Source organism: Erpetoichthys calabaricus, chromosome 1 (genome assembly GCF_900747795.2).
Source record: "Erpetoichthys calabaricus chromosome 1, fErpCal1.3, whole genome shotgun sequence".
In the NCBI taxonomy this organism is placed as follows: Eukaryota; Metazoa; Chordata; class Cladistia; order Polypteriformes; family Polypteridae; genus Erpetoichthys; species Erpetoichthys calabaricus.
The window spans coordinates 38024852-38295960 of NC_041394.2; the positions used below are offsets into that span (position 1 = coordinate 38024852).

At 40.0% G+C, this 271109-nt stretch overlaps 5 protein-coding genes and 1 non-coding gene across 6 annotated transcripts in view; 5 read left to right on the forward strand and 1 right to left on the reverse strand.

The window, feature by feature from the left end:
* Window positions 1-45118: 45118 nt before the first annotated feature.
* On the forward strand, window positions 45119-56940 carry LOC114648803 (eukaryotic translation initiation factor 4E-binding protein 1-like). Its single transcript, XM_028798067.2, has 3 exons — window positions 45119-45464; window positions 52883-53053; window positions 56808-56940. The coding sequence occupies exons 1-3, from the start codon at window positions 45332-45334 to the stop codon at window positions 56837-56839; spliced, it is 336 nt and encodes a 111-aa protein (XP_028653900.1). The 5' UTR covers window positions 45119-45331; the 3' UTR covers window positions 56840-56940.
* An 18469-nt stretch (window positions 56941-75409) lies between these two features.
* LOC114645458 (nodal homolog) lies at window positions 75410-78156 on the reverse strand. Its single transcript, XM_028793312.2, has 3 exons — window positions 77710-78156; window positions 76335-77137; window positions 75410-76175 (listed from the first exon to the last, which is right to left on the reverse strand). Exons 1-3 carry the CDS (start codon window positions 77978-77980, stop codon window positions 76023-76025), a joined length of 1227 nt encoding a protein of 408 aa, XP_028649145.2. The 5' UTR covers window positions 77981-78156; the 3' UTR covers window positions 75410-76022.
* Window positions 78157-90470: 12314 nt separating this feature from the next.
* On the forward strand, window positions 90471-104906 carry LOC114648817 (E3 ubiquitin-protein ligase NEURL3). The gene is made up of 4 exons (XM_028798086.2): window positions 90471-90587; window positions 99590-100120; window positions 100230-100349; window positions 103747-104906. The coding sequence occupies exons 1-4, from the start codon at window positions 90557-90559 to the stop codon at window positions 103938-103940; spliced, it is 876 nt and encodes a 291-aa protein (XP_028653919.1). The 5' UTR covers window positions 90471-90556; the 3' UTR covers window positions 103941-104906.
* A 17890-nt stretch (window positions 104907-122796) lies between these two features.
* LOC114648827 (serine/threonine-protein kinase 10-like) lies at window positions 122797-232651 on the forward strand. The gene is made up of 18 exons (XM_028798098.2): window positions 122797-123632; window positions 162670-162834; window positions 163217-163265; window positions 169391-169540; window positions 170464-170536; window positions 173157-173351; window positions 180470-180677; window positions 185598-187430; window positions 188650-188682; window positions 189987-190117; window positions 199490-199613; window positions 202684-202863; window positions 206879-207008; window positions 212680-212804; window positions 220133-220318; window positions 226563-226688; window positions 228808-228921; window positions 231597-232651. Exons 1-18 carry the CDS (start codon window positions 123483-123485, stop codon window positions 231723-231725), a joined length of 4101 nt encoding a protein of 1366 aa, XP_028653931.2. The 5' UTR covers window positions 122797-123482; the 3' UTR covers window positions 231726-232651.
* LOC114641238 (U6 spliceosomal RNA) lies at window positions 204007-204111 on the forward strand. Its single transcript, XR_003714294.1, has one exon. It is a non-coding gene; the product is annotated as a U6 spliceosomal RNA (small nuclear RNA).
* Window positions 232652-246775: 14124 nt separating the features above from the next.
* LOC114648835 (hornerin-like) overlaps window positions 246776-271109 on the forward strand; it is a 44105-nt gene continuing 19771 nt past the window's right edge. The window contains exon 1 of the mRNA XM_028798110.2: window positions 246776-246912. The gene's annotated coding sequence lies outside the window, so the exon portion shown is untranslated. The remainder of the gene's footprint in view (window positions 246913-271109) is intronic.

Below are 271109 nucleotides of genomic sequence, written 5' to 3' on the forward strand. Positions count from 1 at the left end.
GATTTGAAAAAGAGAAAAGGTAGGCTTTTTCTTGGCGACCTATTCTAAAACCACCCAGACATGTATGATGTGTGGTGTCAACTAACACAATGGTGTAAATGTTGTCACATGAACTTCCAGAATATCCGAAATTTGTATAAAAACATTGTTGTGTGTGATTCTGGTTATAAAAACTTTTTCCTGATTAATGAACTTTCTTTTGGCATTTTGACTAGCATTTAATCTCTTGATGGCAGATCAGTTAGATATTTGCTGATGGCTTTGGATTTTTGGACTACATTTCATCTCCTGGTTCTCTTCAATAAAAATTCTCCCTGTCTCATTCCAGGTCAGTACAATTTTATTCATTTGTGCAAACTTTATTTTGGAGACTGAGGTCTTGTTTGCTTTGTTTTAATGTGATACCTTTGTTTCTCTGTAAAAAATGCTCATGACAAAAAAAATTTCACACTTGGGACAATACACTTGAAATGAATTTAATTGAATTGGATTGAGGAACGTGTTTTCAATACCAATTACAGCCCTCAATTAATCTGTTGGTTATTGATATGGCAGGATGGAGCGGTGGTATAGCTGGTACTGCTGCTGCCTCACAGATCCAATGCCCTATGTTCCTATTCTCCCTCTATGGTGTGTGTAGCCTTTGGATGGTCTCGCAATGTTGATGTTGGTTTTCCTCCCATAAAACCCCCAAAACAACTGTTATGTCTACTGGAAATTTCAAAATGGACATACATCAGTGTGGTTGTGTGTGACTTGCAATGGATGGGCACCCTGCTCTCGGCTGTTTCCTGCCTTGCACCCTTTGCAATTGAAATTAATTGGTCTTGAGAATGTTTTTTAGTAAAATATCAGCATGAGGTAGAGGAGACACACTCAATTTATCAAAAAAAGCACTTTTTCTTTACTTTTTTCATAATACTGGTAGCGTTGTACAGTCAAGTAATGCAAACAACTATTAGAAAAAGGAAAATTTCAAATTAAGTCTCCCCCCTTTAATCCCGATACTGGGACGCATACACCGGGCAGCATCGGTTAGTGGTGGTAGGCAAACTCAGACTCCCCCTTTTAACTTCTGTAGAATACTCCCATTGCCAAAAGCTACAAACCAAAATTTAACACAACTGTTGGAAACTCAACACGAAACAAATCATAATGGACAGTCTAATTTTAAGTGAAGCAGCACAGAGCCTCCTGGAATGTCAGTGCAGTCCGTCACTACAATATGTTAGTCTCTCTTTGGTATCATTTTCCAGAACAACCCCTAGTCTTCAGAAGAGTGACTCTAAGAGCAGAAAAAGATTCATAGTAGGGACCACTGATGTTAAAATATGTGACTTTGAGTCAAAGGGGTCAAACTTGGCGACTACTGTTGCTGAATTTGTCACCAGAAAATGTCACAATACATGACTAGAAATCACAGGCATGTCAAATAAGATGACATGTGATGAACTTCCAGCACAGTTTCAGTTTTCTAAAGTATCACATGCTCGTCCCTTTTTCTGACATCCAATAATGTGCTACCTGATGGAGCTGGTGCCCATGTAAACGTATACAGGTATAGTAAGTTTACCTGCCATCTTGGCTCTTTTTCTTTGTTTTTCAATTTTGTCATGGTACATAACACATGAGTCATTAGACAGATGAGGTCTGTTTATGAGGTCTAAAACACCCGTGTATATAGCAAAGGTTAGATCCCTAATAACTTTGCAAGATGCTGAAAAATGAGTTCACACACTTGTTTTTAGTCGACTAAATTACTGTAATGCACTCCTCTCAGGACTGCTCAAGAAAGACATCAATCGGTTAAAAATAATACAGAATACAGTTGCCAGAATCGTAACTAGGAAAAGAAAATCTGAGCACATCTCTTCAGTTTTGATGTCACTATACTGATTACCCGTGCCATTCAAAGTCGACTATAAAATACTGCTTATGGTTTACAAAGCCTTAAATAATCTCGCTCCTATGTCCTATATTTCAGGATGCCTTTCACCTTACACTCCAAATCGTAACCTTAGATCTTCAAATGAGTGTCTCCTTAGAATTCCAAGAGCAAAACTTAAAAGAAGTGGTGAGGCGGCCTTCTGCTGTTATGCACCTAAAATCTGGAATAGCTTGCCAATAGAAATTCGTCAGGCTAATACATTTTAAAAAACTGCTGAAAACCATATACAGTATGCATTGAATTATCATTTTCTTCATGGCTCCGAAATCCATACTAATCCTTACTTTTCTCTGCTGTTCTTTTTCCAGTTTTCTGTGGTGGCGGTCTGCGCCACCACCACCTGATCAAAGCACTGTGCAGTCCCTACATTGATGGACTGAAGGCCAGAAGTCCACATGACCACCATCATCTAATTCTTTTTTTTTTGTTGTTGTTTATTTCACCTTATACAATTTCTCGTATTAGGGATTTGTTAGTTTTCGCATACCCCTTGGGGTCAGAGCGCAGGGTCAGCCATTGTACAGCGCCCCTGGAGCAATTACAGGTTAAGGGTCTTGCTCAAGGGGCCAGCAGAGTAGTATCTCTTTTGGCAGTGACGGGGATTCGAACCGGCAACCTTCTAGATACCAGCACAGATCCTTAGCCTCAGAGCCACCACTCCACCCCAGAAGTCCACATGACCACCATCATCTAATTCTTTTATGTGAAGCCTGAAAACCATGAGGACTGATTGAGATCATTGATGTTAGGTAGAATGCCTAGAGGGGGCTGGGTGGTCTTGTGGCTTTGGATCCCCTGTCGATTTTGTTTTTCTTTTTCTCCAGTCAATCTGGAGTTTTTTTTTTGTTTGTTTTTTTCTGCCTTCTAGCCATCGGACCTTACTTTAGGCAATACTAAATAACAAATAATCTGATTTTTGCTTTTATAAACTTTTCTTTCTTCATCCTATAAAGAAAGTACTTTGAGCTACACCATTTGTATGAAAATGTGATATATAAATAAAGGTTGTTGTTGTTGTTATTGTTGTTGTTGTGTTCCTTACTCTTTGTCGCTTAATTATATAGATTGTACTTCTGGGTGGGTGCTCAATGGTTGTCATCTGTTGCATACACATGAGCCCACCTCTACAACCTGTTTGATTTTGTCGGGGCGAGTCACAGACTGGTTGGACTGAGTCACTGGGTATGTCACATTATACGACTGTGGAGCGTGCTGAGGCTGCTTTTGACTCTCTAAGATAATGCAAATGAAGTCTGTGACTAAAAATCACTGGGAAAATCATGTAATGAAACAGTGTTCAGACCAGCCCTTCTCAGTCTTCATGGAGGTGAAACGACCATCTCATTAAATGTTATTTCTATCAACAGGTGTGTGAATTATAATTTATAAAAGCAGTATCTCACCAATGTAAGTAACTGAGCAGCCCCGCTAGTATGAATTGATCCATCTAATTGGAGAATACATTTTTTACTCTGGCGGCATGGTGGGGCAATGGGTAGCGCTGCTGCCTCGCAGTTCGAAGATCTGGGGACCTGGGTTCGCTTCCCGGGTCCTCCCTGCGTGGAGTTTGCATGTTGTCTGCGTGGGTTTCCTCCGGGCGCTCCAGTTTCCTCCCACAGTCCAAAGACATGCAGGTTAGGTGGATTGGCGATTCTAAATTGGCCCTTGTGTTTGTGTGTGTCCTGCGGTGGGTTGGCACCCTGCCTGGGATTGGTTCCTGCCTTGTGCCCTGTGTTGGCTGGGATTGGCTCCAGCAGACCCCTGTGACCCTGTGTTTGGATTCAGCGGGTTGGAAAATGGATTTATGGATGGATTTTTTTACTCTACAAGACTCTTTCAGCCCACTGACCTTTAGTGTCTTGGGTCAGGTCATCATTGCTTGTAACGAAATAAAAAAAAAGTTAATTTTTTGCATCATGTGAAACTTTACTAACGACAATGGCAGCTGAAGGCCGTTCTGTAAGGCTTTTTGCAATCCGCTGTTAAGTACTCCACTTGTGCTTGATCACAAATTTTCCTTCCTTTAGTTCTGATAACTCACTCCCCTTACGAGGAGAGAATTCAATAGATTTTTTTAAATGAGTGAGGGATGCCTTGTTTCTAAATGTTGCTCAAGTTTAACAGGTTTTAATCTGCCAGGGGCAAGGAATTCTGTGCACTAAACACACGGTGGATAAGAATTCACCTTCAATAAGCAAGCGGGCAGATCCATACTGCAGAAAACCAGCTGGAAGTCTGTGCTTTTTCACTTTCTCTTCAGATAAGTGTTTGCTCCTTCTCTTATGTTTCTTATCCCCATGAACAAACCATTCCAATCGATCCATTAGATTTGTGATTTACTCATGACATGGAAGCTCTCCCTTGATTTGTTTTGTTTTTTATTTAACACGACCCACTTTTCCAACTTGATAACTGAGTAAAAATAAAGGGATTGTTGGGAGAATGAGCCAATGCCTACGATGAATGAATGAACACTGCTGTCAACAAGCTGGCAGAATAAACCTGTTAAAAAGTCAAAGTGCTGCTGAAGCTCAGCATGTGGATACTTACTGCTACTTTATACACTTTTATAGAAGAGTCAAGCCACTTCAGGCACCACCTAGAATTTACCTCATGCCCCCTACATTGAGAACCACTGAGACAGAATGCAAATTCCAGATATTTTATTATTTTCTTTAAATAATAGCACCACAAGAAATACATATATACTGTAAGGGACGGCTGGCAGACCAACCCGGCCGGGACACCCAAAAGGTGGAAGGACGGCTGCTTTAGGGCACTGCCTCCCCCAAAATGTTAGAAGGCAGCTCCCCTGGTTTACAGCGGTGCTTCAGATTCCCACTGGGCACCATAGGAATTCAATATCTCAGCCTTGTTGGGTACTATGGTCGCCACCAGGTGATGCTGTGGAAGAAACACGTGGCATGGCGTTTCCTCCTAACCCGGAAGTGCTTGCAGACCATGTGGGTGGAAGAGCAGAAGCACTTCCTGGTTGGCCAATATAAAAAGACTGGACCGACCTCACAGAGGGGAGCCAGAGTTGGCAGGTAGGTGGACAAAGCTTGCTGGAAGGAGCAGAGGTGTAAAAAGACAAAGAAAGAGGAAGAATTGTGTACAGTGTCTATTATTCACTTGTGGCTGTCATGGTGGGAAACTGTTGACAAGAGTTTCTCTGACTAAAATAAGATCTTTGTGCTTTTAACTCATGCCCTGTGTCCGTTGCATTGGTTTAGAGGAGCAACAGTGTCCTCTAGTGTCCACAGTACATACTGTACACATATATTGCAAGTGCCCAAGAGGAAGGACAGGCATCCAGCCAGGGATGGGAGTTGATTTTTTTGCCTGACAACGTTGGTAATGTTGGGCATGCTCCTAATGAGACGATGGATGATGTCCTGCGGGATCTTCTCCCAGATCTAGACCAGGGCATCACTGAGCTCCTGGACAGTCTGAGGTGCAACCTGGTGGCATTGGATGGACAGAAACATAATGTCCCAGAGGTGTTCTATTGGGCTGAGGTCAGGCGAGTGAGCATGGGGGCCAGTCAATGGCATCAATTCCTTCATCCTCCAGGAACTGCCTGCATACTCTCACTACATGAGGCCGGGCATTGTTGTGCACCAGGAGGAACCCAGGACCCACTGCACCAGCATAGGCTCTGACAATGGGTTCAAGGATTTCATGCTGATACCTAATGGCAGTCAAGTTGCTGTTGTCTAGCCTGTAGAGGTGAGTGTGTCCCTCCATGGATATGTATCCCAGACCATCACTGACCCACCACCAAACCGGTCATGCTGAACAATGGTACAGGCAGCATAACATTCTCCACGGCTTCTCCAGACCCTTCACGACTGTCACATGTGCTCAGGGTGAACCCACTCTCATCTATGAAAACCACAGGGTGCCAGTGGTGGACTTGCCAATTCAGGTATTCTATGGCTCCATGGTGCCGGGCAGTCAGCACAGGGCCCACTACAGGACGTTGGGCCCTCAGGCCACCCTCATGAAGTCTGTTTCTGATTGATTGGTCAGAGATATTCACATCAGTGGCCTACTGGAGGTCATTTTGTAGGGCTGTGGCAGTGCTCATCCTGTTCCTCCTTACCCAAAGGAGCAGATACAGGTCAGTCCTGCTGATGTGTTAAGGACCTTCTACGGCCCTGTCCAGCTCTCCTAGAGTGACTGCCTGACTCCTGGAATCTTCTCCATGCCTTTGAGACTGTGCTGGGAGACACAGCAAACCTTCTGGCAATGGCACGTATTGACGTGCCATCTGGAGAAGTTGGACTACCTGTGCCAGCTCTGTAGGGTCCAGGTATCACCTCATGCTATCAGTAGTGACACTGACCATAGCCAAATGCAAAATGAGTGTAAAAACAGTTAGAAAAGATGAGGAGGGAAAAATGTCAGTGGTCTCCATGTGTTAAACCATTCCTGTTTTGGGGGTCGTCTCATTGTTGCCCCTCTAGTGTACCTGTTGGCTGGGCGATACAGTGGCGCAGTGGTAGCGCTGCTGCCTCACAGTAAGGAGACCTGGGTTTGCTTCCCGGGTCCTCCCTGTGTGGAGTTTTCATGTTCTTCCCATGTCTGTGTGGGTTTCCTCCGGGTGCTTGAGTTTCTTCCCATGGTCCAAAGACATGCAGGTTAGGTGCATTGGCGATCCTAAATTGTCCCTAGTGTGTGCTTGGTGTGTGTGTGTGTGTGTGTGTGTACCCTGCGGTGGGCTGGCACCCTGCCTGGGATTTTTTCCTGCCTTGTACCCTGTGTTGACTGGGATTGGCTCCAGCAGACCCCCGTGACCCTGTGTTCGGTTCGGATATTGCGGGTTGGATAATGGATGGATGGATGGATGGATAATGGACAAAACAGCTGAAACTGACCAATATCCCAGAAGTATATATATATATATATATATATATATATATATATATATATATTTGTAGCTAGAGATCTATAAAGAGATAAAATTAAAATAATAAAAATTAATAAAATAAAATTATCCCTAAGCTTTCGACAACCTGCCAGGTGTCATAATCAGAGGAAAATGATAAGTCATACAGGAATCAAAGACAATATATAGCAAGCGAAGGGTGGGGTGGTTGTAAGGGGGACGTGAATTAATAAGATGGGGTTCAGAAAGTGTTGGTTATTAAGTCTTTATTTATTATTTAGATTATCTTTTTTTTAAGCCTGCATATGCTGTGTTGACGTCCAAGTGTCTGTTAATGGCTCTCTGGAACTCTTAGTATTTGCCCTGAATTTTACTTTTATTGTGTCCCAGTTAAACGTGTGTCCAGTACAACTTGTATTAGTGTATTTCAGACACCGTGTGTCTTTCCTTCTGAGGCATTGCGATGTTCCTGTAAATATGTTGCGAGTGTTTTCGATGTTTGTCCCACGTATAAAGCTGATGTCGTTTCGATCCAAATTCATCTGGCCACATAGACTTTACTGGCAAAACTAAACAGTATCATAACAGCACGAACGAAGCTGTCCACTAAGGACATAATGCATCTAATATCACTGTGTACGTGGGACGAACATCTACGTGGGACTTGCCTGCGAACATTTCTTCTCCACTGTGACCAGAACGCACGCATGCGCAATGGCGACTTTGTATAACATGGCAGTGGCTGTCCCTTTCCCCCAGATATTTTTTAACGTCTCTTTCTTCTTGCCACTTTTGCTCCGAAGACTCCATTAGCTCCTGTCGTACCGCAGATCATACTCTCTATGACTTGTGAAACGGACCTCTTTATTACTGTATATATGGACAAGTCATTCGACTTTACTAACGCTTGCAATTGCTAGTTATTGTTTTGTTACTACACAGTTCAATCATCGTTTCTGTGATCTAACAACATTTTTAAAGCTATTTCAGTTTTGGATTAAAAAGCATTTTGTGAACTATTCTTTCATTACTACTCTACATGTTCTCGTTATGTCTAAATCAGATTGCCTTAGCATGTTTCGTGGGTTTTGTTTCGAGGGCTGAGAGCAATGGTTGAGAAAGCCTCGATAGCGCATCAAGTGACTAGAAGTGTTAGACTTTGGCGCTACCTGCTGGCCGATTTAGATATCACATGTTAGTTTGTTTATTGAATTTTCTACAGTAGGTTGGCGACGCGGGTAGCCCGTACACATACTACTACAGTGGTCACAGTAGGGGGGCGCGAAGTAACAATAAGGGGGATGTGAAGATGTGAAAAAAAGAAAACAAGAATCGAAAATATGAAAAATACATCTATTGAAACCAAAACAAATTAACTTAAACTACATTCTGATACTAGAAAAATAAATATAGAGTTAGATAAATGTCGATAAAAGTTAAGTAGGTATAATAAAATATGCATCTATGATATATCATTAATTTAAAAAGAACAAATTGGTATTAGTGGGCTCCTTTCAGAAAAACCTTAGGGGGGCGCGATTAAAACTGTTATGAAAACTCGGGTCGCAAATACTTAAAGGCTGAGAAACGCTGTACTACTACATCATTAGAAAAACTGCCGGACTGGGGTCAGTCACGGTCATAGAGTACATTATCATCTATCCATTTTAGGCTCGCCTGTTTATTATGTCTGTGGGATGTGAGGGGCTAGCAGTGAAAAAGCAGACACCTGGAGGTAAAGATCAACAGAGTCACGGAGCTGGGATTTGAATCCAGGTTTCTGGAGCTGCAAAACAACATAGTCAACCATTGTCCCACCATCCCATTTGCTTTTGGATAGATAGATAGATAGATAGATAGATAGATAGATAGATAGATAGATAGATAGATAGATAGATAGATAGATAGATAGATAGATAGATAGATAGATAGATAGATAGATAGATAGCATTGTATTTTTCCCCAGAGGAAAATTTGGAATTCTTTACAGAAACTCAATAATAAATAAATAAATATTATATTATGACAAACAAGAAATACATACCAGAAAGACAAAAAAGAAAGAAAACTAAAATGGACAATCTGAAGAATGATGATCTTTATTATGGGAGAAATGTTGTCATGTTCATGTTTATTTCCCTAGACGTTTCAGAATTTTTGGCTAAGTATCCTGTGTAACAGTGTCAGTATCAGCTGCTTTGGAGATACCAGGTCTTCCGCCAGCTCCAACCGATTCCACAGTGCCGGTCTTTGGAAGCACTGTTAGCATTCTCTTTGCAGCAGTCACAGAAATGCCAACATCAGCTATTTGGGTAGTGCCGTTCTTTCCAATTATCTTTGCTTTATACACTGCCAGTTTTTGCTGGTACTGAATGCCAGAGTAATGAAAGTGTAGCAATATCTTGGCTAAGTGTCATCAATAGTAATGTCAGTCAAATGTCATTGAAGGGGTTTCTCATGGAAACCCTCAGCACCCAAAATGAAAGCCAAAGTGAATCAAACATGGTGTGTTTGTTACTCATATCAAGAAGAGAGATAAATTCAGAGGAAATGCATTTAGGACTGAAGCCAGAAAGCATTTCTTTACACAAGTCTGGAACAAAGTACTGAGACATGTAATTGAAGCTGAAACCTTGACAATCTTTAAAATGTATCTGGATGAGAAGCTGGGACAGCTTAGCTATTAGCTAATCAGATGAGTAACAAAATGGACTGAATAGTCTCCTGTTTTCTGTCAAATTTCATATGTTCTTTCTTTAATTTTTAAGCATATTTATGATGAATCAGCATCATAACACAAAACATGTACATAGTGTGGATGCTAGGGGTCACTGTTGCCCCCTTAAACCCAACAGACAGACACTCAGGACACCAAGTAAAAGCACCAAGAAGTATTTTAATTTCTTTTTCTTCTTTTTCAGTGCCCCTAAGTACCACAGCCACAATACACAGGCAAGTAAATGCAGTAATAATCACATACAATTCTCTTTCTCTATCTCCTCCACACCTCCCAGCAAGCTTTGTCCACCTCCACCCAACTCTGGCTCACTTGCTGGGTTCCCAACAGTTCTTTAAATAGTCCTTGACCAGTGCCGGATTAACCAATAGGCACATGTAGCATATGCTACGGGCCCCGCAATTTCGGGGGCCCCCAAATGGTGGACCCAATATTTAATGAAAAAGTGTAGCATTGAAAAACTGGTCTTTAAAAATATTATCTTTACGTTTTTAAACTATAAATTTCTTACACAACAAAACTTTAGGGGCCCAACACATAAAATTCACATAAATATTATAAGATTCTTATTATAATCGAGAGTAAAATAATTATTTAGTCCGGTTTGAACTGTTCAGAATCTAAACTTCAGATGATGCAGACCAAAAGGGCCCCCAAATCTGAAATGTGCTACGGGCCCCCAAAGCTCTTAATCCGGCCCTGTCCTTGACCCAGAAGTGCTTCTGTTCTTCCTCCCATGTGACTTGACAGCACTTCTGGGTCAAATGGAGAACCCAAGCTCTTTAATCAGTCTGGAAGTACTTTATGGGAATCCCCAGGGCCTTTCACAGCACTCCCTGGCAGCACCCAACAGGGCTGAGAAACCGAACTCCAAGTCCCAGGATGCCCTGTAGGAATCCAGGGCACCACTGCACTCCAGGGAAGCTGCCATGTAGCATTTTGGGAGAGGCAGTGTCCAAAAGTAGATTCCTTCCCCATCCTTCCATTTCAGGGATGTCCCAGCCAGGCTGAGCTGCCAGCCATCTCTCACTATAAATATGGTGAAAACAATGATGTTACCTTCTGAGCTCCTGTTCAGTGTCCGTATTTATTAAGATTCTCAGAGTAGGAAAACGGTCCTAACTCACTTAAAAATCTAAGAATACAGCCAATTTGGCCCTACAAGTAGGAGTAAAAAGATTTTATCAGTATTCCTAAATAAGGAAATTCCTCCTGACTTCACCATGATGAAGTAGAGCTTGTGAGCTGTTCTAACTGTTTAGGGGCTGCGAGAAAATGATGACATGGAGACAGAGACTGGCACACACATCCTGGGAAGGGCAAAATGTTTTGGAAATACAGGAAAACAATGAACTCATAAAAATATATCAATTTGACAGAGATGGAATAATAAGCATTACAAATCTTGTATGTCTCATGATTGCTCCATCTATGTAGAGAAACCATGTGCTGTCAGTTGAAACGAAAATGTTGGTAATGTTACTTTTTCAGCCACAAGGAAAATACAACAATAATTTGGATTTGTCACAACCAGCCATTTCTCAGATTTTTCCCCAAACTTTGGACCCCCCCCCTACAATGTGTTATGTAATACATACATTAAATCCTTTTCCCCACTACTCCACAAGAGGTAATATTAAAGCAAGTTGTCCAAATGAACTCAGTACACATATGTGAATCAGAAGCCATATCACAGTATCAACACATGGTTGGTCGTGGATGCAAACTGTATTTTAGTAGCCAGTATATTACCCTGAAGACTGGCACACCGGATGTTTGTTAGCAGTAATGCGATCTTTACTGGGCTGATGATAACTTTCCTTATTTTCCGAATTTGAACTTAGATCATTATTGTTCTTTTTTGAACTCTTTTCTCTCCAACGCTTTTTGACGCGCTGCCCTTTCTTCTTCACTGAGTCGTTGACGTTTCATCTAGAACGTATAAAATTATTGTCCAGAAAAGGACTACATCGAAGGAAACAAATAGATTGTATGTCATGTATTAAAATGAGGAAAATGTAAACATTTATAAGAGCTGAGAGGACAGGAACTGTGTCTGACAATAGCATTCACACGAATGAGAGGTGAGTGGACCGTGGGCATGGTTAAATCTCTTGGCACAAAGTCTCGTCTCGTGGGAAATTATCTCTCTGAAAATAGTCTCTTCTCGTGCCAGGATTTTTTTATATAATAGAGAGATATGACAGCCATTTTGTTTATTTCTTTAGTTCTGTTTTGGACTCCTGTCTGTAAAATGTCTTTCACATGGTTTGTGTATTTTCTTACATATTATTATTATTATTATTATTATTATTATCTTTGTGGTGAAACCTTAGCATTAGTATCAGAAAATTACAAAACACATTCATGAATGTCATTTTCAGCTTGTGCTGCCCTAAAACTGTGACCTCATTTATTCACAAACATTTCCTCCTACTTCTCTCTTGGGGTGGAATTAGAACACTTCATATCTGCTTCTCATGTCCTACTCTAAGGTAGGACAAATTCTTATCCTAGTCAGATTTTTAGTGCAATTCCTTGGAGTAATTCTGAGACAACTGATAAATATGGCTGCTGGTCTTGATCCCTCCTTTAGCAGCCACTGTTTTCTCCTTTACCTATAGTCTCTCTCTTCTTCATGACAGTGAGCCCTTGCCCCAGTTGAATTCCCAACTGTAGGTTCAGGGATATTCTAACTCTGATTCTAGTCAAAACTCCAATTCAGGGTCACCTTTGTATGTTCTGGGAATCCCTATTAGGATCAGGGATGGGTCTATGAAATATTAGACCCACGGTGCCTTCTAGTGACCTATGAGAGCACCGCACTCCTGAGCCTTGATTTGCCAATAGGGGTCAAGTCTCATAGACAGATTCTAGGCATTCTCATTTAAAAGAGTTACATTGTTCTCTTTCATCCATTGTGGAACTATGTTCTGTCACCTAATGGGCAGAAGGGTAATGACTGTCTTTCCAGTTCCCATTTTTAAAAGTACAGAATAGCTCCACTACTAGGATTGGACCATGCTGTTCCCTATATCAACTAGGAAGTTTTATGACCTTCTGTCAGCCTTCCATAGTTTCATATACTATAGACAGCCAGTTAGCACTGGCACATCCTGAGTCACATGCTTTTCCAGTAGAACTTTTAATTTTTCCTCCCAGCCTGAATCTCTCTCATTCACCAATACCCCAACTCTTCCTTTTGCACAGGCATGATGCATGACATTACCATTGTTACAGTGTTTTTTCCTCCCTTTTATGGTGCTGCTAGGCCATGCTCCTGTTCCATACCATCTCTTCCTGTTCAACACCTCCTTACTCACTGGGCATACTTATTAGAACATTAGAACAATCAGGTTGAGGACAGGACATTAAGCCAAACAAAGCATTCCACTTAATTCTTCCAAACTAACATCAAGTCTAGCTTTGAAGGTCCCTCAAGTCCTACTGTCGACCACACTACTTGGTAACTTATTCCAAGTGTCTATGGTTGCGTTTGTGTGAAATTTACCCTTAACAAGTTTGCAGCTGGGTCTCTGTGTTTTTGAGGAGCTCATTTTAAAATATCAGTCTTGATCCACCGTACTATTTCTGTTTTAATTCTCTTTCAAATTTTAAACGCTTCAATCGTGTCTCCTCTTAATCTTCTTTTACATACACCGAAAAGGCTCAGCTCTTTTAATTTTTCCTCATAATTTATCCCCTGTAGCCCTGGAATCAGCCTAGTTACTCTTCTCTGGAATTTTTCTATTACTGCGATGCCATTTTTGTAGCCTGGAGAACAAAACTGTACACAGTACTCCAGATGAGGCCTCACCAGTGCATTATAAAGCCTGAGCAGAACCTCCTTGGACTTATTCTCCTCACATCAGGGCGCTATATAACCTAACATTCTGTTAGCCTTCTTAATGGCTTCTGAACACTGTCTGACAGTAGATGGTGTCAAGTCCACTATGACTCCAAAATCCTTCTCATAAGGTGTACTCTTGATTTTCAGACCTCTCATTGTGCATTCAGATATAAAATTTTTAACTCCTATTTGTATTATTTTATATATACTTACATTAAATTTCATCTGCCACAAATCTGCCCAAGCTTGTCTGCTGTCCAAGTCCCTCTGTAATGGTTCGGTGGATTCAAGATTATCTGCCAGTCAACCATGGTATCATCTACAAATTAACCAGTTTGTTATGTATATCCATATCCAAATCATTTATCTGCTATTTTTCACTTATTGCAACAGGACCAGAAGTGTCCATGTTAGAAATCTGAGAAATTCCAGTCTTTTTTCCAGATCCTCCCTTTATGTAGTGGCAATTTTTTTTAATATGAAGCTTCTTGCGCAATGCCAGTCTTTGCCTATGTAGCTGCCCGTTAGAAACAACTGCTGGAAATTATCCATTAATATACTTTTAGTTCTAAATGAATAAGGGTGATGATGGTAATTATTATTGTTGCTATTTCTGGTTCTTTGGATTTCATAGACTTTCAGATGGTATCAAACCTATTCCCGCTCAGTAAACTTTTGGAGAGTGAGAGAGAACATAGCTGAAGGTCTTGAGTAGGAGTAAATTTTACAATTGAGGTCATTTGAAGGTTAGGGGTGACTGGTCAGTGCCAGCTCAATGGAAAATTAATAATTACTGCTAACCATGCCAAGGACTCTGTTAACAATAGATGTTGTGTGTATTGCCATTTTTTGTAGCATAGAGATGTTATTATTGAGAGAAAGCTTTTCAGTATATCGCTTGATGAGTTTAGCCATTATCCAGGTATGATGATGGGGATTACTTCGTATCTGTTTTCCAGAGCTGATGGTATCGCTCTAATTTATGCTCTTCTTTTGGACTGATGTTATAGTCTGATGGACACTGAGATATCTATTAGATAAGTTTTATTGGAGGAGAAGTTTGTATAGATGGTGTCTGGTTGGTTGGCCTTAACCGTGACATAGGTTTGCATAGGGGATTTCTATGCTTAGATGAAGCAATTTCTAAACTTTTATGTTTCTCCAAGCTCCACTTTCACCACTGCATTGGCACTTGGAAAATGTTGTCCTTGGCTGGGGTCCAGTAGATGTATTTTTCCAAGTTATTGTGACTTCACAGAAAGGAAATATTGGCCAGTGTTTTGTAAGCATTGACAATATGATGGACAGTCTCATCATATTTTTTACTTAGGTGACACAAACACTCTTCTGTTTTTTTGAGGATGTGCTTTATTTAATACTTGGTTTTAAATGCCTGATCTTGAATAGCAAAAATGCTGGCTTTGAATGATGGCTTGATGGACTGTCATTCATCCAGCTAAAGGACCACTGGCTATCAATGTGTACACTCTCACTATAGCTTTGGAATTGTCTGTGCATTAGTTTCCTCTTCCAGGTCTGTACTTTAGTTTCCTCTTCCAGTTATGGTCATGTTTTTTGATTTTGTGATTTCTTCATTTCTTTTCTGGCTGTTTCTTCACCTAATTGTTCACTGGTCAGATTAGGTTTTGAGGAGAATGCTTGTCAGTAATATTGAATGGAATATTTTGACTTTTGCATGTCATGCAAGTCATGCATTCTGGTCATATGGACAACCTCATCCTCATTACTTTTGAGCATGCTTAATGGTTGAAATTTGGTAGAGTGATTGGATACTTATAAGTCTTTTGTATTCAACATTAATGGTAGAAAGTGAATTCAATCCAAATTGGGTGGACAGCAAATCTCCTTGAAAAATCCCACATTTTTTTTTAATTGGATCTGTTGTTACCGACCTGACAGTGCTTCGAGCTCTCATTACTACATGCCATTTGTCCATTACCCTCTTTAGGAACCTGATCACTATTGTTGAGAATTTGTACAACTTGAGGGTCTTGATTAGTCATCCATATGGAACTGAATCAAACAACAAGCCATGCTTAGATTCTTATGACCATCATGGGTGCCCTCTGTTATTATTGTTATTATTCATCTTCCTTTCCATTTTATAATTCAGATTCCAATAATCTTCTTTTAAAGTAGCACCAGTCACTGCCAGATCCCATTTCCTGAGCTTTCTTAACCTCCATGCCAGTATCCACCTGTCCTCACTTTGTACAGTGCCACTCCTACCACCACTGGCTGCCTTAAAAGTGAATGACCTTGCCACAATTTTTTCCTTTTTAAAAATGTTAATAAATATTTTCCTTCTATTATTTTATTTATTATTTTTTATATATATTTTTATATTTTATTTTTATTAATTATATATTTTCAGTGACTGCTGTCACTGTCCTGCTCCACTGACAGACTGAGGAGATTGTTCCTCCCCCAAACTATGCGACTTTTCAATTCCACCCAGGGGGGTAAACGTTAACATTTAACATTATACAAATTTATTGTCTGTTTTTACCTGCATTATTATCAATCTTTAATTGAATATTGTTTTTTTGTATCAGTAAGGTGCTGCTGGAGCAAGTGAATTTCCCCTTGGGATTAATAAAGTATCTATCTATCTATCTATCTATCTATCTATCTATCTATCTATCTATCTATCTATCTATCTATCTATCTATCTATCTATCTATCACTCTTTTTCAGTATCAGCTTCCTGAACAGTGCCCACCTTTGTGAAATATCTCCATTCTAAGCAGTACCAATTTTGCATGTGCCAATTTCCCAAGCATTGACAAAATATTTTCCAAACTTCACTACTGCGACAGTGCCAGATTTCATAACGTTACTATCACCCAATGGGCCCCAAAGCCCATCCATTTATCCTTCTTTTAAATACTAGTCTTAGCCTATATTAGTCTTTGAATGGTGTCATTCTTTGCCAAGTATTAAGTGCCAAGCAGTGTCTCACTTTGCAACTATCATTGTATCAGCCAATGCCCAAATCTTTACCAGCTTTCCATACTGCAACAAGACACCATTTACTATCATGTATTCCGAGCAGTGCTAGTCTCTGCCATTAATCTTTGTTTTAATCAATGCCATTCTTTGCCTATAGTGTCATGAACAGTGGCAGTCTGTTCTGGTACTGCCTGCTTCAGTGATGCCAATCTATGCCATGCATTCTTCTTTTTCTTAGCAGTGCCACATTTTATCAAAAATCAATATTTGATCATTGCCAATTTTCATTTTTACATTTGAGCAATTACTGCTTGAGCATTGACATTTTTTACTACTTATTTCAGCTTTGCCAGTACCATCTTCCTATCAATTACCCACATCCTTACCGATATTGACTACTGCAGCAATACAAGGTTTGTCAGTATCAACTACCTGTGCTGTGCCAATCCATGTCAAGTATCATTCTTAGAAGACCCGGGCCAGAGCTACTCTCAGCACCTGCTGCCTCAGCATTGCCATTCTTTACTGTAAGAGCGTATATATAAGTGATGCCTGGACCTGTTTCAGTTTTAGCTTTCTGACCACTGTCTGTCTTTGCCTGTCTGTGTTCAGCTCCTCTCCTTCTTCAGTATTTAGGTGTAAGCAATGCAAGCCATTTCTGTTATGTGGACACCCATCCAAATCATTGACTTTAGGTGTTTCATCATTAACAGGTACACAAAGTTAGCATAGAGCTATGTAATCGCCATTGACAAACACTGACAGTAGGATGGGTCGTACTGAAGAGCTCAGGGACTTTAAACGATGTCACTGTCATAGGATGGCACCTTTGCCACAAGTCAATATGTGAAATTTCTTCTCTACTAGATCTTTCCAGATCATCTGTAAGTGCTAATACTGTGAAGTTTAAGTGTCAAGGGGCAACAAAAGGTCAGGCACAAAGTGGTAGACCACACAAACTCAGAGTTGGGCCACCAAATTGCGTAGTGTGTAAAAATCTCTCCTGTGCGTCATCACTCACAAAAGAGTTCTAAACTGTCTCTGAAAGCAACATCAGCACAAGAACTGAGCGGCATACAAACCTAACATCACGATGTGCAATGTCAAAGGTTGACTGGATTGGTATAAAACAAACCTAAGTTGAATTCTGACACAGTAGAAATGTGTTCTCTGGAGCGATGAATCATGAATCACTATCTGGCAGTCTGGTGGATGAATCTGGGTTTATGGGATGCGAGGAGAACACTACCTTGTGGACTGCATAGTGCCTATTGTAAAGTTTGGTGGAGGAGGGTTAATGACCTGAGGATATTTTTCAGAGTTTGGGCTGGTCCCCTTGATTCTATTGAAGTTAACTATTAATGCCACAGCATAATAAAACATTTTAGAAAATTATACACTTACAACTTTGTGGCAACAGTTTGGGAATGCCCTTTTCTGTTCCAGCATGACTGTGCCCCTGCGCACAAAGCCAGGTCAATAAAGACATGGAGGAACTTGATCGTCCTGCACCAAGCCTTGACTACCTTTGGAATGAATTGGAATGCCAATTGTGAGCCAAGTCTTCTTGTCAAACATCAGTAATTCACTTCACAAATGCTCTTCTGGCTGAATGAATACTAATTTTAACAGACACACTCCAAAAACACGTGGAAAGCCTTCCCAGAAGAGTGGAGGATGTTATAAACAATGTTATATTAATGCCCATGGTTTTGGAATGGAATGACCAACAAGCTTACTGAGGTATGATAGTCAGGTGTCCACAGACACAGTATACAGTAGTAGTAGCAGGATCTCTGTCAATATGGAGCTGCATTTTTTTTGCAGGCCCAGAATCTCCACATTCAAAGGCAGTGTTCATTTTTGGTGCTGCACTTGGCCAATAAGTACATGATGTGTCAATAGGCACATCCCTCCTCTCCACAATCGTGTCAAATCTATGCTTAGTTATTTTCTGCCAGTTTTATGAGATTGAAATTTGTGAGAGTGAATTCAGTGAATGCATAGGCTGAGTGACTTATCTTTGCCCACAAAGAAGAATAAGAAGAATAGACTAGAGAGTTTCCATTAAATCAGTAACCTTAAAGCCATGTTTGGTGTTTTCATCTATAGATGGCTCAGACTTACCAGTAGGTTTGAACTCAGTAATAATAAACCTTTAAGAAATCCTATCAGTGCCATTCCTCTACAGCTGCCTTTCACCGTTTCTGCTAAGGATTCAGTATCATTCCTGCAGGAGCCGCTCTCTGTCCCACCAGTAGACCTTTACGTGAAGATTACTTGAGCTACACACAATTTGTACAGTATCTCTCATTATCCTATGCCTTTTCAAAATCAGATCTACATGTGTGTTTGGCAGGCATTTGTACAGTAAAATATAAGCAGCAGAGGTTCTTAGTGGTAGTGTTTTTTGCCTGCACCACCACCTTTCTCTCATTCTTATCGCAGATGAGATTTGCTCAAGGTCCCTAAGGACCCCTACTACCATTTACTTCAATATGGACTCAAGCTGACGGCTTCACAGAAATCATCTCTCCTCTCTAGAGCCCAGGAACTTGTGTGTTTACATTTCCATAGCCTGGGCCAACAGTAGCAGGAGCTGTCACACAGCAGAGCTCTGAAAGCTGGTATGGAGCTTTGTCCTTTGTCACATGATAATTATGCAGCTGATTCCCACAGGGTCAGCAGGGAGTCCTGTAATGTGGCAGGAACCCTGCTGAGCTTCATTGCATTAACAAATTACCTTTGATGGCACAAATGCATACCTAAATATGGTGCACTGCAGGATCTCAGAGGGGGAGCACAACGCCAGGAGAGCAGATCCGCTCAAGAGGTTTCTATGGTACCTGGAAAAACACTTAACTCACTGCTGACCGTCTGCTGTCTGGGCAGTTAGAGTCCATCAAACAAATGACCACAGAAATTAGAAAGAATTTGGACCTGGTGCTTTTTTTTATGAATTCTGTCAATACATAAAATAATTGTGTAGTTGCTTAGTTTAATGAAATTAATACAGTGCTTCAGAGAAATAGCTTCATTGATCTTGATTGAGGATTTAGTTCATTTTAAATTTGAAACTGATATCTATCTATCTATCTATCTATCTATCTATCTATCTATCTATCTATCTATCTATCTATCTATCTATCTATCTATCTATCTATCTATCTATCTATCTATCTATCTATCTATCAGAGGAGAAGGAGGAGGAGGCCTTAGGGGTGTGCAGGGCCTAGGGCTACCAGTATGTGCGGAGACTGTATAAACTTGAGCACTAATTTAATTAAAATGATGTTAACATACACCGGATTTTCTCATTACAGTATTCAGGTAAATTTTTGTGAGATAACACGCAGACTTTATCAAAATATAACGATATAATCTATTAAAAAAGTGTGCCATGATCTCTTCCACGCATGGCATCGACAGCGATATGGCTAAACCAGTAATAAAACAGCAATAAAACATTGCTGCGCGTTCCACTACCAAACACTTCCCGCACTGTTTCAACCAGGTCTACTGTAGCAAACTGAACCAAAGACTTGACTAAGAAACAATGGTAGGGTCTCTGGACACGATTGACTCATAAGCGACAAGTCATCAGTTGTTCCCAAGTCAAAAAAAAAGCCAACGCAGCAACTAATGGAAGGGTTATATTGGCGACCCTTTTCGGGTGATGAAGGTGGACTATGGAATGTTTTCAAAGACATCCATGTACGGAATTTGACATTGAAGGAGGATTTAAAAAGGGTTCCTCTTAGAAGCATCTCAAATATATATATATATATATATATATATATATATATATACACACTGGAGAATATAACTTGACAAATCCGCTCGAACGGGACACACACACCTCAAAAGCGGTTCCTCTTTAGGTGCGGGACCTGGGGTTATCGCCCCACTTGCCACCTCTAAACACCTATCCCTGATAGTAACAGTTGTTATAAATTATCTATTAATGCATAATTTTTTTTTAATTGTTCTGATTGCAAAGATGGTAATTTATTATTATTATTATGAACTGGATATGTAAGTTAGAAAATGGGAAAACAGCATAATAATAATAATAATAATAATAATAATAATAATAATAATAATAATAATAATTGGTAGATCACTTTACCCAAGATAAACTAAAATATATAGGTTTCTACTTACCTGGGCTTTATACACATTTACATTCATCCATGTAAATATTGGTAACGGTTAAGATCTTGCAATGTATACTTTACATTATAGCTGTTAATGCTTGATGAATTGAAGCCCATTTGAGCTGAGAAATACCACAATGAATATGAGGGTCAGAAATGAATTTTGACAATATGGAACCTGAACTCTGATGACTGCGTCTGAAGGTGTACAAGTCTAAAACAAAGCTTCATTTCTGAATGAATTCTGCCAGGAACAGAGAAGAAATCCTCCACAAAGAGCAAATAGATAGATAGATAGATAGATAGATAGATAGATAGATAGATAGATACTTTATTAATCCCAATGGGAAATTCACAGGGCGGCACGGTGGCGCTGTGGGTAGCGCTGCTGCCTCGCAGTTGGGAGATCTGGGGACCTGGGTTCGATTCCCGGGTCCTCCCTGCGTGGAGTTTGCATGTTCTCCCCGTGTCTGCGTGGGTTTCCTCCGGGCACTCCGGTTTCCTCCCACAGTCCAAAGACATGCAGGTTAGGTGGATTGGCGATTCTAAATTGGCCCTAGTGTGTGCTTGGTGTGTGGGTGTGTTTGTGTGTGTCCTGTGGTGGGTTGGCACCCTGCCCAGGATTGTTTCCTGCCTTGTGCCCTGTGTTGGCTGGGATTGGCTCCAGCGGACCCCCGTGGCCCTGTGTTCGGATTCAGCGGGTTGGAAAATGGATGGATGGATGGAAATTCACAATATATCACATATAAAACTAAAAGTGCATGATTCTCAAATGAATCTGATTGGTGATGACAAATTGCAGAAGGGGGCAGGTGATATTAACACCTGATTACTTGGTGAACTCATTTGGGGCTCTCTGCTTCCTGGACTATGCACATTGATGAAGACTCTTCAGGCCATGTGTCACATTGACTGCAGGTGAGTATTCTAGGCTGAAAATTAGGTTGAATGTCCAGTTATGCACAGACAGACTGTGTAGGTTTTGGGTTAATTATAGAGAGTGTCTGCCCTGCTTATGCCTTCTGTCAGCTGATCAATCAATCAATCAATCAATCAATCCATCAAATAAAACTAACAAATCAACAAGACTCAGCTGTAAGTAAAGATAAAGTGTAGTCAAGAATGTTGATTGATTGCTTTGCATGACACCTGTATGGAAATAAATGTGTAGAGAACAAAGCATCACAAAATACACAAATAAATGTCTTGTTCTACAATAATGAACATAAGTTGAGATTCTAGAATAGCAAGAAGATGGATTTCAGGGACAATGTTAGACTCTTTAATGTGGTCTTCATTTTGGAATGAGAAAGACAGTGAAGTTCTAGGTGAACTCATCAGCCTGGCAGTACAGGGTGGTTAATAAAGCTGCCTAGAGTAAAAGTGAAGTGTGTCAGATGCTTTCATACCCTCTTCACAAATCCTGACAGCTTTCACCCCCGCCATGTTTGGTATATTTCTTGTTATAATATGTCAGTCCTATGATTAGAGCAGTAGGGTAATTATTGAAAAGTACCCCATCAGTGTTGTACAGGCTCTGTGAAGATCTTTCTGATTCTGGTGTAAAGTTGGGATTATTGAATGTTGTAGATTTTGGATTAATCCTACTTTGAGGATTTAAATATTTAAGACTTTTTCAAATTTGTAACCTCTTGCCTTTGCATTCTGAATGATACACTATAAACTTTAAAACTCTTGATGGTGATGTATACAAAAATTTTATAATTTTTGAAATTACATATTATAAACCTAACCATGGTGTGAGACATGCAAGTGGCTAAGAGGTCATGGGTAGTGTATGTTCATAGGTTTCTAGGATCATTATTGTCATATGTACAGAATACAGCGAATTCTTACCTACAAGTGCTAGTCAATATGTAACACGTTGTCATTCACTGGCACCATTATTAGCAACTATGACAACTTTACTTTAAAATGTCTGTCTTCCTTGCGTGAAAAATCTCAGAACACAGTTTCCCACACTGTCTATCATTAAATGGTGATGATAGTAAGTCAGGACTTTAAACTGTGCATCTTGCAGAGGGAGTGCTTAAGCAAAATTTGTAGTATTCTGAACAAGGGATATAGAAAGTCTGGCAAGCTGTGTGGTCAGGACCACCTCTGGAAGGATGAGGGGGAGCTTTAGAGCTCTGGCTTAAGTTATGTCTTTCCTGATAATAACTTTTCCAGTAGCCAAAGCTAATCTTATGCTGTCCCATTATAATAATAATAATAATAATAATAATAATAATAATAATAATAATAATTAAGAACAAGAAACTGATTATTGTATTACATGGCCACTTCATTAGTTAGTTATAAAATAGGAAAGGTTGAGTCTGAGGAATATACAACACATTCTCACTTGACAGTTGAAGTTAGGTGGGTGTTTCTCTAAAATGTGTATTTGTTTTGTTTCCCCTTCCTTTTTGCAATTTGGCCTTAACTGTTTTTGCTGCTATAACAAAGCTAATCCTGTTGCATGTATAATGGCTCCTGCTGCTGAGAGAGCATGTTGGTTTTTTCTGCCTTGTATCACAAAAAGTGCATTAAGAAAATTAATGAGGTTCAGTGTGTGTTTACTTATTAGAGGATCATGACAAACATTCATACAATCCCCAGTTAGGATTTTGTCTTAACCTGTGTAATGGACGGCCGGTAGTTCAACCTGGCCAAAACCCCCAGTACGCTAGGTGGAGACTTCCCTGCAGCTTAGCAGTGCCCCAGATTCCTGCAGGGCACTATGGGAGATGGAGTTTGGCTTCACAACCCTGCTGGGTATCGTGGGTGCCGCCAGGGAAAGCTGCAGGGAGACACGGGGACTTCTGTTTCCAATATAGCCCGGAAGTACTTCCAAGTCATGGGGACGGAAGGACAGAAGTACTTCCGGGCTGAAGAAAATACAAGTCTATATTTGACCTGGAAGTGCTGGTGAATCACATGGACGGAAGGACAGAAGCACTTCCAGGTCTAGGACTATATGAAAGACTAGTGGAGACCCAGCAGGAGAGCCGGAGTTGGGAGGTGACGGAGCTGCTTGGAGGAGAGAATTGTATTAGTGATTATTGATTTATTGGTTATTGTGGTGGTTGTGGTGCTTTGGGGCACAACATTATAAAAATAAGAAATTAAAATGAATTCTCAGTGATTTTATCCCGTGTTTTGCGTACTGTCCGTTGGGGTAAAGGTGACACCTGTTATTTTCTTCTGCCACATTACCACATCGATTACACTCAGACTAGTTAATTTGTGCTGCATTTTTTTATTAAAAGAAAGCTGGATGTTGAAATGTTGTGGTTGTTCCAGAGATTAGAACATTAGAACAATCTAGACAAGAATGGGCCACTCATCCCAACAAAGCTCAACTTTTCTGTCCACTTAATTCTTCTAAAATAACATCAAGTAGAGTTTTGAAAGTCCCTAAAGTCCTAATATCTAAAACACTGCTTGGTAGCTTATTCCAAGTGCCTATGGTTCTTTATATAAAGAAAAACTTCCTAATGTTTGTGCGAAATTTACCCTTAACAAGCTTTCAACTGTGTCCCTGTGTTCTTGATGAGCTCATTTTAAACTAACAGTCTCGATCCACTGGACTAATTCCCTTCATAATTTTAAACACTTCAATCATGTCACCTCTTAATCTCCTTTGCTTAAAAGTCTCAGCTCTTTTAATCTTTCATCATAATTCATCTCCTGTAGCCCTGGAATCAGCCTAGTCACTTTTCTCTGAATTTTTTCTAACACTGGTATGTCCAGTCAAGAGAATCAACACATCAAGAGCATATCAAGAAAATTAGCCAAAAGCAGCAGCTCATTCTGATTAGAATGCAGGCACATTGGACTTACCATCCATCCAACCATCTGTGATCAAACCCATCCATTCAAATTCATTGGAGGTGCTGGTAACTACTCCAGCCTCACTGGGCACAAGACTGGTGCCAGCTGTGGATAATCTGCTATTTCATCACAGTGCACACTGATCTTGAGATGGCTTTAGTGGTACAGGCACATTGGACTTACCATCCATCCAACCATCTGTGATCAAACCCATCCATTCAAATTCATTGGAGGTGCTGGTAACTACTCCAGCTTCACTGGGCACAAGACTGGTGCCAGCTGTGGATAATCTGCTATTTCATCACAGTGCACACTGATCTTGAGATGGCTTTAGTGGTATTGAAATTGAATAAAAAGATTTAACCCTCACAGTGTCTACATATGCTGACTCAATGATGTACCTTAAGGTTCTTTTGTAATCCTGATTCTGAGACTTCCCCTTTTTTGGTGCCCTAGATGGCTGAATTTTCACTCTAACCTATTTTTATATTGATTGATCATCCTAACCCTTAGTGCTGATGATCCTAAGTTATCCTGTAGAAAAGGTGACATTTAGGTGGTTGTTATGGTTGTGAAAAAACAAAGCACCCTAAATGGAGAGAATAATCCAGTTTGTTATATGGAGGGTCAAAATTAACCCAAAAGGACATGGCAGTGCTTAAAAAATGTAGCAGCTCTACAAAAAGATGGCTTTTGGAAACCTTTTTGAGTTAGGGCTCAGGTGGACAGACAAAGTTGGAGTCCATCAAGGCTGTATTCTATCACCTAAGCTCTTTAACATCTTTTTTTGACAGTATCATGCCTGATGCCCTAGAAAATCACCTGGATAATATGAGCATAAGAGGGCTCACCATCACAAAACTTTGAGTTGCAGATGACATTGATGGGCTGACAGGAGGTGAAAGTGAGCACACCCACCAGCCAGGTTGAAGAGACTGGAGGAAGTAGCCCCGAAATTTGCCAAAGAGATTAATGCTGAAAGGACTAAGTTGATGATGAACAGTGGAAAACCAATCACAAAGAAGGCCAAAGCTTATGGGGATGAGTTGAAAAATGTTATCAAGTTTAATTATCTGGGTTCTATCATTAGCGAAGTGGACTCAGAAACTGAAGTCATATCAAGGACTATGCAGACAATAGCAGAGCTGACCAAATTGAAGCCAGTTTGGAGAGATAAATGAATTGTCTTAAGGCCAAGTTGAGATTACTGCGTGCCCCTGTCATTTCAGTCTTTTTCTATGCATATTAATGTGTTTCTTCGCGCCAGTCCCAAGCCCCGATAAATGGGGAGGGTTACATCAGGAAGGGCATCCGGTGTAAAATTTTGCCAAATCAATATGCGGACAACAGTACAAATTTCCATACCGGATCGGTTGAGCCCTGGGTTAACAATGATCGCCACCAGTATTGTTAGTCAACAGGGGGTGGAAATTGGGCTACTGTTGGCCAAAGAAGAAGATGAAGGAGAAGAAGAAGGGGGAGATGTGTCCGGAGGCAGGAGGAGAGGAGGAAGGTAAAGAGAGTGGAACTGAGGGTAGGGACTTTGAATGTTGGCAGTATCACTGGTAAGGGGAGAGAGTTAGCTGATATGATGGAGAGAAGGAAGGCTGATATATTCAGAGACTAAATGGAAGGGGAGTAAGGCCAGGTGGATCGGAGGTGGATTCAAATTGTTCTATCATGGTGTGGATAGGAGGAGAAATGGAGTAGGGGTTATTCTGAAGGAACAGTATGTCAAAAATGTTCTGGAGGTGAAAAGAGTGTCAGACAGAGTAATGATTATGAAGCTGGAAACTGGAGGTGTGATGATGAATGTTGTTAGTGCATATACCTCGCAAGCTGGGTGTGGAATGGATGAGAAAGAAGATTTTTGGAGTGAGTTGGATGAAGTGATGAACAGTGTACCCAAGGGACAGAAAGTGGTGATTGGAGCGGATTTCAATGGACTTGTTGGTGAAGGGAACAGAGGAGACGAGGAGGTGATGGGTAGGTATGGTGTCAAGGAGAGGAATGAAGAAGGTCAGAAGATAGTGGATTTTGCCAAAAGGATGGACATGGCTGTGGTGAATACGTATTTTAAGAAGAGGGAGGAACATAGGGTTACGTACAAGAGTGGAGGAAGAAGCACACAGGTGGATTACATCCTATGCAGAAGACTCAATCTGAAGGAGATTGAAGACTGCAAAGTAGTGACAGGGGAAAGTGTAGTTAAGCAACATAAGATGGCGGTCTGTAGGATGACGTTGGAGATCAAGAAGAGGAAGAGAGTGACAGCAGAGCCAAGGATCAAATGGTGGAAGTTGAAAAAGGAAGACTGCAAGGTTGAGTTTAGGGAGAAGGTGAGACAGGCACTGGGTGGTAGTGAAGAATTACCACACAGTTGGGACATTACAGTAGAAGTAGTAGGGGTGACAGCAAGAAGGGTGCTTGGCGTGACATCTGGACAGAGGAAGAAGGAAAAAGAAACCTGGTGGTGGAATGGGGAAGTACAGGAGAGTATACAGAGGAAGAGGATGGCAAAGAAGAAGTGGGATAGTCAGGGAGATGCAGAAAGTAGACAAGAGTACAAGGAGATAAGGCACAAGGTGAAGAGAGAGGTGGTGAAGGCTAAAGAAAAAGTGCATGATGAGTTGTATGAGAGGCTGGACACTAAAGAGGGAGAAAAGGACCTGTACCAATTGGCTAGACAGAGGGACCGAGCTGGGAAACATGTGCAGCAGGTTAGGGTAATAAAGGATAAAGATGGAAACGTACTCACAAGCGAGGAGAGTGTGTTGAACAGATGGAAAGAGTACTTTGAGAGGCTCATGAATGAAGAGAATGAGAGAGAGGAGGTTGGATGATGTGGAGATAGGGAATCAGGAAGTGCAACGGATTAGCAAGGAGGAAGTAAGGACAGCTATGAAGAGTAAGAAAAATGGAAAAGCCGTTGGTCCAGATGACATACCTGTGGAAGCATGGAGGTGTTTAGGAGAGATGGCAGTGGAGTTTTTAACCAGATTGTTTAATGGAATCTTGGAAAGTGAGAGGATGCCTGAGGAGTGGAGAAGAAGTGTACTGGTGTCGATATTTAAGAATAAGGGGGATGTGCAGGACTGTAGTAACTACAGGGGGATAAAATTGATGAGCCACAGCATGAAGTTATAGGAAAGAGTATTGGAAGCTAGGTTAAGAAGTGAGGCGATGATTAGTGAGCAGCAGTGTGGTTTCATGCCAAGAAAGAGCACCACAGATGCAATGTTTGCTCTGAGGGTGTTGATGGAGAAGTATAGAGAAGGCCAGAAGGAGTTGCATGGCGTCTTTGTGGACCTGGAGAAAGCATATGACAGGGTGCCTCGAGGGGAGTTGTGGTATTGTATGAGGAAGTCGGGAGTGGCAGAGAAGTATGTAAGAGTTGTACAGGATATGTACAAGGGAAGTGTGACAGTGGTGAGGTCTGTGGTAGGAGTGACGGATGCATTCAAGGTTGAGGTGGGATTACATCAGGGATCGGCTCTGAGCACTTTCTTATTTGCAATGGTGATGGACAGGTTGACAGACGAGATTAGACAGGAGTCCCTGTGGACTAGGATGTTTGCTGATGACATTGTGATCTGTAGCGATAGTAGGGAGCAGGTTGAGGAGACCCTGGAGAGGTGGAGATATGCTCTAGAGAGGAGAGGAATGAAGGTCAGTAGGAACAAGACAGAATACATGTGTGTAAATGAGAGGGAGGTCAGTGGAATGGTGAGGATGCAGGGAGTAGAGTTGGCGAAAGTGGATGAGTTTAAATTGGGAGTAATGGGGATTGTGGAAGAGAGGTGAAAAAGAGAGTGCAGGCAGGGTGGAGTGGGTGGAGAAGAGTGTCAGGAGTAATTTGTGACAGACGGATATCAGCAAGAGTTAAAGGGAAGGTCTAGAGTCACAATATGTCTTTCTGACTTTTAACCTCTGCCTCCTGACTCTGATTTATGATAGACCTGGGAGTACTTCTACAGCTATGGCCTCACGTAACAGAAGCAATTTCGTGTCATATGGAAGCCTCCCAAACCAGGGAGGAGAGAGGTGCATTACCAACAGCACCCCATAGTGGGAGTCAAGCATGACAGCGCTACCCTGCAAAATTACAAGTCCTCAGTAAACCTGCAGGTGTCCAGAATGGGGCCAAACCAGAGAAGTACTGCCTCCACTCATACTGGGAGATAAATTGTTCAGAATCCTCCAGCCCATCCATTATTCTTTTGTCTTGAGCTTTCAACTCCTATCAGGAGTCATCATCAGAGGAAAATGATAAAGCATACAGGAGTCCAAGGCAATATATAGCAAATAAAGAGGGGAAGGGAGGTGGATGTAGGGGTGGACAGGGATTAATGAAGTGGGGTTCAGAGTGTGTTGGTCATAAAGTCTTATTTAATATGAGGATGTTCTCATTTTCAAGCCTGCATATGCTGGGTTCATATCCTAATGTCTGTTAATGGCGTTTTCATTGGATTATAAGGAAGTGTATGCCAGGTGGGATGGAGGGCCAGGTTAGAGGCAATTGTTTGCTGGGGTTTCTGGCATTTCATAGAAAAGCATTGTTTGATGAATGTCTTTGGGCAGCCATTTGATGTGAACTGTTGGAAAAGATAGCGTCTTTCATTTTTTTTAATCTCTTTGTTATTACAATGGGTATGAACTCTCTGTTTATGAAATGATAGGTGATTGCTAGCAAAGTGTAATATTTTGTCTGCATAACATTCCTTGCAATAAACACCTGTAATCAGGGTGGTGTCGTTACCTCTTTTAATGGAGATGTCCAGAAAATTGATGTGTTAGTTTATTTCTCTTTCAATAGTAAACTGGATTACAGGGAATATTGCATTGATGTGATTGAGGACATTATTCAGCTGGTCTCTTTTTAATATGATGAATGTGTCATCAACGTAGCATATAGAAAGTTTAGGCGGGAACAGAGTAAGAGCCATGCTCTCGAATCACTGCATTACCAGTTCAGCTAAGAGTCTTTCTGTCTGTAGTATTTTCCATTAAAATGAAAGTGAGTTTTCTGGTAGAGTGATATTAAATGCATTATGTCCTTCATGGCCAGCTTTTATTTGTGCTGTTATGGTGGGGTCATTTTTTAGCTTTGTTTATAGAGTTTCTGTGGCCATTAATATCTTTTCAACCAAACTTATGTCAGCAGAGTAAATGACTTCACTTTGATGAGACAATCAAGGCCTGGCTTGAAATGAGATCTTCAAACACTCAAAGTCATAGATCATGGTCAGCCTTCTTGGTGGCCCTGAGTGAGTCGATTAACCTGCCTGAGCTTTGATTGTTGAAATATTCATCATGCATGATAATCTAGCAGATACACAGTACATAATTTTATGTTATTTAAAATAAATGTGTACTGTACTTTTACAAAAGACAAGAACAGCAACCTCTCTGGAAGCTGGAATGCTTTAACAGCAGCTGCTTTGAATACAGACAGAGAGGAGCCTGGAGACAGCTGGACATGCTGCACTTTAACGCCATCTTGTCACCCTTTACATATTCGGGGCTGTTATTGCAGTTGTCCAACAGTTACCCTGACCATGATTTTGAATACAAGTATGGAGACCAAAAAGAAACAGGAGGTGCCCGCCTCTGCTTTCATGTAGAAGACAGCACTCTCAGCAGTCAATTAGCCTCTTGTAATGACAGACGCTTCTCACACTAGGGTGTGGTATGTTCCCCACCTGCGTAAAAACAAAATGCTGAAGCTGTCTGTCAACTAATCAATCAATCAATCAAAACTTTATTATCATATACTGTATACTGAGTACAGTGTACAAGTATAATGAAATTCTTATTTAAGTGTCTACCTTGCAGAATACAACCATCAACTAACTCATTCATGTTACAATAAAAAGCACAATAATACAATACAGAACAATAAAAACTGTGCAGTTGCTAACATACAGCCTGGAGTAGTTAAAAAGGCAGAATAAGGTAGTAGGATAAAGTAACCGGTGTTGTTAAATGAGAAGCTGTAATCACTATAGCTAGCAGCTTAGAAATTAAGCAGTAAAGTGGCAGGTATGAGATTCAGTAATAATAATAAAAGTGCAGAGCAGATAAAATAAAACAGTGCATACAGTAAACATCTTGCAGATTATTGACCGTTCCTGGAATTGGCAGTACACCAAGTGACATTGCAAGATAATGTACTGTAGTGCAAAATACAGAATGTGGATCACCTGATAAGAAATAAATAACAAATTCTGACAACATGACAGTGCATAATAGTGTGAAATGAACACACAGATCACTACAGAGGCAGATAATTGGCACAAAAGAAGTAAATCTACGATTTGTAAATGCAAATTGTTGGCTAATAGTGTCAATACTGCCAATCAATGCTTGTTCAGCATTCTTATTGCCTGGGGATAAACAGTGCCTCTAAATCTTGTTGTGTATATATGGATGGTCCTGAGCCTTTAATGGAAAGAAAGAGAAAAGGTCCACTGTAAGAAGGATGGAGTCCTTTATGATACACTAGCCCTTTCTGAGGCAGCATATAGTGTAAATATTCAGAATTTCTGGGAACTGCATGTTGGTAATTTCCTGTACTGTTCTCACAAAACGTTTTAGAGGTTTACAGTCCTACCAAACCAAGATGTAATACGTACTGTAAGGACTGACTCCACAGCAATCCAGGAGAAAGTGGTCAATTGAGCGCTGAAGGAGACATCCGTGCTTTTCTCAGATGTCTGAGGAAGTGCAGATGTTGGCGAGCCTTCTTAAAGATAACTATTTACTTATATTAAAGAGATTTTCTCTTGAACCTCACTTTACACAAGGTGTCAAAATTAATGTTACTAGTGCTAAGACAGACTACTTGTTAATAACAGATGCTGGAAAATTAAATGATGATTTACAGACTTTTTCCTCCTCTATAAATCCATAACTACCCCACTTTATACCACCTTACCCTTTAAAAGCATTGTGTTATATTGTCTGAGGATCTACAGCTGAGGAACTACAGCATAAATGAAGAAACTCTCTTTTACACTTCTAATTCCTGCCTTGTGCCCTGTAATGCTGGGATAGGCCCTAGCTTCACCATCACCCCACTAACCACAGCTATTCTTTTACTGTTTCTAAGGTCACGCTCATTCTTCCAGTGTCCTGATCATCTTCCGCTGTGACGTGCGGTGCCTCTCTCTGTGATCCCCCTTATGTTCTATTTATCTAATGCACGGGTGTCGAACTGAAGTCCTGAGGCCTCATGCGTAATGCCGTGCGTAGATTTCACACTAAAACATGGCGTATGGACAAAAGCAGAAATGTGCGTACACGCAAAAAAATCCAGATGCATAAATCTGTGTGTTTGCCAACTTCCACATTCTTCCGCTACATAAATCCTGGTCAGCGTGAAAAGTAATACACGTGCACACGCCTCCCACCACTCCCCAACTCCTCCCAGAATTACGCCTCTTTGAATATGAAAATCAATATAAATAGCCCTTAAGCTCAGCGTTCTGTGAAATGGCAATGGCAAAAGCACGGGGGTAAAGTGAATGTCAAGTGGAGGAAAGGAAAAATGCAATATTTGTTGATTTAAACAGTGATGTAAACAACAAAAGGAAGTTGATCGAGTGACATAGCGTGTCAGAGAAACTCGAAAGCTCAAGTTCACAAAGTCGCACAGAGCCCCAAATAAAAAAGAAGTTATCAGATATCAAAGTCACCATGAAAAGGCGAGTCATAGCTCACCGTCTGAGTGTCATATGAAAGCTTATTAGGGTACAGAGAAAAGAAAAAAAAAGAGGGACACAGTGAGAAAAAAGCTCGAAATGTCAACTTTAATCTTGAAATTTCCACTTTAATCACATAGTTTATTTTGTCATTAAAATAGAACATCATAAACTTCATCTTTAAATAATTTAATTTACCAGTTTTTTAAATCCCATCTTAACTAAAGTAGCATGTTAAATGCTTTGTTTTATATGTGTTCTTCTATGTGCTCTATGTATGAATCGCTACGTGCTTCTTAAATGGGCTTTCTCTTGCTCCGACAGGACACAGAATCCATTGTGTTCGTGAAATTACAGCTCTCTGAATAATTAAAATACTGAGATGTATACTTGATATCATTTTCATGATGATAGGAATTAAAGCATTTTATTAAACATGGGAACACGGTGGCGCAGTGATAGCGACAAGCTGACGTCCCGTCCAGAGTTTATTCCTGCCTCCCATAAGATGCTTGCTGTGCTGTGCGCGACCTTCGATGAAATAATTTACTGCAACAGTACTGTCTCTTTCAAATGTACTAACCCCCAATTCCTGTCCTTCCTTTTCTTTCTCCAAGTAACCAATGACCACACAATCAGCTCTGTAATAGATGTTAAGCCATCTGTAAGCTTAGAAAAACTTTTAAGGAACATTGAAATATCCATCCATCCATCCATCCATCCATCCATCCATCCATCCATCCATCCATCCATCCATCCATCCTCTTCCGCTTATCTGAGGTCGGGTCGCGGGGGCAGCAGCTTGAGCAGAGATACCCAGAGTTCCCTCTCCCCGGCCACTTCTTCTAGCTCTTCCGGGAGAATCCCGAGGCGTTCCCAGGCCAGCCGGGAGACATAGTCCTTCCAGCGTGTCCTGGGTCTTCCCCAGGGCCTCCTCCCGGTTGGACGTGCCCAGAACACCTCACCAGGGAGGCGTCCAGGAGGCATCCTGATCAGATGCCCAAGCCAACTCATCTGACTCCTCTCAATATGAACAGAATCGGTGACAAAGGGCAGCCCTGGCGGTGTCCAACTCTCACTGGAAACGGGATCGACTTACTGCCGGCAATGCGGACCAAGCTCTGACACTGGTTGTACAGGGACCGAACAGCCCTTATCAGGGGGTCCGGTACCCCATACTCCCAGAGCACCCCCCACAGGATTCCCAGAGGGACACGGTCGAACGCCTTTTCCAAGTCCACAAAACACATGTAGACTGGTTGGGCAAACTCCCATGCACCCTCTAGGACTCTGCTAAGGGTGTAGAGCTGGTCCACTGTTCCGCGACCAGGACGAAAACCACACTGTTCCTCCTGAATCCGAGGTTCAACTATCCGACGGACCCTCCTCTCCAGAACCCCCGAATAGACTTTTCCAGGGAGGCTGAGGAGTGTGATCCCTCTGTAGTTGGAACACACCCTCCGGTCCCCTTTCTTAAAGAGGGGGACCACCACCCCGGTCTGCCAATCCAGAGGCACTGTCCCTGATGTCCATGTGATGTTGCAGAGACGTGTCAACCAAGACAGCCCTACAACATCCAGAGCCTTGAGGAATCTCATCCACCCCCGGGGCCCTGCCACCAAGGAGTTTTTTAACCACCTCGGTGACCTCAGTCCCAGAGATGGGGGAGCCCACCTCCGAGTCCCCAGGCTCTGCTTCCTCATTGGAAGGCATGTTAGTGGGATTGAGGAGGTCTTCGAAGTACTCCCCCCACCGACCCACAACGTCCCGAGTCGAGGTCAGCAGCGCACCATCCCCACCATATACAGTGTTGACACTGCACAGCTTCCCCCTCCTGAGACGCCGGATGGTGGACCAGAATCTCCTCGAAGCCGTCCGAAAGTCGTTCTCCATGGCCTCCCCAAACTCCTCTCATGCACGAGTTTTTGCCTCAGCAACCACCGAAGCCACATTCCACTTGGCCTGCTGGTACCTATTAGCTGCCTCCAGAGTCCCACAGGACAAAAGGGACCGGTAGGACTCTTTCTTCAGCTTGACAGCATCCCTCACCGCCGGTGTCCACCAACGGGTTCGGGGATTGCCGCCACGACAGGCACCAACCACCTTACGGCCACAGCTCCGGTCAGCCGCCTCAACAATAGAGGCACGGAACATGGCCCATTCGGACTCAATGTCCCCCACCTCCCTTGGGACATGGTCGAAGTTCTGCCGGAGGTGGGAGTTGAAGCTACTTCTGACAGGGAGCTCTGCCAGACGTTCCCAGCAAGACCCTCACAACATATTTGGGCCTACCAGGCCTGACCGGCATCCTCCCCCACCATCGAAGCCAACTCACCACCAGGTGGTTATCAGTTGATAGCTCCGCCCCTCTCTTCACCCGAGTGTCCAAGACATGTGGCCACAAGTCCGACGACACGGCCATAAAGTCGATCATCGAACTGAGGCCTAGGGTGTCCTGGTGCCAAGTGCACATATGAACACCCCTATGCTTGAACATGGTGTTCATTATGGACAGTCCGTGACGAGCACAGAAGTCCAATAACAAAACACCACTCGGGTTCAGATCAGGGGGGCCATTCCTCCCAATCACACCCTTCCAGGTCTCACTGTCATTGCCCACGTGAGCATTGAAGTCTCCCAGCAGTACGAGGGAGTCCCCAGAAGGTATGCCCTCTAGCACCCCCTCCAGGGACTCCAAAAAGGGTGGGTACTCCGAACTGCTGTTCGGTGCATACGCACAAACAACAGTTAGGACCCATCCCCCCATCCGAAGGCGGAGGGAGGCTACCCTCTCGTCCACCGGGGTAAACCCCAATGTGCAGGCTCCAAGTCGGGGGGCAATAAGTATGCCCACACCCGTTCGGCGCCTCTCACCGGGGGCAACTCCAGAGTGGTACAGAGTCCAGCCCCTCTCAAGGAGATTGGTTCCAGAGTCCAAGCTGTGCGTCGAGGTGAGCCAGACTATACCTAGCCGGAACCTCTCAACCTCGCGCACTAGCTCAGGCTCCTTCCCCTTCAGAGAGGTGACATTCCACGTCCCAAGAGCCAACTTCTGTAGCCGAGGATCGCTCCGCCAAGGTCGCCGCCTTCGGCCACCACCCAACTCACACTGCACCCGACCTCCTTGGCCCCTCCCATAGGTGGTGAGCCCCTGGGAAGGGGGACCCACGTTGCCTCTTCGGGCTGTGCCTGGCCGAGCCCCATGGGTGCAAGCCTGGCCACCAGGCGCTCGCCTTCGAGCCCCACCTCCAGGCCTGGCTCCAGAGGGGGTCCCCGGTGACCCGCGTCCGGGCAAGGGAAAATGTCGTCCAAAGTTTTTATTCATCATAGGAGGTTGTTTTAAACCGCACTTTGTCTCATCCCTCACCTAGGACCAGTTTGCCTTGGGTGGCCCTACCAGGGGCATAAAGCCCCGGACAACAGAGCTCCTAGGATCATTGGGACACGCAAACCCCTCCACCACGATAAGGTGGCGGTTCGAGGAGGGGACATTGAAATATCTTCATAGTAAATGTTTAATTACTCTGTCCTTCCAGTGTTTTCGCCAGCCCCAGCAAGCATACAGCGTGAGGCAGGAATAATCTCTGAATAGGGTGCCAGCTCCTTGCTAGCGCTGTGACACAGTGTCCTCACATGTTTAATTATTAACAATATAGATTATTTAAATGATGTTAACATTTTATCTGTATAATGTAATAAACAGATTTTGCTGCATTTCATCTTAAAAATGATATCATCATCATATGTAAATATGAGCTTTATAAAGTGGCTCAGGTTGTGCAATATTATAAATGTATCGCAAGTTTACAGTGAGGTGATTGTACTTATAAGTACAAACAGTTCTACAAGGAGCACTTGATGGACTGATTGAGTGCGTTTATATTTCTTGGGATGAAACTGTTTCTGAACTGCAATGTCCCTACAGAAAAGACTCTGAAGCGTTTGTCGTATGAGAGCAGTTCAAATGGCGCATGGCTGAGGCAGCGTGTGCTTGATACTGTATCCCGGTAATTCTCTTTCCGATCAGCAAATGTACAGCTGTGATTCCACACTCAGATACAGTGGGATAAATACTCTGAGTGGTGCATTGAGAGGAACAACGCTAAAGCAGCTACGGTATTTGAAATAGTTTGGCCATTCCGTGGACCATTATATTGTTACAGGTTAATTACAATCAGATGCCTTAAACTAATAAACAATATGCGATTAATTTCAGTGTATTTGATAAAGCCACATCAGGAATGTGGATCGAAAAATGAAAGGGAAACCACACTGGAACAAAAGCACTGCTTTGACGCTGGGTGCCGCCAGTTTGCAAAACTGAGTGGAAAACTTGCGTACGCCAAGCATTTAGCTGGCGTGAAAATGTGCATGGCTTTACGCCAAGTTTAGGTTTTATATATTGCGATGTGAGCATGGAAACGGGCTTACGCAACATTTTTGTGCGTACGCACCATTTATACATGAGGCCCCTGGAGGGCTGCAGTGGCTGCAGGTTTTCATTCTAACCATCTTCTTTATTAGTGATCAGTTTTTGCTGTTAATTAACTTCTTTTGCCTTTGTTTTAATTAACTTGACTCAGGCCACTTAGTTGTCTCTTTTTCCTTAATGAGCAGCCAAACAATAATGAGACACAAAACAAGCCACTTGTGCACATCACACAATATCTGAAAATAAAGAAAGGTAATGGTCTCTGTAAGGTTGATCTCTCAGGTCACCAAACATTTTGATGGTGTTCTTAGAAAAAACAGAAAAATCAACCATTTTGGAAATGTCTGATGTGGCAGAATGAGAGCAGCAACAAGCCATGGAATTAAATAACGGGTTTAATTAACAGCAAGAATCAGCTTCTCATTAAGAGATTGGTTGGAGTTTGAAATCCCAAATTAACTGGTCATCTATTGGTTTATTTCACATCTCATTTCTGTTCGGCTGTCATTTAATGAAGAAAAGAATTAATTCTGAGGACTGAGTCCTTAAAAACAGGGCTATTAAAATGAAGGGAAATGAGTTCATTAGCAGTGAAAACTGGTCACTCATTAGGAAAAGGGTGAGAATGAAAACCTGCAGATTCTCCAGCCCTCCAGGCCCAGAGTTCAACACCCCTGATCTAATGCCTCTGAAATATCTGCCTGCTTCCTTGAATCTCCCCAAGCTTATAAACTGTAATGCGAAAGTTCCAGGGGCTTGTGGAATGCAGAAACCAGTGTAACTTTGTGACATTTTTCTATCAATCTTCCGTCCAGCCCCATTTATCTTCAATGTAATATGCAGGTTACTACAAATACAGGTTGCATCCATGACCAACTGTCTGTTGATACTGTGACATCGCTTGCGATTAGTATATGCATGTTCATCCAAACTTATGGCAATGACTTTTATGTGTGTGACGATCTGCACAAGTCCAACTTGCTTTAATGTTACCTTATGTGAAGTGGTGGGGAAATGCATAAATCTGTGCATCACTTCACATGTTGTAAGGGCATTCAAAGTTTGTTGCAAGAAATGTTTGGTTGTGACATTCCAAAACAATCACTAATGCAAAGCTACATTTTCACTCAGGACAAAAACATAACGTTACGAATACCTTCATTTTGGCTGACAGCACATGGCTTCTACACATAGAGAGAGAGATCACATAACAAACAAGATTTGATACAAATAACACAGGTCAACAGGTAATTTTCTTCAGAGATAATTTTATGTGGGTTTTGTAGTTTTTTTATGCTGATCTCAAGTCTGCATTTATTGTTTCTCTAGCATGTTGAGTTTTTGTGATAAAGTTAATTATATAGTGCACTTGGAAAGTATTCACAACGCATCACTTTTTCCACATTTTGTTATGGCACAGCCTTATTCCAAAATGGATTAAATTCATTATTTTCCTTAGAATTCTACACACAACACCCCATAATGACAACGTGAAAAAAGTTTACTTGAGATTTTTGCAAATTTATTAAAAATAAAAAAAATTGAGAAAGCACATGTACATAAGTATTCACAGCCTTTGCCATGAAGCTCAAAATGGAGCTCAAGTGCATCCTGTTTCCCCTGATCATCCTTGAGATGTTTCTGCAGCTTAATTGGAGTCTACCTGTGGTAAATTCAGTTGACTGGACATGATTTGGAAAGGTACACAAATGTCTATATAAGGTCCCACAGTTGACAGTTCATGTCAGAGTACAAACCAAGCATGAAGTCAAAGGAATTGTTTGTAGACCTCCGAGACAGGATTGTCTCGAGGCACAAATCTGGGGAAAGTTACAGAAAAATTTCTGCTGCTTTGAAGGTCCCAATGAGCACAGTGGCCTCCATCATCCGTAAGTGGAAGAAGTTCGAAACCACCAGGACTCTTCCTAGAGCTGGCCGGCCATCTAAACTGAGTGATCGGGGGAGAAGGGCCTTAGTCAGGGAGGTGACCAAGAACCCGATGGTCACTCTGTCAGAGCTCCAGAGGTCCTCTGTGGAGAGAGGAGAACATTCCAGAAGGACAACCATCTCTGCAGCAATCCACCAATCAGGCCTGTATGGTAGAATGGCCAGACGGAAGCCACTCCTTAGTAAAAGACACATGGCAGCCCGCCTGGAGTTTGCCAAAAGGCACCTGAAGGACTCTCAGACCATGAGAAAGAAAATTCACTGGTCTGATGAGACAAAGATTGAACTCTTTGGTGTGAATGCCAGGCGTCACGTTTGGAGGAAACCAGGCACTGCTCATCACCAGGCCAATACCATCCCTACAGTGAAGCATGGTGGTGGCAGCATCATGCTGTGGGGATGTTTTTCAGCGGCAGGGACTGGGAGACTAGTCAGGATAAAAGGAAAGATGACTGCAGCAATGTACAGAGACATCGTGGATGAAAACCTGCTCCAGAGCACTCTTGACCACAGACTGGAGTGACGGTTCATCTTTCAGCAGGACAACGACCCTAAGCACACAGCCAAGATATCAAAGGAGTGGCTTCAGGACAACTCTGTGAATGCCCTTTAGTGGCCCAGCCAGAGCCCAGACTTGAATCTGATTGAACATCTCTGGAGAGATCTTAAAATGGCTGTGCACTGACGCTTCCCATCCAACCTGATGGAGCTTGAGAGGTGCTGCAAAGAGGAATGGGCGAAACTGGCCAAGGATAGGTGTGCCAAGCTTGTGGCATCATATTCAAAAAGACTTGAGGCTGTAATTGCTGCCAAAGGTGCATCGGCAAAGTATTGAGCAAAGGCGGTGAATACTTATGTACATGTGATTTCTCAGTTTTTTTTATTTTTAATAAATTTGCAAAAACCTCAAGTAAACATTTTTCACGTTGTCATTATGGGGTGTTGTGTGTAGAATTCTGAGGAAAAAAATTAATTTAATCCATTTTGGAATAAGGCTGTAACATAACAAAATGTGGAATAAGTGATGCGCTGTGAATACTTTCCGGATGCACTGTATATTGCATTATATTTCTTATAATTAGCCTAAGCGTATTACAAGATTTAAAAACAGTTGTCTGTATTTTTATGTTACAGATGGCATTAACTGAGATTGATTTTAGTTGTTATCATGCCCTGAAATTGTATTAATCATCCAGACAGTTTCTGTTATGAGTGCGGTTCTTTCACGATGAAAGCACAATGTCACCTAATTACTGCAGATCTGAAGAAGATATACAAATTGTACTTCGGCTGTCCACTTGGTGTCCAGGATAAATCTTGAGCTCCACAAATCATCTATAGGAAGGGATATTTATAGGTCCACAGATCAAGTTCGTTTTGCAGGATGGTGATTTTAAGTAATCTCTCTCAACAGCCGTGCAAGAAGCTTGGGAGGCATACAAGTGGCTCTGTGAAAACTTTTTGGCCAGCCATAAGTTTCTTCCATACAATGAAGGAGTTCAGAATCTACTTGATTCATACCAGAAACTGGGCTGTCGCATGTCATTTAAAATACACTTCTTGCACTCACATCTAGAGTTCTTTCCAGAAAATATTGGAATAGGGAAGTGACGAACAAGGAGAACGTTTTCACACAGGGTATTCAGTTAATGGAGCATCTCTAACAAGATTTCTGGAACGAGAGTATGATGGCCGACTACTGCTGAATGCTGTACTGTGACAATCCAGACACAGTGTACACAAGAAAATCCTACTCTAAACATTTTTTTTAAAAAAAGCAGTGGTAGCTGACTGACACTGTTTAATGTATGTATGCCACAGGGTGTGCATATTTCAATTTGCACTAAAGATATTGAAACATTTACTTCATTGGGTCTTACCTTTCAGAAAAAGCTACATGCAAGTACACTGTAAACTAATATTACTCATAACTCAAAAAGTTGACATGACAGGAAAAGGCTGAAAGCGGATCTGAAATCAGCTTGAAAAACTGATTTAGAAAAGTGTGTTGTTGTTTCTGATGATTACCAAAAATTTTTTTTTGTTGCTTTCTGTAATATTCCATCTCTTTCAATTAATGTAATTTTGCGAGTTCAGCATTGTTTTTTTTTTTTTTTTTTTTGTTCTTTGTTTTCGCCTTATACAATTTCTTGTATTAGGAATTTGGTAGTTTTCGCATACCCCTTGGGGTCAGAGCGCAGGGTCAGCCATTGTACAGCGCCCCTGGAGCAATTACAGGTTAAGGGCCTTGCTCATGGGCCCAGCAGAGCAGCATCTCTTTTGGCAGTGACGGGGATTTGAACCGGCAACCTTCGGAATACCAGCGCAGATCCTTAGTGGTCTGCGTTTCCAAAACATTCCACCTTTCAAGAGCTGTATGTGTCGATTTCTGTCTGAACATCATCTTCTGGGAACTCCTAGCAAGTTAAGACAGCTCGCAAGCTCTCCAAAATTATAGTGAAGTTATGAGAAGTTTCCTAAATTAGGAAAACTGATAAATTGCTTTTACTCTTCCTTTTAAGAGTAGAACCAAATTAGCATCACTCTGAGATTTTTAAGCCAGTTTGGATTGCTTTTCTGTTCTTGATAAATATGAGCACTGGGCACACAGACTCAAGGCTGTCATGGCCACCAAAGGTGCATCTACTAAATAACAACTTCAAGCTGGTGAATACTTATGTGATCCATTATTTTGTGTTTTATATTTATGAGATTTAGTTTCACTTTGATAGTAAGGAGTCAAAAAAAAAAACTCACTGTGATCCAATGTTTTATAATAAAACATGAAAACTTCCAAGGTGAATACTTTTTATAGGCACTGTATATTCAAGGAGACATAATCGGAACAGAATAACTGAAAAATCTTCATTAACAATATTACATAGAAGTTAGGTTTAAAATATTAAATACCAAATTAAAAATATACACATGAAAAACAGACATCTGGGCTAGCATAAGAAACCAATAAACAGGAGCAAAACATTCACTGATAGCAGTCAATAAACTAGCGACATAGCCTGTGATAAAGAGTAGCACCATGAAGATCAGGTGCCTCATTTATAAAGCTTGCGTAAGCACAAAACAATCACTTGAAATGTGAGTATGTAAAGTCCCATGCAAATTGATGGGGGAATGTTTGAAAATTTACAGCAAATCTGACCCATGCATGCACAGCATTTAAGAAAAACTGGAAAATTATGACACACTTCATTAGTAGGCAAATGTAGCCAAACCAGCTAATGATGACTTACATACATAATAATTCATATCACCATGCATTTATTTGAATGCACGTTGATGTAACAAACATGTTACACCTAAAAACTGAAGAATATGATGTACAGGCTGTATTTTGGTTTCCTTTTAAGATTGATACTGCTGTGTATTTGCACTGAAGAACCTTGTTGGCTATTTATCACTTCACAGAGAACTGGCCAATAGGTCAGGAATATCTCAGTCAAGCTTTACTTAGTCATGTGATCCCAAGATATGGCTGACAATCACTGTGGTTCAGTGGCCTGGGTCAACCCATGATTAATTTTTTTTTGAGGCAAAGTAGATTTGACAGATGAGATGGTGCTGTACAAGGTGGCTGTTTGTTGGTAAGATAAGTGGCTGAAGCCTCATTGTTTCATATGGCCTGTACTATTCATTATAACAGCAATCATGTCACTATATGTGTCAGCTGATAGTGACTTCCCGCTCAGACTCTGGCTCCATTCACCTTTCCCTGACTCCAAGAATGCAGAGTAGAGGCGCTATAATGGTATGCATACTTTTGTGCTTACAGTTGTGGAGCGCAGCCAGATATTATTGAATGTAGTTGGCAGTGTCCTGATATGTCAGGTGGAAGGCTGCTCTACCAGCCAATGAAGTTCTACAGCATTATGAATGCATACATATGAAGTTGATCAGCATGCTCCATTTATGGTTGTTTCATGGTGGCAACCAGACAAGGTTTGAGGTGCACTCATGTATGCACATTTACAGGATGATTGTGATTTATAAAGATGAATTGTGTAAAAACATGCATACACCAGGTTTTATAAATCTGTTTTTTTTTTCTTTAGCATATTCCTGTTTTATGCTAGTGCATATTTTCATGTTCAACTCCTATGCTAATGTGCACAGGGGACTGCTCTAAGATTTGTAAGCAAAGTGCTTCCTGGTAATATCAGCTGAGCTCTCTCTTTCACTCAGCCTCCATCTCTTGTGTAGCATCACCATTACATTCTACCTATCCACAGTGCAAATCCTGCTGACTACTCCAAATATGTTGTTGTGGAATCACACCTCAATCTGTCCAAATTCAGAGATGCCCACTGTGATCATTTCCTTTGGCCAGCTGTGAACCCAGTGGCATCTAGATTACAAAGGGTCCCAGGAGCTCCTTTATGCCATGAATAACAAAAGATCTCCTATGCTTGTATGCACCATGTTGAAAAATGATTTTTATTTTGAGATTAGAAGATGAAATGGGAACAAAATTGAGTACACAGCAGGGTTAAATCCAATGAGACAAAATGATCTTTTGCCAAGTCAAAAACACAACAGAGGGAGAAAGTCAGAACACTGAGGATGAAAATACAGAGAGGGGCATTTTAAGTCTTTAGTTTAATCCAAACACTGATATCAACATGGCACATAATAACACCCTTGTGTGATGACGTCATACAAGCACACTCCCACCAGGAACTTCTGAGAGGTTGAGTCGGTAATGGTGGATGCAAAAACCACCAAAATTGTGCTATTCATCAATATGGTACTGTGATAAGATGTTAAAAAATTACATCTTAGTCAGTAACCAAAATAAATGTTTGATTCATATTCCTCAACCTTAGAAACTCCATTATAGCTTTGAAGGAGTTCTAAAAAATTCCTCAGGAAAGTGAGGAAAAAATTAATAAACACCAATCACAATACTTATGGATTGGCTTTAAGCAGTGCAAGTGGTGTTCTTCCTGGTGATATCAGCTGAGCTCTTTCTCACTCACTTCTCACCTTATGCATAGCCCACCACTAAGGAAGGTTTAATGGCAGTTCTGAATTTAAAAATGATGCATGTATTTTCCATTGTGATGGACTAGAGCCCAATCCAGGATTGGTTTCTGTCTTACACTCATTTGTATCATCTATCTATCTATCTATCTATCTATCTATCTATCTATCTATCTATCTATCTATCTATCTATCTATCTATCTATCATGTTGCTGACCCTTGCATCAGCCTATGGATGACACCAGCACTGAATTGGCAGCATTTTGAGCTTAGACTCCATATCCAAATGAGCAGCAGGCAGACAAACCTACCACAGTCACATGATTTCCATTCTAGTGTAGATAAACAAGTCTCTAACAACAGCAGGTTAAGTGAAAGAGAATTAATCCATTTGGTCAGCACTGGCAAGCCTCACACAGCACTTCATCTCAATCTATATATCTATGCCTGTTGGAAACTGCTGTCGAAAAGTATAATACAGTATAATCCATTAATTGCCTACCCTGTGCTCTGAATATAGCACAGCTGTATTGCAGATTACACTTAAATTATGCATTCAATTATAAAAAAAGTTGATACAATGTATATTGTAATTGATTAAGAACATTTTTGAAAGAATAAGCAGTAGTTTTCAATACATAAATGTGTATATGAGTATATTTACGTTATTTAATATAATGTATATATAATCCATCCATTTATATTTAATCTTCTTACCCAGTTTAGGGTTGCTTGCTTCCTGTCCCATCAGTGCTAAGCGGGCACCAACCAACTCTAGACCAACTATTTTCATCCCACCACAAGGTACAGTTACACACATGGCCAGTTTGGAGTATCATATTAAATTAATTCGCACGGCTTTGACATATGTCAGGAAAATGGCAAGAAAAGCCCATACGTATGTTTAGTGCTGTAAATCTCCTTCAGGCAGTTGCACTCAAAGTCAAAGTCAAAGTGAACTTTATTGTCATCTCAGCTATATACAAATACACAGATAGACGAAATTGCGAAGCTCAGGGTCCATAGTGACATGCAAATAATAAATTAAAAATAGAATTAAAATTTAAATTTAAAACACAAACTAACAAGACATTGTGCAAAGACAAGACAAAGAAGTAGCAGCAATACTGATGTGTAAGATATGTAATATAATAAATAAATAATAGATATAGATAATACAGACTCATTGCGTTCGATCCAAGGTCTTTACAGCCCAGCAGGACCAATGCTAACCACTGCACCATAATGTCCAACCTAGCTTCTAAAATACGAAATGAAAATAAAGATTGACAGATTGATTGGTCAGTAAAAGAACAGAAGCATTTACTGTTATTGTCATTTGAACTAAAGTTAATGATACTAACACTTTATCTTCTCTCAGCCTGAGTGTGTCGGCACTGATAATCTCTTTGTTCTGTACAGTTGTAGTGTATAAGCGGCGCCTGAAAAAATAAGAAAATTACAACACCTATACAGTAATCCCAACAACCGACGGCGTCAGCCTTTGATCATTTTGTAGTCCGTATCGCAACATAGTCAAAGGATTGGCAGACAAAAAAACAACATCTCCCATGAGCCCTCAAAAACATTAATATTTCTGACCAATCAGCGAGAAGATTTTTTTTCTTTCGACGCTTCACCCGCCCCTATTTCCTTCCTGCCTGTGATTGTGATCGAGTGCGTGCGAGTTGTGTGTGTGAGTGTGTTGTTTGGGGAGGGTTTTGGTTGCTTTTTGTAAATCTTCATTAAAGGTGTATTTGGTTTGGTGTGATAGCTTTTGACGGTGGGATTTACTTTGTTTTTTTTATTTTTGAAACTATTATTTTGACCAAAACGTGAAGAGGCCTAGCAGCAGTCATGTCCTCGGGCTGTCAGAAGACCGTGAGTCAGGCCATCCCCACTCGCCGAGTGACGGTCAATGACGCCGCACAGCTGCCTCACGATTACTCCACCACCCCGGGAGGAACCCTGTTTAGCACCACTCCAGGAGGTAAGCCGCGAAATCGGCGGCGAGATGCATGTCCAGTGTTCTAGGGCCCACATCATCGAATGGACGGTAGTGTGCACGTTGCGTCGAGCTCCAGAGCCATTGTTGCCATGCGGTTGCTTATTAAGTCTGTTCCTGTCTCATTTTATTCGACTTGAGCTGTCAACCGAGGACCACCTCTTACTAATTACTGAAGACGACTTATAATGTCTACAAACAATCATGGAATCTTAAACAGATTTTTTTTTTTTAAAAATGTGTGTAAACAAACAGATTATTACTGGTGAAATCCAGCACATTACAGGAATATTGACGTAAACCTCTTTGATGTACCTCCAAGTACCAAAAAGTAACATAAAATTATTGTTTACTGGGTATGACTGGAGTGTCTCAATAGTGCAGATATATGCGGAAGATGGAGCGCCATTGCTATACACTCGTACGACCACTTACCAGTATGTCTTTGGTCCCAGTCTTATTATATTTCTTTACGGATCCCCGTGGTGTCGGCACCTTTCACTTCCTCCTTCACGTATGTCTCATTGTGAAGGCGTTCCCATATTAGTTGCACTATAATATGGCAAGCTGTTAATTAAAACATTCAGAAGGTCAGCAAAGTCTAAGCAGTCATATGGTATAACTAAAGTTCTTTTACTTCACACCGGACTGACGTTAGCTTTTGACATCTCAAGTTTTGCATATCAATATTGTGTAACATTGGTTCACATATTGATCAGTGATGGCAGCTTCCCTGCAAGGATAACTGTTTACTTCTTGGACCATAGAAGATAATCTTGAGATCCTCCAGTTATGTTGGGCCTACAGGTGACCTGGAGGGCCACAGCCTGATCCAGACCAGACTTGGGGATAGATTGATAAAACTTGTGTTTGCACAAAATGAGGCCCGAAATTTGCATACATACATCTCCATGCAAAAATCATAGTTTAAAACAGAAAACTTGATGGGAGAATTGGCGTATATTTATGGCAACTGAGACCCATGCATATGAACTGTTTTGGAGAGCATGGGAATGGATGACATCCTAGGGAAGTACAGCCCATATTGTCACGTGTATTAACGTGACAATATTAAAAATCAGAAGTGATAAATATGATGTACAGACCCTATTTTAGTTTCTTTTTAAAGAGCCAATGCTGCATATTTGTACTGAACTGTTTTGTCAGTTTATATAAACTTATCATGGAACTGGTCGACAGGTCAGGAATATCTTAGCCAAGCTTCATCTCCATTATTCCTACTGCACTGGAAGCGATTAACAGACTGACAAGGTGTTACATTCAGTTTCTGTATGGTATGGGAGTATATGAATAAAACGTAACATTTTTACCAACATAAAAAGGCAAATTGCAGCAGCATACAGTTTTCCTGCACTCATTGCATTCAGGGCCTCTAGTAGTGATAAAGCTGCTTTTGTTAACTGTAAGTAAGCAGTGATGTTCCATCAGTTTAAGAGCTCTGTGTGAAGCCAGGTTTAAACTGACAAATGTTGTGGATCAACACATGATTCATTTATTTTAAGGGAGAGTTGGATTTGTAGAGGACTTGCTGATGGTGCTGTACGTGATGCCTAACTTGTTAGTAAGTTAACTGGCTGAACCCTCAGTTTTTCATATAGCTTGTACTATTCATTGTAATAGCAATCGTGTCATTTTATGTGCCAGGAGATAGTGGTTTCCCACTTGAGATGCTTGCACCTTGTGTCTTTCCCTGACCCCCTGAGTGCAGAGAAGAGGTGCCACAATTCTGTGTGTGTTCATGGCATACTCAGTTGTGAAGTGAACCATAGGACTTCTCAAATACAGGTGGCAGTGTCTGGATGTGTCAGTGGGATGGCTGCTCAACCACCCAATGAAGGTCTACAGCAGGGTTTTTTTAACTTTTTTTTTTTTTTTGTCACAATCCCATCTTGCTGTTCATAGTGTCTTTGAGACCCATTCATTCACAATTGTCATAACACTGGGGGTCCCCCTTAGAGAAACACCCTCTATCCACTGGGAGTTCCACTTTGAGAATCATCGCTGATCATCAAAGCTAAAATATCAAGTAAAATCATCTTAGCAAAGTTGATTTCTTAATCAACCTGCCACAACCCATTCCCATTACATACAGCAGTGACTTGCGACACATAGCGTAAGAAACTCTACAGCACTGTGTTTGCATATGTATGAGGTTGAATAGCAATGTCTATATATGGTTGTTTCAGGGTAGCAACTGGGCGGGGTTTGAGGTCTGTTACTGTATGCACATTTATAAGATAATTGTGATTTATAGTTAAGGGATAAATTGTATAGAATTGTGTGCATGCCATGTTTTTAAATCTGATTTTTTTTGGCTTATGCATTTTCCTGTCTTTTTGGCATTTACATAGTTTAACACTTTAATCCATACAAAGTTTTATAAATGAGTTCTTTGTTGCTTGTATATCTAAATCCTATCTAAATATGCTCCCACGGAAACTATTCTTAACAGGCAAGCACATCTGTTGCAGTCTTGTGCTGTAGCTTATTCCATCTACTTTGTCATCTTGGGTATGTCACATTCTGTTTGAAGAGTACATTTCTGTACCCACATAGTCCATCAAGTTAATTTTTTTGATTTTAAAAAAGGGGAGGAGGAATCTTTTTAGTGAATTTTGTTAACAGACCATAGTTGAACTCTTCCTTACTTTATTCTTATTTTAAAGTTTGAAAGGAAGAAACACAAAGACAAAGTCTTATGCCATCTTAAAAGTAGCAATTTTTTTCCCTTTTTTTTGCTTGGCACACAAGTTAAGGAAGCAACCATGGTTCTTCATTGGTTACATAATTCAATAATACCCATAGATCTATTAATTTGTTTTTCCATGTCTAATCCAGGTTTACTGGGGAACCACCTCTTAGAAACCTCTTAGGGTACACTTTCTTGCCTCTCATGTATGTTCATTATAAAGTCCCCTATCAAAATGCCTGTTAACTGTGAAGAGGGTAACCAGTGCTTTTAGGGAAACATTCAAATTCCACTTAATTTGTTACATTTTGCTTATATAAAACTGACATAAAATTCTTAAATTCTTCAGTGTGGTGAAGGGCAAAACCTTTCGTGTTAGGCAGAAAACAACCCTTGACAAGGCACTGGTCCATCTCAGGTCTTGCTTACACACAAACAAACACACTCATACTGGGTCAGTTGGGATTTGCCAATACACCTAACATTCAATCTCTTGAGATTGTGGAAGGAAAACCCATGTAAACTGCACATTGAGAGTGTCACTGCATGAGATTCAAAATCGGGGAAAATGGATCCATGGAGCACCAGCCCTACTTAGTGTGCCACTCACTGTGCAGTCCTGTGTCATAATTCTTAAAATATTTGTTTCAGTGATTGAAGTGACCCTCTATCAGAAGTTCTAAATTTGAGCTAAATAATAATTTTTTTATTAGCATGTGTCTAAATTTTGACATTTTATGAAGTCTTGAACAGACCAGGTGTTGGTTAGTTATCTTCAACTTAATGTGTAAAAGTTATTGTAAGCTATAGTGTTTAAAAAAAAAAATTAAATAAATAAAATAGATATTTAAATACAAATATTTAAATTCAATTTAAATTTAACAATATAAAATGAATATAACTTGTTTTTAAAGTTATATGTTCTTTTGTGCTATGGTGCCAAGGAAGTAACAGACCTAGGCAGAAGGTATTTTTTTCTTTTTTTGTTATTTTTGCTTGTTTTATCCTCAGTTTGGATTAAAAAAAATGCATTAATCTTACGGTGTACTTTATCAATAATCTTTACAGTTCAAAGAGACTACATCCATTTTGTACCGTGCTGTTACTGTGATTTTTGTTGTTCTACTTTCAGTAGGTAATATCACACCTTTTTAATGAAACTGGAAACGCAACCTGCTCTTACAACCAGAATGCTTCAGTAGGATAGATTTTAGTGTTTTGGCTAGACATTTTTCAGTTTGGGCTGGAAAATGACTGACTGATCTTAGTATTCATTCACTTACACTAAATAATATTGCACCATTTTAGCCTACCAATGGATAAGCTGCATTTGAGGCTCTCCATGACTGACCTTGACATTTCTACATTTGCTGTAGGTAAAGGGAGGCCCTGTTGTTCTTGCAACTAATGGGCCAAAGTATTAGGATTGTGATTTCTATATCTTTGCTAACACTTTTCACACAGGACAACTGTTCACACGCTATTTTGTACTATTCTGTACAGTTGGATCACAGGATAGTTAAGTGACTTGATCAGTATTTCAGTTTGTAAGAGGTAGGAAATTAATTAGCAACTCTTGGTTTAAAGTCCACTTCCTTAGCTACAATGTCTCATACTTGCAACAAAACTTTATAGAACATCTTTTTATAACAAACTTCAAAAGTTAGGACACCCTTGCTTAAAATGTCCATTACTGTGAATAGGTAAGTGAGCAGAAGAAGAACTTATCTTTAACTATATCTTTTAGTGATGACACATTTCTTGTCAGCATTTTATGCAAGATTAGTGTATTGGTTTTGTTTTGTATAATTGTTCAGCGAAAAAAGAAAAGGAGCATCATGCAGAAGTTTGGGCACCCTAAAATACAGTATATGAGATCTCAGATAACTTTTACCAATGTCTCAGACTATGGCTTGTTCAGTCATCATTGGGAATCTTCAGGTGATGCAAATTGCAAAGCTGTATAAATTCTGTGACTCCTCAAACCTTGTCCCAGCCATCTGCAGCCATGGGCTCCTCTGCAGTTGCCTAGCACTCTGAAAAATAAAATAATTGATGCTCACAAAGCAGGAGAGCGCTACAAGAAGGTAGGAAAGCATATTCGGGTATCTGTTTTCTTGGTTCATAATGTTATTAAGAAATGGCAGTGAACAGAAACAGTGGAGGTCAAGTTGAGGTCTGGAAAACCAAGATAACCTTTCTGAAAGAATTGCTTTTTGGATTGCTAGAAAGGCAAATCAAAACCCCAGTTTGACTGTAAAAGACTTTCTGGTAAATTTAGCAGACTCTGGAGTGGTGGTGCACTGGTCTACTGTGCACCGTCACCTAAACATATATGACCTTCATGATCGAGTCAAGAGAAGAATACCTTTCCTGTTTCTTAGCCCCAAAATTCAGTACCTGAAGTTTTCTAATGAACATCTAAGCAAGCCTAATGCATTTTGGAAACCAGTCCTATGGACTGATGAAGTCAAAATAGAACATTTTAACCACAATGTGCAAAGGTATGTTTAAAGAAAAAAGGGTGCCAAATTTCAGGAAAAGAACACATCTCCAACTATTAAGTGTGGGCGTGGATCAATCATTCTTTGGCCTTGTTCCCTGTGCCACTGGCAATACAAGGGAATACATGTTATTGGTAGAAGGAAGAATGGAATCAAATAAATACCAGCAAAGTCTGGAAGCAAACATCACACCATCTGTAAAAATGTTGTTGAAGTTATAAAGAGGATGAGTCCTACAATAAGATAATGATCTGAAACACATCTCAAAATTTACAATGGAATACCTCAAGAGGTACAGGCTGATGGTTCTGCCATGGCCCTCACTGTCCCTCAACCTAAACATCATTGAAAATCTATGGATAGGTCTCAAAAGAGTAGTGCATGCAAGACACCCCAAGAAGCTTGCAGAATTAGAAGCCTTTTGCAAGTAAGAATTGAAAGACTCTTAGCTTGCTACAAAAAGCACTTACAAGCTGTGACACTTGCCAAAGGAGTTCTTACTAACTACTAATCATATTTTGTTTTATTAGAGAAATGGTGAAAAGTACTTTTTAAATTGAACTCTCTCTCAGGTACATTACAACTTAAAACAATTTGACAACTTGCAATTATGTCATGTGTATTATGGGTAAATATATATTTTTTTGCTTTTTATATATATGTGTGTATATATTTTTTAATCAACATTACAGTGTAACAGAGTGTGGAGGAGGGGTTAAGAAAAGAGTGCAGGCAGGGTGGAGAAGAATGTCAGGAGTGATTTGTGACATACCAGTACAAGCAAAAGTGAAAGGAAAGTTCTTACAAGACAGTAGTGAGACCAGCTATGCTATATGGGTTGGAGACAGCAGCACTGACAAAAAAAAAGCAGGAGACAGCTGAAAGTGGCAAATTAAAAAATTTTAAGATTTGCATTGGGTGTGACAGGGATGTACAGGATTAGAAATGAGTACATTAGAGGGTCCGCTCAGGTTGGACGGTTCGGAGACAAAGTCAGAGAGGCGAGATTGCGTTGGTTTGGACATGTGCAGAGGAGAGATGCTGGGTATATTGGGAGAAGGATGCTAAGGGTGGAGCTGCCAGACAAGAGGAAAAGAGGAAGGCCTTAGAGAAGGTTTATTGATGTGGTGAGAGAGGACATGCAGGTAGTGTGTGTGACAGAGCAAGATGTAGAGGACAGGAAGATATGGAAACGGATGATTCGCTGTGGCGATCTTTAACGGGAGCAGCCGGAAAAAGAAGATTTTTGTATATATTTTATTTAAGTATGTATTGTAAAGAACTTTTGTCTATTGTATTTTGATGGTCACTGAACAATAAGCCCTACAGAATTTTATTTTGTTAATAAAAAGAACAGTTAACACCTGTGGTCTAATGCTTAATTATAAAAATACCAAAGTTAACACTTCTATGCATCTGATTAAGCAGTAACTTAGTGCAGAAAGTTTTTTTAATGGGACAAAAGGGGAAAAAAATCAGAATCTGAATTGGTGGCTCAAGTAACATGAAATCGATGATCAGTATTGACCTCAAAAAAACCTGATTGGATCATCCCTATCAAATACTCTTTTTATGTGGAAATTGAATATTAATTGCAAACTTCTTTTAGAAAATACTTGAAAATTCACCTGAGTCATTCAGGATAGACTTTGTTTCTGTTTGTGTATACAAATTAGTCATCAAACGATTACAAAGAAAGGCATAATGGTTAATTTGTGCCCCTTAACCCCATCCCATTGTCTGTGTAGGGTTACACATGGAAGTAACTTGTTTTGGAATGACATCCCTTCCAAGGTTGGTTCCTGTATTTTCCTAGTCCTGTTTGGATGATACATAATGTGTATTAAGAAGAAAAGCTTTTTGAGTGCCAGTATTTGGTTTTTTTTTTTCTCTCCCCATTCCTGTCTCAGATATAGTTCATAGGTTGTGCTATAGCCTTTGATTTCGCAATGTGAAATATATATCTTGATAACCCCTGGGAATCACATTCACATTTTAGTAATTAGAGAATTTGAAACATGCAGTTAAATGTTATATTCTGTGATATTATAAAATACATTTGGTGGAAATTAAATTTCTACAATTAACTTAAAGGTGTGTTGGTTTTGTTTTGGACTGTTTCTCTTTAATGGCCATTTCTTTGGAGCAAATTTTTACTTTGGCTTATCACTGCTTTCTGTCATGTGTAGGTACAAGAATTATTTATGACCGCAAGTTTTTGATGAATTGTCGAGACTCTCCAGTTGCTAGGACTCCCCCTCGATATCTTCCTAACATTCCTGGAGTCACCAGTCCAAATACGGATGAGATCAAACTTGAAGCTGATCATGTCTCAGCTCATGTTGACAAGCAAGCAGGAGGTAAGTTCTGCATGTGCCTTTGTTGGGAATGATTTGAGACTACACTTCAGTTTAAGCTTGAGGGTTCTTCTGTTTTGGCAGTTTTAAGTCTTTTGGAACCAGTGCTGGGCAGTATGACCGAAATTCTATACCACGGTATTTTTCAAAATTATACCGGTTTCACTTTATTGGATGGTATTTTTTTCCCATGCATGAGTGGATGTTAACCACATTTTCCACTGCAGTTACTGGCTAAGAATAACTTATTCCATTGTCATGAGAATTGTACAAAAAAAAACATTTTAATGTGCACACAAGTATTAATACAGGTTTGCATAGCCCCATAAAGTGATAGTTTTCAAGGGGGTGGCACTAATGAAGAGAAGGAATCACATTGCATGACAGATGCAGTCAAAATATAGAGCCTTTTTATTGAACAAATTTTGCAAACAACTTAAACAAAAATTTTGACAACATATTTTCAACCATCCAATGAGGCATTTAGACTTAGTAAAATATTCAGAGGTGCTTGTCAAAAGTTGTATTGCACTGAACATGTCTTAGAAAAGGAATAAATAGTAAATATTTTTTGTAAACCAACTACACTTTGTTAATGTTAACAATCTCTGTCCATTGACATGTTAAAGTTACTTTTTAAACAACTTTACCATTATTAAACTGCATAATATTTAAACTAATAAATAATAACAATACAATAAATAATAGTGCAACTTCCAGTAATAATACTATTACTTCCAATACTTCAAAGCCCGTGTGCATTACACAGTATTCACCAAACTAAAATAAAATAAAATAAAACAAGTGCAACTTGGTGATGACATCTTTACCAGCTGAACCATCATTAAGGCAAACTGCATTAATATGGACCTTACTTCAAGCTAAGCTATATACATAAAAAATAAAACTGCAACTTGCATTTATAATGCTATTTGTGGTATAGCTCTACGGAAGCATATTAGAGCCACAGTGAAGAAAAAAAAATATGGACACTAAAGAAAGAAAAAAAAAAAAACTGTCGAGATTAAAGTCGACATTTCAACTTTATTCTCATAGTTTATTTTGTCATTAAAGTAGAATGTCATAAACTAAACTTCATCCTAAAATCAATGTTTAATTTACTAGATTTTCTCAAACCCTATCAAAAGTTAATGTAGCACATTAAATGCTTTGTGTTAAGTGTTCCCCGACCCAGTTGTTAATTGCTGCGCGTTTTTTAAACTGACTTCCTCCACACTAAGAGGAGGCGCAGACAGCGATTGCTGCACAGAATACATTCACTTCGTGATATTCCTGCTCTCTGAAAATGTAGAATGCTAAGATAAATTTTCATGATGAAATGCATTAAAACAGGTATTAAACATGTACGGTAGTGCTGCTCCCTCGCAGTAAGGGGTCCCCAGGTGTACGTTCAGTGTAGAGAACTTTATAGCAGGTGTGACGAGGCTCCAAAAAACTGGATGTATGAATGGGTATCGCACAAGTTTAACTTAAATATTGGGTTTGTGATCTGGTGGTCAGAGACACGAACACAGAATTCAATGGATGTTCTTCTGAGCGGGTTTTCTTTATTGCATGCGTGCTGTCTCTGTCTAACGTACCAAAACCCCAGTTCCTATCTTTCCTTTTTCTTTCTCCACATAACCAATCACCACACGTTAAACGTCTTTGTGAAATTAAACGTAGTTATAAACTTAGACCACGGAGTGTTCAGAACTTAAAAATCTTCATTATATTTAATTATACATCCATTCAGGGTTGCGCCCATCCCAGTAAGCATTGTGTGCAAGTCGAGAGCAAATCCTGAATGTGGTGCCAGCACATCGCAAGGTGAATACGAGCAATACTTACACTAGCAGGGTTAATACAGCATAACAAAACCTGACACCCTACATGACATTGAAAGGAAACTGAAGCACGCCGAGTAAACCCACCAGAAAAACATGCAAATTTAAAACAGGGAACACCCGGGACCCCACCTCCACACCACCGTGCCCCCACATGATTAATACATGCTTTAATGCATTTCATCATGAAAATTATATCAAGTATTTATCTTAGCATTTTAAATGTTTAGGGAGCAGGAATATCATGAAATTAATGTATTCTGTGTGCTGCCAGTGCCTCCTCTTAGTGCAAGAGAAAGTCAGTTTAAGAAGCACGTAGCGATTAACATGGCTCCGGGAACACTTAACACAAAGCATTTATTGTGCTACATAACTTATGACGGGGTTTGAGAAAATCTAGTAAATTAAGTACTCATTTTAAGATGAAGTTTAGTTTACGATGTTCTACTTTAATAACAAATTGCGAGAATAAATTCGACATGTTGACTTTATTCTCATTATAAGCATCGAGATTAAAGTGGAAATGTCGAGAATAAAGACAACATATCGTCACACTATTACACAGTACCCAGGTACATTACATAGTATTGAAAAAAATAAAACAAGTACAACTTGGCTTGCAGTATTATCCAGTAGTATAGAAACAGTATTCACACATTTGAACATGATTTTCCACATCCAACCTTTTAAATCCAAAGTATCTCCAGACAACAGACGTGACTCCTTTTTCCAGCAAAAGTTCTTCTGTGTCATCATGTTCAACTTTATCATCTGCTACAGCTTCAGTTTCGGAATGTTCTCTCCATTTTCACCGTGCAATACCTCCACTACCGCATGTACTCCGTTGCATGCCTGTTTAGCGCTGTAGCAGTGAAAAAGGTCCCCCTTAAACAGTTTCCCGCTGTGCCATGTTCTGAATGTTGTTTATGCAATTTAAACTGGTGTTGCGGTATAAGAAAAATCCATATCATAACAAAAATAAAAAACGGTTTTCGGTATGAACCGGTATACTGCCCAGCACTATTTGGAACCAATTTACCAAATCTACTGCAGTATTTTAGAGTATCTCATATTATCATCTTTTAGAAGTAATATAGTTCTGTGTCTGTGTCCGAATCATCTAGTTTTATCTTGGATGGATTTTATAGAGAAGGCTCTTTGTTACTTTACTACCTGTAAACCTAATATTTGAGTGCCTCTTGAGTATCAGAGTTCAAATGTAAGTTGAATATTTTGACTGCGTTTGTTACTAACTGAATGTGCTTTCGACAAGGAAGCAAAAGTATTGCATCTTGTATAAATGATTTGAATATAATAAAACATAACCGTGCAAGTAAGAGATTGGAGTAAAGTATGAAAAGGTGGTGAGAATAGAGTTGTGCGAGGGATTGAAGTACCCATGGGAGTATTTGTTTTAATACTGCAAAGCATTCCTTTCCTCCTGTTGTGAGACCTCCATGATAATCCATCAGACACTGGTAGAACCTGATTGAAAAATACCCAAGACAGAAAAAATAAATATTGGCAACCTTTAGTGAAGCAGTCTGAGGGGAGACTTGAAACACTCTGTCCTGTTAAGTTCAATAGATAATTTTACTAGAGATACTGTATATGTGAAGAGGTGCCAGTACAAAAAGAACAATGTGTTTTGTGGCCTTTCGTATAGAAAAATAAGAGAGTAAAGGAGGGCAAGGACAGTGTGACAGTCAAAGAATAGCAAGCTGTAACTAAATAGAACTTAAGTAGTTTATTTTATCTACATCTGAAGCTACACAAATAGCGTGTCTCTTTGTTTTCTTTAAACTGTGGAAATATACAAAACCAATCAAGTTTTGCGACTTGAATTCAGATTTGATGAAATACATCCCACATAACAGCCAAGGTACTAATGTTTTTTTTTCTGTTCACAGGTGATGAATCACAATTTGAAATGGACATTTAGGATGCAACATGTTACAGCCACAGATAAAAGAATCCAAACTGTCTTGTTGACAAGCTGATATTTCATTATCTAAGTTAACATGCGTGCACCCTGCTTCCTCTGGGACAGCAAAAAATGGAGTACAAGCTGATCTTCCTGCCAGTACTCTCTGGATGGATTTGGCTGTCCACATGTTATGTGTTCATACATAATACAAAACACAAAAAGATGGGACTTTGAAGGGGCTTTTGTTCTGATAAAGAAAGGAAAAAAAAAAGAAATTGATTAAGCAGCACCTGGCTTTGAGTTAAAGGGACACTGTTAAGTAATAATTAAGCTGGAGGGGTCTCCAAACTGCAGTTTTGGAGTGGGGAGGTGATTAATAAATAAAATATTAAAGAGCATTATGAGCTGATTCACTATTCATTTTTTTTTTTACTTTCATATTTTAGTAGGGTGTCAAACCTCCTGACTTTCAACCTCTAACGCTGTACACGAACAGTTGTGTTTTGACAAAACTGTACAGTAATGTTGAGGAGAGGTAACATGAGGAGAGGTCCTGTAGTGTTCCATTCCTGTCTGGTTACATTGTCTGCAACTTTTAACATTTTGTAGGCAAAATGAGCTTGCAAGGAACTGTCATTACAAGTCTCAATTTTTCTTATTGGCCATTGTTACTTTTTGCATTATTTCATAGTATTATTTTAAATCTGTAATCTAAAAGAGTTGCTACACATTCTCGCCAAATTTACTGTCTGCTATAGTACTCATTTGATCAGCTTTATATAGTAAAATTAACTTTGTTTTGGTTAATCAGAGCTTTAAATTTGACTTTGATGTTTGATTTATTGAGTAGCTGTAATGACCAATGGCAGCAGTACTGTGAAGAGTGTCTTCTCCCTGAGTTTGCCCATCACTTAACTTTCCTCTATTGAAGATGTTAAAATTAATTTTGGATCCCCTGATATGGCACCACCACAGTATTTTAAGAGACAGGCAGAGAATTTCTTTTTATTTACTGTAGCTTCTCAGAATCTCAGAAGGATGATGCACAATCGTGATTTTAGCATACTTTTGTTAAGTGAGAATGTTGCTGTTACATGTAACTCCTTAAAGCTTTGAATTATATTGTATGATCAGAGCGATAGAAACTAGACGTATATAAGAGAAGTTGGTTGTACCCAAGACACTGATTCATTCATTTCCTACACTCTATCCTCACTCTTTGAAGAACAGCTAAGTCATTAATTAACATTGTCTGGCCAATTTAGTCTAAAGTAAAACATAAACAAAGCACGCTCTTTAACATTTAAAACAATTTGCAAAGAGTTGTTTTTGTTAATTGTAAGCCCCAATAAAGCAAGTAGGTGCTGTGATATTGATATTTAAATGTTGGTTTAGGACGTGTCCGGACAAAGGGGTGATTTGTGGTGGTTTGTAATCCACTTAACACCAATGTTTACAGAGCAGCACTAACTACACGGGCTCATCTGGGGATTAGCTAGTTGAGCTGCAGTGAGGACAGGTGCTTCTCAAATATTGAGACATGAACTGCTTGATATTGCACTTGTTCAAACTTGTTTCATTAATTTTTATTCCATATTTACATTTAAGCCATGTTTTTAAACAGCCCAGTGGCACAGTAAGTATGGTCATAACGCCACAATGCTTGGGGTTCAGGAAGCTGACAAGTTAACTGGCAGTAATAACTTTACATTGCTTGTTTTAGGTCAGTAGGATACTGTCAGGGCTTCAGAAAGTAAGAGTGCACAACTATTACAGCTTAAATCTTTAGACTTCAGGGAGCAGAAGTGCAGTGTGTCTAACACAGACTAAGAAATTTAAATATAAAGAAGTTCCAAAAGGAACTTCATTTATAGATTCTTGATTTTTTTGCTTGTATGTGAAAGTTATTTCAACAATGAAAAGGAAGGCAGTTAAGAGACACTGTTTTGGCTTTTATTTTCAGCATGAATATAACATTTAAATATTTTTTTCCTTTACAGATGCATGCTTAATGCAGCCCTTAACTAACTCCACATGTTTAGAATGTATAAATTATAAACTTTGTTTCCTCATTATTATGTTACTTTTTCTAATGGTGGTCAAATACTTGAGTTTTTTTTTTTATTAATTTTATTACTTTCACAACTTGAACAGGACATAATATACAATTGCAGCAAATGTGGATTTGCTTTCTCCATAAAGGATAGTATTTTTTGGATGTTGAGTGATTCTTACTTTGAGTTCAGTTTTATTAATTACATACCTTGAAAAAGTGGTAAGATAAATGGCTTATATTTTAATTTGATCTTGTAATGGATTCACCAGGTTTGTTGCTTGCCTTGCAGCAAATGCTGTCAGGATGAACTGTCTCTAATAAACACTCAAACAGTAACCCAGAGTTTGAATTAACCCAAACTTTTGAACCATCTTATTTTTTAACACGGTCTTCACTCCAGTGTTGTGGTTAGCACTGCTACCTTTCATCAACCTTGGCCTGGTCAGTTTCTGGAATTTGCACAAGCTCTCTTTGTTTGTCTTTTATTTCCTTTGGCACTTTCCTCCAATATCCCGGTGACTTGCATATTTGTTGAATGACAATTTGAAATTGCCTTGGTGTGGTCGTGTGTGCTCCGTTATCAACTGGCACTCCATCCAATCCATGCTGTATTCTACCATGTGCATCCATGACATTGTAAGTTGAAAAAGTGGTTTGGAAACTCCTTTAATATATAGTATTAAAAGCTGAAGCCTATAAATGTTCAACCATGTGAACGTGCCTTCCTGTTTCTTCAGGTACTCACTCCCCATGTTACTTGAGCCATGATGGGTAGACCCAAATTACAACGTTCAGCATCAAACCAGGTTCTTTTTTTCACGTGCACCCTAGTTTGAGTTTTTCCTGCTATATAGCATGCAAGATTTCCATAAATTTGGACTGTCCCAAGGTCTGTACATTTTTGGCAAATCGTGGATTGTTTGTGCATTTTAAGTTTAAGTCCAAATCAGCCTCCCCAGAATACTAGACTGCTTCAGAATGTTAAATGCCTTGCTTACTATATGCAGAGGCAGGGTAAGAAGTTTGTGCATTCTTGGCATCAGTTTAGGTATGGGCTAAATGAGCAAGATGGCTATGCAGGACCTGAAGTTACTGAAACAAATGTTTATTCAGTTTTGCCAGCCTCGAAGTTATTAAAGGCTACAAATAGCCAAACTGCTTGCGCTTCTGCGAAGCGTGTCAAAACGGGCCTGACGATGATCACTTGTTAATTAATGACGGGACTGTCTGCCTGCATGAGCGCGCGCGAGAGTGTGAGAGTGTGTACGCGAGCGAGGGAGCGAGCGCGTTTGATCAGAGCGCTGGAAGCAGACGGGCCTGACGGTTGTGTATTGGCGTGCGCCGCGAAACCCCTCGGCCAGTCTGCTGCGCCCTGCGCGGGTTTCGGCTCAGTCTCGGAGCACAAGCCGCTGGAGGAGATCAAGTGAGCAGTTCATCAAGACACATTAGGACTGTATTCAGCCTCCTTCCTACTGCGAACCCTGTGGCGACTGAGCGCACGATGCCCGATTTGCACATTAGGACATGCCTGCCTAACAAAGCAGCTGTTTCATTCCGCAGATAAACGGTTTGTAATCGTTTGTGTCTTTAATTAACGCTTCTCGTTATCACACAGACCACGACAACGACCAGTGTCAGAGGAGTAATTGAGCGTCGAAACCGTCCAGCCTCCGGCAGTTTGCGATTGTGGAAAATGAGCACTTTCTACTTTTAAATATAATAACCTCCAAGCTTCAATCACAAGTCACAATGGGGTTCACTGGAAGGCCCAGTGTGTCGACAAAGGCTTGGAACCTGTCTAGTCTGAGGTTATGACATTGCAAGAGGAGCAGTACCGTCGAAAAATTAAATCATTTGGTATTCGTGAGTGATTTTTCAACAATAAAAAGACCAGTGTTACTACCTAATTGCCAATAATTCTAAACGCAGGTCACCACATTAAAAGTTCAGCCTTTTCCCATTTTTAGGATTTTCAGGAAAGCTTGAATAACGCAAGTAGGAATAAAGCATCCATCATGTATACTGCATGTTTTTTAAAGTTAAATGGATTCATTTGCTATTGTTGCCAATCAGTCTACTGTACACTCAACAACTCAAAATGACAAAGTGAAAACATGTTTTAAAAAAGGTTAAAAACTGAAATCTCTCATTCATAGAAGTATTCAGACCCCTAATTCAGTACTTTGTAGAAACCCCTTTGGCAGCTTTGCATGCCTGGGTTTGGGCAGTTTATCCCACTCCTCCTGGCAGGTCCTTTCAAGCTCCTTCAGACTGGATGGGAAGCATCTGAGAACTGCCATCTTCAGGGCTCTTCATAGATCTTTTACACGGTTCAAGTCTGGGCTTTGGGTGGGTCTCACAAGGACAATCAGACACTTGTCCCAAATTTGGATTTAGCTGCATTCATCTTTACCTTAATTCTGACCTGTCTACCTGTCCCTGCTGCAGAGAAGCAGCCCCATAGCATACTGCTGTCACCAACAAACACTGTACTGTAATGCTGCAGTCTCTGAAAGTAAAAGAAAAGTAATATAAAAAACACACACACACAAATAAATGTGCAGGAAGTGAAGAGGTCTGAATACTTTCTGAATCCACTACATATATAATAATTAGGACACTGAGATGCCATCATGATAACACTCGACACTCTCAGAAATAACACAATGATCCCATAGGAATGTCTGAAGAAGGTTCCAGAAAGAATCTTTATTTATTTACATAATAACAGGTTACATAAACAATCATAAATAGATAACATCCATCCATTTTCCAACCCGCTGAATCCGAACACAGGGTCACAGGGGTCTGCTGGAGCCAACCCCAGCCAACACAGGGCACAAGGCAGGAACCAATCCTGGGCAGGGTGCCAACCCACCGCAGGACACACACAAACACCAAGCACACACTAGGGCCAATTTAGAATCGCCAATCCACCTAACCTGCATGTCTTTGGACTGTGGGAGGAAACTGTAGCGCCCGGAGGAAACCCACAGGGAGAACATGCAAATTCCACACAGAGAGGACCCAGGAAGCGAACCCAGGTCTCCCAACTGCGAGGCAGCAGCGCTACCCACTGCACCACCCCATAAATAGATCACAGATTTGTGAAATAATAACGAGTTCTTGATTTTAAATGCCTCTTTCTGCATACAGTTAATGCAGGCCAAGTTTGGGTTTTTTTGATCTTATAATTTTCCAGCCACATTGGCAACTAAACAATTAAGATTTCTGTTTTGTCCACATATTAGGAACCTTTTCAAATGCCCAAAGCACCAGCTTCACATGCAAATACCCTTCCCAAAAATTAAATGAAGTCTGTGCTATACAAGCTAAGCGATTATTCTACAAGGAACCACCCAGCACAGTAAAGTGCCTGTTTAGAATCAGTAAGTATAAGAGCGAGTGCATTGGTGGACATTAGAGAACTAAACAGAGGACAAGGACCTTATTGGGCATGAGCTCATCAATAAAACTCACTTCATTCTTATTCTAGAAGGAGGAGAAGAAGAAGCATTTGGTGAACGTTAAGCAGTACAATGTTACTGAATACTTACAAAAAACTGTTATTTACTAAATGTGACAAATTTTGCAGAGGCATTTTTTGGTAAATGACAGACACTCTCTTAATGGGGTCTGTTGTCATCCAGGTCTTCGTCCAGACTTGTGAATGATAGTTCTGGGATTTGGAGAGTACACTTCTTTATTGATATACATGTATTTAAAAATAATAAAGTCTTTGTTCTTTAAGTATTTGCTATTATATACTGCCTTCTGGTGTGGTGGGCTGGTAACATCACTTCAAGAGAGACCCACAATTATAGGACTCACTGTGGACACCCAGAGGTCTTAGCGAAGAGAATTAAAACAAAAATGAGTGCCATTATGAACAAAGCTTCACATCCTCTCTCTAACACATCAACACTGAGGACTTTCAGACAGCGAATCATTCAGCAGAAGTGTGTCAAGAAACACTACGGGGGGCTGCTTTATACCAACAGCAATACACCTGCATAATTCCTCAAGGTGACTGGTACTGCTCTTTTTATCTTTAGCCAAATCAGATGTCTTTTCTTTTTAGTTTTCTTTCTTTTTTAGTAACTTTTGGATTTGTTTATTATAAAATGTCATGTTAATTTATAACCTTCTTAATCCAGACCAGAGTTGTGGAGGGTGCTGAAGCCTGTCCAACCTCGCAGGAAGAAACTCTGGACAGGGCACTCCATTGCGAAGTGAACACACACACACACACACAAACACACACACTAAAACCAATTTAGTGTCTTCAGCTCCCCTAATCTGCTTTGGACAATGGGAGCAAACTGGAGCACCCAGAGAAAACCCTTCAGCAATCTATTTGGATTGAGCACAACTCCCTAAATTACTGACTCACATTTTTGTGTTTGATTCTGTTTATATATATTTATTATTGAGCTTCGGTAAAGAGCAAAATTACCTTCTTGGGACAAACACAATACAATACTATCATCTATTATATAGTGCCTTTAATATTATCTATCTATCTATCAATCTACAGTGGTGTGAAAAACTATTTGCCCCCTTCCTGATTTCTTATTCTTTTGCATGTTTGTCACACAAAATGTTTCTGATCATCAAACACATTTAACCATTAGTCAAATATAACACAAGTAAACACAAAATGCAGTTTGTAAATGGTGGTTTTTATTATTTAGGGAGAAAAAAAAATCCAAACCTACATGGCCCTGTGTGAAAAAGTAATTGCCCCCTGAACCTAATAACTGGTTGGGCCACCCTTAGCAGCAATAACTGCAATCAACCGTTTGCGATAACTTGCAATGAGTCTTTTACAGTGCTCTGGAGGAATTTTGGCCCACTCATCTTTGCAAAATTGTTGTAATTCAGCTTTATTTGAGGGTTTTCTAGCATGAACCGCCTTTTTAAGGTCATGCCATAGCATCTCAATTGGATTCAGGTCAGGACTTTGACTAGGCCACTCCAAAGTCTTCAGTTTGTTTTTCTTCAGCCATTCAGAGGTGGATTTGCTGGTGTGTTTTGGGTCATTGTCCTGTTGCAGCACCCAAGATCGCTTCAGCTTGAGTTGACGAACAGATGGCCGGACATTCTCCTTCAGGATTTTTTGGTAGACAGTAGAATTCATGGTTCCATCTATCACAGCAAGCCTTCCAGGTCCTGAAGCAGCAAAACAACCCCAGACCATCACACTACCACCACCATATTTTACTGTTGGTATGATGTTCTTTTTCTGAAATGCTGTGTTCCTTTTACGCCAGATGTAACGGGACATTTGCCTTCCAAAAAGTTCAACTTTTGTCTCATCAGTCCACAAGGTATTTTCCCAAAAGTCTTGGCAATCATTGAGATGTTTCTTAGCAAAATTGAGACGAGCCCTAATGTTCTTTTTGCTTAACAGTGGTTTGCGTCTTGGAAATCTGCCATGCAGGCCGTTTTTGCCCAGTCTCTTTCTTATGGTGGAGTCGTGAACACTGACCTTAATTGAGGCAAGTGAGGCCTACAGTTCTTTAGACGTTGTCCTGGGGTCTTTTGTGACCTCTCGGATGAGTCGTCTCTGCGCTCTTGGGGTAATTTTGGTCGGCCGGCCACTCCTGGGAAGGTTCACCACTGTTCCATGTTTTTGCCATTTGTGGATAATGGCTCTCACTGTGGTTCGCTGGAGTCCCAAAGCTTTAGAAATGGCTTTATAACCTTTATCAGACTGATAGATCTCAATTACTTCTGTTCTCATTTGTTCCTGAATTTCTTTGGATCTTGGCATGATGTCTAGCTTTTGAGGTGCTTTTGGTCTACTTCTCTGTGTCAGGCAGCTCCTATTTAAGTGATTTCTTGATTGAAACAGGTGTGGCAGTAATCAGGCCTGGGGGTGGCTACGGAAATTGAACTCAGGTGTGATACACCACAGTTAGGTTATTTTTTAACAAGGGGGCAATTACTTTTTCACACAGGGCCATGTAGGTTTGGATTTTTTTTCTCCCTAAATAATAAAAACCATCATTTAAAAACTGCATTTTGTGTTTACTTGTGTTATATTTGACTAATGGTTAAATGTGTTTGATGATCAGAAACATTTTGTGTGACAAACATGCAAAAGAATAAGAAATCAGGAAGGGGGCAAATAGTTTTTCACACCACTGTATCTATCTATCCATTTTCCAACCCGCTGAATCCGAACACAGGGTCACAGGGGTCTGCTGGAGCCAATCCCAGCCAACACAGGGCACAAGGCAGGAAACAATCCTGGGCAGGGCGCCAACCCACCGCAGGACACACACAAACACACCCACACACCAAGCACACACCAGGGCCAATTTAGAATCACCAATCCACCTAACCTGCATGTCTTTGGACTGTGGGAGGAAACCGGAGCGCCCGGAGGAAACCCACGCAGACACGGGGAGAACATGCAAACTCCACACAGGGAGGACCCGGGAAGTGAACCCAGGTCCCCAGATCTCCCAACTGCGAGGCAGCAGCGCTACCCACTGCACCACCGTGCCGCCCTATCTATCTATCTATCTATCTATCTATCTATCTATCTATCTATCTATCTATCTATCTATCTATCTGTCTGTCTGTCTGTCTGTCTGTCTGTCTGTCTGTCTGTCTGTCTCTGTGTGTGTGTGTGAGCGTGTGTGTGTGTGTGTGTGGCACATATTACTTTATTTCCAAACTATATTATATGGACACTGTTCAGTTAACACACACTACTAGTGATATTTTACACACTGTCACACTGCCCCATCTTTTACAGTTTTGGATTCTTAGAAATATGAGAAACAATATCAGATTAAATAATGACCTCCTCTGTCGTTTCTTGTGTTGTTGCACTCTAGCACATCTCTAAGGTGATAACAGAATTAGTTCTCATTCTGTAGCATCCATTGCTGTGTATGTACCTGTCATTAGAAGGCTAAGCCTTTGTCCTCACATAGTACAACATAGTTCTATAAAATCAACATTGATGAACTGATTTGGAATCAATTTACATAACTTAGCGCCTTAAGCCTGCTGTTGTTGAAGCTAATCTGTAAGATGGCAGAGTTTAGAGAGTTAGGTAATCTTATGTAGTAGTTATATTCTTGCACCCTCTGAGTAGACTTTAGGTTGTATGTGTCAGTGCCGAGAGTCTTATCCGTTATTTAAATAATGTGCCACTTATGCATCGTCTGCGCTGCTGATTGGTCAGACACAAGAGTAGCTGCAGGACTCCCAGCGTCTAAATGTATGCACTTTAAGTCTTTACTGCTCTCATATTCATTGCCTGTATCATTGATTACAGGTTAGTTATAATTATTTATTTTATAATGAAGTGTATATTAAATACACACACACTGAGCTGAACAGCTGTACTCCTGGTTATCCATGCAATTATCTCATCAGCCAATTCTGCGGCAGCAGTGCAAAGTATAAAGTCATGCAGACACAGGTTAGGAACTTCAGCTGATGTTCACATCAGACACCAGAATGGGAAAAAATGTGAACTCAGTGATTTTGACCATTACATGATCGTTGGTGCCAAATGGGCGGTTTGAGTATTTCTGCAACTGCTGATCACCTGGGATTTTCACACAGAGCAGTCTCTTAAGTTTACTCAGTTCTGAGGACACAACATGTTGTTGATGAGAGGTCAGAGGAGACTGGTTTGAGCTGACCAAAAGGGTCCAGACACTCAGATAGCCACTCAGTACAAGTGTGGTGAGCAGAAAAGCACCTCAGAATGAGCAGCGTGTTGTACCAAGAGGCAGATGAGCCACAACAGCAGAAGACCACATCAGGTTCCACTCATGATGGCCAAGAACAGAAAGCTGAGGCTGCAGTGGGCACAGACTCTCCAAAACTGGACTGGAGAAATGTCACCTAGTCTGATGAATCACAACACAGTTTGTAAGGTCAGAATGTGCTACCAACAGCATGAATCCATTCACCCAAGCTGCCAGGCTGGAGGTGGTGTAATATTGTGGGGAATGTTTTCTTGGCACACTTTGGAACCATTAATACCAATCAATCATCACTTGAATACCACAGCCTATTTGAGCATTGTCACTGACCATGTGCACCCCTTCATGGAGACCATATACCCATATTCTAATGGCTACTTCCAGTGTGATAATGTACCATATCATAAAGCAAAAGTCGTCTCAAACTAGTTTTGTGGAACAAGATAATGAGCTCAGTGTTCTTCCATGGCTTTGCAATGAGACACCTTTGAGATGTGGTAGAACAAGAGAGTCACAGAAAGTTGTGTGATGTGATCATGTCAACATGGACACGACATCTTGTGGAATCCATGTCATGAAGAACTGAGGCTGTTCTGAGAGCAAAAAGAGGCCTTGGCCAGTATCATCTCAGAGCACTAACAATTGTACCAAATGCCACAGGTATGCAACACGTGCCACGGCTGTTTCCTTGTCTTTGCTCAGCTTTACGCATCATTGACAGATGTTGGTTGTTGGCTTTTATTCTGGGGTTCATAGGGTCTGCCATTATACGTGTGCCTCTAGACTGCCATAAGAGGGTCAGCTGCATTCCCACCTCCCTCTGGATGTCAAAGCTGAAGAGACCTGCAGTGTCTGGAAAGAGAAAGGCAGCGTGTTGGATGGAAGATGGATGTTAGGCCTCCTTTTACTGCACTGATGTCTGGATTGCATTTTAAACGACTTTTTAATGACATCTGTTCTTTTACAACCTGACACTTGACTTTTTTTAAGCCCATATGCCTTGTGTGCTGCATCATCATTGAAACGTCAGTTTTGCTATCATTATTATTAAATGTTTGAGTGTTGCTTTTATTCAAGGTGATGTACAGGGTCAAGACACAATACAGATATTTTTACAAATGGGGCCCACGTGGGTAATGTGACTTGTTTGTTGTCACACTATGAGTCTCAGTGGGCACTGAAATATTATTATTGTTATTATTATTATTGTATTTTCTGATGGCTTTACCCAAAATTGCTTACAAGGTCACAATGTTACACATGTTGTCACAAAAGTCACTAAAATAGTAACATTGTTAATATTTCATTTTTTATAGTTATTAGACTGACAAGGCCAGAATACTTCATAACCATTTTCTTTTATTTTTTACAATTTGCGGCCCAAGGTTGTCAATTAATTCTCTCAGGGTCACACAGGGTGTCACACTGGGCATTGAACTGTCATCATCATCATCATCATCATTATTATTATTAGCAGCATCATGTCAGGACATAGTACAGACATGTCCTAATGTCACACAGCAAATCACAGCTGACACTGAAATACCATTATTATTATTATTATCCATCCATCCATTTTCCAACCCGCTGAATCCGAACACAGGGTCACGGGGGTCTGCTGGAGACAATCCCAGCCAACACAGGGCACAAGGCAGGGACCAATCCCGGGCAGGGTGCCAACCCACCGCAGTATTATTATTATTATTATTATTATTATTATTATTATTTCAATCAATACTTTATAACCAATTTGTTACAAATTGTTACCCAAGTGAGTTAAGTCAATTGTTTAGAGTCACTCAGGATGTCACATTGGGCATTGAATTTTAACATTATTATTGTTATTATTGGGTGGCATGGTGGCGTAGTGGGTAGTGCTGCTGTCTCACAGTTAGGAGAGTTAGGGTTCGCTTCCCAGGTCCTCCCTGCGTGGAGTTTTCATGTTCTCCCCGTGTCTGCGTGGGTTTCCTCTGGGCGCTCCGGTTTCCTCCCACAGTCCAAAGACATGCAGGTTAGGTGCACTGGCGATTCTAAAGTGTCCCTGGTGTGTGTGTGTGCGTGTGCCCTGCGGTGGGCTGGTGCCCTGCCCGGGGTTTGTTTCCTGCCTTGCGCCCTGTATTGGCTGGAATTGGCTCCAGCAGACCCCCGTGACCCTGTAGTTAGGATATGGATGGATGGATGGACTATTATTATTGTTGTTGTTATTATCCAAAGACATTTACCAGGTCAAGTTACAATACAGACATTGTTTTACAGTTGGAATCCAGGTAAGTGAAATGATTTGTTCAGGAACACACAGGGAGTTAAAGTCATCACTGAAACAATAACATTATTATTATTATAGTTGTTGTTGTGGTTTTTATTAATATGATTTTTATTTTAGGTGTTTTCTTACACGGTCAATAGGCAGTGTAGACATTTTTGCACTTGGAGCCCAGGTACCAGAGGAGGCTCCCTCAGGTCACACAGGACGTCAGACGAGGGTCTTGAACAAGCAGGCAGCCTTTTGGTTTCAAGCCCCCACACCAACCTGCCTGCCTGCATTGTGGCTTAAAGTGTAATGAAGATCCAGTGGCCAATTTCTAACCTAAAATGTAAATATTCTTCCCCCACACTTGTTACAGTCTCAGCAGTTTAATTTCAGTCTAGTGCTTTGCTGAAAGAATTCCTAACACCTACATATTTTAATGTTACTTTTTTTCATTCCTTTCACTATCCCAGCCCATCTAAAATCACTAAGCATATTTTATATGTCATGGAGGCGTAAACCCCACCGAAAGCAGACTATGTCTGGAGTAGATGTGATTCTCTTTTCTATTTCTTTATATACAGTATATAACACATTTGAAATTCCTGATAAGCCTCAAGGACTTTCACAACCGATGAGGAGGTTCTTATCTAAAGTGGTGACATTACGATGTGCCGCATGCCTTCACAAATTCTGTTCTATTGTCCTGAATGTGTTTTCCGGCCTGGGTTACGTCTCGCTTTGTGGATTGCCAAGTTACAGCTGGCTGCTCATTTCAGTTTGTGACTGTTACCTTGTGCTGTTACCTTCTTGGATATTCACTTGCTGGTCAGTATGGGGGGGCTCCACATAGCCTGACAGGGATTTTCAGGGGACTCCGTTCTTAGTGAAGGTAATTGGAAAGGAGTTAAATATTTATTTTATTAAGATCCTAGAGTCAGGTCAGGCTCAAAATAGAATGCCATAGCTGAGTTTATCCATCCATCCATTAATTTTCTTGACCAATCTGTTCTTCAGGTTTTGTAACCTATTTAATCCGGTAACAACTCATATGGTACTGGAGCCAATTAAAGGAGAAGCCCACACTGGACAAAGGTCAGGACTGTTCATCTATACGTCCACCTGTCAAGTTTTGTTTTTTTTTAACACCAATGAAGTTTTTAAGTCCAGCAATGGTTTATGGGAAGTTGGATGCAGTTGTGACACACTAGTGAAAGGTGGGAATGAGCTTCATATAGGATGCCAGATTTGAAGTTACCCATCATTCACTCCTTTTTCCATACCCATTTAATCCAATTATAATGTCCACTATGGACTGGAGCTAGCGGACAGGATCAGACACAAAAAGAATGGATGAGTAGTTTGGACAGTAGAGTACAATCCAAACAGATTATTGTGCTCTTTAGTCAATGGCTCCATTGAAAACAGGCTCTTATTAAAAGCAGCCGAGAAATACATACGACATATTAAAACCAGCTCAACTTTACAGCTGATTTTCTGAACCCTCTTCTCTCAGCATAGAAAAGGCTGTTTCTACCAACTCTGTAACGGCCAGTGTGATTTTCTATGCTGTGGTGTGCGGGGCTGGTAACGTCACTTCAGGAGTGGCCCACCAAATCAACAGGCTAATTAAAAGGACAGGCCTTTGGAGGTAGCAGCAGACAAGAAAATGAAGTGAAAACCGAGTGCCATTAGCAGAACAATGAACAATGCTGCACATCCTCTCTGCGACACAATGGCACTGAGGACTTTCAGACAACAGATGTTTTAGAAGAACTGTGCCAAGAAACACGACTGGGGGCTCCAACAGCGATACACCTGCATAATGCTTCAAGGTGACTGCCCTCCTCTTTATCGTTAGCCAAATCAGATGGTTTTTCTTTTTAGTTTTCTTTATTTTTTTGTATTTGTTTATTATAATATGTCATGTCAATTTATAATCTGCTTAATCCAGACCAGAGTCATGGAAGGTGCTGAAGCCTAATTCACCGAGCAGGAAAAAACTGTGAACAGGGCACCGCTCCATTGTGGGGCAAACACACATGCACACACACACACGCACAGACAGACCAAACACACTAAGGTCAATTTAGTGTCTTCAGCTCCCCTAATCTGCTTTGGACAATGGGAGGAAACTGGAGCACCCAGAAAAAACCCTTCAGCAGCCTATTTGGATTGAGCACAACTCTAAATTACTAAATCAAAATTTCCTTCTTGAGTCAAATACAGTACTATCTATCTATCTATCTATCTATCTATCTATCTATCTATCTATCTATCTATCTATCTATCTATCTATCTATCTATCTATCTATCTATCTATCTATCTATCTATCTATCTATCTATCTATCTATCAAGGCAAATGATAAGCCAGTTATGGGTGAGACACCAGGTTGATCAAACTGCAACTAAAATCAGTCCCGTGTTGGGTGATCCCCATCTTAGTCAAATAGAAATTAGGCTAACTTGGTAGGCGCACAGGTGATTGACCCTCTGGGCTCAAGTGACCATAATATAATACAAGTCACAGTGTTTAGGCAGAGCACAGATATACAAACTAAAGTTGTTAAGTTTAAGTTTAATAAGGCACATTTTGAACAGATGCAGTAAAATCTAAAAAGATAAACAGAGATACAGTAAGTGCGGAGACAGTCAAGAAGCATTAAAACAGGTTTTGAAATATTTTACATATAATGCAGGACATGTTTGTTCCAAAATTTGGATTTAGAAAGAAATTAATGAAACCTCCACAATGGGTAAAAAGGGAGATAAAAATAAAAATAATAATAACTGTATAAGGTGTGTGAGACTAATAACTCCATTACTCATTGTGGAGTGTATGAGCGCACAAGGGCAACCATTAAAGAAGATATTAGGGAAGGTAAAAGGCAGTGGGAGAGAAATATTGCAAAAAATATAAAATAAGACCCAAAGAGATTGTTTCAGTTCTTTAGTAGCAAAGGAACATTCAAAACAGATGTGAATGCTTATCATAAACACTACGAAAGAAATAAAATGTACAGACAATGACAAAGTGGATCCTACACACTTGCATTTTCTGAGGTTTTCACATGTGAAGAAATGGATAACATCCCATCAGTAACAGGGACCACTTAGGAGGTACTGAGTGATTTGGTGATTGTGGATAGGGAAGTGCTGCTTAGATTAAAATGTCTAAAATCTAACAAATCACCAGGACCAAATAATATTTATCCTTGATGCTTAATGAGATTAGCAAATGCATATATAAACCATTGATATATATTTTAGAAAGTCACTGTGTACTGAAGATATTCTTAAAAAGACTGGAAAAATGACAAATATCATACAATTACAGTATATACACTAAAAAAGGTGATTGGGTAGATGCAAGTAATTGTCAGCTAGTAAACCTAAGGTGCATCAGAGGTAATGGAAGGAATTATTAAAGGAAAGATCGAGCAGCTCAGGGCATGTACAGGATTTTTACTGAACAGTCAGCATGGGTTAAGACGGACGAGGTCACATTTTACTAACGTGCTAGAATTCTATGAATAAGCAACAAATGTATACGATCAGAATGCTACTTATATTACATAACATAGTTTTCAGAATGCATTTGATAAGATCCTACAAGAGAGTTTGGGCATCAAACTGAAAGAAGTGGGAATTCAGATCATAGTGTGTAAATGGGAACAAAATTGGCTTAAACACGTAAAGTAAAGGGTCATGGTGCGAGGAACCTTGTCATATTTAGGTGACGTTAAAAATGGTGCTCCTCAGGGGTCGTAAATAGAGCCACTGCTATTTTTAATATATTGTACATCAATGATCTAGATAGGAAGAGAAAACACAAAATGGTTAAATTTGCAGATGAGTATCTTGCTAGGATGACAGATAATTTGGAATCATTTGACTCATTACAGAGTGTCTTGGACGGAACACGGGCATGAGCAGATTTATGGCAAATGATATTCAATGTAACTAAATGTAGGGTGTTGCATATAGGAAACAGAAATATTCCATCTGAAAACACAATGGGAGGTCTAAGAGTTACTCACTATAACTATCTACATCTAGACAGTGTTTAGAAGTGATCAAGAGGGCTAAGAGAAAGTTTCATTGTATAATGCCCTGAAGTCCAAGGAGGTTCTGCTCAAACTTTATAACACACTGGTGAGGCCTCATCTGGAATACTGTGTGCAGTTTTGGTCTCCATGTTACAAAAAGGACATAGCAGTGCAAGAAAATGTCCAGAGAAGAGCGACTAGGCTGATTCCAGAACTACAGGGGATGAATGAGGGAAGATTAAAAGAGCTGAGACTTTTCAGGTCACCAAAACTGGAGTCAAATTCCTTGTATGCATGCCTACTTGGCCAATATATCTGATTCTGACTCTTAAAGCAAAAGGAGACTGAGAGATGACATGAATGAAGTGTTTTAAAGTATTAAAGCAATTAGTATAGTATATCAAAGCTCTTACTTTAAAATGAGTTAACAGGAACATCGGGACACAGTTGGAAACTTCTTAAGAGAAGATTTTGCACAAACTTTAGGAAGTTTTTCTTCATTGAGCGAACCATAGACACATGGAATAAGTTACTAACTAGCCTGGTGGTGAGTAAGGCAACTATAAATTAGGATTGGTAAACTTTGTTGGATTGAATGGCCTGTTCTCACAAAATATTTTCTAATGTTATAATGTGTGAGACTTAATTTACACTAATGCACTTTGTTTTCCAATTTGACATAAATTGTCAATGATACTGCATCATTTTCCATTAATAAAAACAGAAGGCTGCTTCCCCTGGCTGGCAATACTAGGCATTGACATTTCCTAGAAAGATCAAGTTATATTTTCTGGAGATTACAGTTAACTGAGCAGTTTGCCGTCCCTGACTATCAAGCACTGCCTGCCAGGATCCAGCTGATAACAGTGCTAGTCACTCTCTTTTGTCCATTTGTGATTTGAGTTACTCAAGAGTGCTGATGGAGGATCACTAATGGACTTTGCAGGAGGACATTTCTCTTCAATTTAGAGTTTACAATAAATATAACCTTCTCCAATACTATGCTCCTGTCCACCCACTAAAGTCCATTGATTCTGGAAATCTTGTTGTACCCCAAACTAACCTGCACTCTATGGGTGACACAGCATTCAGCTCTATAGCACCCAGACCTCCCTGAATTAATGAGATTAGCCGACTCAATTCATTCATATAAAAAAAAAACCTTAAAACTCATTTATTCAGGAAGGCATTTAACTTACTCTGATATTCTGACTTTCTTTCTTTCAATTTACCCTCTCTATCCTGATGCCCAGGAACAATTGTGCTTGTATCACAAATTATGTTATTTGTTTGGGACTTCCTTGTAGTATTCGTATTTTTTGTGTTTTTATTCTGCTTTATTGTAGCTTATTCTATTTCAATATTTTGTATATTCTGTATTTGTCTGCATTTAGTATTTATGTAGATATTATTTGTATCCAATGTTGTTTGTGCCCAATTGTTATTTCTGAATTTCTCTGAGGCGCTTTGTGCATGGGAAAAGTGCTATATACATTAATAAAATGCATTATTATTATTATTATTGCTGGGGCCTATACTTTATTTGATCTACTTGCTTTCCATAGGCAACTACAACAAATGTTTTGGATGGACATTATAAAATGAACTGTCACTGTAATGGGAATGAAGATTAACACATAACAGATAACAACAAATGGAGAAAGCTACTTTTGGAACTTCCCATTCCATTACTTCTTCTAAAGGAGATATGATGAGATGATGATGAAGATGGTGATATATGATATCCCAGGTTTGAGTCATAAATCTTTATGTATACTATTTTCAGTTAAATGGATTGGCATGTTTCTTCTGGAATGGACCTTTTCTAATGTTTGATGTGGTTAAAAACCTCCAGGCATATGTGTCCCTGTATTAGACAATTGAGTTAATGCATATGTTACAAAAAACCGAAAAAGTTGCAACAGATAGATAGATAGATAGATAGATAGATAGATAGATAGATAGATAGATAGATAGATAGATAGATAGATAGATAGATAGATAGATAGATAGATAGATAGATAGATAGATAGATAGATAGATAGATAGATAGATAGATAGACATCCCTATGGCACCCTTAAAAACAGCTACATAGAAGAAGTAGTTCTGATTGCATACTGACTAATATGAGGTAGCATAAATGGACAATCTAGTAACTTATTGTCATTTCAGTGTAATTGTTTACCCTTCCTAAGCTTTTTTTTTCTTAAATGGAGTCCAAGACTTCGGCAGCTCCAGCTCAGCGCAACACACTGGTCTCTCAGCCTCTGTCAGAGAATCTTCAAGTTTTGTCCGCTGCACTTTCACTTCCTGCCACCCCACAGAGTCTTGTGTCAAAATAAACAGGACTCCCCCTCGGTCCCCAGACTGAGGTTCCAGGACCTGACCTCAGCTGACTGCCACACTCGAGTCAGTGTGACAAGGAGGCAGGCACGACAGTTTTTGTAAAGCAAGCAGTAATAGGCCGCATTATTTTGCTCTTAAATCAATTATGAAGAATAGGCCTGAACCATCCATCGGGCCATCACATAGAGGAAATGGTGAATCATCTCGTTATTAGTTAGATCTCCTGGAGATACCAATTAAAAAATGATAATCAGCCATACTAGACATTATACATGAGAGTGTGCAGCCCATTCAGACCAGAAAAACTAAAACAAACAGAATGCACTGTTACAAAAAAAAAAGCGATTTTATTTGCAGGCAATGCTGTCTAAACTATTCATTTTACACATTCAACTGCAATTCCCATTCAAATTCTACTAGGGTCTATTATATTATTTATATAGGTTGTCCCTTCACATTTTATGTACAAATGGATTTATTTACAAAAATATATATTTTTACAAATTCATTATACTCAATGAAGCTTAAATCATTACTCAGTATAAAAAGACACTTTACAGTAAAACTAGTATATATATTTATATATATAAAAAAAAACAAAAGTCCTGAATTAACACAGCAGCAGACCAAAGCGCGAGGTGCAGCTGTCTACCACACAGTTCCTGTGTTAATCTCTCCAAATGTTATGTGCTTTGTTCTCAAGTGTTGCGAGTTGCTTTCTTTTTTGGGGCCTTCCTTCCTTTGTCCTGCTTCTGCTTCTCTCACTGACATCCACACTCCTCCACAATCATGTCCTCGTGATGCCGCAAAGTCACCTCTCCATTTTCATAGTACAACATGGAGAGAGGGCTGAGTTTAGTGGGCACGCAAGATGGGCATGGCACTCGGTTCGGCTGGTACAGCTTCAGCAAGCTCTGCAAAATAATAAAAGAAAAACAAGAGTTAGTAGTTGTTTGACAAAAGTGAAATACATCTTAGAAGTCAAGACCAGAGACTTGCTTCTCTCCCAGAGTTATAAACATATTTATCATTTGTAGGCTAACCCCACTGAACATACAGAAATGTAAGCTCACCTGCATGTAGGCGTGATTGGTTGGCTTGAAGGACTCATCCACCGGACTGGGGCATTCTCCCTCACACCTGAAGGCGTTGTATCTCTTGGGGTACACAATCCAGTCATTCCAGCCAATCTGTTCAAAGTCCACCCACATGTCGACCTTTCTGCACAACGGTTTGGCGACAGTGTCTTCCAATTGTGGACTGTCTGCCACAGCTCCAGCTGCTTTCACCCTCTCTCTTTGCTTGCGGTTTCTTTTGTGCCGACGACCTGAAAGCTCTTCAGATGCAGCCTTGTCCAGAATTACAAATTTAGAGTGTTCCACAGTTTGGATGAGAGTCGGCGCTCCTCTGGAGTTCATGGACTTGGATTGTTTGGAGAAGACGACCATCATGACCCGGTCCTCAGTGTTGTGGTACACCTTGTGTTTTCCATTGTGCAGAAGTTGTAGCCGCGCTGAGCCATCATCCGCTTGGGATTCCTCTGCATAAGAGTCTTTGTGAGGAGGCATTTGGAACTTATCAGGATTGCTGGCACTCTGCAGAAGCCAGTACTTCAGCAACGAGGTTATGTTGAACACTTTCCAAGAAGAATCCATTGGACTTGGTGATGCAGAAAAGCTGCCCAGGAAAAGACGGTCTTTGCACCCTGAGTCAGAGCAGCTAAGATCCTGAGAGTGGAAAATCTCCACGGTGGCATTCTTTGAGTTGGAAAACTGGGGAATCCTGATCCTCAGTTCAGACATCTGGACAATCTCATTAGGCGAAATAGACGACATGTCAAAAGTAAAACTCCATTTGTCCCCAATCTGATAGCAACCTGGATTAAGCAGAACACAAGACAAAAATGTTAGAAACAAAAATAAAGGGAATGAAACTCACAAGCAGAAGACACATAAGCAGACATTACTAGATTTGATGAAAAGCAAGAAATAAGGGAGCCTGTTCTGATGTAATCTGCAGTTGTTACAAAACTCAAGAGGAAGGCTAGAATTCTTCTAAACACTAGCAGATGGTAAAAAAGCAAGGCAGTGAAAAGGGGACAGTCAGCATGCCATGTGTCAAAACAACGGTGGGATGTGTATTGCCCTCCAGAGCCTCACCTCTAACCCCCCCTGCCGCCTCTAGCCCACTTTTATAACAGACGTCTAGCCTTTCAATACACAAAATGGGTCCTTAATGTTCAATACGCATTGCTGACACAGTCCCGCTGTGGAAAGATTTGATAAGACCCCATTGGGTACGGTGGCTAATGACAAGGAGGTTAAGCGTGGGTTTACTGGGCATATCAAAAGCAACACTTCAAGTACTATAATAATAATAATAAATTTAAAAAAATTAAAATAATAGTAATAATAATGCAGATCAAATCATCAGTAAAAGCTCACTTACTTTTTGCCCGCAGGCTGAGCACGGAGTCCGCCTCCCGCACTGCTGAGCTCTCCTCGGCAATTCTCGGCCCGCTGTCCTCGCCCAGTCTGAAGGTGCGGTACAGCTGCATCATGTAAAGCGGGTACCTGGGCAGGTGATGCGCACTCTTATATCCCAAGACGCTCTTCAGCCCGGTCGCATGCCCTCCAGGTAGCTGAAGCGGCTCCGCGCCGCACATGCTGATCAAGGCACCCAGCAGGACCCATCGCACACAGGGGCGGCTGCTCAGCATCTTCTCCGACCTCTCTGCGCAGACGAGTTTTGAAGGAGGGAGACAGAGACAGAGAGAGAGAGTGAGAGAGACGCGCTGTGATCCTACTTGCTCGGCTTGCACTCGGCTTCTGGCTCTGACAGGACACTCCGGGCTCTATATAGAAGGCGAGCGCGCTTTGATGAACGCCCCGTCAAACGAGCCTTTGATGTGACCCTCTCCCCATCAAAGGTCAGCGCTGCCAAGTTCATTGTCTGCAAAGTGCTGCCCTTTCTTCTCGAAGTGCTCTCTTCTGCTCGCCTCTGATTCGAGGTTGTCTGATTGTATTGGTGGCTTTTTGTCATTGTCCCACTGTAGGACGCGCGCTGTGCCTGTCATTTGTAATTGTAATTCCGTTTAGTTTCATGGATTACTCGTCACTTTTTTGTACTTTGCTTTGCCTATCAGTTTGTATGCTTAACTTGTGTTGCAATGTATACTCAGGCACTGTAAAATAAATAATGTGAATAAAAGCGTCACATAATGAAATTAAATACAGGATAAAATTTAAATATCCATTATTGTGAATTGCGCAGTTTTGGGTCGATGTTTAAAATGAACTACAAGAAAAAGTAGTGTATATTAAATAAACAAACAAGCAAATACATACGTAAAACGAAAATATACACACGGATTTGAAATATCCTGTTTAAAAGTACTGCTTGTGTCACAGTTATTTCAACTCGCTAAATAAAATATTGATTGTTTTTCAATTCAGTACACAAAGGGAAATAAAATACGTATACACTCTTAGAAATGCCGTTTTTTTAATGGCACTTTACTGGTTTGTGTAATTGCTTGAGAAAGAACTGTTTCATTCTGAGAAGTGTTCTTTGCCTATGAAATTGGTTCTTCGAGCTTTGTAAAGGTACCTAAAGATGGACAAAACAGAAATCTTTAACGTTTGGAGAGGCTACCTTATAGGATACTGACAGATCAAGAAAGCCTGAACTTCGTCCGTGTGATTGTGTGCAGCGAGAGACCTTTTCAATTCGGGAACCCACTGGTATTTAACAAATCTGTTATCAGCTATCCATGGCTATGTATGAAGCCTGTTACTGATATAAATAAATAAAGGTTCTTTCTGGAACAATCTTCTGGATGGTTCTTATGGAGACCAGAAATGTTTCCCTATGGCATCACCCTGAAGAATTTTGAAGAGCTGCCTGGAGTCTGCGCGGTTCTCTTGGTGTACACGTGTGGCTTTTCTCGCCTTACTGTTCCCACATCCCCACGACATACTTGCAAAATTATGAGTTGTGACAGTTCTGAAAGTGCCCCATGCCATGGACGGACATTTCCTTCAGGGCTGCTGCCTAATAATGTCGAGCACAGCTCACGTTACTTGACGACCTTTAATGGAATAAGCGGGTTTGGAAATGCGAGTGACAGATGGATGAATAATTAATACAGAAATGCAGATGGCATCAAAGTGATTTGGGCACAAACATACATTGTCTCGTGTTTTTGTTTCTGTTTATTATCGTTTTGAATCTTCTTTGAGAAGAACGGCAAATTGTAAGCATTTTGCGTGACGCGTATTTCTTTTAATCACATGAACTTGTCTCTCTCAAAGTTATTAATTTATGATAAGGGACGTGTGTTTGTTTTGATATATTAAATACACGTTTTCTGCACAATATTTAAATATATTCTTACACTAATCTTTGTGTATCCTTATAATAATATTTATCGCGTTTAATTCAACTGTGTGCTGTTCTTACCTAGTTTACCTGTCTACATTTAATTACGCTTCTCGTCTACTAAAGCAATTAGACGTAACGTTTGAGTTAGACGTTAAAGAGTTCCCGATCTGTTTCAATAAAAAGAATCTTTATCATATTTGTTACAGTGAAACTGATCGTATTAATAGACAATAGTGTGAATATGCGACATTAAACGGAACATAACTGCACATCATAGGGATACATTGTGTTTGAAGGTGGTTACATCAGTCGTAACATCGCCTTTGGTCCCTGCTTGAAGATGTCCGGACCATTGCGTACATCGGAACATCAAGTGGATCGTCCCTTTGAAGAGCGGAATTAAACGGCACAACAAAGCGCCGCCCTCCTTTGGATTCGAACCACGTGACGAGTGGAGGCTGTGATGTTTGGCAGATGTAAGGAGAGAATTTAACAGATCTGCTGCCACCTCGTGGCCACTTATATGCACATTGAAATCTATTATGTTCAGCGCTTTGCATTAGCGATACTAATTATCCAGTAATATGAAAGCAGCTCACCTGATAAGTTCACACTTTATTTAAGTAATGTTAATATTATACATTAATTTCTAAGGCCAGCTCGCAACAGTAACCTTTTTGGTAACAGAAAACTTTTCTATAGCCACATATTTATCATAAGAATAATACGTGTAGCATATTTTATAAATTGTAATCAAAATGGTATTTAATCTAAGATAGTTGTTTAAAATGTTAAAAGATTTAAAAACAATTACGTCTTTTAATCAAAATCCACGTGATATAATCGTTTCACCATTGCCTGCTGCTCCTGCTGCTGATGGAAGAATTTATCGAAGTTCTTTTGAGTGCCTGTGTGTGCTGTTGTGGGTGCGTGTGTGTGTATATCTGTATATGTATGTATACACACACACACACACACACACACACACATATATATATATATATATAGAAAGAGAGAGAGAGACGCTCACCCACTGTATCGCAAAAGAGTAGGGGTTTAATTTTATATGGTCTCACTTTTATTCTTTCCCCCTTCACTGTTAACACGACTGTCTCCTGAGTTAGGAATTTATAATTTAGAAACGAATTTAGACAAACGGCATGCGGAGTGCTTTGCGAATTTTTTGGAAGTCTGTTTTTTAAGTGTTTCTGTCCAATAAATATTTTTTTACAAATCTTTTCTTTTAAATTGCGAGTCACATTTTCTGAAATCACAGCAGGTCTAAATCTATTTTATTAAATCGGCTTCAAATAACGTTGATCAGATGTTATCCGATTTACTCATTAAATGGCTGAAAATAATTCGAAATATATAATCCTCGAGTTCTTTAATTGTTGGAAATTTAGATGAAAATAACTCTACATTCTGCTTTGTGGATTTTCGTTAAAAGATCATTAACCGTGCACTCGTGGATATGGCATAGCAATCTTCCTTTACAAAAACAGCATGTATTACAGTCGTAAATGTATTATTTATAATGAATATAATATAACAAAGAATTATTAACTGCTTCCTTATGAACACAGACGGAAATTTTGGAAGTTACACGAACTGCACAAAAGATTAAGCCTTACTTGCTTTATAAAGTGAGATGAAAACAAAACACATCTTTTTACAGACATACTGTAACTTTTATATATTGTTTTACCAGAAAGACGCGTCACTGCAGTCATCTAAACACAGCGGATATGGAAGTTGGGACATTTTTACTATATAACAGAGAAGTTTTACTTCCATTTTTTCTATAATTAATAAACCTTTTTAAATACAACCTTAATCAGTTCATTAATATAAACACTATCTGGCTACACTTTTCCCAGTTTCAAGCTAACTGGTGCCTTTAAGCTGGACGGTGTAGATTTGTGCATTAAAGTGTCCAATGGGGGCCTGACGTCCCTTCCAGTGTTGGTCCTTGCCTTGCAGCAGATTCGGCATACAGGCCTGTGCACTTCGCGACCCTTACACGAAAAAGCGATTTCTGCTAGAGCATCGACAGCATCTCCTGCTAATTACATCTCGCAGCTCCAGTATAAATACCAGAGAAAGACCACTAAAATGTGTAACTCTATTAAATGTTATGACTGGAAACACGTGTATGATGCCCAAAATGTCCGGACCTCCAGCCTCACACCTTTAAAATGACGCTCATTCTAATTTTGGATTGCAGTTTTTATTACTGTCACGGAGCGTGCTTATCTGCAGGAAAACAGGTCGCCATTACTGACGCGAAGTACCAGTAGTAACATTTACTCTACTTCTGTCCTGCATCTGTCTTCGGAGCATTGACGTTTTTCAGCTTTTCCTTTCGATCCGACGAGTCTGATCCGAAATAAAGTTCGACGATGCAAGAATACAAACGGAATCAGAAGCATCTCAGCTTCACAGAACCCAGAGCAGAACACGATCTAAAATATAGTGCTTCTCTATCTATCTATCTATCTATCTATCTATCTATCTATCTATCTATCTATCTATCTATCTATCTATCTATCTATCTATCTATCTATCTATCTATCTATCTATCTATCTATCTATCTATGTTATAGTGCCTTTCATATCTATCTTCCCGATTGCTGTGTCCTGATGTCAAACTTGTACAGAATTCCAGTACAAAAGTGAAGCCGTGTCGGCGGGTGCGCGAGACGCTCATCTTTGTTCTCGGCGTTCTCGTTCCCAAGTCTGCTGACTTGGGGTGAATGCGACGAACTTGATGAAGGAGTGAGGGTTCAAGGCGTTCAGGCTCATGTAAGGGGGTACAGAGTTAAGCAGGGACGACCGATACCCGAAACTTAAAGATAATGATGCCCCACCGTGCATAGTTTGTACCTGACCAGTATATTAAAATTCCCTTCGTCTATGAAACGTAATGTCAAATGACACAGAAGTTATTTAGAATTAGTTTATGTCAAAATTAAATTTTCACTTAAATCTGTGCTCAAACCTGTGCTTTAAAATAAATCACGCAAATGATTTATATAACACAAGAGCTAAATTTTCAGATATTTTGAAATAAAGTGTATTACCAGGCATCCATGTAAAGCCTTGCATGCGGCTATGGAGACTGAGATGACTGGAGGTCTTACAGCGTTCAGGATGTGCGAGATACGAGGCCAGAGAGACACATCTGGAGAGCTGCCCGCAGTTTTGATTTTCATATTTCAAGAAAGAAATATCAGAACTGGAGGAAGTAGAGAGACGAGCTGCTAGACAGGTTTCAGGGCCATTGGGATGTATAAGAAAAAGGGAGAACTTAAATATTTTCAGTTTGAATAAACAGAAATTAAGAAATTATGAAGGGACTTAATAAAGTGCCTGCCACCTGTCACTTATAAACAAGTTCTTAGACAAGAACACGGAGACACAGATGGAAGGTTTTCCACGAAATCTTAGAAATACTTATTAACTGCAAATAAAGTTCATGGAACAAATTAAGAAGGAGTTTAGATGAAAGCAGACCTTAAAACCTTTCTTGAACAAACAGTCACTGAACAAAACTGTTTTAATGTTCTAAAAATCCAATCTAAATTCAATCTTCTGTCAAAATATATTCCATCCATCCAAACTGTAAATGTTTGTCAGTGTTTATTATCTTCCAGATTTATAAATTGTTAATGTTCATGCAGAAACGAGCGCGCACGCAAGTGTGTTTGTCAAAAGTAATATGAAAAATAATCGTGTGTATACAAATCAAGTAAACCCCGTCTATTAAAAGAAAAACAAGGACTTCCCGAAAACTGCGTGATGGTGCCCTCTACTGCACATTTCGTAAAATTACAAATAAACTTTAAAATTGAAAAGAACAGTTTGAACCTACTAGTCATTTTGAAACTCCGCAAATTCTAAACCAGGTAACGTGTATGAAATGAGATTGATTTTTAATACATTCGTATACCATGCATTTGATTAGCTGCTGTTGATTAAGACACTGAGATATACAAAACTTTATATACAACGTTTTGCTCAGTTAAGAGACCACATAAACTCTTTTGTACACACATAAAACGATTTGAGAAATGTTATGATGTGCATTTGAATGTAGATTATTATTATTATTATTATTATTATTGTTATTATAAGTGTAAAGCACTTTGAGCTACATTATTTGTATGAAAATGTGCTATATAAATAAATGTTGTTGTTGTTGTATAGCTTTTGCCGTTGTCATTAATATTGCTTAAAGTATTGTTTAATTAATATATTGCCACCTAAAGTTTATTTTCCTGTTTATTTATTTGTATTGTTTTCTGTCCTCTTTGGCCATCGGACTTATCATTAGAGACTTAAAAACAAATCTATTTTGAGGTCCTCTACTATTTTATTACTTATGTTTCAATATGATGTAAATAAGTACTGATTCGTTCTTTATTATTACTTTTGATGTTTATTTGTTATTTTTTTACGGATTTCTAATTAGTTTTTCTCTTTATTTTGCAACTTTTTCTTTGACCAACCTCCTTTATATGAAAATATGCGCTATAGAAATAAATGTCGTTGTAATTGATAGATTTACCAAAAAACACATTCGACTTTCTAATTAAAAAAAAAAAGAAAAAACGTTAGCAAATAATACGAATTCTCATATTTTTGTCCGCTTTCATTTTACGGACGTATTGACAAATACTCTTTAGACCATCTTTTCCAAAACAAATCAGTCATGTATTACTGTACTTAATTTGTCAGTTTGTTTTTAATATGCTTGTTTGAAGAATATTTATAGAAAACCTCGCGTTGTCTCTTTTATTATTAATATTTTTACGCACTAGACTTTACGGTAAACGTTGTTCACTTTAAAAGCCAGTTGCCCGTGTAGACTGACTAACGAGGCTGTAACTGCGCATGTGTTCTTTAAACGTGCATCAGAATGGTAAACAGTTATGAAACTCATCGATTCTCTTTGATCCCTGGGATTTATCATTATAAATGGTTATATGTCAATCTGCTGGTTCAAACACTTCGTTAAAGCTGCAGGTGAATTCGATTGCAGCTCTCAACGAGACCCTGTTGTGGACGAAAGCAGGTGCGGAACATGGATGAATCTTACTTGCAAAAATCAACGTATAAGTGAATGTGAACAAATAACAACTTAAACCTAGCAGGTGCTCCAGCTTATATAAAAGAAATTAATCACATAACAGAACTGAGTGTGTGGGTGCCTATCCTCTCTGAAGGTGCTCTGCTTTTCCCAAGTGATTGTCAGTTGTCAATTGTCATATCCTGAAGCATAATAGAAATGGGAGCGTCCAGTTCAAAAAGGTGACAAGGCAGAATATACCACATAACTGGACAACAAAGTCGCTTGCCTTCTCAGCATTTTCACTGTTAACTCAAATGGAAAATACTCTATGACTACTGTTGTTCTTGACTCTTGAAAATAATAGTCTTTCAATGGCACTTTATGATTCTTTACTAGTTTGTGTGGTTCCTCATAGAGACGTTTCTTGACCAAGCACCATTTAATTCTGGGAAGAGTTCTCTGCATATAAAGTTGGTTCTTTGTGCTTTAAAAAAAAATCTTAACTTGTAGGAAAAAAAACCAAACAAACAAAAAAAAAACCAAACAAACAAAATTTTTAACGTATGGTAGGCTGCAGAACAGTAACAGATTAAGAAAACCTGGATTTAGCTTGTGTTATACTGGACGTATGCAGCAGGTAGCAAATCTGTGGTTATTTACTGTATGGAGCCTGTCACGGATCTAAGCAAATTAAGGCTCATTCTGTAACCCTCATATAGATGTGTCTTTTGAGAACCAAAAATGGTTCCCCTATGGCATCACTGTGAAGAACCACTCTGGCCCCTTTATTTTTAAGAGTGATAAACCACTCGTAAAACGGCTTTCTTCTAGCTGGGCAGCCTCCGGTTTTCAGATACTTACTTCTGGTAGAGGGCATGTTCTCTGTAGCCTACTCCCCTCATAATGTCAAAGTGGCAGAGTTATTCCCAAACGTACTCTGTCAATGTCACATTTAAAATAAGGAGGCTCTGAAGAATATAGAAATAACTGACATTAGTGAATTTCCGCGGTATCCCGCCATTTTAAATTCTTCAGGAGATTCAGCGCGAGAAAGCTGTCAGGAAGAGCCAATCGTTCACCCTGCTGCAGTTTTCAGCTTTCCTCTCGTTATTGTCAGAAGCTAATTTCTGTTTGATAGATAGATAGATAGATAGATAGATAGATAGATAGATAGATAGATAGATAGATAGATAGATAGATAGATAGATAGATAGATAGATAGATAGATAGATAGATAGATAGATAGATAGATAGATAGATAGATAGATAGGAAAGGCACTATATAATATTAGAACATTAGAACACTCTAGACCAGAACATGCCATTCTGCCCGAAAAAGCTTGCCAGTCCTATCCACTTATTTCTTCCAAAAAAACATCAAGTCGAGTTTTGAAAGTCCCTAAAGGTCTTACTGTCTACCACACTACTTGGTAGCTTATTCCAAGTGTCTACTGTTCTTTGAGTAAAGACAAACTTCCTAATGTTTGTACAAAATTTACCCTTAACAAGTTTCCAACTGTGTCCCCGTGTTCTTGATGAACTCATTTTAAAATAACAGTCTCAATCCACTGGACTAATTCCCTTCATAATTTTAAAAACTTCAGTCATGTCACCTCTTAATCTTCTTTTGCTTAAACAGTAAAGGCTCAGCTCTTTTAATCTTTCCTCATAATTCAACCCTTGTAGCCCTGGAATCAGCCTAGTTGCTCTCCTCTGGACCTTTTCTAGTGCTGTTTGACCTTTTTGTAGCATGAAGACCAAAACTGAAAACAGTACTCCAGATGAGGCCTCACCAGTGCATTATAAAGCTTGAGCATAACCTCCTTGGACTTGTACTCCACACATCGTGCTATATAACCTGACATTCTGTTTGCCTTCTTAATGGCTTCTGAACACTGTCAGGAAGTCGATAGCTTAGAGTCCACTATGACTCCTAAATCCTTCTCATAAGGTGTACTCTCGATTTTCCGACCGCCCATTGTGTATTCAAACCTAATATTTTTACTTCCTTTGTGTAATATTTTACATTTACTGACATTAAATTTCATCTGCACAAATTTGCCCAAGCCTGTATACTATCCAAGTCCTTCTGTAATGATATAACTGATACCAAATTATCTGCTAATCCACCTATCTTGGTATCATCTGCAAACTTAACCTGCTTGTTACTTATATTCCTATTCAAATCATTTTTATATATATTACAAATAGCAGCGGCCCTAGCACTGACCCCTGTGGAACACCACTCTTAACATTGGCCAGTTCTGATGAGGTTCCTCACACCATCACTCTCTGCTTCCTTTGTCTGAGTCAATTCTGCACCCATCTACAAACATCACCCTGAACTCCCACTTCTTTTAATTTGATGTCCAACCTCTCATGTGGCACCTTATCAAATGCTTTCTGAAAGTCCAGATAAATAATATCATCTGCTCCACTTTGATCGTATCCTTTTGTTGCTTCCTCATAGAATTCCAGCATGTTAGTAAAACATGACCTCCCTCTTCTGAACCCATGCTGACTGTTCAGAATAACTCCTGTCCTTGCCAGGTGTTGCTCAATCTTATCCTTAATAATTCCTTCTATTAATTTTCCTGTGATGCATGTTAAGCTTACTGGCCTATAGTTGCTTGGATCTGCCCTGTCACCCTTTTTATATAATGGGATGATATTTGCCATTTTTCAGTCCTTCGGAATCTCTCCAGTGCGCAGTGACTTCCTAACAATATGCGTCAAGGGTTTATATATGTACTCGCTAGCCTCCTTAAGAACTCGAGGATAAATATTATCTGGTCCTGGTGATTTGTTTGATTTCAGCTTATTTAATCTGAGCAGCACTTCTCCCTCTACAATTTCCAAATCCCTCAATAACTCCATAGTAGTCACATTTACCTCTGAGAGGTTATCCACTTGTTCAGTTGTAAACACCTCAGATAAATGTAAGTTTAAGTCATCCGCTATTTCACTGTCTGTATCTTTTAATTCCCCTTACTATTTCTGATGCCCTTGACCTCCTCCTTGACTGTTCTTTTACTACCAAAATACTGAAAGAATCTCTTAGGGTCTTCTTTCGCCTTATCTGCTATATTCCTCTCCAACTGTCTTTTAGCCTCCCTGATATCCTTCTTAATGGTTGCCCTCATGTTCTCATACGCTCTATGATTCACTTTGCAGTCATTAGTCTTATATGCCTTATAAAGCAGTTTTTTCCTTTGCAACTTCTTTTTTAAATCTTTATTAATCCACCGTGGAGTTTTTCTTAGTTTCCTATTAATTCCAAATTTAGGTATGTATCTGTCCCGCATTACATGTTAACACATTTTTAAACCTGTTCCACTGCTCCTCGACTGTCTCCACACTTAAAAGCTTATCCCAGTGTAGTCTATTTGACGTTGTCGCATCTGCTCAAAATTAGCCCTACCAAAGTTCAACTTAACAATTTTAGTCTTTTCATCTGCACTCTTACAAAATACTGAGAATTGTATTACATTATGGTCACTTGACCCGAGTGGTTCAATCACCTCTACACCCTCAATTCTGTCCTGATTATTACAAAATACTAAATCCAGACAGGCTTCACCCCGTGTTGGTGCTTTAACATGCTGTGTTAGAATACAGTGACTGATTACTTCTAAAAACTCTTGTGCTCCTCCATCTGCAAGGTTATCCCAGTTAATATTTGAATACTATACTTTAATATTTCTACACAGTTGTTTCTGCCTCCATGCAAAAATCTAAACCAGACCTGTCCTAAACTCCCTGCCACCCCATTCCCTAGTTTAAACAATCCTCGACTAGCCTACACATACACCTCCCCAATACATTGGTGCCCCTCCAGTTCAGATGTAACCCGTCACGGCGGAACAGGTCCCATCTGTTCCAAAAGGAGTCCCAATGCCCCATAAACCTATACTCTTCTACCCTGCACTATGATTTGAGCTACACATTAAGCCATCTAATCTCCGCAGTCTTACCTGGACTGGCACGTGGCACAGGCAAAACTTCGGAAAAGACTACCTTGTCAGTTCTGCTCCTCAGCTTGGCACCTAACTCCTTGAATTTGGATCACAGAACTGACAGACTACCCTTATGTATGTCATTTGTTTCAACATGGACAATGACAACTGGATCCACCCTGGCGCTAGCCAAGAGCCTATCCACCCTTCCAGGGAGGTCTCTCACCTGTGCACCCGGAAGGCAACACACCGTGAGAGACACTCTCTGTCTCTGGAGCACACCTGCACTTCAATCCCCCTAATGATTGAGTCCTCAACTATCACTACATCTCTCTTTTTGGGAACTGGTTTTGAGGTGGCCCGTTGGGGCTCCTCATCCCTGGGTACCACCTCAGAATTATCAGAGACACCGTCCAGCTCCGCAAGGACATGATAACGGTTTGACTCTTCTAATTCTGGGGTTGATGCCCCCAGACAGTGTGCACCCTTTACCTTACACCTTGCAGCCGTGACCCACCTATAGATAGATAGATAGATAGATAGATAGATAGATAGATAGATAGATAGATAGATAGATAGATAGATAGATAGATAGATAGATAGATAGATAGATAGATAGATAGATAGATAGATAGATATTTGCACCAACGGGGAAACTTGACTTCTCACAGAAACTGAAAAAGTAAGTAACTAAATTAATATATAAATACTGTAACAAACAAAAAGGCACAAAAATTGCTAAAAAGAAAAAATGTTCTAACTGTAGGCTAAACGGCGTATTGTCATTGGCATAAGGGTCTCTCTTATCTTTTTCTGATTTTTCTTTGTAATCTTTAATTACTGACCAATAGCTCGAGCAGTTTAGTCTGCGACTATCTATTTTGAAGCCAACAGCTACCCGAACAATATTAAAAATGCATGGTTTCGATAAACTGATAAATCAGTGAATCTGCCGGAGCAAGGAGATTATGAAAGTAAAGAGCTGGATCTACACACGTGGCTCCCAGGAGTTTCCCTTCTTCCAATGTGAATAAACACAGGATCAAATAACACATCGAAGACTCTGGGCATTCCGCGATTACAAATCATATTCTGGGCATTCCCTCATTGTGTGACAAAATTAATGTGTTACAGTATGAAGAAAGAAAGAAAGAAAGAAAGAAAGAAAGAAAGAAAGAAAGAAAGAAAGAAAGAAAGAAAGAAAGAAAGAAAGTTTAAACTGATCTTGTCCCAGCGCTGGTTTTTACGAGGCCATAAAGGATGTCCTTTAAGCGGCGCCTACAACCCCTTGCTGCCTCCCAGCCTAGCAATGCAGAAACGGCTAAGGGGGAATTCCAGGCTGCGCTATTCATGACTACTAAACACACTAAACACACGTGTCATCTGCAATCTTTATAAATTTGATGAAAGCTTCAACATGCTGCTTTGGCAATTACCTGCTGACGCTGTCTTATTTAATCTTAATATTATTTTACATTTTGTATTCCAAGCTTTAAAAGCCCCTTTAGTTAGTTCTTGCAATTTCTCCAGTCTTAATTCAGAAAAGTATGCTTTTAAAATAAGTATGCGTTATAATGTTAATGGTAACACATTCGATATGCGTTAAATCACGTCTATCTTGATTTGGATTTACATGAATGAAAGGTTTACTTTCAGTTTATAATTGAGTGGTTTGTGTATTTTTCTCCCAGCATGGGAATTTTTCTCCTGCTGATGTACTGTTTCTGTTTCCTTCTCTTCCTTGCGCACGTGACAAGCCTCCTCTGACAGGTCAGGCCACTCCCACCAGCGCCTCACTCCAGCGTTTATAGTTGAAATAAATGCGGGTCTGCAGCACAACAGAAACAGATTTCTTCTCCGTGGTCACAGATTCGGATCCGATATGGGGCACCTGACGAGCGTGATGAAATGCGGTAAGTGCGCTTACACAAAGGGCTCGCGTGTACGGTGTAACGTATCTGTCCGTTCTAGGAGAACAGTTCATTTAATTATATTCAACATATGAACTGTAAATTGTTAATACTAAGTAAATCATTTTTCTATACATGCGTGTGCAATGTGGGTATTATTTGTTTAATGGAAATACTTTGATTATGTGATACTAGTTTTTGTTAATTAATACATTTTTCTTGACACACACTCGCCTACGCACCCACACCCACACACACACACACATATAATATATATATGTAAATTAAAAAAATAAGAAGGGGATGCTCACTGTGAGTGGATTGTAGCACATTAATTGATTAATAACTGGAAAACGTGAATGCGGTATATCTCACTTTGCAGTAGATCTTGATTCATTATTTTCAAAATGATCGCAGAATCTAAATATAATCTTTTTGTACACATTTTGGATGTTTATTTCCTCCTTAATGAGAAATAAGTAGAACTTTACTAATAACATAGTAATAAAGGAGCAAAACTAGTTTTTCAAATTCGTTGCTAACTATGTGAAAAGCAGTAAATGATATGCTTTTTTTAAAAAAAAAAATATGCTCTCATAAGAATGACCGAGAAATTTTTAACTATAGATATTGATGCCATTCTTGTGGCAGCAGCTCTGAAAAGTGAAATGTTGAGTCTTTTTTTTGTGGTTTGTTTATAATGCTTTGACTATACCAAATAATGCCCATACAAACCACACTTGTGCATGTGGGAGGTTATTTGTGTTATTTGAAGGATTCCAAAAAGGGAATTTCCAAGCTTGACTTTCCACCCCTGCCTATTGACATGCTCAGCATGTACAGCATATGGGTGCAATGCCCCTTCTAAACCACGGGCAGGTGAAGCTGTTGTGTTGTTCACTCTGAAGGCTCTCCACTGGCACTTTACTGAGTTGTGTGGTTCCTCAAAGTACTTTTGCTTTACAAAACACCATTCTGATCTTAGGAGGGTTCTTTACATGTGAAATTGGTTCTTTGGGCTTTGGAGAAGTTCGTAATATATGAAAAAATAAGAAATCTTTAATGCATAGTATGGTACCAAGTAAGATACTGACAGATGAAAAAATCCTGAACTTATCGCCCATGTTGTGGCAGCAAGAGTCCTTTATAAACCAGGAAGCTGTTGGTTTTTGAAATCTCCTATCATCTATTCATGGCTGTTTGTGGAGCCTGATACTGATCTAAATACAATTTCTTTCTCAAACCTTCATGTAGATGTTTTTGCTTTGGGAACCAGAAATAGTCCATTATGGCATTGCTTTGGCACCTTTATTTTTAATAGTTAATGGTACTGATTTTTAACCTTCTGAACTTTTTATTTCTGTTAAACGTTTGAAAAATTGAGTACAAAGAAAGAACCAACTCTGGAAAGATCCCTAGGTCATCAGTGCGCTTAGTCATGCACATACTGTATGCCTTGTTGCGTATAATATATGTTAACTTCATGACTCTTAGCTAAAGTAACACGGATTTAGACACATTCAGAGAGAATATTCCAACTCCAAAAAGACAGGTCTCATGCTGTGATGTGAACCCAGGAGCTGTGAAGCAGAAGCGTTAACCACAGCCGCACTCCCACAATCTAACAAACATTAGCTGACAGTACTTGACACTTTGCTAAATTAAAATGCAGACACTCAAATATTTTAATATATCTACAAAGAAAAAAAAATTTAAATATTCTCTATATTTAACTCTGTCCATCATTTTCAAACCCGTTTGTGCAGTTTAGGGATGCCTGGGGCTTTGCGTATATACAACATATGGATAGTAAATTTATTTTCAGATGCATATAATGAACCATTTTCTTATTCTTGAGCAGAACATAGCTAGCAGTGGCCTTTAATAGGATTATTTAGATTAAATTAGATAAAACTTTATTAATCCAAAGGGGAAATTCAAATGCATACAGCAGCAGCAACATAAAAACAACTCACAGGGCAGATAATACAGCCAATCGATCAATGAATGGATCAAATGATAAGTAAAAAAATAAAATGAATGAGTACGTCAGGTGGAAGCATTGAAATGCCTGGTAGAAATGGGCAGAAAAGACCCCCAGAGGCGCTTCTTAGCACACTGTAGTGGTATGAGTCTGTGGCTGAAAGTGCACCAAGAGAGTACCTCCTGGGGGTATGAAGGGGATTTTTCATGATGGCATCTTATTTTGCCACCATCCTCTTTTCAATGTCAGCTTCCAGTGTGTCCAGGGATTGCCCTGTGATGCCGCAGGCTTCCCTGATAAGTTTGTTCAGACATGGTGCTTCTTTTGTGCTCAAGTTGCTTCCCCAGGAGACTTCAGAGTAGAACACCACACTGGCTACTATGGACTGGTAGAACATTTTCAGTCACTTGCTGCACACTTCAAAAGACTGGAGTCTCCTTAGCAAGTCCAGTCTGCTCTGGCCCTTCTTGTACAGCAACACTGTGTTGTCAGACCAGTCCAGTTTGTTGTTTATTTTAAACACCTAGGTACTTGTAGCTTGCCACCTGGATTCAGTCAGGGATGTGGTGAAGTCATGGCAGTTGTGAGTTGCAGTGTTTATTCCATGATAACTAAATGTCACCTCCTTTAATTGGTGGAGGACTACTGAGACTTGACTTATGTTGCTGCTTTGGCTCAGTGTTTTTACTCAACATACTGTATGCTGGTATTTGCAATCAAACCTGCTGGACAAGCTGAGGGCATGTCGAAGCTAAAAGTGGGTTACCATAAAACAGTGAGAAATGAGGGATGAGTTGGAGAGGCTGCGTGTTTAGGACACCTGGCATTATGATCAGTGACAAGAGGCATTGTACATCAACCAGACAAGAAAAATAAAATAATGTGTGCAGCAGTAAGGCTGATGAAACATTGAAGCTTTATGACTTCTCATAGATTGTTGTCAAAATAAACACTAGACGTGCACCTTCCTTATCTGATGTTTTTCTTTGTTTTCTTTACCTGAGGAAGGTCAGTCAGGTCTGTCACTAGTAGTTTCACTTTCATTTACTGAGGCTTGTTTTTGTCATCTGATATTTATTTTCAACAGGGACACTGAAAGAATTTAGAGTAATTACTGCCCTACTCCTAAAGTGTCCATCTAAAGGTTGCAATCGCTCACCACCATTTAACATTCTGAAGGCCACTTTTATAAATATTAATATTTCATTCTGTAGATCACTAGCATTTACATTCTAGTGTCCCTCTGAAGTCCACTTTCCTTCACCACAATGTGTCCATCTACAGGTCACGATATTCTTAATTTTTATATGTAGAACTAGAAGGATCCCTTGGGAATCATTCTGATGTGTTATTCTATGAACTTCCCTTTGGGGATCTATCTATCTATCTATCTATTGTGGGGAACAGCCCAGACACAGACAGACAGACATCGTTTTGTCACCCAACACACGTTTATTTACACTATTTACAAAGTTATTGTGCCATACAACCCACAGACTCCCCCAAAGTCCAGGCCAATACCACAACGCCTTTCCTTCAGACCGCTTCCTTCTCTCTCCTTCCAGACCTCGTCCTCTTCCACCCGACTCCAGCCCCGAATGAAGGGAGGCGGCTCCTTTTATTCATACCCGGATGTGCTCCAGGTGTGCACCGGCAATCTTCCACCCGACACGCCCCAGTGCGGCGGAAGTGCTGGCTGTCTCCCCGGAAGCACTCCGGGTGTTCCTTCTCTTCTTCCCCCCAGCACTTCCTGGTGTGACGGAAGTGCTGGGGTCCAGGGTCCATCAGGCACGGGGACGCCCCCTGGCGGTGACCACAGGCCCAAACAGGGTTGAGCTTCTAAGCCCTGTACCCGTGGCCCCCAATACAACCAGGGCAGTCGCCCCCTTGTGGTCTGGAGGAGGCATGAGCCCTCCTCCTGTCTCCCCGGGCGTCCCGGCCGGGTAGGAATCCCAGCCGGGTGCCACACTATCTATCTATCTATCTATCTATCTATCTATCTATCTATCTATCTATCTATCTATCTATCTATCTATCTATCTATCTATCTATCTATCTGGGAGTGCTTTTTCTGTCTGTCTTTGTATCTGGTGGTCACTCATTCACATTGATGTGATCTTCTGGAGCCCACTCCAACTTGTCCTCAGATAGCTGTGGTCATCCACCTTGTTGTGCTAATCTGAAGGTCACCATTATTCCTTTAGATGATTTTATATTCTGTCTAAAAGAGAAAATTAAACAATTATGGATAAATACTACTCTTAATCTTAAACACTCCTCTCTGGAGGTCACTTTGCGTAACCAATATATGCTCGTCTGGAGGTCAATGTCCCTAACCTCTAAATGTTTGATATCATACTAATATGACCATCTAGAGTTCACTGTCCTCCTTTTAATGCATCCATCTGGAGTTCAGTATTGTTTGTTTCTTTAAAAGTAAGTTTTATTTACTATGATCTATTTGAAGATCACTGTCCTTTATACGGTGGCGCACTGGGTAGCACTGCTGTCTCGCAGTTAGGAGACCTGGGTTCGCTTCCCGGGTCCTCCCTGCGTGGAGTTTGCATGTTCTCCCTATGTCTGCGTGGGTTTCCTCTGGGCGCTCCGGTTTCCTCCCACAGTCCAAAGACATGCTGGTTAGGTGGATTGGTGATTCTAAATTGGCCCTAGTGTGTGTTTGTGTGTGTCCTGCGGTTGGTTGGCACCCTGCCCGGGATTGGTTCCTGCCCTGTGTTGGCTGGGATTGGCTCCAGCAAACCCCCGTGACCCTGTGTTCGGATTCAGCTGGTTGGAAAATGGATGGATGGATGGATGGATGTCGTGAGGTCATTATCATTAATTCCAGTATTGCTCTGAGGGTCATTTGTATTCACCCTGATTTGTCCATACACAGGCCCTTATCTTTGACTTCAATTAATCATTCTGGACTGAGCTCACTATCCTTCACCACAAAATGTCCATGTATAGGTCACTTTTCCAAAGTACAAAGTGTCCACCTAGAGGTCATTATTACTCACTTTGACATGTCCAGTAGGTCACTATATCTCTCATCATCATGCTTCTCAGGAGCACACTAGGAAGTTACTCACTTGGTCTGCTGCCCTTTGCCCTGATGTGGTCTTCTGTTGGTTGCAGAACTTCAGTTTTATGTTCAGTTTTTCTAGTCATCTTGACACAGCCACCTACTTCATTCTGAGTGGTTTCTGTTCTGAAACTGTTTTGTTTTTTTTTAAAAAAAAAGAAGTAGCTAGCCGTCTTTTTTAAAAGGTCAGATGACAAGTAAACCTTAAGTTCTGAACAAGTCCCAAGCAAATCTGAAGTCTAAAGTACTTAAAATAGAAAAATGTATTTACTTGATTTTTTGTAAACACCATTCGTTAATCTTTATAACATGTTTCAAAGGTTGGAGTATAAAAAAATTAATTAGGATCTCAAAGTGAATTTTTATGATAAAGAAATAAGAAAATAAAGGAGTCTGCAAAAATAAGATAAGACATTCAGTGTTTTATGCCAGTATGCAGCTATTATTTTATAACTGTGTTAGGACATCATACTGTATGTATATCATAATAAAAGTAACACTATGGCTGTCAAATGCCTGCAGTAATTCAAAATGAAACTGAATGTAACAACTGCTCCTTTTTCTTCTTTTTCTTTGATAATTGTGTCACAATGACCCATCACATGCTGGTGCATGACAGTTGAAAACTGAAAAACAGGAGGCAGTCTGGCATCCAGATAAGAAGAGCACACATGTAGAATATGTACCTACTTGCACACACACACACTCAGTGCAGTAACTGAGTTTACTTATAACATTTTATATTCCATTTATTACTCTTATTCAAGGAGCAGCAATTAGAGTCCTGGGTTCAAATTCCAGCTTTGTTGTTGTCAATATGGAGTTTGTTTGTTCTACCAGTGACTATGTGAGGTATTAATTCTGTAGGGACTGTGCATTCTTTCCACATTTCAGAACCACACATGTTATTTGACTTCTCCAAACTAGCTTTGTGTACAGTAATGGCCTCCAGCTAAACCCCTGACCTAATAATATAATGAACAGGTTGAATGAATCTTAAAGAACATTTTATAAAATGTAAATATAATAACTTGGTCTTGCCTTTTCCTTTTTAAATTTGAATTTTGCTTACTCTGCTAGATTCAGAAGCAGTTGGGCATTAGGTGTTATGTTCAGATCCCCCTTCAGTTTTAAATCCGCATGCTTTGTGCGTGGAATCTCCATCTTCTCCTGATGTTTGGGCAGCTGCTCACACTGCACAAGAACATGGCTCTGTTTGTGAGAGATGCTCTGTGGCTTTCCATCCAGGGCATCTTTATGACTAGATAGATAGATAGATACTATTCCTGATGATAGACTCCTAAGGCTGAAGTGTTACCATTTAATGAACAGATGCAGTTATACATATCTCAGGTGCGTGTCACTGACTTGAGGAGGTTCAGTTGAACTTTGGGTTGCACATGATGGGGTGCTGGCACCCAGTTGAATGTAAACTGTAATGTAGACTCAAATTTTTCTTACCATATATAAAAATAGCAATCAGTTACTTTAAATAGTTTGCTGCACTTAATATTACAATTAAAAAAAAGACTAAGCAAGTTATTAATACATTATCTTCCTATCCATCCCAAACAGTGGTTCAGTTCAGGGTGGCGGTGGCTGTAGCCTGTCTCAGTATCAATGGGCACAACAAAGAACTCAGCTCTGGATTAGACAGCAATCAATCACAGCACACAATATCACACACACACATACACACACCATTATTTACTCCCACATAGAACCTTTCAGAAAGTGTAGTGCAAGGAATCAGAATATGGAGAGGGAATGCACACAAAGATATGGAATGAGTGAATCTAAAATGCTTGAGCTGCGAAGGAGTAGAGTTAATCACTGCACCATCTTCAAGTCCATCAGTAATATATTTTTAATGATAATGACACTTTGTGAAGAAAGATAATTAAAGAAAGAGTAACCATATACTAGATTAAATCAGGTCAGCATGTCTAATTACTATGTGCCAAAATTACTTGTCTAGCAGCTACAGAAATTCCCAAAATCTGAAAATGCTGCCTTTCCATGGGTGGCACTGTGTGGAGTTTGTATGTCCTCCCTGTATCTGTGGCATTCCTCCTATAGCCCCAAAGATATGCATGTTAGGCTGGTTAATGATAGGAGGTATCGTGGAGTAGTGGTTATGGTTTGGAACTCGAAAACCTGAGGTTGTGGGTTCAAATCTTATTACTGACACTATGTGACCCTGAGGAAGTCACTTCTCCTGGCTGTGCTCCACTGCTGCAAGACACCTTGGATAAAGGCACCAGCAAAATAGTATATCTATATTTAGTGAAAAGGAGAAACAACACATTTAAATAGTTGGGGCACCACCTTGGTGACCCCATATAATTTGAAGGAATGCACAATAATGCAACACGCAATAATTTCCAGAGACATCTTTCCAGATATGAGATAAGAACAGAACTGAGAACAAGATGGCCAGTTCCTGGGTTATATAGTCACTCGGCATGAAGGGGCAGGTCCAGGGGGACAAACAACGGAAATTACATCAGCAGCAGAGTGGCTGTCAGTCTCCCATTCTGCAGAGGAACGAAGAGAGAAGGCATTAGACCACAGTGCCAGAGCCCTAAGATTGTTTCCCATGTGCTTATGTATCACAATACACACACACACACACACTCATATATATATATATATATAAAAAAATAACAAAGGGACAAAAAGATTATAAAGGCTTGGGGCACTTTCTGGTGATCCCTGTACCACTGAAGAATAAAACAATAAAATGACTTACAGCAAACACACGATAATGTCTTTCCAGACATAAGGCCTGAGCTAGACTGACTCCATGATAGCAGCAGTCCCAGTTATAAAGTGTGCAATCCAGAAGAGGAGTGACGTCACTCACCAGCCCTCTGCCGATCACTGGATCTGCATGTAGAATGAAAGGTGACAGTGCTGACCCTCGGCACAGAGTGGTATTACAGATTGACAAGCCCTCAAGTTGTCACCCAAAAGTATGTAAGTGACTATATATACATATATATATACAAAACTGTCCCATTGATAGTATGCATATAAGTGTTTGCATATGTGGTCACTGACATAGACGGTTACATTTCCACATTGTGTCCACCATTACTGGTATACATTCAGGCCAGCCATGACCTTCAGTTTTAGTATGAAGATTTCAGAATATATGTATACATGTATGCTTCACCAGTTTCTAACAAATGATACTTAAGAAAGTCAAGTAGATAAACAATTGAAATGACTGATAGACCAACAGATAAAGTATAAAGTTGTTAAAGAATTTAAAGATAGCTGTAAGTATTAAATACATTTTGGAAATGGAGGAATTGAATTATATGGAAAGCCATTGTAGTTAGGCCACATCAAGGTGACATGGTCTCAACTTCAGCTCTGTGTTAATACCCTGAATCCTGCCTTTTACCGAAGGTTTTTGTCTTTTTATATTTTGTTCTCGGATAGGTCGTTAAAAACTCACAATGGACAATGACTTGGTTCAGTCTGTACATTAACGTATGTCTTAACTCCTGCATCATAAGGATCAGGCTCCTCAGTACAGGAGAGTCATATTCTACATTATGTGCCACCTTGATCCTACTTAGATTTGTGGAGTGCCTGACCCTGCACCATAAGGGATGTGGGCAAGGTAGGGATTCCAGAACCTCAAAATCAGGCCAAGACAGTGAGATAAAGAACGTGTCAATCATACACATGCAGAGGCTATGCTAGCACAGACTCCGACACTATTGGACAGTGATGATGACCCTTGTGCTACACTGCTGCTGCTTGTATCCTTAAGTTCATTTAGCAGGACTCCATTTGTATTTTCATATAGCAAAGATCTGCTCTTTGCACCTTGTTCTTCATTAGTCATGTAATATTGATGTTACACTGTTGCAGTTTTTTAATTTCTACCTTCATTTTACTTTTTTTTTTTTTTACTTTTTTCAGACACCTGCCAAAGTCATGTTCCTGAAACAAGACGAACCCACTCCTGCACCAAATGTTGTCTGGGCCCTCTGTCATTTCACCCCTCAACTAAGGGGCTCCACATCATTATGAGTAAGAGTCATCGTATGGCTGAGCGTCAAGTCAGCTTTCATAATGGCATCATTTTCACCAACCGAGCCATTTCTGTGAGGGAGCAGGTGCAGCTCCGAATCGAGCGCACTGAGAACATGTGGCATGGTGCTCTGCGTTTGGGCTTCACCAGTTTTTGCCCTTCACACTTAAGCCAATGTACTTTACCTCCATATGCCTGCCCTGACCTTGACAGACAGTTGGGTTTCTGGGTAGCTCCCTTGCCAGAGGAGTGTGCCCGCCAAGGGGATATGATTTCCTTTTGGGTGAGCAGAAGAGGAAGGATCCACTACAGGGTAAACGATGGCAGAGACTACCTGCTGTTAGAAGATGTGGATGTGTCCAAGCCTCTTTGGGGTCTCATTGATGTATATGGGCAGACAGTGGCAATCGAGATGCTAGGTGAGTAGAGAGTTTTGAATATTTTTGGATGTCAGCAGCAGTAGCTTTCTTACTCTTTCTATTACTTCAGAGCTCTCTCTCTAATGGTTTAGTTTTCTCTGTTTTATAGGCTCAGTAAAGAAAGGTTGTTTTCTAACTTATAAAGTGTCATGCCCTCCAGAGGCACTTCCTGACATGGAACCACAGAAACCCATCCCTGACATTAATCCAAGACCTCCAGATTCAACAGGTAGGTGCTTTCATGAAACTCTTCTCTATATCTCTTTGATTTTGAATGAATACCATTAATGCACTGTACCTGCTAATCACCACACAGTCTACTCTTTGTAATCTTTAGCTCCTTTTAATCCCCACTCATCTTTAATCATGTCTAAAGCCATTCTCCACCATTAAACAAGTGTCTGAGTTGGTATTTTAAAGGTCCACTAGGAAATTTGCTCTCAACTCTCCATAGTATCACATCTGTAAAAATCCAGCCAGGTTAACCATATCTAGAATTAGACATGATAGATGACATCTACAGCTTCAGAGGAAATATAAATCTTATAATCACTGAAAAAGAAGTTATCAACACCAGCCTTGTTAGTATAATTCATTGCTGTTCACAGCAGGTCCTCAGAATGATGCAGAAAGGCAGTTGATGAAGTTAAAGTAAAACATTCAATGTTATATTTCAACAAATGATTCCTGATGTTTTACATTCACCCATCCATTTTCCTTCACTCTTTACCAAACATTACATTTCTGAGGGCAGTCTCCAATCCTGGAAGCACTGGACACAAAGCAGGGGTCAACCCTGAATCTAGAAAGTAATACATCATAAGAACATAAAACACAAGACATTTGACAAATGAGAGTAGACATTACACATCAGATTTGCTCATTTGCTCACAGTGGGCCAATCCAGGATCTCCAAATAACTTAACACACTCATCATTGAGATGAGACAAGTTTCGGAGTTTTGCTTTGAAAAGCTTTAAAGACAGACAGAGAGATAGATATGATTAGATTCTTTAATTGCTTGTAGTTAAAATGCATACTTCATAAAATATTCAGTCATTGAAAGCTGTGTGAAGCATGGAAGTCAGGAATCAACTCAACACATGAAGCCAGATCATCCCAGAGCTCGTTCAGTCTCTCTGGGTTCAACTACTAATCAACCTTTAAGAGTTAGTGGTATAGCGGTTAGCATAGCTGCCTAGAATCTGATTCAGATTCAATTCCTATCCAGCACAAGCTGTTCAGGTTTAATGCACGAGTAGGACCACATCTGGAGTACTGTGAAGATGTGGGTTCTGCTCCAGGCTCCCGTCTCCATTTTGGGAGCTCTTGAATCTGACACTGTCGGTAATGTAATCAGATGAGCTGGACAGTGAAGACATCACGAAGCAAGGGAATTGTGCAATAAGGTGCAAGGTGCTTTAATTAAAAACAACAAAATCAACACAGTGTCCAAATAAATAGTCAATCAAATCGTTATTAAATAAATAATTTACTAAAAAGGTAAAAATTCCAGATGTTCAAAACAAGGCTAAAATGAGATTAAAATCCAGCTGACGACATTGGGGTCACACCAGCCAAGCTCAGCTCCTTCCCAGTGTCTCCAGCTGTTTCAAGGTATGCTCAGCGGGAGAGACTTGAGCCATCGAAATCTTTTCTGTTTGCTTCGATGAAGAGCAGCCCCAGAGCTGTGAGCCTGCTGTTGCCCCGGCAACAGATAAATAGTCTTCCACAGATGTGGTGATCACACTTGGGGACGTTCTTCGGTGTGTTGTCCAGTTGGAGGAGGTCCCAAGAGAGTTTAGAAGTGTAACGTTTTCTTGAGTGCCGCATTAATAGGAATGTTTGTTGAACGAGCATCACTGAACCACATAAAAACAGCGTTTTTCGGCGTCTTCAAATGCAGCAGTTCACATACGTTTGCAACCCAAGATTTTTCTTTCAAGAAAGTTGACAGTGTTGATGGCAAAGTTCCAAATTCACTGGCAACGTCTTTTTTCTTTTTGCTGCAATCAAGAGCTGCAAAAATTTTTAAATTTTTTTCTAATATGAACTATTATCATTTTTTCGTGTATGCCATTTCTATAGGAGGGTGACAATGAGTAAAATTCCATTGGATGTTTTTCAAATGTTGATGAGCAATAAGCAAAAAGTATCATTGAAAACCACCGAGAACAAAAACAGCAAAAAAAACAAAAAAACAAAACATTACGAGGAAAGTCTGAAGAAAGAAAAAAAATGTAAAATGTTTCTGTTTGGGGATCATTGTGCACAACTGAGCTGCGACCACAGGACTAACTACTCTGTGGATGATTCATTCAAGCATTTCAAGGTCACTTCGTTGTAATGAAAGTATCTGCTGATTGTATTTCGTAGTAATGAGATTTCTATAGACTTGTGTCATATGCAAAGCTGTCGTGACCATAAAAATACTTTGTTGCAATGAAAATTTCGTTATAAAGATATTCGTTGTAATGGAATTTTACCTGTATATGTATTTCACTTATTGTAAAAGATAACTTCCATTCTCACAAAAATACAATGTATAATCATTTATTCATACATATCAAGTTCTTCAAGTGGGGAAAAGCTGAGACTATATGCCCATCAGGCAGGAAAGTTTGGCAGCATGGAGTCGGCTTCTGGCTTCATGATGGATCCTCATCATTATAACCACCCACATATCTACAGCTACAGAATTCTTGTCAGATATGGTCAATTGCCAGACAAGCTGTCTGTACCCAAATAACTCCTTCACTAGTTCTCATCATTTATGACAAACTGTGGTTTTAACCATATTGGTCAAGCAGCATCAGCAAAATAACCAGCTTGCATGTCCTTCACATTCCTCTGTCTATCTTCTTTGCCACTTTCCCTCTTTATTAGTTTATGAGCTATAAAATAATGTATTTGAAATAATCTTCACAGATTACAATGGCACACAATAACCTTATTGTTACACTCTGATTCTCCAGTTCTTCACCTTATCAAGCTTGGTTACTCCACACATTCATCCAGTTTCCCATCATGCATCTTTCAAACTACCCAGGTTTCTGATCCATACAACAATGCTGGTCTAACTCTTGATCTAATTCTTTGGTCAATTAACATTCCTTGTGCATTTTTCCAACCTGATTGTATTCTACAGTACATCTTATTGCTAGATCTAACTCTCCATCCACTGCTAAGGTTGATCCAAGTCATCTAAACCTTTCCACTTTGTCCAAGTTACCATTGAGTTTTAATGCCAGTGCTGTGCCAGTCCTGTCTAATAGGTCTGGTCTGGGTTGCTGTAGGTGCATCTAGATGCATTGCTTAAATTTAACTTCCCCTTGTGATCAAATAAAGTATAATCTATCTATCTAAAAGGGAAATCAAAAACCCACTGGTTTTTCACAAAGGAAGAGAGATATTTTTGAACTTTCTTAAGGTTCTAAGCACACATACCATGTTTTTGCAGAAGTATCACAGCCTTTGGGTACCACAAACTTTCTTTGGCTCCTCTTGGTGTTACAGTGGTTTTAAGAGTTAATGCGTTGAGGTTATAATACTGAAATCATAAAGTTATGGATGATGAAAAGAAGAATATCATATGCTGATTGCATCATTTTCTGCCTTTTCTTTAGATCAAGACGATGAAGACTGCATAGTGTGCTTCTCAATGGCTGCTGACACTGTTCTCACATGTGGCCACCAATGCATGTGCACCTCATGTGCTCTCATCATCAAGGAAAGGTTTGGTGTGTGTCCGCTGTGTCGTCAGGTCATTTTGACAATCTCCCAAAGATGCCCATCTTCCTCAAAGTCATTTGTGGTTTGAGATGTACACCATGTCTGCGAGTCAGCAACTCCTTACCTGAATGTTGGGATTCTCCAGAAGATAATCTGCATGCCTTTGAAGGATGGTTAGAAACCTGTCAAGGAGTCACGTTTGGGAGAATAAGATGAGTATTCCTGAATTCTTCAGTAGAAGAAAAAAGGCAAGGAAAGGAAGTTACAAGGCAAAGAGTCTGTTCTTTGATTGTGAACTAAATCTAAGTTTTGATTTCACTGGACTCATGTTGAGCTATTTGAAAACAGAGACAGACACAAGAACTGGAAATCATTCATTTAGTGATAATAGACTCTCATGGGAATTACTAAGAAGATAACCCATAAATGTGAAGTTGGTAGAGCCATTGTAGCCAGTCTGTATCAGTGAGTTATGGTGGAGCAATGAGAAGGTTTCAATGTTTCCTCAGCCACTCGCTCTTCTCCAGGGTTTTACACCTTTTAACATTTCCAAGTGTGTCGTTGGTAATGTGAGGATGAGCAGATGTCAAGAAACCAGGCTAGAAATTTTAAATCACCTCTGCTCTTCTTCCGTTGCACACTTTAATAATGGCAGTAAGTTTTAAATCTTGTATGACATCATAATAACATGGAAAAATTTCTAGTCCTGGCGTGAAAGGCAAGAATGGACTATTGGGAGTCAATCAGCTCAAAGTTTTATTAGGCTGGAGAGTTTGGGGAAAATTTGCATTCACCTGTTGTGACATTCCAACATACTTGACACCAGTCATCAGTGTCTCATAATGACATTATTGGAATAAATATTTGACATAACATTTCAAGTCAAAGAAAAATAACATTTCAATAATTATTTAAGTCTCTGATGCCAATCTTTCTGATCATAAAATAGGTCATTACAATAGCAACTGACGAGAAGAATTCATAATTTTCTCTTGCACAATTTGGGTCAAAAACTAATCAGCACATCATCATCTCATAGCAGGCTTAAGTTTTGAGTTTGGTATTTTTCCATCCAGCCAGTTTAGCTCTAGACTATCCTCAAGAAACAGACACACACCCATCATTGACATATCAATGTTTTTGTTATCAGGGGATCCTAAAACGTTGAGATCCATCGAAAACTGGAGATCGAAATGTTTGACAAATCTAAAGGTTTTACTCCTCCCCTATAGATGATAGGCTATGGTGGGGGGAGGACACAAAGTAAAAACATTATGTGGGTCTTATCTGTCTACCTGCTTTTTCAATAGGGGCACACTTAGGTTACCCTGACAGAGCCAACACTGGACAGTACTTGGGTCCACTGCAGAGCGCACCCAACATGCTAACACATCTTTGGGCAGTGCTTGTTGGAATGCTGTATGAACACAGGGTGGACATGCCATATGACATACTAGTGCAGGGCTTTACAAGTTCAGTCCTGGCATTTCCCCCGTTACTCCATTAAGCAAGCTGCCATTTCTCTGTTTCTGTGTTTTATTGTCTTACTCCAGAAATTTAAACCAGTTATGTTAAATGTTTACTAGATAAAGCAAGCATTTGCTTGTTAAACAGGGATTAATTTATACTTAACTTGCTATTTAAAATTCCTTATTTTTTAATGTTCAGGTTTTTAAAGCCATTATTTGCTAATAAATACACAAGTGTATAACAGTGAAACAGCTGTAGTCCTTTAGCATTCTGTGTCATTTGCACCTGTGTCTTCTCCATGGATCATTATAGTATGTGGATACATTTACAAGAACAAATGCCACAGGAAAAGGTGAATTAAAAAGAAAACAACAAAACAAAGTTAAACATTTAAGGCTATGGGAACGATTCTTCATTTCTTGTAAAATTGACTTGAACACTACTGCACTTTTCTGAATGCAAAATAAGAGTAGAAGAAAGATCAGCTAATTAAACAATGAAATCAATTATAGACAAAAATGACTCTCTGAATGTGAAATTGGCTTGAACAAAAAACTTGCAGCCTGGGTGGGCATGACTAAACATGGAAACCCCTGTGGTAGGGCATCATTCCATGGTCCCAGCTACTCCAGCTTTGTTACTCATTCATCATAAAACATATTATAGGATACACTCCTCATCCTGCAAGTTAAGTACATTTTGTAGCTTCACCACTGGAAATCCCAAATCCAGAACAGGTGACATGCCATCCCTTAATCTGAATCGATGAGAGATGACTCAAATGAGTTGTTCATCTTAAGAAAACACATGCTGTTAAGGGTCTCAGTCCTGGGGTATTAGCATATTGTTGAAAAAATAACATCCCATCCAGGGTTAATTTCTATCTTCTGCCCAAATCCTCCAGGTCACAGCCATCGTTAAGATTGACAGTTCTCCATCTCGGCCCTTGGGACCTCATGCTTCAATCAGCTCCACAATCAGTGGCCATTTTGCCTCAAATCGATTTTGTCTAATTAGCCGGTCTTTTTATTTTTTTTCTCCCTGTCTTCTCTTATTCTGCATTCATAAAATCACCACAGTGTGATTTCTATATTTATGAGACATTTAGAAATTTGTATTTTTAATATAGAGTTTAAATTTTTAAAAAAATGAACTTTCTCTTTTTCTGGGTAATTAACTCCCTTAATTGTATCTTAATAATGATAATTAACAGCCAAGAGAGAAGACATGTAGGCAAAGAAAGGCTGCAAGTACTTCAGCGTCAGACTCATGAAGTGCTCCTTCATAAACAGTGCATTAAATAAGCAGAACACGAGGAAAAACAGCATGAAAATGATGAAAATCTTAAAAAAGAACCTATATACAGTAAATACATTTTAATAAAATTTACCAAACAGTTTTGTAATTTCTGCAATGACCCCAAAATGCAGAAACTGAGAAAATAACAGCTTAATTAATTAGGCTAGGAATGCAACTGAAAAACAAGACGACTGGAAAAAAAATCCTGCAGGGACCCCATGAACCGCTGATTTTGCTAATGGCTGGATTGAGAAGGCTTTAAGAGACTGTGGCCCTTGGGATGTCTGTCGAAGTTGACATTGTCAGATCACATGCACACACATTAATCATTTTCTGCTCTTTTGTCTGGCATCACCCACTTTATACTGGGTGCTCTCAGTGTGAAACTCAGATGGTCACACAGACTGAGCAGCCAAATGGATGACGTGCTTCAGGTTCAGCTGAACTGCTCTCATACTGGCACATGGACACAAACCCACAGCTGCCAAACCTGTAAAATGTCAATGTTTTCTGTAATATACTGTAAATAAAGATGTATGTATTTATTTTTTTATTTTACCTGTGTCATTTTCTTTCATTTTGAGTCATGCGATGTATGGTGCAGTCAAAACACAACAGTGAAAGATGTTTTACAATCCCTGACCTCCTCAAGGTGGGTCATTTACGGGAAACCGCAGCTCTGCCTTGAACTCAGGAGGCTGTCTCTGAGCATGGAGAAGATAAGCCGGGGAATTTTACACACCTCCTCTTGTTATTTCTACAGCTCTCCTTCCTGGTTTGTTCTTCTTATCAGTGTTTTATGAGCAGCTGACATTTCTGAGAAAGTGCAGGAGTGAAACAGCTGATGCCTGTGACAGGGCCGTCTTAACAGTATCATAGGCCCTCGGGCAAAGTAGTATGCTGGGGCCCCTGTTTTGATAGCAAAACAGAAACATACATAGGCATCAGAAACATTGTGGCCCCCTTTACTCCTGGGGACCCCGGCCAGTGCCCATTGTGCCCAAATTTTAAAGACAGCCCTGCGTGTGCTTGTTCACTCAATCACCGTTCAAACAAGAAGAAGCGAGTGACCTGAGATAGCTAGTGACCTGGCCTCTAACAGGGTCTGCCAAGTTGTGACAGGACAGGTGGGCAGACCTGCCTCAGTACCGAAGCCAAACTGAACAGACCGGCAGAGAGCCTGGCGCACCTAGGCACGGCACAAGTTAGCGTAAGAAGAGCTGCTGTCACTTCATCCACTTTTACGCTGGATCCCCATTGTCTATCTAAAGCACTCTGAATTGCTAGAAAAGTGATATATAAATGTAATTAATTACTATTATTACATGTAAAATTTGAGAATAAATAAACGCAAACAATGACTGAGCAATAAGCCAAACTCAAATCCCTGCTCTGTGAGGTCCAGGAACCTGATGGATGAATAGACGGCTCTATTATTCAGAGGTCATCATTTGGAAATGACTTTGAATAAGTGAATCTACTAAATACCTTTATTTGCCTACCACAATTAGCTATTGGGAAGTGAAAGGATGAGAGAGATAGTCATTTAGAGTCAGTGGGCCAGAATAGACAAGGCTGTGATGGGATTTTTAGCCAGGACATTGGGTGGGATGCCCAGAGATCTTCTACGCCCATAGAGAGTCAGGGTTATTCAAAAACAGGTACCATTTTTTCAGCACAGTGTGCCTGTGACTGCACTGGGGCATTGGGATCCACACACAGACCATAGGGTAAATGCCCCTAGCTGGCTTCACCAACACCTTGTAGTCCAGAATATTTCCTTATGATAAAAATGTGGGTTCAGTTAATTGTCTCATTACAAAGAATATGACTTGTGAAGAACAGAAGGCCACGAGACCGTGACGTGATTTTTAACCTTGTTTGTGTGGAGGTGAGTGTTGCGTTGCAGGTGCAATGCTCTTACCAGTTTCAGATTAAAGGAATAATTGCAAAACTACTGCCTGATGGAGCAGGTGGAGCTGGTAGGGGTAATGAGGATGGAAGAGCTTTAAAGAGCAGCAGGAGCAGTGAAGGGAAGTCAGCTTTTGGAAAAAGAACAGTTTAGTTTAGAATAAGGAAAATGACAGGTGTGGTCTTAGGGTTGAAAGCACAAGGCTTGTCCACTCCAATGTGCTAGTAGGCACTTAGGTGGACCTCCAAGCTATTCCCAGTAGCCATCTTCCAATCTGTGCCAACAGAGTACTCACCTTGTATATGCTGCTGATAAAGGCTATTCCTAGCAGTCTTACATCCACTGATATCCTATGAGTGGCCAAACAGGCCATAAATCATATATTTTATGTAATCTAATGGTATGAAAATAAATCAGCAGTGTTCACATATAAATCAATAAATTATGGTTAAAAATATATGATTTATGGCCCATTTGGCCCCTCATAGATACTGGCTCTTGGTGGCCATCCACACCTCACACCTTGCCTGTTGTTAAACCACAATCAGAAAAAAAAGGAGCTGTGGCTGTTGATGGACTTACAAGCGCTGAAAGAAGGAGAGCAAGTGAGGCCGAGGAAGCAGGTCCCCGCCAGGAATACATCTGAGCGTTCGTGAAGTGGGATATATGGAGCTCCACTTGGAACACAACACGGGAATGAAGTTCTAGTAATGTTCGCTAGGGGTTGCCTCTTCTGGAGTCAGTAAACTTGCTGTACGGTAGTGTGTGTACTCTCCTGTGATGGACAGTTTGTTTTAAACAAAGACTAATTTGAAAAAAAAGATTATTATTTGTTGAATTTTACCTGTTTTATTCCTTTCAATTATTTGATCATTTTGATTGTTGACCTGCCTTTTTGCATAATAAACTTTGTACCCACCTTTCAATAACAAGACCTATTTAATGTCCCTCACTTGCCCAGTTTGTGAATTCTGACCATAGACTTGTTGTTGCTACTCTGAAAATCCAGCTTAGGTCCAGTAGATTACTACCTACTAGGAAAATGAAGCTGGACCTGGCCAGACTCCAAGATCAGAATGTTTTTGACAAGTTTGCACACAGTTTGTGTGAGGACCTTATGGATTTGGGTGCAACTACCGATCCTAATGTGACGTGGGAGACCTTCCGTGACATGACCCTGAAGGTTTCTGATGGTTATGTTGGTGTTACCGGTGTTCCCAGAAGGAGGTGCTTCATCTCTGGATATCATCGAGAGGAGTCACAGCGCATGGCTTGATGTCAACTCAATTAAGTAACTTTCTAAATAAACAGGATTCTGAGAAATTAATTCATGTGTTTCTAGTAGGATTGACTACTGCAATGCTGTGTTCACTGGATGTTCAAATTGTTCTTTGTACAGCCTCCAGTTAATCCAAAATGCTGCTGCAGGAATTATTACAAGAACAAGAAAATATGAACACATCACTCCAGTTCTTAAATCATTACACTGGATCCCAGTTAAGTTTGGGGTAGATTTCAAAATCCTTCTTTTAACATATAAAGCCTTAAATTGCCAAGGTCCGGCTCACTTGTCTGAACTTATCATGACTTACAGACCAGAGCACACATTAAGATCTCAAGATGCCGGTCTGCTTATGATTCCAAGAATTAATAAAATAACAGTGGGAGTTTGAGCTTTTAGTTAAAGGGCCCCTAAACTGTGGAATGGTCTGCCTGCTACTATAAAAGGTTCCCCTTCAGTCTCAGCTTTCAAATCCCAGCTGAAGACTCACTACTTCAGTTTAGGACACCCTGACAAGAGCTGCTGATTAACTGTACAGACTGTGTCTCTGTTGTTGGTCATTAGCACTAAAACATAAGTAATAATATCTAATTTGTTATTAACTCTCACCTATTCTGTTTCTCTTCTCGGTACTCAAATGTGGCACTTGGTGCCACTGCCCACCTGCCAAGTTGTTTTGCATTTTTGGGAGTTTTCCTTGTCTTCTTAGAAAGTCAAAGCTGGTGGGCTGTCAAAAGGCAGGGCCTGTTAAAGCCCATTGCAGCACTTCTTGTGTGATTTTTGGCTATATAAAAATAAATTGTATTGTATTATATTGTAACTCCGGTCTGAACCAGGAACTGTGAAGTATGGCTGTGAGGGCTCTGAAGGCAGATAAGGAGGCATTTGTTGGAGGAATCTGTGAACAAGTCACACACCATCTATGGTCTAGTGAACCACATCCATCTTACAGAGGAATCGAAAAATTCTGCACATCCGAATCTGTTCCTTGGAGAGTTGCAGTCAGGGCGGCTAATGGAACAGTCCTTATGGATGACACTGCAGTTGTGACCCACTGGGCTGGCTACTTTGAGTAACTGTTTAAAGTTGATCCTCTGGCTAGGACGCTGAATATCTCTGGATCCACAGTTCTTGAGGCTGATCCTCCAACTAGCTGAGAACCACCCAGTCTCACTGAGATTGCACAGGTAGTGAACCAGCTGAGGGTAGGGAAGGCTGTAGGGATCTGTGGTATCTGGGGTGAACTTCTCCAGGCAGGCTGTCCTCCTGGAATTGCAAGTAATCTTTGCTTCCATTTGGGAGACAGGCATCCTGGCACAGAGGGTTCTCATGGAGTGCAAATGTGAACATCAGCAGAGTTTCTTTGCAGCCTTTGTCAATTTTTGTAAAGCATTTGACTCAGTTGATTGAGCTGCCCTGTGGGACATCCTGAGATTTCGCAGGATCCCCTCAAGGTTGCTGGATATCATGGCCAGCCTATACACTGGTACTGTAAGTGCTGTGCAGAGTGGAGGCAGAATCTCTGCATTTTTACCTGTTGATTCTGGGGTTTGTCAGGGGTATGTTCTTGCTCCTATTCTATTCAGTTCTTGCATGGACTGGGTGTTGGGCAAGGTCATGGGGTCCAGTGGCTGTGGAGTATCTGTTGGCGAAGAATGATTTACTGATCTTGACTTTGCCGACAATGCGGTGATCTTTGTAGAGTCAATGGAGGCTCTGATTGGGGCTCTCGAGAGACTAAGCGAGGAGTTTGAATGTCTGGGCTTGCAAGTGTCCTGGATCCAGGCCTTTAATGACCTCTTGGGCACGGCCATCAGCAGTGTGTCTGTCTGCAGAGAGAATGTTGACCTTGTTGAGAGGTTAACTGACCTCTGCAGTGACATTTATGTCTATGGTGAGTATTCCTATGAAGTCAGTAGATGGATTGGGAGAGCATGGGGTGTCATGAGGTCGATGGAAAGGGGTGGGGATCTCCCGATATCTTTGCAAAAGGATGAAAGTCCAAGTCTTTACAGCCCTGGTGCTTCCTGTCTTGCTATATGGTGGCGAGACATGGACGTTATCCAGAGACCTGAAACAAAGACTGGACTCTTTCAGTACTGTGTCTGAATCCTTGGGTGCCACTGGTTTGACTTTGTGTTGAATGAGCGGTTGCTCATGGAGTCCTGAATGAAGCACATTACCTGCATTATGAGAGAGCGTCAGTGATGGCACTACGGCCATGTGGTGCAATTCCGGCTCCCGGGATCCTCATTGTTGAGGACCCGAGTGGAGAGACAAGGCCAAGGGGATGCCCACGTAACACCTGGCTGTGACAGATAGAGGGTCATTTCTGGAGGGTGGGACTGGACCGTGTGTCTGCCTGTGGGGTTGCCAACCAGGATCTCAAGCAGTTTTGTTGTGTGATGGGTGCAGCAACATGCTGTACCAGTGCATGCTCCACAACCTGACTTGACCTGACTTTCCATTGCCCCAGCCCTGTTACAAACTACCAGGGTCTTATCTGAAAGAATTAAATGAAGGGTATTCCACCCACACATTAACTCCTGACAATGGTTTCTACGTTCAACACAGCAAAAATGAAATGTGAGCAAATGAAAAGTTTTTATATCAAGCCATTAGATCTTGTTTTCCTTGTTGTAAGATTTTTTGACTTATAAAGAAATTTGTAATTAAGATTATTTAGTGTATTTTAAGAAATCTTGTCAAGTAAATTTTGCATACCCCATTGGCAAATGTTTTGATGCAAAAAAAAAACAAAACAACTTTGTTTTCTAGTCTTTGCATATGCATTTTTTGCAGTGAACCCAGTGCTGCTGGAAAGCAACTGATTCTCCAAGATGCCATACTGGAGTGAGCAGTGAGAATGACACCTCTCCAGTCTGGTTTTGGTTCCTGCCAAGTCCTCAGTGCTGCTGGGATGGAGCCTACCTCCTGCACGCCTTGATTGCAATAAGCACGTTGAGAGAATGGATGAATGCATGAGTGACTATGTGTGTGCAGTACTGCTATTTAGTTCAGAGTTTGTACAGACTCTATGCAACAAGGGGGCTTCGCCCCCTGCTCGCTTCGCTCGCCTACTCCGGCGTTTTGAACCCGTGCCCGCCGGGCAGCCACGTGTGAGGATGACGCACGTTTAATACGGAGCGTCCGCCCGTGTCACTCTGGGGCCCCCCACTGTTAATACGGAGCTCCGTCCGTACTATTATGGACTACTGTGGACCCCGTAGTGTTTCCTGTTTCAGTTTGTATTTCGGTCAGTCGAGCTTTTGTTTTTGAAGCTTTTGAATTCCGGTCTTCATTATCTGTAACCTGCTGTCCATGTGTTTGGCCCCCTCGTTTAACCTGTTTATGACGTTTTACTTTGCTTTCTACTCTGTCTTTCATTTCTGATCTCGCTTTATTCTGCTTTTGTTTCAATGACACCTGGCCCGTGGTGAACATATTTTCCCTTTTTCGAGTAATAATTTTCATTTATTTGCGATACTGTGATGTTTATTGTACTGTTAATAATGCATCACTGTAATGTGATTCACCTATGCTGTATAGTTTGGACGTGTGAGGATGACGTATGTTTAATACGGAGCGTTCGCCCGTGTCACTCTGGGTCTCCCCACTGTTACTATGAAGCTCTTTCTGAACTATTATGCGGTGCATTGTGGAGCACTGCGGACTCTGTAGTGTTTCCCGTTTAGTCGAGCTCTTTCTTTTTGGAGCAGTGCCTGCCTGGTCTGCGGCATTTCAGACGCACGTTGTAGGCACCTGTGTTCATTAATTATATTCAGGCAGGCGCGTGTTTGTATCTCGGTTACTCGTTGTTTCTGCCTTTATATTCTGTATCTCGGTGTGCATGTGTTTCGTGCCTAGGTTTTTTTGAAGCTGTTGCATTCCAGTTTTCATCATCTGTAACCCGCTCTCCATGTGTTCGTCCCCGTTCTTTAATCCCTTTATAAAGTTTTACTTTGTTTCCTACTCTGTGTTTTATTTCTGACCTCGCTGTATCCTGCTTGCGGCATGTCAGATGGTTCGTAGTCTTTCTCGTTTTACTCTGGGGATAGGGGCTTTGTTCTGTAACCTGCTCTGCATGTGTTTGTCCCTGTTCTTTAACCTCTTTATGACGTTTTACTTTGTTTCCTACTCTGACGGTTCGTAGTCTCTCCCGTTTTGCTCTGGTGCGGAGTTGGGGGTTTGCTTTGTATGGTGTCTGCGCACGTGCGTAGTCTCTCCCGTTTAACTCTGGGGGGGGAGGCTTTGTGTGGCACTTGCGCACTATGTCTTTTGCGTCCACGGGCAGGTCCCTGCATCCATATCCGGTTTACTATTCTCGTTTAGTAATATGGATTATTCACCTGTATTCTAAGTGCAACAGAGATAAGCAATGATGCAACAGGATGAAATACACATGCTGAGTCTGTGTTCGGAATTTCGTAGAAAGAGAATGATTCGGGACATTGTTAATAACTTTTGGTAGTAGAGTAAGGTAGCTATTATTTTAGGTTCTGATGACAATATAGTATTGTGATTTGAAATAATTTTAAGTCTGCTTTGAATGAAACAAGTCTGAATCATCTTTATAGCATTATTGAACCCTGTCAGTGGTTCTCTCTCTTGAAATAATTTGGAGATTTGCAGCAAAGTCTGTAAAACCCCAGTCCACACTCCTACTGAATGAATTATTCAAAAGCCATCCATCTTATTAATGCGGGATTAACCATCTATCTGTGACACCACACTAAGATAGGAAATATAAAGAAGTAGCATTCATGGTTCCAAACCTAGCAAGAAATGATAACAATTATGGAATTCAACTATACACAAAAGAAAACATTCTCAGCTCACTGCCCAGGTACTCCAGAACCATCTCCACCTTCATGAATGAAGGTTAACCACTCTCAAAAGATTCTCACCATTTTCCTTTTTGGGTCAATGAGCATGTCTAGTTCACTTTATTCCACAATATGTTTCCTTTCTCGCAGGTAGACCTTCACCTTTATCCAGTGCTACTGCATCTCCTGAAACAGTGGACAGTTCTGAACTTTGGATTTTCTCCTTAAGCAAATGAGTTCAAAGAGAACTTCTGAATCACATCACTGGGTAGCATTCCTGAAATCTTTTCCTATCACATAACCCAGCAAAGTAATGGATCTGATCCATCCCCATGGGTTACTTACAGATATTGTCAGAACTCACCTATAAAAAGTAAGCTGCTTCCTCTTTTTACTTAACCATGGCAAGGTGACTGAACCTTATAGGCCCGAGTCAGCCAAGCAGTCATTATCATTAAATGAGAAGCAAAACAAAACACATGAAAACAGATAACACAAGGCAAGGCATGAAATGATAGAGACCTTCAGAAACATGATGGGTTCACATACCTTTTCTGTTACAACTGCAGATTGAAAGTCAGGCACAATTTGGGTGTAGAAGAAGAATCAGAAAAAAATGTCCCTGTCCTTCATTAAATATCTGTGGACACATGTTTCAGTAACTGTGTGGTGACATTATATTAAAGCCAGCAGTAGGAAGAGATGAAAAACTCCTTAAAATTGATCTCTAGCTCCATCTGCTGGGCCATGCTTGAAAATTATACTACATTAAAAACATAGGAAGTGGTAAATTAATGGTGGCTTAGAGGTTACTGATGCTGCTTAACAGATCCAACATCCTGAGTTAAACTTCCATATTTAATTATTGTCTGTATATACTTTTGTCACGATACTCCATATTAGGTTAATTGATCATTTCAAGTTTTAGTGTGGTTGTGTGCGTGAGTGGGCCATGCAATGGATTTACACCCTGTTCAGAGGTTCCGTGCACCCAATACTGCTGGGACTGTGTCCAGCCCACTCGGACCCTCAGTCGGAATAAGTGTATTTGAAAATTGTATGCTATGGTACACAGAATGAAATAAAATGTTGCTTTTTATGATTAAATTTTCTAAAACATTTGCATTTTCCATTTATTCCATATATGACTCCACTTTATACAAAATGGGTGTTGCAAAAAGTCAAAGTCTGTCCCAGCAGCATTGCCGAGTAGAAATCAGCCTTGAATGGGATGCTATGGTGGTCCATCAAATGTCAAGTGTCACACTCACACCCATGCCCACAATTGGCCAGATTAGATATGTCAACACAGCTATCCAACATCAGCACTTACGTGTATTTCTTGCAGTGCCCAGGAATTGGCTGGATGACAAAATGTCCAAGAAAAGATGTTACTGGCATAGACTAGAACATCTTTTTTTCTTTATCGTTCCAATAATCTTAATAATACTTGATTTAAACAGGAAACACTTGGACCTTCAATGCTTGAAGAAAGGTGGGTTATGCTCTTCTTCAGGAAATACTCCAGTGTCGCTCTGTTGAGGGTGTCACCACCTTTTCATGCCTTAATAGGGTGTATGGCTGTCTATTTTATGTATTACTTATGTTTGTGGTGAAAACAAAGCAACGAAGACATGTAGGTTAGGTGGATTGGCGATTCTAAATTGGCCCTAGTGTGTGCTTGGTGTGTGGGTGTGTTTGTGTGTGTCCTGCGGTGGGTTGGCACCCTGCCCGGGAGTGGTTCCCTGCCTTGTGCCCTGTGTTGGCTGGGATTGGCTCCAGCAGACCCCCGTAACCCTGTGTTCGGATTCAGCGGGTTGGACAATGGATGGACAAAGCAACGTGCTTCACTGTCATCAGATATCATATTCCTTTGCCAATGTTCTTTTCTTGTCATCCATGTTGCGTGGTCATGCCGTGGCAGAAGGACTTGAAGTGTAAGTACATGGCACAGGTAGCCGGCACCTCTAATTCTTTGCTCATGTAGGACTTTCTTTTGATCTTGGAGTGTATGACTTGCGCTTATGATGGAAACAATCAATCGGACTGTGCAATGTGCTTAACCCGCCACTTGCTGTGAGAAGGAAATGAAGACCAATTTTTCAGGTTAAAGTCCCAGTGGTTTGTAAGTTACTGTGTGACAGACAGATGACACTTGGCATTTTATATTTTTAGATTATTAACATTTATGTACATTAAGAGATAATTTTATTGTAAATTCTATAGATATGTTCATATTTTCATGTACTTATTGAGTATTTTTGCCTTCAATATTGTGTTTTAAAAATGTTTCACAAAATTAGTCCATAAAGTTCTTTTGATTCATTAACAGCTTGGCTATCCCAGTATCTAATGTTAGACCTTATGTCCTACTGTTAATCAACATTCTTACATTCATTAAGGTCCCTTAATGTTTTTTTTTTCAGAAATGTCATAAATGATGACATTACTAAGGACTATAAGAACTTACTACAGAGCTGATTCCCACCTCATGCAGGGGTGCAAGACACAAATGCTGAGAAAACCAAAGATTTTGTTAGCTGGAAATCTGTAAGAAGTAAACACATCGTCCCACAGCTTCTCTAATTCTGCTGCACAGACACTGAACCCAATCACTGTTATATTTCTTCAAGTCATCAATAAAGAAATCACTGTTCATATAAGAGAACAAAAAAGCAGTTTGGTGTTTGCCAGGTTGTTACAGTCATTCCCAAGAGTCACCCATCCATCTCCACCTTTTTGGTTCTGGAAAACGTCCATGTTAGGTCATTTATAGCTGCTGGCCAGTTCTTTCTTTTAACTGTGCTCTTAACTTCATTAGCTGTTTCCCACTTTATGAATTGCTATGAATCAGTGTGTACAGAGAGAGCTGGATTTGTTTCTTAAATTAGGTCTGTCAAATTGTTTTCTATGAAGAAATCCATCATCGAGCCTCCATCCATTTATTAAAGTGGCTTAATCCATTTGTATTCTTAAATGAATTTCCAGTCTATCCCTGCAGCAGGTGGTCTGCAAGAATGAACCCAGAACTGAGCAGCTGTGATTTTCAGCATACACTCATACACCTACACTCTCTCTATAAAAGGCCAGTTAAGCATTGCCAACTAACTTAGTCCATATGTCTTTGGGATGCTATGAAGAACATGAGGTGTTGGAGATCCAAAGGATGAATGGTCCTATAATTATAAACTGGTTCTTAAGACAGTAGAGACGTTTTCAGCAACCAGTGGGAGTTCTAGCAACATGGCCTTAGTGGATGGCACTTAAACATGAAAATTCCTCATGAAAATGGCAGGAGTCATAATGGGCTCATAAATGCCCACAACCACATGACGTACTAAAACAACTGGGATTTCTGATAGTGTGTTGAGTGATATAGCACAATGTTTACAGAATACATCAATAGGAACCAATGAGTTCTGTATGATGCAGGCCCTGGGCCACCAGTGGTCCCTGACCACTTTTGTTTGTTTCGTTCATATCACACAACAGGAACTGTAACCTTTATGAAAAATATGTGACATGCAAAGAAGATCCATTCAGTGCGAATGTGAGATGCATTTGGGGATTCACAGGGACACTCCCTATTGTTTTGATGCGATGTACGTATACCATAGGGCATCAGAGAAGTGGATATGTAGAATGATGTGGTGCAAAATGCAGCATGATCCAGAATTTGCAGGGGACCTCCTTCGCATTATTGCTTCGAATCACTCATAACTTCTCACACAAGATTATTGCTTCAAAGAGGTGAATGGCAAGGCACACCAGAGAGATGACTATAAAGAGTGATGCAGTGTGAAGTGTGGTGCTCCATCTTCACCGATAACTCTCCAAAGTCCAAACTAACAGATTTGCAAGATGACGTCAGTGCTTTTGGTTGACCAATCAGCAAAATTCATCACACAAACTCAATCCACAATAGTTCCTGGTTGAACAAAAAGTTCTTACCATGGAGTAGGAGCCAAAAAGGTACCAGGAACTACAAATGGGCCCAAATTTCTATGGTTCCTCAAAACATTAACTTCAAGCTGTACAAAGCATTTCATCTAGAATGTTGTGTTCAGACCATGCAGTTATCACATATTGCAGAACAGAAAAAACAGCACAGGAGAAAGTCCAAAGGTGTGTTTCTAGGCTCATTTTAGGACTGCTGGATATAATCTATGAGGAATATAGTCAATCATTCCAATTTAAACAAATGGAGGTTAAAAGACATATTGATATTTTTAAAAATTATTTTGGGATGCTAGCACTTTAACATAGGAACCTTTCCATTTCAGCATAAAGTTTGTCTTGCCCCGGTGAAGGTTTCCTAGTGGTATGGGGAGCAGTGCTAGACTTCACAAAGAAGAACGCTACTTCTAAAAGCAATAGAGATATCTGCCACCTATGTCCTGCCATGCTCACACCCTCCTCGCTGTTAGTGCTGAAGTGTCTATCAGGTCCACACCACAGATGACGAGTCTCACCTTTCAACCACAGCCTCCTAATCTGAAAACAGGCCTCAGTGTCAGTACCAGAATGCCAAACCACACAGCGATCAAAGGAAACCAAAGCAACTCTCAAAGCTTTGTGGCACTACAGCACAACCAGCCTGTCTGTGCCCCATTACAAATAACTCTACCACCTATTGGATGAGCACCTTGACATATTTACTCTTACCAGAACAGATTTAGTCCAGCACAGCAAGCACACAAATGATGCTGCTCACATTTACCTACACCTGCACTGGGCACAGTTTATGACATTTCATGGTAATGCCCTTATAATTGTGCGATGCTCCTGCTGCCTTTGAGCGGCTGATGGGACGGGTTCTAGCTGGAATTCTACTCGGCCACTGCATAGTGCACTGTCCTTGGATGACCTGTTGGTACATGCCCTAGTCTGTGAAAAAGCCTTTGCCCATTTGAGGGAAGTGTTTGCAGCCAGCAAAATTTCACCAGCTACAAAGAGAACCCAAATTCCAGGGCACATAGCACAGCAGAGATAACCACAAATCCCACAAAGATTGGAAGCATCTGAAACTGAACATCTAAATCCAAAGAGCTCTGCACTTTCCTGGACTTGGCATATTACCATCAACATGTGAATTTATCTGAGGGAATTGTTGGCACCATTATGTCTATCGATCAACTTGTGCTGCAAATATCATGATACCAAGATTGGTGGATTAGCAGATAATTTGGAATCTGCTAACTCATTACAGAAGGACTTGGACAGCATACAGGCAGCATACAGGCAGATTTAATGTCAGTAAAAGTAAAGTATTACACATAGGAAGTAAAAATGTTAAGTTTTAATACACAATGGATGGTTGGAAAATCGAGAGTACACCTTATGAGAAGGATTTAGGAGTCATAGTGGACTCTAAGCTATCGACTTTCAGACAGTGTTCAACAGCCATAAAGAAGGCAAACAGAATGTCAGGTTATACAGCGCCCTGATGTGTGGAGTACAAGTCCAAGGAGGTTCTGCTCAAGCTTTATGATGCACTGGTGAGGCCTCATCCGGAGTCATTTGTGCAGTTTTGGTCTCCAGGCTACAAAAAGAACAGAGCAGCACTAGAAAAGGTCCAGAGAAGAGCAACTAGGCTGATTCCAGGGCTACAGGAGTTGAATTATGAGAAAAGATTAAAACAGCTGAGCCTTTACAGTTTAAGTAAAAGAAGATTAAGAGGTGACATGATTGAAGTGTTTAACATTATGAAGGGAATTAGTACAGTGGATCGAGACTGTTATTTTAAAATGAGTTCATCAAGAATACGGGGACACAGTTGAAAACTTGTTAAGGGTATATTCTGCACAAACATTAGGAAGTTTTTCTTTATACAAAGAATGATAGACACTTGGAATAAGCTATCAGGTACAGTGGCAGACAGTAAGACTTTAGGGACTTTCAAAACTCGACTTGATGTTTTTTGGAAGAAATAAGTGCATAGGACTAGGGAGCTTTGTTGGGCTGACTGGACTGTTCTCATCTAGATTGTTCTAATGTTCTAATGTTCTATCAGTGGTCATCAGTGTGCGAGAAGGTGTTCTGCCAGCTCAAAAAGGCTCTGGGCACAGTGCTTGTCTTGGCAATCCTGGACATCAAGAAACCAATAGGGACTAGGGACTAACCAGGGTATGCACACCAGTAACTAGGTGATGGGCAATCCAATTCTAGGTGGAAGGAGGGACAGTGAGCATCATTGACTACTATAGCCACTTCCCAAACAGAGCAGAGCAGAATTACTTTGTGCTATGCAAGGAACTATTGATGGTAGTTTCTGGTTTTTGACAGTTCCAGACTTGTCTCTATGGGTAACAGTTTACCCTGCAGATGGAACACAACTCATTGACCTAGCTAATTAATTTCAATGAGCCAGAGAAACGGGTAGCAAGAAGATGGGAATGCTGCAGGGTTATACCTTTAACAACAAGCACAGAGCCTGGAGTCATCATGCCAGTGTTAATGCCCTGTGATGCAAGCTCTGTATCTCAAACAATGTGGCTATTGTGCCTGGATCCAGCTACTGAATATGATGAAGAACAAAGTGCACTTAAAGAGCTGACTACACAGCACAATATCAGCAGAACTGAGTTCTAGTGGCCATATGAGATATACCCAGCTGTTGTCAATGTACAGCTGATTGCAGAGCCAATCATGAACTTATGTTATACCGCATGGTCCCACAGTGGAGACATACTTCATTCAGTGAGAGAATCTAGAGCCATGGGATGGACTGCTCTGTCAAAGACGTCCATGACTTGCTGCCTTCTTTGGCAGCTGCTTTGCCACAGAGCCTCGAAGATAATATAAAATATTACATGTAAGAAGTGAAAATGTAAGATTTGAATACACAGTGGGAGGTCTGATAACTGAAGACACTTTATGTGAAGGCTTTAGGAGCTGTAGTGGACTTGTCACTATCAACCGCCAGACAGAGTTCAGAAGCCATTAAGAAGGCTAAAAGAATGTTATGTTATATAGCATCCTGATGTGTGGAGTACAAGTCCAAGGATGTTATGCTCAGGCTTATAATGCACTAGTGTACTATGTACAGTTTCAGAGGAGAGTGACTAGACTAATTCTCCGGCTATGGGGGATGAATTATGAGGAAAGATTAAAAGAGCCAAGACACTTGAGTTTCAGCAAAAGGAGATTATGAGGTGACATGAATGAAGTGTTTTAAACTATGAATGAAATTAGTACCTGCGGTGGGTTGGCACCCTGCCCGGGATTGGTTCCTACCTTGTGCCCTGTGTTGGCTGGGATTGGCTCCAGCAGACCCCCGTGACCCTGTGTTCGGATTCAGCGGGTTGGAAAATGGATGGATGGATGGATGAAATTAGTACAGTGGATCAACAACAATGTCAACAAGAACATAGGAACACAGTTACAATGTCATTAAGGGTAAATTTCACAGATAGATTTGGAAGTTTTCTTCACAAAGAAAAAAACTTAGACACAAGGAATAAGTTACCAAGTAGTGTGGTAGACAATAGGACTATGGGGACATTTAAAACTTGACTTGGAGTTATTTTGGAAGAATTAAGTGGATAGGACCAGTGAGCTTTGTTGGGCTGAATGGCCTGTTGTTTTCAAAATCTTTCTAATGTTCTAATCAACATTATGGCCACAGAGGGAAAGAAGACCACCTTATCACTTCAAGGAGTTTGAATGATGTTGTAAAGAACTGGAAATGGGTGACAGGAATACTGTCAGCTGAGCACATTCCAACTGGCAGAAAAGCACGATATTTTGGACCATTACACAAATTCGATGCTGGATTCCAAACTACAAACCACTCTCTCAGCTCACATTCATCCATCCTTTTTAGTCAAATAAACAGAGCAGATGATCTATTTCCCCTCTGATCACCACGTGCTGGCACAGTGCTTTGCTATAGCATCAAAAGCAACTGTACAAATCAACCACAGTTACAATGGAAAACTGCAAAGTATGGTACAATACAAATGTGTTAAATTAATAAATTAGTGGAAGAACTCAGTCCAAAAACCCAGCTTATGTCCCCTTATCATATCACCTGATAGGATTCGCCACACCATGTGGCCCCCAGCACCTCCTCAGCAGTCTCAGATGTTGAGTAAGCAGCTTGCTCTCTGAAACCGAGCTCCTTCCTGTCACAGTGTGCAGAGAGAGATGCAAAAGGGGGGAGGGAGAGGAAGAGGAGGCATTCAGACAAAGCGTCCTACATCGGCTCCAGTCATCACTGAGAAGTTTGTCATCGGCAAACCTGGCCTTCACTTTTGTTTTTTTGCACAAAAAAGAAAGGAGAGGAAAGACATAGGGTGAAACAGAGAGAGAGATGAAAAAGAAAAAAGTTCCTGTCATTGCTGGATGCTACCTTGGAGCTGACCGTGCCTTTGATGGTACCTGCTGTTAAGCTGGCTGAAAAGAGGGGCGTCACCTGGACAAAAAAATAACAGATGTACCTCATGATGGTGTCCATGCCAGCTGCTGATTCCTTCATTTCATAGCTTGTTCCATCCTTCATCTGGTGAATGGCATACTGAGACACTGGAACCTGGCACTGGCCTCCCTGCTTTGGCTAATTTAAATTTGTTCTGACTCATCTCACTCTGCTGATGATTGTCCTCCTTTTTGTATCCCTTTGGTACTGGTCACGGTCTACACAGGGATTCACTGTTGTTGCTGGGACTCATTTAAATACTTAATAAGTATTGCAGCAGACTATTAGGGAAGCCAGTTCAGCTTGACATCGCTGTCTGCCTATTTCCAAGGTCAAAGTAACTGTCTATGCATGGTTTGCTGCTGGAAAAAGTGGGATATAAGAAGCGGAGAGCACAGGGAGTGCATTAGTGGAGTGAGTCCATGGCGTCTTTGCTGATGAAATTGTTTAAATTCCGAGGAGAAAAAAAGAAAATAAAAAACTATGAGAATGTCCAACGTGATGAAGATCCTCAGTTAGACTGGGAGACATTGGGCGAGCTGGGAGATGGAGCCTTTGGGAAAGTCTACAAGGTAAGGATATGAGCTTATACTTTTCAGTCTTCCAAAACCAAAGAGTCTCAAGACACAAGCCTATATGTAGTGGCTTTCATGCACCGTGGTCCGCCACACACAGTTACTAGAATCATCCCTTTCTTGTTGTTTTTCTGTAAGATATTTCTACCATTAAGGTTTAAAAAAAGGTATCTGCAGTAGACAATGCGAACTTGCCATAGGGAACTTTGCGTAACTCTTCAAAGATATGAGATATGAAGTCTCACTGGTCATGCAAGGCTCAGAATGTATTTCCTCCTACATGAGTGTTACACGTCTGCCCCAGGCCTTAGCAGGTATGATACTGCAAGGAGCAGGTGATTCAGAAACCACAGGCATTTCCCGTTTGCTTACTTGAGCTCGTCTGTACTTGTCACTGTCACTTGATGTTGTGATTCTTTTAGGTGATGGGCTATGATTAGATGGCTCTCCTAAGGGAATAGACCCGTCAGGCACAACAATTATTCTGACAACCCAAGAGAACCTAATGTTCTGCGAGTCGTTGTGCTCAAGGAACTTGCAAGATCACAACACTTTGTAATTGTTTATATTCATTTTGTATATTTTGAGGCCAGGCTGGTCAAATCAAGTGACTTACTTTGAATTACAAAGAGAGCCAGAGGAAGGCATTCAATGTCAACTGTGTGGTTTGAAGTCCAGGGACTTAGCCACTACATTCAAGAGACAAAAACAGAACACGGACAACTGAAGTGCACCTCTCGACTTCCTGGAAATTTAAATGGCCTGACAATGAATGACCACAATCAGCACCACTACTCAGTCTGAGTATTCTAACTGATACTATCAGACTCATCTAAAGGCCAGCTAAACCATTCTCAACTCATCCACATCTCTCATCATCAAGTCCTTCCGTGAGAACCCTAACTACAAAGAGGACTACTGTATTTCATTTATGTTAGGTAGAATGCCCAGAGGGGACTGGGCGGTCTCGTGGCCTGGAACCCCTGCAGATTTTTTTTTTTTCTCTGTCTGGAGTTTTTTTTTTTGCTTTTTCTGTCCCCCCTGGCCATCGGACCTTACTCTTTTTCTATGTTAACTAATGTCTTATTTTAATTTCTTATTTTGTCTTTTATTTTTCTTTTTTTCGTTATGTAAAGCCCTTTGAGCTACTTTTCTGTATGAAAATGTGCTATATAAATAAATGCTGTTGTTGTTGTTGTAGAGCCATCCATTAGAGTGTCAGAAATGCAACCTCCTCGTAATTTTCCACTGTCATGTTGTATTTTGATTTAATCATTTTGGAAAGGCTCTCACGGTGCAGTGGCAGTGCTGCACCCTTGCCATAAAGAGATGGGGTTCACATCCCAGGTGTTCTCTGCATGGAGTTTCTATGTTCTCCCCATGTCTGTGTGTATTTCCTCCAGGAGCTCAGGTTTGTCCCTACAATTCAAAGACATACAAGTTAGTTGGATTGGCATTCTTAACGTAATTGTAGTGTGAGTGTATTGTTCCTGCTGTGTACCCTGTGATTGCTGGGATAGGCTTCAGTTTCCCTGCAACCCTTCCCAGGATCAGCAGGCTAGTTAATGGATGGATGGAATGCCACTCAAGGTGAAAGGCACTAAAGTTTGTAATATAAGTGGGGGAAAGGTGGTCTAAGAAGTGCAGGCTTCAATCTACCTATAATATGAAGGAATGATATATAGCATTTTGCTTTGCCTTTCTGTTGAGAGTAAACTTGTGTTTTAATGGTAGTACAAAGGCTACTCAGGATGTCCAGCCACCTCAGATAGTGATTTTAAAACTGTATATTTTTGTACATGTTCACATATCTTTCACATATTTGCCGGTGTCCACATCGTGTTAGAGAACAGGTGGACACAGATTAGTGAAAAACCTTTTAATCCACATACATGCACATGGCACATGCCTGAATGGCATCAAACCACGTCAGGGTAATCTGTTCATTCATAAAGGACAGAGTTCCCCAATAAAATCACGCCCTCATGTCATGCAGTTTAGCTGCCATTGTTGGTTATTTGTTCCTTTAGGCATCATACTGATTTAATACAGACTGATTGATTACTTCATTGTCAAATCATTGATCCTGTAATGAAAATGGGAAGGCCAAAGGTTGTTAAACATTTCATCTCAATGGTGGATCAAAATGTTGTACAGATAGCTAAAGGGTCAGAGGATAATAGCACACTTCTGACATCTGCATATATATTACAAAATACATATTATACATTTTCCAAATTTTAAAAATATTCCTGACCTTGAAAACTAAACCAGATGTACACAAAGCTCCATCAGTTATTTGATTTGTGTTACATTCTTAAGAATTTTCCTGATGAAGTAACGCTCAGACTGTTACAAAAGAATTCAAATGCAATGGTGCCATTTAAGCCAAATGGAAAATAAAGTAACTATATTGATCCCTCCATTTCAGAAACTCATTTAATCAATTTCTGGATTATATCAAGCCAAAGGATATCCTAGCAGTACCAGATACAAAACAGCAGCCAACCTAGAAGGTGTACCAACCTATGACAGGGCACAAAACCCTAATAGCAGGCTGGTTTAGAGTTGTCAATTACCATAACCCACATATCTCAGGAAACACAAAGAGATAGAAAAGTCAATAAAGACAATCGAGAGTGACCAGGCCAAAATTTGAAACTAGTCTTCTGGGGCGTGTGAAGCAGCAATGCTGCCTACAACACCTTAAAAACATAATAAGACATTTGAAATATAAATGCCACTTCTCCATTTGAAAACACCACCTCCATTTGTGCTATTGTCCCACAATTAAAATTGCTTTACAATACCAAAGAGTCTTTTGACTCCCATTGTTTTGGGGTTGGGTTAGTTGACAATGTACTGATAAACACCTTAAAAAGATGGAAAATTAAGGCTTTTCACAGTGAGACAAGCAAATGTCAGAATTGTAGGATATGGCCTTTGGTTTAATTCTGATGGAAGAACTTTGTCTGTCACTTACTTTTAAACTTTTAGTTCAGTTTTAGGCCAGTAGTTGCAAGGGTTTTCTCCAAAATGAATTGGTGATATGTGTTTGAATTTAATAAGGCTAGGTACAGAACAGAACAACAAAAGCTCCTTGCCTGAGTCGTCAGTATAGAGCAAAAGGACAAAGTTTATTGTAGCCATGATGGGTTCAACTCCTGTAAGTTACACAAAACTATTGAAGGGTGTATTATCATAAAGTTTGTGTGACTTACCAGGAATGTCTATTATGGTTGTTTATCCCCACCCTTGACGATTAACACACACAAAGATAACCACATGTACACATAGCGATCCTATCCAGACAAAGTATTGGGTATTGCCAATTGCCAGTCACTCCATAATACTCTGCATAGGATTCTTTACATAGGGACTCACTATCACCTGCTCTAACAAACATGTGGGAGTCGTCACAACACACATAAAAGCGCAACTCTTTTGGTTATAAGCAACTTACTAACCAAACTATGTCTTACTTTTCACTCAGTTGTTCTAATTATTGAAGAGCAACCTCAATAGCCTTGAATAAACCCTACGGGCAAAAGAGCAGCAGTCTTCCCCACACTAGGTGCCCTCTTATTATTTCAATCACTTTTGACAAAAGGCAAAGTATGGAAAATTTAAAAGAAATATGGTATTTATTAATGTATAACAATAGCAAATAGAAGAAAACATAATAGAAAATAAAATAGGTAGATAAGTCTGGAAAAAACAGTCTTAGAAAAGCTTACTGAAAATCTGAAATGTCCAGGAGTGGATGTTGTTCTGGGTGGCTTCTGATTTAGTGATGATGTTATTCACATGGTTACATTTTCTGACGTCCAAATCACATCTCTTGATCTCTAATGTTGCTTCCTTTGTCGTTGGCTTTCTGTCGTTTTTGTTTTTTGGTCCCTCTGATCAAAGTGTTTGATCTTTTAAGTACCTCCATACTCTTTCCTTTCTCAAGTATAAACTAATTCTGTAATTCCTAGTCCTATGGCATCCATCCACTGCAAGTTTATTAATTAAATAAAACAGGTTCTGTGGCATCTGTGCTTATTTCCCATTCCCAGGTCATAAACTAATTGAAAAAGAAACCGAATGGAGCAAATGCATAAATTACTTGTATTATACAGGAAGAATGTACAAGAGAACATGGTTACACTGTCTCTAATTAAAGTACTGTAAATTTTAGGTTTGTTTGAGAGAAATAATTAAAATTTAATATGACCAGTCTCCAGTTCAAAAATATATGATTTTCCACACTGCACACTTATCCACATTGGTTAAGTTTAACATTGACAGTTTGGCTGAAAACATAATAAATTTCACAAGTGACTTGATGCAGTTGAGTCCATTCCGCCTGTTGAATTGCTAAGATCACCCAATATCTCATTCCGTGTACAGGATTACCCAATTTCTCAGTTAAATGCTTTTTAAAAGCTTTAAGGCTTTACTAATCACTAAGGCATCAAGTGAGGCCATTCCTCAAGATGGCTGTATATACCACTGTTGACACACCTGGCTGGCTAGAAGTACAAACATGTCATCTGTCCTTATCCAGTTAGATCTCTCCTCTGCCTTTGACGTTGTCAACCATAAATTCTCCTTTCCAGACTCTCTGACTTTGGCATCACTGAAACAGCCTCAGGTAGTCTGAGTCTCTTGGGAAGATCATAATCTCTGTCCTGGCAAGGAGAAGTGTCAAGGGTACCCCAGGCAAGGCTTGGTGCGAAACACTCCTCTTCTCTCTTTACACCTTCTCACTAGGCCCTATGATCAATGTCCCATGGTTTTTCTGATTAGTGATATGCCGATAATACTGAACTATATCTGTTGTTCCCTCCAAAGAACCACATGGTATCAGTTAGAATATCGGCATGTCTCACTGATAATTGAAACCGAATGAAGGAAAATCATCTCCAGCTAAATATGGCAAAGATGGGCCTTCTTGTATTCCCAGCTCATTCGTTTATTCTGCACTAGATCTCTGTTTATTTTGGCTTCTCGAAGTCTGCACACAACTTCAGTGTGGTGTCAGGGTTGCTCAGTCTTTTAGATTCACTTTATACAATATTCTTAAAATTAGATTGTATATGACAGAATATGTGGCACAAGTCCTGATCCAGGTTTTGGTTTTATCATGTGTGGACTACTGCAACTCTCTGCTAATGGAAGTACCAGCAAGTGTCACCAAGCTGCTGCAGATGATTCAAAATGTAGTGGCATGTCTGGTATTCAATCAGCTGAGGTGGACTCATGTCACTCTTCTTTTCAGAGCAGTCCATTTGCTCCTTGTAGTGACACATTTTAGCTCAAATCCATGATATTTGCTTAAAGAGTAGTCAGTGGGTCTCCCCCTAGGTTTATGGAGGTGCTTGTGAGGTTCTATGCCCCTTCTTGTCCACACGAGTTTGCTAATGAATAGCATTAGATGATGTCACCTCTGCATAGCATCAAATCTTAATCTAGACTCTTTTCTTGTGTAGTTCCCACCTGGTGGAATGAGCTGACCACATGCATTCAAACTTCTGACTCCCTCAATGTGTTGAACAAGCATTTGAAGATTCTTGTCTGGTGAATTACTGTCTAACTGATATTAGTTGTGTCAGGGGATAATTCCTTATCCGGAACAGAGCCTCCGAACAGACAGATGGAAATCCCAACCAGGAGAAAGGAAGCAGCCAGACCCAGAAGTGATGATGGAGTGGATGGATGGATGGACAGCCTATCAGAAGATGTTGTTGGGGACTCTTTATTCCCCCAGTACACTAGATGGCAGTAGCCCTCCAAATTGGTGTCCATTTGGGAACCAGCAGGGAATGCTAGCTAGATGTAGTCTGCCAACACAGCTTTGCTGGGGACCATGAGTGCTGCAAGGGGATGCTATCAGGAGACGCACTCCCCAATTTATGGGACTTCCACATGACCCGGAAGCACTTCCATCAGGAAGTGGCCATGGTACTGGAAGTACTCCCGGGTCCTCAGTAAAAGGGACCGCACTTCCTTGTCCAGGCAAGTTGGAGCTGGAGGGATGTGGAGTGACACTCAACTGGAGGAGGGCAGTGTGGTGGTGAAAGGAGAGACAGGAGGAGAGAGAAATGATACTGGTGCTTGAACTTTTTGTTACTTTGTGGAAGTGTGCTGAATAAACACTCCTTTATTTGAGCCCGGGACACTTAGTGTGATCAAGTTTTGGGGGTCTGTGGCTCGTTGATGCCCCAGGTTCCATCACAGCTGTAAGTTTTTTGTAACCTAGGAATTGTAACTTGCTTGTATTTTTTTCCGAGCTCTTCAATTGTGATATTCATTTTTGTTCCCTTGTCCTGTAAACAACTGATCTCAGTCCTCCAGACTGATTTCTACTTGATTATGTTGATCTCTTTTGTAAGTCACTTTGGAAAAAAGCATCGGCTAAGCAAATAAATGAAAATATAAAATGTAATGCTAGAATAATGTCACTACAGTTTGTTTCTAATTTCCTTGATCCCATATGCGCAGTAGTCCTTCTGAGTAGCCACATTAAATACACATACTTACACATGCGTTTTGCTTTTTTGGCCACTTGGGGGATCATTGAAAGCTTTATAGAAAACCCATGTAGGAAATTGTGGGTGAGTAGAATCGATTGAAGTTAGTCATTTATCATTTTTTTCTTTTGGTAATGCTAATAATTCATTAGACCAGTGTTTCCCAACATAAGTCCTGGGGACCCACTGTGGCTGCAGGTTTTTGATCAAACCAAATTCCTAATCAGTGACAACACCTGATAGCACTGATCTTATTTAATTAGTTGGTATTATTTTTCTTTTATTCTACATTCAGAAAAGCACAGCAGCATGATTTTTACATTTATAAGACATTTAGAAATATTTCTGCTTTTGCTATAGATTTAAATGTTTAATTCTCTTTTGTTGATTTCATTATATTTTGCCCTTTCTCTGTGCATTTTTCCCCCCCTTCGTTGTATCTTAATAATAACAATTAAAAATAAGCACAGCAGACACGCTGGCAAACAATAACCAATAACTGAATAATCAAAGGCTGCAACTACTTTAGCATCAGATCCACTAATTAGTAAATAATGGATTAATTAAACAGTTAGAACACATAGAAAAGTAGAATGAAAATCAAGATAAAAATATTGTTAAAAAGAAAAAAATACATTATTCCATATAACTGCTTGGTACATTTTACTATATATAGAGAATAGAATTCTTTATTGTCATTATGCATACACATAACAAAATTTTTTGATATATATATATTTACCAAACTTAGTTTTCTAATTTCTTTATTGTTCCCAAAACACAGAACTTGGGAAATAACACATCAGCCCAGGAGTTCAATTAAAAACAGAAGCTGGTTGGAACAAAAACCTGCAGCCACAGGGGAAACACTGCATTAGACAATTAAGTAAGACTCCTACATTATGTCTCATGCCTTTCTCTGTAGGTTGGAATTATGGTTAATAGACTTATATCATGTTAACTGTTCCCAGAAACAGAATTGTATAATTTATTAATAAACTAGAGGATAACAGAAATATGTTAACTGCTTACATATCATTAGCAAAGACAGGATGCAAGAGAGACAAGCAGACACGTAACACAGAAGAGGCTCTCTGCACTTTGTTGATGGTTGTACACAGTTTTTAGTTTAGCGTAATGTCTTAGTCAGCTTGTCCTTGTTGGGTGTGAATGGGCTAAACAATTATGCTGTGATTTAAAGCTGTTGTTTTCACGTTTGTCAATAACTTGATGTAAAAACTAAACATTTACCTGACACTGTTATGAGCTTACTACACGGTAATTAGAAAGCAGATCCTTATCTGACTGTTTACTGGGTTCTTAGAGTTCTCATTTATCCTGGCACAGATAAGCAATTTTATGATATCAAGCCTTTAAGGAAGATATTAAGTGCAGTTGTTCAGGCTCAAGCAAAGAACGTTGCTTCTGGTGGAGTTCACTTGTTGTCTTAGCCACAAGGTTCTTTGTCTGTGGTGTGCAGAGCACACTGTTCAACTTTCTGTTGAGTCCTCTGAAACCTTACTGGGAAAAGCCTGACGTATGCTGGCAGGAGAGCTCGGGCAATGAAGCTCATTCTTGCAGTAAAGATACTTCTCAGACTGGCATCAACTACTGGTCCAGAGCTGAATCTTGGTAGAGTGAATTTTATAGGTAGCTCAGGGCCCACAACTTTAAAGCTTAATTAAGAGCAGCTTCCAGGCCCTAGGAAAGTTAATTCATTCTTTGAAAAGGGTGGGCCAGCTTCCTTCTCCAAAGAGAATGGTCCAAGGTTCAATGTTTACTTTTGGTTACACAAGAAAATATGAAATTTGCCTTCTCAGCTGTACCAAAAGTAAAAGCACTGGCAAACAGGTTAAAAGATACACAAACATTCTGAAACATCTGCATCATTTGAAAGAGCAGTACTTTATTAACTGCCTCTGACAATTTGATGGTGAAACAGTGAAACTTAAAACAGTTACACATCAGACATGAAAAACTCCACACTTCTAGAATTTGTATTTTCTTTGATACTCTTTATTAAAAAGTGGTATAACACTAGGAAGAAAGGAATTTCTGGACAGGTTTGTATGAGTCTGTAAAGTGATTATGCTTCTTGTTTTACTGCAGGAAAGTTCTGCATGTAATGGGTGTCTGTCATCAGCTGATATGATTTCCAGTTTCTTCAATATCTACCTCTGACGTACACTTACACTTACCAAATCAAAAAGGCCATGGCCCCTTCCTATTACTCATGCAGTGTTGTCTTATAGACGTGTTATTTTGTCCATCAGGGTAAGACAGAGTTCAGCTTGTGATTCTAGGCTTAAAATAACTTCCCTTTTGATTTGTAGGAGTATCTATCTATCTATCTATCTATCTATCTATCTATCTATCTATCTATCTATCTATCTATCTATCTATCTATCTATCTATCTATCTATCTAGCTAGCTAGTGTCGCAGTAGAAGCGTGGAGCCACCTCTTGAACCCTCAGGTACCACTCCAGACACCGGATAAAAGTATAATTATTATTTATTAAATAATGATACTGTGCACAAAGCACCCTCCACTCCACACTCATAAATCACAAATAAACTCTCAATAATACTCTCCTCCTCGCCCAGACACTTCGCCCTCCTACCTCCCAGCTCAGCTCAATGTCTGTGCTTTCCCACAGTCCTTTTATACACCCTGACCCGGAGGTGTTCCTGCCCAATCAGTCCACAGTTCCTTATCCCTTCCGGGTTAGGGTAAACAGTCCTTTTCTTCAACCCGGGAGCACGTCGTTCCTTCCTGTCACGTGACCGTGACGTACTCCCGGGTTATAGGGCACATAAGAGTCCACGAGCCCCCCTACAGCGACTCCCGGTGGCCCCCAAGGTATCCAGCAGGGCTGTGTATAAACACTACATAGTCCATGAGGCCCTGCTGGAACTCGGGGCACGATCATGCAGTCGGGAGAGCTCCTCCTGGCGGCCTGGGGGTGATGGCCAGAATATGTAGCCGGCAATCCTCCACACTAGCTACGATATAGTGCCTTTCTTATCTATATATCTATGTAATGTTGTGATCCTACCGACTATACTAAAATGAATATCTATCCATCCATCCATTTTCCAACCCACTGAATCCAAACACAGGGTCATGGGGGTCTGCTGGAGCCAATCCCAGCCAACACAGGGCACAAGGCAGGAACCAATCCCGGGCAGGGTGCCAACCCACCGCAGGACACACACAAACACACCCACACACCAACCACACACTAGGGCCAATTTAGAATCGCCAATCCACCTAACCTGCATGTCTTTGGACTGTGGAAGGAAACCGGAGCGCCCAGAGGAAACCCATACAGACACGGGGAGAACATGCAAACTTCATGCAGGGAGGACCCGGGAAGCGAACCCAGGTCTCCTAACTGTGAGGCAAACTGCGCCACCATGCCGCCCTCCATCTATCTATCTGTGACATATTGTGATATTTACATCTGGCCAAGTTAACTGTAATCACTCAACATCATGCTTCATCATAGGTTTAAGGTCTTCCTGTTGAAAGGCAATTTTGCTAAATTCATTTAGGCCTTGCGGTAAAATGAATATCTTTGGCTCATTTATCCTAAGCGCAGTATTCTAAGTGTTGTTCAACACATTAACTTTTGTGAATTTGCACACCTTTGTAGGATGTATGAACAAAATAATATTTGACACTAACGCTCTAAAACGGCACGTCACATCTCTGAGTCAAGTCAAACATTCATGTCCTATTTGTAGGATTACCCCATACGACACATCATAACTGCCAAGACAATGCTTCTCTCTACCAAGCTTTGAATGGGTATTTATGGAAATGTTTTCTGAGAGCAGAGACATGCATGTTAAGGTTGATTGACAACTCTAGTTTGGCCTAGTATGAATGAGTTTGACCTGTGATGGACTGGCATTGCATTTAGAGTTGAGTCCTGCCTTCCACCCATTGCATCTGTAGCCCTCAACAATCTTACTTTAAAATGGACATTTTCAAAAGCAGTTTTATTAGACAGACTTATATCTTATGGGGTGTATGGCTTCACATAACCTTGTAATATGTAAATGGGTCCCATGACTCCATATTAATGCAGACCTGCATTCTTCAGTAGGAGTCCATTTTCGTTCTATTTGTTGTCTATAAGAGGCACTACTCAAATATGTCCAAACCAGATTTCATTCTTTACAGTGGTCTCTGACATGGTTGTCCTTTCCTTACACTAAACACAATAGAGCATTTAAACAAATGCACAGACTTGACGCAGCTACCTTCTCCATTACCTACTGATATTCATTAACTGAAATAAATGTAGCTGCTGAAAAGCCACAAATTCAGCTCTGTGGTTTGTTTAATATCCTCTCTCAAACTGCTCAGAATACAAAGCACTGCTTCCTGCCAACATGAAAGATGATGAGACTGAAGCACACTATCACCAAAAAGTACCTCTGTTATGATGTGCTAGAACTTGCTCTAACCAATCACTGGTAAGCCGCCTTACTTTGTTCCTGTATAATATTGTGCATTACATGGGAAAGCTCTGTGCTGCTGTGCAAAATTTTAAACATATCAAGAAAATCTGATTGGTTTCCAGTGAAAAACTGTTACTCTAAAAAGGAGCACTATCAAGGAATTGCACAACCAAATTTTATTAATTTTTCAAAATGTCTAGTAGATATTAAAAATTACAAATTGGTAACACTTTAGAACATGGACATTGTCAGTTACAAAAACATCAATAATTTTCTGATTTGGGTCCATTCAATTTAAGACCACAGCAAACATCATTTTGTTTAAAAATGCACATCAAATATTCATGTTTGTCCTGTACTTATTTAAGCAAGGAGAAAGAGTCTCTTAAGAACATGAGAACGTAACAGATTTGACAACCGAGAGGAGACCATTCAGGCTCATTCATTCAGCTAACAGTAAAGCCAGAGGATTTTTGCTGCTCTAGGCGAAGTTGTAAATGGCACCCTGCCACCCCCTTTGTTTGGAAGGGAATCATCATAGCCAGACCTGTACATTCAGACCCGGAGACAGCAAAGTATTTAGGACCTTGAAATCACAATTTGAAAATGTCAAGCTATACCAACCTCTGTTTACAAGAATGTCTCTTGTGGGGAGCCATTTCAGAAAATAAGTAGAAGTTGGGCTGTATTAGTAGTCTTTATGTATTGCTTTTAAAATGGAGAATCACACCACATGTATTATTGCTACACTTGTGTTAGGTTATGTATAGTTATAGTATCTATTTAAACTGACAACTAAATCTGTGCCTTTTGATGATGGTGACATCTTTTACATACTGTGTATATATATATAATTTTTTTTTAACAAAGACATTACCGTAATATATACGTGTTATTTAAATTATTTAAATAAATTTAAACTAGGGATAATGACAACATTCAGTGAAACTGAGAATATAATTATCTTTAAATAGGATTATTTACTCACAATTCCTATTTACATTATGCCCGTGTATGCAAATAATGCAATCTACCTATCAAAAAATCGCACAACCGCTTTAGTATGTCCAGAGTGAATCTCACAAATGGTGGTGAGCAATAGAGGATGATATTTCCTAAGTTTTAACAAAAGTTTCAATGTATGTCCATTTGGGAGATAGTTTGGGTTAATCAGCTTTTAGTATTTCACTCAATAGTTACAGTCCTGTTGCCATTTTGATCTTTTAATTTTATTTGACATTGTCTCTCTTTTATGCTACAATTTGAGGATTATTATTATTGGCCATTGTTGTTGTTGGATGTGTTATTGTTGGACTGTGTAGGTCGTTAGTCATTAAGATCGAACATCGCTAGTATACGAAAATAATTTAAAAAAAAAGTATAATCGGACATTTGTTTGGAAAAAAAAATCTTGCATCACCCAATACCGTTTCTGAGCAACAGATTATGCTGTGCATAGTTCAGACAGTGCAGGCATTGCTGAGGTGTGCAATATAAACATTTCTTTGTGTTCTGGTCTGGACAAATTTTTCCAAAAAAGATAGGAATCTCTACGTGGGGCTGCAGTAAAGGAATTCTGCTGGATCTATTTTATCAGTGCCTTTAAGAATTTTGAAGACCTGGATTAGGTCCCCATGCAGAATCCTCTGTTTAAAACTAAACAGGTTTAATTCTCTGAATCTGTCACAGTACATGTCCGTAAATCCTGGGATGCACTTGGTGGATTTCATTTGCACAGCCTCAAGTGCTACTATGTCTTTCTTATAGTGTGGTGACACGAATTGCACACAGTAATGCTGAAACCACTTCTGGAATACTGTGTACAATTTTGGTCACCATGTTACAAGATACAAAGCAGCGCTTGAAGCTATGCAGATGAGAGTAACCAAATGAATCCTGGGACTTAAAGATAGGCCTATCCCAGCTTCATCTGGCCATCTGAAACCCCTTACATACATTTACATCCTCTCACACTTGGCCAATTTGGAGTCTTTAACTAGTCTAACCTACATAGCGTTTATGGAGAACATTCAAGCTTCACAGAGAAAGTAACTGAGATAATATTCCTAAAGCTATTACATAGCAGCATTAACCACTGCACCGCCTTGACACTCCTATGTATCTCATCCATTTTCCATGGACATTTCTTCAGTTTAGAATTAGTGTCTTGGAGTAAACCATCCCTGACAACCTGAAGTGGGTACAACTAATACTGGGTATCATTTAGAAGGTTCATCCAAGTCTTTACTTCCTCAGATGTCCGTGGAAAGCTTCAATATCCCCAGCTGTGTTCTTCACCATCTACAGTATAAGTAAAGAGTGGAGTTTATCTGCACTGACCGTGTGACATCCTGGTATGAAATATGTACAGTGCAGGACTGGGAAGCACTGAGGGAGGTGGTGAAGCCTGCACAGAATATTGCTGGTGCACAGCTCCCCTCTGTTCAGGAGATACTGGATGTAACATGCATGTGAGGACAATGACAATAAACTTCGTTTTAAACTTAAACTTGAAGTTACTCTTACATGTTAATGATTTTGGTGGACCTACTGTAAGATGCTGTGTTTGTCACTGATAATGCCAATAATATTTCCCATCTTCTTTGAGGTACTGTTTCAAGATGGGACATAACTTATCACAAGTAATATCAATACCATTTGCCACCACTAGTAATCCAAAAGTACATCATAAAACGACAAACGAACTGAGATTATTATTAAAAAAGGAATATAGAATGAGTCCCAGCAACCTTAACAACTCTGTACACGTAACTGTACTACTTGTACTACCCAAATGGCCAAAAGTTTGAGGACACTTAACCATCATACCCATATAAGGTGGTTGGACGCCCCATTCCAAAGCCATTGGCATTAAAATGAACTTGGCTTCTCTTTGTGGCTGTTAAAGCCTCCACTCTTCTTTCCACCAGATTGTGCCCATTTGGTCATAAGAGCAGTTGTGAGTTCCAGCTTAGTGCAGCAGAGTTTGAATCAACTGGAGCTATGATATAAGATTAGAAGTGGCACCTGGCAGTACAGAGTTACAATAATCGATGCGGGATGTAAAAAAAGCATTGGACAAGTTTCTCAGCATTAGAAAAGGAGATGAATGAGCGAACATGGGATATGTTATGAAGGTGGAAGTGAGAACGGTTATTAATTTAGTTTATGTGGGTGGAATAAGAAAGGGAGGAATCAAAAATGACACCAAGATTCCTTGCATCAGAAGAAGTTCTGATGAGATCACCGTCAAGAGTGACTGAGGGGCTCATTTTCTTAAGTTGCACTTTAGTCTCAATTTGCAGGAGTTCAGTTTTTCTGCAATTTAATTTTAAAGTGTTCTGCTCCATCCAGGTTTTATTTTCACTACAGCAAGTTGTGAGCTGAGAAAACCTTGATGAAGGTTTACTTTTAACATTGAAATAGAGTTGAGTATCATCGGCATAAAAATGATAACCCAGGTCCAAAGCTACCAACGAAATGGCCAAGGGGAAGCATATAGATACAGAAGAGTAGAGGGCCGAGGACAGACCCCTGACCGGCGCCGAGCTGGACCTGCTGGTGCCAAGACTAACAAACTCTTGTCTGTCAGTCAAAAAGGACTTAAATCACTGAAGGGCAGTGCCAGAGATATCCAGCATGTTCTCCATTCTGGACAGTAGAATGTCATGTCTGAAAGTGTCAAAAGTTGCACTAAGATCTAACAAAATTAATTGGCTGGTTTGTCCAGAGTCTGCTGACATAAGCAAATCATTGGTTACCCAAAGCAAAGTAGTTTCACAGCTGTGCCGCGCCCTGAAACCAGACTGAAAGGGTTCCATCAAATTATTAGAAGTTAAGTATTTGGTTGAGTTGGGAGGCTCAAGAACTTTTGACAGAAAAGGTAAGTGAGAGTCCTGCCCCTTTGGACAATTGAGTACTGTATGTGTATGAGATATGACATGTTTGTGGTTAGTATAAGAGTGGTGTGCCTTGGGATGTTTTTGGTTACAAAAAATGTGCCACCACAGAAAAAAGGTTGGGAAACACCGGTCTATCAGACTGCCAGATAGTGAAGTGTGATTAATCACTCCAGAGAACATATGTCCACCGCTCCAGAGTCCAATGGCTTTACCTCACTCCAGCCAACACTTGGCATTGCACACAAGTCATCTTAGGCTTGTATACAGCTGCTCAGCCATAGAAATCAATCTCATGAAACTCCTGATGCACATTTGTTGAGTTGATGCTGCTTCTAGAGGCAGTATGGAACTCTGTAGTGAGTGATACAACAGAATCTTTATGCACTGTGTTCTGCAGCATTCAGATTTTCCACTCTATGAGTTTGCATGGTCCACCATTTCATGACTGAGCTTGCTGTTGCTACTTGATGCTACAAATTCACAATAAAAGAACTTACAGTCAACCAGGGCACATCTAGTAGAGCATACATGTCACATACTGACTTGTGACAAGGATGGCATCGAATAACAGTGACACATTTGAAGTCACTGAGCTTTTCAGTATGTCCCATTCAATTGCAAATTATGTCAGTGGAGATTACATGGCTATGTACTACTTGATTTTATGCACCTATTGATAATGGGTGCAGCAGAAACAACTAAAGTCAATGATTTGGAGGGATGTCCACATATTTTTCCCCATATAGTGTATTACTACTACTACTAAAAATAATACTACAACTCCCCCAGTGGTGCATCATGCTAACATAATACATTTTACTCTTTAATTTGGAGGTTCACATCAAAGGGATATTTGCTAATACTGTCAGGGTAAACCATTTCAGAATTTGTAGGTCCTGTAACCAAACTTGTATTTATGTATACCTGCATTTCATCTCATGGAGCCAGACATGATTGTCGAATGAGAATACATGTCTTGATGCAGAGAGAAAACAAAAAACTAAAATTTCTAAAATCAATTCAGGAGCTCAAGGTAACTGAAGCTTAATGATTGCTTTGTATAGTGCAGTGAGTGTGGCAACAAAAGAGACAGACAGACACATACACACACAGACCATCACTGGTACTTGACCCCATGCTTTTTAGAACTGTCTGCTATGATATCTGTTGTTTTGGCAATTACATCACTATATGACATAATAACAGCAAGTGAGTTTAGATAAGCACTGTGGTCTGTAGAAATACTGCGTGTTAAAACTCTGGCATGGCATGTGTCATTTCCTATTCGACAATATTTTTAACTTAGTTATTCATTTAGATGTGCACTTAGGAGGTGGATGCTGGGTAACCTAATTTGTGGTTCTGCTGAATTGTATCAAAGTCTTTAGGCAAATTTACAAAGTCACATGTTTTGAGTACCTAAATCTGCATCTCCTGTGGCTCGTTGTTATCAATGGCAGATCTTTTTATCTCCTTTTGACAGGGTGTGACACACCATTTACTCGCAAATCCATATTTTGGATTTCATATTTTACTAATGAAGCTGCCAGTTCTTTCAACCTTACCTCAACTTCTGCATCATTAGCATAACAGTGAACAGCACCATATTCATGAGTTTAGTTAATAGTTATTAGTTTAGAAATGTGACACTCAGTGGATCGTCTGATTGTTCCCACTTCTAAACAAAATTCACTCATGGTTGTCTACAGGCATAATATTAAATGTCTGGCTGTGGAAGACTAACCTGCATTTGACGCAGAAGAGCACTCTGGAGAACAGGTGTTAATAGGTGTGAAGGTGAGGGGGTGCCAGTGAGCCTCAAACCCCCAACACAAACACACAAGACTGCCCCAGGTTCAAACAAAGGGTTTTTATTTCAAATACCTTGTACCTTTCTCTCTGCTCTCTTCCAGTCGATTGTTGCCTTCCTTCCTCCCAGCTTCGACTCACCTGGACAAGGCAGTGCAGTCCTTCTGTTGAGGACGCAGGCATACTTCTGGTGCCGGGGCTTTTGCACGTTTGAAGCATTTCCAGCTGAAACAGAAGTTCCCAATAGTACGGAGTGTAACACCTTGCAGCGCCCTTTTGCGACACCCATGGACCCCAGCAGGAATGCGTTACCAGACTACAATTCCTGGCATGCCTTACTGCTTTCCGACCAGGCACCAATATCTATGGCCACTGCCATTTATCTTCCCGGAGAAATAAACAACCTTCAGTTGTAGTCCTTCCCTGCCCTTCCCTTTTATCCTGGTCAGGGAAGGTACTCCAGTCCTGCCAGGAAACCTGTCCAACTGCCTGGGGATACCCATTCAGATAAGGAGTCTTCCTCTCCTTTGTCTGGGATGTCTGTCCACCCCCCTGGTGAGTCTTGTTTGGGTGCGGCACCTTTTTCTCTCTCTCAGCCAGGATATCTGTCTGTCCACTTCGAGCGTCCCATCCAGGTAAGGAAGCTTCCCCTCTCCTGTTGCCCATCCGCCTCGTGTTGCACTTATATAGGTCACTAGCCAAAATACCCAGGGTTGCCCGGGAGGAAAATAAAGTGTTATTTTTTTAATTGTTTGAGAAGAATAAAATTAAAAAAAAACTACAACATTAATAATAAATTAACAAACAATGAAGACTCACTGATGAGCTTGTCTTGCGGTCTTGTATGTATATTATCATCCAGATGATGCTCGGAACCAGCCAACTCTATTTAATTTCAAAAGCAACAGGGGCGCGGTGGTACTCAAACATAAAGAATGCTGGCAGTCACCTCCATTCGCCCTCTGGTGGTCGTTCTGAGTGTCAACTGGACAATAACATGCATACAAGACCACAAGATCATGAAGTTTAGAGCTGTCAGTATTGTCTCACTCTCTTCAGACTTTATTTCCACTAAGACATCATGTGTGCAGCACGGTGGTGCAGTGCTTAGCACAGTGGTCAATGCTCCAGGAAAGCAGGATTCTAATTATGGAGTTTTTCTCCATGGATTATTTCAATGAATATTTGGTTGATTGGAGACTGTTATGAGTGTTTGAGGGAGCATGCATGAGTAGAAGTAGTAGAATTGTCATTGTATAAAATACAGTTTCATTTTTACTTTTATGTTTGACCAACATGTAATATGTCATAACTCTCCAATGCTTTGAAAAACAAGAATTTACTAAAATACATAATCTAATTTTTTTTAATAGAAAACATAAAACAGCTTATGTGAATAAAACGTTTTTGTCTTTCTCTAAGTTGTTTAATAAACAAAGGAGAGTTTTGTGCTTGACTTTCTACAATTATTATACACCAGTAACGGCGCACTGCACGTTACACTTGACTTGATCATTCCTAGTTTTCAGACTCTTTCTCTGTACGTTTAACTTCCTGAGCAGCTCTTCTTTTCTCCACCCTAGCAGCCCGCTTCTTCTCTTCTTTCATCGGCATCTTTTCGCGTTAAAACTAATTAAGTAAGTGTTTGTGTTGCAATTACTTAGTACGTTTTCGCCAATTTTTCACTTAAGCTTGCACTTAAGTCTTCAATCTGCCTCAAGAATGATTTAAAGATATGAAGAGGTAGGGGAAGTGACAGTGAAGGTGGTAGAGATGAGAACGGCGCCCGTACAAATGCACCGCATGGCCGCACTGCTGGCTGCTGCCGAGAGTTGATTCTACAATAAAATAAAATAAAAATAAAAGAGGAATAACCTTGGAGGTCAATCATCACCCCGAAAGCGGATAGTAGACGTCAATAGTTCAAACAGGTGATTTAAAATCCTGGACAGACAAACGAACAGCCACGGTAGCGTATGGTTATGGTTAATAATAATAAATAATAACTATATTATTAGAACAGTGAAAAGAAATCTAGTGTTTAATAGATTAACAGTTGGTGTATAAATTATAAATTAATACCTATTTTATTGTAATACACTAGGAAACACAAGTTAAAACACTGGCATGGCATGTGTCATTTCCAATTCAACAGTAATGTTAACTTACCTCAGTTTTAAGATGTGCAGTCAGAAGGTGGATGCTGGGCAACCTCATCCGTGGTTCTTAAAACACAGTGATTATTAGATTTCAGTAGTGCACATAATTAAAATTAATGCCCATCTTATTATAGTAAACTAGGAAACACGTGGACCTCTGGTCCTCAGGTAAAAGTGAATCTTATTGAGCAAGCTGAACATGTCCATTTGACCAGACATTCTTTTGTATTCAGTATGAAGCAACAGCACCGCGCAGTGAGCATATCTCTGATGTAACTGTTGTAAGCAGTGCTCTTCAACCAAACATTGATGGAAGAATTTACAAGAAAGGTTTGTATGTGGCCGAAAGTCTCGTCATTTGTGGGCATACATTTCTCTGTTGCTGTCATTCTGTATCGTGGAGTATGTCCAGCATATCGATGAGCCATAGCATTTGCCAGCTGCTCAGTGGCTCAATATTCAAGCTTACCTCTTATCGTTTCTCATCCTCCTGTGTTTGGCTTGATGCTCACGAGATGTCTCCACTCAGATTCTTTTATGTGCCATGACAGTAAGTAGCACTATATTTTGCGATCATCACAATCACTTTGTTATGAGGACAGGAGCACAAGTGCAGGCAGTTGTCTACCTTTGCCGCATGTGCATTCTGTATCCAGTACTTGAGGCTCAGCAGATGGTGCTGCTGTTCTTCTTCAAATCAGCGACCTCAGCAACGCATTTCATGCTCACCTGTTCTCTTCCTTTTTGCCATGTCACCCTCTTGAACAGTTCACCGTAAGAAAGATGTGACCAATGATAACTTCATGAAGGTTACCACTACCCAAATATTTTGCTACACCAACTTGCATCACACCATAAGCTTTTGATCAAGACCAAGTTCAAGGTTCTAGACACAATAGCTCATGAATTACAGTGTGACAGACGGACACAACCATTAGCATGGTATATATGTAAATGTGTTCAGGTTCTAATTCTCACAATGTCCAAGGTTGTTTCCTTTCGCTCTTGATGCTACTGGGATAGGTACTGGCTTCAAATGACCCTATTAATGCATTAGATGGGTTTAGTAAATAATGGTTGCATCTCATAAAGGTAAAAGATAGAAGTAAGAACTGGTCCTAGCACTGATCCCTGCCAGATGTTATATCTAACTTTATGAAGGAATGACAGTTTACTGTTATCATACCCCAGTACATTTTGAAAATGACTGAATAAATAGCAAGTAAACCATTAAGATGTTCCAAGCCTGTGTAATAAAAAAAATCGTCTGTTATGAGCTTCATAGTGAGATGGACTTCCCAGATGTAATAAAGGAGCAGTGGTACTTTGTAATGCGGGGTGCTGGGGTGCCATCCCCCCAGATATTTAAAAAACTTTACTTAAATTAATTTGGTAATGTGAAATAATCATAAAAAAATGTGTTTATTTGCACAGCATACAGGGTTGTCAGCTCATGTCAACATTCATTAAAAATTAGTTCCAACTTGTATTTGTTTAATTTCTGTGTGAATAACAAAAAATTCTGTATGAATACCTTACATTCCAGAGTGAAGAACGCTGGCCAAATGAGAGTCTATGCCAGTCCTTGATCTTTTGGCCAGCAGGTGACCTGAGGCTGCCCTTTAATTGGTTGCTTTCAGATTTTTCCGGGGGCGTAGCGCTCTGTGCCCTGGACACTCCCACATTTATTGACAGCGAATTAGTATTGTTTAAGTTTTTTTAATTATAATTTGACTGGACAATCATTGACTCACTATGTCATGATGACATCAGCGGTTCACAGTTCACACCCGCTCTTAACATTATGTAACTACAAATGAGTAAGCAACACTTTGATGGCAACTTCAAGAGGAACGTCGGGATTCAAAGAAAATTCATTCACTTGAAGAAAAAAAAAGAAGATAAAGGAGCTTGGACCGGACCAACCAGACTTAAGAACTTAAGAGGATGATGAACTCACACATTAACTTTTTCCAGCTTTTGTTAGGACAAAGGGAGTTGGCTAACTGGGTATAGTGTAAGTAATGCCTCTTTTTTTTTTGCTTTCCCTGTTTGCTGTTTCAAAGTGTTGGTACTGAAGTGTTGTGGACAGAGATAGGGGTATGCGATCAAAAACATCTTTCTGAAAAATGCAAGTAGCATGAAAGTAGCTGCAGTCATCTAGACCAGGGGTGGGCAATGTCGGTCCCGGAGAGCTGCAGTGGCTGCAGGTTTTGTTCCAGCTTAGATTCTTAATGAGAAGTCAATTAGTGCTGATGAAGCACTTATTGCTCAAGTGACATTCTGATGCTTCGTTTTAGTGGTCTCGCTTGTTAAGGTTCCCCACACTTAATTGCTTATTTCAGTCTTAAACAGCTGCATTCAGTATGTTTAATTAGCAATAAGATGTTAATGACAAAGCAGCCAGCAGTTCTCAATCTAGCTTGTTTCCATTTATATCTGTTTGTGTTCATGCACTGTTTGATTTGACAAAACACTTAATAGAAAATGTGACAGACTGAATGTTACTCATTTTAGGCTTCAAATCGTTTGGATGATATCCTTGGAAAGGGAAAAATCTCCAATATAAGAACCTTACATTGCAGACTAACAAGCCATAAAATTAAATAAGGTCTGAGATTGGCAAGGATTGGTTTCTAATTAAGCAATTGGGTTGGAATGAAAACCTGTAGCCACTGTGGCTCTCCAGGACTGACATTGCCCACGCCTGATCTAGACAATAGGATGAGACTAAAGTTTCTTGGCAGGCTTAGTATTGCTGAACAGCTAGATGAAGGCTGCAGGACTGGCATTAGAAGGCACAATGAAGGGATGACCAAAACTTGACATCCTGTCCAGAACAATAGATGAGATATACTGTATACTGTATATGTGTTTGTGGTTAGTAGAATAGTGGTGTGCCTTGGGATGATTTTAGTTACAAAACGCTTGCCACTCCAGAAAAAAAGACTGGGAAACACTGCTCTAGACAATAGCATGCAACTATTTTTTGTCAGGCTTAGTGAAATGACTTAATTTAATCAGAAAGTAACTGATACTTTTTCAGGCCTGAAGGAAAGGAGGGCAAAATTTATGTTCAAGGAAATACATAATCAAAAGGCAGAATTTAGGATTTAGGTTGAACTTGTTCTGTGGGTGTAGAACAATACAAATTCAGGGGTGAGTTATGTGTTCAGTTGTGAGGGTCTGTGGATCTTACAATGTGAATCTGTGCTCAAGTGAAGGAAGCCTGGCAAAGGAATCTGGGCAGACTGGCAGCAAGTGTAGAATACAATTTAGGTGGGAATGACTATGTGGGTGAGGTAAATGATAAACTGGAATACAAGACTTGAGAAAAAGCAGAGGACTAGTGATTGTATAATGGAATACAGTGGAAATGGCAAAGAACTGGGCACTCTATTAGCAGAGGCAGAATAAGATTTGGATTGGACGTATGCCACGGAAGTGTTATAGGACAACAGAAGTGCATGTTATTGGAAGATTACCAAGATGGGGGTGTGGTCATTATGGTGTGAGTTTTGTAAAATGGGGAACTGTGCAAGTTGGCAGAGAATTTGGCAATTTAGAGAGAGGTGTAGTATAAAATTTGGGTGGCAGGTGCACCTGTTCCTTTCCACATCTATAGGGCAAGTTATGCAAAGAATACGGGGACAGTGGATGTTATGGACTGAAGTTTTGGAACACTGTAGAAATGGGAAGTCTGGCATCAGATTGGGCAGCATGGTGGAAAGGGTATAAAACATTTCAGCCTGCATTTAACCTATGGGTCTTGTACTGGACAGGCCAAGATGTGAATTGACAGTATGATGAGGATCACAAGAGCACGTGGGATGGTCAGATAGATATACAGACATGAAAGGCACTATATAAGAAATAGATGTGAAAGACACTATATAATATTTAGATAGATAAATATGAAAGGCATGACATAATAGATAAGTGCTACTTCAGTTTTTCCGCACAAAAGCTGTGCCCAAGCCCAAATTTTTTTTCACCATGGGGGAAAGCAGAACACTAAATGTGGAGACAATGGACAGGCAGGAGTCGGAAATACCAGAAAAGGCAAGAAAGAACAATTATGAAAACCAGGAATGCTAAAACAAAATTACAGTCAAAGTAAACATGGCAAAAAGGTCCTGATATTGACGTGTTTTATTTGCTTAACTATGGCTAACACGTTTATGAACAGGAAACCCAAAGATTCATGAGAAGGACCAATAAATGATAAGAAGAGATGGGTCTTCAACTCTAAACAGTCCTTCTTGTGAATCTTTGGGTTACTTGTTTACGTACATGCTGATAATTCCTGAAATAACTGTTTAACCAAATTTTAGCAAAAACAGCAATCATTTTGCATGCTTTGTGCAAGTGACTGGATGGAAGACAATATATGACGCGAGTAAAATGGGATATTTTAGATTATTTTGTAGGTATTTTTTCCATAGTTTGCCATTGTACCACACTGGAGAGGGAAAGGGTAGAGACGAAGTTCAAACTTGACAAAACAGACGCATCGGAGGCAGAGCCACTGCCTAATCCTGGCAGTCTGTACCTCACTGCTCCACACATGTCTGATGACACATGAAACCTGTGGCTCTACTCATGTGTTGTATGTTAACCTGCAAATTAGTTACATAAAACATTTGTAAAAAGCCAACAGCTGGTATGCATTCAGAAAGTTGTGTGTAAACGACGACCAAATGAAGGATAGCACCAGAAGGGGTTGTAGCTAAGAAATGAAGAATAGCGTGTTGTCAGTTTCTTCCACAAGTCTGGTGCGTCTTCTATAAAGGTCTCGGTATTTCTGGTTCATTTGTTTGTTAGCTCCGTATGTCCTTCCTCTCCAAGAATCTGCACACATTGCCAGCTGCAAGTTTTCACACACATACTGAAAAGTAGGATTAATAACCAGGACTGTTGCTCACACAACCCCAACTCCTTACCCTATTTTCATGTTTTTTTTTTAAACATGGAAGTCATAAAATAAATAATCTTTGTTGAAATTTCTTTACTGTATCCATGGAACAATTAGAAAATCTCAATTTATCATCAACATACATTAAAAAAATATCTGTTTGAATAGGATGGACTGCTTTCTTAATCTTTTTAAAGTGTATGACCAATATATTTATCTTTCATGACATTCTTCTAAATAAAATTATCAACAGGCGATTTCATAAATTTGATGCTTCACTGCTAATATATCTTTTTGATTAAAGAAAAGAGTTTTAAATCTCTCGGCAGTGCAAGCAGAAAATTGCTTAATGACAGCATATATCTTTCCATTAAATAAAATGGGCTGGGAAAATGGAATACAAAATGGTACAAAGGCAAAAAACTGAAATCTTTACTCATTTAAACATGTTGATATTGACTGATCAGACTTTCAGCAACAGAAGGGGTGAAACCAAGACTCATATTAAAAAATGGGCCAATTTGAGGAACCTGAAATTCACAGATTGATTTTTTTATTTATTATGAGAACACAGTAAGAGTTTTTCCATTATAATTAATGATTCAAATAAGGAACATTTACTAACACCCACACCCTATTCTTTAATACAGTTAGATGGCACCAATCTGATAGGAATTACTTAGGAACTAGGCAATGGTGACACACACCTAACAGTCATGTATCAAGAATATTTTTCTACATCCAAAGAAAATAAAATTAAATAAATAAATAAATAAAAATTATCTAATAATGCACAGGACATGAACTAACACTAAGTTCTGTCAACACCTCAGTCCGTGCATTTGTCTAAATACAGGTCAGGTCATGTTGGGGAGCATGCTCTGGTACAGCACGTTGCAGCGCCCACCACACGAAGAAACAGCTTGTGATCCTGGTTTGCAACCCCCCCAGGCAGACACGCAGATCAGTCCCACCCTCTGAAAATGACCCTCGATCTGCCACAGCCAAGTGTTACGTGGGCGTCACATTGGCCTGGTCCAGTCTCAGTAAACCGGATCACCCTCTGGGAAATGCACCACATGGCCGTAGTGTCGTAACTGACGCTTCCTCACAATGCAGGTAATGTGCCTCATTTGGGATCTCCATGAGTAACCGCTCATTCAACACAAAGTCAAACCATAAGTACCCAAGGATTATCCAAAGAGACACAGCACCGAAGGTGTCCAGTCTTCGTCTCAGGTCACTGGATAGTGTCCATGTCTCGCAACCATATAGCAAGACAGGAAGCACCGGAACTCAAAAGACTTGGACCTTTGTCCTTGTGCAAAGATATCAGGAGCACCACACACCCTTTCCAGCGACCTCATGACCCCCCATGCTCTCCCAATCCACCTACTGACTTCATAGGAAGAGTCACCAGAGACATGACTGTCACTGATGAAGCAAGTAAACCTCTCGACGCAGTCGACACACTGACAATAGCTGTGCCCAAGAGGTCATTAAAAGCCTGGATCTTGGTTTGTAATATTGAAAATTAAAACCAATCAGTTTTTAGCTTACTCCTCAGATTCAAAGATGTTTCATTTTCCCCATGACTTAAAGCCTATCTTCCTCTCCTCTTACAGTTTGAGGGACATATTGAACTAAGTCTATAAGGGGAGGTCACTGTGTGCGGACGCCTCCGTGCATTACCAATTTAAGTTAAAGTAACACCAAACCGAACATTATTGTTTTTAATGGTAAATGTACGCCAGCGTAAAGGAAGAGCTCTTACCATTTGCATGTTGAAGACGCTGCTATATGAACAAGGGGTCGTCTCAGAGGAGCCGGTATAATGGCCAATACAGGCTCCTCCTCAGGTGTTCAATTTCACACGCCGGTGTCCTCACAGCCTGCCTATTGCAGGCGGTTTAAGGCCCAGTTGCAGTCAGGACAGTTTCTAGGCCTCAGACAGTTTACGCGACCTGAGAGATTCTGAGGCCCATAAAATAACGCCCCTTTCAGCAGCATCTCTTTTGACTCCACCCACTTTCCACGCCCCCACTACCATGTTTGCGCTACACTTTTATCCTAAATTAGGTTTGCCAGATTAGAAAATTAAAAATACAGGACACTCTTAAAATCTCTCTCTATATTACTATATATATACATTTATACATGCCCCCTACACACAGAGCAATATATTATATAAAAGTAGAGACATAAGTTAAAAGCATAAAGCAAGGATTTTAATGGGTTATGAGGAAAACAAAAGTAAAATCCAGCCATCCATCCATCCATCCTCTTCCGCTTATCCGAGATCGGGTCGCGGGGGTACCAGCTTGAGCAGAGATGCCCAGACTTCCCTCTCCCCGGCTACTTCTTCTAGCTCTTACGGGAGAATCCCGAGGCGTTCCCAGACCAGCCGGGAGACATAGTCCCTCCAGCGTGTCCTGGGTCTTCCCCGGGGCCTCCTCCCGGTTGGACGTGCCCGGAACACCTCACCAGGGCGGCATCCAGGAGGCATCCTGATCAGATGCCCGAGCCACCTCATCTGACTCCTCTCGATGCGGGGGAGCAGCGGCTCTACTCTGAGGCCCTCCCGGATGACTGAGCTTCTCACCCTATCTTTAAGGGAGAGCCCAGACACCCTGCGGAGGAAACTCAATTCAGCCACTTGTATTCGCGATCTCGTTCTTTCGGTCACTACCCATAGCTCATGACCATAGGTGAGGGTAGGAACATAGATCGACTGGTAAATTGAGAGCTTTGCCTAACGGTTCAGCTAATTTTTCACCACGACAGACCGATGCAGAGCTCGCATCACTGCAGACGCCGAACCGATCCGCCTGTCGATCTCACGCTCCACTTTTCCCTCACTCGTGAACAAGACCCCGAGATACTTGAACTCCTCTACTTGAGGCAGGATCTCGCTCCCAATCCTGAGAGGGCACTCCACCCTTTTCTGGCTGAGGACCATGGTCTCGGATTTGGAGGTGCTGATTCCCATCCCAGCCTCTTCACACTCAGCTGCGAACCGATCCAGAGAGAGCTGAAGATCACGGCCTGATGAAGCAAACAGGACAACATCATCTGCAAAAAGCAGTGACCCAATCCTGAGTCCACCAAACCGGACCCCCTCAACACCCTGGCTGCGCCTAGAAATTCTGTCCATAAAAGTTACGAACAGAATTGGTGACAAAGGGCAACCTTGGCGGAGTCCAACTCTCACTGGAAACGAAAAAGTAGAATCATTTGAAAATTATTTAATACAAGCTAAAAAAATTCTGCAAAAGTGAAATCATTTGAAAATATTTATTTAATACAGAAAACACAGAAATATTATTATTATTTAATACAGGCAGTTAGAAAAAAAGTGGGCCATAGCAAGTAGTAACAACACACTGTATGTTGCAATGCTGATCCAGAACTGCAAAGCCGCGCGGCTGGAGAGTAAAACGGTAAGAGTGCCGCCGTCCTCAGCCAAGCACAGCAACTGAACAAGCTGCAAACAGGCAGCAAACATGAGTTTCCTCGTTACATTTGGGTTATTTTCATCAAAAAAATCTGAGAAAAGAAAGTATAATTACTTATAAAGTTACAATTAAGTACCGTACGAAGGTAGTAAAAATAGATTTTTATTACGAAATTTGAAAATGAACTAAATACGAGATCTTTGGGTGTCCCTGAAAGGTCAGTACAGGACAGAGGACAAAATTATCAAATATCAGACATGTCCCGTAAATACGTAAGGGACGTCTGGCAACCCTATCCTACATGTACTATTATAGTAATGGTGGCAAACTGAATGTGTGTGCAAAAAATATTTATTATAAATAAAAAAGCTTCCTCAGGATAAATCTATCGTGCTAATGTTATAAACTTCTCTTTGTACTTCATGAGCCATCCTCAATGGGCACGCAAAGCCGCTCGGCTAACAGAAAAGGTCTTAGCCTGGTGACTCAAAAAACTACTTTACACCTCTTCATGCTTCTGAGGACAAGTGCTTCATTCCTCTGGAGCATAAACTCTGCCACAATTAATGCATTGTTAATATAAATATTAAAATTTTGTACACCAGTAATAATACTGTACTAATGATATAACACTGAGAGGACCACAAAGAAACATCCAGCATGTAGTATTGCATATTTTGATTGTTTACACAAATTATGTGATTTATTCGATGCAGAGTCTATAAGAATATGAAGTGTTAATCGTAGCTGAGTGCAGCATATAATTTATTCTTCTTCGTCTTCTTCCTTAGCATTTCCCATTTTTATATGCGGTCAACTTTCTGTTTACCAGTTTAGATCCTTAGCCACAAAGCCACTACTCTGTTGAGTGACGTATTAAAAAGTGCAGTCTCATGAATGAGACATGGCAAATGCAAATATAAAACGTACAGTATACTATAAAATACAAAATGTTAAAAAAAATTGTTCAATTTGTTTCTAATATACAGGTGCTGGTCATAAAATTAGAATATCATGACAAAGTTGATTTATTTCAGTAATTCCATTCAAAAAGTGAAACTTGTATATTAGATTCATTCATTACACACACAGACTGATGTATTTCAAATGTTTATTTCTTTTAATGTTGATGATTATAACTGACAACTAATGAAAGTCCCAAATTCAGTATCTCAGAAAATTAGAATATCAATTAAGACCAATGCAAAAAAAGGATTTTTAGAAATGTTGGCCAACTGAAAGGTATGAATATGAAAAGTATGAGCATGTACAGCACTCAATATTTAGTTGGGGCTCCTTTAGCCTGGATTACTGCAGCAATGCGGCGTGGCATGGAGTCGATCAGTCTGTGGCACTGCTCAGGTGTTATGAGAGCCCATGTTGCTCTGATAGTGGCCTTCAGCTCTTCTGAATTGTTGGGTCTGGCATAATGCATCTTCCTCTTCACAATACCCCATAGATTTTCTATGGGGTTAAGGTCAGGCGAGTTTGCTGGCCAATCAAGAACAGGGATACCATGGTCCTTAAACCAGGTACTGGTAGCTTTGGCACTGTTTGCAGGTGACAGGTCCTGTTGGAAATTGAAATCTGCATCTCCATAAAGTTCGTCAGCAGCAGGAAGCATGAAGTGCTCTAAAACTTCCTGGTAGATGGCTGCGTTGACCTTGGACCTCAGAAAACACAATGGACCAACACCAGCAGATGACATGGCACCCCAAACCATCACTGACTGTGGAAACTTTACACTGGACCTCATGCAACGTGGATTCTGTGTCTCTCCTCTCTTCCTCCAGACTCTGGGACCTTGATTTCCAAAGGAAATGCAAAATTTACTTTCATCAGAGAATATAACTTTGGACCACTCAGCAGCAGTCCAGTCCTTTTTGTCTTTAGCCCAGGCAAGATGCTTCTGACGCTGTCTCTTGTTCAAGAGTGGCTTGACACAAGGAATGCGACAGCTGAAACCCAGGTCTTGCATACGTCTGTGCCTACAGAACTAGACTGAGAGACCATTTGAAGGCTTTTGCAGGTGTTTTGAGTTAATTAGCTGATTAGAGTGTGGCACCAGGTGTCTTCAATATTGAACCTTTTCACAATATTCTAATTTTCCGAGATACTGAATTTGGGACTTTTATTAGTTGTCAGTTATAATCATCAAAATTAAAAGAAATACACATTTGAAATACATCAGTCTGTGTGTATTGAATGAATCTAATATACAAGTTTCACTTTTTGAATGGAATTACTGAAATAAATCAGCTTTGTCATGATATTCTAATTTTATGACCAGCACCTGTATGACACCAAAACAACTGCTTCGGATGCATAACTGAGAGTTTAATAAATGCTGAATACACATATGAGTGCAGGAACCAAAGGGAATTGAAATTGTTATGATGGGCATGGGGCGGCATGGTAGTGCAGTGGTAGCGCTGCTGCCTCGCAGTTAGGAGACCTGGGTTTGCTTCCCTGTGTGGAGTTTGCATGTTCTCCCCGTGTGTGCGTGGCTTTCCTCCATGTGCTCTGGTTTCCTCCCACAGTCCAAAGACATGCAGGTTAGGTGCATTGGCGATCCTAAATTGTCTTGGGTGTTTGTTTCCTGCCTTGCACCCTATGTTGGCTGGGATTGGATCCAGTAGACCCCCGTGACCCTGTAGTTAGGATATAGCGGGTTGGATGATGGGCGTTGAATATAGGCGTCGGTGCAACAGGGGAATGGCTCCACAAGGGGGCGTCAATTTATGGATCTCATAGCGTCTGAAGTGCTCGAATCTGTCCGAGACCTACAACTGACCTGACTGCAGCAGGACACTCCTCGTTTAGGGTGCGGTGCGGCTGCAAGAGAAAGCCAGCATCTGCATTTTGTAATTGAGGCTAAGTCAGAGATGGGTATCCTGTATTCGAAGTAAATAAAGTTTATTTACTGGAGCGTCGGCAACCAGCGTGCTTGAGCTTAACATAGCCGTTAGCCGTCTGTGAGGCTTGAGCGCGCGTGACCGGGAAAGGGTCTGATTTTAATTAGAAAGGACGTGACGCAGTGCGTGACGTGAACGAACCAGCGTCTACCCGGATAGGTGCGTGGGGTAGACGGGGGTGGCAGATTGGCCGGATAATCTTCCCGGGTGTATTTAAGTTGTTGCCGGTCAGTAGGGGTCGTCAGTACACCTAAAGGCGAGGTAGGGTTAAGCACTGCTGAGCTATAGAAGGAGCAGTTGTTTTATCTGACAGGTAAAAACTGTATTTCTCTTTTTGTACATATGTATCTTCGAGTGATGGTTTTGGTGGAGGTATATATACATCTTTTGATCTGGGTTAGTTTTTGTTTTGGGATTGGTGCAATTTTTTTGTATACATACACACACACTAGTTATTTCTTGTATCTATTTTTCCTCTGTTTTTCCCCCTTTTGAGGATCTTCCTGAGCCAAAGATAAAGAAGGAAGACTGCCTTTATTTGTGGAACATGTGTATGTAGTTTTTCTATAAAGAAACGATGAGTGCATTGTACTTACTGTAAATACACACTTTTTTCTTTTTTCTTCCTTTTTGTTTCTATTTGATGGAGTGTCAGCCCTGAAGGGCTTTGAAAAAAAGCCCACCTGACTTTTTGTTGCATAGCACTCTTGTAAATAAACTTGTACCTTTCACCCTTCAATTTTGGATCTGTGTCTTTTCTCACCACTGATCCTGTTCAGCTCATGAATTATCAGGTGTCTCGAGTGTAGATTGGGACCACTTTCCCACTATACGGGATATCACAGTCACCTCCCACAGAAGGCGCTTTAATATGATCTGCTAAATACATTCTACATTCATGTACTCTGACCTCTTGTTATTGGGCAACTGCTATGCTTTTAAAATAGGAATATTCACACATTACAGACTGTATAGTTTTTATAAATTACAAGCAGCAGAAATAAGCTAATCTTACTTGAACAGTTTCTACTGCTGTCTTCTTTAAGCAGTGAAATCCGTAAGATATCATGGATAACATATGATAACCACCAATCAGGTATATTTAATATCAATTATTATTAGTTTTTTCAGGAAGTGATTACAAATTATGTGTTAGAAGGCTGTTGATCAATGAACATTCACAATTTTGTTGTATTACATTAAGCATGAATGATTTTATCCATATAAATCCATTGAAACCTGATGACCCCACATATAATAAAGTATTATAAAAGTGGCATAAAAGTGTTCATAAAAGGCAATGTAACCTTTAAGATTCTTTATATATTGGTGGACAACTAGAAATATTTAGTCTTGATTCACATGGGTCTGCCTGTTTCAGATTCAGTCAGTAAAGATAACACCCCAACAGCTTCAATACCTTACCAGGGGTTGGAAGCCACTCGCTTGTGAGGTGTCACTTCTGGGATGTGCGAATGTGTTGATCCATCTTCAGACTGGTCCTACTGAAAGGGCTACACTTCAGAATGCCCTAGCAAAAGCCAAGATCCTCCTCAAGGGTAATCCCTACTGATATTTTCTCACTGAGATAGCTACCTTTGCAAGGGGCTCCATAATCTAAGAGAAGCCACGGGCTTGTTGGGCAACCTTCCCTTACCAGATCACAACAGACTGTACATCGAATCGTTACTTCTGAAAGAATTTTAACTCAGATTTCAGCTTCATCAACTGTCATTTCACATGCAGAATGAGAGAGATTGCAATGCCTGATTACATTTTATGACTGGCATGTCATAGAATCAGAAGAATTTCTGTCATGTCAGAAATTTCATCCAACTGTCTTGTAGTATAAGTAGTTTCACAAGCCAATTTCTGAACATCGCCTTTAATTTTCCCAAAATTCAATGTGTAGCAAAGGTCACAACACCCTTTCATGTCATCCATCTGTAATACAACATGAAAAGAAATTCAACTTCTTCTTCTTCTAGCTGTTCCCATTAGGAGTTGCCACAGTAGATCATCTTAATTGATATCTTCATGTCCTTTGTATCTTGCTCTGTTATACCCACCGCTTTCATGTCCTCTCTTACAGAGGATAATAAACCTTCTCTTAGGCCTTCCTCTTTTCCTCTTACCTGGCAGCTTCATCCTTAACATCTTTCTCCCAATGTACCCAGCAATCTCGCTTCTCTTTGACTTTGTCTGCAAACTGTCTAACTTGAGCTGACCCTCTAATGTCCTCATTTCTAATCCTGTCCATCCTCGTCACACCCAATGCAAATATTAACATCTTTAATTCTGCCACCTCCACCTCTGTTTCCTGCTTTCTGGTCAGTGCCACCGTCTCCAACCCAAATAACACATTTGGTCTCACTACTGTCCTGTAGACCTTCCCTTTCACTCTTGCTGATACCCGTCTGTCACAAATTACTCCTGACACTCTTCTCCACCCATTCCACCCTGCCTGCACTCTCTTTTTCACCTCTCTTCCACAAGCCCCATTACTCTGTACTGTTGATCTCAAGTATTTAAACTCATCCACCTTCACCAACTCTACTCCCTGCATCCTCACCATTCCACTGACCTCCCTCTCATTTACACACATGTATTCTGTCTTGTTCCTACTGACCTTCATTCCTCTCCTCTCCAGAGCATATCTCCACCTCTGCAGGGTCTCCTCAAACTGCTCCTTACTCTTGTTATAGATCACAATGTCTATGAAAAGAACAATGAAAAGAAATTAACGCCATGATTAAAAATGACAGTTACTTCAACAGGTCAGACAGATGAATTTGACATTGAAGAGAACAATTATAACAGCAGTGAGAACTGATTGATATTGCATTTCAGTATGTTGTAATATAGTGCCTGGACTTTGAACATTGGATATTGCTGCTGTTATGTTCATTTTCACCTTTTTTTTGCCAATGATAAAAATGTTTAGTGGAAAAACCCAAAATAAACACACACAGTAGTAAATTACATTGATTATGCGTATCCAACTTTGTCTGTGATATAGACAGACTGTTTTGTCAACACCTTTTGTTTTGTCTTCGTAGAGTAATATGATGCTCTACTTTCCCCTTTTGTATTATTAATAAGTAGCCTTTGTCAGAATGCCTCAAATCTCCCAGACTTACAGTACCACTGTTCCCTCCTACATCTATAACCACAGGCAATTAGGTGTAGTAAAAGGCAAGCAGGAGTTAAGTTACAATTTAAACAATGTATTATTCATAATATTCATAAATAATAACAATATGCAAAGTACATTTGAATATTGGAAACCATACAACCTGATTAACTGCTGATGTGTAGTTTCTGGCAGCACACAGGCTTGTTAGTTACTTAAAAATGTCTCTAGTTAAGGCATCATTTGTGGTCAGCTTTCTTCAGAACAGGCCACATTGCCTGTCTCAATATGGCTGCCAAGCTGTGCTCTTCATTGTGTTGTCCTTTTCAGTTCATGGTGTGAGATGGTCATTCAGCAGTTTGGCAAGAGAGAGAGAGTAAGGGAGTGAGCAAATTTATAGATTTTCTGTCCAACCCCTACAGCCAGTACTTAAAGGCTTCTGATATAAGCCAGTTCCAAATAGCCGTACTTCAGACCAATGGGGGAATAAAACATCTTCACATCTGCCCCCCAAACCATATGTTAAGGTAAAGCTTGGCAGTTAGGCAGCCTGGCTTTGTGTGGGGGATGAGATAGAGACTTTAGCAGAGAAACACTTGCCAAACTGGTTTGAGGCACTTACCCCCAACTCTGTCGTAAAATTCAAAGACACCCATTCCTAAAAGGAGGAGTAAACATGAATGCTTCTCACTAATGTAACACTAATATTACATTGGTTTGCCTAAATTACAAATAAAGACATACAAAATATTTATTAACTTGTATGCAAAATCTCACATCACAACACCTTCTAAAATATTTGCATTTCTGGTTGCTCCTTTTTCTTTTCTTCATAGTTTCATAGTACAGCAAGACTCAGAAGTGCAGCTCTTTTCTAGTTTTACATTGTGGTTGCAATATTATTTTTGTGAATGGGTAAAGCTTTATTCCAAATTATCAGTGGGTAATACTATGTGTTGGGGCCATGTACTCATGCAGTCTGAGCATCCATGTCAGGGCATGCCAAAAGGACTGAACATGCTTGAGCACTGTAGGTATCATGGAGGAAAGACAGGCATCCTGGCCAGGGTGCAATAATGGATGGACTGGGCAAATAGGCATACTGGGAGCAGTTCATTCCCCCACATGAAAGGTGGCAGTGTTCCTCAGGGCTGAACCCAATTAGGACATGCACAGGGTTGCATGGGAATTGGAGTCTGGAGACACAGCCTTGTCAGGATCATTTGGAGCTGCCAGAGGGTGCTGTTGGGGGAAGACCTGAGTGTGACGCCAGAAGCAATTCCCAAGTTTGATTGAAAGGGACCCCCCAGTCACACTTTGTTGAGTCAGAGTCGGGAGGCAGTGAGTGACACTCTACTGGAGGTGGAAAGAGAGGCTTTATAATTCAATATTGTGACTGGTGCTTATGTAAATAAGGTGTTGGAGCTGAATAAAATTCTTTTATTTAAACCCAGAATAATGCTGGGCATTATTGTGTCTGCGGGATGAGGCTCAGTGATGCCCCCTTGTGATTACAGCACATACAGTGGTGTGAAAAACTATTTGCCCCCTTCCTGATTTCTTATTCTTTTGCATGTTTGTCACACAAAATGTTTCTGATCATCAAACACATTTAACCATTAGTCAAATATAACACAAGTAAACACAAAATGCAGTTTGTAAATGGTGGGTTTTATTATTTAGGGAGAAAAAAAAATCCAAACCTACATGGCCCTGTGTGAAAAAGTAATTGCCCCCTGAACCTAATAACTGGTTGGGCCACCCTTAGCAGCAATAACTGCAATCAAGCGTTTGCGATAACTTGCAATGAGTCTGTTACAGCGCTCTGGAGGAATTTTGGCCCACTCATCTTTGCAAAATTGTTGTAATTCAGCTTTATTTGAGGGTTTTCTAGCATGAACCGCCTTTTTAAGGTCATGCCATAGCATCTCAATTGGATTCAGGTCAGGACTTTGACTAGGCCACTCCAAAGTCTTCATTTTGTTTTTCTTCAGCCATTCAGAGGTGGATTTGCTGGTGTGTTTTGGGTCATTGTCCTGTTGCAGCACCCAAGATCGCTTCAGCTTGAGTTGACGAACAGATGGCCGGACATTCTCCTTCAGGATTTTTTGGTAGACAGTAGAATTCGTGGTTCCATCTATCACAGCAAGCCTTCCAGGTCCTGAAGCAGCAAAACAACCCCAGACCATCACACTACCACCACCATATTTTACTGTTGGTTTGATGTTCTTTTTCTGAAATGCTGTGTTCCTTTTACGCCAGATGTAACGGGACATTTGCCTTCCAAAAAGTTCAACTTTTGTCTCATCAGTCCACAAGGTATTTTCCCAAAAGTCTTGGCAATCATTGAGATGTTTCTTAGCAAAATTGAGACGAGCCCTAATGTTCTTTTTGCTTAACAGTGGTTTGCATCTTGGAAATCTGCCATGCAGGCCGTTTTTGCCCAGTCTCTTTCTTATGGTGGAGTCGTGAACACTGACCTTAATTGAGGTAAGTGAGGCCTGCAGTTCTTTAGACGTTGTCCTGGGGCCTTTTGTGACCTCTCGGATGAGTCGTCTCTGCGCTCTTGGGGTAATTTTGGTCGGCCGGCCACTCCTGGGAAGGTTCACCACTGTTCCATGTTTTTGCCATTTGTGGATAATGGCTCTCACTGTGGTTCGCTGGAGTCCCAAAGCTTTAGAAATGGCTTTATAACCTTTACCAGACTGATAGATCTCAATTACTTCTGTTCTCATTTGTTCCTGAATTTCTTTGGATCTTGGCATGATGTCTAGCTTTTGAGGTGCTTTTGGTCTACTTCTCTGTGTCAGGCAGCTCCTATTTAAGTGATTTCTTGATTGAAACAGGTGTGGCAGTAATCAGGCCTGGGGGTGGCTACGGAAATTGAACTCAGGTGTGATACACCACAGTTAGGTTATTTTTTAACAAGGGGGCAATTACTTTTTCACACAGGGCCATGTAGGTTTGGATTTTTTTTCTCCCTAAATAATAAAAACCATCATTTAAAAACTGCATTTTGTGTTTACTTGTGTTATATTTGACTAATGGTTAAATGTGTTTGATGATCAGAAACATTTTGTGTGACAAACATGCAAAAGAATAAGAAATCAGGAAGGGGGCAAATAGTTTTTCACACCACTGTATATGACTGATGACTGTATCATGCAGGGTGAGTAGTCACTTAACCATGCCATGCCTAAAATAACCATTTGCTCTTGGCTTTTCCTTTACTGTTTCTAATTAAAAATCAAATTTTTCCTGATGACCTTATCAGTTTTAATGATTTTCAGTTCTTTGTGCCCAAGCAGCTTGTTTAGAGTGGCGGGCCTATAGTTGGATTTTGTGGTGTTACAGCCAGGATTTTGAATTTTATTTCTGTTAGTTTTGCTTATCATTTGTTTTGTGTGTTCTGCATCCTTAAATGTGTTGTAACTTCTTGCAGTCTGTGGGTGGAGTCCCAGGAGGTGGGGCCACCCTGATGTCACTGCTGCTGGATTCTAACTCAGGCTATTTAAGTCTCATAGAGAAAGGATTCAGGAGCAGGCCATTGAGTTTGTATTGAATGTTTTCTCTAAGTAATGATTTTTCATTATTGATGGTTTCTGGATTTTCTTGCTTTGTTTTCTTGGATTGCCTTTGGATTTGCATATTGGGACTTGTTTGCCTTGGATTGCCTTTTTAGGCACATCTTTTTTGCTCTTTTAAGTATTTTGCCCTATTTTTCTGTTTTTTGTAAATAATAATAATCCAACAAGAGCATTCATAATAACAATAATGTCACTGGAAAAAACTCTATGAGGTTGTATATTGATTGGATAGTTATATTGCATTTCTCTGTATTATAATAAAAAAATCCTGCAATGAGACAAGACTTTTTGGAAGACGAGACTTTTTGGAAGATTTTTTCAAGTCCCGCAAGTTGAGACTTTGGTTATGAGATGTTTTCAAGTCACTCCCTCCTCTCAACCATAGAAAATCACGCACATGGTACCCTCACCTCTCATTTGTGTGAATGCTTTTGACAGACACAGTTCTTGCTCCAACGAGACAAGACATTTCATCAGGGTTATCTACAGTAAAAATGAGTACACAGGCAATCCTAAAACTGAGAAACAATGAGGCCAAATGAATTAACACCAAAAATGATGATCGGTTACACTGCAAAAAGGTTAAATGTGTATCAATAGACTATGCTGTGACAGATGGTGGTGATCCTGCAGAAGATGAAAACATCAACTTACAATATTCCGAAGAATATCTACAATCGTTAGCACTGTCCGGTCTTCTTCCGCATGAATTACTGTAGAATGACGGATGTATCCAAGAAAGGCAATGTAGTACATCATCAGGGGATAACATTAAACAACAAAGGAGGTCTTGATATGCCATTCATATTAAAATGTTATATGTAAAATATTTCCCATTAGAATAGCTTTTGCAAAGACAATTTACAAATCTCAGAGCAGAACATTCGAAAAAGGTCGTTTTACTTAACAGAGGGAAAGAAACGAAATTCAATCACGTGCAGTTATACGTGGAGTTGTCACAATGAAAGCCCAAATACAGAATCACAATTCAATGCGATATTGACAAAAATTTAATAAAAAAATTGTTTTAACTTAAATTTTACAGTAAAAGTGTAAGTTTAAAAAGTTTTTGCGCAATAGTCTCAAAGCCAAACTGAACAAAATTGTATTACGCAATGAATAACTCTAGCGCAACATGAAACATAATTTACATTCAAATTATTACGTATTAATATTTTTTAATATGGTTTATTACTTGCTGCAATGTAAAATATTTAGTAAACTGTATATCCGCATCCTCATACGCAAGAAGTAGAACCGCAAAGTGGCCAGCGCGTAGCACAGGCACAGGGATTGGTGAGCGAAATGAGCAGGGGACAAAGCCCCCTAGTTTTGCATACATTAATGAGCAATCAGCAAACAGGAATCATGGGTAAATAATTAAAGAGAATAATTATACTTTAGTTTCATTGAATTTTGTCATTGTGTCAAGTTCATTTCAGTGACCAAAATGAAATGTAAAAGTTTTCAGAGCTATGAAAGTTTTGAAATTAAGTATAACTAGACTGTCACCATCATCATTAGTTATCTGTAGACTGGAGGTTTACATGGAGAGCTATGTATCTCTCATATGGTTAAAGTGAACATTTTGATTGTATAATATAATTGCTTTTTCTTAAGAAAGAAAGAAAGAAAGAAAGAAAGAAAGAAAGAAAGAAAGAAAGAAAGAAAGAAAGAAAGAAAGAAAGAAAGAAAGAAAGAAAGAAAGAAAGAAAGAAAGCATGTTAATACACTCCAATTCTTAAATGTTTTCTGGAATGGCACAGCTCAGAGTATTCTGAGAGAGTCTTGTAAACAGATATTACCATAAATAATTAATGTCCCCCTCAACACTGTCAATCCACTGTTTTGTATTAATATTTCATTCTTTCCAGTCCTAGCTCCTCTCTCATTCTCTAGATTTGTAGCTACTGTACATGTCTGGCAGTGATGATTCTGCCAAAGCAAGGGGATTAATGGGGTGCCATTTAGAGCTTCATCTAGGGCAGTAGAAATGCTCAAGTCAGCCCCATTTGTAAGTCTTGTTTACAACAGAATTAATGATTCTTTACTGCTAGCTGCAGCTCTGTGGATAAACGCACATCTATACATGCATTCAGTTCCTTGGACTCTTGGAGTGAGGTTTTTCAGTATGTCACACAAGAATGCATCTGCTCTCTCTTTTCCTTAGGTGCGCAAAAAGTCATCAGGAGTCCTGGCAGCTGCCAAAGTGATTGAGGTGAAAAGTGAAGAAGAGCTAGAGGACCATGTCATAGAAATTGATATCCTGGCACTGTGTTGTCACAGTAACATCGTCAAATTGTTGGGTGCACTCTTTTTTGAAAGCAAGCTTTGGGTGAGTGGAGAAGACATTTAATCAAACTTTAATTGAACTTGGGTTGATGACAGAGGTAATGGAACTAAACTAGCAGATATGAAAAAAGTTGGGTCAAACAAGTCTAAAGGCAGAACCATAATGAATGTGGGCAAGTGGGATTTCATCCCAAAATGCAATGCTTAACCTTGATGACTCTGGCATTAATATCTTCCTTCAAAGTCAGTATAGTGCAAATGGGTATAATTTATACTGTATTATTGTAGCTTTATGAAAGTAAAAGTTGAGCCTGTTTGTAGGGGAATGTTGGACTGGTGGGTGTTATTTTTTCTGATGCATCCATTAGGCTAAAGGATTGGAAAAACATTCCTCTTCGAAGCTTATTTGTTCTTCTATCCTACAGATTATAATTGAGTTTTGTCCAGGAGGAGCATTAGATGCAATAATGTTGGGTAAGTGTGTTGCTGTTAAATATATTATTTAATTTCAATATGTTGCATGTCCTGTAGTGGTTATGGAAGTGGACTATAAAATCAAAAGACTGCAAGTTCCATCCTCAAATCTCATTTATTGTGAAACTCTAAGCAAGTCACTTAACTTGCCTATGATGTGAATGTATAAAAATTAATTTTAAACAAATATACACTCATTGGCCACTTTATTAGGTATGCCAAGCTAATACAACACTTAATCATCCTGAGCATGTTTGCATTTTATACTGTACAGTATATTTTGAGGTTGAGCTACAATACTGGGCTGTTTGGAGGAGCAGACTATTTGTGTTAAACAGCTGGTGAACTTAATAAAGTAACTGGTAATAAATAACAGATATATATAGTAACAGACATATATATATAGTAAACAGAGAAGACAGGAAAAGGTTTCGGGCAGCACCGTGACCCCGTATATTTGAAAAACAACCAAGTAAATAACTCTTGATAGAGAAAGATTAATAACATCTTTTCAGACGCAAGTCCAGAACAGAGCTGAATCAAGATGTTATGAGTCCTTCTGGCAGGAAGATGAGGCTCCAGTTGGATGGACATCAGTGGTATAGCTGTCAATCTTCCAGTCTGCAGAGGGAGGAAGAGAAAAGGCATTAGCACAAAGCGCTAACCCCTGGGGCATCAGGAAATTACCATCACCAGAGCCCTTAAGCTGCTTTCAATGTGCATGCATGTTACAGTACAATAAACTGCTGAAAAAAATTAAAGGGACACTTTGAAAACACATCAGATCTCAATGGGAAAAAAATCCAACTGGATATCTCTACTGCCTTGCGCCCTGTGTTGGCTGGGATTGGCTCCAGCAGACCCCCGTGACTCTGTAGTTAGGATATAGCGGGTTGGATTATGAATGGATGGATGGATATCTCTACTGATATGGACTGATATGGTAATGTGTTAGGAACAAAAGGATGTCACATTGTTTGATGGAAATGAATATGATCAACCTACAGAGGGCTAAATTCAAAGACACCCCAAAAATGAAAGTGAAAAAATGATGCGGCAGGCTAGTCCATTTTGCTGAAATTTCATTGCAGCAACTCCAAATTGTACTCAGCAGGTTGTATGTCCCCCACGTGCTTGTATGCTTGCCTAACAACTTTGGGGGGATGCATGCTCCTAATGAGACGATGGATGGTGTCCTAGGGGATCTCCTCCCAGATCTGGACCAGGGCATCACTGAGCTCCTGGACAGTCTGAGGTGCAACCGGGTGGCGTCGGATGGACCGAAACATAATGTCCCAGAGGTGTTCTATTGGATTTAGGACAGAAGAGCGTGAGGGCCAGTCAATGGTATCAATTACTTCTTCCTCCAGGAACTGCCTGCATACTCTCGCCACATGAGGCAAGGCAGTGTCGTGCACCAGGAGGAACCCAGGACCCACTGATCCAGCATAGGGTCTGACAATGGGTCCAAGGATTTCATCCCAATACCTGATGGCAGTCAAGGTGCCATTGTCTATCCCGTAGAGGACTGTGTGTCCCTCCATGGATATGCCTCACCAGACCATAACTGACCCACTACCAAACCAGTCATGCTGAACGATGTTACAGGCAGCATAACGTTCTCCGAGGCTTCATGAAACCCTTTCACGTCTGTCACATGTACTCAGGGTTAACCTGCTCCCCTCTGTGAAAAGCACAGGGTGCCCGTGGTGGACCTGCCAATTCTGGTATTCTATGTCAAATACCAATCGAGGTCCACAGTGCCAGGCAGTGAGCACAGCGCCCTCTAGAGGACATTAGGCCCTCAGGCCACCCTTATGAAGTCTGTTTCTGATTGTTTGGACAGAGACATTCATACCAGTGGCCTGCTGGAGGTCATTGTGTAGGCTCTGGCAGTGCTCATCCTGTTTCTCCTTGCCCAAATGAGCAGATACCGGTCCTGCTGATAGGTTAAGGACCTTCTACGGCCCTGTCCAGCTCTCCTAGAGTGACTGCCTGTCTCCTGGATTCTCCTCCATGCCCTTGAGACTGTGCTGGGAGACATAGCAACCTTCTGGCAGTGGCACGTATTGATGTGCCATCCTGGAGAAGTTGGACTACCAGTGCCACCTCTGTAAGGTCCAAACATCACCTCATGCTACCAGTAGTGATACTGACTGTAGACAAATGCAAAACTAGTGAAAATACAGTCAGAAAAGATGAAGAGGGAAAAATGTCAGTGGCCTCCACCTGTTAAACTAGGACAGGGTTTCCAAGAACATTATCTTTATTGCTGAACAGGCTGGAACAAACATAAGAGTTTATTCTACAGGAGCTTATCTCTCTATATATGTATATATACGTATTTTGTGAAGCTTGGGGGCACGTACAGCCATCCTAAGCCCAACACAGACAGGCTGGACACAAGTTTCACCACACAGCACCAGGTTTTATTTAGAGTCGGGGAGTACTTTTCTTGGCTTCCCACATTAACATAATAGCCCCAGCACAGTGAAACACAGTCCCTTCTCTCAGCCAATCCTTCCACCTCCACTCCTCCTCACGAGCTTTGTCCACTTCCTCCCGACTCTGGCCATTGAGTGGTGGAGAATATCTCCTTTTATATGGCACCTGGAAGGACTCCAGGTGCCCAACGAGCTTCTTCCAGCAGCACTTCCGAGTGTGGTGGAAGTGGCTGCCAAATTGGGCCCTGCAATCGTCCAGGCGGCCCTTGATGGTGACCACGAGCTCCAGCAGAGTTGAACTTGCATGTGGGGCTGCCTTCTTTCTGTCCAGAGGAATAACAGTGTTGAAAATACTCTCTTCCCCCTAGTCCTTCCATGGTCAGTATGACCTGGCTGGGTAAGGGCCTTGTGTGTGTGTGTGTGTGTGTGTAAATATATATATATATATATATATATATATATATATATATATATATATATATATATATATATATATATATATATATATATATATACAGCGGATTTCTGAGGACAATGGGTCTTTTAATTTCTGGTACATGCTTCCTCAGTTGGTTTGCCCAGTTGATTTCATACAAGGGACGCTATTGGCAGATGGCTGAGAAGCTACCCAGCTTACTTTTCTTTCTCTCTCTCTCTTGCGCTGACTATCTGTGATCCTGACGTAGGGGGTGTGAGCAGGGGGGCTGTTCGCACACCTAGACGATACGGACGCTCGTCTAAAAATGCTGAAAGATTATATTCACGTTGCTACCTTCTGTGTGCAGCTTTTCAGTATGCTGCACGGTGCTTCGCATACTTAAAAGCTCAAAGGGCACGTATTGATTTTTGACTTTGTTTTTCTCTCTCTCTCTCTCTCTCTCTCTGCTCCTGACGGAGGGGGTTTGAGCTGCCGCCTTCAACAGCTTTGTACCGGCGGTGCTTCGCATACTTAAAAACAAACAGCCCTATTGATTTGTTTGCATTCCTCTCTGTTTCCTTTGAAGAGGAAGATATGTTTGCATTCTTTTAATTGTGAGACTGAACTGTCATCTCTGTCTTGTCATGGAGCACAGTTTAAACTTTTGAAAAAGAGACAAATGTTTGTTTGCAGTGTTTGAATAACGTTCCTGTCTCTCTACAACCTCCTGTGTTTCTGCGCAAATCTGTGACCCAAGCATGACAATATAAAAATAACCATATAAACATATGGTTTCTACTTCGCGGATTTTCTTATTTCGCGGGTGGCTCTGGAACGCAACCCCCGCGATGGAGGAGGGATTACTGTATATATATATATATATGGAAGAGAAGGTCTGTGATACGGTTTGCATATTTGCAGTTGGAGATCCACGAAGGGAGAAAAAACGAATCACGTATCATAAAATAGTTTTATTCCTGAGCTTTCAACCCCTATCATGGGTCTTCATCAGAGGATAATGCTTAGACTTACAAGAATCAAAGGCAATATACAGCAACACATTCAGTGGGGGGTGGGGGGGGGTTTGGGTGGGTGGAGGTGACTAAGTCAGAATGATCAAGGGGGGGGGGGGTTGTACAGTTTAATTATTGTGTACATGTCCTTCTTAAGTTGGCATATGCTGGATTTATGTCCAAGTGTCTGTTGATGGCGTTTTCATCTGATAGCCAAGACTCGGCCAACTCTCTGGCACTTTTTGTACTGGCCTTAAATTTTACTTTTACGTTGTCCCAGTTGAATGTGTGTCCTGTCGATTTAGTATGTGCATATATCAAAGATAGTGCGTCCTTTCTTCTGACGGCGTTGCGATGTTCCTCCGATTAATGAATGTTTTTGAGTATCCGTTCGAGGTGAAAAGTTGGACGAGAATTAATTAATCGGAGTCTACACAGCAGACGCCAAAGGAATCAGCATACAATCGACTTAAATCAGAACCCCCACCCCACCTGGCATTCACTCCCGTATCACCATAATGTGTCAGAAGGCACGGCACGCACCCTAACCAAATGGGGCATCAGAATAGCACATAAACCCACGAACAATCTGCGCATGGTCCTGTTTAATGCTAAAAACAAGAAATCGACAGCCAAAACACGAAACGCAGTTTATAGTATTCCATGCAATTCTTGCTCAGCGGTATACATAGGACAAACGTCAAAAAGAATTTCAACACGTGTACAGGAACATCGCAACGCTGTCAGAAGAAAAGACGCACTATCTTTGATATATGCACATACTAAATCGACAGGACACACATTCAACTGGGACAACGTAAAAGTAAAATTTAAGGCCAGTACAAAAAGTGCCAGAGAGTTGGCAGAGTCTTGGCTATCAGATGAAAACGCCATCAACAGACACTTGGACATAAATCCAGCATATGCCAACTTAAGAAGGACATGTACACAATAATTAAACTGTACAACCCCCCCCCCCCCCCCCCGATCATACTGACTTAGTCACCTCCACCCACCCAACCCCCCCCTCACAACCCCCCACTGAATGTGTTGCTATATATTGCCTTTGATTCTTGTAAGTCTAAGCATTATCCTCTGATGAAGATCCCTGATAGGGGTTGAAAGCTCAGGAATAAAACTATTTTATGATACGTGATTCATTTTTTTTCCCTTCGTGGATCTCCAACTGCATATATATATATATATATATATATATATATATATATATATATATATATATATATATATATATATATATATATATATATAATAGATAATACCTTGCAAACAGACACAGCTTGTAAAAGTAAATTTTAATGTGTGTTCATAGGAGTGTGTTCAAACTATTGCATATATGTGAACATGTGTTTGTTTCAGTATGCTCATATATGTGTTTGAATGTGTATATGTACTGTATGTGTGTGAATTTAGTGAAATTTAGTATATTTGAATGTATGTGCGTCTGCATCTGCTAGTATGTACTATATGTCAATGTGTGTGTGGATGTGTGCATACACCTGTGGAGTGTGCACACATGTGTTTGTAAATGTGCATAGTATATATGTGTATACCAGTAAGTGTATGAGTACCTGAGTGTATGTGTGAGTGAAAGTGAGTATACATTCACATGGGTATGTATGTATTTGTGTGCATGTTGGTACATGTGTACAGGTATGTGTGAGTACTATTTGTGAGATTTCAGTATGATGTACTCACATATTCATATCTGATACATATGTGTAAATGTGTGTGTGCATTTACAAGTGTATAAATGCATGTGGGTGAATACATATACACTTGTTTTCAAATGTGCATGTGTGTTGTTGACATGAGTTGTGATTGTATACCTGTGAACATGTATCCCTAATCCAGAGTTTCTTAAAGTTTTGGGTTGCGGATTGCTGCTTTTGTGTAGTGAGTCTCCAAGGTGGACCCGCCCACACTCCGATGATTGGTGGAGATACTCCAAATGGCTCCAACATCATCATGGGTATCAAAGACACTAATAAAGGCAAGATTGAGTCAGAAGAATATAAAGGTTTAAGAAGCCCTGTGGGCCTAATCAAGTTTATATACAGGGTATGTGTTTGAATGACTATACTAGTGTTTGTGTGAGAGTGTGTGTGCTTGCATACAAACAGTATGTAGTGTGCATTTCTCTTCAGTCATTTGGATAGAGATTCCCCAGTGTTTCATAGTCACATTGTAATGCCAAAGCCATTTGCATTTATATCTCCTATGCCATCACAGAGCTGGAAAGAGGGCTAAGTGAGCCTCAGATTCAAGTGGTGTGCCAGCAGACCCTGCAGGCCCTGGACTACATTCACAACAACAGGATCATCCATCGAGACCTGAAAGCAGGAAACATTTTACTCACCTTGGAAGGAGATGTTAAACTCGGTGAGTGAATGCCAATGTTGGCACAGAAAAGTCCCTGTTGCATCACATTATATGATTCTAATGTCTATCTGTAATTGACCCTGAGCCAGTTATCAGATCATGATTTACTGATTTAAACTAGAATACATTAACATTAAGTCTACACCAGCAGGAAATTGAGAAGGCACTGAGCCTGTTATGTGTCTTCATACTGTTTATACCATAGGACACTATTGATGAAGTGATTCAATCATTTATTTTCATGGTTATGTCGTATTATTTGTTCATTGCCATGATGGAACACATGCTGCTTGCAAGTGACATTGGTCTTTGAACTGCAGATGGACAGACATCGTATTTTTGACCCTTCCTAAACTTGGCATTACTCTAAACTGAAGAAATCTTAGAAAAAGTTTATTTGGCTTCCAAACTACTTGACAAATTTTTCTGACCTCACAATTCTCTTAATCTTCTCAATGTTTTTGCCTGTTTGTTCTTGAGTTCTAGGCTAGTCTGACCTTGAGAGATCTTTCTAATATCCGCTGTCAGAAAATGCCAAAATATTTCTTAAGCAGGGTTTCTTAAACTTTGGATTGGGTGGCGAGTCACTGTTGTATTAATGGGAATGAGTCAGAGATGGTTTGTGAAGTGGGTAGCAGTGGGTTCCCGCAGGTTGATTAAGCAATCAACATTTTCCCCACAATCATCTTTGATCATGCTCCCAAAGCTCAGATGATTTTCAGTGGTTCTCCAAGGGATGAGTCTTGAAAACACCAAGAAGTGCAATATTGTGTTGTGACTAAAAAACCTTAAGAAACCCTGTTCTAGAAATCTGAGAAAAAAGTCACACCTTGAAGTATGAAAACTTCATTATTATTTTAAACACTTAATAAAACATTGAATCTTAAATTAAAGAAACACTAACTTTATCCTTTGTTTCACAGCTGATTTTGGGGTCTCAGCTAAAAATGCCAGCACTTTCCAAAAAAGAGCTACATTCATTGGTACCCCCTACTGGTATGTATGCTTTATTTTTGAATTATGTTTAATGCTTCAGAGCATCACTTAATGACAGTTTTAGAGTCAAGTGTACAAATTGCGTTCCCCTGCATCCTGTGGGCTTTTCTCTCATATCTTAAAGATATGTGTCATAGATTTGATGTCCGCTCTAAATTGGCTTTGTGGATGGGTGCCCTGTGACTGTTACCTCATCCGGTGCGTTTGATAATAGATGGACAATGGAGGGACTTGCAGCCATTAGTATCTATTACTGGCAAGTCCATTTCTTTTTCATTTAACATTTGCATTTACTCTGTCAAATATGGTCTGATCTTGCAAATGATGTATAACTTGAATCTGCAAGACTGAGAAACAGTAGTTTCATGGTCCCTGAAGTGCAACTGGTCACCGATTACCACCCCAAGATTGAGAACAGACTTGGTAAGTGTTAGTGATAATTAGCCAAGCTGAACAATGATGAAGTGTTAAATCGACAGATTAGCTACAATAACATGAAGGTCTGTCTTTGCCAGGTTGACCTGAAGATGGTGTCCCTTCATCCAGGTTGAAATATTAGTGAGACACATGATACTGTGTGGTGCTCTGGCTGAAAAAACAGTTAGAGCTGCATATCTTCAGCATGGCACTGATCAGAAAAACCACGGAACAGGATGATAGGGATTAGTGAGGAGGTAAATAAAAACGAGAGGACTCAGCACTGATCCTTGGGGCATCCTGGTGATAGCCTAGTATAGCTTTGACATGTCTCCAGGACACATGGTAGGATCTGCCTAAAAGGTGGGACTCAAACTACCTGAGGGCAGTCCCAGTGATGCCAATATGGCAAGGAGGATCTAGTGGTTGACCATGTGAAACGCTGAGAGTGTAGTAGCACTGCTGCTTGTCACAGGACAATGAACTCAAACACCATCCAGGTTACTGTTTGCATAGCGTTTATGTGTTTCCCCTTCATCCAAATGTATTTTTTCCAACTGCTCTGGTTTATAACCCATCCTAGATTAATCGGTGTGTTTACATAAACCCTATTTGAGTGAATATATGAGTGTATTCCATACATGGTTGGTGTATTGTCCAAGGTTGCTTTCCCTCTTGTACCCACTGCAACCTGGAAATACAGAAGAAAAGGCAGGTTCTTCAAATTAATACATGGACAACAGGAATGTGAGGTATGGTATGAGGACTTCTTAAAGGACTAAGGGAAAACATTAAAGACAGGTCATTTTGGCCCCCTGATCATCTCCCGTTTATGATTGGTTAACTAATTCTCACCCGTTCACCAGCTAACAGCTAACGTGTGGTGAGCATACTGGTGCATAATGGCTTTTGTCACATCATCCAGGTGGTTGCTACACATTAGTGGTGGTTGAAGTGGCTCCCCACTTTGAAAGGTGCTATATAAATGTAAAAAAATATTATTATTATTATTATTATTATTATTATTATTATTATTATTATTATTATTATTGCTGCAGCCATGAAGGGGAATGTGCATTTCTAAGAGATCTGCCTTCAGTTCTCCATGTGAACTCAACAGCCGCTCCCCACATCCTCTCATTCTCTGGTATTTTCCACTTTGTGCAATAAAATAGTGGCATTTTATTGGCATCTGGGTTACTGTCTATGTGAGTGGCCAACTAGTATGTGACCTGGGTCTAGCCAGCATAATGTAATTTTTAAGAAGCTGCAAAATAAGAATGAAACAAAACGAAAACAAAACAAAACATAACCAGTTGTATCTCCAATGTTGTAGGTCGCCTTGGATAAAAGCGTCAACTAAATATGTAAATGTAAATGATTTTGCCCTTTTGCAAATGGCTTTGGCATTTTGAAAGTTCACAAAAAGTTTTTAGTTGATATTGATATTCTCAAATAAATAAGTCATCTGGAGAGTCTTGTTAAATTCCTTCTAGTTTCAATTTTTTTGTCATGATGGGTACATTAACAGCCCCATATGTTGGCAGTGATGAAAAAAGAAGAAATGGCAATATGTGGGGTCACTGAATTCTCTGGAACCCAAAGTGGCCCCAGGATGAGTTGGAGATGATAATCAGTTGGTTAACTTATAATGCATAAGACATGTAAATGCATTTTCTTTCATATTTTCAAAATCTCTGCTATAATGCCCATCTTCATCTTTTACTGTTGTTAATGCTGCTTGCTTACAACATCTCCAACAAGGTTCCAAGCAGACCCTTGGATCATGTGGACTACAGTATGTTATCATAGCACCAAGATTATTATTTTCTTAAGCGTCATAGGGAGCAGAACATACAACAGCAGCCCTGGATTGGGCCATTAGGTCGCTGTTGAACCCAGTCATGCTCATTCCAACATCCATATCCTTTCAATTTTAAGTCACAAATTATCCTTGCCTGCTTGCCTGTGGGACATGAAAGCAAAACTGTAGCACACAGAAGAGACTACTTTCAAACACAAGGAAGAGCATGTAACCTCACTGTTCTTGTTGGGTGTCACTTTGGACACCACAGTGTCATCTTTCACAAGTTGGATTTGTTGTGCAGCTAAAACTTCAGGCACTGCCTTTGCATTCCTCTTAAGGCAAAGGTAAGATTGTCCAAAATTTTCATCTAATAAATATTTACTTCACTTTGATCAGGATGGCCCCAGAGGTGATCCAGTGTGAGACATCAAAAGATGTTCCTTACACTGCCAAGGCTGACATCTGGTCCCTGGGGATCACTCTAATTGAGGCAGCAGAAATGGAGCCACCATTCCACGAGCTCAACCCCATGAGAGTGCTGTTGAAGATCACCAAGTCTGAACCCCCGTCCTTGAAACTGCCACATCTATGGTAAGCGGCTTTATGTCTTTTTGCTTCCTACAGCTCGTCCCCTGTTCAGCACTGACCATTTTTAAAATTGTACTCAGGCACATGGTCATGGAAAGTGAAATGTTACCTTCATTACCTTCATTGTCTTTCTGCTTAATTACGGGAGAATGAAGAGGGGTGCAGTGTATGCTGCAGCAGTTCCATAGAGTTGAAGGAGATGATGGTGGTATTACAACATTGCCATAGATAGCAAAGGAGAGCGCAGTGCTTGTTGTATTAGTGCAGCCATGGGTTTGGAGATGTGACAGTGAAAGCCATGATGCAGTCTATTGTTTTTTTTACAGTGTGGTTTGGCTTTACATCATTCATAATAAATCTTATTGTTAACTAATAATACTTCAAGATGTACAGAATTAGAGCAAGGCATTGTGTAAAAGGATGGACAAAGTGTAGAATCTAGGTTTTAAAGTGGCAGTATCACCATAGGTCTGGTAAATGAGCACCAAGGGAGCCCCCCTACTTTAAGCAGACATAGCCATTTTTACAATTGTTTTTACACTATACTGTCAATTAAGACTCCCAATTTCAACTCAGATTTTCAGGAAAGACAGCTGCACACTAATCACACAACTAATAATGTTTGTGCAGCTAAGCTAAGTTGCACATTTACTTACAATTTGTAAAATATCAGTGGAGCAACTTCACTCTTGTACTCCAACAACTTTGGGCCTGCGGGTCATTAGGATGCCACACACAAATCTCTTGGGAAACTTATGTCAGTGCAACTCCAGAGCACATTTTATGTTCATTAGAACTACTTATGAATGTTTAGAAATCACTCTATTTTTTTGTCTAACCTCTTGACTCACCGGTATGAGAAAACTCACATAAAAAACTCACATATACTGTAATTTATAGTTTGACTTGTTGTCAAATTTACCCCTTTTCACAAACCTTATTTTGTTGATTTTCTAAGAATATGCAGATACGGGCTAGAAGGAATTTGTGAAGGATAAAGAGTAGAACATCTAATTAAGTGTCAAGTCCTACACAGAAAGATGAAGTTTCTAATTAGGAGATTGTCCTTAACAATAAAAAGCCTGCAATGACTGCATCCCCCTGTAGGCCTAGGATTGAGAACACCTGAAGTTCTGCATTAACTTTGGCAAGAAACGGGGACCCTGAACTCCATTACTCCTTCGCCTAGTTGGCAGACTTGACAACTTCCTTGTCCAGTGTTGAGGAGCATACCTTTCTCTATTTATTTTTTGACTGCTAAACTACAGTATTTTGGCACCAGGTTCTTGGACATATGACAATCTACGACAATATGCGGGATGCTTTAGTAATTCGTAAGGAAAGCTTTAATGCCATATGTGTTTCACACCTGATTAACAGACAGATGACTGTCAAATTCCATCCGTGTGGTCACTTCAGAACTCAGCATGACAGGTCCAATTAGTAGTAGTTATAGCAGTGGCAATATGTCACTACACTGGCTTTAAGAAGAAGTTCTGGATGAGATATTGGGACAGATTAGCTGTTAACTAGATAAATAGTTTTCCCTCTTGTTTAGTCTCCTCTCGTTTTTCAAATTTCTTATGTAGTTGTAGTAGTACTGTTACATGTGCAGAGTACTGGTAAATTCTTCCTTAAACAGGAATGTGTGAAAACTTATATGAGTGTAAGAAAAATCATTAGATTTAATTTAATAACTTAAGTGTGCTTGACTTTGATCAATCCAGTGCAGGCCATTCCATTGCAAAGCAAGGAAAAATACAACACAACAACCACAAAAATAACCTGGCAAATCAAAAAATAAATAAATACATTTTTATAAAAAATTAAAAAAAGACTTTGCGTAAAGCCAAATACCAAGGTGTCAAATCAAAATGCCAAAGAAACAAAGTGAATCTTATCAGGATATGATTAACATCACAAGAGAATGAATATCTATAAAGAAGTCAGCTTTAAATGGTTTAAATGAGTAAAGCAGTACTGCAAAATAAAAGTGAATGGTTTCAAGTCCAAACTGGAGTGTTGAGACAAGTGGAATATCACAAACTGACCTATGGAGGATGATAGAGTCACACAATGTAGGAGATACCAACGTGTTGGGTGGAGGTGTGTTGTGGAACTTTGGATACCAAGAATCCCAGAAAAAGAATACTGTGAGCACTTGAAAGGCTTTAATGAATGAAGCAGGAAAGAAAGGAGTCGGGTATGGTAAGTCAACAGCAAAGTTTAGAACATACAGAGAGAGGTGAATAGTGGAACAATCATATGTATAGTTCATAAACCTAACAGAACATCACCATAATACTCTGAGCATAAGCATTAGCATTCTGGGTGACTTTCTCAGCGACATGGGTAAATAAATGACTTCCTCCATTGCCAACTAAAATGAGTTAAATTTTCTCTGCTGTCAGCCCTACCTTGAATAATGAACCTCTTGTCTAGAATGATGCCAAGAAGGCTATCATATAAAAATATTCCTTTTATTAAATAACTCAAACTAAGTGAACGATAAGCAAAGGATGAAACAAAGGACCAATAAAATGCATTAAACAAAAAAAAACCCTGCTGGTTTTCTAGGCTTACTTTAACAAGGGTTGATCTGTTAGATGGAGTGTTTCACCCACTGGCTTCCTTCAAAGTACCACAAGGCACTGATGTCTCTTCCTTACAATAGTCATGTACTGACTGCCAAGGAAGACAATGGGAAGATGTGTACAGGACCAGAAGACAGACACAACCTAAAATGAAGTCACACAACTGGCAAAAGTGAAAACATGGAAGAGCAAAAGATATGTACACCAAAGCCAAATGAAACCCAAAGAATCATTGTCAGGAATATCTCCAAATGTTGTAAATTCAATAATACTTGCTAAACTCTTTCACTATGACTTTTATATAGTCCAAACACTTAGACAATCCTGGGAACCCATCCTCACTCCCTAACCACTGAAACTCAAAACAGTGTTGTACATCTGTAACCCAAGATGGCAAATGATACATATTGAAATATTACATCCTTAATAAAAAACAACTCTCAAAATTAAAGTAATATGATAAACTCCCATACCACAAAGATTACATAAAAATCTAAACAAATAGAAAAAAATTTTAAAGGAGAAAAAAAAAAGTAAGCAAACATCTGTCATATTCCAGATTCATGACAAGCTGAGCCCCTACTGTCATGTTTCAGCCAGGTCTCTAGCGGCTGGGGTTCAAATGCCTCTTTTTGGTTCATGTTTGATTATTTTGTTAATGTTAAGATTGTTAATCATTTAATTTCTATGTGTCTATGTATCTTCTGCTATGTTTAATGTGTTTTGTGGTGGTTCCCCAAGAGGCAGAGTCGTCTGATTATCACTCTCATGGCCTATAAAGGTCGGGAAAACCCATAGTCCATTGCGGTTCATTTGCATCTGCCAGCAATAGTGATTTTTCTGGTGATTTATTGCTTCTTTTTGATTATTGATTTTCTGGATTTTGACCTCTGTGCTCAGTGTTTCGACCACAGTTGGTATTTGTGTCTTGGAACTTCTTTGTCTTGGATTGCATTGTTTTTTCAGACAACTCATTTTGCCTTTTGTTCCCATCTAAACTTAATTTTGTCACAGAGCATTTGTGCTGAAAATTAATCTTTTATTGATGAAGATCCTGTGTTTGCCCTTTCATGACTAGCAGGGTTATGATGGCTTTCCCTCCCCTAGTAGGCATTTTGAGGTAATTTTAAGACATTTTGTGCTTCAGAACACCAAGTTTAAGAAACCTGCCTCTTCTTTCCTTGCAAATGAAGTCTCATGAACCTTTGGATTTATGGTGACTTTAAACACTGTCTCAAATGCATTTCTGGTCAAGCCTATCTATCTATCTATCTATCTATCTATCTATCTATCTATCTATCTATCTATCTATCTATCTATCTATCTATCTATCTATCTATCTATCTATCTATCTATCTATCTATCTATCTATCTATCTATCTATGGGCTCTACTATAGGTGTTCATTCACTCAGAGCCTTCAGTTATCCAGAGAAAGCAGCATCTCCAGGACAGTTTAGTAATTTCTCCTATCGCAGTATGGCTACATGTAGTATTTTATTGGCTAATCAATCCTTTTAATCTTTCCTAATGATCTTCACATCTCACTTTGGTATCTGCTGGTTTGCTTATCCTCCAGTATCCAAGGGGAGCAATGCTGCTTTCTCCCACCCAAGTGATCCATATCTTTGTCACAATTTGTACCATCTGGATATCCCTGAAATGCCCGAGAACTGCCCAGAAGCAGTGCTTCCTATTTCAATTTCTAGTCAGGAAAGTTTGCTGGAACAGCAGTTCACTTGACAGCAAGCAGTGATTGAAGAACCTTTAGCCCTGAGGTCAGGTTTATACTAAGAGTGAAAGCCAGTTTACAAATAAGAAAAACCTAAATGAAGAACAAGGTGAAAAAAACAAGAAAGGAGAGAAGCGAGTATAGCAATAGACTTGAAATTGGGCTCTATTCTTGTTTTATCTTGGTAAAGTTCTACATTACTCTGCTTTCCTCTTTTGTATTTTTTATTGTGTAGTCTTTGTCAGAATGCCTCAAATCCCATAGAGATACCACTGTTTATAAGGTATTGAACTTTATAGCTTCTGCACACCTTGCCTTCTACATCTGTAACCTCAGGTAATTACATAGAGTAAAACACAAGCAGGAGTTAAGTTACAACTTTTAATTATATATTATTGATAACATTTGTAAAATAATAACAATAAGCAAAGTACATTTGGATATTGGCAACCATACAACCTGATAAATGCTGATGTATAGCTTCAGGTGGCACACTTGTTAGTTACTTTGTAGCGGTCTGGTGATGCTCATATTTAGACCATCAATGGGACGGTGATTTATTTTTTTTTTTGGTGGGGATTACAGGAACACACCCATCCTTGGCCCAACCCACACTCACTCACAGACAGAGACACAAATCCACTAAATCAAATAAATGAATGAATAATACATTAAATGGAAACCAAATATAAACAAACAAAATTCAGAAAACCCTCTCCTTTCCCTTTGGCGATAACAAATACAACGCACAACAAAAAACACCTACAACAATATCCATGAATCAGTCCCACATAATGGATGCAAATGAAGCTGGCGTGGGGGGAGAGGGGGCAGATCCTGTGAACTGTAGAGGTGAATATAAAGCTTGTCCTACAGTTTCTGAAGCATTTTGTATTGAGATTCGTGGGAGCGCGCCTTCTGACGAAGACGATGCTGATGGGCATGAGACAAAAATTAAAACCAAAACAACAGTAATGCAGGACAACCACATAATATCCACACAGACAAATGGCAGCAGTGATGACAAAAAACAACGATGCTCCTTCTCTGTTTAGCTGGCTCTCTTTTAGAGTTCCCGCCAGCTCTTTTTGTCCCAAGCAACCCCTGTACCTATTGCAGACATCCAATGAGGGCAATACCCTTTGGGGGCAGCTGGGAAATGAAGTCCATCAAGTTGTTCCACAGCTACAGATTTAAATGTCTCTAGTTAAGTCATCATTTAATGGCTTTCTTCAGGACAGGCTGCATGCCTATCTCAATATGGCTGCCGAGTTGTTTTTTCATTGTGGTCTTCTGTTCAGTCCAAGTGTGTGAGATGTTCCTTCATCGTGACGGTGTGAGAGAGAGGGAAAGGCAAAGCAGGCACAATTATACATTTTCTATTCAAATCCTACGGCCCATAGTGCATCATGAAACAGAATGGCTTCTGATTCAAAACCAAACAGCCAACTTTAGACCAATAGAATTCTGGTGTGACACATCACCCATTTACTGGCTTATTTTTATACCTTCCCCCAAAAACCATTTGCTGAGTGAAGTTTGCCAGCTAGGTAGTTTGGCTTTCCTGTGGAGGTGGATTGAGAGAGTCCTGCAGAGAATCACTTGCCAAACTGGTTTAATCACTTCCCTGAAAATTCACTCTCTGAGTCAGTCCTAAAGACTCTTGGATTAAACATGAAAGCATATCAATGAAATAAAACACTAATATTGCATTTGCTTTGTCTGACTTACAAATAAAGGCAAAAAAATATATCAATTTATGGACAAACTTTCACACTACAACAATTCTAAATAGCAGAGGTCTTGGGGATATTTGGAACCATTGATTGCCAAAATACTGATTTGCGTGAAAGACATGGCCATAGGTAATAAACAGACTGGGTGCCGATAGATAGTAAAAGGTGTGTCCTTAGATGTGAATAATAATAATTTTTCATTTTCCTGCCACAATTTAGATCTGGCCATAACAAACAGCAGTCTAAAGTGGTATAATTTAGAATAATGGAGATTAGCTAAGAACCTTAAGGAGAAAAAGAATAAAACCTTAGGCATTATTAGGATATCAAGGAGGAGAAATCAATAGTAAGTATTAAATACCATAACAAAACTCTAGTGTTGCTATAGTCCAAAATCAAGTAAATGATATAAGTAAATAAGTTACTGAAGAAAATCATTCTCTTGTAGATTTCAACTTTTCTCTTACCAAAGATCAGATAAATTCATACACCATGCATACAAGTCTGCCAAGATCCCTAACAAACCCTACTAAGTCAAGGAAATCAGTGATTTCAGACTCAAAACACTCAACAAGAGAAGCATAAACAAAAAAAAAGGAAATCTGAATGGAAATAAAATAAAACAAATTTGATATTATTTACATACAATTTCCATGTCATTTCTCAACATGCCATCCTTCCCTGCAATTCAGTATTTAACAGTTGTCTTCGAAGCAATTAAAAGACAAAAACCCCATCCTGACTTCAGTGAACCGACTCCATGTCTGACTTAAAATGACCTTCAAAGTCCCACAAACTCCCATACAAAGCCATCAACATTAAACATATAAATCCTTACTCCTTGTGCTGTACACATTTTGGTGCTCGTTATCCATTAATATTCTTTTCTCGAAGATATTTCCAAACACACATCTTCATCCAAACTTTTCATAACATTATAATGTATATTCAGTGACAAGAAAAAACAGACAAAGAATAAATAAGAGGTGCAGAGTTGACACATTGATAAAAGCTTCTTTTCTGTTTGCTGAATTCTTGTTGTGTTCTTCTTGACCTGCAGGTCTGCAGATTTCAAAGACTTCCTGAAGAAAGTACTTCAGAAGAACGCAGACTTGAGGTGGACAGCCAAGCAGCTGCTGGAACACTCCTTTGTGTCCAGTGTGAATGGGAATGGACCTCTCCTAGAGCTCATTGCTGAGGCCAAAGCTGAGGTGATGGAAGAATTTGAAGAAGAGGAGCAGTGTGAGGAAGAGGCGGATGATACCCTTGTATGTATTAACATGCCTGACCTGTGTTTACTGTGAGATGGCTTCATTCATTCATTTTCTTCATCTTATTAATTAGCATTTTCCCCTTCTCAAAGGCATTTATTTCTGTTTAACATTTTTGAAATGTATTTCTTAACGCTTAATTTTACTGTTAGTTTTTAGATGCCATTTAGCGACATAGTTGTGATGATGCTAGTCGGTTGTTATTGATGTGGTCATGCAGATCACAACCTCAATGTTCATTACAAAAAGAACTTAAAAGGGCCATTTTCTATCCAAGTGTGTGGCTATATCCCCTAGAAGCATTTAGTGTTTACTTAACCTCTGATCTCCTTTTTGTTAGTGGCTTCAGCTTGTTCCTGTTTGATTTTGATTTCTGCTTAACGATTTTTTGTTCCTCTGAAAGTACTGCTCAGTTTCCTGTTTACGATCCTACTGTGTATTTTGACTATGTCTTATATTCTGATAATCTACTTAAAAACTATGCTTTTTAATTCCAGGACAGTACAGTGTTGAGCACTTCATTTATTAGAAATTATCATAGTATTAATTATTGAAAATAATCCAAGTAAATGTGGTATATCTTTGTTTTTGTTGATTAATCTGTTTAAAGTACCTTGAGTTGCATGTAAATATATGATACGGTGCTATATAAATAGTTATTATTATTATTATTATTATTATTATTATTATTATTATTATTATTACATGGGCAAACTATCCTTCACACCAGGTTTCACCTAAAGCAGTTGTTCATAGCATGGGAGAAAATCTCTAGGAATCAACTAAAATGATGCAAGTGGTATGCCATCACAGCTCTTGAAAAGAATGAGGATGAGCAGAGTAGTCAATCGTTTGTCTTTAAATGATAGTAACAGTCAGTGCCTTTACATGCACACATATAATCAAAGTAAGCTGAATAACCTAGTTAAGGCTGAAACCTGGTTTCTTAAAAACACATATTTACATGGTTAAGTAATCTTCTGGAGCTCTCGTTTGGCAACACGCTCCAACAAAAGAGTACAAAAAAAGAGTTAAACGTAATTATCATTAACATTATACAAACATACTGTCTGTCTGTATACCTGCATTGTTATCACTCTTTAATTTAATATTGTCTTTATCAGTATGCCGCTGGAGTATATGAATTTCCCCTTGGGATTAATAAAGTATCTATCTATCTATCTATCTATCTATCTATCTATCTATCTATCTATCTATCTATCTATCTATCTATCTATCTATCTATCTATCTATCTATCTATCTATCTATCTATCTATCTATCTATCTATCTATCTTATCAGTCACTGTGAATCCATAAATGTGCATTATGCCTGTGATCATTTTCTTGACTTCTATAAATATGTTTAATCAAATTGCTAATTTATTAAGTTTCTATTACTGGGTTGTATGCAGCAATCTCTTCTCTGCTTGGCTGTGTGACTGAGCCCTGCATATTCCCGGTGGTACGTGTGCTTCTTGACTTGCACCCAGTGCTGCAGGGATAATAATAACACAAGTATTTTTACTTCAGTGAGATATGCGTTAGGTTACTCGTTACTTTAAAATGTGATAGGCCTGCTTAATGCACATTACATTTAACGTGTTCCCCTACTTCTCTTGAGATTGTGTTGCTGATCTTAGCACATGTATGTTCAGCTCTTCAACATAAATGTAACGATTTCTGAAATACTGAGACAGATTATTTCAGACAGGAGAAGTAATAATGTGAATATTTGCCTCTGAAAATGTATTTTGTGGACACTTCTATCTGTGGCTTCTAAAAACATGTGCAAACGTAACACATGTGCAGGCTGATAAAGTGTAACAGACATGCACAGACTACAAAATCCTTAACATGGATTTACATGGCCACATAATTGAATTATTCACGGAAAAATCTAGCTCTGTTAATGGGAGTAAGGGTTTACTGTACATATTTAAAAATGTAGGAATACAACTGGTTGAAAAACATAATTTTACTTAATGACTGGTGAATTGTTTATTTTGTTTGAGTCTATTAAATAACCTGGTTTCAAAGAAAACTGCAGAGGAGGACTCTCTGAAGGTGTTTTACTGTGATTGTCCGAGAGTTTAAGAAGATTAAACACAATCAGCGTCTATTAGTTGGAAGGGATGGCACACTTAAAACAGGAATTGATTTTTGTAAATAAAAGGGCAAAACAAAACAACATCTATGAATAGCCTAAAATCAAAATTAGTATATTGTTGTGGTAAAGTCATTTGTTTCTAGCAAAGTTCAGATAATTTGCTTATGAGATGCTTGTTCCTTTGTAAAACAGTCAGAGGGATGCCACACACTGTTATCAGTATGTTCCCAACAAAAGCAACTGATGAAACTGCAAGAATATTAATATCATCACAAGCAAGGCCTTATGACCATAGCATTAGCAAAAGAGGGAAAATATAAATCTAAATAAATGCCAAACAGAATCTAAAAATTCTAATATACTAGCTGTGTAAGCCCATGCTGTAAAAAGTCTGCGGTTTCGTTTTGCGGACGTGCTCTCTCCCCTTGTCTATCAGCAGCTAAGCAAGTTTCTCTCTCCTCGAAGGTTTTGTTTTGACGATGTTCTCGCCTTGCTTGTGCATTAGCAGCTAAGCGAGTTTGTCTTTTGTCGGCGGTTTCACTTTGGCAACGGAGTCGATTTCTTTCAGCTTCATGCTGTAGCCTTACACTTCTTTCTTCTTCCAACTCGTTAACTTGTGGCCGCCTTTCCAGCTCTTTGAGCTTCTTGCTGTAGCATCGCACTTCCGGGCCAGACATACAGACACACACACACACTTCCATGCATAGACGTTTATCTATAAGAAAAATAATGTTGAATGTTGCAGAAAATGATGGCAGCCAGCACCTTATTTCAAAATTAAAGGCTGCTAAATGTTTAATCAGAGCAGCCAAAGGTCAGAGTCAGTGCATTACCTTTGTGGAGACCTAAACACTTCAAGCGAGAACATCGGACAGTCAAGATCCAAGTAAATGTTCCTAATTTGTTTACACAAACCCTTCCAAACGCTTGATCCTAAATCCCTTTAGACACAGTATCACCCATGCCAGATTTCATGGATGCTTCACATCTGAGCAAATTGTGTACTCAAACCACTGTGCTCCTCAGACCCTGTTCTCTCTGTGGTGCATATGCCTTAGTCTCACACCTGCTGTAGATTTCCATATGACTTATCTGCTTAAACCTTCCTATGAAGCACACACATGAGCGTCCCAATGTCAGAAATCTTTTCTCCCAAGAACTAAAGTATTTCTTTCAAACTTAGAGCCATGTTACGCTGGACGACTTTTCACTCATTGCCTTCATTCATATAATCGTAGTGAGTTTGAGGCAGTCGATGGTCTAATCCCATGAAAGCCAATCATGTGATGTGACATGCCCAGCAAGTCAGTCCAACTAGTCCACGACACGCTCTTTAGTGGAGGTGGGCTCTATGTCCGTGAGACCTGACAAACAATGAATACTCATCTAGAAGTACAAGTAAGACAGTGACGAGTAATAAGGAACATGGAAGTTTTAGATCTTGCAAATAGAAGAGAAGTCTGTCTGATGTTTCGTGTTTTACAAAGAGAAAAAGAAAGAAAAAGAGATTTTGACTGAGTTCCCCAAACCTGTTAACCCTTTGTCCACCGCCTTCTACAAAAGATAGGGTGCTATTGTCTATCACAAAAAGAGGTGAGCACGACTGTGCTGGAAGGTCAGTGGAGCGGTGGCTCTGAGGCTAAGGATCTGCGATGGTATCCCGAAGGTTGCCAGTTCGAATCCCTGTCAATGCCAAAAAGAAATTCTACTCTGCTGGGCCCTTGAGCAATGCCCTTAACCTTCAATTGCTCCAGGGACGCTGTACAATGGCTGACCCTGCGCTCTGACCCCAAGGGGTATGCGAAAACTAACAAATTCCTAATACAAGAAATTGTATAAGGCGAAATAAAATTCCTAATACAAGAAATTGTATAAGGCGAAATAAAAGAAGAACAGTTACTAAACCTGACAGTCATGTAAACTGATGTGGTTGGGTGACTAGATCATCAGTCAGCAAATTTGACATACACAACCAATAAGTAGTCACATAATGGGACATCAGTTTTATTCACAATGAAAAGCATTGTAGTTTTCTCCAGACTCTGAAGATTTCTTTAACTCTTTTCCACACTAAGCACAAAAGCTGCCATTTGTTCATTCCATAGCAAATAAACAAGTGTTTCTTTTGTTCTTTTTCATTTAACATTTTCCTTTCCTTTTTGGTCCACCTTAATATTAACATGTTCCTTTGCTCTTATTTCACAAGGCACATTTTTTTATTTTTGCTTTTAAATTACACAAAAAATCAAAGTAAATTTCCCTTTAATGTAATCAATTCTAATTCCTGTAATATCTTACTCTGTAAAAACAGCTTTCTTTCTTTCTTTCTTTCTTTCTTTCTTTCTTTCTTTCTTTCTTTCTTTCTTTCTTTCTTTCTTTCTTTCTTTGCAATAGGAGAAATTCCTTCACAATATGTTCTTCTTGCCACCAGCTTTAAATAAAACGTTGACTGTGATGTTGCCTGTTGGAATCCATGCATACAAATAATTATAATGGTGACAATAATGCTGTGAGCACCAAAACATAATGGGGTAAAAATGGAAAAAGTGCACAAAAATATTCACCTCAGATCTTGACAAGTAATCTGTGAAAATGGTATATTGTATTATGGTAAAAAAAACAAAACTGTATATTGACAGATTACTGTTACATTTTGAATATTTTTTGAATATAAGGACACAACAAAGTAACAGTTTATTTAAATATATACTTAGATTTCTGAGGCCAGAAAATGATATAAAATATTTACAATAAAAGTAAATCTACGTAACTCAGGATTTTTTTATCTCACTATTGGCTTAAAACTAGATCACTTCCAACTGTGAGCCTTGTGTCGCTGACCTCAGAGATGAAAGTCATGAAGAATCCTTAACAGAGATGGCAGACCAGCAAAAATCAGAGTTTAGTAAAGATGCTGTGAATGTTGAAATGGTCCTGGAGGTGCAGGAAGGCCCAAAAATCCAAGAAACTGGGACAATTACCAACCCATCTGATGCTGGTTGCACATGTACAGATATAGAGGCCAAACATTTAGTACTCCTTGACACAGCTGAAACAGATCAGACAAAACAGCAAGAAGAAAAAAATGAGCCCAGCTTAAAGGAGAGCAATACGACTCCGCAAGAAACTGGCCTTCCATTGGCAAGTTTAAAGAAGCTGTGGCGGCGTTCAGATCCCATATCCTTCCTGCGAAAGTCTTCCGGAAGAAGGCAGAAATGCAAATCTTACTACTGGAAAGCACATGCTGCTGAAGAATTGACCTGTACAATAGAGGCTGATGTCCTCAAAATGAAAGAAAACAATGGCCAATACCCAGACATTTGTAAGGCCACTATTAAGTTGTCCGACCAAGAACAAAGCTGCAAAGCTTTACTGCCAGAGACACCAGAGGAGGCCACCATAACCACTTCAGAAGAAATAACAGCAGAGTTAAGACCTGGCCATACAGATGGATTAATGAGCTGCACAATGCAATTACCTGATCAGGTCTCAAAAGATGAAAGCTCAGAAACAGAGAGTAAAGAGACACAAACAAATAATAAGACAGATGACCTTAATTCTGAGGCCAATGACCATGTGCTACAGACAGAAGTCAAAGAAAATTCAATTTCTTTATCCCAATCAACCAATGGAGAAAGCACAGAGGAAACCCCAAGGTCAGCAATGGAAGATCCCTCGATGGTGGTTCAAGAAGAAGGACTACCACAGAGTAGCTGTCCTATTGGGGAGGTCACTGACATCCATGAAGGAAGCTTCACTGCTGAGGACCAATCCATTTCTCATTCAGACAGATCTTCCAGTGTGGACAACGATAAAGAGGAACCATTGTCTCTGCCAGACATTTCTTTTGCAAAGCATGATTTAATCTGGACACTGAACAGACTGTCTTACCTGGACTTGACACTCAGTCAAAGAGATAAAGCTCTGATGACAGTGTCTAGACAGCAGAGCCAACCTGACTTGGGAGCAAAGGGTGAAATGAGTAAAATGAAGGCAATTTGGTATAGCACAGGTTTGGTAGTGCAGAGAGGACAGACATCAGAGGAGGCAGTCACACCAGCAAAGATAAGCATTCGTAAAAGGGAAATGGAGGTTGAGTCTGTGCCAGAGAGCACGGTCACCCGGAAAAAGTTTAAGAAAAGCAATCATCAGGAGGAGGAAGATAATGAGGAAACAAAGGATAGCTCAAAGAGCATGACTGAACCTCCAAACGTCTCCAAAGTAACCAAAAGTACTGAAAATGATATCACAGAACTGATAGACACATGTGATCCTGCTGACATTTTAAATGTTAAAGTAAATACAGACAGAAGTCCCCTGAAAGTAAAGGAGGCTCAAGAGGAGGAGCATGCAGAGATACAAGAAACTTGCCTAGAAGATAAGTCTGGAAAGGGAGAGACGCTGGTTAAAAGAGTGAATTTTGTCTGTCAGGCTCCAGTCAACATGGAGAATGAAGTTCAACCAGAGGAAGAAGAGAAAAACAAAGAGCTTCAAGAAAGGTTCACTGAAAATGGTCATTTGGACCCAGAAGGATCCCACTGCAGCACTGAATCAGGAGGGAAAGTAGCAGGACAAAAGGGCCTTGATGAAAATGGACACTTCCCTGGGCCCATGACAGATGAATCCGGGCTGTATTTGAAGGTAATACTTTTAAAATTAAACGCCTGGAACATCATTTTATGAAACTGTGGCATAGCTGGGAAACATGTAAGCACTGACAAAACTAGTGAATTTAATCCTTTGTGGACGCTAGGGGCGCTGTTACCCCTTTAAACCTAACAGACAGATGCATAGGACACAGGTTATAAACACAAAGAAGTATTTTTAATTCTTTTCTTCTCCCACAGCACCACAGCCACAGTAAACAGGCAAGTAAATAAGCACAAAACACAAATCTCTCTCTCTCTATTTTCTCCTCCACACCTCCCAGCAAGCTTTGTCCACCTCCACCCGACTCTGGCTCTATGCTGGGTCTTCAGCAGTCCTTTAAATAGTCCTTGACCTGGAAGTGCTTCTGCTCTTCCATCCACGTGGCTTGTCAGCACTTCCAGGTCAGACAGAGAATTAAAGTTCTTTAATCAGCCCGGAAGTGCTTCGGGGCTCCCGTCCTCGTGACTTCCTAGTACTTCCAGGCTATAAAGGAAGAACGACTCCCCCGGTCCTTCCACAGTACCCCGTGGTGGCACCTATGGCACCCAACATGGCTGGGATAGTGAACTCCAAGTCCCAGGATGCCCTGTGGGAATCCGGGGCACCGCTATACTCCAGCGGAGCTGCCATTTAGTGTCTTGGGGGAGGCAGTGTCCTAAAGTAGCTGCCTTCCCCTTCTTTCCATTCTCGAGGAATCCCAGCCGGGTTGAGCTGCTGGCTGTCTCTTACACCTTTTATCATTTTAGTTATTTACTTTGATATCTTAACTTTTTTGTGAGTTTAATGTGAGTTGTATCTATTTGTATAGTGTATCTACTGTTTCTACCATAAATTGTAGGGGGGTTCTTGACATCAAAGAATCCAGAAAAACTCCAGAGAATCAAAAATTATAAAAAAAATAGAAGATTTATCAAAGAAATTCTTGATATAAGGATGGGGGAAATTTGGAGAGAAACAAAGTAACAAATAATAGACAAAAATAAAAAATTAACTTCCACTTTTAGCCTACCTAACACAAAAAAAAGTTCTGTGTCAATTTCCTTCCTTTTCCTTCCTCACCTCCGCCTCTGGCTTCATGCTCACCCTCCAGCTGAAACCTTTTTCATATACACAGTATCGGGGGTCTTCAGTGCAGGCTTTACCACAGAGATGGCCTCAGTAAATGTGCTCATTCATCTTTTCTTAATGATATTTCTGTTACCTTTTCCAGAAAACAGCAGTATCTGAAGCAGTGTCTGAGGGGGTGAGTACATCTTCATGTCTCAAATAGCTGAAGCATTTGTGACAAAGTTCCTAATCTGATTACATTTCTTTCCATTTTTTTTTTTTTTGACAATCAAAATATTTAAGGTAGTTTTAGACATGGGGTGGACTTGAGACCCTGTCCAGAATTGGCTCCAGAATGTTTCTTGTTGATGCTGGAATATGCTCTGGCTCCCTGCAACCTTGCATTGGATGAGGATAGTTGGAAAATTGATATATGTATTGATGGAGGAAGGGGCTGCAGGGTAGGGTACCACATTTTGGGGAATATATAAAGTGCTGATGGATGAATGCTTATCTCAAAGATCTGATCAACACAATAAGAGAAAATCAATCTGGCTCTCTCAACCACCACTCCATACATTTGTGATTTGCTGGTCATTTTAGGAAGTGGAGGGCAATGTCAGTCCTGGTGAGCCGCAGTGGCTACACGTTTTCATTTCAACCCAATTGCTTAATTAGAAACCAATCCTTGCCAATCTCAGACGTTATTTAATTTTATGGATTGTTAGTCTGCAATGTTGTGTTCATATATAGTCGATTTTTTATCCTTTCCAAGGATATCATCCAAATGATTTGAAGCCTAAAATGGATAATTTTCAGTCTGTCACATTTTTCTCTTAAGTGTTTTATTAAACTAAATAGTTCATAATGAATCCACACAGGTGTAAATGGAAACAAGTTAAATGGAGAACTGCATGCTCCTTTATCATTTGCATCTTATTGCTAATAAGGAGCCATTAAAACACTGAATGCAGCTGTTTAAGATTAAAATAAACAAATAAGGGTGGGGAACCTTAAATGAAGCATCAAAATGTCCCTTGAGCAATAAGTGCTTAATCAGCAATAATTGACTTCTGATTAAGAAAATGGGTTGGAACAAAAACCTGCAGCCACTGTGGCCCTCCAGGACCGACACTGCCCACCCATTCTAGTACCCTAAGCACCATGCCAAACTAACTAGTGCACTCTATGTATCCCACTGTGCAGGCTTCCTCATCTCAGTTTTGAAACTTGATTCTACCTTGTGCCTACTGCTGCTTGTATTATCGAAATAAGAATGACAATTAAATCCACTTTAGGCCACATGGGTGATCCATTTCATCTTTGCTTTCTTCAGATGACAAGGTCTCTCTGCAGAGCATCTTGTAACACAACTTTCAGGTCCTACCTCAACATTAAACCCATCCATTCATTCTTTTGCCATTTTGCAATTTGCTTCATTCAAATTATAAATTGATATCAGGCACAGATATGGGATATCTTTTTATCTTTGTCTTACAGGAGGGGACAATACACAGGAAAACTGTGAAGAAGACCCGGAAATTTGTTGTGAATGGGAAGGAAGTGAGTGTCACCACCTCCAAAATTGTCCTTGAAAATGACAGGAAGGGAGAGCAAATGAGATCAATCAGGTAAGAGGACATCGGAGCACCAAGTTGATTTGGGAAGTTACACTCTGCCAGTCCAACTAGCCATACACAGCCATTTTGATATTACAAATTGAATTCACTTCACTTTATTCCTGCACTTTTTTCTAAGATCCCATCACAAAATAGTAATTACTATTCAGAAAGGTGTTTCATTTTGGTAATTTTTTAACCTAGATTTGAGCTTTAGGTATAGTATTAGTAATCTAGCAGGAATAACAGAAAGGCATGTAAATGTGATACTGTTGAACCCCATATATACAGTACCTAAGTGTTCAACAGTTTGGAATCACCCAGAAATGTCCACTTTTTGGATAGAATTTGATTCCATTTTTATCAAGGAACCATTAAATTGATTTAAAAATACAGTGAATTCAATTCTAATGGACTAATGGCTATTACTGCTTGAAATGACTTATTTTTAATTTATTATTCACACATTACTGTTGCAGATGACACTGGTATTTGATGTAAATTTAAGGAAGAAGCCAACTGAGGACCTGTAAGATGTTTGTTTCTCAAATGACAGACTCTGATGTCCTTATCCTCTTATGCAGTTGCCTATCTGCTCCTTCCCCATCTTTTTCTGTCCTGGTTAGGTCCAGCTCACCTTGAACTTCTAAAGCAGTAGTAGGCGCCTTTGTATGAAATCTTTAACTTCTTGGCAGTCTGCGACATGGAGTAACCTTCATTTTGAAAAACAACAATCGTCTGTGCTTTTAGAGAAATCTGTGTCATTTTGGTTAATTCTGAACCCAGATTTCAGCTTTATGAATGCTAGTATCTTGCAACACAAAGTGAGACCATTTACTTGCTTTATTGAAAGGAATGTTCCAGCGATGCTACTGCAAAAATTAATCTCATAACCGCTAAGCATTTAAACATGTACAAATTAAGGATAAGCTAAGGAAGTTCATTATTAGGGCACTGAAGGAATTTCTGCTGAAAGTAGGACTTTGCAGTTACATGTGAATGATGAATTAAAAATCATTTCAAACAGCAGTAGCCATTAGAAACACTAGTAATGTCTTCCCTGTGTTTTAAATAAATTTAATGATATCTTGAAAAAAAAGGTATCAACAACAACAGCAACATTTATTTATATAGCACATTTTCATACAAATGATGCAGCTCAAAGTGCTATCAATTTTTGTGTATGTTCAAACTTTTGAATGCTAGTGTATAAAAGATGCATACAGTATTTTTTAATTATGTATATTACATTTATTTATTATATATATATATATATATATATATATATATATATATATATATATATATATATATATATATATATATACTGTGTGTATATATATAACAGATAGAGGGCGCTGTCGTCCTCTTGAACCCTCCGATCAAACGCCAGACACCAGGTAAAAGTCCAAATATTGTTTTTATTTGAACTACACAGTGCACAAAGCACCCTCCTCTCCACAATACTCATATACAATAACAATAATCACTTCAATAATCCTCCACTCTTCCAGACGCGTTGCCACCCTTCCACCCAGCTCAGCTCGACGTCTGGGATTTCCCACAGTCCTTTTATAGTCCTTGACCCGGAAGTGTTTCGCTCTCTCTGTCCATGTGACTAGGAACACTTCCTGGTTATATAAAAACTGTTCTTCTTCATCCCGGAAGCACGTCATTCCTCTTGTCCATGTGACTCGGACGTACTTCCGGGGTGTAAGGCAAATAGTCGCTGCTCCTCCCTGCAGCGCCTTCTAGCGGCCCCCATAGTATCCAGCAGGGCTGCAAAGGAAAAGTCTAATGACCATAATTTCCTGCTGGCATTCGGGGCACCTCCATGCTGCAGGGAGGGCTCCACCTGGCGGCCTGCGGGTATTGGCCGGGATGAATGGCCGGCCATATATCACTATATATATATATATATATATATATATATATATATATATATATATATATATATATATATATATATATATATATATATATATATACAAGGTGAGACACAAAAATAACCGGATTGGTAAAAAATATATATTTATTGATGAATTACAGCATTGTAATCATTATCACCTTCTATATACCCCCCCTCCCAAACTCTACACCGCTCCATGCGTATCTTCCATTGATTGAAACAGTGCTGGAAGTCTTCTTGCTTGAGGCTCTTCAACAGGCTTGCCGTTTCTTTCTTCACTTCATCCATTGAAGGAAAATATGTTCCTTTCAGGTCACTTTTGATTTTCGGGAACAAGTAAAAATTACAGGGAGCTAAATCGGGCGAATAGGGAGGATGATCGAAGACAGGAATGTTTTGTCAGTCAAAAACTGCTTTACGGAAAAAGTATTGTGCGCAGGAGCGTTGTGTTGTCTTGACTCGCTGTTTGCTTTTTTCACACAACATTATAGCGGCAACTCGTGTATCGATTGTTGTGCAAATACTGACTGGGCTATTCACAGGATATACCTAGCTGGTCGGCGGTTTGAGAGGGTGTGTAGGAGGTGATATAGTTCTATGATTCACCTCCAGATGGTTTTCCAGGAAAGCCTCAAGCTCGGTCTGGTTATTTTTGTGTCTCACCTCATATATATATATATATATATATATATATATATATATATATATATATATATATATATATATATATTTTTTTTTTTTTTTTTTTGGTATAATATACAAGGGACATTCAAAAAGTTTCCGCACTTTTTTTTAACTCTGTCTATTAAGAATTTCAAAAACAATTGACATCATTTTTCTACATAGTCACCTTCGTTTGTGATGCATTTCTCCCAGCGTCGTACCAAAATTTTAATGCCCAATTACTACTCCTCCCACCTTCACCGTTTCCAACAAATATATAAAAATGTGGAAACTTTTTGAACATCCCTCTTAAATATTATAAACGAATGTACAAAACAATGTTAAAGGTTTGAGGTTCCACCCCATATACTTGAATTAAAGTTGGGTTAGAGTTTACAGATATGAGCTCAAAACAGAACTGGAGAGAAAACAAACTGGCTGCTATATATATTTAGTAGACAGGAAGTGATGTAATGGGAGAATAGTATTCTGAGAACCATAAATAACATCAGAATGAGGTGGGTTCTTGAGAACCTGAAGAGGAACAAATGTTGGCTGTCTTCTAAGGATCATTCTGAAGTTCTGAATTATAATCTGATTATTTAGATGGTTACCTACCAGGGAATGTTTGTGCTTGGTCAGCTAGTTGACAGACATCCTCCACATCCTCTCAGTTGTGAGAAGCAGCTCATAGATATGTGATACAGTATCTGTCAGATAATACAAAAGGTACACGACACGTGTTTCGCCCTTATTGATGCTCTTCAGGTGTACACCTCTTAGGGGGTATGAACCTAGGATGTCAGCACCTGAGGCGAAGCCTCTGACATTGCACCATGGTGCTGGTTTGCTTATCTGACAAGGTGAAGATGGGAGTACAGTAGGTGAAATATGTGTCATGTACTTTTTGCATTATTTGGTAGATACTGTATCACATAGCAATGATATATATGCATAATTGTTTTAAAATCAGTTAATACTTCTTCTGAAAGATGTTTCCAACCAAATACAGTTCCCTAATATGAATTTTAGTTGCTTAGGCAAAAGAAACAAGAGTGCCTTACGCTGAAAAAAACACTAGTGGCGCCATACACACCAAAAAAAGAAAATCCCTATTCGCCTATGTGGGTACAAAAGCAATAATTTATTTCTTGTATAGCCCAAAATCACACAAGAAATTCCTCAATGGGCTTTAATAGGCCCTGTTTTTAGACCCAGCCTTGACTCCCTTAGAAAACAAGAAAAAAAATCCAAAAAAACCCTTGTAGGGAAAAAAAATGGAAAAAATCTTGGGAAAGATGATTTAGAGAGTGCAATGGGTGTCAAAAAATGGGATAAAAACAACACACAAAACAGAACACAAGTAATCCCCTTCACACAGCTAGATGGCCAACCTATCATTGCCACCTCAGAGTCAGAATCACTTTTATTCAGCAATACTTAATGTACAGTAATTTGACTTGGTAGATTTGGAGCTGCTTATATACATTGATACAATACAGCAGTACAAACTACAAGGCAAAATGCAAGAATAGATGATACCACTCACTAAATACAGAACTGTCACATATTTGGATATGGATTTGTTCAAATACGTCATAACCAAAGTAGAAACTAATTAACATAAATGAAAAATGCTACCATGTTAACTTACTTTTTGGTCTTTCCTGAAGTGTGGTTGTCCTGAACATTTATAACAGTTGTGTTCCTAGAGCTGAAACCTGTACCTAAGTCAGATCTGCATTTTCAGAAATAAGACACCTATTTAATGTGGCTGTGGGAGCACAATGGTTAGTTTAGCTGGCTCGGAGCTATAAAACCCCAAATTAGTTAATATCAATGGAATCTGCACATTGTTTCTGAGTCAGCACGGTTTTGTCAAAGTACTCTGACCTTCTTCAACATCTTAAAGGGATGTGCAATAAACTAATAGAATTCTGGTGAGAGTTAGCTTGTGAGTGTACTTGACTGTTGTCTAGGATTAACGGCCATCATGTCCAGGTTTATTTTCTGCCTTGCGCCCAATCCTGCTGTCATAGATTAAGGTTTCCCACAGTCCGGTAATTAAGAAAAGAGGTTAAGAAAATGGATGAATGGAGATGAACTACACAGTTATAAGCTTTTGCAGGTTCCAGTTTATATTTAGAATTAAGCATTGATCTTTTTTCAATATATAAGTGTTGGTTAAACATAGTCATGTACAAACCTTATGGGTCTGATAATGGATGGATGAATGTTTGGGCTATAATGTAACTTAGCATCACATTTGAAGAGTTACAAAGCACACACAAGTTTCCATTGTACATACGTGTAAGTGTGGGAGAGCACACACACACACATCCTTGCTGGCTACGCTTAATCATTCACTAATGTGTTTCACTTTGAATTCTTCCTTCATGACCAAGTAGAACTGTGTACTACGCTTCTTAAACAGCCACACAAATATTTTGATTATATGTTTGCTTCCATAATACCTCCATAAATATGAATTTATTAAACTATAATACCGTATACTACTATTAGTTGTTATCTAGCTGAAATTAATTGAACATGGCCTCAGGTTCAAATTCTCAACAATAGAGCTACTCTGCCTCCAAGAAAACCATTTCCTGAATTGCTTGTAGTTCCTGTCCATCAATACCCATAATCTACAGCAAAGACCTGAAAAACAGTCAGGAAACTGGGTGATATATTCCATGGCAGCCTTCCCTTGACCTCAACGACCCATTCGAGGTTTAGGATTCCTGGTCAGGCCTTCAGTGCACTTCCAAGTCTAATCTTTGATCCTCTGTCTGCAACGTCTTCATATAAGAACTCAGACATTTTATTGATTTTACAAATTCTCTTTAATCGTTTTTAGTTTTTCCATTGCTGTCTCAGTTTATAACACTCCTGAGCCCTCCTGGACTCCATTAGAGTTAAAGACTTGGCTTATTAAACCACTAGAGCAGGGGTGGCATTCTAACTCTTTTCCTAATCAGTGACCAGTTTTCACTGCTAATTAACTTCTTTTTCCCTTAATTTTAATAGCCCTGTTTTTAAGGATTCAGTGCTCTGAATTAATTATTTTCTTCGTTAAATGACAGCCAAACAGAAATCAAATGTGAAACAAGTCAACGGTTGACCAGCTAAATTGGGGCTTCAAACTCCAACTAATTTCACTCCAACCAGTTTCTTAATGAGAAGCCAATTCTTGCTGTTAATTAAACTCGTTATTTAATTCTATGGCTTGTTGCTGCTCTCATTCTGACACAGAAGACATTTCCATAACTGTTGATTTTCTGTTTTTTCTAAGAACATTGTCAAAATGTTTTGGTGACCTGAGAGATCAACCTTACTGAGACCTTCACCTTTCTTTACTGTCAGATATTATGTGATGGACACGGGTGAGCTGGGGCCTCATGTATAAACGGTGCTTACGCACAGAAATGTTGCGTACGAACCTTTCCACGCTCACATCGCGATGTATAAAACCTAAACTTGGCGTAAAGCCACGCACATTTCCACGGTAACTCATTCCTTGGCGTACGCAATTTATCCGCCCGGTTTTGCAGACTGGCGGCACCCAGTGTTAAAACAGTGCTACTGTTCCTGTGTGGTTACCCTTTCTTAGATCCACATCCACGGCGGCGGCTTTATCAAATACACTGAAATTAACCGAAATATCGTTCATAAATTTAATGCATCTGATTGTAATTAACCTGTAACAATATAATGGTCCACAGAATGGTCAAACTACTGTTCCTGTGTGCTCATCCTTTCTTTCTTAGCTCCACATTCCTGACACGGCTTTATAAATACACTGAAATTAACTGCATATTGTTTATTAGTGTAATGCATCTGATTGTAATTAACCTGCTGCAATATAATGGGCCAGGGAATAGCCATAGTATTCCAAATACCATAACTGCTTTAGCGTTGTTACGCTCACTGCATCTTGTTCTTCTTTTTGCTGTTCCCGTTAAGGGTTGCCACTGCGGATCATCTTTTTCCATATTACTCTTACTGCACCACTTGGAGTATTTATATCACTGTATCTGAGTGTGAATCACAGCAGCAGATGATCGGAAAGAGAATTATCGGTATACAGTTTCAAGTACACACTACCTCAACCACGGCAAAAAGCGTCAAAGCCTTTCCTGTACGGACCTCGCGTTTCAGAAACAGTTTCATCCCAAGAACTATAAACGCACTCAATCACCTCACTGTAAACTTGCACTACAGTTATAATATTGCACAACCTGCGCTACTTTATAAAGCGCGTATGATGACAATATCATTTTTAAGATGAAATGCAGCAAAATATGTTGCTTATAGTATACAGATAAAACTTTAACTTCATTTAAATAATCTGTATTGCTAATAATTAAACATGTGAGGACACGGTGCCGCAGCGTATAGCTAGTTCAAGGATAGCTCCTGCCTTGCGCTGTATTCTTGCTGGTGCTGACGCGACACTGGAAGGATAGACGAATAGAATAATTAAACATGTACTATGAAGATATTTCAATGTTCCTTAAAAGTTTTGAAGAATCGGCGTTCTAAGCTTACAAATGGCTTAACGTCTATTACAGAGCTGATTGTGTGGCGATTGGAGAAAGAAAAGTATGGACAGGAATTGGAGGTTAGTACGTTTGAAAGAGACAGTACTTCTGTAATAAATTATTTCATCGAAGGTCACACATGGTGCAGCAAGCCTCTTGCGTGAGATATGAACAATCACTGCGCCACCGTGTTCCCATGTTTAATAACATGCTTTCATTCCTATCATCATGAAAATGATATCACGTATACATCTCAGTATTTTAATTATTCAGAGAGCTGTAATATCTCGAATGTAATGCATTCTGTGTCCTGTCGGAGAAAGAGAAAGAACGGAAGCACGTAGTGATTCACACACATAGAGCACATAGAAGATCAAACACAGAAAAAAGCATTTAACATGCTACTTGAGAAACTAGTAAAATAAACGATTTTAAGATGAAGTTTATGATGTTCTACTTTAATGGCAAAATAAACTACATGATTAAAGTGGAAATTTCGAGATTAAAGTTGACATTTCGTGCTTTTTCCCCACTGTGTGCCTATGTTTTTTGTTTGTACCCTAATAAGCTTTCATATGACACTCAGACGGTGGGCTACGACTTGCCTTTTCACAGCGACTTTGATATGTGATTTCTTTTTTATTTCGGGCACTGTGCGACTTTGTGAATTTGATCTTTCGAGTTTTTCCGACACTCTGTCACTCGATCAACTTTCTTTTGTTGATTATACCACTGTTTAAACCAACAAATAGTATGTTTTTCCTTTGCCTCCACTTGGTATTCGCTGAAATTCTTATATTTTCCCCTGTGCTTTTCCCATTGTCTTTTCACAGAAGGCTATTTATATTGATTTGCATATTCAAAGAGGCGTAATTCTAGGAGGAGTTGGGGCGGGACAGAAGGCGCGTGCACGTGCGTTACTTTTCACGCAAATCGGGATTTATGTAGTGGAAGAACGTGGAAGTATGCGTGCGCACAGATTCCTGCATCTGGATTTTTCTGTGTACACGCACATTCCCGCTTTTGTGCTTACGCCATGTTATAGTGTGAGTTCTACGCACGGCGTTATACATGAGGCCCCTGGTCTTGTGGCACCTTGTTTTGTGTCTCATTATTGTTTGGCAGCTAATTAAAGAAAAAAAAACAACTAAGGGGCCTGAATCAAGTTTATTAAAATTAAGGCAAAATAGGTTAATTAGCAGCAAAAACTAATGAAGAAGATGATTAGAATGAAAACCTGCAGCCACTGCGGCACTCCAGACTGGAGTTTGCCACCCCTGCACTAGAGGATCTGACTTTGTGTAATTCTATGCCAGCTCTGCCACAGACACCAATCAGAGCTCTGTGCTCAGCCTCCTTTAAATGACTGATAATTCACTGTCTAAGGGACTGCAAATTTAATAAGTCCACAATGGCTGATGCATAAAGTGGATAAAACATCCATCCATCCATCCATTTTCCAACCCGCTGAATCCAAACACAGGGTCACGGGGGTCTGCTGGAGCCAATCCCAGCCAACACAGGACACAAGGCAGGAAACAATCCCGGGCAGGGTGCCAACCCACCGCAGGACACACACAAACACACCCACACACCAAGCACACACTAGGGCCAATTTAGAATTGCCAATCCACCTAACCTGCATGTCTTTGGAATGTGGGAGGAAACCCACACAGACACGGGGAGAACATGCAAACTCCACACAGGGAGGAACCGGGAAGCGAACCCAGGTCCCAAGATCTCCCAACTGCGAGGCAGCAGCGCTACCCACTGCGCCACCGTGCCGCCCGAGGATAAAACATTTATTTTAAAATGAAGTCCTGCTAGTGGATCATTGCAGAGCCACAGGGAATTAGAGCAGCTGTCTTAGACGCATTGTTCGCAGGGTGCCACCAACTCTGGACAGGCCACCTGTCCATTACAGTGCACATTCCCTACACATTTTTACACCAGGCTAATTCAGGGCATCCAATTAACATAACACACAATTTTCAGGATGTGAGAGGAAAGTAGAGTGCTCAGAGAAGACATGACGTGAACATAAGGAAAACATGCAATCTTCATAAAGAAAGTTACTGCGCTGGGATCCAAACCAGGACTCTAAAGCTGTAAAGTAGCAGTTTGCCACCATACTACCTATATTAAATATCAAGAAGTTAACTTTAAAGACATATAATTTAAGTTACAAATTTTATGATAAATTTACCTGCAGAGTAATTAAAAATTCTACTTTACTATATGAATGATTCTTTATAATCATCTCATCAGACGGCAGGAGTTACGTGAGCTTAGAATGATGCAGAAAGAGGAGCAGCGAGAGCAGACACAAATGGAACAACGCATGCAGCAACAACGAGAGCAGATGTTCCGGCACATTGAGCAAGAGATGACGGTAAGGTCCACTCTACTGGCACAGATGGCATAAACTTGCCGCTGTTCAGTGCACTCATATTCTGAATATTTCTGCTTGGTAGCCATTACTCTGGAGGTCTTCACTTTTCTCTCTAACAGGCTTTCTCATTCCTTGAATCTCCTTTTACTTTTTAGTTTGTTCTTTTTGTAGGCTTTGTCACTGAGTGGTTAAGATGTTTGATTGAAAATTAAGTCTTTTTTTCCTATTTTGATATTTGCTGTTTCTCTGTTCTTAAACGTTACTTCATGTAGCATTTTTCATAGTGAGCACCTTTAGTAGGTGATTTACAAAGGAGTCATAAAAAGCCTTATTTTACACTATTGTACCTATTGTTTTCTCCCTCTTATGAACAAGTTTGTTGGAAACCAAATCCTTGGTTCTTTGTAATGCTTGGTGCTTTTTGACTATATGGATACAGGTCAGGTCAGGTCAGGTTGGGGAGCATGCACTAGACAGCGTGTTGCCACACCACTACGCCACACAACTAAACAGCTTGGGGTCCTGGTTAGCAACCCCCCAGGCAGACACGTGGCCCAGTCCCACCCTCCGGAAATGACCCTCTATCTGCTATAGCCAGGTGTTATGTGGGTGTCTCCTTGGCCTGGTCCAGCCACTCGGGTCCTCAACAGTGTGGATCCTGTGAGCCAGATCACCCTCGGGGAATCGCACCACATGGCCAAAGAGCTGTAACTGACGCTCCCTCACCATGCAGGTAATGCACCTCATTTGGGACTCCATGAGCAACCACTCATTCAATGGAAAGTCAAAGTAGCGGTACCCAAGGATTCTATGAAGAGACACAGTACCAAAGGAGTCCAGTCTTCATCTCAGGTTACTGGATAGCGTCCATGTCTCACAGTCATATAGGAAAATAGGAAGCACCAGGACTCTAAAGACTTGGACCTTTGTCTTTTTGCAAAGATATCAGGAGTACCACACACACCTTTCCAGAGACCTCATGACCCCTCAGGCTCTCCCAGTCCGTCTACTGACTTCATAGGAAGAGTCACCAGAGACATGAACGTAACTGCTAAGGTAAGTAAACCTCTCGATGAGGTCGACACTCTCTCCACAGACAGACACACTGTTGATGGCTGTGCCTAAGAGGTCATTACAGGCCTTGATCTTGGTTTTAATCCAGGACACTGGCAAGCCCAGACACCCAGACTCCTCACTTAGTCTCTCGAGAGCCCCGATCAGAGCCACCATGGACTCCACAAAGATTACAGCATAACCGACAAAGTCAAGATCAGTGAATCTTTCTTTGCCAACAGATGCCCCACAGCCCTGAATCCTACGACCTTGCCCAATACTCAGTCCATGCAAGAGCTGAACAGAGTAGGAACAAAAACACACCCCTGACGAACCCCAGAATCAACTAGGAAAAACGCAGAGGGTCTGCTCTCACTCTGCACAGCACTCACAGTACCAATGTACAGGCCATCCATGATATCCAGCAACCCTGAGAGGATCCCACGAAGTCTCAGGATGTCCCACAGGGCATGGATGGATTACAAAGGAATAATACTTGAAACAATAGTTGTTAATCTGAGTGGTTCAGGGCAACAACAACTCATGAGTATCGCTGGATTTTATGCCAAGCTCTCAAACGCCCTACATTCACTCTTCAGTTCTTAGGAAATCATCATACTCCTTTGAATTAGTCACTTCATTTGTCTTACAGCCTGATATCAAAACCCGTTAAAAAATCTATTTTGTCTTTCTCCAGCTTCATTTATACATTTTGCCTCAAATTGTTCAAGTAATGAACAATTAGAAATCATTTGAAATTTATGCCATATGTAGATGATTTTCTTTAGAAGGATTTGATTGATTTCAAATAATTTAATCTTTCTAAATCCCTTGCCAGACTCATACGCATCCACAACCTTCTTTTTAGGGCCTTCGAGAGCTGTTGTCATCTTGGCATTATGGCCCTGCAGAAGTCAATAGTAAAGAGAACAGCAGACCCTCAACATGTGGGGTTTAAATAAGACAGGGTCCACCGGTCCACCTGCGTACTCTCTATAAAGGTTCTAATCATTGGCACCTAATCTGGAACACCATATTATAATTTTATGTATCTATGTAAGTGGTGATAAATGGAGGGTAGTACTTATTTTTTACATGTGACAAATCTGTATTTTGGCTCATTTATACAATGAGAATTAATATACCACATGCATTTTATTGATCATTTAGTCAAGTATCTTTATCCTTTATCCTGAAGTATACCTTTATCTGAATGCGTGATGATCTGCCATTTGCCTGTTCAAATGTTTTAAAAGAGCACACTATTTGCAAGGTGTGTACTTACTTTTTCACACGACTGTAATATGTTTTGGCTGCATTTGCCACAGTATGCCATTTTTGGCACCCATTTGTGGACGGCTACATCTAATGCTAGCGTGCTCCACATACGCCTCTGCTCCTTTGCACACGTTCTGAAATCATTTCTTAAACATGTGTCACTGGTTTTGCATGCTGATTTTCCTAGAGTTTGAGTTGTTTCTTCTTGGTACATAATGTATTAATTCTCAGAGTATGTATATTTATTTGCTATAACTATTCTATATATTAGTATTTTTCCTTCGCAGCACAAGCGTCGAGATTTTCAGACAGGGCTGCTTATTCATTTGACTTCTCAGCTTACTTAAGTACCTGATTTCTGGTTTTTATTGTCTTTTCTCTGATTCATTATTGACTTCCTTGTGTTGTTGATAGGTGAGTGTGGTCAGCCACGATGCCTTCTCTCTTCCTGTTTTGAACTTTTTCCTGGTGTTTGCTTTCACAGTAACACTGTCATGTTTGTTACACTTTGCTTTTCCTCTCCTCATCTGGGTATTCATCCATAATTTTCTTGGCTAGCATTCCAGCTAGAGGTTTTCTCTGGCCTTGTCCATTTTGTGTCCCTTAGTTCTTGAGCTCCTTCACTGTAAGTCCACTCTCTGTGATGCTACTGGTGACTCTATTGATCTTGCAAATGGTGGTGCAGGTTCTCCTTGCTCTTCATGTTATAACTATGGTGTCACTCTTTCTAATGGGACAGAGTAAGAAGCAATACTATGACCATGAAATTGAGAAGGTGGAGCAAAGTTTTCGGCAGACCATTGAACGCCTGGAGCATGAGCATACTGTAAGGCTGCGAGATGAGGCCCGTCGACTCAAATCGATACAAGAGAAAGAATACACCCGCCATGTTCAGGGCCTCAAGGCCAACTCTAAAGAGGTTTGTTAAAGTCATTTAAACAAGATTTTCAAATGTCAGCATTGTGCAAGTTAGAAAGGGAGTGAAAAGTAAATAATTGTTGTGTGCTTGTATGTAATAATGATAATTAAATATCTCTTGAGATAAGACACTGCTAATAATTCCTTTACTAAGAATCATATCTGGGTTCTTTTAAATGTTTTATAAATATTCTGTACAATAAAGAGAGTTACCTACCTTGCCACAAAAATTATAAGGTGTCATTCCTTCTTTCTAGACAATTAGCAACCTAATCTAACCTGTGAGATCAATTCTAGCAATAAATAAACTCCAATGGAATGGAGTTGAAACATTTGGCACCCAAACCCTGAAACTCTCAGATTTAGTTATTTTCATGGACACAATAAATTCTGATTCCTTCAAACCACTTACTATCTATGTCTGCTATTTCCTTCCTTGCTTACTTCTGACTCCTACCTAGATTTTTTTATATAGTTTAATATGTAGAAGTTACATAGCAGAGTTATGAGAAAAATAAAGGAAGGTGCTCAAGCATTTTGCCTTCCTACCTTTGTCATTGACATTATTGTTTTAATGCTGCTTATGAATTTGCCATTTGGTAATTTTTTAATATAGATTTTCTGATACTTTTACCTATTTTGTTATGATTTGATCTGTATTTATGCTAAAGAACATTTTTTAGATCAGCTGCCACCATGTCACTTAAGTCAACTAACATTAACCAGCAAACTAGCACACTGCACTTACAGTACATAGATATTTTATTGTATTAAATTTGCTGTCCAGATCTTGTTTATAGTTGTAATGCTTATGTGGATATGTACTTTTTCTATATATTGTATCATCTTAGTTCTACCCTTTTAAATTAAATTAAATTTAATTTAAATTAATTTAATTTAATATATGTTTATGTTAACTTCATTGCACAGTCTCATGGCTGATTCAGGGCACATTTCACTACGTGTTGTATTCGTATAATCGTGTATGTGACAAATAACCAATCTTGAATCTTCACGTGCCTCACTGCCACAAAGAACTTCAGCTGTATTTAAGGTACTTCATATGTTCACAACCCATAAAAACATTCTACACATCATCTTTTCGGAAAGTTAGAATCATTGGTACTACAAGTTAAGATGGTTAGTTAATCAAGCAGCACATACACTAAAACTGGAGAGATACTGACAAAATTAGCATGACCCCTGACGCAAGTATGACATACAAAATTGTGAAAGTGCTCCTCTTTGTTCAGACAGGCAGTGTGTTTGGACGTCAGACTCTGAGGATGTGAAGTCAAATCCTGCTGCTGACACTGGGTGACCATGAGCAAGTCACTTCACCTGCCTCTGTTCCAATTGGAACAACAAAAGAAATGTAATCAATGTAACAATAATGCCATACAAAGGTGTCAGCCAAAAATTAGTAATAATTATAAACTAGGGTTGAGTGGATAATTTGATATCCACTATAAGAAAGAACACAGACAACTGTGAAGAGTTGAGGCCCCCATAGGCAAACCCCATATAATTAAAAGAAAACACAAGTTATAAATGCATTAAAAGAAAAGGAAAAACTTCATAGCAGCTGTAAGTTTTCAAAAACAGACTACACAAGATGGTGGAGCACTTATTAATAAGGATTTCGGGCAGGAAGAGGTGGGTCCAGGCATGTGGATACCAGAAGTGACGTCAAGGATGTTACAGCCGGTCTGCAGAGCGATGCAGAGATAAGGTTTTAGTTATCAGCGCCCTCTTGTGTTTTGGTTGGAAATAACCATTATCTGAGCCTTTAAGCTGCCCCCAATGCACATGCATGTGACACCACGTAACAGGAGGTGTTAGAATTGGGTCCAAAAAGACTCGTAAGACACAGAGTTAAGTAAGAGTTAAGTGTGCTACGTAACAGTAAACTGAAATTAAACAGATAAATGGGAAATCTAAATTGGCCTTATATAAGTTTGTGTAAATGAGTGTCACCTGTGATAGACTGTCACTCATTCCTTATTCCTGGAGCTGCTGGGATAAACTTTGGCCTACTCCTCACCTCTGTATTCAGAAAATGGACAGGGGAATATATTAATAAAGTATCTATCTATCTATCTAGTCAAAGCTGATGCATAATTTAAAGTCAAGTCAAGTCAACTTTATTTATAAAGCACTTTACATACAACAGCCACTGACCAAAGTGCTGAACATAGGCTAAAATAAATTTTAAACAAAAACAAAATAATAAATAAGTAAATAAAATACAATAAATGAAACTAATTAAAACATAGTAAACACATCTAAACAGAGTTAAAACAGAGTAAAATCAACTGCACACAAGGAAATATTCTTCAAACTCGTAGAAAAATGTGATGGCTTTCTTTCATATTTGCTCAGAATATTGCAGTTACCACATTACTATCTTTTGGGAAGAAAAAACTATGAAACTGGCAAACATGTTCATAATAAACAGGCATAGACATCTCATCCTGCACTAGTGGCTCAAACAATGCTTCCAGGTCTAGAGAGCCTAGCTCTGTGCAAGCTGCACTAAATCCATCATCTCACTTATTGACTGGAATTATATAGTGCATTAAGCTGACATGGAGCAAATTACATAATAAGACTGGCAGGCTGCCATGCTGCATATGAGAGTCTAAGTGATCACCCAAAGCGCAGATGTTTTGCCCAGTAACAGCTCAAACCAATGCACTGCAGGCTGTGTGATAACTGAAAATATTGCCAGCCTGCTGAGAAATTTACTTATCTCAATTCTGCAGGTTTTTTTTTTTTTTGTTTTTTAATTGACTTCAAAAAAGTGGCATCCAGCCCAATATTAGTATGTATTACTTATACCTACAGCTATCCAGACTGACTCCTGCAGCACAACAACACAATAATTCAAAAAAAGTCTAATTCAAAGGAAACACAAGTTATAAACGCATTAAAAGAAAAAAAAATGCTGTAGCAAACACAAGTCTGCAAAAACAGACTACTCAAGATGGTGGAACTCTTCTTGAATTCCAGAATTTTTCAAGTCTTATGGCATGGAGCATGAACTTACTCAAAAGCCCATTTGCATTTAGCCACACTTATTGCCATGATGGTCACCTGATCATTACTGGTGTTCAGAATATTCTCTGGCTTTCAAACAGTATTCTGCTTTTATCAAGCAATTCAATGTTTGTTATGAAAACACACACCATACGATTTCCTTTTGTCATCATTGCATCGTTGATAGCTGGCAAAATGGTTTTATGAACTTCTGATACTCTGTTTAGTGCGACTCAGAAGATGAGGAATTCCAGTCTTCAGTTTCAAACATTTGTGCTCCTTAACCAGCTATACAGGAGTGGAGTTCATTTGGGTTGTCATTTATCATACAACATCTGCAATAAAGCATAATCTTCATTCTAATTGGCCTCTTTCAGAACAATATAGCAATTTTCTGAACCCACTTATTAGAATTTAGGGTCACAGGAGGTCCATTACAGTTAAAAATGACTGTGGCATTAAAACTAGCAGCTCAGTTGCAAGTGAGCTTTAGGATGACATATTGAGACAATTTGGTTGTTACCTAATAAGGTGAAATTGATGGTTGTGTAGTCAGTCAGTCAGTCATTGTTAAGCCCGTTATATCCTAACACAGGGTCACAGGGGTCTGGTGGAGTCAATCCCAGGCAGCACAGGGTGCAAGGCAGGAACAAACCCCGGGCAGGGCTCCAGCCCACTGTAGGGCACACACCCACACACCAAGCACACACTAGGGACAATTTAGGGTCACCAATGCACCTAACCTGCATGTCTTTGGACTGCGGGAGGAAACCGGAGCACCCGGGGGAAATCCACACAGACACGGGGTGAACATGCAAACTCCACGCAGGGAGGACCCGGAAAGAGAACCCAGGTCTCCTTACTGCGAGGCAGCAGCGCTACCACTGTGCCACCGTGCCATCCTGATGGTTGTGTACGCACCTCTAATCTGCAAAATTACTGATGGTTATTCTAATACTAGTTTTCTCCCTCACCAGGAGCAGACATTCCTCCAGAAGCAGCAACAGGAGTTGAATGAGGCGTTGCAAAAAGCAGTAAAGGAGCACAAGAAGAAGGTTGCAGCCCTTGAATGGGAGACTTTAACAAAGACCCAGCAGCTTAAAAGAGGTATTTCTAGTCTGGGACCTTGAAAGGGGAATCTCTGCAAAATTCAGCACTGTAGTTACTTTAAAAAAGCCAATTAGCAGCAGACAAACTGGCTCAGAAGTTACATCTACTAAACAGTCTTTACCCTTAGGTGGAAAAAAGAATGGTGTGATCTCATTGATGATCACTGATCCATTCCACTACTCCTAAAAATCTCTATCAGCACAAACTACAGTAGTTTTCACTTTAAAGGAGTGGGTGTTCTTTCAGTGGCCCCCTTCTCAGAATGAAGAAAGCTAAAATACAAAATAAATCAAGGACGGATGAACATGTCTTGTCTCCCATCTCACTCTCGTTTGATCCTCCCCACTTCCATTAGTCGAGTGCTTGTCCCAAACTCTACATTCACTAGTAACTTGTTGTGTTAGGGTTCTGTTGTGATACTATTCTCCTATATTCTCTTTATTACATTAGACCTTCACAAAATGCCCCATATCCCACACTCTTACCACCCTGTCAGGGCTGACTGCTTCTGTAGTTAATAGGGCTGCAACTAATGATTATTTTGGTAGTCGACTAATTGTTCAATTTTTTTTTTTCAATTAGCCGATTAATCACGATTATTTCATGCCTGACTATTTTGATGCCTACGACCTGTGGTTTCACATCCTGTTCTGGGCTCCAGTGCTTGTCTTACCTCATCTGCTCACGTCTGTCCACCTGTGAATGTCACCCTGATGTCTCTGAATTAACACGATTAAAATTAATAATAATCAGATTAAAATAACAACCAGTGAAACATATGAATTTGAAAATAATCAGATGTTTTATATTAGTGTGACCATCACAATAAAAAAGAAATACATTAAACAATACAAACTAAAGTGCACATAGTCTTTAAACAAAAAAAGTGCATTTAACTTAACCAAAAATGGCCACTGGTGTGTCTTAAAGTCCAAAAGTTTAAATAATGCTTCAATTCAAATAAAATAAAACAATAATATACAGTTTATAAAAGATTCAGTTCATATATTCCTGATTGCAGTGCAGGAACGTGAGCATTTCGACATGCTCTGGTTGGCTGGCTTTCTTCTTTGAGACAATGTTCCCAGCTGCTGAGAAGAGACGCTCAGAGGGAGTAGAGGAATACACAAGAATGATTTTGCAGACAGAGAAAGATGTTTTAATCATCACACTCTGAAGGAAAAGTGTTGTAGTTTATCACATCAGGTACTATATTATGCTAAAATAAAAAAAATAACGGACTAAAATATGTAACAAGCTAATTACTGATATACTCCAAAGCTCAAGTTACCTAACGTTAGAGATGGTTTACTAGAGATGGCTCTGCTACTCCTATTCACTAATTTACTATAGCTCCAAACACATTAGCAAACATAACTGAAATTATATTCACTTAACCCTTAAACCGCCGGAACCAGCTATAGTCGGATCCCAATGCAAATTGGGAGTATGCCGTAGCCAAGTATATTCGGCGACATACATTCATTGAACTCCTCAACCAACTAAAGTTGTTTTTCAGTGCAATTTTCCAGCACGCCGGAGCTGAGTATATTCGGCGATGTATATTCATTGAATGCTGCAACCGGCTATAGTTGTGTCTCAGTGCAATTTGCCAGCACGTAGGAGCCAAGTATATTCGGCGACATACATTCATTGAACCCGGCAACCAGCTATATTTGCTTCACAGAACAATTTGCCAGCATGTCGGAGCTGATCAGTCAGTGCTGTATATTCGTTGAGCAACCAGCTCATGACCACTGCTGCCCCTGCAGAACTGCAGCATCACTGTCCCTGGGATTCAGCCGCTGCACTAGACGAGCCTGCCAGCGTCAGCGTTTACCTCTGTGTGTTTGCGTGCAGCCAGTTCAAGCGCAGTTGGCTCAGTGATTTACTGAATTTCATCAATGGCTTCAGTTTTTTTTATAGTTTTTACAGTTCATTTGGAGTGTGTAAAATGATCAGTGTTGCTGTAATTGTGATGCTCTTTGCATGAAAAAAAATACGTGTTCCATTAAAATGTAACATTTTCTTTGTGAATTGTGACGTTTACTTAAAAAGTGCAGCTAAAAAGTATTTGGCGTCCAGGGGTGCATTAACCCCTAAGTATATGTCGGCTTAAAGGTTAACTAACCTTGATATACACATAATAGTATAAACATGAACGTTAACACGTGACACTAACTTTACTCGCTAAAACTTACCTCTCAAGAGACGGCAGCATCACAGCTCCAGGATGCTTGCATTTCAGATGCTCATGCATTGCAGTGGTGCTGCCGTGAAAAGAAAGCATAAGAAATGCATAATCTGCATTCAACTTTATTTTCTTTTTCGGTGAAGTGCTCCCACACTTTGGAATGTTTCTGTCTCAATTTTTTTCCATCTCCTTTCCCCTCCTCTATCCGACTCACCATTGCAACCACATTTATTTTCCTCTACCTTCTTCTCCTCCTCAGACGTTCTTCTTTGTTGGTAGGACTGTGTGCAGTCTTGACAAACAATAACAAACAATACTGCCCCCAGACGTTCATGTAGTGCATTGCAGTTACAAATACCAATGTGGTTCTTTGTGACTGGAGCCTCTATTGAAGGTTCTGTTTATGGCGCGTTGACAATAAAAAATCTGCGTCGACGATTTTTTGTAGTCGATGTCGTCGATTATGTCGACTAATCGTTGCAGCCCTAGTAGTTAACACTTCCCTCTCTTTGTTTATAGTCTATAACCTTAAGCAATTAGACAGAGTACAAGAACAAGCAAAAGACCAATGTATTATAGATAATACTAGACATTAAGCCCATTAAAATAACGGGCACTAGAACAGTAGTCCATAAACATTAGTAGGAACAGTCTGTATTAAATGGCAAGGGACCTTTTACCTCGTTAAATTTTTTCCGTAAAATGCCTGTAATTTTCTCTGACAGTAATACTGGCTTTGCTGTCCGTAATATGCATTTAATTCTCTGTCACAACAGTGGGCAATCAGCAGATTCTCTCCAGCAACTGATGTAATGTGCGTGAAAATAAATCTGCTTTTAAAAGTCATTGTATTGTAATATCATGAAAATTCGTATATTTAGGAAAACCCCTTCAACGACTGACACTTTACACTTTACCGGGCCAAGCTTCTTAATCGCAAATCTGACATCCTCAGAGTGAACACTTGCACAACAATGGGGAAGCTGGTCTCCGCGTCTCAGTACCCGATTGGATTTTTCGTGTTTTATGTTTAAGGTCTTACCTCATTTACTGAAATCCGATTGGATCGGCCGTGCGATATTTATATAGGTCCTGCCCTCTCTGTCTTGTGTGATGCGTCAGGCGGCCTTTGAAGCATCTGCTTTGAAGCATCGCACCGTGCCCCGTGCATGCGCACTTCACAAGAAGACACACGCACACGTACACTGGACGTACACAGGGGTTTTATTAAAGAGGATACCCAAAATATGAACAGAATACAAATGTCAGTGCTGGTTAAAATAATACAGCTTTATAATAGGCTACCAGGTGGCTGTCTGTCTTATTAGTCTCAGGTTCTACTTGATCTTTGGAAGGAATGACAGGCAACATGGCCTGTCTAAATATGGCTGCTGAGAGAGAGAGTGACGTCTGTATTTATCGCAGTCCAATTTCCTTGATGTACCTCTCGGACCAATGGGATATCAATGTTGACTCTCTACTTCATTCCCATCTTATTTCAGCACGTCTCAGCCCACATCCCCCTATGCTTTCCTCCTGGTGGAAGGAGGTGTGTCATACATTTTACTTATCACTTCCATTTCAGGCTATGCTAGCCTGTTAATGGCCTTTCATCTAAGCCCGTCTGTACTCTCCCAGATTGCAGACCAGTCAGTTTCTGAGATTTATAAATGCTTGTTTTAATTTGTTGTAAGTTCTAAAGTATTATTTATGTACCTATTTTTATCATAATATTATTACACCATTCTCATCATAAGTAAGCTCTGGGTGTGAGATGACTTTAAATCCTGTTGCAGGGTCATTTGCAGCCCAGTCTTGGAATGAAGATCAAGACATTTTTTAAACAATTTCCAGGGCCTTCAGGTGGTATCTGAGATAGAATCTCACCAGCAACCCGTCTTTGAATAGTCATATTTTCTAAGACAGCTCAGCTGGTTGTCCATTTAAATGGGCAGCCTGGTCCAGGCACACTTAGGTTAAAGCCACATACTGCCCTTTGTTGGCTGAAGAGTCTTTAACAATAACTGACCTGCCGTTATTGCTCGTCTGAAGGCAGCACTACAGTACTGGTTCTCTTCTTCCTGCTCTGACAGATCAGCATGTGCAGCTTGTGCCTGATTTACTTTAATCAAGGAAGATAGAGACTGAAAAAGTGAGCCAGTAGCCCTGTACTTGAAGATAAATCCTGAATGTATTTTCATCCAACTGCCTTCTTAATCAGAATCCAACTCCGTCTGTAACCGGGTTCCTAGTTAAATTGAACATATTATGTTATTTTTACATTTCATAATCTAATCCAGAAATTCGTGATTTGAGTTTACATTTTTTTTAGAAGCTAGAAAAGATTTTGTATGTGTTTACTCTATAGGACATTCTAGTTGGCATTGTTTTCAAGGGTCTTTTATTCTCTAGTTGGAGGTTCATCTTATCAACAGGGAGTAATTAGCCACTTTTTCATAAACTGGTTGGAACAAACACCAAAATCTACAGTGGTGCTATGGGTCTTGGTCTGGGAAACACTACTGTATGGTGTACAAACTGGTTTTAAAACAAGTGCAATATATCAAGACCTGGCATACAATGGTTACCATATTAGGTACACTTAAACACAGTCTACTTTTCCAAACAGGCATTCAGGTGACTGCAACTCAATATAAGCAGCAGGCAAACACAGTCAAGAGGGTTAGTTTTAGACAGCTAATATATGCAATTTAGACCATGGAATTGTTGTTAATATAAGATGTGGAGGTTTAAAATCACAGAAATATCTGCTGTCCTGGGACTTACATGCTCTAAAGTCTCTAGGGTTTACAAAGAATGGTGCAATAAACTGAAAACATTCAGCTAGTGATACAAACATCTTAATAATGAAAGAGGATAATGGCCAGACTTGCTCAAGGTAACAGAAATCCTAGAAATTTTTAAATATGATGTTTCCCATATTGCTCACCCTTTTATGGCCACAATCTATCCTTTTTAAAATGGATACCTGCAGGATAATGCACCATATCACAAAGCAGACATCATCTAAAACTTGTTCCAAGAATTTGACAGTGGCTTCAGTTTACATAGATGGCCTGCACAGTACTTACATCTCAGTTCAATAAAGTGCCTCTGGCATGAGGTGAAATGGGAGGTTGAATGAGTAGCTAGAACATCTGCAGGAGTTATGTAATGCCATCAAGTCAGTCTCTGTACTAAAATGAAATGTTTCAGGTTTATCCTTATTGGACATAGTACATTGAAATCCATGCTTGAATGTCTCCCTCAGACAAGAAATACAATACCAACAGCAAACAATAAATGCAACACACATGATGAACATAACACCACATATTAAATGATGAATACATACCTCAAATAAGGGAATTCATCCTGGCACTAGACAGATGCACCCTCTAGGACCTACCAAGATAGGTGCAAATCTTAACCTACCAGATTCGTTTTTGTTTATCATATCCTTTCTCTCCATAGCACGAGAGTCTGTAATCTGGGAACTGGAACAGCGCCACCTACAGGAGAAGTACCATTTGTTCAAGCAACAAGAGAAGGAGCAATTTTCCCTCCAGAGGCAACAACTACTGAAGAAGCATACAAAGGTGAGGAAGGCATTCTTGTATGTCTGAACAAATTTTCTCATGTGTCATGATTTCATAAATGTTTCAGTCTATGCCAATGTTAATTAATGCAAAATAACCTGCTTGTGTTCCCATGCTAAAACAAACTATATAACAGGTGCTCTACCATCCACCCCCAGCCCCCCAGATGTGTCATGTATTGGGGTTGAGTTATGTGTATTTTATGTCTCATTATTATTTTTGTATATTTAAATACATTTTGGGTGATTTCCCAAGAGGTGAAAGCCACTCTGATGTCACAGCTGCTGGGTCCTTCTTCTGGCGTTATATTTGAGCCAAAAGCAGGCTTAAGTAGCCAAAATTACTGCAAGAAAGTTGGAATTGGGAAATATAGCTCATGGTCTATTCCAGATTCAAAATTCAGTTTACTGGAATATCTTTACAGACCAGCACAGAAGGGATGACATTGTTATAAACAAATCAAGAATAGGTCAATATGGCAAGGTGACAATCTAAAATTAATTAATTGGGAAAATACCAGATGGGAACTGTAAGGAATGTTTAAAAGCAAAATCAGTTGTATATGTTTTATTACAGTGAAACAAATATGAAATAGTAGCAGCCTGGCTGAAAAGGTAGTTAATTCCTTTAGGTTTCCAAGACATAAGTTTAAAAAAATATATTAGAAAGGTCTAATAAAAGAGAAGAGATAAATGATAAAGTATTAAATTGCCAGAATTATATAAACAAAAACAAGGAGTATTAACTCCTCCAGTACAGAAGATGGCAGTAATGAACCACAGAATGTAATAACTGACAATAAAAAAGAAGCAGAAGATGCAGTAGCCAAGCATTTCATTATCTTTGCAATTATGACTATTGTTACTTGTTGTTGGGTTTTCTGATTTTCTTACTCTGTCTTAAGGTTTCTATTTTTCTGGATTTCATATTAGGACTTATTTAGGATTGCCTTTTAGGTGACTCTCTTTTATTTGTTTTGCTCGTTTGAGAATTTCCTTGTATTTTTCTCTGTTTTGTTAATAAATCATTTAATGCTCTTTTGTTCACAAGCCAAGATTTATGGTTGCCATCTTACTTATGGGGCTTTTTGATATATTTTTGGGATGTTTAAAGTTTATTTTGAAGATAAAATCCCTTTTGGCCACTGATTACTGGAATTGGGATTAAGCCCCACTAGGGTGAGGCCTTTCCAGGCAGGCAAAGAAGTCCTGGCCTCGCCACTAAAGACTTTTGTGGTTTTTTTTAGGAAGCCTCACTCCCTTTTTGTTACATTTGGGACTCCAAATCACAACAGTATGGTTATGTGTCTAATGAACAATGCTTGGTTACCCAATGGATCAATTAGAGTAATACAATCCTATACTTTAAAGATCTGGGCATCAAGTTTCTCAGACATAAGTGAGATTCACTACCTAAGCAGCACGCAATACAGGCCAGTTGCCTCATGCCATTTGGAATAAGTGGTGATCATCAACACTGCTCTTGTGTGTTGTGCATAAGTGTGTGACTTTAAACCAGTGTTTCCCAAACTCAGTCCCGGTGAACCCCTGTGGCTGCAGGTTTTTGTTCCAACCAGCTTCTGTTTTTAATTGAACTCCTGAGCTAATTAAGTGAACTGATATCTCCCAAGTTCTGTGTTTAGGGAACAATATAGAAATTAGAAAACTAAGTTTGCCAAAAAAAAAAAAATTAAAATGTACCAAGCAGTTATATAGGAATAATGTGTTTTTGTTTTTTAACAGTATTTTCATTTTGATTTTCATTCTACTTTTCTAGGTCTTCTAATTGTTTAATTAATCCATTATTTACTCATTAGTGGGTCAGTTGCTAAAGTAGTTGCAGCCTTTGATTATTTAGTGTTGTTTGCCTGCATGTCTGCTCTGCTCGTTTTAAATCGTTATTATTAAGATACAACAAAGGGGGAAAAATTGCACAGAGAAAGGGCAAAGTATAATGAAATCAACAAAAGAGAGTTAAGCATTTAAATCTATAGCAAAAGCAGAAATATTTCTAAATGTGTTATAAATGTAAAAATCATGCTGCTGTGCTTTTCTGAATGTCAAATAAAAGAAAGAAATAATACCAGCTAATTAAATGAGATCAGTGCTATCAGGTTTTGTGACTGATTAGGAATCCGGTTGGAACAAAAACCTGCAACCACAGGGGTTCACCAGGACTGAGTTTGGGAAACACTGCTTTAAACAGTTTTAAAAACATTTTGATGAATAAAGGTTAAAAATATGGTTTACTAGAGTGCACTAAATATCATCAGTTGCTCATATTTCCAGTATTTGTGCAGCTGGAGTAACGGCAAGTTAAGAAACTGCATAAACAGCCTAGCAGCAAGTGTTAATCTTTATATGATTTGTGAAATGAATAGACTCAGCACATTTAAAAAGGTTTGGGGCAGCCACCCTGTTACAAGAATGAGTCGGAGACATCATAAAGAGTTGCGGCAGCCACCCGTATATTATTTTCTTGGCTGCAAAAGTTGTTTTTTATGGTAGCACAATGTGCCTGCAACAGAGTCCAAAACAGAACTGCCTATACTGAGGCAAGATGGCAGTTGTAAAGGCCCAGAGGGGAAATGACATCATCGGTGCAGGAACTGGGAGTGGTGTCCTTGTGTCCGGAAGTGATATCATCATCGGGGCCAGAAACAGGCGGGATTTCCCGGGAATGGTCTGCAAGGTACTGAGAGAGATAGTCAGTACACTCCGCCGCCCCCTATTGTTTAGGCCCTTTATTTGTTTCCCATGTGCACGTGTGTGACAAGGCCCCCCCCCCCCCCTCAGCCCAGACCCATTGGGTCGGGCAGACCTGTCTGAGAGGTCGTGGACTCGAGAGAGAGCATCAGCATTGGCATGGAGAGAGCCCTTACGGTGAACAAGTGAAAACGTATACGGTTGGAGGTCAAAAAACCACCTAGTGACCCGTGGATTCGACTCTTTGTGGAGGGCTGCAGAGGTTCATGGTCCATCAACAGAGTAAATTCACGGCCCAAGAGGTAGTACCTCAACTGTGTAATCACCCATTTAATCACAAGGGCCTCTTGCTCCACTGCCGCATATCTGGTCTCCTGGTCCTGCAGTTTCCGGCTCAGGTACATGATGCAGTGTTCAACATTGACGCTTTGGTTCAACACGGCACTAAAGCCTGTGTCCGAAGCGTCCATCTGGAGTATGAAAGGAAGCAAAAAGTTAGGCGCTTTCAATATGGGTGCTGATGTAAGGGCCTGTTTCAGGTGATGAAATGCAGCGTCTGTCTTGTCAGTCCACACCACATGGTTGGCCCTCTTCTTTGTTAAGTCTGTCAAGAGCGCAACTCTCTCGGAGAACCGGGGTATAAACCGACGATAGTAACCTGCTAAACCAAGAAAGGCTTGAACCTGCCTCTTGTTTATCTGACAGGGCCATTTTAAAATGGCATCTATTTTAGAACATTGTGGTCTCACCATACCCCGGCCCACTAGATAGCCTAAATATTTGTCCTCGACCAACCCAAAGCAACATTTCTTCGGATTAATACGAAGACCAGCTTTTGCTAGTGACCGCAATACAGCTCCAACCTGCTGTATGTGTTCCTCCCAGGTGCTGAAATAGATGACAACGTCATCAAGTAGGCAGCACTATATGGATTGTGAGGATGGAGCGCTTTGTCCACCAGACGTTGGAATGTCGCAGGTGCCCCTTGTAATCCAAATGGGAGAATACAATACTGCCAGTACAAGCTAGGGGTGCTAAACACTGTCCTTTCCTTAGTGGAGTCCGTTAAGGGAACCTGCCAGTACCCCTTAGTCATATCTAATGTAGTCAAGAATTTGGCATTTCCTAGCCATTCGAGGAGGTCATCCATTCGCGGCATCGGATAGGCATTGAATTGGAAGACTTGGTTAAGCTGACTGAAGTCATTGCAGAACCTCCAACTTCCATTGGGCTTGCTGATCATGACAATAGGACTGGACCAGGGACTATAACTAGTCACACCAAGGTCCAACATTCATCTGATCTCCAGCTCCACTTCCGCCTTTTTTGCCTCGGGAATTCTGTACGGGCGTTCTCGGACTATAACCCCAGGTTTCGTCACAATGTCATGCGCGACCAGAGAGGTCCGACCTGGATTTTCACTTACTACCTCAGGAACAGGCAGGATAACTACTTCGAGCTCCTGACATTGTTGGCGAGTCGGATTATATGCAAAATTAAAGTGTAATTTATGAGTGAAGAGAGAGCAGGGCTGTCCATAGAGGGCTCGGAATCCATGTCCTTCCACGGTTTCTGCAAATTGACATGATAAATCTGCTCGCTGGGACGACGATTTGGTTGTTTTACCAAATAATCCACCAGCCCCTTCCACTCCTTAATTTCATAGGGGCCTTGCCAATAAGCCAGTAATTTGGAATGTGAGGTAGGAACTAAAACCATAACTCGATCTCCTGGGTGGAACTCCCGAAGATACGTACCATGGTTATAGCATCGGACCTGGGCTGCTTGTGTCTTTTCCATATGCGTTTTCAGTATAGGTCTAATCTTCTCAAATCTATCACATAATTGCGCGATATATTCCAATGTATTTGTTGACAGGAGGGCCTCTTCCTCCCAGCCTTCCTTTAAAATGTCTAATATGCCCCAGGGTTGTCGTCCATATAACAATTCAAAAGGTGAGAACCCCATGGAGGCTTGTGGGACTTCCTGATATGCAAAAAGGATGAGGGGGAGTAGTTGATCCCAGTTCCTTCTGTCCTCGTTGACTACCTTACATAACATTTGTTTGAGAGTTTGATTGAACCTCTCTACAAAACCGTTGGTTTGAGGATGATATTCCGTGGTTTTTAAATGCTTTATTTGAAGTAGCTTGGCAGTCTCATTGAACGTCTGTGTCGTAAAAGGCGTCCCTTGATCCATCAGGATTTCTTTAGGGATGCTGCATCGCGCGAAGACTCCTACTAATTCCCGTGCGATAGATTTTGAAGTAGCTGAGCGCAGCAGAACAGCTTCCGGAAACCGGGTAGCATAATCTTCCAGGACCATGATATATTTATGACCTCTGGCTGAGGGTTCTAGGGGTCCTACCATGTCGACCCCAATACGCTTAAAAGGGACATCTATTAAGGGTAATGGGACTAGAGGAGCACGGTCCCTCCTAGGAATTTGCCTCAACTGACACTCCGGACAGGATGCATAAAAGCGGCGGACCTCCTCATTAATCCCGGGCCAAAAGAATCAGAGCTTAAACCACTCTATTGTTTTTTCTGTCCCAAATGGGCTTCCAGGAGATGGGTATGTGCTAGTTCACAGACTTGTCGCCGGTAAGTCTGTGGCACTAACAACAGTGATCTGTTCTCTCCGTCATATTCTGCCACCCGGTACAACAGGTCATTATTTAACACAAAGTGAGGACCCTGTGGTATTGGATGTAAGGTGCGTTGGCCATCTATCAGAATGACTGCATTCTTTGCAAACTTAAGGGAGTCGTTATTTGACTGCTCCCTTTTAAATGAAGCCAGGGTCTGCCTGAATTGAAACTGCAGGCATGTGAGGGAATTGGATTCGACCTCAAGGGGCGGGGTTTCATCCAGAGTCAACTCAGCGATGTTGATGACGTATCTGGCTGAGACATCCCAGGTGTTTCCCTGTCATCACCAGAGGTCAAACTCCACTCCCCTGCTGGCTGTATACATGGCGTGGAAGAAGCTGAGGGTGCTGATTCTGCGTCCGTGACTAGACCTAGCGATCTTGGGGAAGAAGCAACTGTGTTACCGTTATTAATGTTTATCCAATCTCTGCCCATTATCACGGGGAAGGGAGAATTATTCATCACCGCCACTGTCAGCTTTTTTAATATGCCGTCCTGACATATATAGCAGTTGGTGGATCTATAATGCCAGACATCCCCGTGAACGCAGGTAATGTGGGTCTTAATCTTGGGCCACTGCCGCGGAAACACTAGATGGCGAGCAACAATGGAAATATTACTGCCAGAATCAAATAAGAAAACAAGCTTAATCCCATTAACTAGCACTTCTCCCGTATGTGAAAGGCCAGGGGGTCAGGTTCTACTCGAGTACACTTCACATTGTAGCCACGAGACTCTATGTTAGGGACGCAAGTATGCCCGGGTTCACAAGAGTCCCGTTCTGATACTCCCAAGCCGGTTTCTGCCCTGAGAGGTTCTATTGCCTCAGCTAGCGAGACAATATCAGTATAGCCCCAGGCCGGCTGGGCAATTTTTTTCAGGCAGGGCGCAGAGTAATAAAGCGCAGGCCACCTGCTCCGCTATTTGATGGCTCGATTATTTATGTGGTTGTAGCCAACTAACCTTAGCCCATAAAGATACAGTATTGCCTGTTTTTTCGTTGCTTTAGCAGGTTGAAATGTCCAGGCCATTAGGTTTTTCACCTGCCAGCCTGGGTTTCTCCCACCTTTATCAAAAGGCTTACCTTTTGTGGGATATTTAGGGGCAGTCCCCATACTCGGGAGACCATAATAAGTCCCCAATGTGTTCCCAGATGCACCAGGCTCTATTCTGTGGGTCCTGGTTGTACTCTTCCCCGGACCTTTAACAGGATGATGGGTCGAAGCATACTCAAACTTTCCCCTACATGCCCCGACTGACCCCCACTCTGTGACTCGGGAGAGGTACTTACCCATCCGACTTTTCTTGCATTGTGTATAGTGTGTCGAGTCTATGTTTTGGTCTGACTTCCAATCTCTCCCGGAGGTCATCATCCTGCCGGCTACACCACTGTGAAATGAATAGACTCGACACACTTAAAAAGGTTTGGGGCAGCCACCCGTATATTATTCGTGGCTGCAAAAGTCTTTATATAGCACAGAGATGTTCTCAGTATGGAGTCCAAAACAGAACTGCCGAGGGATTGCAAAGATGGCGGCTTTAAGGGATCAGACAGGAAGTGATGTTCTTCTGATGTCAGTTTGTGTGTTGGAAGTGACATTCTTCTGGGCACTGGAACTGGAAGTGATATTCTTCTTGGCGCCGGAACTGGGAGTGACGTCATCCACTCTGAATCAGACAGGTTTTCCCACGGCTGGTCTGCAGAGATAACAGGAGAAGGTTTAGTGCACCCCGCCACCCCCTGGCCTGGCATGGAATTACTTTTGCTTGGTCCATACAACGTCCTCCTATTTGCACGTGTTTGACAGATTATAATTTTATTATATCTTTTACTTAGCACTTTTATTTTTGTTAGTATCTATAACATTTTAATGATAGAGAAACACAATATCAGCTATCCAAGACTATTAAAATGCTTGTCTTATTAAAGCTATTTATAACATGACACTCATCACTGTCCCTGCAAATCACAGGAGAAGGAACGGACAAATCGTTACCATCACTTCCTGGTGGATGAGCTGCGTACTCAACAAGCACAGGAGCGTTCACGACTGCCAAAGAACCAGCGCTATGATGCCAAAGCTCGACTGGCCCTTTTCAAGGAGAGCCTGAAAATTCAAGGAGTCAGCAGTACAGAGCAAAGACAGCGCATTGCAAAGGTATGAATGATCAGCGATTTGAATTCTGAGGGCTGCACTTCACATTTTGCTTTTACTGTAAGATATACCCTTTTGAGAAGTGAGATGGCAAAGAAACAAACTTGTCAGACACATTGGAAAACCTTTGTTACAAGTATTCATGTAGATTTTATCTATCTTTCTGTAGATTTCCTTTTGTGGATAGAAAGATAGACAGAGAACTCAAAATGGAATAGTCATTTTCCTAACCACTAGACTCAATTCCATTAATTTTTATTATACGTATTTATTTATTTAATGAACACTTTAATTGAAAGTAGCTTAAAATCTCAAATCTATTTGTTTCCTTCTTTTTATTGTAAAACAGCTGGCAGGTTAAATGATTTTCACAGTGTAATTCTGTAAAGGGTTAAAGATCAGCCAGGTACCCCATTTAATAACAAAAACAAAAGTAAATCAAAAACCCAAAAACCCTTTGTGGAGTTCTGCTCTTGACATGAGCGAGGTTCAAAGTGGGCAGCGATTTTCGGTGTTTAAGTAGCTCCCTGGACTTAAGGGCCAGTTCCACTTGATGGGCACCAGAAGAGATGTTATGACCATTAATAGGAGTCGTCCGTTGTTCTGCAGGGAATATGTAGACTTTATTATTCCCAGAGGGAAATTCGTTTGCATCAGTTAAGTACAAAAACAGAAGACATTATTACATAGATCCAATAGATATAACAAAGACACAACATTTGACAAATGATGTTACTGCATAAACACACACTCAAGATCAATACAAAGAAGAATAATTACTTTCAACAGTATACAAAATAATAATGCAGAATTTAACATTTATCGTCATCCCTACAAGTAACAGAATAGGGAAGAGGTGATTAGTGGTTGCTTTCACCCCTACCCTGCAGTCTGTATTATTGCCTTGGTCACATTGTTTTGATACTCCTAATCACTTGTATGTGGCAGACAACTGGTACTCACACTGAGTCAGAAGCAGGGATTGAATTAGCAACCTTATATTATATAGCATAGTCCATTACCTTAATGACTTGGCTACACTGCTCATCAAAGCAGCCTAAACAGAGTATAAATAACAGATATTCTCTTATACTTGAAGGAAACTCTAAGAAAAATATAAGTAACAAGCTGGTTAAGTTTGCAGATGATGCCAAGCTAGGTGGATTAGCAAATAACATAGAGTCTACTGAAACATTATACTGGACCTTGGACAGCATAGAAGCTTGGGGAGATTTGTGGCAGATGACCTTTAATGTAAAGTATTACATGTAGGAAGTAAAAATGTCAGGTTTGAATACACAATGGTAGGTCTGATATTCAAAAGTACGCCTTATGAGAAGGATTTAGGAGTCATAGTGGACTCTAAGCTATCGACTTCCAGACAGTGTTCAGAAGCCATTAAGAAGGCAAACAGAATGTCAGGTTATATAGCGCCCTGATGTGTGGAGTACAAATCCAAGGAGGTTCTGCTCAAGCTTTATAAGACACTGGTGAGGCCTCATCTGGAGTTCTGTATGCAGGTTTGGTCTCCAGGCTACAAAAAGGACATAGCGGTGCTAGAAAAAGTCCAGAGAACAGCGACTAGGCTTATTCCAGGGATACAGGGATGAATTATGAGGAAATATTAAAAGAGCTGTGTCTTTACAATTTAAGAAAAAAAGATTAAGAGGTGACATGATTGAAGTATTTAAAATTATGAAGGAAACTAGTCCAGTGGATCGTGACTGTGACTTTAAAATGAGTTCAACAAGAACATGGGGGCACATTTAGAAGATTGTTACGGGTAAATTTTGCGCAAACTCAGAGAAGTTTTTATTACAAAGAGAACCAAAGACAAGTTGGCAAGTTGTTTGGTAGACAGTAGGACTTTAGGGACTTTCAAAACTCGACTTGATGTTTTTTTTAGAAGAATTACAGTAAGTGGATAGGACTGGCAAGCTTTGTTGGGCTGCATGGCCTGCTCTCGTCCAGATTGTTCTAATGATTTAAAATCGAATTGGGTGGCATGGTGGTCTAATGGGTGTGCTTTTGCCTAATGGATCCAGTACCTGGAGGGGGATATTTTCATGTCTGGTAGCTGACTTTGTGGAGTTTTCATGTTCTCCCTGTTTAAGTGATGTTTTCTCCAGGTAACAGTTTTCCTCACATGTCCCAAAGACTTGTATGTTAAGTCTAATAGGAAATTGAAGGTTTGGCCTATGTGGATGTTGTTCATTAATGGTCCATGCTTTGTGCCCAATGCTGATATGACAGGATTCAGCTCTCCACAGTTCTCAATTAGATTAGATTCTCTTCTTTTTTTTTCATATTCGTTCTACTCACCAGTGCATTATAGCTACTCAAGAATTGATTATTTTTTTATAGATAATAATTTCCTGCCTACAATTAAATCATGCAAATACGACACAATTGTTATCTCTGACCATGCCCCTCTAGTCTTGGAGCTAAAATCATTAAGCCCCTCACACTCACCTCGCAGATGGCGTCTTAACCCTCTTTTATTGGCAGACGAGAACTGCACAGAATGTATATCTAAACAAATCAGCTTCTTCCTAGAGACAAACGCGTCCACAGAGGTTTCTGCAGGAACACTCTGGGAAACTCTAAAGGCCTTCTTAAGAGGACAGATTATTTCATAACTTTCCCACAGAAATAAATTAGAAACCAAGAAAGTGTCAGAGCTAAGAAATGAAATTACTAGAATAGATGAAGAACAAGCCAGGCGTCCAAATGAAGTTCTCCACAGGAAAAGGCAGGCCCTGCATACAGAACTTAACATCTTAACAACTAAAGAAACTGAACAACTTATTTATAAGTCTAGACAGCATTACTATGAACACGGAGAAAAAGCTAATAAGCTTTTAGCTCAACAAATTCATAAACAAGAAGTTCACAATGCAATACCAGTAATCACCAACAAGAATGGAGAAGAAATCATCGACCATAATAAAATAATGCACACATTTAGAGATTACTATAAGTCTTTATATTCCACTGAGCCCAAAGAAGACAACACACAATCTAATGCATTCCTGGAAACATCACAGATACCACAAATAGATGCTTTAAGTGCTGAGGAAATGGATAAACCTCTAACGCTAACAGAATTACTAGACACTATAAAGTCACTACAAAGCAGGAAATCATCAGGCCCTGATGGTTACCCCGTAGAATTTTATAAGAAATTCTCCACTCAGCTAGCTCCCCTCTTATTGGCAACATTTACAGAAGCTAGAGACAACCAAATACTACCTCAAACATTTCGACAAGCATTAATCACCGTCTTTCCTGAACAAAATAAGGACTTGTTACAATGTGCATCATATAGACCAATTTCACTCCTGAATAATGATGTTAAGATACTCTCAAAAATCCTAGCTAGAAGGATGGAGAAAGTGGTGCCCTTGGTAATATCACAAGATCAAACTGAATTTATTAAAGGCCGACATCTATCTTCAAATCTCCGACGCTTGTTTAATGTTATATATTCACCAGCAAAATCAAACACTCCAGAGATATTACTATCATTAGACGCAGAAAAAGCATTTGATATGATTGAATGGAATTACCTTTTCACTGCATTGGAGAAATTTGGGTTTGGCCCGAATATTTGTGCATGGATCAAACTACTGTATACCAATCCAGAAGCTTCAGTTTGTATTAATAACATTTGCTCAGACTACTTTAAACTAGAACGTGGTACCAGACAAGGATGTCCCTTGTCGCCACTGTTGTTTGCAATCGCTATTGAACCACTGGCAGTTCACTGCCGAAATTCTTATCAGATAAAGGGGATTGTCAGAGAAGGACTGGAACAGAAAATTTCTCTATATGCAGATGATATGGTCTTATATATATCAGACCCAGAAAACACTGTCCCTGCTGTTTTAACAGCACTAGCAGAATTTCAAAAGATATCTGGTCTTAGAATTAATCTGAATAAAAGTATACTCTTTCCAGTGAATTCACAAGCATATAATATTAGATTAGACACCCTACCTTTTACCATAGGAGATCAGTTTAAATACCTAGGGGTAAATATCACAAGTAAACATAAAGCTCTTTATCAACAAAATTTTGGCGTCTGTATGGAAAAAATTAAGCAAGACTTGCATAGATGGTCAACCCTTCATCTCACTCTAGCCGGAAGAATTAACATTGTTAAGATGAATATCCTTCCTAAACTTCTCTTTTTATTTCAAAACATTCCAATATATATCAATAAATCATTTTTTAAACAGTTAGATTCAACAATAACCTCATTCATTTGGAACTCAAAACACCCACATATCCGAAGAGCAACCCTACAAAGACCTCAGGCAGAAGGTGGCATGGCTTTACCTAATTTTCAGTTTTATTACTGGGCAGCAAACATACAAGCCATAAAAACCTGGACACAAATAAATTAACATATACAGGCTTGGTCCGCAATAGAAGTAAAATCCTGTAGTACTTCTTTATATTCCCTGCTCTGCTCTCCAATAAATGAAAGGTATCGCAAATATACTAATAACCCAATTGTGCTTTACTCACTCAGAATATGGAACCAAATTAGAAAGCATTTTAAGATGGTAAATCTTTTATCAGTGGCACCTCTGCAAGAGAACCACCTCTTTCAACCTTCGCAAGTATATCCAGTTTTTAATACCTGGAAAAGTTTTTGGATTAAAATGCTCAGAGATCTTTATATAGACAACATATTTACATCTTTTGAACAATTACATTCAAAATTCAACCTCCCAGCTACACATTTCTTTTATTATCTTCAAATTAGAAATTTTGTTAAACAGAAATTGCCCGATTTCCCCCACCTTGCACCCTCCACAATGCTGGAAAAAATACTGCTCAATTTCGAGGAAATAAACACTATTTCCGCAATATATAAAACCTTATTAGTGTCCCTACCTTTCAAAGATCCAAGAGGACATTGGGAAGAAGATCTCTTAATCAATATATCAGAAAAGGAGTGGAAGGTAGCAAAGCAGAGAATTCACTCGAGTTCTATATGCGCAAAGCATAGAATTATTCAACTAAACATTATATATCGAGCCCATCTGTCTTGCTTAAAACTGTCCAAAATGTTTCCAGGGCAGGATCCAACCTGTGAACACTGCAACCAAGCTCCTGCCTCACTGGGTCACATGTTCTGGGTCTGCACCAAACTAACATCATTTTGGAGTGCCTCTCAGACAGCCTTGGTATCACAATCCCTCCTAACCCATTAACAGCTGTGTTCGGTGTTCTTCCAGATGGACTTGAATTGGAGAAGGACAAGCAAACGGTGATTGCATTCACTACACTTTTGGCACGCAGACTTATTTTGTTAAATTGGAAGAATCCTAATTCTCCTCTTATAAGTCAGTGGGAAACCGATGTTTTATATTATTTGAAATTGGAAAAAATCAAATTCTCAGTTAGAGGATCTGTACAAAATTTTTTCAAAACCTGGCAGGATTTAATCAATATTATTTTAGAATAAGAGAAATAACTATTATTGCATTTAACTCCCTTCTCCATCTCTTATTTACATAGATATTTACTTCTCCCTTTCTTTTGTTTAATTTTGCCTTATTAAAAAGCCTTAAGCAATTTTCCTTTAGCTAAGCTCTCCTTCTCAGGGGTGGGGTTTGATTTGTCTTCAAATTTGTTGGGTTATAAATTGATCTGTTTGTATGGAATGATTACAATGAAAATTAATAAAATAAAAATATAAAAAAAAAATAGATTCTCTTCTTTTTGTAATGAATGAGGGGTTTTCTGAAAATTTCAAAATTGAAAATGCATTATTTTACAGGAGATTTATTATGATCAGCATTTGTTAGAAACCATTGGTTTGGCTTGTTTCTTATTCCAGATTCTAGCATTATTCAAACTGCATGAGCTTGACACTATCTGTGAAACTCTTTATTGACAAGCTAATATGATATTCAGCAAGAATAAAAAAACTAAATACTGGATGGCTTAAGAGCTAATAAGAGAGGAAGCATTAATGGAATGAGTCACCTAGTACTTACATGGAACTTGAACTCTTGTTTGCTTTGGATAGCACCTTGTGATTGCACACCTTGCAAAATGTACTATATTATTTATGGATTTATTGATTAACTAACAAACCTTGAACATTCTGCATCATTCAGGGGTAAACGCATTTAAAGTGGTGCCAGTTTTTCTGAATGGTCTGTCTAAGACAATGTAGAGAAGCTGATTATTAAAACATACGTCTTATATTCTCTCTCTGGTGCCACAGTTCCTAGCAGAAGAAGAAGCTCGTCAGAAAGCAGAGAAATCTCGTCAACAGGAAAATCATGAGAAACAAATAAAAGCACTCCAAGAGGAATGCAGTAGCAACAGCAGAGAACTGCAGCAACTTCAGGTAAAATCTAAAATTCAAACAATGCAAGCGGTCAAAACAATAAATCTTGAGTTTTGTTCCAAAACATTATTCAGTTTTCTGAAATAAAAGAAGATGCCACCAAATACAGATAATCTATTCCATTAGGTGTTAAATCCCCAGACACCTTGGACCATGAGATTCTGGTTATTCAGACTGGACAGCCCTGGTTTCATGTCTTGCTTCTGGGTGTAAAAATTGGAGTATTGGCAAATGTACCAATTGGCTGATCATTTTTATGAAGGTATGTTGTGCAGCAGACATAGTGCAGACGCTAACTTGCAGTGCGGACAAATCTCCAAGGGGGACTCACCCCCAGTTCTTCGACACCTAACAATGTGCACAAAGCTGAAAGGTTAACCCTTCCACTTTGTTAATAAGTTGTGTCCCGTTTTTGAACAATGAAAATCTGGTCAAAGACAAGTGTTACTCCACTGAAAAAGTGAAGGCCCAATATGGCCCAATGTGTTGCACAATTTGCTGCAGTGCCCACAAAGGTGTGGTATTCTTCATCTCTTGATTCAAACATGTGACCCTTTAGCAAGTTTTTCATTTTTAACAAGAGTACCCAAACATTGGGACATTATTACCTGCCTGTGGCTTGCCTATTAATTTTTTTAAATGACGTCTTGCGTCTCATTCATGACAGATACATTCACTATGATCTATTTGCTTAATAATTTGAACATTTCTAGCAAATTCCTATGAACATGCTTAACAATAATGGGATTCTTAAAACAATCTCTTCACCTTGTATATTGGCAAAGTATACAAAAACAGTTTGTTTATTATCCGCAGAACACGGGATGGATAAACAAAGGAAAAACGATAAAATGTACAGAGACAAAAAAGCTGTATCCCCTCTGGGCCCACCCAAATGGGTTGGAAAGCCTTGTCTTTTTGGTAGGGTGGCTTGCTCACATGCCAGTTTCATTAATATTCACCTCCTGTTAGGCAATGTCCACACTACTAAATTTTCATTTAAAAATGCAGACATTAATCTCTTGTGTCCACAATGCCCAGGGTTTTTTAAATGGAGACTTTTAAAAATGCTCTCCAGAGCATATAAACACCAACTCAGTGTTGCAATGTACACAGGTAAAAACCTATGCTTCTGAAAACACAGACTGTGATTGGTTTGTGCTTATTACATAGCCATTCCCTGATTGGATCCTGCTCGTTACAACATCTCATTCTCTGATTGGTCACCATCAAGGAATAAAACCATATTCCAACATAGTGGAAACTGAAGAGTTGCTCTCCATGGCGCTTGTGCTGCTTATTTGTACACATATACAGTAAGTTGTTACAGTTTCAATGCTGTAGAAATTTTAAATCTGCTTCAAGCACTATTTTCTAAAATGTTATTTTTAATAAATTTGAACTATTAGTCACAGACCCTCCACATCCCAAATGTATTCATGACAGCCAAGAGTAGATTACTTCTGAATGGGCATGTGAGTCATTGTGCCCTGTGGTAAACTGGCACAGAGTACAAAGCAGGGTCCTGTTTTCCACTTAAAGATGTCAGTCTAGGATACCTATGACCTGAATTTGATAAGCAACTTCAGAAAATGGATGTATCGATAGGCTAAATACTAGAAGTCGTTGTGTAAGTTCAAAATTGTATTAATCTTTAAACTTGTTTTGATATGTTTTAGTTTTATTTGGGTGCTGTGGTTTACCCTTGCAGTCCAAAGATATCATTTTAGTCTAATTAGCAACTTGAAATTGGAAGTTTCAAGTTAATTGTTAACTGGTGATGTTAAACATGCCCAGTAGGTAAGAGTGTGAGTGTCGCTGTGATGGACTGGCATCCTGGCTAGGATCAGTTTGTGTCTTTTGTCGGTTGCAACTAGAATAGACTGTGGATACCAACCACCTTACTAGGATTAAATAGACCTAGAAATAGCTAGTTGGCATAACTTGTCAAATGCTATTACACAGGATGGTGTTTTGATGTCTTAACATGATGTTGATTGTTGATAGAAAGGCAACAAAGTGAATTAAAATATTGATCTGAACACAGAGCAATTGTTGTAAAAAATAAAAGTGTTATAAGGACAGAAGATATACACAGTATCTGTGTTTTTGCCTGCAGAATGAAAAGCTACATATGCTGGTGGAACTTGAAAAGAAGAAGTTGAAAGCTCTAGATGAGGAGCACAACATGGAGTTGAAAGAATGGAGAGACCGCTTATCCAGCCGCAAGGAGGTAAATAACACTCAGCCTTGAATACATCATAAAACACCAGTTAGATGGACTTGGGTTTGGGCTAAACCGTTTCGGCTCACAACTTAGCATTAACCTGCAGTATGTCAAAAGCTGTAATTGACGACATAACATAACATTGTCAAGCTCACATAATCCATTTCAGAGTTCTAGGTGATGATGCCTATCGGGCATGAGTTAAGGATCTGCTTATTTACACAACCGTACAAATCCAATTTAGCATCACCAATTAATGTAAATTGTATATCATTGAGATTTGGGACAAAAACAAAAAAAAACTGGCAGACATGAAGAGAAGGCCCAAGCACTGCCTTGATAACATCCAAACCAGGAGTCAAATTCAGGAATGCTAAATCCATGAAGCACCAGCCATAGGCACTGCCCCACCACACCAACCATATTCATAGATAAACATTAGTTATAAACTAATTTACTGCCTAAAACCAAACAAGTAAATATATACTGTAAGTTCACCTGTTAAACCTCACCATTTCAGTTATATACATTGTCAAACTTGGGTCACAGAGTTGCACAGGAGACTGGAAAAGGGGTCAGGTTTCCAAGGCACAAAATCTTTATTGCTGATCTGGCAGGTACAAATACAAGACTTTATTCAGAAGAGGTTTGTCAACAGCAGAACAGCACACAGGTTGCAGCTGTTAAACATGGCAGTCCAGCTCCCCTCTCCAGGTCAAAAGAACACACAGTCCTCCTAATCAAGCAGATTCAGCGGCTCAGAAGCAGCGACTGGAGCAGACACAGTCTGAGTGAGAAAGGACAGGAGAGAGAGCCGTTAGGTGAGCTGCCACTTGGTCTTTTAAATGTTCTAAACCTCGTGTGAGAAGCATGTTGCGCGGTAAGCCTGCAATCCTGCAGCTAATCCTGAAAAAGGAATGGGTAAGAGTGTGTTTGTTTCCCATTAAAATACTATTTAAGAGGGAGTTTCTGAATGGCGGCTGTGTTTGTTTGTCATAAGTTTACTTTTTAACAGAGAGTTTAGAGCCGTTATGGGCAGCTAACTGGCAGCCACACCGGTCACAAAATAGTCTAAACCTGAGAGGCAGTTCTATTAACTGTGCCACAATTATCCCCTAACTTATGGTTCGTTCAGACTAGCAGGGATTCTGAGTACTTTTACATAGAGGCGAGTGTGAGATGACATCTTAGAGTTGGACCTAAGTGCCAGAGGCAGTCATCACCAATTGTGAACAAGTAAACTGATCAGGATTAGCAAAGAGGATTCTGTAACAATCTACATTTATTACACCGTTATTCTTTTGAATTAGACCTGGAAACTGTCTCCTATATCGCACACAAGTTGTCCATTTCAATTTAGGGTCATGTGAAAAACAGGGCATCATCCCCCCCAATAGCAACCTCTGGCAGCACCTATGGACACCGACAGGTCATTTCCAAAGTCCAATTCCCAGCTTGCCTTGTGGGTGTCCTAACTGGGTTCAGCCCTGAGGAACACTACCACATGCCGTGTGAGGGAACAAACTGCTCCGAGTACTCATGTTCACTTGGTCCATCCATTATGGCCTTCTGGCCGGACAAGAAATCATCCTCCCTCCTGTCCAGGATGCCTGTCATTCCTCCATGGCACTTAGACTAAGATTAACATTTCTAGAGTGTATGGGCATGTCAGCAGAGCTGCAGCAACTCCTACTTTGCTGTCAGGATAGGACTGAGCATTGTGAAGATACAAAAGACAACAAGGCAAAAATAAAGGGTTGAGGAAGTTTCCCTGTATAATGTCTGGGATGACAAGTAATCAAACAGGACTGGTATGGGTTGTTTTGTAGAAAATGCACTCGATAGGTAAGCAAAATACAACAGATCTTTTATGTCATGGTGGCAGGAAGGAAATCCGATTAGGAAGAAGTGGAAATGACATCATCAGAGGGAGCTGGAAGTGATGTCATCAGAAGGGGACCAAAAGTGACATCATAAGAAGGGGACCAGAAGTGAGGTCATCAGGTGGAGCCGAAAGTGATATCATCAAAGGGGAGCTGGAAGTGATGTTATTGGAAAGGGACTGGAGTGGAGATCAGTAGTTATGCTTAGGATGGTATGTTGGAAGAAGGAGAAAGGTGTTAGTGCTCTGTTATGCATTCAGGAGGTCCAGCACCGGAAGTGACGTTAAAAGTCTTTGGCCATCAATCTTCTGCTTTGCAATGAGAAGAAGACAAGAGGCAGTTATATACAGAGCCACACCATGAATCTGAGTAGAATTAGTGTTGGACGAGCCCTGAAGTTCTCCCTAAAGCTCACTTGTATGACGAAAGTTATATGAACAAGCGGAGAGTCAGTCAGTTGTATGTGAATGTGTTTCAACTACAGACAACAGTTATACCCCTTTGTATCAACTGTTTAACTGTAGTGGTTGCCTTCTTCACAAGCTCCACATGTTTGAAACTTCTAAGACATCTCTTGGCTGCCTGACAAGTGGCCACCTCAAAATATAGCACCTCGGGAACAGCTACTGTGCTAAGATGGCCTACTCCAATTCTCTTTTGATTCTTTCCCTGGAGATCAACACAAAAACTTGGAACTGTTTTCTGTCATGGAGGCAAGAAACATTTGAAAAGCCAGGTAATTTGAGATTTATAACGTTATACTTGTGCACTAATTTAGTTACTTTTTTCTTTGTTCAGGTGCTAGAGGAAGACCTGGCTCGACGGCGGAAACTTAAAGAAAAAACGTCTCGGCGGAGCAGTGAGCATGAGAGCCGCTCTAATTACAGTCTCTCCCGTTTCTTTCCCAGCCTCAGTTTTTCGGAGTAGAAAACATCAAATCAAACTCAACTCCAAAGCTTGTGTCTGATTATATGAGTCTGGATATGCTGCACCTGCACCCTGTTATCAATTTTTTTAATATTCACTTTTGATATGATTACTGAATTTAAAAATGTTCATAATTTTGGTCTTGTCCATTGTTGGAGATGGACGTATAGGAGGGAGCTCCATTAGCAGCGGTGTTCTTTTAACCATTTGTTTATATATCATTTCGAGATATCCTGTATTTATTCATCCCAGGGGGATTTAACAATACACATGTAAGTACAAATAAGGATGAGTGTAAAGCAAAGAGCTCAGAAGGAAAAGGAAAAGAATAAGACAGCAAAAGCCCCATCAAAGTCTAAATCGGCCTCAAGTTCACAGTATGGCCTACCAGACAAGCGAAGGTACAGACCTGCCAGGACTGGACATGGCAGCATCGGCTCCAGCTGAGAGCGTTAGTGAAACTGCAAGTGAGGTGGGCAAAGAGCATTCGTCGAAACCAGGAGCTGAACATGGCCATATCATCTCCACTGTGAACTTCAGCTAATTCCCTCCGCAAGTCTGTGACATCATCTCCTATTAAAAATGTTCATAATTCACTTTTGTAAATAGCTAGATTAACATTGCGCTACCTGGAAAAAATACAAAATGTCTTGAAAAATCTTTAATGTCCTATATTTTTTTAATCTCAGAAATAAAATTTGAAGCTTGTATTTGATCAGGAGGCTGACTAATAATCAAATTAAACAATATTCCTTTTTTTAAATTCATGGCTGGAGAGATCATCATTGGATAAAGGGAAGAAACAAAGGTTTGCATTTGTCTCTTATTGAAAAAGTGGAAAATCTGTCTTATGAGTGGGTATTTGTAGAACATTAAAGCCCCTAAATAAGTTATCATTTCACTTGAAAAGTTAGAAGGTGTCTGTTTTTAATAGCTTAATAGTTTGTAGCTGATCACCAAATATGAAAGTCAGAAAGGAGATGAAGCACCTAAACAAAATTTAGGCATTGGCCTACCTGAGTTGGAAACTAACAGTAAAGATTACTGAAGTTTACTCAACCAAGCAATACCATGACACATCTCTGCTGCTGTATTTATTGCATAATTACCACTCACCTCACAAATGAACCGATCAGTCACGTAACATACTTCCCATATCACATAAACAAAAGAATGGAATAAACAAAATAAAAAATAAACTTTGTGAAAACAAAAAATGCTTAGAAACCTCAATGGTCAGGGAAAAACAAATGGCACATAACATAGGCTGCCTACATAGATAGTCAAAATAAAAAATAAACAATAGTGCACATAATCACCAAAAGTAACATTAACATAAATAAAAGAAACAAGAAAGAACAAAACAGACATAGAACATCTGAATCCCCAGCCAAGATGAGATATATAACAGATGGTACATCCGGACTATGCTGATAGTGCAATTAACAAACATCATCTAAGCATTTTTGGAAGACTAGGCTACTTTGTTGCAAAAATGTGATTTATAACAGGGCATTTTGAGGGCACCAAATAAAATTAAAACCCATAAGTCAGATCCTTCATTTGGGATTGGTGTTGTTTGGTGCATCTTACCTTCTGCAGTTGGCCACATTGTGGACTATGCACAATTGCATTGCATGTTGCAGCTAAAGATGTCAGCCTCTTCCTGATCTGTAAGGTCATTCTGATTTGTCTCAACTGCAGCGTATATGGCTTGTTCAAAGCTAAACCAAGAATCAGGGAAGCAGCTGAGACAATATAATAGAAATACAAACCTATAACTTACAAAAGGGAAACAAGCACAAAGAAAAGCAGAAACAGATAACAGATACAGTAAAGGCCTGAGACACCATAGGGTGCTTTTTCTTTCCAACTTCTTCTTAGCGATTAGCAAATCATAAACAATTTGTTCACTTTGAACTATTCTTTTCAGTGAATCATGGGAATCAATTCATAAGAACAAACAAACTGATGGAGTAGAGCTCAATGGAAGTGGTCAAGCGTATGAGTGAAGCTGTTGGCCTCACTTGTTTAGATGCAAACACATCTCTCATTATACTCTTAGAACTTCCCTCCCTGTTCAACACTCACCATCATCCCATTTCTGGTAACCTACAAAAAAACACATACTATTAACATATGTACATTTATAGTACTAGGGTGTTGTACCTTGTTAGCCATTATGGATGTAGTGAGAAGAAGGGGGGGCCTGAGTTGCCTTGTAATCTTTCTAGTTAGCCAATAAAAGTTGTCATTTGCTAGACTTCTCTTAACATATTTACATTTAAAACACTTAAACAAAAGTAAGCAAAGTGAACAAAGACATTACAAAAAAGGAACAAGATGGAGCCAGGGATGAACCACATGTGCGTCCACTGTGCCACCTAGTAGGCAAAAGAACTTTATTTTAACAGAATTGAATCAAACACAGTCTGTGAAAATGTTGCTGAGTATTGGGTAATGTGTCCAATAGAAACAATAATTGGTGATCTTTCTTGAATTAGAGTATGTTGGTTATTTGGATTAGGCTGACGTTTAGTTCACATTAAATCAATCACATCAGAGGCACCAAAGTACTTCTATGATGAGCACAAGGTAAGACTATGATAAGATACCCGAGACCAGGAAAAGGTTGATGTTCCAAGTTGGGAACATTTATTGTCAAGCCGACTCAACTGAAGGAACCACCTATACATGACGGTCACAATGGTTAGTGACTTCTTGGTCCAACAGTCAGGAAGAATACAAGCTCTTTGGCAGCATTTGAAAGTACTTTGGGGTTGAATGTAAGCTAAGGGGATAATCAAATCTGTGGGCTGCACAGTACTCACCCATCAAGGTTATGGTCAGACCGTTGAGCTCAAGGATGGTCTCAGCTAATTAAGTTGGGAAGGAGATGAGAGTAGACTGAATGAGGTGAGGAAGGAGAAGGAATGTTGCAAACCATTGAATGGGGCCAGGGTTCTTCGGATCTTGTGTAAAGTTAGTACTGCCAATGTTAGTTAATTTGTTAATAATACAGTGTGACTTCCACAATATTTTGTTACACAAAGTGTGTATGGAAGGAGATATGGTAGCTGGTAGGACCTCCACACCTGAGCACACCAGTATTCAAAAAGTGTATATCTCTTATCAGCAAGCTGTTTCATCCTGAAAATGATACCCGTGTATTAATGAAGTTACTGAATGAGCACATTGTTTTGATTGAACGTACAGTTCTACAGTATGTTACTGGAACTCTACCCACTGATCTTTCCCATTTCCTCTTTCATTTTTCCTAATTGACTGTAAAAGTAGCAAGTTTAATAATTCCAAAGTGCACCTGGAGACTGGAATGCCAAATCTTAATCATCAGAGAGGAATTTTAATTCAAATGTTAATGGACCTTTGTGAGCAATTAGATACTCAAAAGGTTTATATTCAGTCAGAAGAAAGTGAAACCACATTAACAATTAAACATTTATGTAACCATTGTTTACCTCTTGTTTTGTCAAATAAGGTCTGTGATACAGTGGAAAGACTAGTGTTTGGACACTCCTTAATCATAACTAGAAAGAATATAAATATGAAGTTTAGATCTAGATCTATTAAAAATTATGAAATCCACAATCCATTCAAGGACTTTCTATTTTATAGCTATGAAAAACCATGTTGCCTTTATGTTTGGGATCATTATCTTGTTGAGCCATCCAACGACTTTGGAGAAATTCACTGGAACTTGAACAGATGTTTCTCTACACCTCAGAATTCATTTTGCCACTACCATCAGCAGTTACATCAACAATGAAGATTATGTGTGCCAGTACCTATGGCAGCTATGCACAAGTCATATCACCCCCACCACCCAGGCAGTCTTAACAGCATTATTTGACCCTCGGGCAAAGCAGTGCACTGAGGCCCCTACCATACACAACCACTCACCAAGTCACACCATAAATAGATTCACATGGGGCCACTATGCTTGTGGGGCCCCCAAGCAACTGGGCCCCCAGCATGCCCATGCGGCACAACACGGCCCTGCCCACCACCACTTTTAACAGAGGAGGTGGTATGCTTTACACCTTGGGCAGTTCCTTTTCGCCTCCACACTTTGCTCTTGCCATCACTCTGATGCAGGTTCATCTTAGTTTTATCGGTCCATAACACCTTTTCAAAATTCTGCAAGCTCTTTCACAAACTGTAATCTGGCCATCCTGTTTTTGTGGCTAACTAGTGGTTTGCAACAAGGTTATTATAGTTAACGAAAACGAAAATCAAAACTGAAACTATTATTAAAAAACATTTTCATAAACTGAAATAAAATAATTAACAAAGTCAAAATAAAAAACTAAAGCTAAACAAAACTATTAAAGTAGCTGGAAAGACTAACTGAAATAAAATAATAATATACTAAAAATATTTTTAATTTTTCATTTTATAATAAATATTCTTGCCATTAGTCTTAAAACCTTATAAATTTTAACTCTAAAAAAGTAATCTGCCATGAGCCGCCCGCATTTATATTCATTCAGTGAACGGCGGCTGGTGACGGAGGGCGGGTGTTCACACAGCATTGGCAGTGACAGAGCAAGCAGAATACAGGTGTGTAATGTGTGTGAAATAGAAAGCGATTTATGTGCCATCTTTCTTTGCGCTTCTTGTACAGTATATCAAGATGTAATTAAAACGCCTGAAATCAGAATGTGCCGGTAAACAAAACATTTACCGTATGGACAGAAAAATCATAAGTGAGAAACATTTCAGTTTATTTTTCAGGTGCATGTGTTTTGTTGACAATAATTCACCTGCCACTTTGCACTGGAGAAATCCGGCACTGACTGAGAGACTGACTAGGTCATCATACAAGATCAGCATATAGTTACTGACCAATCACTTTTGCTTTAAAAAAGTCGTGATACAAACCTTGTAAAATCCCTGAGTTGCCAATGTCTCTACTTTACTACAGGTAGGTAGGTGAAGAGATTCTGCAGGCTGGTGATAAACTACACATACTAATGTGTTTTTGTATTTATTTTATATTTATTAATTTAACTTTTTTAGTTTATATTCACAGCTCAAAATACCTGATATTGTGAAAATAATCCAGTAGCAGAATTATGTTTTAAAATATTTGTCCTCCTTTATCAATTTCTCTCTCTCTCTCTCTCTCTCTCAAAGCAGATAGTTGAAATATCATATTATTTTTGTTTTTAACATCAGCTATATCATACATATTACATAGCAGGGATTTTTCCTGCCTTGCATCCACACCTGCCGGAGTAGGCTCAAGGTTTCCTGCGATCTTGCTCTGGATAAACAGGTGTAAATAATGTATATGTTGTTCTTAATTTCAGATGCTGTCACTTGTTGTTTTGTGGTTGTCCATACACCCATTACCTACTCTTGCTCTGCTCATTAAGGGCTTACTGTTCTTATGCATTGGCTATTTAAGTTCTTCCCTCAATACAGCTAGGTGAGGTTACACACTGATTCAAGCCTAAGCCCCTGTTCTTCCTAAGCACCCATGATATTCATGATCACACCTGTCAGAACACAATAGAATCTATTTTTTTGTATCAATTCTATTTTTTATATCTTTTCAGGCCTACATGTGGCAAAATTCTGTCTATAAATTATATGTGCCTGAGATGGAATCAGAGATCAATATGGCTGGTAGAAAATAAAAAGCCCAGTATGGGAGATTTTTGAATGCAATATTGAAGGCATTCATTATAAGCACATTGTCTTGGAGCGGGATATCTTGTGTGGTATAGACATTTAGAGTAAAAAACCTTAAAATTCACCTACATTTCATTACAAATTGTCCCATTCTGGGCAATTAAACAAAAAGATAAAAAGTGGTAACAATCAGTGCATATTTATTCAGCACAAATGACACAGAAAATATTTTTTAAATTATAAAATTTATATAAAACTGTTCATATTCAGTATCTGGTTTTGATTATGCTTGTTTTTAATCAGACAAAAACAAAACCAGATAGTAAATGATGTAGTGTAGTAAGCTTTTAAATTCATATCTTAACCCGTTAAGTATACGGTTCTGTCTGATAGTGACACAAAACTAAACTCCATAGTAGCTCTTTAACCATACCATAATCACTAAAAGTAAAACTGAAACTAATAGATATAAAAATAAAATAGAAATGTCATTGTGAAATAAAAACTAAATTAAAACTAAAAATACACGATGAAGGAAAACTAAAACTAAACTGAATTTCCAAGTAAGGTCAAAAAAAATATAGAAATTAAAACTAATATAAAAAGGCAAAACTATAATAACCTTGGTCTGTATTTTGCAGGGTGGTGTCTGTATTTCTGTTCATGAGGTTTTCTGTGGCTAATCATCTCTAACACATATAAATCTGTATCCCGAAAACTGTTTCTGATCTGTAAGTCAGGTGTTGGGGGCTTTTTCTCTACCGTAGTCAAAATTCTTCTGTCGTCAACAGCGCAGATCTTCCTTGGCATACCAGTCCCTTTGCGCTTAGTGATCTCACTAGTGTCTTCTTTCTTCTTAATTGAGTTAGGTATTCCTAAGGTTTTATCAATGTCTGTAATGGTTTTATTCTCATTTTTCACTCACTTCTTTGACTTTCATTTGCACAGTTCTTCAACTCAGATTGACAAACAAAATCATAAATATCTATGACGCCAATTGTCTCAAATGTTAAGGTGCCCTGAAATGGGGGGGGGGGGGGGGACCATGTAGGAAAAGTGTTGTCATCTCTACATGAAATGTATGCAAATACCCTGTGGAACCTGGCCTGGACACAGACAGACATACATCATTTTAAGTCACCCAACACACATTTATTTACAGGTATTTACAGTTCAATCAAGCACAACCCAGTGCCGCAGCACCAATCACCCCTCAGGTCCATGCCCTTTCACAATGCCTTTACTCTCTTCAGGCCGCCTCCTTGACTCCTCCAGAGACCTTGTCCTCTTCCACCTGATTCTAGCCCTGAATGAAGGGAGGTGGCCCCTTTTATAGTCCCCCGGATGTGCTCCAGGTGTGTTCCGGCAATCTTCCACCGACACGCCCCAGTGTGGTGGAAGTGCCAGCTGCATCCCCAGAAGCACTCCGGGTGTCCCTGCTCCTCTTCCCACCAGCACTTCCTGGTGTGGCGGAAGTGCTGAGGTCCAGGGCTCTCCAGGCATTGGGGCACCCCCTGGCAGTGACCACGGGCCCCTACAGGGTTGAGTTTTAAAGCTCTGTCCCCTTTGGTCCCCACAGCAACCGGGGCGGTCACCCCCTCATGGTCTGGAGGAGGTGTGAGCCCTCCTCCGGTCCTCTTGGGCGTCCTGGCTGCATACCACCCCCAGCCACGTGCCACAACCCTTAAATGAAAGTCTGCAATGTGTGCTTTAAACACATCTGAATTGCTTGATTTGTAATTTTTAAATGTGGAGCAAAGGGATAAATCAAGGAAAAATGTGTCTTTGTTTGAAACATAATGTGGGGCATGATAGATAGATAGATAGATAGATAGATAGATAGATAGATAGATAGATAGATAGATAGATAGATAGATAGATAGATAGATAGATAGATAGATAGATAGATAGATAGATAGATAGATAGATAGATAGATAGATAGATAGATAGATCCCAAAGCAGTGTGGCAAGAACCTTTAGCATGTATTGCACCTTTTGATATTAAAATTAAATATGATATTGTATATTTCTAAAACTAATAATGACATTTCAAACTAGATATTAGCGATTTGAAAATGAATATTGGTATTTTGAATTTTGAATGTGGGCTTCATTCTAACTAACAAGAAAACGGGAAAGGTGAATGCCTGGATTGTGGCAGCTACAGGAGAATAATACTGCTCTTGGTGCCATGTAAGATCCTTGTTAGGGTCATCCTCAATAGGATCTGTAATCACCTGTTCACCTACCAGTGTCCTGACCAGTCTGGTTTTATGCCTAAGAAGTGTACCATCTTGGCACTGAGGGTTCTCATTGAAGGCAAATATGAATATTGGCAGAGTTTCTTTTCAGCCTTTGTTGATTTTTGTAAAGCATTTCACTCAGCTGATCGAGCTGTCCTGTGGGACATCCTGAGACTTTATGTGATCCCCCCGAAGTTGCTGGGTATCATGGCCAGCCTGTACACTGGTACTGTGAGTGCTGTGCAGAGTGGAGGCAGACCCTCTGCATTTTTCCCAGGTAATTTTTGGGTTCATCAGGGGTGGGTTTTTGCTCCTACCCTGTTCAGTGCTTGCATGGACTGGGTGTTGGGCAGGGTCGTGGGGTCCAGTAGCTGTGGGGCATCTATTGGTGAAGAAAGATTCACTGATCTTATGACTTTGCCAACGATGCTGTGATCTTCACTGAGTCAATGGAGGCTGTGATCAGGGCTCTCGAGAGACTGAGTGAAGAGTCTGAGTTCTGAGCTTCTATGTGTCCTGGATAAAAAACAAGACCCAGTCCTTTAATGACCTCTTGGGCACAGCCATCAGCAGTGTGTCCATCTGGGGAGAGAATGACAACTGCTTTGAGAGATTTACATACCTCAGTAGCAACAGTCATGTCTCTGGTGACTCTTTTGATAAAGTCAGTAGACAGATTGGGAGAGCATGGGGGGTCATGAGGTTGCGGGAAAGGGGTGTTTGGTGCTCTCAATATTTTGCAAGAGGATAAAGGTCCAAGTCTTCAGAGTCCTGGTGTTTCCTTTTTTGCTATATGGTTGCAAGACATGACTGGACTCCTTGGGTGCTGTGTCTCTTTGGAGAATCCTTGGATACTGCTGGTTTAACTTTGTGTCGATTGAGTCATGAATGAGGTACTGTACTTTACCTGCATTGTGAGGAATTTTTAATTACGGCACCACAGACATTGGGGTGATCTGACTGGCAGGATCCTCACTGTTGAGGACCCGAGCAGCTGGACCAGACCAAGGGGACATCCATGTAATACCTGGCTGTGGCAAAGAGATGGTCATTTCCGGGGGTTGGGGGGACTGGACTGTGTGTGTGTGTGGTATAGTGGGTCCACAGCTCTCAGCAAAGGCCAGGTTTAGATAAATAATCACCGCGCTCACAGCGTAGCGAGGGGCGTGGTAGTGTGGCTGAAGCGGCTCCCAGGTGGATTCATGCTGTGGGCGTTTCTCACCTAAGTGCACAGGTGAGGGACAGTCCTCTCCGTAATTGTTCCCGGGAACTCTTGATTGCCACAGCTGCCACATCCTTTATAAAGAGAAGCCTGAGACGGTAAGGGAAGAAAGAAAAAGAAAAGAGAAGGAAACGGAGGTTGCAGCAGGAAGCAGGAAGCGAGCGAGCGAGCGAGAGAGAGAGAAAGCCGGTGCGGGAGACCGAGCGAGTGAAGGCTCGCATGCAGCTGTGCAGGCAGCCTGGGTGTTTGGCCGACACCTGGGGCGTAGTAGTTGTGGTTGCTCCCGCAGAGATTGTTTTTATGAAGGACAGGAGTGACCGGAAGGCTGATGACTCTCCACGGAAGGCAGCGGGAGTCAGGACTTGGGATGTGGTGTCCCCAGCGTGAGAGCCTTGGTCGTTGGGGAATCCCAAGTCGCTATTCGTAGAGCCTACCAGAGCCAGGGATCGGTATGGTGACCGACAAGCAGGAGAGTGGACAGAGGGCCAGCAGCAAGTAGGGCAACTCCCCTGTTGAGAAGCCCATCTGGGAGGAGTAGGGGAGTTGCCGCAGGAAAGAAGACACTGGACTTTGTTGTTTTAAAGGATTGCTTCCTGTTATATTTTAACCTTGTTATTTTCAAGAAGAATTTTTTCTATTGTTTTTAACCTCCACATTTTCACTTGCATTTATTGGATTATTTTTTTAATGACTTTTGAATGCACTGCACTCACTCCTGTGTTTTGATTGATTTTAAATAAAAGCACTTTATACTTTTTACATCATCCCCTTGCTATGTTGTTGCCTCACTGTCTAGCTCATTGGTAACATTACCAACGGTGACGGGTTCAAGGGCTCCCGAACAACAGATGGGAGCATGGAGTCAAACTCGCATTGTCACAGTGTAATCCTGATCCTGAGCTGTTTTGTCATGTGGTGGATGTGGCAACTCGTTGTACCAGTACATGCTCTCCAACCTGACCAAACCTGAAAGTTGATATTAGTATTGTGGCAACCTGCTTAATGCTTTAAGAAGGATGGCACCATTACTAGGATGAATATGAAAAAAATAGCACTTTGGCCATTTAATTGAAGATATAATGGAAGCAAACAAACACAGCTTATTTACAGTATATCTAGATATTGTATAATCCCCTATGTTACTGGCTCAGGTAGCTGCATTATCTTCTGTCCTGTGTTGTGGCTCCAAAGCTCCTCATTGTTGCAACATGACTATAATTTCAAACATTGTTATGGTATTGCAGCCCTGGAACATGCCACTGATGGCGGTCCACAGCTTATCAGCATTAGAATCAAACCCTTTGAATTTACCCGGCATTGTATGGGCTTTATTCTTTGAGAAGGTGAAGGCAGAACAAAATACTCTGAGCTTGGTTAGTAGACCCGGCATCTACTGTGCAGGGTGGCAGCAGTTATTTTGAGAGCTGGTGTCAGCTGATGTCTGCAAAGTCATAAAAGGCAAGCCAAGGTCGTTGCCAAGAGGACTGGAATCAAATAAACAATTCAAGCCATGAAAGAGGACAAGGACAAGCACACACACTGCAGCTTTGGTTTAACATCTCTTTTAATCCACTTCTCCTTTCCTGTGTTTTCCTGTCCCCTGCAACTTCCAGCAGCTCTTTATCAAAATGAGTCCACTTCTGTAATCCTTAATCCATAATTGGACTATTACCTTTATCTCAGGGCCAGCCCTAACCATTTTGGGGATCTAGGAAATGTTTTGATCTGGGAGCCCAACTAGCACCCACCATGTCCCCCCACCCCAACTCCCGTCCTTGCCTTAGCCACCTACCTCAATCATTGTTTCACACTTGCAAGAGATGGGTTCAACACTTTTACATGCATGCACATAAATGGGATAAGTTGAGCAACCCATTTAAGGCAGAAGTCTGGTTTCTTAAATGATTAGCGTTTATAAGCACAAGTACTCTTCTGGTGTTCTCCCTTGGCAAAACGCCCCAACAATTATTAAACTGTGCAAAAAAGAATTAAACATCATCATCGGCCATCATGAATCTGAAAATAAAAGCAAAGCTGGTGAATATTGTTTTGTGGTTTATAAATGTTAATATTTTATTAATATGTTTCTGTTACTGTATTGCAGACAGCAAACGTTTTTCTGCTTGGCTATGCAAAGGACCAGCGTACCTGTTGAAAAGGTAATATATTATTTATGTGTTGTATCCCTTCAATTAGTTGTCTTCCACCTTGATTTATTAGTTATTGTGATTGCCCGTGCTGAGTTGGAACTTGGCCAATCACGGGGCTTCACTTTGAACATTATAGATTAGTTTGGTGACGTCTGAGCAGTAGAGTAGGAGCTTCGTTTAAATCTGTATTGTGTGGTAGGGTACCTAGCAGGACAATAACAGATTAAGGAAACCTGGACTTAGCCTGTGTTACTGTACATAGCAAGAGTCCTTTTAAACTCATTGGTATTATACAAATCTGCTACCATCTATTCATCGGTAATTACTGTATGGAGCATGTTATGGATTTAAATAACTAAAGGCACTTTCTGGAACCTTCATGTGGATGGGTCTTTTGTCAATCAAAAAATGGTTTCCTTATGGCATTGCTCTGAAGAACAATTTTGGCAACTTTACTTTTAAGAGCCTTTTATTTTCTCTGTGTTAATTATTTCTTTTTCTTTCCCATCCAGGCTGTAAAAACAGATGGCTGTTTAAAACTGAATTCTGCGTCAGTTTGACAAACAATTCTGGGTTTTAATTGGTCACCCAGTTAAAGCAGAGCACTTTGATGACATCAGAAGCCATGGCACAGTAAACATAGTAAGAAAACAAATTATACTTAAAAGTTTTGCGATACGCATCTGTCTATAAAAAGACAAAAGAATTTTGGAATATCCGAAACACTCATTACGTGTTATTATTCATTTGATATCCCTGAAAAGCTAATTTTACCTTCTTGCCTTCACATACTTTATTTCAATAAAAAGCTGCCATTGCTAATCGCAATCCTTCTTGTTGCATAAAACATTGTTTTACAACCTCACAGGTGGCGCAGTGGTAGCGCTGCTGCTTTACAGTAAGTAGACTGTGGAAGTTGGTGGGTTCGCTTCCCAGTTCTTCCCTGTGTAGAAAGCGAATGAATTATTATTGTCTTCAGCCTCTGCCCGGTATGAAGGGCCAAAGAAGCATATACAGTATTTTGTGTGTATTAGCAATTGGTTTGGAAGTTCACGCTATTGGTTTATTAGTATTTCCTATCGATTCGTGTGTATACTTTATGGATTTGCGCACCTACAATACTGGTTTCATTCGTACGAACTACATTGGCTCGTGTCCGTATATTATCAATTTCTGTGTGAACTGCATCGGTGTATACTGCTGCTTTGCATATGAACTAATATTATTTGTTTTTGTATGATATCTGTATGATATGAACTATATTGGCTTCCGTTTATATACTCTTGGACTGGTTAGATAATGATGGTTTTGTGTATACAGTATATTGTTTTCAAATGGGCAGCATAACGGTAATATAAGTGCGCAGTTAACAAACATCGGCTACACATTTTAAACGGACTATGTCACTTTGTAGCAAAAGGATAATATGTAACGGAGAATTCTGGGGTGACTTTTTTGCAAAAAATAAAATTAAAGACTAGAAGGGGAATCCTTCGCTCGTGTTTGAGGTTGTTTGGTGCGTCATGTGTCTTGTGATGACCGCGGGTCCTCAGCCAAGCGACTCTTCGCGTCAGTGTTGTCGGACATCACTTTGCTACTAAATCTGTTAGAAGCGGTGACAACATTCGTTTCCTTACCTACAAGTTCAATCTCATTTGTTTCAGCTGTAGCATTTACGGCTTGCTGAAATCGTTATTATTATTTTATCTTTTTTCAAGTATAGTTTTCAATAAAGCAGCCAGCCGTTTTTTTTTTTCTTGTCTCCTGTTTTGAAAGACCGTTCAAGCAAATTTTTTAGGTGGGCACGGTAACTACAATGTACTATTTCATAAAAGTAACCTATTAGACACCTGCTCTAATCGTGTCCCGCCCATATGAACCAATCGGGACTGTTATATGCTTTGCAGTATGTTTATGTCTGATTGGATAGGATCATAATCATGAGGACTGATGTTTGGCAGCGGTGTGCTCTCGATAGGTAATTGCTCAATCGCTCTGCGTGCCTGTCTGTCGGCGAAAACTTGGGATTTTTCTTGGCATTTTCTTTTTCTCGTATATGACAAGGCACAGTGCCACAGGTGTTATGTTAGGTAATTTGAGGTTAATGACGGCAGTTATTCAATGACAGACACTGAGGCCAAACGTTATGTTAACTGCACAGTAGTCTTTTACTAAGAACATTTTCTGTAACCACTTGTCCAAGATATCTCTTAACCCCACTGTGGCGCCCCCTGCTGCCTGGGAATACTACCAATCATTATTACAATACATAACAACTGGGTGCGTATCAAGGTCACCCTGATGGTAGATCCTGCCATGAGCTCAAATAATAAAGTACTGGAAACAAATTACGAACATAACTGTAGTATGTGAATTTGTACACAGCCGATCTTTTTTCTTTGTTTTACAGAGATGAACGTCCGTTTAAAACCTAATTTGACATCGATGTGAAAAGTCGCCCATGAAGAAACAAGTCAAAACTGTGGGGTCAGGGGGAATAGAACAAAGCGTTTCAAAAACAAACTTTTCATTGTTTTATGATGTTGTTTTGGCTTAAATGTGCGCAAAGGAGGAAACAAAACACACATACAAACACTCAGCTTATTACCCATATTTCCTACGAGGAATGCCCACTGATATTTGTCAGATTTGCTTCCCCATCGTCTGACGCTATAAAGGTAAGATTCAACTCCATGCAATGGATGGACAGAGTCTGAATTGGCCCGACACCAGTGTTCTGGCATTTGATTGTTAACGCTCGGTGTCATATCCGCGGCTGGTTCCTGACTTGCTCCCAATGCTGGTTAGACTGGCCCCAGTCAGCTCCCTGTGACTTTTTAGCACTTCCTTAGATTTTTAGACTTTTCTCAGATTTCTTAGCACTTAGCAAAACTATGCAGATGTAACTGGTCAGTAAGAACAGGTCAAATGAGAGCGAGTGTGGATGTGTGCGTAGCAATGCCCTGACGTGCAGCCCAGACATTGTTCTTAGTTTGTACCTGATAATAGATTCTGAGATGGAATAAAGAAATGGATAAAACTTTTTTTCTTCTTGTAATTCTATTAGCAGAACGGATAATTTCTGAGGCACGTATTTCATCCATCCATTTTCTAATCCATTTGTCCAATTCAGGTTAGTGGGGAATCCAAGTCCGTCCTAGTACAACAGTACACTCGTGCATACAATCGTTTCAAACAAATTTACTCATGGCTTTTAATCAAGCTAGCACGGCTTTGGATGTTGGGGAAAAAAAACTTAATTTCCATTGAAAAATTCTTAAAGTATAAGTAAGACTAATCAGTTCGATCTGCATCTCCTACGCCCGTTGAAGAAACCTTTGTACGTAAAGAAGTGTTAATAGGGTAGAGATACGCAGTAGATATGCAAACTGTGATACAGCCGGTGGTCCAAAGGTTTTTAGCTGCAGACAGTCACCCTATTTTTAGTCACTCTCAGTCCCGTTTAAGTTCTCCATTTCAGCCACAAATGTGGACGCTGTCAGGCCCGTACATTATAACGGGATACCAGTACCGTTAGTTGGTTTTCATCATCTACTGTAGAGGTGAGTGCACATTACAGTTCATCCTTCTTGCTTACAGAGAATTACATTTACACATTTCAGGAATCTTAGTTTTTAAAAAGGTATTATTTTTACATTGTATTAAAAGGCTCATCTTTTTAAACGAAGTAAACAACAAAGCGAGGGAGCGATTAAATGGCATATGGGTGGGGCGTAGGCGAAAAAGGGTATACCGGAAACCCCTTGTGGGAGCGATTATAGCCACTCCGCCGCATATTGGCTGGTCGAGTAGTGGGCGGTGTTCAGTGAAGGCAAATGCTGGAATAGCTATGCTTTTTGAGCTTATATTAAAGAACTAACGAAGCTGTCGCTTGTGATCCATTGTTGCTTAGGTAGGTTTGTATTTTATTTTTATGTATATGAACATGTACATCTTACACATTGTTACGTAGCAAATGCATTGACCCATCGTGAGTCTATGGGGTAATTGTTGTTGTCTACAGCAATGCAAAATGAGCTCTTGCAAGTAAGTGACTTATATAACAAGGATAGGAAACGGCGTACCTCACGCGGAAATACTGAAGATAGCACGGTAAATTATGGACAAAGAAAGCAAAGATAAAGCGTCTCATTTGGGAAACCAGGCTTCGCTATGGGGGTCTCGAAACGCCATTTTAAGGCTGCGTCACGCCTGCTGCTGTTGACTGGCTCCTCATTTGCGCGTGGAAGCCTTGTGCCCGAGTCCCCTGTGTTTGGTGACCTGTGTCATTCGGCCAAGTAAATTTAATATGCCGTTATCTGAATACTGTTGCCATTTGGTAGCGAGAATCCAGTTAAATATGCTCAGTCCTGAGTCAGCGCCGTTTTAAAATAATCTTAAAGTGTATTTACTTGTAATATTTTAAAGAGTCCCCAATACATTGCGTATCTTTGCTTATGTTGATCAAGACATCTTGCTGTTAACGGTGAGTTATGTTGATTTCGGAACGATGCAGATATAAAAATAAATACATTCGCCAGCCTTTCCATTACAGGGTCTCGAGTAGAACTTGTGCTAAAAGCAAGCTCGTTAGAGAACACCCACCAGTTATTCAATTCGTTCTTCGTTAAACAACATTTTCTGTTTTTTGTACAGTGACGGGAATCCGGTGTACAAGCAACTGCACCTGCAACCAAAAGTTGTGAGATCATAAGGCCACCTCGCTGCACCAAATTTGTGACTTAAATTTCCAATTTTTCCGTTTTCATCAGTGTAGGTTCCTTTTGGATTTTAGGATATAATTAGTTTGGTGGCTCCATCATTCATATCTGGTCTTTCTAGACACAATGCAATCATGGTGATGCGCTTGCCTTCAGTGTTTTATAGGGGCTTATTTAAACACACCGTCCAAAACATACGTTCTGATAACAGCATAAGAAAAACTGCATATCTACAGTAGCACAAAGGCACACATAATTCATAATTGAACATTTGTCCAGTTCCAGACCTGCTTAATCCAAGTTAGAAAGGGGTCAGGGCATCCAAATCCTGTTTACAACAGCAATAGGCACAACAAGATCGAAACTAGGGGATTTAGAAATCTGTTGCAATGGCTAGAATTAAGATATTATGTGCCAAGCTGCAGAAACGTTAATCACCTTCAGCATAATGATGTGAAGGAGAAAGTTGTCGGCTAGGACTGCACGTTAAGTATTTCTCGCACACATTTAATTCATCGCAATATTGTTTCGCAGACTGCATACCCAGGCTTGTTTTAAATCGATTGGGACCGCCAAAGCACACGTTTATTGTATTGAAACAGTTCTGGTGACATACAGAAACGGCATGGGTGTGGCAAGCAGCACGAGCAGCGGATGTTTGAAGGGGCGCTCGAGACATCGCCACACTTTTCACTGATACGAATTAAAGATAGGGGTAGATTAGAGTAAAGAGGATTTACACCGCGGTGCGTCTTGAATGGTTTTGTAGCGTGGTGGTGCGATTACCGACGCTTGTTTTGCTGGTCAAATAAGACGTCTGTTCCTGCTACGTTCGCATCCAGTGAGTGAGTAACATGTCTCAGTGTATTAACATTCACGTTTTTTAAAATGGGAAATATAACAAGATCTTAATGGATCCAGTTAGGACCAACAGCTAATGGGTTAGTAATGAATTCGAGAAAGAAATAAAAGGACAGCCATGGCCGGAGCAACGTTTGATGTCAACTCCGAACACGACGATCAGTTTTTGGATGCCTTTGCAGTTACAGGGTTATTATTCCCCTGTGTACAGAGTACAATGGAATTCTTGCCTGCATGTGCTAATCAACATGCAACATGTGTGATGTTACTGTAGGGCAAATATTTGATGATAATATTTACGATTATTTTAATAAAAGATCAAGTGTTTTAAAACCTAGAATAAAACTTGTGTATTTGTGCTCTGATTTGAATCTGTTTTTCAGAGTTTAGATTTATGAGTGTTTAGTAATACAGAACACACAGGTGGTGCAGTGGTAGTGCTGCTGCTGCTTTGCAGTAAGGAGATTGTGGGTTCACTTCCGGGGTCCTCCCTGTGTGGAGAGTGCTTTGAGTAGTGAGAAAAGTGCTATATAAATGTAAAGAATTATTATTATAACACTAAACATTTCCTTTATGAAAATTTCATATAGTGAGAACATTGTATTGTGAAGCTTTAATTACAAAATATATCTTGTCGTAGGTGTATTGTCTCATACATAATATATAAGGTACTGTGTGTGTTTGTGTTTGTATATACAGTGCATCCGGAAAGTATTCACAGCGCATCACTTTTTCCACATTTTGTTATGTTACAGCCTTATTCCAAAATGGATTAAATTCATTTTTTTCCTCAGAATTCTGCACACAACACCCCATAATGACAACGTGAAAAAAGTTTACTTGAGGTTTTTGCAAATTTATTAAAAATAAAAAAAACTGAGAAATCACATGTACATAAGTATTCACAGCCTTTGCTCAATACTTTGTCGATGCACCTTTGGCAGCAATTACAGCCTCAAGTCTTTTTGAATATGATGCCACAAGCTTGGCACACCTATCCTTGGACAGTTTCGCCCATTCCTTTTTGCAGCACCAAGTTGGATGGGCATCGTCGGTACACAGCCATTTTAAGATCTCTCCAGAGATGTTCAATCGGATTCAAGTCTGGGCTCTGGCTGGGCCACTCAAGGACATTCACAGAGTTGTCCTGAAGCCACTCCTTTGATATCTTGGCTGTGTGCTTAGGGTTGTTGTCCTGCTGAAAGATGAACCGTCGCCCCAGTCTGAGGTCGAGAGCGCTCTGGAGCAGGTTTTCATCCAGGATGTCTCTGTACATTGCTGCAGTCATCTTTCCCTTTATCCTGACTAGTCTCCCAGTCCCTGCCGCTGAAAAACATCCCCACAGCATGATGCTGCCACCACCATGCTTCACTGTAGGGATGGTGCCTAGTTTCCTCCAAACGTGACGCCTGGCATTCTCACCAAAGAGTTCAATCTTTGTCTCATCAGACCAGAGAATTTTCTTTCTCATGGTCTGAGAGACCTTCAGGTGCCTTTTGGCAAACTCCAGGTGGGCTGCCATGTGCCTTTTACTAAGGAGTGGCTTCCGTCTGGCCACTCTACCATACAGGCCTGATTGGTGGATTGCTGCAGAGATGGTTGTCCTTCTGGAAGGTTCTCCTCTCTCCACAGAGGACCTCTGGAGCTCTGACAGAGTTGCCATCGGGTTCTTGGTCACCTCCCTGACTATGGCCCTTTTCCCCCAATCGCTCAGTTTAGATGGCCGGCCAGCTCTAGGAAGAGTCCTGGTGGTTTCGAACTTCTTCCACTTATGGATGATGGAGGCCACTGTGCTCATTGGGACCTTCAAGCAACAGAAATTTTTCTGTAACCTTCCCCAGATATGTGCCTCGAGGCAATTCTTTTGACTTCACGCTTGGTTTGTGCTCTGACATGAACTGTCAACTGTGGGACCTTATATAGACAGGTGTGTGCCTTTCCAAATCATGTCCAATCAACTGAATTTACCACAGGTGGACTCCAATTAAGCTGCAGAAACATCTCAAGGATGATCAGGGGAAACAGGATGCACTTGAGCTCCATTTTGAGCTTCATGGCAAAGGCTGTGAATACTTATGTACATGTGCTTTCTCAATTTTTTTATTTTTAATAAATTTGTAAAAATCTCAAGTAAACTTTTTTCACGTTGTCATTATGGGGTGTTGTGTGCAGAATTCTGAGGAAAAAAATGAATTGAATCCATTTTGGAATAAGGCTGTAACTTAACAAAATGTGGAAAAAGTGATGCGCTGGGAATACTTTCCGGATGCACTGTATATATATAATATGTGGTATATATCAAGATACCATTGAATTGGTTTAAAAATATAGCCAAGACATTACTATTATTTCCAATGGCTATTGCTGCTTGAAATGACTGATTTTTAATTTATTTTTCACATATGACTTCAAAGCCCCATCTTCAAGAGTCCTTCATTCAGTGCCCTAATGGCCAACCCCTATAGATTATCCTTAATTAGTCATGTTTAAATGGTAATTAGTTATTAGAGAAACATCTGTAATTGCTTTAGCCTGTCATTCTGTTCACTTGGGTCCAAGTCGCTGGTATTCTGATGTCCTTATCCTCTTGTGCGGTTGTGGACGTTCTTTTTCAATACCTATTTAGATCCAGTTTGCCCTCTTCTCTCCAGACAGTAATAGACACCATTGTATGAAATCTTCAGCTTTTTGGTAATCTTTTCTGTGGAATAAACTTAATTCTGCAAAAAGTAAAAAACAAAATGTTTCTTGTGAAAGCTTTTTATTTTTGCAATTTTGAACCAAGAACTGAACATTAGAAATGCCAGCACCTTGCAACCCAAGTGAACAGAATGACAGGTTTCAGTGGTGCTAATGCAAATTACTATTTTCAAACCAGTTTAATGGTATCTTGATTTAAAAAAGGTATGCATTTCCACCAAAACCACAAACATTTCTGGTGTGTTCAGACTTTTGACTGGTGTCGTGAGTGTGTTTATGTGTGTACTTTTATATTTATCATACTAAACATAAGTGATGACTGTTTACATATTTATGCATAAGGGGGAATTCTTTAATATTCCTCTATGCTCTGCAGATCATTATGGATTGAAGTTTTCAGTTTATTATGTGAACACTTGTCGTTGGTCCAGCTCCATTTTACACAATAGGCAAATATTGCACAAAGCAAAACAAACCCAAACAATAAAAGGATGTTGTAATGAGAAAGCCAGACAACGTTAGTGTTTTGGGGCACCTTGTGGCCAATATATAATGTATAATTGAAAAATTATTTTTAAAGAAAATGCATGTAAAACACAAAACAAGTCTTCTATGTAGTACAGGTTGACTGCCCTAGATGGAGATTCTTCTGCTTATGAGACATTTTTGTGGGTGGCGGAGGTAGGTCCAGATGAATAGATCCTGGAAGTGACGTCAGAGTTGGAAAAACCGTCAGTTTTTCTTTCTACAGAGGGAGGATAAGAGAGATTGTTACTGCACTGTGTCCTGTCTCATCACTTATTTAAAAATGTCTGTTGATAAACATATGTATTTTTGTGCGTGTGTTTGTGTACAATACACAGGCAGCATGGTGGCACAGCAGTTAGAGTGGCTGTTTTATGCTTTTGAGTCTTGGGTCTGAGTACGTCAAGGGTGAAATGTGTGTGTTCTCCTGTGTTGTTGTTGTTTTCCTGCCACATGCCAAAATCACTCTTATAAGGTTAATTGGTGTCTTTAATTTTTAAGGAACGAGTGAAAGAGTCCTAAAACTGACCAGTTTTTCAGTTTCCGTCTTGTGATTGCAGCCCTCCAATAAATAAATGTATTAGAAAATGGATAGATTGGTGTATACAGTATTGATCCATCCATCCATTTTCCAACCCGCTGAATCTGAACACAGGGTCACGGGAGTCTGCTGGAGCCAATCCTAGGGCACAAGGCAGGAACCAATCCCAGGCAGGGTGCCAACCCACCCCAGGACACACACAAACGGGCCAATTTAGAATCGCCAATCCACATAACCTGCATGTCTTTGGATTGTGGGAGGAAACCCATGCAGACACAGGGAGAACATGCAAACTCTACGCAGGGAGGACCCGGGAAGCAAACCCAGGTCCCCAGGTCTCCCAACTGCGAGGCAGCAGCGCTACCCACTGCGCCACCATGCCGCCCTACAATATTGATAGTGTAGTAAAAACATTGTTCTCCCCTGTCTTATTCTTATTGACCTTTATTCAACTTTCCATACTGTTAACCACTCATTGCTTATCTCTTCCCTCAATAAACTCTGAATCCATGGTTGTGCTTTGGACTGATTCAAGTCCTATCTTTCCAGCTGATCCTTCTCTGTCTCCTGGTCTAACTCCTTGTCTTCTCCACAGAAACTCTCCACAAGTATGCAACAAGGATGCTTGTTAGATCCATTTCATTTTTCTCTATACATTTGCTTATTAGGTAATGTTATTTCTTCTCATTGTTTCTCCTATCACCTCTGAGCTGATGATGCACAGATCTTCCTCTCACTTTCATCTTACACTCCACATATTTCTGAGAGCCATTTCATCTTGGATAAATTCTCAGCACCTTAAACTTAACCTTTCAAAGTTAGATATCCTGTCCTTGTCTTCTGCTTCTCCTTCCTCAGGTTTGTCTCTAATCATTGCTCTTGAAGATGTCACCCTTTCACCATCAGACACATTCAGGAATCTTGGTGTGACTCTGTACTCCTCACTTTCATTCACTGAATAGGTTGCTTCAATAACGTAATCTTCTTTTTGTTTCTTTTTTTTCGTAACATTCAGAGGATCCCATTTTTCCTCACTAATTATGCCATGTGACTCCTTGTTCAGGTAGTAGTTCTCCTGGCTAGACTATTACATCTCTCACCTGGTGGGGCTTCCTTCAGCTGCTACCTGATCTCTTCAGCTCCTGCCGAATGCAGGTCTAATGTGTCTTCACAGAGTCTTTGTCTTTGTCAGTTGCAGATGGCTGTGTTTTACTCCTACTATTCTTCTGCTTTGCTCTCTTCATGGGCTTTCTGTTGCTGTGAGGATCCAGTTTGAGACTTTTGTCTTGACTTTCAGTTTTCTCAATGGTTCTGCTCCTTGATATCTCCAGTCTTGTGGTCTCTCCATATGTCCCTTCAATAAGTCTAAGTTCTGCCTCTGCCTGTCTGCTGGTTGCCTGTCCTCTTGCCAGATGTACCAAGACTGGATAGTGCTTCTCCATTCTTGCTCCAAAGCTGTGGAATGATCTTCTGTTGGGTATTTGAAGTGCACCCACTTACTCATGTTTTCTACAAGATAGCTGCTGTTGTGGAGACGAAGAGTTTAGGGTACTCATTTTAGTCTTCATGTAGCTGCAGTAGTACTACTCCCTCTTGCTTGTTTTTTTATTTTATTCCCTATTGCCTTTGCATCTTCTAATCATTCTTGTATTATAACTTGCCTTGTAGGTCACCTTGGATAAAGGTGTCTGCTGTGGAGAAAGGACATTCTCCCTGCTTATTATGTTCATAAAAAAAACAAGGGGCATTGCTTTGAGGGTCTGTTTGCCTGCTGTACTGCTCTGACAGGGAGCTGCCATTGAGATACAGCAGATGCAGCAAAGTGAGCTGGTCTCTTGGGTGTCCTTTATTCTCTCTGCCATTTTCTCTCTCTATAATGAGATGCATTTCTTGATGTCCTCCTGGGTCATTTGTACAGTCAGTTAAAACTATCTGTGCATCCATACTAGAGAGAGAATACACACCGAATTCAGTTTCTCAATAAAAGTGACTCTTATTAACCACACCTTTATGAACATCCTCATATTTTTGCATTTATGTAGATATACAGTATTCATCATATGCAATTTAAACTTCCAGTGTATTTACTGTTTTTTGCATTTCTCCCTTGATATTATTGAATGTTGCTTTGAATAGTTAACATTAATAAATATGTGTAATGCACTGAATTTCTATTGCTTTGTTAACAAAGCATCACATGTCAGGATACTTTGGACTCTTTGGCTCTATGGTGGGTTTGGTCTCTGCTCATAAGCTGGGCTTCTATCTTGTCTGTCGAGTGATCATCTAATGTAGTCAGTGTCTTGACCAAGAGGCTAAATTTACTAAATAACAAATCTTAACAGTGAAGTTTTATTCTTTATGATGCTTTCATTACAGATCATTAAAATTCAGAATTATTTTAAAAATATGACATTGTTTTATGTTAGAAAAAATTGTTAACACTAGAATTACCAGAGGCTACGAAAAAACTCGTAGATCCATTCCACCTTAAATCGCTTTGCACCTCTCCATCAGCGTGTTTTGTCCTGTAAATCTGTCGATAAGCAGCAAGCAGCCTGCTATCACATCCCCCATCACTGCACAGTTTTCTCAGCGACTGAGAGAATAAAACTGAATAAAAAAACAAAAAAAAAACAAAGCTAACCTTTACAAGTATAATACATTTACAACAGCTGTTACAGACTCAAATCAAAAGTATGTTTTTATTGTTAAATAGTAAGAATAAGAGCAGCTCACTTCTCAAAACGGACTCGATCACCAGTTGATACCGTTGCACCACTAAAGCGGTTGTAGCAAATGCATGTCAATGTCGGACCCTAACACGGGTTCTTTTCTGCAGTTATATTCTCGAATAGAAGCGCACTTGTTCCGTTACATTTGTACCTTTTGTGAAAGTGTTTATTTGATATTTGGAATTCAGACTTAGCACATTATACACTTCATGTCTACATTTTGTCAATTATTACTAAAACATGAAAAAAACGTTTATTTTAACGATGTGTTTACTGTACTGTACTGATTGTTGTAGACATGGAACACACATGAAATGCATGTGTTCCAAATAACAATATAGTATTTATAAATGGTGTCATTTTGCTTGACTTCTCACTCTATACACCTCCAAACAACTGACATGCAGGTAAACAGACTTGAGCTGAGAAAACTGCTTATCGACAGATTTACAGGACAAAAGACATTGATGGAGAGGTGCGAATCGATTTAAGGTGGGATGGCTCTACGAATTTTTTCGTAGGCTCTGGTAATTCTAGTGATAAGGAAGGTAAAAGTTACAGAGAACTTAAAAGTCTAAAATGCAAAAAATGAGCAAATTAAGAGCTGGCAGCTCCGACAGGCCTAGCATACCCAGCCGTCAGTCCGTCTGTCCAGTGCGGTGACAATACTCGGACTAAGTCAAAATTCAAACCCAATGCCCTGGAATTGAGTGTTGCTAATCTCTGGGCCTCAGCTATGCTCTGTCAACACAAAGAAATCAAACATTGGTTCTTCCCGTAATGCTTGTAAATGGCTGATCAAGTTGGTGGTGTGTTCCCTTGTCACATTGCAAATACTCTCCTATGTCTACACTCATGTAGTTAAACTCTAGGAAAATTAATGAGGATGCAAAATGTCTCAGGATCGAGATGATACAGTTTACTAGAACCTTCATTTGCCAGCTTGCTGAGTCCTTAGCACCCTGTACAAAACAAACATGTAAAAGTTAATGTTTTTTATCTAGGTTAGTAGCAAGCCAATTTTAACAGTTAAAAATTAACTCCCATTTCCTTCCTTGGGGTTTAGTCTGGAATTGCCCATTATTAAGTGACCCTCACCTCCATTTTTACCTCTGGTATTACTATTCTTTATTTTTTTTCAAATCTTTTCACAGTATTTACTTCAGTGCCCCATTTGTTGTCATCACACCCATTGTTTCTTCCCTAATTGGACATTTCAATTAAAATTAATTTTAATTCCATGTTCATTCCATGGAATGCTGAAAGCTTGTGTTTATGTCTATGCACGTTTGTTTTTTTCTTTTCTTCTTTATTTCTCCACTACGCATTTGTCAGTTGCAGATGGCTGTGCTATTAATATACTTGAAAATGTAATTTCTCAGTCCTGTTGTTTTTACAGTTTTGAACCAAGATTATACATGATTGAACTCAAAAATACCTCCGTGCTGATTCTTGAAGCAAGCAGCTTTGTGACTTCGTTTTTAGATTTATATATTTTTGTTTGATATCAGTGAAGCATGTGGGCCTACGATCATAAAATAATGGTGGTTCATATAGAGAAAGCTGAACGTTTCCATTTTGGAACATCTTGTTTTGTTTTCACCATGAATAAATACAACTTCAGCAGCAATCTTTGGTGCTTGTGCGGTGGCATGCATTACACCATTGATCTCATTCTTAAATTCTGTATCCTGGATTTTCATCCTATTTTCATGCTATGAGTTTTCATGTCTGCCTGCTGCTCAGTTACTTTTTAAGTCCCTTCAGCAGATATCAAAACTCATATTTTTTCTTCCTATTACAGAGTTATTTGTCATGTTTGGTTTTGTCATATTTGTCATGTTTGATTATGAATTTTGAATATGTATGTAGTGTGTCCTTGGTGGATTATCAATAGATGGGCTTTGGGGACCATGCGTTTTTTATAATAAAAAAACTATTATCATAAGTAAAAATGGTCACTGAGTTGCTGTGACCTATAATTTTATACATTTCCAGAACATATCGGGCTATATTTAGGCTATTGCTTGGCTGTGTTTTGCAGCATCTTGTCTGCTTCTTTCTCAGTCTTCATTACTTGATCACCTTCCTTTGATGCGTATGACGCTCAGTAAATGGCAATGCTGTTATTCTTCTTCTACCTATTAGTGTGTTTTTCCACACGTAATCAACTTCTGTAATTTGCTTGTGCTCAGTAGATGTCACTGCTGCTCTTTTTCTTCTACTGTGTCACTTTCTCAATCATTGTTGCCTTAAGAAACACAATCACAGGACACTTTAGTAATTTCTGAAAAACATAGTGGGTCATAAGCTTTTGCTTAGTACAAAATTAAGGTTCTAGACTCAGTAGATCAAGAGTAATCATATGCAATATATATCAATAAATCGTTTTTTAAACAGTTGGATTAAACAATAACCTCATTCATTTGGAACTCAAAACACCCACGTATCCGAAGAGCAACCCTACAAAGACCTCAGGCAGAAGGTGGCATGGCTTTACCTAATTTTCAGTTTTATTACTGGGCAGCAGACATACAAGCCATAAAAACCTGGACACAAGTAAATGACATACACAGGCTTGGTCCGCAATAGAAGTAAAATCCTGTAGTACTTCTTTATACTCCCTGCTCTGCTCTCCAATAAATGAAAGTTATCGCAAATATACTAATAACCCAATTGTGCTTTACTCACTCAGAATATGGAACCAAATTAGGAAGCATTTTAAGATGGAAAATCTTTTATCGGTGGCACCGCTGCAAGAGAACCACCTCTTTCAACCCTCGCAAACATATCCAGTTTTTAATACCTGGAAAAGTTTTGTGATTAAAATGCTCAGAGATCTTTTATATTGACAACATATTTACATCTTTTGAACAATTACGTTCAAAATTCAACCTCCCAGCTACACATTTCTTTCACTATCTTCAAATTAGAAATTTTGTTAAACAGAAATTGCCCGATTTCCCCCACCTCGCACCCCCCACAATGCTGGAAAAAATACTGCTCAATTTCGAGGAATTAAACACCATTTCCGCATTATATAAAATTCTATTAGAATCCCTACCTTTCAAAGATCCAAGAGGACATTGGGAAAAGATCTCTTAATCAATATATCAGAAAAGGAGTGGAAGGTAGCAAAGCATAGAATTCACTCGAGCTCCATATGCACAAAGCATAGAATTATTCAACTAAAAATTATATATCGAGCTCATCTGTCTCGCTTAAAACTGTCCAAAATGTTTCCAGGGCAAGATCCAACCTGCGAACGGTGCAACCAAGCTCCTGCCTCACTGGGTCACATGTTCTGGGCCTGCACCAAAAAAACATCATTTTGGACCAAAATATTTAAGTGCCTTTCAGAGCCTTGGTGTCACAATCCCTCCTAACCCATTAACAGCTGTGTTCAGTGTTCTTCTAGATGGACTTGAAGTGGAGAAGGACAAGCAAACGGTGATTGCATTCACTACACTTTTGGCACGCAGACTTATTCTGTTAAATTGGAAGAATCCTAAGTCTCCTCTGATAAGTCAGTGGGAAACCGATGTTTTATGTTATTTGAAATTGGAAAAAATCAAATTCTCAGTTAGAGGATCTGTACAAAATTTTTTCAAAACCTGGCAGGATCTAATCAATAATATTTTGGAATAAGATAAATAACTATTAACGCATTTAATTCCCTTGTCCATCTCTTATTTACATATATATTTATTTCTCCCTTTCTTTTGTTTATTGCTGCCTTATTAAAAAGCCCTAAGCAATTCTCCTTTGGCTAAGCTCTCCTTCTCAGGGGTGGGGTTTGATTTGTTTGGTTATAAATTGATCTATTTGTATGGAATGATTACAATAAAAATTAATAAATAAAAAAAATAATAATAATAATCGTATTGATCGTAATGATTTTTTTTCCCTGTGCTTAAAAATCATTAAAAAAGTGGCGTGATTATGCCACGGGTTGGCTAGTTCAGAAATATTATCCCTATGCCAGCATGCCAGTTAAAATCAATTGTAAAAGGCCAAAGTGAAGAGAGGCATAATTGGAAGGAGACATTGTACAGTTTGATGGCTGCAGGCAAAACAATTTAAAAAAGCAGTGCCTCTTGGCACATCATACAGGGCTAGGCCTGTCACTAAAGGTTCTCCAGCATAACAAGTCATAAAAAAGATGGGCAGCATTAGCCTTACCTGTGATGAGCCTATCCCATTAAGCACTGGGAACAAGGTAGGAATGACATCTGGGCAAGGTGCCACACCATCACACATGAACACACACATATGACACCACTGGAGGTAATTTACCATCACCAGTCCACCCAGCCTGCATGTCCTTGTACTTACTGTGAGAAAAACCCATGCAGGGAGCTCTCATATTTTATATTATATGGTTTTACCCTAGTTGTTTTATCTTCATTTAGGTGACATCACCATGTCACTATTTTGTCGATCAATTTCTTATCATGGTCTCCATCATTTTGTGTTTTATACACAGTGTGATATCTGGCAACATTGTGCCTCTTGTATTTAAGATGGTAGGATGTTATCGCTAGCACCCACGTTTCTGGATTTTTAAAATAAACTTTTTATTGCGTTAGTATAGTGAGAGAAAAGATCTTAGATATCTAGATTTCTGTTATGTGTTTTCTGATTTTTTCAATTTCATTCTGGCTTTAGAGATTTTGATGCGATTTTTCTGTTATGACGCACATTTGTTTTTGACTGCTTTTACTTTTTTCTGTTCTGTTGCTAAAATGCCTAACATCAATAGAGTAGCTGATATGCATTTATCATTCTAGTAAGCTGTACTTGTAACTTGAGCACTTTTTGCCTTTGTTGCACTGTTATTTGGCATTAAACACTATAAAGGAAGGATTTCATTTATGACCATATTTTAATAATTGATTGGCTGACTGTGTCCACAAGGAACTTATAGGTTAATTAATTTGTTCCTGTAAAATGTGTGCACTTCTAATTGGTGGAAAATGTGTGTATGTCAGACAAATCCACTATCAGTTTCCAAGAGGGGTATAGCATCAGTGAGGGGATAACCGGCACCTTCTAAATGATAGCAACTGCCTGAGAGTAATTTTCAATGTAATATATGTCAAGACATGCTTGGTGTATTCAGAATTCACAAGGAAACTCTCTGTTAGTAATAATTTCAAATTTATTGTTGTATTACATTGCAATTACATTTATTTACCTAGTAGACACTTTTATCCAATGCGACTTACAAAACAGATCAACACAATCAAGAAAACATCAGTCTGAAGGAATGTTTAGGAACAAGTGTTATAGGACAAGGGTACAAAAATGAACATCAGAAGTGAAGAGCTCAAAACTAAAAACAAGTGAGGTACAACTCCTAGGTGAACGGCTAACCGAACAACTAATAATGGTTAGGCAGAAATCCATCAAACGAGTGTCTTCAAATGAATGAAGAATGGAGGTGGGCAGCTTGTTCCACCAGCCAGGAGTTACAAATTAAAATAATCTGGACTGTAATTTGATGCCAAACAGAAGTGGTATCACCAGATGCTATTCATCAGCAGGCATGAGTGGGCAAAAAGGGTCATAAGACCTCACAAGTGTCTCCATATATGTAGGTGCTGACATATTGACTACTCTAGGCAAGCATCAAGGATCTAAACTTAATATGTTTAACTATAGAGATCCAATGTGGTGATGTGAAAGAAGGAGTGACTTGTGCCCACCTCGGCTGGTTGAAACCCAAACATGCCTCTGTATTTTGAATCATCTGCAGAGGTTTGGTGACCCATGCCAGTACTCCTGTCAACAGAGTGTGACAAGAGTGTTACAAATGTGCCAAGACCAAAGCCTGGACTAGGAGTTATGACACATACTCTGTCAGATATGATCTGATCTTGCAGATGTTGTATAGTGTGAATCTTAAAAACCAAGAGAACCGTTGCAACTTGGTCAGTGAAGAACAGATGATCATCAATCACCAGCTCAAGGCTGCAACCAGACTTGGAGTTTATTAGTGATAGTGAGATGACATGAATAAAGATGGGGTGCTGAATTGACATACAAGCTGGGATAACAAGAAGGTTCATTATGTCCGGGATTAGCTTAAGATGGTGGTCCTACATCCAGGTCGTAGCATTAGTGAGACATGCAGAAATGCAAGCATTATCACTGAAGGCAAAAGTCTGCATCATATTTCAGGTGTTTCATTTCGGACAGGGATCCATTTGTAAGCAATGCAGAAACTCCAGTGCGGATGGAGATCATTCTCATTTAAAACCCCAGTTTTAAAGAAAAGCGTAGTAGTGTGGAGTGGAAGGAACATCTAAAGTCTACAGCCATATCCTTTGTCCTAGAGATATTTAGCTGTTAATAGGAATGATCACACCATTGTACAAGCTCATCAGCAGTAGATCCATGGCAGTCCTCCTTATCTTTTAGAAGACTCAAAGTGAAAGTCATCTGCAGGATGGAGGATGTGTCTGCCCTTGTGTGAACTACTGCAGTTATCTGTGTGCAAGATAAACAGAAGAGACAGACAGCAGCCTTGACTTGATCCCATGAATGAGGATCTGACAATCATCCCATAACACTCACTATTTGTGTCCTGGTGGATAAAAAGTCTACAATCCACCCCACTAGGTTAGGGCCCAAACAGACTTGATCGATCAGTTTTAAAAGCTAATGAGAAATCTATAAACGGCAATCTTGCATGAGTTTTTGGTCCTTCCAAATGCTCATACAGTAAATTTGGAATTGTTACTGTGGTGTCCAGATAGTTTTTTATTTTCTTTAGTAGTTGTCTCTTAATTTGCTTCAGAAGTCATTTAATGGTTTTGGGTGTGCAGTTTAAGAATCACTTTCATTGTTTTAGCCCAAACAAGATAGATAGATAGATAGATAGATAGATAGATAGATAGATAGATAGATAGATAGATAGATAGATAGATAGATAGATAGATAGATAGATAGATAGATAGATAGATAGATAGATAGATAGATAGATAGATAGATAGATAGATAGATAGATAGATAGATAGATACTTTATTAATCCCAAGGGGAAATTCACAAACATTCAGAGAAACAAAAAGCACACACAAACTCTTCATGTACAACAATCAGGCATGGGATCTAAACCTACAATGGTGGATTTGTGAAGGAAAGCACCGACTACAGGCTCAGTTTTATAATATTATTCAATAATACCTTTAATAGCATCATCTGATTATCCACTCTTCATAGTTGTTGAAGTTGTTTTTAATTTTTTAGTGAAATGTTCAGATCAAATCTAGTTTCAGATCATTAATGACAGCCGATAAATGAGGAATTTGACCCAAGCTCATATTTTTCTCACAAATGGCCTAACATTTTAAGAACAGAGAGATCCTTTTAAACTGGTAGCCCATTAATTCTGCGGAAGCAGCATTGGCTGCGTCCTGTACTGTTTTTGAATGTAATTGGAGAGTGGCCTCCTTTTTCCTCTTTTTCTAGAAAAATGGTAAGTGATCTAAATATGTCAAAGTAGGAGGTTTCATCCTACAATGGGGGGAAAAAACAGAGCCAAAAGCTGCATGCCACTCTATACCTAACTCTGATCTTATAGGTGGGACGGTCTGCCCACGTGGTAATCTCCTAAGTGCAGTCCAGTACTCTTCCTCTGACCCCAGTCAGGGCTATCTTAACGCATTGGCATGCTGGGCAGTTGCTTGGGGTCCCACGAGCATAGGGGCCTCATGCTAATCTACTGTATGTATGTTGCAACTTGCTGAGTGGTTGTGTAGGTAGGTACCCCAGTGCACTGCTTTGCCTTTACGTTAACATTATACAAAGTTATTGTCTGTTTTTACCTACATTGTTATCAATCTTTAATATTGTTTTTTGTATCAGTATGCTGCTGCTGGAGTATGTGAATTTCCCCTTGGGATTAATAAAGTATCTATCTATCTATCTATCTATCTATCTATCTATCTATCTATCTATCTATCTATCTATCTATCTATCTATCTATCTATCTATCTATCTATCTATCTATCTATCTAAGACGGCCCTGCCTCCTTTCTCTTATGACTCCTGGCCTGTCTTCCCTCCACCAGGAAACCCATTTTTCCAGCCTGTTCCACTGAACTGAAGATCATTCAAGTTCGGACCTCCTTAAACCCTATCGCGGACTTGCTTCTGGTCCAAGCCATGGCTCAGAGGTGGGCCTGTTTGACTACAGGGACACCAGGCTAGAAATGACTCTTGTTGCCGTTGCTGTCCTCTTATCCCAGAGTCTTTGGTAGCCCTTAAAGGAAGAACATGTGCCAACCCTTTTCCATTCTGGAACCCTGGATTAGGCTTTATGGCTTGGTGGAAAAATTACTGACTTTTTGCCAGTTGTGCCCTGGCACTCTCAAATGGGCAAAATGGTCTCTGTTTCTAAGACTAGAAACAAATTCTGCTGCCTGTTGACCTTAGAGGCCTTTGTGCCTAGTAGCATTTTCTCCATAGTACCCCCAAAAGGCTGTCACTCCCAGCAGTCCCAGTCTCACCAGATTGGCCTTTAGAGGTCCTTCCAGTCTGATTCTCTATCTCCACCTGCTAGCCCCACTCTTTCTGGTGTGCTGCTTTAGCATTTCAGAATGGCATTACCCAGAAGCCTTCTTCTAAGCTCAACCTAAGCAGTTTTGGGAAAACAACACTGATAAAAAGTGTTGTGATAGTTAGTTCCAAATGTAAAGCCAATAGTGTTGAGCGGCTGACTCCAGTGTCATTCCTGGAGGGTTGCAGTGGTTGCAAGTTTTTACATTAATCAATCTCCACGTACAAAGCTAGAGCCTGCTGTTAATGAAACAATTTATTTAATTCTGCTCCTTGTTAGCTCTTTAATCCTGCCGTGTCAGGTATTTTGGAAAATGTAAATTTTGTTTATCTGAGAATGTCATCAAGGCAGGGTTCCTCAGTCTTCTTCCTGGAGACCTGCAGTGCCTTGTGGTTTCCATTACAGTCAGTTTCTGGATTAGAAGTCTATTAGTATTGCTAACACAAAGTTATCGTAGACTTAAATTTAGTTCAATTATTAAGATCTTTAATGTCTAAATATGATGCATTCACAGTTTTTAGTTGCTTCGTATCACTTAACCAGCTGCAAAATAACAAAGAAACCCACTGATCATTAGCTAAGCTGGTCCCATTTGCACCTCTGTGTGTGTTCATCACAAAATCAAATTTTCATGGAAGCACCCTGAAAGAAAAAAAAAGAAAAGAAGTAAATGACCAAAAAGTATTAATCTACTTTGGTCCAGAAAACAGCTTAAACATTCTGCTGTAAAACAAATGCCTGACAAGGTGGGCTGAAAGTCCCAACAAGGTACAGTATTAAATAACCTGCTTCATTAGAAGAATGAACTGGCTTCTGCTGTCGTTAGAGCAAAATCATGTAATCAAGTTAATATTGTATTAAATGGCTTTTAGTTAGAGGGGACTTGGGCTGATGGTCTGTTTTCGTCTAAATTTTCTAATGTTGTAATGGATAGGAGTTGCAAGCTTTGTTGGGCTAAATGGCCTGTTCTCGTCTAAATGTTTCTAATGTCGGACTTGACAACTGCAGTTGCGGATCTCATCTCATCAGTCAGATTACACAATTAGAAATGGCTGGGCAAGTCAAATTAAATGACTTTGTGACGACTTTCCAGTATTGCCAAGGTGTATCAAAACTTTGCCCCTTTTTCTGATGGACAATAACATGCTGCCTGATGGTGCCACTGCCTGTGCAAAGGATTTATAGGATTTATAGGTATGACACATTCGGCCGCAATTTCTGATCTTTTTCTTCCATTCTGTCATGGTAGTAAAACAGCAGACATTAGACAAATGAGTCTATATTCTGTTTATTAGGTCCCAGTCACCCATGTTTCTTATTTCTCCTAGCAGCATTACATGCAGAGTACTACTTGGTCATTTATTCCATGTGTTAGTAGTTCTTTGTTCTAAGAAGAACTTCCTCATGTTTGCGCAAAATGTACCCATGACCAGTTTCCAGCTGTGTCTCTGATGTTCTTGCTGAAGAATTGATTTTAAAGTGGCAAATGGGATCCAATGTACTAATTCCTTTCATAATTTTAAACACGTTGATGATGTCACCTTATAGCCTTAACTTAAGCTAAAAAGGCTCATCTCCTTCAATAGCTCCTCACAGGTCACAACTCTCGGCCCCAGAATCAGCCTAGTTGCTCGTCTTTGAAGTTTCTCCAGACTGTTCTCCACAAAATGGGGACAGAATACTTAAGAAAAGTGAACTATACTGTTTGTGTTAAGATTTTTTTTCTGCCATAAAACAAAATTGTATTCAAAATCATAATTTAGCATTTCACCGCTTTTAAATGAAAATATTACAGAGAGCAAAATTTCAGTGTACGGCAGGTGCAGTAAAATTAGAGAATTGTTGAAAGGTCTGAAAACTTTTTCAAGGTATTACATTTAATGAAATGAGGTAAGATGTTAGCGTTCCCTCCGAAAATACACATTTTTGGATAATAAAGTTACCTACAGCTTGTTCTAATTGGAGTTGCCATTTGAAGGGGAATTCTTGTGTTCTATGTTGACAACAATAACATTTACTTATATAGTACCTTCCCATCCAAAGTATAATTCAAGGTGCTTTACAAATGGTAGTAAGTGTATTCAAATTAAAGCAGTCTACTGTATAATAAAATGCTAAGATTTATGTGTGTGTGTCCGTGTGTCTGGACCCATAGAGCAACCTGATTGGTCAATTTGGATTTGGTGATGCAATTGGCACAGGAAGTGCCAGTATGAGACAAATGAGGAAGATTACATCCATAGGAGGCTTAAAGCTGTTTTAGGTATAATGCAGGAATGCTTTATCCCAAAGTTCTGCAGTAGTAACAAATTAACAAAACCTTCAAGGTGAATAAACAAGTAACTAAAAAGGAAATCAGCATAGGAGGTACAAAGAAGGTACTTAATGTTCTGGAAATTTAAGAAGTGCACCAATAGGCTGAAATCTAACAAATCACAGGGACAAGATAACCGTTGTGCTTAAGGAAGTCAGTGAGCGCATATACAACACATGTAAATTCTTGGCACATATTTTTAAAAAATCTCTGCACACTGGGGAAGTTTTTAAAGACTGGAGGCTAGTGAATATCATCCCATTCTATAAAAAGGCTGATCCAAGTAACTATAGGCCAGTAAGCTTAATGTGCGTCATACTGTATGTAAGTTAATGGAAGCAATTTTTAGGAAAAAGATTGAGCAGCACATGTCTAAACAGGAGTATTAGCAAATACTCAGCATGAGTTCCGATAAGGAAGGTTGTGTTTCATTAACATGCTGGAATTCTATAAGGTAGCAACAAAAGCATATAATAAGAGATTTGCGTATGATATTATTTATCTTCATTTTTAGAAGGCTTTTGATAAGGTACTACATGAGAGGTTGGGCATTAAAGTTAAAAGAAGGGGGGATTAAGGGCATAGTGTGTAGGTGGGTTTAAAATTGGCTTAAACACAGGAAACAAAGGGTTATGGTGAGGGGAACTTTTTCAGAATTAGGGGATAGTAAAAGTCTCTCAAGTGTCAATGCTGGAGCTGCTGCTCTTATTAATATACATAAATTATCTGGACACGAATATTATCAATTAGCTGGTAAAGTTTGCAGATACAGTGATCCCTCGCTATATCGCGCTTCGCCTTTCGCGGCTTCACTCCATCGCGGATTTTATATGTAAGCATATTTAAATATATATCGCGGATTTTTCGCTGCTTCGCGGGTTTCTGCGGACAATGGGTCTTTTAATTTCTGGTACTTGCTTCCTCAGGTGGTTTGCCCAGTTGATTTCATACAAGGGACGCTATTGGCAGATGGCTGAGAAGCTACCCAGCTTACTTTCTCTCTCTCTCTCTCTTGCGCTGACGTAGGGGGGTGTGAGCAGGGGGGCTGTTCGCACACATAGACGATAGGGACGTTGCTACCTTCTGTGTGCAGCTGCTTCCTGAAGGACATGCTGCACGGTGCTTCGCATACTTAAAAGCTCAAAGGGCACGTATTGATTTTTTTATCTGTCTCTCTCTCTCTCTCTCTGCTCCTGACGGAGGGGGTGTGAGCTGCCGCCTTCAACAGCTTTGTACCGGCGGTGCTTCGCATACTTAAAACAGCCCTATTTGATTTGTTTGCTTTTCTCTCTCTGACGCGCACTCCGTTGAAGAGGAAGATATGTTTGCATTCTTTTAATTGTGAGACAGAACTGTCATCTCTGTCTTGTCATGGAGCACAGTTTAAACTTTTGAAAAAGAGACAAATGTTTGTTTGCAGTGTTTGACTAACGTTCCTGTCTCTCTACAACCTCCTGTGTTTCTGCGCAAATCTGTGACCCAAGCATGACAATATAAAAATAACCATATAAACATATGGTTTCTACTTCACGGATTTTCTTATTTCGCGGGTGGCTCTGGAACGCAACCCCCGCGATGGAGGAGGGATTACTGTAATGCCAAACTAAGTGGAAGTGCAGATAATCTACAGTAGAATCAGCTAAATTGTTACAGAGAGATTTGGATAACATACGGCCTTGAGCAAATTTTTGACTGATGAAATTTAATAGATAGATACTTTATTAATCCCAAGGGGAAATTCACAGTAATATAAGTGAATGTAAAGTATTGCATCCATCCATCCATTATCCAATCCTAACTACTGGGTCACGGGGGTTTGCTGGTGCCAATACCAGCCAACACAGGGCGCAAGGCAGGAAACAAACCCCGGGCAGGGCACCAGCCCACCGCAGGGCACACATACACACACACCAGGGACAATTTAGGATCGCCAATGCACCTAACCTGCATGTCTTTGGACTGTGGGAGGAAACTGGAGTACCCGGAGGAAACCCACGCAGACACAGGGAGAACATGCAAACTCCACGCAGGGAGCACCCAGGAAGCGAACCCAGGTCTCCTAACTGCGAGGCAGCAGCGCTACCACTGCGCCACCGTGCCACCCAAGTATTGCATGTAGGAAGTAAAAATGTTAGATTCGAATACAAAATGTGGGATCTCAGACTTGACCGTACACCTTATGAGAAGGGCCTGGAAGTCATGGTGGGGTCATTACTATCTACATCAACACAGTGGACAGATGTGTGGGGTACAAGTCAAGAAGGTTATACTTAAGTTATATAACACACAGATGTCTGTATCACATAAAAGACATAATACTGCTAGAGAAAGTCCAGAAGAGAGCAACTAGGCTGATTCTAAGACTAAGAGGTAGGAGCTATAAGCAGAGATTGAAGGAGTTGAACCTTTTCACTTTATGAAAAGGTAGATTAAGAGGGTGATATAATTAAAGTGTTTAAAATTCTGAAATGAATTACTACAATGGACCCCAATTTGTATTTTTCAAATACATTCTGCAGCAAAAACACGAGGACACAGTTGGTTGGGCAGTTTGGCAGGTTTAGCAGAAATGTTAGAAAGTTTTTCTTGACACAGAGAACCACAGACACATGGAATAAATTCAGTAGACTGTAGCTGCAGACCTGCAGAGCACCACTCCAATGATGAGGTTGTCACTTATGTTTATTGTGGCGTGAAAGTTTGTATATAATTTGATAAATATTTTGTATATCTTTATTTGTAACTTAGAAAAAGCAAACATAACATTAGCATTTCAGGATTTCCTTGATGAGAACAGTAATGCTTTCATGTTTAACTAAACAAACACCACCGAGTCTTTAGGACTGACTGAGGATTTATTTCAGGGTTGTGGGGAATGCCAAACTACTTAGCTGGCAAGCTTCAGCTCAATAGATGGTCTTGGGAGCATGTGTGAAAAGGCACTGAGGGAGATGGAGCATCAGACCAGCTCAGGAAGAGTGACTGTGTTTGGACTGAGAGCCTAAAAACCATAAACAAAGCAACTGGGAGATGAGTTTTACCGGAATTCTGTTGGTCTAAAGTTGTCTGTTTGGGATTGGTTTTGTATCGGAGGCCATTCTGTACTGTGATGCCCTATTAGTGTAAGGATTTGGACAGAGATTCTATAAATTTGGTCACTTTACCCCTCCCACTCTCTCTCTCACACCAGAGCCATAAAGACAACACACTGAGGAGCACAGCTCAGTAAGAAAGCTGACTGGAAATGATGACTTGTCCAGAGACATTTCAGTAGCTACAAGTCTGTGTGCTGCCTAAAACTACACATCTATTATTTATCAGGTTGTATGGTTGCCAATACTCACATGTACTTTGCTTATTGTTATTATTTTATGAGTAATATCAACAATACATAACTTAAAGTTGTTGTGACGATGCAGGTTCAGCTCCATGCTCCCATCTTCTATTAGTGAGCCCTTGAACCCAACACCGTCGGTAATGTCACTGATGAGCTAGACAGTGAGGCAATAACAATGGAGCAAGGGGATGGTTCAAAAGTGCAAAAGTGCTTTTATTCAACAAACAAAACAAGTGTTCAAACAAAGTGCAGCAGTGCAAAGTTCAATAAATAATCCATAAGAAATGTGGAGGTTAAAATCAATAAATAGAAAAAACAATCCTTTAAAAGCAGAGGTTAAGACGTTGTGCAGGAAGCTGTCTTTTTAAAATCCGATGCATCCTTCTACTACTGCTGGTGGCTCCCCTGTTTCACCCAAATGGGTCCGGCAACAGAGGAGTCACCCTAGCTGCAGCTGACCTGCTCTGCCTACTTCGGCTGTTCGGTTTTGCCTTACCGATCCCTGGCTCCGGCAGGCTCCTCCAAACAGTGACTTGGGATCCCCCAACGACCAGGGCTCACACGCTGGGGAATCCACATCCCAAGTCCCGACTCTGCCTTCCGTGGAGAGTCTTCCGCCTTCCGGTCACTCCCGTCCTTCATAAAAAAAACTCAGCAGGAGCAACCACTACTTCTGCTCCTCAGGTGTCGGCCAAACACCCAAGCACCCTGCTCAGCCGCAACGCGAGCCTGCCTGCACTCGCTCTCTCGCTCACTCACTCTTCTGCACCGTCTTTCTCTCTCTTTCTCCATTGCTTCCTGCAACCTCCGTTCTTTCTCTTTCCTTTTTTTTTCTTTCTTGTTCTCTTCTAACCGTCTTGGGCTTCTCTATATATGCGGAGAGGACATAGCAGCTGCAGCACATTAGCCCCAGGAATAATCACGGATGTTGGCAGTCTCTCATCTGTGCACTTAGGTGAGAAATGCCCACACCGCGAGCGCGGTGATTATTTATTTAATACAAACTGGCCTTTGCTGGAAGAGCTGTGGACCCATATCACCACAGTTGTAACTTAACTCCTGCTTGTCTTTTTACTCTACCAAATTGGCTGAGTTTATCCACATTACTAACCGAGAATGGTAAACCGGATGGACGCAGGGACATCCGGCAATGGGCCGTGGACGCAAAAGACGTACTGCGCAGGTGCCCCACAAATCCCCCCCCCCCCCCGCAAGCAACGGGAACCGGATGGAATGCAACGTAAAATAAGAAATGAGGCGTCACGCACAAAAAAAAGGAGTCAGACCACAGAAAAAAGCACGAAACCCATTGTACACGAAATGGTACACACACAAAGAGGAGGATTCAACAAGCCCCTAGCACACAAAAAAAAAGAATCCGCGAGCACCACACAAAGCCCATTGGACACGAAATGGGACAGACTACGGCCATAGCACACGAAACGTACACAAACACGACGATTCAGACCCTCGACCACAGTAACATAAATAACAAATGACACACAAAGCCCCATTTCTAAATGAACCGTCCGTATTAAACATACGTCATCTCAACACGTTCACACTATGCAGCATAGGTGGATCTCATTACAATGAGGCACTATTAACCGTTCAACCGCAGAAAAGGCTCCATATTAACAGTGAGTGCGATCCTCCTTATTACTTATCCATATTTCTCACGCTCAAGAACAAACAAGTCATGAATTCACGATCCCGGGTACAAAACGATACGGCTCGGATAACGGGACCAAACACAATTCACACTATGCAGCATAGGTGGATCTCATTACAATGAGGCACTATTAACCGTTC

Excerpts from the sequence above, each read along its gene's own strand:
- LOC114648803 (XM_028798067.2), top strand. The coding sequence starts at position 45,332 with ATGTCCTCGGGCTGTCAGAAGACCGTGAGTCAGGCCATCCCCACTCGC. Across the intron at positions 45,465-52,882 it reads GTTTAGCACCACTCCAGGAG|GTACAAGAATTATTTATGAC; the intron begins GTAAGCCGCGAA and ends TGTCATGTGTAG. Across the intron at positions 53,054-56,807 it reads TGTTGACAAGCAAGCAGGAG|GTGATGAATCACAATTTGAA; the intron begins GTAAGTTCTGCA and ends TTCTGTTCACAG.
- LOC114645458 (XM_028793312.2), bottom strand. The coding sequence starts at position 77,980 with ATGCTGAGCAGCCGCCCCTGTGTGCGATGGGTCCTGCTGGGTGCCTTG. Across the intron at positions 77,138-77,709 it reads GCTCAGCCTGCGGGCAAAAA|GTTGCTATCAGATTGGGGAC; the intron begins GTAAGTGAGCTT and ends TGCTTAATCCAG. Across the intron at positions 76,176-76,334 it reads CCAATCACGCCTACATGCAG|AGCTTGCTGAAGCTGTACCA; the intron begins GTGAGCTTACAT and ends ATTATTTTGCAG.
- LOC114648817 (XM_028798086.2), top strand. The coding sequence starts at position 90,557 with ATGGGGCACCTGACGAGCGTGATGAAATGCG. Across the intron at positions 100,121-100,229 it reads AGTGGCAATCGAGATGCTAG|GCTCAGTAAAGAAAGGTTGT; the intron begins GTGAGTAGAGAG and ends TCTGTTTTATAG. Across the intron at positions 100,350-103,746 it reads AAGACCTCCAGATTCAACAG|ATCAAGACGATGAAGACTGC; the intron begins GTAGGTGCTTTC and ends CCTTTTCTTTAG.
- LOC114648827 (XM_028798098.2), top strand. The coding sequence starts at position 123,483 with ATGGCGTCTTTGCTGATGAAATTGTTTAAATTCCGAGGAGAAAAAAAG. Across the intron at positions 202,864-206,878 it reads TCAAGGCCAACTCTAAAGAG|GAGCAGACATTCCTCCAGAA; the intron begins GTTTGTTAAAGT and ends CTCCCTCACCAG. Across the intron at positions 228,922-231,596 it reads GCTTATCCAGCCGCAAGGAG|GTGCTAGAGGAAGACCTGGC; the intron begins GTAAATAACACT and ends TTCTTTGTTCAG.